This window comes from Cavia porcellus, unplaced genomic scaffold, assembly GCF_034190915.1.
Source record: "Cavia porcellus strain 051 isolate PalLab524CR breed Dunkin Hartley unplaced genomic scaffold, mCavPor4.1 scaffold_5, whole genome shotgun sequence".
Classification (NCBI taxonomy): domain Eukaryota; kingdom Metazoa; phylum Chordata; class Mammalia; order Rodentia; family Caviidae; genus Cavia; species Cavia porcellus.
Genome location: NW_026947488.1, coordinates 32110981 through 32396959, shown reverse-complemented (window position 1 = coordinate 32396959; position 285979 = coordinate 32110981). Strand labels below are relative to the sequence as shown.

At 47.6% G+C, this 285979-nt stretch overlaps 6 protein-coding genes, 2 long non-coding RNA genes and 1 other non-coding gene across 28 annotated transcripts in view; 4 read left to right on the top strand and 5 right to left on the bottom strand.

Moving 5' to 3' along the window:
- The window catches only part of Vsx1 (visual system homeobox 1), a 9228-nt gene extending 1387 nt beyond the window's left edge, over positions 1 to 7841 (bottom strand). Inside the window, exons 1-5 of the mRNA XM_063248601.1 lie at positions 7580 to 7841; positions 5728 to 5806; positions 5105 to 5228; positions 4119 to 4287; positions 1 to 3259 (exon numbers count right to left, since the gene is read on the bottom strand). The exon at positions 1 to 3259 is cut by the window's left edge and continues 1387 nt beyond it. Of these exons, the coding sequence (XP_063104671.1) occupies positions 2997 to 3259; positions 4119 to 4287; positions 5105 to 5228; positions 5728 to 5806; positions 7580 to 7832 (888 nt within the window). The 5' untranslated portion in view covers positions 7833 to 7841 and the 3' untranslated portion in view covers positions 1 to 2996. The remainder of the gene's footprint in view (positions 3260 to 4118; positions 4288 to 5104; positions 5229 to 5727; positions 5807 to 7579) is intronic.
- Positions 7842 to 64236: 56395 nt separating this feature from the next.
- Positions 64237 to 81530, top strand: Entpd6 (ectonucleoside triphosphate diphosphohydrolase 6). Of its 10 annotated transcripts, XM_063247908.1 has the most exons (17): positions 64259 to 64371; positions 64460 to 64595; positions 66016 to 66109; positions 68511 to 68807; positions 70641 to 70717; positions 71784 to 71927; positions 72977 to 73052; positions 73599 to 73634; positions 74252 to 74340; positions 74654 to 74733; positions 75131 to 75195; positions 77354 to 77455; positions 78280 to 78417; positions 79748 to 79804; positions 80269 to 80379; positions 80531 to 80643; positions 80803 to 81530. In XM_063247908.1, exons 4-17 carry the CDS (start codon positions 68543 to 68545, stop codon positions 80896 to 80898), a joined length of 1449 nt encoding a protein of 482 aa, XP_063103978.1. In that variant the 5' UTR covers positions 64259 to 64371; positions 64460 to 64595; positions 66016 to 66109; positions 68511 to 68542; the 3' UTR covers positions 80899 to 81530.
- Positions 81531 to 88359: 6829 nt separating this feature from the next.
- Positions 88360 to 89475, bottom strand: LOC134476030 (uncharacterized). Its single transcript, XR_010047448.1, has 2 exons — positions 89287 to 89475; positions 88360 to 89018 (listed from the first exon to the last, which is right to left on the bottom strand). It is a non-coding gene; the product is annotated as an uncharacterized LOC134476030 (long non-coding RNA).
- A 20-nt stretch (positions 89476 to 89495) lies between these two features.
- Pygb (glycogen phosphorylase B) lies at positions 89496 to 114518 on the top strand. Its single transcript, XM_003476391.5, has 20 exons — positions 89496 to 89863; positions 95710 to 95811; positions 98202 to 98280; positions 99006 to 99109; positions 100476 to 100607; positions 101161 to 101272; positions 101544 to 101626; positions 102400 to 102543; positions 102895 to 102987; positions 104042 to 104188; positions 104614 to 104777; positions 105301 to 105415; positions 105833 to 105934; positions 106416 to 106563; positions 109640 to 109698; positions 110609 to 110750; positions 111079 to 111286; positions 111532 to 111666; positions 112553 to 112619; positions 113231 to 114518. The coding sequence occupies exons 1-20, from the start codon at positions 89621 to 89623 to the stop codon at positions 113381 to 113383; spliced, it is 2532 nt and encodes an 843-aa protein (XP_003476439.2). The 5' UTR covers positions 89496 to 89620; the 3' UTR covers positions 113384 to 114518.
- LOC106029073 (uncharacterized) lies at positions 89870 to 92069 on the bottom strand. Its single transcript, XR_001202705.3, has 3 exons — positions 91900 to 92069; positions 90502 to 90737; positions 89870 to 90381 (listed from the first exon to the last, which is right to left on the bottom strand). It is a non-coding gene; the product is annotated as an uncharacterized LOC106029073 (long non-coding RNA).
- Positions 114519 to 115649: 1131 nt separating the features above from the next.
- Positions 115650 to 166799, bottom strand: Abhd12 (abhydrolase domain containing 12, lysophospholipase). Of its 2 annotated transcripts, none has more exons than XM_023560071.2 (13): positions 166631 to 166799; positions 136217 to 136341; positions 129469 to 129574; positions 127127 to 127246; positions 124909 to 124939; positions 123738 to 123783; positions 120894 to 121023; positions 119966 to 120003; positions 119755 to 119834; positions 118913 to 118995; positions 117548 to 117626; positions 116622 to 116749; positions 115650 to 115973 (listed from the first exon to the last, which is right to left on the bottom strand). In XM_023560071.2, the coding sequence occupies exons 1-13, from the start codon at positions 166645 to 166647 to the stop codon at positions 115934 to 115936; spliced, it is 1023 nt and encodes a 340-aa protein (XP_023415839.1). In that variant the 5' UTR covers positions 166648 to 166799; the 3' UTR covers positions 115650 to 115933. The 2 variants fall into 2 exon arrangements, with proteins under 2 accessions (XP_023415839.1, XP_003476438.1); XM_003476390.5 differs by lacking the exon at positions 166631 to 166799 and adding an exon at positions 161125 to 161441.
- A 77-nt stretch (positions 166800 to 166876) lies between these two features.
- On the top strand, positions 166877 to 186427 carry Gins1 (GINS complex subunit 1). Its single transcript, XM_003476389.5, has 7 exons — positions 166877 to 167075; positions 170061 to 170125; positions 173604 to 173702; positions 174600 to 174690; positions 181518 to 181634; positions 183564 to 183638; positions 186208 to 186427. Exons 1-7 carry the CDS (start codon positions 167001 to 167003, stop codon positions 186274 to 186276), a joined length of 591 nt encoding a protein of 196 aa, XP_003476437.1. The 5' UTR covers positions 166877 to 167000; the 3' UTR covers positions 186277 to 186427.
- Positions 186428 to 192637: 6210 nt separating this feature from the next.
- Positions 192638 to 275093, bottom strand: Ninl (ninein like). Of its 10 annotated transcripts, XM_063248590.1 has the most exons (23): positions 253233 to 266670; positions 251219 to 251316; positions 250696 to 250891; positions 227148 to 227244; positions 224156 to 224328; positions 222341 to 222407; positions 220535 to 220725; positions 219776 to 219916; positions 217485 to 217664; positions 215936 to 216072; positions 214752 to 214892; positions 214094 to 214268; positions 213050 to 213160; positions 212539 to 212619; positions 208500 to 208614; positions 207160 to 207263; positions 206254 to 206561; positions 204297 to 205151; positions 199701 to 199805; positions 198543 to 198612; positions 197066 to 197224; positions 194482 to 194553; positions 192638 to 193671 (listed from the first exon to the last, which is right to left on the bottom strand). In XM_063248590.1, the coding sequence occupies exons 3-23, from the start codon at positions 250873 to 250875 to the stop codon at positions 193480 to 193482; spliced, it is 3654 nt and encodes a 1217-aa protein (XP_063104660.1). In that variant the 5' UTR covers positions 250876 to 250891; positions 251219 to 251316; positions 253233 to 266670; the 3' UTR covers positions 192638 to 193479. The 10 variants fall into 10 exon arrangements, with proteins under 10 accessions (XP_063104660.1, XP_063104659.1, XP_063104662.1 ...); XM_063248589.1 differs by lacking the exons at positions 251219 to 251316; positions 253233 to 266670 and adding an exon at positions 274972 to 275093; XM_063248592.1 differs by lacking the exons at positions 251219 to 251316; positions 253233 to 266670 and adding an exon at positions 274972 to 275069 and having other exon boundaries at positions 250696 to 250886.
- LOC111753478 (small nucleolar RNA SNORA2/SNORA34 family) lies at positions 258037 to 258173 on the top strand. The gene has a single exon (XR_002788268.1). It is a non-coding gene; the product is annotated as a small nucleolar RNA SNORA2/SNORA34 family (small nucleolar RNA).
- Positions 275094 to 285979: the final 10886 nt, after the last annotated feature.

The following is a 285979-nucleotide window of genomic DNA, read 5'->3' as shown; positions in this document are numbered from 1 at the left end:
TGCCCCCTCACCTGGCTTTAAGCAGTGCCCATGGATCTGGCCAAGGTGTGCTGTGTAGCCCTGGAAGCAATGCGACAGGTCAGCAATGCCCACCTAGAGCTCCCACTACTAAGTGTAAGCAAGGCCCCAAAATGCCACTTTGTCAGCTGGAACTGAGGCTCAAGAAAGCCGGTGACATCTCAGGGCAGGAGGGCCAGTCATCAAAACTGAAAAAGCGACACAAGACTCTTCCTCACACTGTGCTACGCAGGTTCCTCCAATCTTGAGGCTGTCACCTCACGGGAATCTGGTGCTCTTTCTGCTCACCTGTCTCTGCCTATTGCAGAGATGCTGTCTCCCCTCCTACCCAGCCCCACTCCCAGCACTCACGTACTTCCCGCCACTCTCACAGTCACTCATCACCAAGCCACTCCCTCCTCACCAATTAATAAAACCCGGTTCAGTCCAGGTGACCCTGATGGGGTAGAACTTTAAAGGCTAAGTATACTTGGTTTGATGGTAAAGGCTAAATATACTTGGTATACTGACTTCTGAATGCTGGGTTTTTTTAAGAATTTCACATTGCCATTATGGTGCTAAATGGAGCTCGGGACCCAGGATGGAGGGCATTTGTGGGTTTTGGAATTAGAATGAGGTCAGATTGGGCATACTTCTGCCTTCTAGGTTTGAGAACAACTTGTGTACCATAAAATGATTTTTTAATTTGCTTTCAAGAATTTGCATGTAGCTCTCTCTAGTTATTTTGTAGTATAATGGTTTTTTTTAAAACTATCTTGGTTACTGATCTTTTATATTTCATGTTTTTATGTATTTATATTTCATAGAGTCAATGTCAGTAATGTGTATATTTTTCAGAAAATGTATCTAGTTATAGGGGTATTGCCTTGTTTTGCTGGTTTTTTTTTTTTTTTTTTTTTTTTTGGCTTGGCTGGATTTTTTTCTCCCTAGGAGACCTGTGGGCTAGAATGCAGATTTTTTAAAAGCATATTAATGAACATTTTAGTGACTAGTAGTGCTTTCTTATATCCTTTGAGTAGTCTTAGCTGTCAGACACTGTGGCACACACCAGCCATCCCAGCTACTCAGGAGGCTGAGGCAGGATGATCACTTGAGCCCGTGAGTTTGAGCCCCGCCTGGGCAACCTAGCAAGATGCTGGCTCCAAAAACAGTTTACATTAATTGCTGTACCCTTCTTCCTTTTGCCACTTCTTGTTTCTCCTTTTCTTTATAACACTGCATAGAAATGAGGCAAATCCTGGCAAGTGGGTGAGGTCTGGCAGAAATCCAGGAGCTGTGCTGCTGCCCTAGAACCTTCTCCAGAGGGCGAAGCGGGCAGGTTTTCCAGGCCCGATGTGGCGGTCAGCCTTTTCACTGAAGGCTCTCTGCAGGAGACTCCTTTCCCTGCTTCTATGGCCTGTGTTCATTCTGCAGAACTTATTTCTCTTTCTGCCTTTAGCACATTTAATGAATTTAAAACTTCGTTACCTTTTGTTCTTGTTGTGACCAGTTTTTTGTTCAGGATCCAAAGGCCTTAGAAGATGTGGCTTGGCATCCTCAGCACCCCAATACTGGTAACTGAAATGTTTCTATTATTTACATGTATTTTATGCAGAGCCAGTTATCAAGGGTATTTGTTTCATTTTCATTGGCTTCATTCCACTCCTCTCCTTCCTTTATGGACTTTCTTCACTCTCAGCGCTCTGTAAACACATTTCTGGGTGGACAGACGTGCTGCTGTTAGTGCGCTCTGTGGCTGCACAGGACATTGCTACCTGAGTGGCTGTGTGTGAGTTGCCTGAGTTTTAGGCTTCCACTCTGATCCCAGGCCTGGGCGGATCCCAGGGAAGAGCTCCAAGGGTCAGGGAACCCGCAGGATGCAGAAGATACCCAGGCAGAGGGCTACACACTGGCCAGGCCAGGTGGAGGCTCGGGCTTGGCTTAGTGTGACGTCCAGGAGCTAGAGGAGAAAAGCATACAGATTGGCTGTCCCTGCAGCAGGAACTGGGGACATTAAGTCCACAGCAACACAGGACTGACTCAGAATGATAAAACAGAGCAAAAGAAGAGGCTGTGGCATCTTGGCCCAGGATGTGGGAGGGCACAGCCTGGCCAATGGGTCCTGTCCGTGAGCATCAGTCTCCCCGGTGCCTGGGCCTCCATTTAGCTTGACCTCCAAGCTGGATGCCATGAGCCAGGCAGAGCTACTCTCGGGCATTTGCAGAGCCACCCCGTGAGTGTGGCAGAGGACAGATACTATGGGCCCTTGCACAGGAGAGGTACAGGAGGGACAGCCTCAGGCAACCTGTGCTCCCAGGGTGCATGTCTAATGATGGAGGGCCTTGTGTAGCACACACACAATGTTTATTTTTAAATAATAAATAAGAAGCAAAAGAAATGCAGGAAAGGAAACAGTCATGAAACCCAGGTCACTAAAGTACACTCAAACAGCCTGTGCTGTTTGAACCGTTGGTGAGGAGGCTTCCTTGCTGACATGAGCTCCAACACACACACCTAGCCCAGGGCACTCTGATCACAGTTGCTGCCAGACCCCAGACAAAATGTCCAAAGTCAGGAAGAAGACACTAGAATTCACTCTCGTGTCTGTGTGGAATGGCCACTGTAAAGCCACCAATTTCACTGGAAGTTAAAGAACTTACATTTCCTAATTCAGGGTGAGGACATCGGACCTGCTGCTAGTCCACAAAGGAGCCACCTCTTGAGTGGCACCAACTGTGACCATCCTCTGAACTTCAGGTTCCCCATTTGGGTTCTACAAAGCAGAATCAGATCTCACCCCAGTCCCTCTGGAACAGTTTCTGCTCTAGAATGAAGTGGAGCTGTCCCCAAGTTAGCCATCTGTCCTCTCACGGCAGTCGGCACTATAATTTATCCTGATATCATGAGAAGAAAATTAATGAAGGGTGTCTGTCCTGGACCCCTTTTTCCCTTTGAAAAACATCGATGTCTCCAGTCTTTGTGGGTGGGGCCTGTGGGTCTCATAAGGCTCCCACCTTGCCTGGCCGAAACCCCTGCAGCCCTTCAGGATTGGAGCATGCTTGAGCCTCAGAGCCCTGCTGCATCTGCCTGGCCTCCTCCCGGGCAGAGCTAGACAGATCCATGGCCACCTCTGAGTTCTCGGGCCCCATGGTGTCTGAACCTCCTTGGGTACCATGGGGAAGGCGGTCTGAGGTCCAGAGGCCTGCCAGCTTGTCCTCACTGGCTGGCTTCCTTATCATCTCTACAGACTTTTTATGCATACCTTGCAGAGAGAGAGAGAGAGAGAGAGAGAGAGAGAGAGAGAGAGAGAGAGAGAGTAAAAATCCAACAAAAACAATGTGTTTAATTTGACAGTGAAGCACCCTTCTTCCTCAACATTGTTCTCTGTGCCCATCAGAATTGTCCTTTCCCACAAGACTAAGGGGACTCCCACCCTTGGGAAGAAAGCTGGTGTCTGCCAGCTGTCACACTCTGTGCAGCTGCTTTGCTTGTGTGATGCAGTGATTGAGCCCACTGTCTCCCACAGCCCAGTCCCGTGGGTGCAGCACAAGCCCCTTCACCCTAATTCAGTGCCTGGCTGGCTCCCTGCCTTCAGTCCCTCTAGTCACCTCTGTACTGAGGCAAAGTCCAGACTGCACAAAGAATCAGTGTCTCTGGTCCCTTCATCTTCCTGGCCAGCAGATGCTCAAAAACAACTTTCCTGCTTCCTGAATTAAAGTCACCTGTGGTTTCCTAGCCTACCTGCCCCAGCCCCCGTGCAGATCTGTGACTGGTCATCCTCCAGGCTGTGACAAAAGTCAGGGAACAGAGCCCTGCAGCAGGACCAGGTGATGGACCCAGCCGGGGACCACGCCGGACTCTTGCAGGGTTGGCTGCCTAGGTTTTCTTTACGTGTTTCCCATCCCAAACACAATCTGCGTTAGCCCAAGGGACCTCCGGGACAGCCCGGTACCCGTGGTGTCAGGGAGGCCACCCAGATGCCAGTTTGTCAGGCAGAGGATAGATGGGACAGTTGGCCCAGCCCGAGTACAGGCTGTTGGTTTCCTTGCCCTCTGCGGCATGGCGAGGACCCAGGCACCCTGCACGGGATCCCCGCTCCTCACACCCGAGCCCCTGCTCACCCAGCAGCCAGGGCGCACAGCAGCCCCGGGGACCTCCCTGGGCCTCGCCGGGCAGTGGGAGGCAGTGCCGCACCAGGGCCCCGTACAGCCCATACTCGGCCATCAGGCTGCTGCCGCCCCAGCGCTTCTCTCGCTTGCGCCACTTGGCCCTGCGGTTCTGGAACCAGACCTGGGGGTGGGGAGGCAGGAGAGACAGGGAGGACAGGAGGGAAACGGGAAAGCAGGAGAGGGCGACAGGAGACGCAGTGAGCACGCGTGCCCGAATTGGGGTCTAGAGAGGACGAGCCTCTACCAGGTGGCGAGGGGAGACCCGGAGTTCGCGCCCCAACCCCAGGGACTCCGGTGCGGGGGTGGGGATCGCCCTCTGCTAGGCCCTTCCAAAGCCTGTCTTCGGGCTGTTTCTGAATTTCTCACCGAAAATATTAGGCCAATAGGGAGCGCTGTGGATCAGTGCGCCTCTGTTTACTAGGAGCATCTGGCAAACCACTTGACCGAACCGCGTGACTAGGTATGCGCACAGGTGCACTGTACACGACGACTCCATGCGTGTGGCATGGAGGGCAAAGGCGTGGAGTGACAGGGCTTCTGTGTGATGGTTTCTTTGGGCATTAAGGTGAGGACGGTCTATTGATACATCTTCATGTCATTTCTCAAGGCAGCACATGTATTGTATGGATTTTTTAAAATCAGCGGCCATAGTTATGGAAAATTAAATTTTTCCCCCCTTTGGGTGCTTGGAATCGAACTCAAGACTTTTCACTTGCCAGGCAGGTGCTGGGCCACTGAGCTAAATCCCCAGCCTGGTATTTGAGAATAATTCAGTAGCAAATGATAAAAGCATTCGAGTTGAGGGCCCTTCCAGTGCTCTGACTATGTGGTCCTCAGCTTCTCAGGGAAGGGACCTCAGTGGGCTGTGCAGAGCAGCCCTCTGCTTGTGAGTGGCTGTGGTCTTGGGGTCTTTGGGAAGGGGAAGCGGGCCCAGACACCTGTATCCGGTCTTCAGGGAGCTGGGTTTTCAGAGCCAGCATTTCCCGGGCATACACGTCGGGGTAGTGGGCCTCTCCGAAAGCCTTCTCCAGTTCCTCCAGCTGCTGGGCAGTAAAGACTGTCCTGTGGGGTGGGAACACATTGTGGGATTTCCTGTCTAGTAGCATTCACTGCCCTGCTGTCTGTACCCAAAGGCTGTTTTATGCCACCTGGACATGCTGCCTCTGGACAATCAGTCCTGGACCATCCAGAAGTTTGGTTCAAATGAGGCAGAGACAGAGCTTTCTTCCTTTCTCTCTCTTTCTTTCCTTTGGTGCGGGGGATGGAACCCAAGGCCCTGTGCATGCTAAGCTCAGCTCTACCTCTGAGCTGCACTCAAAGCCTTATTCTTAATCCCACCAATGCCTTCAATGATACCCATTTCACAAAACTACAAATTATCTTTAAAATGATGCAAAGATCAATCTGCAGCCTCCTGGGAGTACAGAATTTTCTTTGCAAATAGCTGTGTTGCCCCTTTGCAGACAACCCCAGCTAGGCCCCTAAGTTTGGGTGTTTGTCCCAGGGCACCCAGCTATGTCAAGGGAGAGGCAGATGGGGCCAATGAGGCCACAACCTGTACCTGTGCCGTCGCTTCTTCCTCTTGCCCAGGCCGGGGGACACCTTTGGGTCACTCTTGTCTTCAGACAGACTGTCCTCCTCTGTGGGCACAGGAAGAGCAGTATGCTAAGTGGAGTACATTTTCCTTCTGTTTTCTGGATCTGCTGGGAGGACCAAAGCCCTGGACACATTTGGGACATATGTGACAGTGAGAGTGAGGCCGTGGCATCTCTGGATCCAGTTATTGTTGTGCAGAATGAAAAGGCAAAGCAGCTGCTGTTATCATCTTATTTTTACAAATGGAGAAGCTGAGACAGAGTGCTTCAGTGCCAACCCAAGATCACAGCAGTCCCCCTCCATCACCACCACTCACAGGAAGAGCAAGGCTGTGATCTCAGAGCTCAGCCCTGCCTGAGGTACAGGTCCAGGAACTCTGGTTCCTGATGAAGGCATCAGAGGATTTGCAGCTGCTCCTAGAAAAGTGAGAACCACTTTCATCTCTTTAGCCCAATTACATCAGGAAGCCCAGATGGAAAGGGAGGTTAGGAGACCAACCTAATATCGGAGCCACTGTTAAAGTCTTGCTGCCTCAAAATAGGAAAAAAATGAATAAAGGCAGCAATAAAAACATACTACGATTTTCACTTCTACCTCGCTTGGCCACTAGAACCCAGTGATTGGATCATAACGTTCCCTGGTACATGATCCACTTGGCAGACATTGGCCACAGGAGCTGTAGGGCATATGGACCCAGTCGAATGGAAATGTCACCTGTGCCCTGGGTTTAAAGGACTCGTCACCCACAAAAGGAAAGTAGCTTTACACTGATTATATAGAAATGATACTGGGCATAGCACAGTATTTAAGTTAGCTCCACCCATTGTTCCCTTTTATGGCAGCGGTCATCTCTCTCCTCATACTCATGGGGCTCTGCGGCCAGACCTGCTGTGTCCTGTCTCACTCTGGGACTTGGCAGCCTTGTGCCCTGCCTCGCACTGGGGCTGCACAGGAACCCACCCTATAAAGGTGGCCTTTGACTGATTTTTTGCAGAACTAGGGACTGAACCCAGGGCTGATCTACCATGAACCACACCTGCTGCCCTTTTCATTTTTTATTTTGACACAAGATCTTGCTAAATTGCCTAGGCTGGCCTTGAACTTGCACTCCTCCTGCCTCAGTCTCCTGAGTCACCAGGATTCTGGCACCCCTGTACCCAGCTGGTCTTTGAATTTTTAATGGATGTCTTCACTTTATCTAAGGCTCATGAAGGAAAGTCCTTTTAGAGCTGCTTGTTCAGCAGCCTGCTGACCCACCCGCCTCCTTTTATTGCGGACAGACACAGTGTGTTCTTTGGCCGCATGCTCTGCGCTAGGTTGTAGAGTATAGTTTCACGAAGGCCACATTTTCTCACGTGATCCTCCTTTCCTTCCCCGACCCAATCCTCTCAATTTCATGCCCTGTCCTTTACGGAATTTCCCTTCTTTCTTCTCTTTGCCCGCAGGTCGCCTGAACTTCGTAGAGGTAACGGGTGGCTGGGCAGCAAAGGCCGAACACAATTCCAGGGAGCCGGTGGGGCTGCGGAGGCGACCCAGGACAGCGACAAGGGACTTTTTTCAGCACCGGGAGGCGGACAGTTCCCACCTGGCCCAGGGCTCCACGCGCCCTCCCAGCTACCTTGCAGCTTTCTCTGCCGCCTTGGCCCCTGGGGTCCCAGTCGTCCCCAGGCGGAGCCGCCGCCGTAGGGCACTCCGGGGCGCCACCACGGTCCCGGGCCAGACAGAGTGGGCAGAGGCGGGCGCGGGGTTCAGGGGGCCTCCCGCACCCCCACCTCTGACCCGGCCGCGCGTGTCGCTGCGGGAGATCTGACTCCTACCCGACGGGGAGTCGCTGTCGCTGTGCTGCGGGCGGCCAGGGGCGGGCGGCGGGTCCGAGAAGGCGCGCGGGACACCAGGCGGGAGCTCAGCGCGGGGACTCCGGTGTCCTGACCCTGGCCCCGGTCCCGTGGGCGCCTCGGCCTCCAGACCCAGTAGATCAGTGATGGCGAAGCCCCGCGGGCGCGCGCCGGGCATCACGGCCCCAAGGCGCGCGCGACCCCCAGGGAGCGCGAGGGGCGCGAACCCCGCCATGGCCTCGGGGGCTGGGCTACCGAGGGCCCCGCTGGCCTTGCGCTTTATATATCCAACACAGGGGCATGAGGCGGGGCCCGACCGGTGCCTGGGACCCCGCCTCTTCCCCATCGCCAGCTGCGCCGGATTCCCGCCCGTCCCAGTCCCGGCGGTTCCTCCACACACACACACACACACACACACACACACACACACACACACACATCACCCGCGCACAGCCGAACCCAGTCCCGCATCCCGACCTGGACCCGGACCCGAGGCCGGGCTCGTGCTGGCGACCTCGGCCAGGCCGTGGATGGCGGCACGGGGCGCGAGGCTCTCATAAAAGGTCTACCCTCAGAGGGACCCTATCGCACCTGTAGTCCCCGCGTGTCCCATGCCACCAGCTGCCCTAGATGAGGCGAGGAGACGCGGTCCATCTCAGGTCACTCCTCTCTCCGAACACCCCTCTCCAGGACTCACCAACCCCACCCCCTTTCGTTAGAACTGGCACCCAGGCACTTGTCGCCCCTTCCTGCCTCAACCTCACCAACCCCTCTCCATCCCTCCACCATCACCGAGGTCCCGGGCATGAGATGCCTGTCCTCCTCGGTTATCAGGACACTGAGTCTCTGCGGTGCCCACAGCAGCGGGATGGGGATTCCTCTATGGGTGGCGGCAAAGCGACCACCTCGGGGACGCCTCTGCGATATTCTTCTGGATGCCGGACACGGTCCCGGTGCCAGAGACCCAAAGCCCGGCTCTGCACAGGCAGCGTGTTTGTCTGGTATTTGTTTCAGTTTGGTTTTGGGAACAGGGTTTGAAGACACAGCCCAAGCTGGCCTGGACCTTGAGATCCTCCTGCCTCTCCCATTCAGGATTACAGGTGTGCACTCCTGCACCCCGGTTAAATGTGATAGTGGTGGGGAGTGGGACAGCTGGCTCTAAGGTGGCCCAGGAAGATCATTGCCTGGAGGTCCACTTCCCCAGCTTCCCAGGGCGCAAGGCTGGCCGATCCCACAGACCCCAATAGGCAGCAAGGAACCTAGGGCACCAGGTGCTGGGCAGGGGCACCTGATCTGCATAAGGTGATGCTGGAGGTAGTGCTCTGTCCAAAGCATCGTCAGGACTAGGGTGCCTGGAGCGCACTCACCCAGTGTGAGGCCAGAGAGGTGGCACGCAAGCATCTCTGCCACAGACCACCCTGGCCATCATTTTGGAACCCTAAATCTGCTAGGTTGGAATCCACCTTCACCAGCAAGGATTATTTGGCACTTGAAGGCAAAGACTTCTCTCATTATTGTCCAGGGAAGGTGTCCAGCCACTGCGTCATGACAGCCTCAGTCTTTCCACCTCTTCCAGCCTGTAACACTAGGTGTTGTGAAAGGTTGTCAGAGTAAAGAGTTCTAGGCCACAGCAACAGGGTCCGCCTGTGCCTCAGTGCTATCAATGAGCCTGGGCACGGTCCTCCTGCCTCAGCCTCCCTCCCGCTGGCTATTTCTGCACTCTGGCTAAAGGTAGTTGTAGGAGACACCTGTTCACATGCTCTCAGGTCCTGGCATGGATTGTGAAACAGCAAAGAGACAGCAGAGGGAACTCTAGGAACATCTGGATCAGGTTGGGCTCCCTCAAGATCATGCACCCTCACTCATTTCTCAGTCTTGATAGCTGTCCCTGGGCTATGGGTGATGTGAACAGGGTGAGGCTGAGGCCCTGCATACATTACAGTAAAAACAAAATGGGCTTTCAAAAGCCAAGACCTGACCTCTCTGTATGTTCCACAGGAAATTCACTTAAAGCATACAGATACAGATTAAAAATAAAAAGACAAAGAAAGCTATAGCATGCTAGCACTAATTGAGGGTAAGCTCCTTTCATAGAAAACAAATATCAAAACAAGGGACATCATCCAGAATGAAGAGGGCCTTGCACAATTATGGAGGAGCCAGTTTTCCAGAAAACGTAACAATATGTAAGATGTATACATTGAATGACCAAGTGTCAGAATGCAGCAGGCAGAGACTGACACACAGGAGAGGAAAACGCAAATCCTGTTACCGTCAGAGGGCCCGTGCTCCTTCACCAAATCAGTGAAAACATGGTTGGACTGAACAGCTCCATCAGGCAATCTGATCCAATAACACTCAGAGAATACTTCATCCAAGCTGGGTATGGTGGTGCACAGCCTCGATTCTGGCTCCCTGGGGGGCTGAGACAAGAAGATAGAGAGATTGAGCCCAGCCTGGGAGACTCAACAACTTTGTAAACTCCTGCCTTAAAAGGTCTTATTGTTGCTTTTAATTTACAAAAAGAAGTAGGGAAGGAGCTCAGTGCAAAAGCCTTGGGGATCCTACTTTAATCCCTAGAACCAAAAAAAAAAAAAAAAAAGATAATGCTCCCAAGAGCACCTGGAATATTTACCAATAGGCCACAAAACCCACTTAGCAGATTTAAAAGAATAGAAGTCATGCAAAGTATACCTTCAGGCCAAACAAAATCAGACCAGAAATCATAGCAAGAACATAGCTAGAAGATTCAAAACTATTTTGAGACTAAATAACACACTTCTGTCAGGTGTGGTGGTGCACACCTGTAATTCCAGCACTCAGGAGGCTGAGACAAGACAATTGCTCTGAGTTCGAGGCCAGCCTGGGCTACATAGTGAGACTTGTCCCAAAAAAACTGAATAAATAAATAAATCACATACTTCTATGTAACACAAGGATCAAAGAAGTCTCAAGGAAAATTTAGAATTGTTTTGAATTAAATGAAAATGGTTGTGCTGTGCACCAAGTTTATGGGTTGCAGTCACAGATCCTGCAAGGATGTGGACAATGCTGGATGCAGGAGTCAGGAAGGAAGGAAGATGCAAAAGAGCCACCCAACTCCCTAGCTGAGAAATAGGAAAAGGAAAGGAACATGAAGTCAAAAAGAAGTAGAAGAAAAGAAATAATGAAGCTTAGGGCAGAATTAAGTCAGAAGTAGGAAATCATTTTCTATTGAGAGGATCACCAAAGCCAAAAGCTGGTTCTTTGCAAAATTTGATAAAATGCATGAGCTTTTACCCAAGTTAACTAAGAAAGTGAGAAAAAAAGAAATATAAATTGTTCCTAGCATTAGAGAAATCATCACTATGGATCCAACAGGTACTAAAAAAGAAAATAAATATTACAACAATTCTATACTCACAAATTTGATACCTTAGATGAAATGTACCAGTTGCCTGAAAGATACAAATTACCAAAACTCATATAAAGGAAAATAGTCTAAGTAGGACTTTATGTATTAAAAATAAATAAAATAATTAATAACCCTCAGAAATAAAGAAAGTACAAGGCCCAGATTATTTCATTGTGATTCCCAAGTAGCATTTTAAAAATGATATCAATTCTCTACAATCTTTTCCATAAGATAAAAACATAGAAAATATTTTCAGTGCATTCTGAAGTCAGCATTATTCTAATAGCAAAGCCAGATAAAGACATTAGAAGAAAGAAAATCTATATACCAAACTCTCACATAGATGAAAACATTCTCATCAAAATATTAGCAAATTAACTCCATGCATATTCAAAGAATTATATATACCACAACTATATGGTATTTATTCCAGGAATGCAAGGCTGGTTTGACCAAAAATCCATTAATATAATCTATCATGTCAACATGCTAAAGAAAAGAGTCATAGTGTCCCACCTATAGATGCAAAAAAAATTATAAAATATGAAACTCATTTATCATTTTAAAGCATTCTTAGAGAACCAAGACTGGAGTTTCAACTTTGATAAAGATGTATAAAAACTCTTTTTTTCCCACTAGAGATCAAATTCACAACTTTGTGCTTGCCAGGCAGGCGCTTATGCCACTGAGCTAAATCCCCAGCCTAATCTGCAAAAACTCTACAACTAACACCATACTCAGTGATAAGAAACTGACTAATTTTTCCTTAATTTGGGGGAAAAGATAAGTTACACAGTCACTACACTACTCATATCATACTGGAAATCCTTGTCAGTTCAATAAGGTGATCAAAATAAATAAATGGAAAAAAATATTGTTTTGGGTCACAGATGAAATCATTGTCAACTCCTGGATCTAATACATGATAACAGTAAACCTCAAGACACAAGCTTACTGTACAAATAACAATTGCTTTCTTATATATCAGCAATGAACAATTGAAATTTGAAATTATACTATCATTTACATTAACACAGTTAAATGAAGTGTGAAGATAAAAAGCTTAAAATATATGGACAAGAACAATATGAGGAAAACTGCAAAACTCTGAGGAAAGAAATCAAACCTCACAGACAGGAAGACTCATTATTGTTAATAGAACTTCTTACTATATGAGGTCCTAATCAAAATACTAGCAAAGCAATTCTGAAGCTCTGTGGAGAGACAGATTTATAGTCTTCAACATGGCCTGGCACTTGCTGTGAAGCCTCAGCAACCAGGACAGAGTGGACATACACGAATGTCGTCAGAGGATCTTGGTAAGACACAAAAACGATTGGTCACCTGGGGTAACCCTGAAGGTAGTTTCTTCAGTGAATGGTGCTGGAATACTAGACACCTATTGTACAAAATAATATTATTAACAATCTAAACCCAGAATTTACACCTTACTCCAAAATTAACTTAAGGTAGACCATCAACCTAAATGTAGAAATGCTGTAAACCTTCTAAAAGATAACAGGAAAAAATCTAGATGACTTCTATTTGGGTGATGACTTTTTAGATATAACCTCAAAAACATGATTCATGAAAAAGTAACTGAAAAGTTGGACTTTATTAATTTTTAAAATTCTAATTAAAAATTATTCTGTGAAAGATGCTATTAAGAGAATGAGACACAAAGCAGACTTAGTACAAATACTTGCAACACATTTGTCTGTTTCAGGACTTGTGTCCAATAGGTGGAACAAACCCATCAAATTTGGTAAGCAAGCAAGCAAACTTGTTTTTTGAACCAAGGTCTCACTGTGTAGTGAGGTTGTCCTTGAACTCACTGTGAAGCCCAGGCTAGCCTTGAGCTGGAAGTTACGGGCTCTACAGTTTGCCTCTTCTACGATGTTATCCCAGCACGAAGCCCTTTCAAGCTGAATTCTCTCACTTAGCAATGTGCAATTAAAGTCCCTCTGTGTCTTTCTTGGCTTGACAGTTAATTTCCTTTTATCATTAAGTAGTGTTTCATTTTCTGAGTTTGTCACAGTTTCTTCACAGGTTCACTGATTGAAAGACCATCTTTTTTTTTAAATCGGTACTGGAGATTGAACTCACAACCACGTACTTGCAAGGCAGGTGCTTATGCCACTGAGCTAATCCTCAGCCCCGGAAAGACCATCTTGATTGATCCCAGCATTTGACTGTTACAGAAAAGCTGCTATAAGCACATGCATGCTTTTTTAGGGTTTAAATTATGAGCTCAACTGAGTGAACACCAAAGAGAAAGACTGCTAAGCCACATGGTAAGATTACGTCTAGCTTTGTGGTAAACTTCCAGACTGCCACAAAGTGGCTGTATCATTTTGCGTTCCCACCAGCAGTACTTGAGAGTTTTTGTTTCTCGTATCCTCATAAGCGCTTGGTACTGGGAGAGTTTGGACTTTTAGTTGTATAATAAGTATGTAGTGTTGTTTAAATTTTCAATTCCTTAATAGCATGATGTTGAGCATCATTTCATCAACTGATATCATCATTAGTGATATAACTGTCCGATTCTTGCCCACTTTAAAATCAAGTTGCTTGCCAGGCCTGGTGGTGAATGAATGTAATCCCATTACTTGGGAGACTGAGGCAAGAGGATAAGTCCAGGCTACATAGTAAGTTCAAGAACAACCTGAACTGCTTGATTTATTATTGAGTTGTTTGACTTGGTTTGGTTTTGTTTTTTGATACCAGGAATCCAACTCAGGACCTTGCACTTGCCAGGCAGGCACTGTACCACTGAGCTATATTCCTGGCCCTATTACTGAGTTTTGAGAGTTTGCTCCATCTATTGGGTAGTATTTGTACTAAGTCTGTGTTCTGCCTCTCATTCTCTTATCAGTAACTTTCATAGAATAGATATTTTAATTAAAACTTAAAAATTAATAAAGTCCAATTTTTCAACTGCAGAGAAGGAGAGATGAATAGAGAGAGCAAGGAGGACTGGGGGACACTGAAATAAGTGTGTCTGGCCCTATAATGGGGGTACACAGCATTGCACATGTGTCCAAATCCACAGACTGTACAGCACAAAGAACACACTCTAACGTGAACACAGACTTTAGTTAGTAACAAAGACACCAACACTGGTTCACCAATTATAGCAAATATCCCTCAACATATAAGATGCTAGTAAAAGGAAACTGGAGGAGAGAAAGGGTATATGGGAATTCTCTGTACTTTCTGCATTGGTTTTGAAAACAAAGACAAAGCCTGGTTCCTGACACTGACAATGACCAGAAGGAAGAACTGACTTTCAGTTCATCTTAGTTCTGATTTTTACTTTCAATTTGGCCTCTGGAAACCCCCTTGAATAGTGCGAGGTAAGCTCTGACCTTAAAAAAGATGTGTTATCTTTTATTAGCATTTCTAGGGGAGGTTTCCATTCAACCAGCTCACAGCTCACTGAGCGTACAACAAGTGTGGTGATCACAAAGATGGGTTGGTCGGGACTCCTCCCCATGCTGCCTCCCACCACACCTCCCACACCTCCTTGCCGTGGGGCCACATCCGAGCCAGGCACCCACCTAAGGTGTGGGAGAGATGAGCCCCAGGGCCCAAAGCACACTGTGTCCCTGTGTCCATGCCAGTGCCCACCGTGTGTCAGAGGACATGATGCAGTTGTCCTGGGGAAGAGAAGGGAAGAAGGCAGGGAAGTTGTCAGCCACAAACCCAAATCAAGCACTCAGAACACGAGATGGGACGAGTGCAACGGCAGGATGGAGGACATGCTGCTCCATGTGCAGGAGGCAGCTTGGGCCCTCTGAGAGCCCATGTCACCACAGGCTCTGCAGGACATGCCCATGGCCACCTCTATCCCAGGCTGCTCTCCAAAAGCCTGTCGGGATGCCCGGGCTGGGGGCTACCCACTGAGACAACAGAAAGGGTCTCATAAAGTTGACCAGGCTGGGCTTAAACCTGTGACCTTTCTGCCTCAGCCTCCGAGAGTACTGGAATTAATGGGCCTGTGCCACCATGCCTGACTTTTTATTATTTTTTAAATTTTCATTTATTTTTGGGGTGGTGGAGCTTGGACTGCACAACCATTTTTAAACAAAAACAACAACAATGAAGACACCTTAACAAGCATTTCTTCAGCATGAGGAGTCAGCACTGCTCCTTTGACTCCCTGAATTGTGTCGTACCATCCCCTCCCCACAGGTCAGTCTTTGGAAACCCCTAGGATGTCCCTATCTCCACAACAAAACCTCTGTACTTTAATGTCGGTGTCGCTCCCGGCCGGCAGGAAAAACACACGACAGATTCTGACGGTGTGCAACCTTGTCTTTATTTGTCTCCGCGTGGGCCCCGCGAGGCCTCTGCTCTGCCACCAGTCCTTTCTTACCGGTGGACTTTCTCTATCTCTCTCGTGCTTCTCTCTCGTAGCGGGAGAGGCACTCACTTTTATAGGGTAACAGTGGCCAATCAGTTCAAAGCGCGCGATGCGGGCTGACTGGCTAACATCAGTTGTTGCTAGGCAGACTATCTTACAGAGCGGGTTGTTTAAGTCGCCAGGGCAATCAGGGGGCAGGAAGCAGGCACCAACTTGGCTCACTCGATGGGAGGGGTAATCTAGCTCAGGCTTTGCTCCTTCCTACAGGCCTCACGTCCGCCAAGTAAAGCGACCGGGCTCGGCCGCGGCTCCCAACATCTCCCCCTATTTTATTTATTTTGAATGAATGTATGCATCGCAGCCCACCCTGGATTGAGTGCAGAGGCTTATGCCCTGTGTTGAGGCCCACCGTAGGCCCTTGGCTTGGACCCTGGTCGGCCGTCCCCGGGTCCACCAAGGCCTTGAGACCCTCGTCCTTTTTCCAGGGCCAGGAGTGAACTGGACGGAACCTGGATGCACATAGGCATGCACTCATGCCCCTCCGTGTGATCCCCTCGGAGAGGCATCTAGATCTGGGCAGATTCTAGTAATCCAGCGGCTTTCGTGCAGTATGGGGTAGGGCCTGGCTTAAGTTGAGTCGTGCTGGGGAGGCACGCTCTTACCCGTCATTGACTCACCCACCCTGCTACATGTTGTTGTCTAGGGAGGAGAATGTGGGAAGCCTGTCACTTTTAAACGCGGTCGTAGGCCATGCGAGCGAGCCATGCGTATGCCTGGGGGTCGTTTTGCCCGTTCTGGACCGCTGCCAGAGCAGCATGGGCAACCATGTGGACCTGATGTCGGGCCACCGCAAGGCGTCCATTAATAAACGATGTGACCCATCTGAGCAAGAATGGTCCTATAAGTAAAAGCAGAAGCAGGGAGCAGATAGCACTCCCAGTGTAGAGGGCAGCCCTTTTTTGGCTCATCTTGACTTTACGTCTACGGCTGGTCCCTGGTGGGGCAAGTCTGGTCTTCGGCCGATGGACTTGTCGCACGTGTCAATCTCTCTGGGACCCACAGTGGTTCCCGTCCCGGTTCCTGCGGAAAAACACAAACCGCACCTCGGTTCCAGCTGATTACCGGATCCGGGCCCATCCATTGTCCTGTTAGGACATCTTTCCATTTCACCCATCCCTTATTGCTAGGAGATGGACTAGAATGCTCCATAGCTGGTGAGCGGTTATTATTGTTTAAATTTAAAAAATTGTATGTGAACAGTGCCATAGATAACCGTGCCTTTGGAGGCAGGCCTTGGCTTACTCCCCCTCTTTGTTTATATAAAACTTCTTTGAGGCTTTTGTGAGCTCTCTCAATAATTCCTTGACCTTGAGGATTGTATGGGATACCATGCTTTAATTGTCTGCCATTGATCTTAAGCAAAAGCATGGGCCTCTTGTCAAGAGTCATGTGGAGTACTGGAACCTCTTATGGAGGCTGGGGAGCAGCAGGAGCTGTGCTATCCTGTCCCCCTCATTAATTACCATAGTACCTACAAGAGTTTGAACCATAATCTTAATATTTCCTGTATAATCTGAGTCTATGACCCCAGGGATCACGGTGAGACCCCGAAGGGCCGTGGAGGACCTTCCGATTACTAGGCCAACTGTATTTTCAGGCAGCGGTCCCTTGAAGGTGGTTTCGACCACCTGAACACCCATGTCGGGCGCTAATATGAGTCTGGAGGCGACACAGAGGTCCACGCCTGCTGACCCAGGGGTAGCCCTTGTGGAAGGCTGCTACCCTGTGTTGTTCTGTCTCGGGGGTGGGGGCCCACCGGCGAGGAGGGCCCCCTCTGGCTGTTTTTTGGCTCGTTAACATCTCGGCCACAAATACGATTTCCTTGAGCATCATAGACTGATCTGCAATCCTCTGCCTTATGTGGGCCCTTTCTGCATCTCCCGCAGATGCCATACGATCCCTCGTTTTTGGGGCGAGGCCTGGCACTTGTGTTATTCGGGCAGTTGCGTTTGATATGCCCTGGGTCCCCACAGCTGAAGCACCCCTTGGCTTTGCGCTCTTTCCTCGGCCCTCGAGGGCCCTTTTGTTGTACTGCTGCAGCTAGGAGGGCCGCAACTCCTGAATGGGAAAGTGGCCCCCCTATTTCTCTGCATATTCTGATCCAGGCGTTAAGGTCCTTATTCTTATGTGAGGCTATTGCTGCTTTACATTCTTTTGTACACTGTTCAAAAATTAACTGTCTGATGAGCGGACGAGCCACATCCTGGTCGGAAAATATTTTATCGGCAGCATCCTGCATCCTGGCCACAAAGTCAACGAATGGCTCCGTGGTGCCTTGAACTATTTTTGAAAGACATAGGGAGGCTGTTCCAGCACCACTTACCTGCTTCCAGGCGCGAAGCCCTATGGCATTAATTTGTTCATAAACAGCGCCGGGGAACTGGGTCTGATCATCTGCGTGTTGGCCTTCTCCCATAAGCATATCCTTATTCCATCCCCGGTTTCCTCGACTGGCATTTCTCTCAGCCTGCTCGGCAGAGAACTCTGCGTACCATGCTCGCCAATCAAGATAACTACCCGAAGGAAGGCATGCCTTGGCCAGCTGCATCCAATCACCTGGTGTAAGAGGCTGAGAGGCAAGATTCTCTAGCATAGCTATGGTATAAGGAGCTGTGGGCCCGAAGGTCGTGACAGCGCTTTTTAATTTTCTAATCTGTTTTATTTCAAACGGTTCCCAAACATTGCGCCCTTGGCCTGGGGCCATTTGCACAGGATATACTCCATAAGGACCGTAATCTATTCCTTGTATTGGTGGATCCCCTCCGGGCCATCGTCCACCCCTCCATAGCCGCCCATGAAAATACCGTCCGCCCCGCGGACGTCATAGGACGGCGGTCGCGACAGAGTGGAACGGGGCGTCACTTCCTGTGCCGGCTGAGAGAAGGGAGGGTCCCCTGTAGCGGCCTCTCGGCGGGGAACCGCTTCTGGAAAAGAACTCCAGGGCGGAGCGGATGGCTCTCTATCTCCTCCCCGCCAGAGAGCGCTCGGGGGTCCTTTCTCCTCTCTCTGCTTTTCTCGGGCGGCGCACGCACACAATTCGTGGCGCAACTCGGCATAGGGGTTTTGGGCCTCTCGGCTTCTTGCCCCACCTTTTGGTTTCTCCTCGCTATCTGAGTCGGAGGACTCCAGAGCTTGGGTGTCCTCTATCATTTTTTGGATCTTTTCCCCCTGGACGGATCCCTCTCGAGAGCATTTCGATTTTGCCTGCTCAAAAGCCTTGTGTGCGTCTATGATTTTTGTGTCTCTAACTGCCGACGGGAACCCCTTCCCCTCCCCTTTAAGGCACGCACGTATCATTTCCCACAGGGGGCGAATAGCCAGCGAAATATCGCCTCCCAATTTCGCCGAGGCGAGGTCCCCGCCTAACTTCTCCCATGACGGCAGGTTTAAATGCCCTGTGGGTAAAAACCAGGGAGCCACCCTATCTACCTCCACTATGAATAGTTTTAGTGTTTTTTTACCTACCCTGAGGTCTCTAGCTTTTAAAAGCTTTCTAAGGGCCTTTACCAAGGGCCGCGCCTCCGCGCTCGGTAAATTACCCATCTTTAACCTCTAAGGGCTGTAACTCACCGCGTGTGACTTAGAGAACCCATCACCTACGCGTGAGCCTGAGGGGAGTCTAAAAGCCCTGTAGGTGCGCGCCACCCAGAGCCCAGGCTTATCCCCCACTCACCTGTCCGGCAGCACCACGCTGGAGCGTTGCACACCACCGAGGGGAGTGATCAGGTCCCCGTACGGGCCACCAGATGTCGGTGTCGCTCCCGGCCGGCAGGAAAAACACACGACAGATTCTGACGGTGTGCAACCTTGTCTTTATTTGTCTCCGCGTGGGCCCCGCGAGGCCTCTGCTCTGCCACCAGTCCTTTCTTACCGGTGGACTTTCTCTATCTCTCTCGTGCTTCTCTCTCGTAGCGGGAGAGGCACTCACTTTTATAGGGTAACAGTGGCCAATCAGTTCAAAGCGCGCGATGCGGGCTGACTGGCTAACATCAGTTGTTGCTAGGCAGACTATCTTACAGAGCGGGTTGTTTAAGTCGCCAGGGCAATCAGGGGGCAGGAAGCAGGCACCAACTTGGCTCACTCGATGGGAGGGGTAATCTAGCTCAGGCTTTGCTCCTTCCTACAGGCCTCACGTCCGCCAAGTAAAGCGACCGGGCTCGGCCGCGGCTCCCAACACTTTAATTCTCTCCTTTAACAGTCTCCTAAAGCTGTATGATTTAATGTGCTTAAAAGCATCACATCAGTGAATTACAACAGTTTCCATTAATGAACAAATCAAGGCCAAGTCTATGGATTGCCGTATCTTGCATATTTTCACCACCAAAAACACACAAGTGCTCCCATCTCCACCACTGCTGCACCTGCCTCCCGGGTGCCTGAATCCCAAATGCAAATTTTTAATGTCTGATAAATCTCTTTACACCTTTTACTGATATATCCAGAAAATTCTTCTTCACCTCAGGAGCCAAGAACTTACAGATTAATTCTATGCATAGGATGGGTTTGGGAGCGCCCTGGGACCCTGTCCTGCAGCACTAGCACTCAAGGAAAGTCCTCTGTGTATAACTTGCTAACCAAAGGACACTGGGCAGAACAGAAAGAAAGTGCATTTACATGTGCGGGTGCACATGTGCTAGAAGTGAATCTAGGCATTTGTCGTGCTAAGCACACACTGTCGTTGAAATCACACCCTGTCCCACAGGCAGGCGGGATGAGCTGGAGCCCAGATGGCAACATTCCTAGGTGGCCTGGGGCTGCCCAAGGGTGAGTGAGGTGGGGAGGAGAGCAGGTCGGAAGGAGTGCTGGCAGGTAGCTAGATACCAAAAGGCTTGAGGGGCGAAGTGGGGGTAAAATATTCAACTTTGCCAGCTCCTCTAAGTAAAGAAACAAAGAGGTCATTGTGTGATGCCTCGATCAGTACTGGTTAGGTCTCAGACCAGAAGCAGCGCCCCAGAGCACAATGACCTGGCTGATAACTAAGATTATACATTGCACGTTCCTTCAGATACCTAACCACTTAGCTGTCATTTCCACAACAGGGCTCTCGGCATTCCTCATGCCAGCACCTAGGCCCAATGATGTCAGAAAAAGGGCGCTCTTCAAAAACCCTCCCTCCTTGAGCTGAGACCTAATCAAGAGTATTCTTTGCTTGCTTGCTTGCTTGCTTGCTTGCTTCCTTCCTTCCTTCCCTCCTTCGTTTTTGACAAGATTTTGCTTGATGTGAAGTTCAGGCTGACCTTGGACTCAGTATGTAGCCCAGGCTGGCCTCGAACTCTAGCCGATCCTCCTGCCTCATCCTCCTGAGTGCTGGGACTCCAGGTCTGCGTCACCACGCCCAGAGCAAATGAGATTGTTGCATGATCAGGTCCCTGAGGGAACACTGAAAGGAGCCCAGAAGGCAGTTTCAAGATGTCAGGATTCCCAAGGACCCCTAAGAGAAAAGTCTATAGGCACCGTCTCCTGAACCCACAAGAAGAAACGATCCAAGTTCACAATGGGGGCAGCAGCCTTTGTAGCACCGAAGGCAGCCCTTGCACTGTGTGTGCTCTGCTACGAGTCTCCTGGACTCTGCATGCTGTGTCTTTGCACTGAACTCCTTCGTCAGGGACACAGTGAACCAAGCACCAAGGGTGGCCAGGTCCAGGCCAGGCTCTGCTCTCCTTGGCTGTGGCAAAGGAATACAGTGGCTCCTGGGGAGGCAGCCCCTCTTGCCCTGCCACCCAGTCCCAGTCTGTGTGCAACCGTTTGGATCTGGTTTCGGTTTCCTCTCGTTTTATTTTTCACTCAGCGGAAGTGTGTTACAAGGGTCCCCCTTGCCAAAGGATTTGCAGGATTTCTGTAATCAAATAGACCGATTTGCAACAAACACTAGAAGAAGTGGGATTTTTCAAGTGATTATGAGGCAGGGAACATATTGTCCAGGCCTGAGAGCCAGGCCTCTGTGCTGAGCGGCAGTGACAGATGTCCCCTGCTAATGTGCTGTGATTAATGTCACTGCGGAGCCCCGCCTGGTCCTTTCTCCCAGTAGCCGTAGCCACAGAGTCACTGCTGCCGAGAAAGTCTCGTTTCCTGTAAATAGCTGGCCTTCCCCCTGGGGGGACCGGGTGACAGCAGCAGGGCCCACTCGAGTCCCTGGCTGCCAGAAGTGGGCATAATGACCCCTTTCTGGGCGTTCACCCCACGGACAGAATTCAGCAGAAACACAAACCTCTGTCTACAGGGAGTGTCCCTGAGCGGTTGTTACAGAAGCAGAAGCAGGAAGCAGCTGGAACCACACACACACACACACACACACACACACACACACAACCGTGCCACCATGGGCGGGTGAATATATGGCGATGGAGCCCTTCCATTGGCCTCACAGCTGTGAAAGCTGGGACCAAGGAGCACGAGGAGCACATGGTTAATGTGGCCTCTGAGCAGCAGCACTTGTTCTCACCCAAGAGACAGTAAAAGGAAAGAATATGTAAATCCACAAAGTCAAGAAAACAATGGCAACCAAGAGAGGTAACAAAGACAGCAAAGAAAGAAGGGTGCCAGGAACCAAGGTGACCCCCAACTCCAGGGCAGGGGCAAGGCGGCCGCATAGACCCCAGGCAGGGCTGTAAGCACAGGCAGGCAGCAGGGTTACAGGAACACTGAGGACCAAGGGCTGCAGGGAACCACACCCCACAACAACCCTAGCCACACACAGCTGCACACACACACCTGCTCACACCTAACTGCACACATACCTGCCACACAGCTACACACACACACACACACACACACACACATGCACACAAGCATGCTTACCCTCTCACACATGCTCATACATATAGACACAGCCCCAGATACAGATGTTCACACACTCACAACAGAACTTCTGACCGCTTTGCTCACTTTATTTTCAGTGCTGGGTGAGACTCAGACCCACGCCTGTGCGAGGTGAAGGCTCTGCCATGTCCCCCTGCTCAAATCTGAAATGAAGGTGGAGGAAATCCTGCAGCAATGGAACCTGAGACAAAAACAAGTAAGGAGAAAATAGACTAGTGGAAACAGAGCAGAAGCAGCCCAGAACCCAGAAGGGCTGGAAGAGCTGGGAGTAACCTCCCACAGAACTGTGGGTGTTGTGTGTGAAACAAGAACTACGAAGGATGGAGGAAAGAGGTGGAAGTAAGAAATGACCAAATGACCTCTTAGAAATTAAAAATGTAATGACAACACAAAAACAGTGCAAGATAGCTGGACACGGCAGTGTACACCTGTAATCCTAGCACTCGGGAGGCTGAGGCAGGAGGATTACTATGAGTTTGAATCCAACCTGGCCTACATAATGACACCCTGTTTTTAAAAAAATACAATGCAGGAGCTTAACATAGCACTGACAGTAGCTTTAGGGGTGGGGAGAAACAAGGAGATAAACAAGGAGGCAAAACAGAATGAAACTCAGAGAAGCCCTCTGAATTTGCAATGCTGGGTCTGTGAGGGCTGGCTGAGCGCAGGGAGGCAGCAAGGGAGTTCCTGGCTGTACACGTCAGAGCACAGTGGCAGATCCTGGTTCCTGTGCCACTGGAGCAGGTGTGTTGCTGGGGCAGCTAGCTCTGTGTCTGCAGAGCTATGTCGGCCTAGGACCCTGTACTGGCCCCGAGAGCTGGATGTCGTCGTGGATGCTGCCACTGGGCACAGACAGACGTGTGGACCGAGAGGCAGGAGGCCACTTCACCCTTCATGCTTCAGTCCAAAGCCGCATCCTCTGAGCTCCAGGAATTTGAAAGCTGGCGCTCCTCACTTCATTTTTCTTTTTCCTCTGTGCTACTCAGGTTTTGTCACCATTATCAGCAACTCATTGAGAGAAAGGTGTACTTGGCCCATGGTTCCAGAAGCTGCAGTCTATAATTGGTTGTCTGCAGGGTAGAGAAAAACTGCTGGCTTCCTGGCAGCCAAGCACCCAAAAGAAGAAAAGAACCGGAGAGGACAGGCCAGTGGCAAGGGCCATCTTTCAAGCCCCATACCCAGTGACTCACTTCCTACCACGTTCCTGCAGCCCTTAGCTGCACTCACCAAAGGACCCAACCTCAGGGGGCCCCCCCACCTCATCACTGGCCTCCCCAGCCTCACTCACCCAGCCAGTTTCACAAGCGAATCAACCAATGCAGCTCTGTCAGGAGCCAGACACCAGAAAAGGCAATACACATGTGTGAGGGAAATGAGAGCTTGGTCACATGCACCCGGAAAAATACAGGCCAGAGAGGCCCAGGGAAAATGAGTGTGCATCTCAGCCTCTGCACAGAGACACCTACGAACTTCACAGCCAACTTGACCACAACATGTGGCCAACTCTGGAGAACAGGAAATCCAGTTCCCAGAAATTCAAATGTCCTGCTTCCACTATGTCACAAAAACTGCAAAGAAACAGAAAACCATCATCTGCTCAAAGGGGAAAAACAGAACAATTGTGGCTTAACAATACCAGACAGCAGAGCTAATAAATAAAGGCTGTAAGACAAGTGTCGTATAGCCAGCGTACTACAGAAGAACCATAACAACAAGGAAAAGGACTGGGACCTCCTCTATACACCTGTATGGAAGAAACAAAAATATGAGAAGAGAAAGCAACAAGAAAAAGTCCCCAGCCCCCAACCCTGAGAACATTGATCCAGGAGAGGTAAATATGAAAGAGATTGAGGACAGCAAACATGCAATATCAGACACAGCATCAGTGGATATAAAAAAATATCTTCAGGACCTCATAGATGAGTTCAAAAGTGAAATATTTAACCAAGTAAAGCAAGATATAAGTAGATTAATAAAAGAAATGCTAAGCACCTCTCAAGAAGACACAGATGAAAGAATGGAGGAGCACAAAAAAAAGGAGAGAAACGTTTGATAAAGAATATAAAGAAAACATAGAATACATGAAGCAGGTTCAAAGAGATTACCAGGAAATAAAAAACTCCATTGAAAGCTGGCCAAACTGCTTGAAAGAAACTAAGGAGAGATTATCCAAACTGGAAGACAAGTTTGCAATGCGGACCATGAAAGGAAAAATGTCTTACAAATAACAAAGAAACAGGCAGTAACAATACAAAGGCTAGAAAACCACAACAGAATCTATAATATAAGAATAAAGATGGTGAATGAAGAAGCAGGGGTACAAACAAAGGAATACAAAGGCTATTCACAGAAATAGTTAAGTAAAACTTCTGAAGCATAGGAAAAGGAAATGATATTCAGATATATGAGGCATAGAGAACCCCAGCCACCTACAACCAAAACAGAGCTACACCCAGGCACATAATAATCAAGATCCCAGAAATTCAATATAAGAACAGAATATTAAAAGCCATCAGATAAAAGAAACAGATTACCTATAAAGGAAAATCCATCAAAATCACGGCAAACTTCTCAACACAGATCATCAAATCAAGAAGAGCTTGGAGGGAAGTATTCCAAGCCCTGAAAGAAAATAACCTCCAATCCAGATTGATGTAGCTGAAAAACTGGTCCCTAGAAAGATTACCTGGTCCCTAGAAATTAATGGAGAAACAAGATGCTTCCAAGACAAAGAGGAACTGGGGGAATTCACAACCACTAATCCAACTCTACAGAGAATACTGAAGGACATTCTAGAGAGAGAGAAAAATATCAGGATTCCAGGAACAGTGGCATTGAGGCCTCAATGAATGGAGCAGAAAGTGGAAGGAAGAAGAAAAGCAGACAACTAATAGCAGAAAAAGAGCACAACAGAAATGAGACAGAAAAGATTGGTTATAATCTCTAATATAGATGACCTTGATACACTAAAAAAAAGAGAGAGAGAAACACAGGCAGAGTAGATCAGAAGGTAGGGTCCACTGAGATGCTCTTTATAGGAAATATAATTAACCTGAAAAAGGGTTTATGGACCAAAAATCAAATATGAGAAAACAATGCTCTACATGACAGGGGACCAGAGAGTAATAGGGGCAACTAGACCAGCATTTGTGGATAGGTTGGAAAGACAGGCTTTCATAGGTAAAGGAATACAACTAGAGATCAAGCCCAGGAGGGAGAGAAGGTTCAGGACCACTTAGGTAAATAGCAGGTCCCCCCCATATAAAAACTGAGGGTGTTGGTGAGACTCAAAAATGCACAGTGCACCCTGGGGGATTAAAAGGGGAGGAATGGTCTTTAAAAAGACAGCAGAAAATATTAATAATGTATCGGGATTTAAAACCCATATTACTCGCCCTGCTCTGCTTAGATAGATTTTCTTCTGTTCCAGTTTGTCTACTTACACTAGATCTGAGGGCATAGACAGCTATCCCAAAAATAACAGGATATAGCACAGTAATCATCTTTAATTTCCTATTAACTTAATCTGGAGCCCTGTATAACTTACACTGTTTTATCATGACTGATCTTAGTTAAATCTGATTTGTTTGATTGCTGTCTGGTATCAACAGATTTTATTCAAAACTGTTATGATTGATAGCATCAAGTCTGAGCGTATAGGCAAATACACTGAAGATGACAAGATTCACTAGGATACCCATTCTGGTTTGATTACAACCTGTTTTTGAAGTTTTACACTATCTACAAAGTTGTGTTTTATTAATATTGTTATGTACTGCTATATTCAATTATACTATGTCTGATGATATAGACAATTCTATTGAAGATAACAAGAGACAACACAGTAACCATGGTAGAACTCCTTGTACAGTGGTTTTATATGTCTTTTTCATTTTATGTGTTTATAGGAATATGTTTTGTTTTGTCTTGCTTTGTTTTGTTTCTCCCTCTAGTACAGAAAGGGTAGAAATACATGTTAAGACTCATGCATGTGTAGAACCTATAAACAGTTTATGAGAACTGATCTTACAATGCATGAGGAAATGAACAAATACTTTGAAGAAAAAGAAACACTACAGTACCTAGTGCTGATCTCGTAGTGTCATGATGTGAAATCCAGCAATACTATTATTCTTTGTTCACAGTGATTTTACCCTGCTATAGTTTGTTTAATCTCAACATAAATGAAGATATGGATAACTGCATGTATGTTTAAGTGTATAGGATTGATAACCATATTACTAAGTTTTTGTTGGATAGTTGAACAGAACTGTTTGCAGTCTCATTATTTGAATCCCCACTTTGTATATTTCACTTTTATATCTTGAACAACTGTTTGTAAGAGGACAATATGTAATCATCAACTAGTGATTTCTTACTGCTTATTTTTTCTTTGAATGTATGTATTATTTCTACCCATTTTCTGTTTTGTTTAGTCTTTCTTTAAATAAAATTTTTTAAAAAGACAAGTGTCTTAAGGATGTTCAAAGAACTAAAGGAAGAAGTGGAGAAAGTCCAGAAGATGATGCAGGAAATGCTCACGAACATAGAATCATTAAAAGGAGATCACAAGGAAATTCCATAATTAAAAAGTCCATTAATGGAATGGAATTCATCAGAGGTCTTAGCAGCAGGTTTGAGCAGGAAAGAAAGAATTTGTGAACTTGAAGATAGAACAGAGATTATCGAGCCTGAGAAGAAGGAACATACATAGATGAAAAACCACAGGGCTGCATATGGTGAGAAGCAGCCCAGCTCCCAGGGCTCAGAAATGAGGAAGGAGACGGAAAAGCACAGGGAGAATAACGGTCGAAGCCCCCCAGGCCCATGCCTTACATAACCACAAAATCTGAGAATCTCAACACACTCCAAGTAAGTGACTCCCAGGAGACTCGTGATCCAGTTTTGGAAATCACAAGTGACTTTCAGAGCCCCTCAGCAGAGGCCACCAGGAATGTTGGGCAGGGCAGATGTCTACCAGGACTGTACGCTGTGGAACTGGGCTTCAGCGCAGGAGAGGATGCCATCCCCATTGGGACAGAACCGATAGGTTGTCAACACCAGACCTGCCCATATAGACACCAAGTTGATATGCGTGTTGCATATGACATCAAAGCCGCATTCTTTACCTTCAGTATACACAAGTTTCTATTTGTTATCATGCTCCGATAAAACTGGGGAGGACCCTAGTCATTGTCCTGTTAAAAAAGTAAGGGAAAGGGAAAGATATGCCACATGAATACTAATCAGAAGAAAGCTGTGGTAGCCATACTGAGTGGACAAGTCTAACCTTAGAAAAAGGGAAGTACAAGGAGAGGTCACACCTGACACTCAGCAAGCGGAAGACAGGCTCACGGCCAGACTGGGAGGAAATTGACAGCAGCTGACCCTGGGCCGTGAGGATTCGACACATTGCTCCTTCCTATTTTTAAGATATTTAAATTTTCCATGATAAAATTTTTTTTGCTCTGTTCAGAAACAAAAATTGCATCTGACACAGGAAGAAGGGAGGGGGAGAGAAAAAGATTCCGAATGGGGGAGGGGAAAAAAAAGAGTAACTAGGTACCAGGAAACAAATCACTCATTGTCCCTAACCCGAGGCCTTGAGAGACTGCCCTGTTCAACCTGAGGAAAACTAATGGAGATGAGGCAAAGGTCCGTCATCTTGGGACAGCAGGTAGTCTCCCAGGAAGAAGACCCCAGGCCTCGACCTGCTCCTGAAGGAAAGAGGCCAGAGAGGCTTCCCTGGAGAGTGTGAGCAGCCCAAAGGAAAAGGTATGGAGATACTAACTTTAGGCTTTAGACACATGGCCTATGGGATTAGAGTACCATGAAACTGAAAATTCTACAAGGCCCCTGGCCAGCCAGGGTTTCCAGTCCAATTCTTGTTTGCTTTGTTGTTATTGTTGTTGATTAGAGACTGAGTCTAGCATTCTGTAGTTCAGACTGGCCTCAAGCTTGCTATGTAGCCCAGGCTGGCCTTGAACTCAAGACAATCCTTCTGCCTCAGCCTTCCAGTGTCAGGATTGCGTGCATGCACCACCATGCCTGACTTCAGTCAGCTTGATTCCTCCTCTCTAAATCCTAATCTAGTGATGACTGGACTTTTGTAATATTCTCTAACATGGAAAATTCAGATGAAGAAAATGCTACTGGAGGAAACAGAGACCAGGTGGAAGAGTAAAGAATGCATCAATGACACAAGAACAAGATGTTATTAAAAGGATCAGAAGCCAGATGTGGTAGCCCTTGCCTGGCATTCCAGCACTCAGGAGACTAAGGCAGGAGGATTGTCATGAGTTCAAGACCAACCTGGGCTACATAGTGAGTTCAAGGCCAGCCTGCACTACAAAGTGACACCCTGTCTCCAAAAAAATCAATCAATTAATCAATTTTTTTAAAAAGACAAAACAAAAACCTCCTGAAATGTATGACAGCATTGGAAAGTATGGTACCAGAAATCTAAAATGCAATGTGAGGGTTAGGAAGATAAATATGAAGAAATCTCACTCCAGGAGATAAACTAAAAGAAGTAGAAAATAGAAAGAAACTAGGAAAAGTAGAAGATTAAACCAAGAAGTTTCACAACTCAATAATAGAAATTCTGGAAAGAAAACAGAGAAAGCAGGGCCAAGAATGTAGTTCAGCCGCACAGCACCTGCCTGGCAAGTGTGAGGTTGTGAGTTTGATTCCTGATACCAAAAAAAGAAAGAAAGAAAAGGAAAGAAAAGAAAAGGGAGAAAGCAGAGAGGAAAACAGAAATCATGTCATGCATCTGAAAGCCTCAGCAATATTAAGCACTTTAAACCAATACCTTAGAAATAACACAAGAATAAGCCAGGCACAATGTCAATGGAGTTGTCTGAACGTGTGAAGCCAGGATTGCAAATTTGAAAGCATAGACCCCAGAGATAACTGTATTAGTCAGTTTTTGGTGCTGGAACAACACACTTAAAGGCCAGAACATAAAGGAGGAAGGGTGTAGCTTGGCTCATGATTTCAGAGGATTCAGTTTGTGGCTAGCTGGCTCCAAGGCAGAAACATCACAGTAGCAGGCTATGGTAAGGTGAAGCAGCTTGGTTCATGACAGCCCAAAAGCAAAGCAGGGAAACAGTGGCAGAGAGCAAAAGGCCAGGGGCTGTATACAAGGGGTGACTTAAATTTTTAAAAAGTTTTAAAAGATATACTTCCAGTGTGTCTTCATCCATGTTTTTAGAAGAGCCAACTTCTGGCCTTTCTCCAAAGTCAAAATGACCACGAGGGGAAAACGTTGGAATCAATTCAGGACATCGAGGTGAACATGACAGCACAACTAAAAATATTCCAGAAAAGACTTCTAGAGCTGCTTCAGAAAGGGGCAAGAATGATGGGATAAGTGAAATGAGGAGGATATTGAGGGGATTGATGGCAATGTGTCCTTTGATATAATGTGTTTTTTGAAATTTAAACAGTATTTTTCAATCCCATCTCCTATCACACCCAGGGTCGCCCTGCTGCACTCCACCCAGACGTACCCAGAAGTGTGTTTTTCCAGCCCTTTCAGCAGCCACTTAACCGATCCAGCTGACACAAGTAAACTTAAGCACAACAGCTCCATAAAATGCCTGATATTTTACTAAAACCAAAATTGTGAGAAAGAACAAGTTGTTAGGAATCATTGGGACATGGAGGAAAACTGGACGTGGGTTGAATAATAAATAATGTCAATGTGGCTGTGGTTTCAGTGCTCTCCAGAATGTTCTGCCCTTGGGAAACACCCTGATAGGCTCAGATGTGAATCCAAATGTCTGCAGCACACTTGCTCTCAAAGTGGGGAGAAAGAGGCAGACAGAGAGGGACGGGAGAGGGGCATGTGACAAATGTGGTCAGTGGAGCATCTAAATGGTTGCTTACCTGAGTGGTTAATGTATGACTGTCGATTTTTCTATAGGTTTGAAGTAAAGATCAATAGGACAAAGGTTTCATTCTCTGAGTTGCTAGCGACAAGCACTGGTCATTGTCATCTCTGGCCATGGGCAACAAGCAGCATGCAGGTTGTTTCCTCTGAACATGCATCTGATACAGAGTTTAGGTGTAAGGTGCTTATTGCTGGAAAGGAAACTGAGGCAGCAGGATTGGGCGAGAGAGAGGTGGACTTGGATGAAATTTCCAGCAGCCCAGCTCCAAGCCAGGAGGCAGTTTGGACCCATGAGTACCAGGCTGGGTCATGGGCTGGCTGAGCCCAGCCGTGGGTTGGATGCAGGCCCCTGGGAACACAGGCAGCAGCCTCTGGCGGCCCACGAGATCCCCTCCTGTGCATGAGTTGTCCTCGGAGGCCTCTTGCTGGGGCTCCTCCTGACACATAAGGAAGGACTGTAGCTTCCCCTTCTAACACAGGAATTCTCGATCTGTGGGGCACCTGCCTTCTAACCCTAAACACAGCTCTCTCCCGCATCTTCAGGGTGGCTCTAAAACCCCAGGTAGATGTGGTGACCATGGGTCTCTGGCCCCTTCAGTGAAGTAGTGTCACACGTGACTGCACACACCTCCCCAACACTCCACATCACCGCTACATTACTAGATTATTCATAACACGATGGACACACAGTTCAGACGTCTGAAACTGGGTTCCCATCAATTACTGGTTTTTCTCCGGAGAATATGAGTTAAAGAAGAATTAATGCTATTGTTTTAGAACAAATACTGCCCAAATACTCTTTTTAGTAGGATTATAATCAGCTTTACCCACTTTCCATATAATCTGATTGAAACAGATTTTCTACAAAATCTTTTTTTATTCAGTTACTATTAAAAGATCACCTATTTGGACCTGCATCAAACTCTAACTTCCTGGTTTATAAGTTCACAGATGACTAAGCCAAGGACTGAATTGCTCTACTTTTAATTAAAACTGGGTGGGGTTGGATTTTCACATGCCCTAGAATGGGACATTGTTGACTTCTGCTTTGCTGTGGGTATTGTAGAATTTTGGCTTGTTTCCTGGACTCTGTGTTATAAGTCTGTTCATCATAATGCTTTTGACCCTCTGCACTTACTCCATCATAATTATCCTTTAATACTCTTATAAATGAACTTTAGCTTATCTTCCATTAATTCTCCAGAACAAGCAAAGCCATCTACACAGAGCATTTAACTCTTTCATGAAATTCTCCTCCACAGGGTAAGATGGACATTTCCTAGGCAGGCACCACTGCACTCCTGTGTAGGCAGGGGCTGATTCTCAGCTACTTTCTGTGCCAGCCCAGAATCCCAGGTACCCAAAGGTGGACAGCCATGAGCTCAGATCCAGCTCACTTGCACCTGCCTGCTGTTCCAAGTGGGATTCACCCTGGGCACTAAGGGTGGGGTTGGGGTGCCTACTGGATGATGCCATGCTGCCAGAGGTGGGACAGCCTCGAACGGGGTCTCAAGGCCCCAGCTGAGGACAGGATTATGACAGCAAACATGTAGAGTTCAGGACATCCCCACTGGGCACTGCATTGCTCCTGACAGCCCTCGGCTCCCTCAGCCTGGGTAGGTCAGGTTACACTCAGATTATTTCAGGCACCTCCTGGGAGGAGGCAGGAACCACTCAGCCTCCTGCACTCAAGTCCTCTGACGTAGAGGCAGTGAGGTGAGGGGGCCTCCCTCTAGCAGTGCTCTAGTTCCTCACAAGGTCCCCAGCAGGATGAACATCCATCAGTTAAGAGTTTCCTGAGAGTTTTAGGCCTTGTCTTGAACTGAGTAACTCACGGTTCACATGGGCATTTAGGTGTCCAGAGCCACCACCAGGAGAGGACCTGTCCCTCACTGCTGACACTGTCTACTTCTTAGTAGTGTGGAGGCGCTATGGGGCTTAGGCCCCCCAGCCTTTTTCTTGGGGTCATAGGTTCCAGCTCTCACACTGTTCCTGGGTACCAGGGTCCAGAATAACACCCAGAAGAGTCCCACACCAGCTCCAGATGCCATATGCAGAAGATTTGGAAAATCCAGAGGGACCCAGACCAAGACCAAAGCCTCAGCTAACTCTCCCTTCCCATGAGCTGACAGAAGCCATGCTGGGCCTGGGAGGAGAAACAAGAAGAACAAGAAGCCAATTCACCCTTCCCGTGAACCAGCTGATGAGCAAGCTGGGAAACACACACACACACACACACACACACACACACACACGCCTGTAAGTAGCCAGCTGGTTTGAAGGTCAGGCTAAATTGATAACATCTGAGGACCAAAACAACAAAATGCTTGTATTATTTGATTGATGTAGCAGGCATAGGGCCCATAGTCTGAGCATTTATTAGAAGGATAACAGTATGCAATATAGTAACTACAGGAGATTTCTTTCTGTCTTATCTTTGAAATCCAATACTGTTCTCACTGTTTTATTTTGTACCATCTTATTGTTTTGTTTTACTCAATATTCTGTTTTGATTGGTTTTATTCTGTTCTGTCTTGTTTGATTTTATTAGTTCTGATGGTGCAGGCAGCTATTTTGAAGCGTTATGATTGTCATTGTGATTTTCTGTTATCTTGTTTTGAAGTCCTGTATCACTTACACTGTATCACTTTACACTGTTTTGTTTTGATTGGCTTTATTCTGTTTTGTTTTGTTTGATTTTATTCTCTTTAAAATTTAAAAATAAGAATTAAAAAATCAGAATCCCAAATTTAAAGAACTAGTCCACAAATGGGCATGTGAAATGAGTAGACACTTCTCAAGTGAAGGAGGAGAAATAACAAATAAATATACAAAATAATTTTTGACATCTCTAGTCATTCAAAAAATAGAAATCAAAACAATGCTGAGATTCTATCTCATTCCAGAAAAAATATCTCTTATCAAGTAACCAGCCAATAACAAATTATAATATGGTTGTGGAGAGAAAAGGAAGCCTTCTCTACTGTTGGTGAGAGTGTAGACTGGTGCAACCACTGTGGAAATCAGTGTGGAGATTCCTCAAATAACTAAAACTGAAGGTCCCATTTGACCCAGCTACCCGCCCCTCTTGGTATCTTGCCAAAAAATTAAAAGCATCTTACCAGAATGATATATGCGCACCCATGTTTATAGCAGTACAGTTTGTAATAGCTAAAACTTGGAAAAAGACCAAATGCCCATGTACAGAGGATTAGATAAAGAAGATGTGGGGTTTTTGTTTGTTTGTTTGTTTGTTTGTTTTTGCAGTGGGTTACTACTCTTCCATAAAGAAGGACGAGGTAGAGGAGACATTTCTAGCTAATTGTGTGCACCTTTAGATCATATTCTTAAGTGAAAAAAATCAGACACACAAATATTAAATATTGCATTGTTTCTGTGGTATGAGAACTGAAAGTGCAAATAAGGGCCAAAATAAATACTAGTTATTGGACAGTAGGAAGAAAATGTTCAATTTGAAGAAGAAAGGGAAAAGAAAAAAAGAATAGATGTAAAAATAGATACAACATATTTGTAAGTAAGGAGGGGAAGAGAGGTGGAGGGAGTGGAGGAAATGAAGGAAAAGAAGAAAGCTACATCACATACAGATACAAATTCCCTGTGATGGATGCTATCAGTATGTCTATCTAAACTGTAGCAATAAAAACATAAAGATCAAAGCCTCATCCAATGATCACACATGTGATTCCAAAATTGCAAAGGGTCATAGCTGAATGAATTCCAATTGGTTATGGCTGATACCATAACTCATGTGAGATTCGTGCGGAAGGAAGATTGTTCAAGGACACACATAGGCCATCACCACCCTGTCCTCTGACCATCCCTCCCTGCAGGACAAGACAGAGAGCTTGCAAACGGACACTCCCAGTGTCAGGGGCAGGACTAGCAGGTGGTGCCCCCAGCCCTCAGGACACTCTCCCTCCTCCAGCTGCTCCAGCCAGGCTGCTGGGGGGTGGTCCTGTGTCCCCACAGCAGTGCGAGGGTCACTCTCTGCATGTGGATTCGGAGAACCAGGCTGCCAGCCTAGGCAGAGTGGGGGAAAGGTGAAGACCAGGGCAGCCCAGCACACTGGGCAGGGGCACAGCCATGAGGCCAATGCCATGCTATCCTGTCACTGTGGCCGGGGCCTCTTGAAGCTGTTGTCCAAGTGGCCACTGGGGACCAAGAGACCTTCCTCCTCTCTCTCAGCATCAAGTGCATGGAATTCACCTCAGTCCCACACAGGCCAAGCTCCACACTTGCACCTGTCTGTCAGCCCCCCAGTACTCAGCAGCAGAAGCTAAGCCTGAGCTCATGGTGCCCAGGCCTGGTTTCCTCTCTGTGATCACACACTTGGATATCCCAGGCACAGGTTCCACTCCCATAATACAGCTGCCACAATGCCTGTATTGACATCAGCCACCAGCATCTCTGCCACTGGTCCCAATTAGAGCCCATACCCCTCCACACAGCCCAGTCCCCTGTGTCTTCTGAATCACTATCCCCACTTGGGAGCACAGAGATAGTTTCCTCTCTCCTGGACAACCCTGTGGAATGGTTCAGCAAAGCCAAGAGTCCCCTTGGGTAGAGAGCCCTGTAGCCTCCTGGGCCGGGGCCCATCTGGAAGCCCTGTGCAGCCTGAGGCTTCGTGATCAGATGCTGAGGACACAATGAACCTTCAGGGGAGGATGGCAGAGGCAATAACAGAGATAATGACTACCACAGATGATACTTGGCATAAGCTGTGACCCTGAGAAACTAACTACTCAGCCTTTCTAAGCTTCAATTTCCTACTCTGAAAGAGAAATAAAATACAAGAGTTCTGTATCTCTCTCTCCACAAACACTGGAATGCTGGTTCCATGCTCCATGGAGACAGTGAAATGCTGATCCCTCACTCCATGGAGGTACTGGAAGCTGGTCCCTTGCTCCACAGAGACACTAGAATGCTAGTCCCTTGCTCCACGGAGGCACTGGAATGCTGATCCCTAGTTCCATAGAGACACTGGAATGCTGGTCCCTCACTCCACAAAGGCACTGGAATGCTGGTCCCTTGCTCCACAGAGGCAATGGAATGCTGGTCCCTAGTTCCATGGAGACACTAGAATGCTGGTCCCTCACTCCACAAAGGCACTGGAACTGGTCCTATGCTCACAGAGCCCCTGGAATGTTGGACTCATCCTCCATGGAGACACTGGTCCCTCACTCCACAGAGACACTAAAGTGTTTGTCCCACACTCAGTTTGTCACACAGTATATCATTGCACTTTAATTTTTAATTTGGACATCAACATTGCTTCTCCTTATTAGGTTATCACATTCTCTTCTTTTTTCAAAGATGGAGTCTTGCTATGTTGTCCAGGCTGACCTGAAACTCCTGTGTTCAAATGATTCTTCTCCCACAGTCTCCCAAGTAGCTAGGACCATAAATGCTTACCACCATGTTCAGTTCACTTCATTCTTTGGAGCTGCTATTTGGCATTCTGTAGCATGACTGTGACAGTGCCACTGCACCTGATGGAAGACATTAGCATTTTGTATTTTTTTATTGCTAGCAATGAAACTTATTCATGCATCATGTACAATTTCTTCTAGATGGAAATTTCTAAGTGTGCCTATGGGTGGATGTGTTATCTTCAGTTGTTAAGTCCTCATTTTACTGTATGTGATCCATAAATGTGACCTATGTTACCATCTTTATTTTTGGAAATTTGTTGTCAATTTCTTGGTGGCTTCACATGTGAAGTCCTGACTTAGGCACTAAGCTACATGCAGCTGGAGATTGTGTGTACCCTCTAATGGGCATCTGTTTGTCTCTGCATTCAAGAGCTCTGCTTATTTCTGTCTTCCTGACTTCTGTCTGTTTTAAGAGGTATACCCTGAAACCTCACATGACAGTGTTGTTTTACACCTGCATTTCCACCCATTTTTGCAAAGTCACTGCAGTAATACTTACTCATTGCTTCCTGAGTGTCAAGCCCTGTCATGAGGACTTCAGCAATAATTACCTCACTGAAGTCCTCATGACATCCTAAGAGGGAGGCATTTTTATTGTTACCCTTATTTTTCAGATGAAAGCCCCAGGCAAAGCAGGACCCTGTGTGCTCCCCTAGAGAGCAGTTGGATGAAGGCTGAAGTCCTACACCTTGGATCCAAGTTGTGTACCTGATGGCCATCACCTCCGCCACCCCAGGCCACTGACATTTATTCTAAGCAACACCAGGAAAGCGAGATGCCATGGCACCAGGCTGTCCTACCTGGAAGGTCTCGCCATTTCAAGTCATCCTTAGCACCCCCAGCTGGCCCATGGAGTCTGATTCTTCAATGAAAGAACCAACAGAGAGATTCATGTTTGTTGTTGTTTCTGCTTGCTAAGGATGTAATTTTATTTTCATGATTTTTTTCTTTTTTGCATTTAAATAGTGTACATATTTATAAGACATGGTGATAATGACATATGAATACAGCCTGTACAGGTCTAGTCAGGGTACTTGGCTTTGCCCTGCCTCACTTCCGGGGTAAGGAGTCTTCCTGCCCATCCCCAGCACTGCCCACGCAGCTGCTTCCTCTTGCCATCCCCAGGTCACACAGTGGCACAGCCGCCCAGTTGTCTCCAGAGCCAGCCACATCCTCATCCTCACACGGTGGCCATAAGCTGATTCCATGGTGCTCAAAGCAGACAGGCTAGGGCGCCCCAATACCTTACTGGCCTGGGTGGAGCTCATCCTACACTACACACATCTGAGACAAGGCAGGGTCTCAGCCCAGAGCAGCCACAACTGGCCAATGGGCTTCTTCCTGCCCCACACCTGCCTGGCCTTGTGTGAAGTGAGAGGTTTTCTCAGAACTTCCTGTTACTTTCTCATAGCAGCAGATATAAAGCTCTGATTCCACAGGACTTTGGCACCTCTAGATTCACCCTCTCCAGCACCCTGATTGGTCGCTTATCCCACCGCATGTAGGTGGAGCAATCCTGGCCCATATGGCTTTGGAGGGGAAGAGCGAAACATGAACGCTCACCAGTACCTGGCCCTGGCTTATTCTAGGGTCAAGACTGAAACATGGTCCTGGTCCTGTGTTCTCAACACAGAAACCCAGTGTTAACTTTTCTCTGGGTGGCTCCTGACCCAGGGACCCAGGCAGCGACCCCCAGATGCTAGCATAAACTCTCTTTCCCCTGGCCTGCTGCCTCCTCACTTTGGCCCAGCGTCATTGCCCCAAGAAGTAGAGCTCTCTCCTGGGGTGATGATTCCACCATCACATCCCAACAGGGTGTGCACAGCGGCTTGAGATGAGTGCCATCCTGGTATCTCAGTGCCCCAGGGCAAGCACAGCAGAGGTCTGAGTGCCTCCTCCCCAAAGCTCCATCTGAATCCTGGGAACCCGCCACCACCTGTATGCAAACTGATTTGCTCACAAACCAAGCTGTAGCCACACAATCCAGAGAACTGACTTTAACCTTAGATGTGGATTGTAAGTACTGTCAGAAACACTGGTGGCTGGTGGTAGTCTTTCACCAAGGGGCATCTGCTTGGAAAGTCAAAGTCCCCCAAAGGAGACTGGGGCTGGGGAACCTTGCCTGCATGTCACCCCTAGCATGGACAGTCCTGGGAGAGCTTTATTGTTTTCCCTCATGGATCCCATGGTTTCTTCTCAGGGATCTGCGGAGAAGGGAACCTGCCCCACCTACCTCCTGCAGGCTCCCCAGGACGTGAGCAGGCTCCAGGGTTTACTGCTACTCCAAGAAATTGTTTAATGGGAAGAGAATCGTTCTAAAAGCATTTTGTGATCATCATTAAAGAATTCAATCCCCTCTTTTAGCTTAGAGATAAATAAAGTCCTGATTACTAAAGCAAAGTACCTTGGGAATCTCACATCTATTCCCTGATGGCATAATCCTTGTGCCGACGAACTGACCATGTGACACGAGTGCGCCTGTAATGCCACGTGTTAACGTCAGGGAATAAATCACAATCTGATTTGATTTTCCTCAAGGGAGGAGAACCTGAAACAACATAATGCAGCCACATAATCATCAGACACAAAATAAGCTGTTTATCCGATTCCAGTCACAACTGCATCTCACTGTTGAAATAACTATAATTACTTTCTAAAATGATCCACTTTTTCCTGATTATAAAAGCCTCTGTGCCTACTATGGAAAATACAGAAGATAAGAAAATAACAGCCACCTGTAAGTCTTCAGGCCACAAATAGCCCTCACTAATGTCTGGTATTTTGCATCTCAGCATTTTCCAATACATGCACAGTTATGTGATTCAGTATCATATTGCAGGTATGATTTTTTTGTGCTGGATATTTTTTCACACTACATGTGTGCACACTACTTTAACTGTCATTAAATTATTTCAAACCCTAGAAGTATACATACTAATGTGCAAGTGACAGCTTCTGGGTAGTAAGAATATTGACATTTTCTTTTTTCTGTATTTTTATCACCTATCTGTTCTGCCTTTCTATACTGTGCATTTATTATAGTAAAAGATTAATTTCAGTCCATAAAGGTCATTTCCAGAGCCCCATCAGCAGACACACTGTGGTTTACTTAATCTTTCCTGGAGTGGTGGACCCTGCCTTGCTGAGATCCAGGCAGGGGCCCTGCAGTGTGTTCTTGCAGCACTGTGCTCTGTAAAGCCTGCAATAGTAAACTGCCCACAGTTGCTGAGATGCTGACCTCCCAGGATAAGACAAGGGTGGAGACTGTGAGGTGCAGGCACTGCATTGCCGACGTTCTGGTGCGTGGAGAATTTCCACAGTGCTCCTGATGCCTGTAGCCCCATGAGGTTTTACTGGGATTCTGGGGAAATGTGGGCCATGCACCTCCTTGAACCCCCCCCCACAAAGATAATGCAGATGTTTAATAGCAAAGCCAAACACATGGACAAACTGACAACAAAGCTAGCTGCTGGGATTCTTTACATCAACCCAGGCAAGTAGGGTGGATCCCCAGGGCACCCGTCACAGCACCATGCCTAACTCCAAACCTGACTGGGGGAGAGTTCTAATGAGGGAAGGTTGGCTGAGCAATGAAGGCCCAATGAAGGAATGGAAGATCAAAACCACAATGACTGGGTCAGTCAGCTTCCCTTGCTGCCGCTAGATGCCTGAGGCCTCAGCACAAAGGAGGAAAGTCCATGTGGCTCGAGGCTGCTGGATTTCCATCCATGGTCACTTGTCCCCAGCACTTTGGGCAGAAGGCCATGGCATAAGAGTGTGGGAAAGAGGCCCATGGTCTTAGGGTACCTAGGACACAGCAGGGAGAGCAGCCAGTGTCCCAGCCCCTCGAGCCCAGCTGCCTAATCTCCCAGCCTACCGTTAAGGCTTCTCCACCCCCAGGGCACCATGGTCTGGGCCTCGTCTTCAGCATATGGCCTTTAGGGGACACCTGTCAAGAAACACAGCAGCAAAAAAGGAGCCAAAAAAAGAATTTTTAAAGAATAACAAACAGCAAGAAGATTGAGCATGTAGATAAGAGAGTACCTGGGGGAAAGGGTAAAGGAGCAGAACAAACTCTGAGGCCTGTAATCACAGAACTATGTCCTGGAATAAAGGAAGAAAATGGAAAGACTAGAAGCTGCTTGTTGAGAGCACAATGTGGCTTGAGACTCTCAACCCAGTTTGACCAATGCCAGGACATACCCTGTAAAATGACTAATCTTTGCAAGCAAATGCATAGATCTTCCAGACACCTGGGAGAAAAGGACATAGTAGTACTTAAAATGAATAAAAATGACAAGCCAGGCATGGTGGCACATACCTGTAGTCCTAGCTACTCAGGAGGCTGAAGCAGAATGATCACTTGAGCCAGGAGTCTGAGCCAACCTTTGCAACATAATGGGACTGCAGCATAAACAATCAATGAAAGAGAGCAGAGGATCTGATTGCTATGAGTGCCCACAGTCAGGCTTCCTCTCAAAGTAAGTGGATCATACACTTGAGATTCAAAGAAACAGAATGTGCACCAAGGGCTTTCTTTCCAGCAACTCTTTTGAAACTGAGGCCACAGATGAACAGCTGTCGCCCTGCAGCTAGGAGCCATGGGAGAGGCTGCCCCACCCAAGGTGGCCCTGCCTGTGCTCAGCTGTTAAACCGCTATTACCTTGCAGCACATGAGGCTGAACTCTGCACTCCGAGATGGGAGCACTGGGGCCAGGCCCTTGTAGGGCGACGAGGCCCTACTCGGTACCCTGCAGTCCATGTACACATTACTGGGCCTCAGTGTGCACTGTAACGTGGCCCTGTCTGTTCCCAGAAGGAGAAACCGAGGTTTGGGATGCTGCACAGTCAGCTGGTGCAGGGCACTGGCAGCATCTTGGCATGGAGCTGCTATGCACCCAGGCCCACAGCCTCCCTAGCTCTGTCCTGCACCCTCTTAGCACCCAGTCCTGCCCGAGGGCGAGGATACCCGCCAGCACCGCTCCCAGCCCCACAGTTACCTAGAGGCATCCAGGGGTCTCCCTGGTCCCAGCACAGCCCAGCTGTACCCAGGAGGGGAAGGGGCACTAGGGCCTCTCACATGAGGAAGGAGAGCCAATGAGGGAGCACCAGCATCCTGGCTCTGTCCTCCTGGGATCCTGGACAGCTCCTGTCCCCAGGGCCAGTGCAGACACCCTCCAATCCATCCTGCTTTCCTTGGCTTCTGGACATGGAGGTGTTGGTTAGCACAGAGCCCAGCACAAGCAGCTCCAAGGCCACTGGCTGTCAGACTGCAGAGCCTGCCACACAGATAAGGGCTGCTGTCTGGGAAGGCAGCCGGAGTGAGACTGCAGGTGGAACACCCCACAGTGCCATGGGAAACCTCACCATCACCATCACTGTCTCGAGCCTGTGAAGGACTTTGGGAATGAGCACTTCCCAAAGGAAGGGGACTTGCCCTCTGCGTCCTGCCTGCCAGACATCAGACATGGCCCAGGGCAGAGCCCACACCAAGCTCACTGAGGGGCCACCCCACATGCTCACCAAAGGCCACAGGTCCAGGAAAAGGGCCAAGAGACTGGATTGGGGCCAGGATACCTGGAGAAGCTGAGCATCACTGCAGCTCCCAAACAGAGCCCTGTGGGCCACAGACAGTGGACATTCCCTCTGGGGACCCCAGGGGCCCAAAGCTCACCAGCAGAGGGTCAGGAGCCAGCAATTTGGGGTACCTCAGCTAGCTTCTGTCTGTGGGCTAGTCCTGAGTTCTGTCCATGGGCTGGGCCCCTGTGTCTGTGGACTGGCTTTCAACTCCTGCCTCAGTCTCCCCATTCAAGGGACATGGGTAATATTATCAACCACCCAGTATGACTGTCAGATATTGTACAGAGTGAATCTAGCTGACAGAAAGAGGCTGTCCTGGGAGAAGAGTTCTGTGCTCGGCAACATTGTGGCTGTCATCATCCGCTACAGTCTCCCAAATCTCAGAATCTCTGAGACAGAAATTCTCGATGCTCCCCTGGAACACAAAGAAGCAGATATATAAATCAGAATGATGCCAAGAGTTTTCTCCCAGCAACAGCTGTTAAGTGCAGGAGGCCTTGGAATTTCTGTAGAATTCCATGTCATTGGGCAGGTGCTTCAGGAGAGAGCAAGACGTGGGCAGGCCTCAGAGCCCAGGTCTAGACTCTGTGATGCCTCCAATCTCCTAATTAATAGTGGCTGGTTTAGTCTCACTCCCTGAGCCCCCTGCCCTGTCCTGCATCCCATTCCTTCCCCACTCCATGTGCTTGTCACACCTCCCTGCTGGTCAGCAGCATGCTGTGTACACCAACAGCCCTGCCCCTCTGTGCACGCCACCGGGAGTGGGCAGTTGGGATGCCTTCTGGGCAGACAAAAGAGATGCTCTGGGGGGCAACCGTCTGGGGGCAGCTACCACGCCCTCCACGGGTGGTTAAGGTCTGGGCGGCCCGGAGCCAGCTGTTGGGCCCCAGAGAAGAATAGAGCGGCCATGTGGGTGGACAAAGGCAGCCGCCCTGCCGGCCGGCCAACTCGGTACAGCGTCTTCAGCATATGGGTCCCTGGGGGCCCCAGTTAACAATCCTGACCTCCCTGTTCAGGAGACAACACGATCTGGAGGCTTAAATGGGCCGTGAGACTCCACAAATTCCCAAGGTGGCCAGAACCAAGGCGCTGATCAGCTTGGTGCATAGATAGCTCTTCTTGTCTGGGAGACAGATTGGCTCATTTTTCAAGCAACTAATTGTTAATTTGCAGCAATGAATAGAAAGAGCTGGGAAGGACTCTCACCCCACTGGCAAATGTTATGCTTTGCACCTGCAGACACAGGGTAGAGTGGGGCAGCCCTGGGACCTCCCCATTCCTCCCCAGTAGGATGCATGTCGCTGGAACAGTTAGTGGAGACACAAGCCCACTCCGTGGAGGCCTCAGCAAACTCAGCCATTGGAGAGCCCCAGAGTTTATATAAACACCTTAGTCTGTACAAAACCCAGTGCAATTCTGAGTCACACTATCAAGTTAAAAGTCCCTCATGCCAGGTTTAACTTGGGTCCCACCGCCAGGCCACACTTGACATGAGTGAACATAACCCTCAGTTATCTTGTGGGTGGCACAACTTCCCTACACTGTATTTTGGGGTTTTGTTTGTTCTCATACTTTAATTTTCTTTATTTTGAACTATTGTTATATGTGCATAATACATAGAAATTACTGCATAATTCTCTTGCTCGTGAAATGCAAATAACAGAAACATATTATGACTATGGTAACCCATGCTCCACAACATTTTGCTGTGTAACTTTTCAAATATGTAGCAGAGCTCTCTGGCATCTCCAGAGAGCCCTGCAGAGCCACACCTATGCTGCACACTGCTGCTCACTGTTCCAGCTTCATCACAAGCAGGGTCCTATCCACATTGAGCTCCTCAAATTCCTGATGCATTTCAAACAGTTCCCAACATCCTGTCCTCAACCCTGAGCACTCTGGCATGCACAGCATTGGCCAATGTGTATGGAGACTTACAGGAGGTTGTGACATCATGCTAGACTCCCAAGCATGTGCACCTACGAGTGAGTAGGTGCACATGTGCACCCGGGTGCAAATGAGCAGCAGCTTTCTCCACTGTGTCCTCCAATGCCAGGTGCCAAGGGCAACCACAGCTTTCCCCACCACTGTCGTCATCATCTGTGCTACTCATATTTGCATCTGCTTGGAACCTCAATAAATAAAAACAGCGCCCTCTTCTCTCAACTTCTGAGGTTCAGAAACACCATACTGTTCTTTGCTTTTTTTATAAGCACCAGATCTTCAGTGCACCCCTTTGGCTCTAACAAGGAGAGCAGTTTCAAATGAAACCAAACCAAGTAGCCACTTCTAAGCCCATGAGCACTAGACATGATTTTTTCTCCACAAATGGGGTCTCTGCGGGAAAGGCCACACTCGGTGGCACATATGACGCAGACTCCCTCAGCAAAAGGAGGGTGATTGGCATGGTGTCAGCCAGCCACTGCTGCGGAACGGACCCCAGCACTCACTTGTGCTGCGTGACCGAACTCAACCCCTCTGACCATTGTCTGCCCAGCCCAGTCACAACCAGGGCACCACGCTCCACTCCGCTCCAGTGAGATGATGGCTTTAGGCTTCTCATTGCTATGATTCAAACAACAGTGTCCTCTCCAAAGCTCATGACGAAACCTAACACAGCACACAACAGCACTCAGAGAAGGGGCCTTGCCTGGCCGAAAGGAGTCCCCAACACTTGTTAGAAAGGCAGTGCCCTCTTGTCTATAGACAGTGAGACCACAGTGTTTGGGCATGGGGACAGCAACACGTCACCATCCTAAAATCAGGAGGCTGGGGCCTTGTCTCGGTCTGGGAAGTTTATGTTTATAATCCCATGGAGAAGTTTTTGGAATTCTAGTGGGTTCCAATCTACCACTTCCAGTGCAACCCACAGTAAGAATAAGGACACTAAGGCTTATTTATAGTTGTGGGGAGTCAGGGAGTCCTAAGTCCAGCCAGGGTGATGGTTCACCAGAACAAAGGCCTCAATCCAGGGTCGAACCTGGGTTTTATTGATTCATGGAGAAGAAAATGGCTTGAGGAACGTGACCAAGAGTGGCCAGAAGTACATGAGTGCTGTGAGCTGGGCTAGGTAAGAGATTAAATCACTTTTGCAATATGCAGAGAGACGAATGTGCAGAGAGCAATCTACATAACACAATTTGAGACAGTATCTAATGTTCTGGGATCAGTACTTCAGTTCTGCTGTGTAATCTTTTATGCCCTCGGAAGTCACAGCCATTTATCTCAGTGTGGAGCATGGCTCTCTCTCCTGCCCAGCTCACACATGTGTTTTGGGGAGCTATAGGGCAGGGCAACACTGACCTGTTGCCTTGCTTCAAAGATTACATGTCAGCACCCCCACTAAGCCGATTTGTATTGCTTAGAGCCCACTGAGGGATGAAGAAAAGTCCCAGCCAGCTCTGCACCTACCAGTACATGGAGACGGGGCCGGTCTAGCAAGATAGAGACAACTGCTCTTTCTTCAAGGAGAGCCATGCTGGTGGTCCTCTATAGGTTCATCAGATGCCAAGGCATTCACTTCTACCCCAGACTTCTGACCTCAGAACTGGGAGAAATAAATTTCTGCTCCTTATCAATGACTTGGTCTCAAGCATTTTGTTGTAGCAGAATAGAGATACAGGGTACAGGACTTGTCTTTCTATATCTGGTTTATTGCACTTAAGTTCCCTGGCTCATGCATGCTGCTGCAGATGGCAGGAGTCCTCTGGAGCTGAACAGCTCCCCACTCTATGGGCAGCTCCAGCTCCTCCCCCCCTGCCTGCTGCTGACATGGGGGCAGTCATGAGTCAAGCGCTGTGAAGGGTGCTGCAGTAGATACAGACCAGTAGTGGATTACTGGTTCTTTAGTTTTGATACTGTCCATAAAAGCTGCACCAATATACTTTCTACCAGTTTTCTACTTTCTAGTTTTCTTTTCTCCACAACCTTGTCAATTAACACACGTTTGGTTTGTTACATGTACTACATACAAGAATGCACAGATCCAGAGATCACCTTTCACCATGACGCAAATCGCTAGGGGAGGAATGACAATCACATGGGTGTTGCAAGCAGATACTTGAGGCTACACCAGGTCACATAGCAGCCGGAACCGCTGCGGCCACAGACTATTGCAGCTGCAGATCCACACTAGCAAAGCACGTGCCTCATGCAAATGGCCCCATGAGCCGTCTGTTAAGTGTTATGTACATGGGCTTTGGTAAACTGTAATTTTTTAAAAATAGCTATATATATATATATATATATATATATATATATATATGATTAGAAAATGATATATATAGCCCAGTAGAAAATGACAGATGATTATGAACATGTATTTTAGGTGTTTGTGATGTACTTAAATTTTTCTTGATTTTTTTAATAGTTCTAGACTATGCAGTTCATCTTTAAGTCTTTTCAGATTGTCACAAATCTCCAAAATAAATATCCGCTGATAGGTGGACCCACAGAGTCCAAGCCCAGGTTGTCCAAAGGTTGACTGTATCCACATCCACAAAGATGTGAATTCACCCACACATACTCTCTCAGGGACCTCGCACGCTGGCAGCAAAACAGTGATGAATAAGGACTTTTCTGTGCATAAGTGAAGGCTTCCAAATCTGAGCACAATCTCCCTCTGTCCATATGGAGGGAGACTGGGTCAGCAGGGAGCCCCTGTCTAAGTCTCTTCTTTCTATCAGGACACAGTGCTCCGGGTGCCCTCTAGATGAGGTGGAAGGGCTGAAGTGGGCTGGCAGCTCCACGCTCACCTTCTGCCCTCAACTCCAGCACCCAAACCAGGGTTTGCACTGCATGGCTTTCAGCCAGTGGTCCCTTCACGAGCCTGCAGCCCAGCAGCCAGAAGCATAGAGGAGCCAACACCTGACCCAAGGCTGATAGGAGCAGGTGGAAGTCCCAGATTCTTGGTCTCAGGCTTGGCATCTGGGGGGCCCACAGTGAGACAGCACCTGTCTGAGAAAACTGGACTGGGTAGAAAGCTGAAGCTGAACCAGCCAGGAAAATATTTGAAGTGAGGTTGTGGCCAGCAGGAGCAGGGCAGCACTGCAGGGAGCAGACAACAGGGAACCTCTGGGTTGGTAAGACAGGGGTGGGGAAAAGGGGTCAAAATAATTGAAGGGGAGAAGAAAGAGCCAGGAGTGAGTCTGCCCCCAACAAAGCATAGGGCATGGGGAGGCCTCACCCACCCAGGTCACTGAGCACCAACTAGCAGGGACTTCCCGCAGGCCCAGCTTATGCATGGCAACCCAGAGCAAGGCAGCTCTTTCAGCTCATGACCAAATAGTGCCTTCTGCACTGGACTTCCACAGTGGATGTAGCCAGGAAGCTTAAAGCAGGCACATAGCAACCTTGTAACATTGATGAGGAGTCTCCCCTCAGGATGAATCGGCTCTCAGGCCAGCCCAACTCCGGTGGCCCAGAGAGAGAAGACCAGGTTGCTTCAGCGTATCTTAAGCCATCTTCAGAAAAAACACCCAGGGAGGATGTTGGAGTCCAGGGGTCCCATACACTGAGTCACGTCCAGAGAGAGCGAATCCAGACTCAGCACATGGAGAGAGGAGCTGGGCTCAGCCTACTGCCTCTGCCTTTCTGCCTGAGCAGGTTTCATCCTCCCTTCCAGACCTCCCTCGCCAGCCCCAACTCCCTCCCGTGTGGTTGCCTGGAGCCAGACCCGTGGGCTGGGACCCTGGCTTTGAAGATGACTTCAGACAAGTTGTTTAAATTGTTGTGTCTCAGGTTCCTTGTCCAGAAAATGAAGATAATAATTATCTGAGTAAATTTGAAGGGTACACAAGTCAAAGCAAAGAAATCGGGCAGATACTGTCTCAACCAAGTAATCAAAGTTTGCATCACCAGTAATGAGACACACTAGCATCGTGGGCCTCCTGATAAGTGTGCTGAGAACACATCACCTCTCTGGTATTGTCAGCTACCACACACAGTCTGCACTCAGCTATGAAGAAATGCCAGACCAGTCAAACCCAGAGGTGCCTCAGGCCTTCCTACTGCTTCAGCAGAACTCCCAAGACTGCTGGGCTTCGGCCAGCGTGGACAGCGTGGTCCATGGCATGGTGCCATGGAGTTGGTGCGCACTCGGTACGGGCCTGGTGGGAGGAGTCAAGCTGCTGGGAACATGCCCTTGAAGGGGACATAGGGGACTTTGGGGCCCTGTGCCTCCTGCCCTTCCCTTCTTCCTGTCCTCTTGAGGTGACCAGTGCCACTCTGATGCACTCCCACCATGACTTCTCCCTCCCCACAGTCCCCAAACAACAGACCAGGGACAGAAGCCTCTGCCACCATAGGACAAAGAAAGCTTTTCTCCTTTAAACCCCAGGATCTCAGGCATCTGCCCTGGTGCTGGAAAGAAATGAGGTTTAGTTTGGCTTCCTGGAGGTCAAGCACAGGCTGCTTGTGAAGGCTGCCTGCTGCCCTGGACCCTTGGCAGAAAGTGTAGGAGCAGAGGTGAGCGCTGAGGAAAGGGAAGGGAGACCTGAAGGAAAGGACTTGTCTCCAGGAGGACAGCACTCCCGAGGCAAGGGTGGTGCTCTCTCCAGGGGCCTGGTCACATCCCAAAGACTCCATTCCCTCTCCACGTTGGCACACATGGGATATAAAGAGGACGAACCACCTCACTCAGCACCAGCCCAGAGAAATCCCACGGAGCCTCTGGCTGGTTTGCTGCAAGGCAGGGTCATGAAAGGAGAGAGACCTAGGAACTCTTCTGGGTGGACAAACAGCGAAACAGACAGCTAAGTGCAGCAAGCAACCTTGGGTCATCTCTGCACCAGAAAGGAAGAGGAAATGAAAAGAGTTTCCGGTCTGCTTTGATTTTCTCTCTAAAAGACACTGTTGGCATCAGAAGTAAAATGTAGTGTGTGTGTGTGTGTGTGTGTGTGTGTGTGTGTGTGTGTGTGTGTGTTACTAGGAACCAAATCCAGAGCTTTGCACATACTACGCAAGCATTCTACCAGTAAGCTACATTCCCAGGCTTTTTATGGTTTTCTTTTATTTTGAGACAAGGTCTCCTAAAGCGCCTAGACTGGCCTTGAATTTGGATCCTCCTGCCCCAGCAGGTACCAAGCAAGCCCAGAGAACATCATGCTGGGTGAGAGACTGCAGGGTCAGAGAATAGGGTGCCATGCACCAGGCTCCTGATAATGAAGGACACAGCTGGGAGCAGCCACTGAAACCAGAAGATGAGTGTGGACCTCTGAAGGCAAACAGACAGGAGGTGGCATTGATTAGCGCAGTCACTATGTCCCCTCTGTCACCACAAAGGGTCACAGTGCACCAGGAAGCCATCCCATGTAGTGTCTCTGGGTCATACCTGGGGCCAGGCGGGGTGAGGGCCAGGAGGTGTCAGGAGTTGGCCAGTCCCATGTCATGAATGGTGCTGCTGACATAGGTGTGAAAAAGCCCTGGAGATGTGTGTGCTTTTCTGGCAGTAAATGAGCCTAGTTTTAAAGGAGCTGCAAGCATCTGCTCTGCTTAAGCATATGCTTAAATGACAACTGGGCACATGGGAGGAAACCCACATGTCTGCCATGGCTGTGCCTGGAGCCCTCAGAAGCCAGAAGAAGGCAGGGGCGCAACCTGGGCTTGGAGAAAGAAGTGGGATGGCCGCCTGGGATGAAAAAGGAGGTGGATCTGTTCCCAAAGCCCTGGGAGCCAGAGCAGGGACAGTACCTCAGGGCCTTAACAGCTGGGTCCCATCGCCACTGCGAGCTGAGGTTCCCTGAGGTTCCATAGGTCAAGACCTCGTCAATGTGCTCTGGAAGATGCTCTCTGCATGAGCCAGACATGGCTGAGTCCCTCATCAGATCCACGGCCCAGCTCCACCAGAGTTTAAACTCAGCAAAGCCTCATTAATTTCCTAGAGCCCCCACGGCCATGCAGGTGGCGTGGGCCCAAGGTCCTCATTGAGGCAGGAGGGTTCCTCAAGCCCAGGAGCTCAAGACCACATGGGAAACACAGTGAAAGTCCATCTCAAAAATGAATAGAATAGACATCCAGATGCACCTTTTTGAGAGACCTCCCCTGGAGAAAGCCTCCTGAAATCATGGGTTTTGATGTTCCACCTCTCATGGTGCTATACTGCCTCCTAGTGTCCCTTTAACAAACAATACCAACTACTATGTTCACAGATGAATTTAGAACCATGCACGGAATTAATAAGGCTGGAGCTGGCCAGGCATGGTTGTGTGTATCTGTAATACCACCAGTTGGGAGGCAGGAGGAGTGCTATGAGGTCAAGGCTGGCCTGGGCTACACGTTGAGTTCAGAACCAGCTTAAACTGCATAGGGAGACCCTGTCTCAAAAAAAGGGAAGGTGCTAGAGCAAAGCTGTTTTATTGCAATTAAAAAGTATGTTAGAAATGCTTGTGTAATAATTAACAACTGGGATTTCATCTTGTTAAAAAGCTTTTGCACAGCAAGAGAAACCACCAACAGAGTAAAGAGATAACCACAACATGGGAGCAAATGTTTGCCAGCTATTCCTCAGACAGAAGATTACTATCAAGAACATATAAAGAGATCAAAAAAGTTGGTCCTCCCAGATTTAAAGACCCAATCAAAAAATGGGTATCTGAGATTAATACACATTTCTCAGATGAGGAAACAGGAACAGCAAATAAATATGTAGAACAACATTCAACATCACTGATCATTCAAGAGTCACAAATTAAAACAACATTAAGATTCCACCTCACCCCAGAAAGCATGGCTACTATCAAAAAAATCAAGCAATAACAACTACTGGAGGGACTGTGAGGAAAAAAGAACCCTTCTGCACTGTGGGTGGGAATGCAGACTGGTACAATCACTGTGGAAATCAGTGTAGAGATTCCTCAAAAAGCTAGGATTAGAGGTTCCATTCAACTCAGATACTCCTTCTGGGTATCTTCCCAAAAGAATTTAAAACATCGACTACAGTGATATATGTGCACCTGTGTTAATAGCAGCAGAATGTGTAGTATCCAGGTCTTGGACACAATCTCAACACCCGTCAACTGAAAAATGGACAAGAAAGATATATTTTTATACAATGGAGTACTACTCAGCCATAAAGAAGAATACACTGGAGACTTTTACAGGTAAATGAATGCAACTTGAGACCATACTCACAATGAAATAAATCAGACACCCATGTGTAATCATCGTATTATCTCCATAGTACGAGAAGCTGAAACAACATATGTAAATGTATATATGTGTACATAAAAAAAGATAGTTAAGTTAGTTATACTACTGATTGCTCTGAGCTCACTGAAAAGAAAGATTTGTGCCAGTATTGTTCAGACAATTGAAGGCAGATGTGCTGTGGGTGAGTGATTTGGGGATGACAATGTGCAATGTACATACCATTGTTACCTCCTGACTAACAATATGTTTTGAAATTTTGGGGTTTTTTTTTTCTCTTTGAAATAAAATAGATTTGAAAAAGAAAGAAAGAAATGCTCACATGTTCACAAAATACCTCTTGATGATACCAGTGAATGGTGAGCTGTGCTCCCCAGGAACAGGAGCAGGTGCTTAGGAAGCTGTCATCGGACACTCAGTGCGTCTGTTAATTGTGAGACATGCAATGCATTGCTATCTGGAAAAAACAGCAAAGCTCTCTGAAGAAAAAATGCAATTATTAAGTTTCAAGGATAGGCTTCATTTGGAGATTCATGGGTATAACAAGTACTTACAGAGCTTTTCAGGGCCAGGCGACATCCAGAAGAGCAAAAAGAGGAAAGTCCTGCCCTCCGGGATCTAGGCTTCCAAGCTTGGGCAGGTCTCAGCGCCACAGAGTGAGTGACCCAGTGGTCATTTCACTCACACACCTCCCAGCCCCACAGAAAACCCACAGTCGGTGACCCAGGCAGGGTGAGGACAGGGGCCTGGACATGGCCCCAAAGAGTTCCCCGAGAGCATGGGCAGCACAGGAAGCTCACCAGTGAAGAGAGCCCTGTCACTATTAACTCAAAATGTAAAACATGTGTGCAGGCAACATTTGAAACACAGAAACATACCGAGCTTTTAAAAAGTCTTCAAATTCACAATACAGAGATACAGTAAAATTTGTAGGATAGAAAAAGAGTAGTATTTAGAAAGAAACGTAAATCTTTAAATGTGTTTATTACAAAAAGACCAGCTGAAAACTGGTGAAATAAATGCTTGGCTAAAACTAGAAAAGTTGAAAATAAAAGGAAAAAATAATACAAATAAAAGAAATTTTAAAATATACAGTAAGTTCATATAGAGTTCAACAAAGTCAACAGCTAGTTCTTTGTGCAGGAGCAGTAACAAAATTTACAAATTGCAGCCAGGCAAGGTGGTGCATGCCTGAAACTCCAGCATTTGGGAGGCTGAGGAGCTCTACTAATACAAGGCCAGCCTGAACTACATAGTGGGATCTGTCTCAGAAAACAAAATAAAAAAGTACAAGTTTCTCTAAGTATTGATAGAGTAACGAAATGGCACAGGGCTGGAGATTTAGTTCAGTGGGACAAGCACCAGCCTGGCAAGCCTGAAGTCGTGAGTTCAACCCCTTGTACTGAAAAGAAAAGAAAAAAAGAAGTGGCACAAATAAATAATATTCTGGGGGAGACAGAGGGCACAACTGCAATGCTGAGAAGATATGATGTGAATGATATTATATTAAAGTTGAAAGTAGGAACAGTCAGGCGTGGTGATGCATTCCTATAATCCCAGCACTCAGAAGGCCCAGGCAGAAAGATCATTGGAAGATTCAGACCAAGCTGGGCTACAAAGTGAGCCAAGTCAAAGCCTGCATAGTGAAACCCTGCCTTGGAAAAGAAAAAAAAAAGTTGAAAGTAAGTGAAAGGGGAAAATCCCTAAAAGTGTACTGAAGTGCCTGAAAAAGAAATAGAAATGTGAGTTATTTACACATGGAAACCATAGTTTAATGTCTCCATAGAAAATACATATGTTTCATCAAATACTTAAGGAATAAAAAACTCAAACATTAAAGATTTGGAAGATGGCAGAGTAGTAAGCAGCAGAGAAAACAGCCTCTCCAAGTCACCGTCCAGATGCTGGAATAGAGCACTGTGAGGAAGACAAGGAGGAGGGGAGTGGGTGCCCTGGACCTAGGAAGAGTCTGAAATGTGTTTGTACCCCTGCTTCTTCATTCACATTCTTTATTCTTAAATTATAGATCCTCTTGTTGTCTTCTAGCCTTTGTATTGTTACTGCTTGTTTCCTTGTTATTTTTAAGAAAATTTTCCTTTCATGATCCCACATTGCAAACCTCTAGTTTGAATAATCTATCCTTAGCTTCTTTCAAGCAGTTTTTCCAGCTTTCAATGGAGTTTTTAATTTCCTGGTATTCTCTTTGAACCTGCTTCATGTATTTCGTTTTCTCTATTTTCTTCATCAAACAATTCTCTCCTTTTTGTGTGTTCTTCCCTTCTTCCATCTGTTTTTTTCTTGAGATGTGCTTAGCATTTCTTTAATTATTCTATTTATATCTTGTTTTACTTCGTTAAATACTTCACTTTTGAACTCATCTATGAGGTCCCGGCGATATCGCTTTATGTCTACTGGTGCCATGTCTGATATTGCATGTTTGCTGTCCTCATTCTCCTTTGCATTTACCTTTCCTGGATCAATGTTCTCAGGATTAGGGACTGGGGACCCTTTCTTATTGCTTCCTCTTCTGATATTTTTTGTTCCTTCCATACAGGTGTATATAGGAAGCTCAGCTTCTTTCTTTGTTGGTTACAGTTTGTCTGAAGCATGCTGGCTTGGTGTTCTTGCCCACGGCAGTGTACCCTGGAGATATAGACTGGGGCAGCCTATGCTGGGCCCACCCCTCCTGGTCAATCAACCTGCTAAAGGCTTCACTGCATTAGGGTGCACTGCCAGGTGTAGGGACTTGGTTTGGGCTAACCTATTGGGTCTCAGTCCAGGGGGTGACCCAGGTCAAATGCTCCCTACCAATCCCATTTGAGAAGGGAGCAGCTGACTGAAGTCACTGCAGCCCCTTGTTTTGGCCAGTCTGCCCAGTCCCAGAATGTTGGCTGGTGGAGCCTCTTTGTCTATGGAAGGGTTTTTATTCCCGTCACACACCACAGGTCGATGCAAGGTTCCCCACCAGCTTGGCTCTGCTCTCAGTTTGGTTCACTGATTCCCGTCCTTAGTGTGAATGCGTCTCCAGTGAGTTGAAACTGGCGGGCTTTTGGGTCGCTTGGTAAGTTTCCCCTGTGCCAAGAGTCTGAAATGTGAATTGAAACCCACAGAGAGAGAGTGAAAAGAGAAATTTGAATGAATTAGAAGGCAGTAGCTGGTGGCATCTTTTTTCGGAAATGGATTCACTGTGCTGAGAGGAGCTGTTGGAACCTGGTGACACACAGTCACAGTGACCATGAGGTGATGGCTGGCAACCCCAGCGGCCTCTGCAGAGACATGAGGCAGTGAAGGGGAGCAGCAGACATGGAGGACTGCACTGGCTGGCAGGGAGTGCAGAGGACTCAGTCCTCCTGCAGGAGAGAGCCATTGACCAGGAGCCATTTTGGAGTCAGCCTGATAAGCCCAGAACCAGAACTGCTGCCAGCTTCCTCCAGCAGATCCTAGCTGGGTGCAGACCCCTGGAAATTGCTTGGACTGTGCCGAGCCCAATGAGTCTGGTCTCGGGACAGGTCTGCTAAGGTTATCTACTACTCTGCCATAAAGCAACTGCTGTTTGCTGGAATAAAGTAGCACATTTCGGTACTCTGTCTCCACAGGCAGTCTACTAGTAAACCCAGAGACACTCCTGGAAGTGGACTCTTGCATTTTGGTTTTGTTTTTTTCTCTTTTTTTTCCTTTTCTTCTTTGTTTGTTTTTGTTTTATTCAGTATGTTTTTTATTTCTTTCTCTTTCATTGTTTTTTTTATGAACGTGAGAGTGGTTCCTAACCTCTTTGTGGGTATGGTTCTGTTTTGTTCTACCTTTTATCTCTTCTACTTCTCTTTTCTTTCAGTCTTCTGCATCAGTTTCATCAAATTGGTGGGACCCATTTTTGTTCTCCTATGTTACCTGTAATCTCTTTCTCTTTTCCCACTTCTCTATTTTCTCCTTAATCCATTTTAAATTTTAACCCCAAGTTCAAAATTCACACATTACAGACTTATGTACTGCATATAATTATCTAGTTTGTTTTACATTTTGTTATATAAATCACAAATCTAGTTCATAAGAATAAAAGTTGCAAATTAAGAGTTAGCTCAGTTTGCTGTTTTGTAGGCTATGTTTGATGCTATTGGAAACACTACAGATTAAATTGACATAATTGTTTTAAACAGCTGTTGGCCCTGATGATCCATGACTGAGACTGATGACAATGGGTCACAGAAAATACTGTTGCACAGTGCCAAATAACCAGGGACTAGGCCAAACAAGCAATAACTTCTCATCACCAACAAACTGAAGAGGTAAGATCTTCCAACAGATTCAAAACTCAACAACTAGCTACACCTGGGAGATACCTTAGAGAAGTAATCATCACCTACGTGTCCTAAATATCAACAAAAAAGCAACCCACCATAGGGAACTTACAAGGATCACCCTAGGAATTAATCAAAAAAAGAAATCAAATGAGAAAACACTTAAACAAGGTGTAACCCCCGACATCCAGTACATCAAAGGCAAACTCTGGGGGCAATGAGGTGGGACAATCTGAAAGAACCCACCAGGTCACTTTGAAGACTGGAAGAATGGATCAAGAAACAAGATCCAACAATATGCTGCATACAAGAAACACATTTAATTCAAAAATAAATTCATAGATTGAAAGTCAAAGGATGGAAAACAATGCTCCATGCAACAGGAATCCAGCTGTCCTATTTGCAGACAAAATGAATTTGAAGCCAAGATGGATTAAGAGAGATCAAGAAGGTCACTACACCCTCATAAAGGGAACAACCCAAGAGAAGGAGATAACAATCATAAATATATATGAAACAAATACTGCTGCACCCAACATTATAAAACAATTACTAATGGACGTGAAAAATCAAATAAGCCCTAATCCAATTGCATCAGTAGACCTCAATACCCCATGGTCACAAAAAGACAGATCCACTAGACAAAAAAAAATCAATAATGAAATAGTACAACTAAATCAAACTTCTGAGCAAATGGATGCTCTAGATGTCTACAGAGCGTTCCACCCAACAACATCAGGATGTACATTCTTCTCAGCTGCACATGGGACATTTTCCAAAATAGACCATATACTGACTCATAAAACATGTTTAAGTAAATGCAAAGGAATTGAAATTATCCTATGTATACTAGCAGACCAAAGTCCAATGAAACTGGAAATCTATGCCAAAGGAAACCACAAGAACTTCATAAATACATGGAAATTAAATAGCACCCTACTGAACAATCTATAGGTCACAGATGAAGTTAAAGAAGAAATTACACAGCTTTTGAAGTTGAATGATAATGACAGTACAACATACAGGAACTTGTGGGACACAATGTAAACAGTCTTAAAAGAGAAATTTATAACAGTAAATACCCACATCAGGAAAACAGAGCAAGTGCATATATACAACTTAATGTTGAACTGCAAACTTCTAGAAAAAGAAGAGCAGGCTAAACCCAAAGCTCATACAAGTGAGGAAATTATAAAGACCATAGCAAGGAAATTAACATGCTGGAGATTAAGGTTAGGGTTAGGGGTGAAGAATTGGTTCTATGAGATATTAAATAAAATTGACAGATCTTTGACCAACCTTAGCAAAAAAAAAAAAAAAAAGTGGGGGGGGGGGACTCAAATCCACACAGGAATGAAAAGGGTGAAATCACAATGGACTCTACAGAAACCCAGAAAATCATCTATACCTACTTTGAAAATTTGCATTCTAACAAGATGGAAAATACAAAAGAAATGGACAGATTTCTACATACATATAAACTACCAAAGCTGAATCAAGAAGATATAAAAATCCTAAACAACCCAATATTAATAAATGAAATCAAAGATGTAATTAAAAACCTATCAACAAAGAAAAGCCCAGGCCCTGATGGATTCACTGCTGAATTCTATAAGAAATTTAGTGAACACCTAAAATCACTACTTCTCAAACTCTTTAATGAAATTAAAAGGGAAGCAATACTCCCAAATTCATTCCTGGAAGCAAGCATTACTCTGATTCTAAAACCAGAGGAGGATCCGACTAAGGAAGAAAATTACAGGCCAATTTCCCTAATGAACACTGATGCAAAAATCCTCAGTAAGATACTAGCAAACAGACTGCAGCAAATTGTCAAAAAGATTATACATCATGATGAAGTGGGATTCATCCCGGGGATGCAGGGATGGTTCAACATATATAAATCCATAAATATAACACACCACATTAACAAAGCCAAGGACAAAAATCATATGATCATCTCAATAGATGCAGAAAAAGCTTTTGATAAAGTCTAGCACCTATACATGATATAAATCCTATGGGAAATTGGAATATATGGTCTCTATCTCAATCTGATTAAAGTCATCTACCAAAAAACCAACAGCCAACATACTAACTGAACAAAAACTCAAAGCTTTCTCTCTAAAAATAGAAATAAGACAAGGATGTCCACTGTCTCCACTCTTATTCAACATAGTCCTTGAAACTTTAGCCAGAGCAATTAGACAAAAGAAAGAAAGAAAGAAAAGTAATATAAAGATAGGAAAGGAAGAAGTTAAAGTACTGTTATTTGCAGATGACACAATACTCTACTTAGAAGACCCCAAAAACTCCACCAAAGAACTACTACGTTTAATTAGCAAATTCAGTAACATAGCTGGTTACAAAGTCAGCACTCAGAAATCAATAGCCTTCCTGTACATAAATAACGAACTTAACTAAGAAAAATCAGGAAAACAATACCTTTTACAATAGCATCCAAAAAATGAAATATCTAGGAATCAAACTAATGAAGGATATAAAAACCTCTACCTTGAAAACAACAGTACTCTAAAAAAGGAAATTGAAGAGGATATTATAAAATGGAGAGATACCTCATGCTCTTGGGTAGGTAAAACCAATATAGTGAAAATGACCATACTTCCAAAAGTGTTACACAGATTCGATGCAATCCCAATCAAAATTCCAATACCAAATCTCACAAAATTAGAGAAAACGATCCTAAAATTCATTTGGAACCAGAAGAGACCTAGAATAGCAAAGGCAATTCTAGGCAACAAAGATAAGACAGGGGGCATCTATTTACAAATAAATGGATGCAGCTTGAGACTATACTCGTAAGCGAAATAAATCAAACTCACATGTATAAATACCGTGTAGTCTCCCTAGTGTAAGAAATGGTAAGAATACATAAAATTATATGGTAATCATGATTCCCCATTGTATTGCTTTGAAGCCTTATAATGTTTTCATTCATTAGTTGGAATAGTTTTATTCTAGGTTGTTCGATTTTATTATCTGTAATGGTATGAACAGCTATTCTGAAGAAAACAAGACATTATAATAGCTAGTGCTGATTTAATATCATCTTGTTTTGAAGTTCTACCATGCTTTTGTTCTTCTGTCTCCATCGGTTTTATCATGTTGTATCTTATTGGATTTTATTATATGTGATAGTATAAACAAAATTTTTTATGGACAATGTTGTAGTTAGGGGTTGTGCAGAGAACAATTAGAATCAGGACATGGAGTTCATGATATTATTTTTATAATGGTCACGGGAGTTAACACAAGAAAATGTAGGAAATCTATCCGCAACACCAAAGACATAGAATATTTAGTTAAGGGCCTAAATCCCTCAGCAATGTCCCACATGAGTCCAAATAAAAACCTGGAACTCATGACAATGCCTCCCATGAGTCCAATTGGAGGTCCAGAGCCCACAAGAAGGACCTACGCCAGTCTCTTTTATGGATCCGTGCCAGGAAGGCCCAAAGGTCAGCGGTAGAAGCCAGAAAGTCCGTGCCAGCAGGGTGAAGGAGCTGTGCTGGTGGAATGAGGGTTCTGTGCTGGAGCCGAGAAGTCACACTCACAACAAAGACCAGGGCTGTCCTGAAGGCATTACAGCCATCCTCAGTGACACAGAGGCCCCAAGCTCCTCCAATGACAAGCACAGTCGGGCACATGCCAGGAAGCCAGCATGACAAGTTCATCCTGGAGACCAAGCGGCGCACATCTTCCCCTCCAAAGCCAGGAAGCAATGCTCGATGTGAGGAACAAAGCTTCTCCAGGAGAATGGCTCAAACAGCAACACTTAGGAGAACCCACAATGCCTCAGGGTAACAATGCATTAAAGCCCCAATGTCTCAACACCTTAACAACCTCCTTCTCCTTCTCCATCTATTTATGCTGGCAACTTTCCTCAGGGGAGCATTTTCACTCAGTGCCACGCTGATGTAATCCAGCTGGCATTAAGTTGACCACCAGTTCTTAATCCGTAACAGACAAGGAGATAATATAGTAACCATTATTTGTTTTCTGTTAGTTGGTTCTGAATGCCTTGTAACACTTTCATTCTCTTGAATGGTTTTATACTATTTTGTTATGTTTGATACTATAGTATGTGAAGGTATACTCAAATATTTCGAGGAAAGAAACACTATGGTAGCTACTGTTACGTCGGGTTGTCTTGTGGTGAAACCTATGTTGCTTAAATTGTTCTGATCTGTTTTGTTATGTCCTCTTTTATCTTAATCTTTTTAAAATAAAAAAAGACAGGAGACATCACAATCCCTGATTTGAAATTATATTATAAAGCTACTGTGATAAAACAGTGTGGTGCTGGCACACACACACACACACACACACACACACACACACACACACACAAAGACCCAAAGATCAATGGAATAGATTAGTAGATGCAAAAACAACTGCAGACACACTAAGCCATTTTATCTTTGACAAAGATGTCAAATACATTAACTGAAAGAAAGATAAGCCTCTTTAATAAAGGGTGCTTGAAAAACTGGCTTTCCACATGCCAAAGGTTAAAACCTGACTCATATCTTTCACCATGTACTAAGCTAAAATCAGAATGAATCAAAGATCGTAATATTAAAGTAGAAACATTAAATCTGTTGAAAGATAGAGTAGGTAAAACTCTTGAAGATGTTGGTGTAGGCACAGGAACTACCACAAAGAATCAGCCACTGGGATCTCACCCTACTGAAAAGCTTTTGCACAGCAAGAGAAACTCACCAACAGAGTGAAGAGATGACCATAAGTTGGGAGAAAATATTTTCCATCTGTACCTCAAACAAAGGATTACTATGAAGAACATATAAAAAGCTCAAAAAATCAGTCCTCTCAGATTTAAAGACGCAATCAAAAAAAGGGCATCTGAGATGAATACACACTTCTCAGATGAAGAAACAGGAACAGCAAATAAATATGTGGAAAAATGTTCAACATTATTGGTCATTTGAGAGATGCAAATTAAACAACACTGAGATTCCAACTCACCCCAGAAAGAACAGTTACTATCAAGAATCAAGCAATAACAAATGCTGTAGGGGCTGTGAGGAAAAAGGAGCCCTTCTCCACTGTTGGTGGGAATGCAGACTGGTGCAACAACTGTGGAAATCAGTGTGCAGGTTCCTCAACAAACTAGGATTGGAGGTCCCATTCAACCCAGCAATTCCCCTTGTTGATGTCTTTCCAAACGACTTAAAAACATCACACCACAGTGATATATGTGCATCCATATTTATAGCAGCAGAATTTGTAATATGCAGATCTTGTAGACAACCTAAATATTTGTCTACTGAGAGATGGATAAAAAAGATGTGGTATTTTTAAACAATGGAGTATTACTCAGCCATAGTAATGATAAACTAGACACTTTTATAGGTAAGTGGATGCACCTTGAGAATATATTCATTAGTGACATAAATAAGGCACATATGTAAACATCATATTGTTTCATTAATGTGACAAGCTGAAAGAAAAAACATATGTATATGTGTATGTATATAAAAAGTTAAGATTCTTATACTACTGGTTTCTTTGAGTTCGCTGAAGAGAAAGATTTGTACTGATATTGTTCAGACAATTGAAGGCAGATGTCTGTGCTCTGGGAATGAGTGCTCTGGGAATCACAATGCGCAGTGTATGTATCATTTTTACCCCGATTGACATACTTTAAAATTTTGTTGTAGCTTTTGTTTTCATTGTTGTTATTGTTCTTCTTCTTCTTCTTTTCTTTCTCTTTATCTATGAATAAAATAGATTTGGGAAGAAAAAAGATTTGGAAGATTTAAACCAGAAAACTCCAACTCCCTTTATAAAGCTAATGTAATCTTAATGTCAAATCCAGAAAAATATAAGAAAGAAAATCCAAACCAATCTGTTTCTTGAATATCCAAGGAAAGTACCTAGCAGGGCACAGTGTCCTGTGATCCCAGTGACCCAGGAGGCTGAGGCAAGAGGGTCAAAAGCTTAAAGCCAGCTTAGGTGACACAGTAAGGCCTTCTTTCACTGAAAAGTGGAAAGAACTGGGGATATCACTCAGGGGTAGGGTACAGCCCAGCACACAGGCTTAGTCTCTAGCACCACTGGAGGAGAAGAGGACACTAAACAAATAAGCAGCCTGCTTAAACCCAACGTTAGAAAACCAAACCCAGCATTATGTACTTTGGGTCAAGAGATAAGTAATTCAACATTAGAATGGAGCAAAATTATACAACTATCTCAACAGCTAAAATGCACAAAATAAAGTTCAATACCCAGTAAGTGACTTTAAAATCAAATAAACTAGAAAAAAGATTTTTCCTGATCAACAGCAGCATCATACTTAATGGTGAACATAAAAGGCCATTAGGGAGAGGGAACTTGGCAAATCAGCAGGATGAGGTGGTCACACTTCCTTCTGGCGTGTGTACTTCAGGAAGCAGCCAAAACGTGACCCACTTGTGTTACAGCTGCACTTCCCATCTCAACCTGATTATCACCATGGCACAAAGAGATCTCACCAAACCATTCACCTATGCCTAAAGTGATCACACAATGGACCGTGTGGCCAGTGGAGTAATGAAGACCAGCCTCCTGTGGACGAACACAAGCCTTCCTTCCCATTCCTCACCTCTGCTGGACTTTGGAAAATGGAAAGGGAGCCATGGACAAAGAGGTTCCAGCTGTTACAGGGAGATGAAGAGAACAAATTTGCCTGGAGAGGCAGCAGTGTGTGATTACGGACTTCAGAAACCAGAGAAAAAAGTTAGGGAGGCGACTGAAATTTTTTACTTAGTTTACTGTTAAAATTACCAGTGATGGAAATTTCGTATGAAACAGCCCCTACAACAAATCCTGAGGAAGCATTTGGGCATGAGTTTATTTGGGAAGGGACTCTAGGAAATAGGAGCAGAGGAAGGGAACAGCTAATATGGTCACACTCAGGGCAGGGTGGCTCTGTTCCCAGTGCCCAGGCACCGGACACCTGTGCTGTGTGAGGATGAAACGAGGGGCTGGAGTCTCCACTGCTGTGGCCGCTGAAGGCTGCTGACATTGTTCCTTCCCAGTGCTTCTGGCTGATTGGTAGTCTCTAGTCAGAAGAAAGCGCTGGGGTTGTGCAGTCCTAGGGGCCATGCAAGCCTGACTTGCTTGGTGGACAGATCTGCAGCTGTCTCTTGCACAGGTGTGAGCCAATGGGCGTCCTCCACACTTGATCACGCCAGTTGACTAAGGCAGCTTAGGCACATGCTTACTTCTGGCAGACTTTCTGGGCCCTCCGAAGCAGGATCAGCCTCGTCTCCAGCTTTTGGAGCATGTGCTCACGTTTCTGCTGGTGCCTGGCTTCTTTTGCCTGACCCACCTCCTGCTTCCTGGTGCACGAGCTGACTGGGCCCATCACCCTCCTGCCAAGCTGAGCTGCCTGCCCTTGCTGAGTGAACAAATTCATTCCTTCAAAAGTCGTTTGAATAGCATCTTAACTTGGGGGTCCCCTCAGGCAGTCTGAGACAGGAACTTGGAAGCAGGTAGCTCACCTGAGAGCTGATTCCTCAGCAGCAGGTAGGAGGAAGGAGGAGGATTCCAGGGAAGAGGGAAAAATAAGTGCAGGGCCTCACTGACCTGACAGGAATCCTGTCTCTGGGAAGGGAAGCCTGAGTCTGGGGAGACAGAATGAGTATTTGCACAGGGCAGAGTCACTGCTTACAGTTGGGCAATGAGAGATGGCAGAGGCTTGGGATGACTGCTGGCCAGTGCCCAGGTGCTCAGGAAGGCCTCCAGGGAGAAAGGGGTTTCAGTTGTGGGCTTCCCACCTGTATCACTGACGGGGACCATGGAAGGTGGCCTGCCTGGCTTTATACTCCAGGAACACAGACTCGCTGAGCAGAAGCACCAAAGGATGTCCTGTTTCTAGGCTGGGAAAACCGAAAGCAGAGCCTGGGCTATCCTGACCATCTGTTCCTCCAGGTGCTGCATCCTGGCACATTCCAATTATTCTCCAAAACTATGGATGAGAAGGGGTCATCCTTACATGCACCTGGGAGAAGTCTTCACAGCTGCCTGGATGAAGGGATACTTCTTTGAGGATCCAGAGGGAGTCCGATGCAAGCCCCAGAGTGGTCCCAAGAGATGCTCTGAGGTAGCACAGAAGTCTCCACAACTGGAGAGCTCAAGTCAAAGATAAGGGACACAGGCACTGTGAGGCCAGATGGAACACTGAGGTCTCGTGTTTCAGCAGGGAAACAGAATACACCCATAAGCAAGGCACCCAGTGTGATCAGTCCTATGAAGGAAATGCATAGAGAATGACAGAAAAGTTTTGGAGAGGCCATTGTATATAAAGTGGCCATGCAGGTGCGGTTAAGCTGAGTCTTTAGTTATGAGAATCTCCTAAGACCTGGTAGGAAAGCTGTCCAAGCAGTAAATTGGGTATGCAAAACTTTGACACATTCTCGAATCTGTACAGTGAAACACAGAGACAGTAAGGGAGTGATAAAGATGCCGTGAGTCAGCCAGGAGCTGGGCCAGCCCTGTTCCATGAACAGGGATTTCGAGATGCTAGAAAAATTATAAAGTAGAACTGAGACGTAACTCTGTAAGTGTTGTACTAGCAAAGATACTCCGAAGAACTGGGACGGTGATGGGGGACCCACACCCTGTACCATGTCTGCCAGTTAGTGTGTTAGGACAGGGGCCAGGGCCAGTTCAAATGCATTTGTGCAGGATGTGTTTTAACAGAGCACATCTTGGCCGGGCATGGTGGCCACAACTGTAATCCCAGCACTTGGGAGGCTGGGGCAGGAGGATTCCAAATTCAAGGTCAGCCTAGACTCCATAGCAAGACTATACATTCAAACAACAAAAAGGGCATATCCTTTACCATTGCCAGTTCCACTGCTAAGAGTTTTTCCTATAGATCTACTCACAAGCACGCACAAAGATAGTGTTGGGATTCTGCAGCATTAATATAGCATCATCATTATATAGCAAATTACTGGTGGGAAAACTTGGGTCCGGCCCACAGAGAGCGGTTCTTCAGCACACAGGCTCAGCGCCGCAGTCCCTGCATCCCCCAGTTATATCATTCAGAAAGCCCTGTGGAGACCACGGCCTGTGATCTCGCTACGACCCGGGGCCCCCCACGGCGTACTTGCACCAGGCCTGGCGCACTCACGCCCAGGGGCCGCGGCGGTCCCGTGAAGTGCGTCTCTAACCCGGACGCCACGCGGCAGCCCAAATGTGAGGGCATCACAGGAGGGCCCCCCGCTTGGGGGACTCCTGAGCAACCCTACGGGGCGGCACATTACGGGACCAGCCATCAGGAACTGGCGGCCTGAGTGGCTTCCAGGGGGCCATGAGAAAACGGGTGAAAAGTGTGGAGGCGACCGCCCTGTCAACTCGGTGCAGCTGCATTGTCACGTATCCGCTTAGAAATAAAACGAGAATTTGGATGTGGAGGGACACAGGGAACCCCGTCAGTAGGTCACCGCAGAGAGGAATGCCGGGCTACGCCCCCGAGGGGTCACCAAGCGGAGGAAGCGCATCCAGGGTCCCGACCGGAAAGGTACTGCGCCTGCGCGGCTGGACCGCAATGTGCGCTCTGCGCGTGCGCAACCCTTGGCGACGCCACGCCCGGTCGATGACGCGTGCGCGTAGGCGGGGCCCGGCTCGCGAGGTGGCGGGGTCGCTTGCGGTGCGGGGCGGTGCTGTCGCCTGCCGCGGCGCAGGAGCCAGGACTCCGCAGTACGCCGCCTTGGGGCCCTGGGCGCCGAGTGGGGTGAGCGCGCGGTGGGAGAGGAGTCGGGGGGATTGGGCGAGGCAGTCCCGGTCCCCAGCCACGGGTCGCCCTCCACCCGGCTGCGCAGGGCCTCCCGGACGTCGGGCGTCCCTGCCGTCCCTCTTCATTCATTCAGCCTGCGTCGCCGACCCGCCCGGACCTCATCCGGGCAGAGACCCTGCGCCCTGCGGCTGGCGCAGGGACCTGCTCCCGCTGCTGGGCAGGTAGGTGGCAGAGGAGCGCCAGTGCCTGTCAGAGCTAACCCGGGCCGGGTGGACGGGTCGGACCAGAGAGGCCTCGCTCCGTGGGACGCATTCGCCGCAGGAAGAGTGGGCGCCAGGGGCAGACGGCGTGGGAGCGGGGAGAAAGCCCGCATTGCGGGGTGGGTCGCCGTGGGCGCAGCGCTTTGCCGAGTGGCGTCCACCGGAATTGGCCACCTGTGGGGAGTGCCCATTGACTGCCTGGCTGTGTTCCGGGTTGCCCTGCGGGTGCTGAGACACACAGCCTCATCCTGCTGGAGGCAGGGCTTCTCTGGCCAAGACCCGACATGGCAGACTCTGAGACCTCTGGAAAGACCACCCGTGGGGAGAGGTGGGCGCTGAACGCCGTGCAGGGTTATCCCCGTGTCCGCTAGTGCCGAGGAGCAGCATTTTGGGCAAGTGACAGAATGGTGTCGCTGTTCTGTTAACAGTGTGCACTTTTGGGAAAGCTGGCAACCATACTGTGACAAGGCCAAATTGCTGTGTCCCTGTGCTCCTGCCTGCAGTCGGGGCCAATGGGGTGTGTGTTGTTCTGCCTCCCAGATCCCCATGTAGAATTGGAGAGGCAGGGTCTGTTCCTCAGGGACCTCTGGAAGTGTCTCCCGCCCAGGCAGCCAGTGAGAAGAGAGAGCTGATGGTGTTGACAGGGTGGATCAGGAGTAGACTTTCACTACAAGAAGTCTTTTTGCATCTTCGGAAAGAAGGGGTGTAGGTTTGCTGTTGTGCCTTATTTTGGGCACGTTTTTGGCATAGGCAGCAGTTGTTTGTTGTCATTGCCCTTTCCCACACTTTAACTGAAAACCTGGAAAAACCAGCCAAAACATTCAGCCGTACCAGTTGGAGTGGCTGGCACGTGTGTCTTTGAGAGCCAGTCTGATCCCAGCTTCTAGAAAGTGAGCAGGCTCTGGGCAGTTTCATGCCTTAGTGAACTGGTGTGCTGCTCTCCTCTGACTCCAGCCCCACCTGACTGGGTGGCCCTGGCCAGAGCCCAACCTCTGTTTATTAACCACACCCACTTCCTGCCACCTCTCCCTTTTCCACCTGGTTTCCCTTCCCTGCAGCCTCATTTTTCACTGCAGTAAAGGGTACTGGGAGGAGGTTGAGTTACGTTCACATCGAGTCACTGGGGAATCCACACTGAGGGCCAGCAAGACCCATGGAAGTGTGGTGCTCTCTTCTGCAGGCATCTTGGCTGTGAAGAACCCCTCTACTCCAGAGTGAAATTGGTGTGCATGTTGGGTCTCAATGTGGAGGTGGCCTGTTTTGGTCTGCATGTCCTCTTTGGACTGTTGATGTCCTTCTGCACTTGCTGGTGTGTAGCGCCAGTGATTATGTGAGTTCCTGGGCGTGTTGCTTGGCTGTTAATGCTGTCATGTGTTTCTAGGGAATGTGAAGAGACAGAGCACCCATCATTCTGGAGGCAGAAGTCGGGATTCCTCTGCTTTACCCCTGCACAGCCCCAGGCACATCCATTCCAGGTACTTTGGGGCCTGGATGTCCTGGGGGACAGCAGGCAGCAACGATGGGGCCAGCAAGTTTGATGAGAGGTGGCATAGCAGGAGTGTTTAGTGGGCAGTGGTCTCCATGGAGACCCAGCCTTGCCTGAGAGCTAGAGGATGCCTGGTAGGCTGTTCCTGTCACATAGCACTTAGCCTGGCACTGGCAGGATGAAACCTGGCTCTGCTGCAGCTTCTGTAACATGCCCTCATGGCTACTTTGGGTCCTCGCCATTCATCCCTGGTGTTAACCACTTCAGAACTTTTCCTGTAAATACCAGGGCCACTTATAATGAAGGTTTGGGTCGTGGTAAGCTACGAGAAGAAGCCTGCAGGAGAGGCAGCTGGGATGATGTGCGCTGCTCAACTGAAGTCCCTTAGCACTGTCAGCTCATAAGTGCTACCTGTTAGCCTCATGTCTCCACAGGGATTGGTCCGTGCTGACCAACGTCCTGTTGTCACATGAAGCTTGGCATGAACACAACCTGTTCACTGTGCCTCCTGCCACACAACCCCTCCCTAGTGGTTGTCACCTAGACATGAAAGCACCAACAGTGGATCTTCCACTTTCTTCCTAGTCTGCATGTGGGTTGCGGAGCTCTGGGTGGGCAGATGGGGGCAGCCCTGCCCCCAGAGAGGTCCCTTCTATAGGGAGAGGCCCCCATGTCCAGCCTCATGGGTCATTCACCAAAGAGGTGGGGCCTGTGGAGCACCAAGGTCCTACAGGAGGGGCCGGGGTGGCCTGACTCAGAGGGTATGGAGAAGGGACCAAAGAGCAGTGTGCTATAAACAGAAAACCCCAGACCTTAAAAGTCACTTAAGGTGAGAAGAGCCCAAGTGCGGCAGAGACAGTCACCTTTATTGAAGCAAGGCCAAGAATGACTGGGACATTAGGAGTTTGAGAAGCAGGCAGCCTCGGCCCTGCATCTTATCCCCACTGCTTTTGTCCTTCACCCCCAGGAGTCACCCATGCATGCCCCTGCCTGGTCTCCGCCATTGAAGCTTTGCTGTTGTGATAAATATATAAACATAAAATGTGCCATCAGCCACTTCTGAGTGTGCAAGTTTGGGTGCAGTACATATAGTTGCTGTGTAACCAGGGATTTAGCTCTGCAGCACAGCACCTGCCTGGCAAGCGAGAGATCATGGGTTACTAGTACCAAAAAAAAAAAATAGTTTGTCATGCCATTGCTGTGCAGAGGTTCTCTCGACACACACACCCAAGCTCTGTGGTGGAGCCTGCAGTCCTTTTGGCTCCCATCTTGGCCCTGACATGCTCTGCTGTAGGGAACCCTACCCAGAGTCCTTTTGGGGCTAGCTCCTTTCATGGAACAGAATGCCTTTCAGCTTCGTTATGTTATGTCCTGTGTCAGTTTCTTCCTTTTTATTTTCATCTTACTTTTTTGGCCTCAGAGCCTTATGCATACTCTATCATTGAGTTCTGTTCCCAGCCCCTTTAAGACCAAATAGTGTTCCACTGTATGAATAGAGCACGTTTTTTATCCATGCAGGTGACTGTGGACTTCCAGGTTGCTGCCACCCATAGGATTTTGTGAACAATGCTTCAGTGAGTGGGGGTGTACATAGGCCTTAGAGATCCTATTTTGCTTCCTTTGGATATACTATATTGCTGCATTATGTGGTAATTCTATTTTTTATTTTGGGGGGAAGCTGCACCAGCTTACATTCCCACCAGCAGTGCGCAGGGGTTTGTTTTTCCACATCCTTGCCTACATGTTATTTTCTGGGCTGTAGTGGTGCTGCTTTTGGTAGTGGCCACAGGAAAGAATAGGAGTGGTGTCACACTGTGACCTTGCATTTCTCTTGTGAGTAGTGGTGTTGAAGCAGCTTTTCATATGTTTCTTGGCCATCTGCACACCTTTGGAGAAATATATTTCCTTTTTTTCTATGGGGTCTTGAGGATTGAACCTAGACCTCATACATTTGCTTATTTTTTAAATGAGGTTATGTTTTGGTGTTGTTGAATTTGAATTGTTTATGAATATGTACTCCTTACCAGATCAGATAGTTTGGAAATACTTCCTTCCATTCTGTAAGTTGCCTTTTCATTTTGTTGGTGGTTTCCTATGTAGTGTTTAGTTTGGTGCAACCCCACTGCTGCACGTTTGCACCAGTCCCCTGCGTTCTGGTGTCCTATCACAGAAATCCTTGCCACTTTTTCAGATGTGTCCTGTGCTGTGAGCATGGGCGGCTTACTGTGTTTCACCCCTCAGCTCCGACTGTTCCTGCCAGTGCCATATGCAGGATGAAATGCTGCAGCGAAGCATCCCGGTTTCCGGTTGGATGTTTTGCCCCTGGACCCTGTAACTTTGGACACACACTGGCACCTCTCAGTATAACAGCCTTCCTTCCTCCCCTCCAGCAGCTGCGACACCATCCTGGGCAGACTAAGAAATGAGAAAAATACCCAGCCATGGGTCCCTGCGGATGACAAGGGTGGCGTACCTTCTGGGGCTGTGCGTGGGCCTGTTCATCTACGTCGCCTACATCAAGTGGCACCAGGCATCTGCTCCGCAGGTGCTCTCCTCCATCCCCGGGGCAGCCCACATCCCTGTGGGGTCGGCTGCCCATGCTCACGAGGTCTTCTATGGAATCATGTTTGATGCTGGGAGCACCGGCACCCGTGTGCATGTCTTCCAGTTTGCCCGGCCACCTGGAGGTACCTGACCTATCTGAGAGCCCCTCTGAGCCCACACGGAGGGGCTGCCCTCCCCTTTCCCAGGGACCCCAGGGTCACCTTACCATAAAGGATGGTATGGGCTGTGCCTTGCCTGGATGTTCTGGCACCTGTTCAAGGTGCAGCTGCCAGGGGCTAGGAAGGGGCTCAGTGGGGGAGCACTTGGTGCAAGGCCCCAGGTTTGAGGTCTAGGGCCAAAAATTAATGATAGGCAGGCAGAGAAAAGTACAGATAGAAAAATGTAGGAAGATGGGTTGGCTGTGGAGAGACCCTGAATCTATGAGTCATTGCATTCCCCACGAGCCCCGATTATCTCGGCAAGCAGGGTCTCAGAGCACCTTGAGAATGTTGGTGCCCTGTCCTCTCCCCATAGTCACTGGGGTCCCATCAGAGTTTGGAGCAGGAAGTAACTGAGTCAGGCCATGGCACAGGAGTCCTCGAGGAGCTGGCAGTGGGGATCCAGCAATGAAAGGGCCAAAGCAAAGAGGCCCCGGGCCTGTGCTTCCCAGCTGGGCAAGGCAAGCAATCCTGGCTTTCTCCTGCACAGACCCTCGCTGGCCACATCTGCTGTCTCCCCAGAGCTTTGCCCTCCACCGCACCTCAGCCTGGCTGTGTCCCTCTGTGTGAGACAAGCACTCTGGTACTTCCTCTCAGGCCTTAGATGGCTATGTATAGCTGCCATGCTATCATCTGCCAGTTGCCACCAGACACTCTGAACACCTCTCTCTAACATCATCATGGCATGTTTTGTTTGCTTCTAATTTCTTTATATTTTTATGTTGGACCAGAAGTTTGCTTTTTGAAAAAAAAAAAACGCATTGAGGTAATGTACCTATGAAATCTGCATCAACAGTGTTCAAACTGGGTATGGTGGTACACACCTGTAATCCCAGCTCTGGAGGCTGAGACAGGAGGATTGCCATGAGTTTGAGGCCAGTCTGGGCTACATAGTGAGTTCAAGGCTATCCTGAACTGTATAGCAAGACCCTGTCTCAAAAAGACCAGAAAAGAAAAAGAAATGCTGGTTTTTTTTTTTTTGAGGGGGTAGAAGATCAAATGTAGAACCTCACAGTGAGCCACACCCCATATGTTAAATAATGCAAAGTTCTGGCCCAAACATGAGGGATCACTAATCTGGAAGCAGATGTATGCAAAAAGGGCCAAAAGGCCCTGTCATTCTGAGATTGGTCCATATGATCAGAAAATTGGCTTTAAAATGCCTGGCTACCTGAACGTGGCAGCACACACCTGTAAGCCCAGCATCTGGGAGGATGAGGCAAAAGGGTTGAAAGTTTAAATCCCACCTGGGAAATCTAGCAAGATCCTGTCTCAGAAAATTAAAAAGGGCTGAAGATACAGTGCAAAATCCCTGGTACCAAAAAAAGTCTTGACTAGTTCCACTTGTATACCTGCATACATTCGGGTCTGCCTTCTTGGATAAACTGCCTCAATTACTTTCCTCATTGCTGAGACAAGTCCCTGGCCTCCAGAGTTAAAGGAGGAGTTTGGCTCACACTGTACAGAGGTTTCAGTCTGTAGCAGGCTAACTCCAGGGCAGGGCATTACGGCAGAGAGGCCTTGCAAAGCAGAAGACAAGCAGCAGCAGCAGTGTCTTCCTGTCCCTCTGTGTTCCCCTAAGGGTGGGTGGTGCTCACACCCAGAGCTGTGCCAAAGCAGTCAGTGGGTGATTTAGTAATCGTACCCTAGATCCAGCCACGTTGGAACAAGCCTTACCATCACTGCCTGAGGCTTTGGGAGGCACCAGGATATAAGCCATAATGTGAACCTTTTAAAAACTGTTTTCTTTTCCTTCAGAGACACCCACCTTGACCCATGAGACCTTTAAAGCACTGAAGCCAGGGCTTTCTGCTTATGCCGATGATGTCGAGAAGGTAAAAGCCTCCACTGCTGTACCTCACTGTATGGTTAGTTAAAGCCAGCTCCAACCCTTTGGGTGTGCAGGCAGAAGGAGGCCCTGTGGTGCTGCCTCAGTGCTGAGCCTAGAGCATGGCCAGGTGCAGACGAGCAGGTCTGCCTCAGCTTCTGGGCACCACATACCCCCAGGGGCTTACCACCACTTGGTAGCACACTGCAAACCCACGGCATGTATTATTTGGAAGCTTAGTTCATTTTTTCACTAGTCTTCGGGTTTTGCATCATCCTTTCATTCTTTTTTGTGTGTGTTTTTAATGTGCAAGCGATAGAACCCAGGACCCCACGCATGCTGGGCAAGTGTGTACCACTGAGCTATAATCTCAGCCTGTAGTGCATTTTAAACTTTAGGTTTTTTGCCATGGATGCTTTGATTAAAGAAATACTAGAACCTAAGTAAAGTTAGAAGATACTGAGTTCTAAGGGCTGGGAGTATGGCTGAGGTGAAGTTCTTGCCTCAGGTGGGTGAAGCCCTGGATCTCATCACAGCACTGCAAAATCATTGCTTGGAATCCATGCTCCCCTGGGCTGTCCCCAGTGTTTAGCAGCGACGTGGTCTTCAGCACAGTCACTCAGAGGACGGAGCTCAGTACAGGACTTAAACTGCAGGCCACAGCAGCCTTGTGGGATCAAGGAGCCCAGGCCTGTCAGGCTGCCTGGGGGCCAATGACAGCAAGGCATTGTTACCCAAGGAAAGAAAGCTGTAAAGGGTGGGCCCACGGGCCCGCCCTCACGGCCTCAATCTGCTTTCACCCTGCCACATTCTGTGCTCAGGGCTCTACATTTACCTCAGTGCCCCACACACTGTCCATATCCTCTGCTGATCTAGAAAATCATGTTATAAATCTAGAGAGCAATAAACCCAGCACTGAGGAGGCTGAGACAGGAGGACTGCTGCAAGTTCAAGGCCAGCCTGAACTGCATAGTGAAACCCTGTGTCAAGACAGAAAATCCAAAGGCAGGGTAGCATTGTGACCCCAGCTACTGGGTGTGACAGACCCTGCTTTGCTGTCACAACATCCACAGAGCGCTCAAGGGATCCAGGAGCTGCTGGATGTTGCTAAGCAGGACATTCCATTTGACTTCTGGAAGGCCACTCCGCTGGTCCTCAAGGCCACAGCTGGCTTGCGCCTGTTACCAGGAGAGAAGGCTCAGCGGCTGCTGCAGAAGGTGGGTGCAGCATTGGGCTCCTGTGCACCAGGCCCTGTACCCCCAGAGTGTCCTGTGCTTTCAAAGCTCCCACCATGGGACTCAGTGGGGTTGAGGGCTATGGGCATTAAGCTTCTCTGACCTCAGTCAGATGTTCACCCATGGCTGCCCAGGGCTGGGCATGTTGGGTACACCAGGAACCCTAGCATTCTGCAAGTTCAAAGCCAGCCCAGATGTCTTAGTTACTTTTTACTCGTCGCTGAGACAAAATCCCTGAAGCCCAAGTTGGGAAAGGAAAGATTTATTTCTTACAGTTTTTGGAGGTTTCAGTCCACACTCAGTTGGCTCCAAGGCAGGCAGGCATGGCTGGGCCGCAGTTCATGGTGGCTGCAAACAGCAAACAGGAACCAGCAAAGAACAAGACACACCTTCCTGCCATTACATCACATCCTGGCTCCACCCCTTTGTGGGTGGAGCACTGACACTATCAATCCAAGCACTAGACAACGAATAACAAATGCACAATTCCAACTCATGAGGCCTGGGGGACACAGACATAAACTATGACACCAGGCTCTGTAGTGGGATCCTGTCTTACAACAAAAATAGAGAAAGATGTGACTGCCCATAAGCCCCTTGGTTTTGGCTCCCCGCTCTGTGCTCCTCTGGGTCCTTATGACTCCACCTTGAGGCTCCTGCTTCACTGCCCTACAAGAGGATGGCGTGTCCCCTGCTTGTCCATCAGGGTCCCTCCCTGGGGCATTGGACTTGGTGGGGGGACAGAGATACTTAAGTTCCCTATGCAGGGCACAGCAGCACCCCCAGATGCCAGGCTCAGCTCCATAATGGTGCTTCTCATTGTTCATCCCTCCTCCTGCCCCGGGTAGCACTTTGGCCTAATGTAGCCACCTCGCTCCCACACTGCCATCTGCAGGATGCCATGTCTCTGAACGGGCCCTCGTATGACTAGGGAGGCCCGGAATTTTTGTGGAGTGGGTGGCCTCGGCAGTCTGCTGCCCAGCAGCCCTTGGCCTCCCATTCCAGAGGGTGAAGACATCTCTCCTGTACAGGTGAAAGAGGTGTTTAAGGCATCGCCTTTCCTAGTAGGAGAAGACTGTGTGTCCATCATGAACGGAACCGACGAAGGTAAGAGTGGCCAGAACTCCCCCACCCCCAGTCCCACGCCACCCACGCGCTGCTGTTGCTGCTGCTGGAGTCTGTGCACAGGGTGCCTGTGGTGCCTGGCTCTCAGGCTGTTCCTGGTGCAGGTGTCCCAGGGTGTCTTCCCAGTGCCAGTTGTAGAGACAGTTCTCACATGGACCAGTGCCAATGGATCTTCTGAAAGTGGTGTGGAGAGCACGTGGGGCACACCTATTGCTGCTGCACTCAAAACATTGCAGCTGCATTGCTGAGTCCCTGCTGGCCCTGCCTTTAATTTCAACCTTGAGCATGAGTTCCCTTCCTTAGTCTTCCAGAAGAGGACTGGGATGAAAAACTTGCAGGGAGACACAGCCTTGGGTAGTCAGGTTTCAGGTGGTGCCTTCTAGAATATTTGGCGGAAGCCACAGGACTACATCTGTGCAGTGCTTCTCTGGGGGAGTCATAGGGAGGCCTGGAGGGAGAGACAAGCATCCTGGGAGCTGCATGGGCAGTCTTGGGGGATGAGGACCTTCTCACGCCACTCTCTTGTAGGTGTCTCTGCGTGGATCACCATCAACTTCCTAACAGGTGTGTGTCACTTGGCCCCACAGGCAACAGTGTGCCATGGGGCTGGTGGGCTCCCTGGAGAATGGGCACTTGTGTCTGCAGCCCTTAGGGCTCAGCCCGGGGTTAGTGGACCCATTGAGGACATGGAGGCGTCCCCCACAGGGCTGCTTGCAGCCTCTCTTGTGTCTGAGGGTGCCTGGCACAGATGCCTGTTCTCAGGAACCAGCCACGAGAAGCCATCTTTCATAGATTATTCTCTGCACACCTCCCTTTGCTGGACTGGGGAAAGGCTATGTCTGACTTAGTTTATGAGCATTTCCTGGCAGGACCTGCCCCTTTTGGGGTGGACAGAGATTGAGGTGGTCGTCTGGGAATCCCTGTCTTGGTGCTGCTAGGGAGATGAAGATGGAGATGGGAGACTGCAGCCCCCACCCATCTCATAGGGCCAGTGTATCATCTCAGACAGTTGGCATCATCCTGCCCTTATCTGCGTTAAAGCTAAGACTGACACCACCTGACCTTTTCCCAGGGACTGGGTTCCTTTCCTCGAACCCACCACTCTGTCTCAGAGTTCATCCACTGACGCTCTTCTCTGGCTGTCCTGCCTCCTCCCTGACCATGTTGTCTGCCGCCCACAGGCAGTTTGCGGGCCCCAGGCAGGAGCAGCGTGGGCATGCTGGATCTGGGTGGTGGCTCCACACAGATCACCTTCCTTCCAAGGGCCAAGGTAACTGCTCTCCTGGCAAGGGGTGGTGACAGGATGGTGCCCATGGGTGGCTCCTGCCTGGGAAACAGACCAAAATGGAATCTGGTCTGGATTGGAACCATGAGCCTGATGACCAGCAGGTGCCCTCATCATCCCAGGGGCCGGGCCTGAGGAGCAAGCGTCCTTCATAGTGTTCATAGTGTCAGTTGTCAGAGCTGGGGCCCTGGCTGCGCCCTGCCTGGAATGGGGTGGCACTGCCTGGGCGAGAGTTTTCTGGGTACTTTGCCTTCCTGGCTTGCTCCTCATTCTGAAAGAATCTCTGATGTCTCCACAGGGCACTCTGGAGGCCTCCCCCCCTGGCCACTTGACATCACTGCAGATGTTTAACAGGACCTACAGGCTATATTCCCACAGGTTGGTGTTCAGGGTGAGGGAAGCCACAGCCCTCAGAGCCCCTGCTTCTGTCTCCTTCCCAGCCCACACCCCGGCCAGGTCCTGGGATCCCCCACCAGCACCTTGCTCTGTTACGCTTTGGAGGAGACTTGGGAGAGATGAGGGAGCCAAGCACGAATGGGGTGCTTCTGAGCCACCACCTGCCACACAGCATCATCATTCTACTCCTGCACCCCATGAAATCTGGCGTATTGGCAGTGTCATAGCTCCTGTGTAAGCCACTCAGCCAAGTCCCACAGTGCCACCGAGACTCCTTGAAGGAGCAGGACGGCTGTAGCAGCCTCCCTTCCAGGATGGCGCTGCTAACAGTGAGCAGGGCCAAGCTCCGGGCCTCACTGGGTGGGCATTGTTTCCACAGCTACCTGGGGCTGGGACTGATGTCGGCACGACTGGCGATCCTGGGTGGTGTGGAGGGGAGACCCGGTGAGTGGAGGGTGCTGCTCAGGGCTCTGCCTTGGTGAGAGGGAGGAGCCATCTGCCCTCTGTCCCTGGTTGACAGGGGGTGGGACTGGCCCAGGAGGGATTTTTACCTCGTTTAAGGTGGGATCAAAATGTGAACATTTAGGGTTTTTTTATTTTTGAGACAGGGTCTCAATAGTTTAGGCTGGCCTTGAGCTCAGTATGTAATTCAGGCTGGCCTCAAACTTGTGGTGATCCTCCTGCCTCAGCTTCCTGAGTGCTGGGATCACAGGCACGCACCACCATGCCTGACGACATTTAAATTTTAAATAAGTGACACATAAAGATGCAGCACTACCCATCCCCTTCAGGAGACTCCCCTTCCCTTTGAACACACTTGTCCTGTTCTCTGCCACTTTCTGAAGCAGCTCTGGAGTCCTCTTTCCTGAGTGTCTTTATGAGGTATGATCAAAAACACCATGAGTGCTGTCAAATGCTGTCCAGTGGAAAGCCAGCACGTGAACACATCATTGACTGAATCTGGCACCATGCACCCTCAAGCTCTTCCAAAGTGAAAATGACCATGACAGCCAAACATTTGAATGGATTCAGGACAGCGAAGCAGCCAGTACAGTACAAACGGATACACTTGGGAGAGAGGATGATGCCAGAGCTGCTGCAAAGAATGGCAGGGATGATGGAATGAGATGAGTATGTTCAAAGCCAAAAGGAGGATTTAGAGGGAGTTAGTGGCAGTACTACTATAATAAAATTTTTAAATCGTGTAAGTTCACCATACTTTTTTATCACACCTTGTATATTCTAAGTCCTTTTAAAAAGAGATGTTAGTGAAACCACTTCTGAAATAGGCTTTAAAGGAACCCAAGTAACTGTGCAGTCATGCCCTGCCTTGGGAGCTGCATTGCATGCTAGTCAGTCACCCGTCACTGTGACAGAATCCCTGGTCATCAGCTGATAAGGAAAGCCTGGCATCAGTGCCCAGCTCTGGATGTTTCTGCCCGTGGCCTGTGACCCTGTTCCTTAGGGCCTGGTGGGCACCACACTGCCCACAACAGCTGACAGCAGTTGGGAGGTGAGGAGAGGCAGCAGCCGGACTAGCACCATCCTCCCAACGGCATTGCCCAGTAACCTGACTTCCCCTCGGGGGCACCACGGGCTTTTCACACAGGCCATTGGGGCACTTAAATTAACCTGAAGGGAACCTGGCCCTCCTGCAGCAGGGAGTCACAAGGTACTGATGCTGGGGCTGTTATTGCACAGGGGAGTCTGTGAGCCCCCTCCACCCTTATCTGGGTTCTGAAAGGTTGCAGCACAGGCTTGGCCTCTTCCAGGCATAGACCCTAGGCTTAGGAGGTCCTGGGAAGGTGGCCTCACTCCAAACTATTGTGACCCCACTGGGCTGAAGCCCTGTGGTGTACATTCCCCATGCCTGTGTGGGCAGGCTTCCCCGCAGGTGCTGGCATGTCTAGACAGTGCATGTGAGGCTTCCAGAGCCCAGCATGTCCCCAGCAGCTGCTGCCCACCGACTCTCCTGGACTGGCTGTCCTGCCTGTGTTTGAACACTCACCTGGGACATTGGCACCTGTCATATGCTGTTCACCTCCTGCAAGGCTGGTGGCCTCTTCCTGCTGTTCTTGTCAGTGTGAAGCAGGGAGAAGGAGGCACCTGTCCTCTGTGCAGCTGTGCCCCTACCTCACCTCTGACCTCCATCCATCTCCTGCTCAACACAGAACTTGCCAGAGGGGTCAGCAGCAATCTGAGGCAGGCAGAGCAGCCTGGGATGGAGCCAGTTTCCCATGCTGGATGTGCCATGCTTTGGTGTACAAAGCAGCACAAAGTCAGTTTGCAACACAGTGGCATTTGGTGGCACTCGACTGTCCCTGCCACCAGCCTGCCTTCCCTCATGGCCAGTGCCATCTGTGAAGCTGAGTGACAGTGCCCCCATGGGTTGCCCCAAGGGACCACAAGCTGTGAGCAGTCACCTGCCAATCTCCGGGCAGAGGAGGCAACTGGCTGGACCATCCCTGAGCAGGTCCTTTCTGTCACCCCAGGGTGTTTCCTCACACCTGGCCCCTTCATTTTTACCACAGCCCCTCCTAGCTCCAGGAGGTCCTGGCTGATGGCAGCCCCGTGGTTCTCCTTTCTCCCCACCTCCTTTCAGCCAAAGACGGGAAGGAACTGGTCAGCCCTTGTCTATCTCCCGGGTTCAGAGGCGAGTGGGAGCACGCAGAGATAACGTACAGGATTTCCGGGCCAAAGGCAGGTATGCACATCAGCATGGCAGCCCCCCAGCCTTGTGCCTTCAGACAAGCCCACCAGGCTGGAGCTGCTGCCTGCACTGCCCTCCCCAGGCCACGGCTTGCACAGGCTGGCCTCGAGCACCTGGGACTACAGGGCCACAAACAGGCCAGAAAGGCACCGCTGCTCCCACGTGGCTGTTCCTGCCCCTGCCCACATGCCCCTCTGGGTTCCTCCCTGGAGGAGGATTGAATGTGGTACCCAGGCTGGACACATAGCCTGGGCATGTCCACCCCCAGGGCCCAGTGGCTCCCTCTCATCCAGGGCCTTGGCAGAACAGCAAGGAGAATGATAGCAGCATGAAGGAGAAGGTGCAGAGGGGCTGAGTTGCCATTGAGGGGCTGAGGTGCCACCCTGGAGGAGGGAGGTGGTGGGTGAACACTGACCAGGCTTCAAGGGCCGAACCAGCTGCCCAGGGTACCTGGGGCCAGAGCAGACCATGACACATCCTGCAGCAGTAGGAGGTGGTAGGAGTGTGGTACTGGCCCGGGCAGCATAGGGAAGGACAAGGACAGTGGAGTGGCAGGGCCACTCACCTGCAGGCACCCCCAGCAGTCATGCAACCTCTAGACCTAGATCTGGTCTCCAGCCACATGGTGGCCTCTATTTCCTTGTCTGTAACCCAGGAGAAAGCAGGGACCCCACTGAGTGGCAGCTGGTTTCTCCCAGGCCTGGTACTGGGCTTCTCCCCCTGCCCATGACCCACAGCAGGTTCCTGGCACAGGAAGCACTGTGGGCAGGGGGTCTGTGGCACCAGTCCATGTGTAAGGCATGTGCTCCTCTCCACAGGGCGCCTCCACGAGCCATGTGCTAGCAGGGTATCTGAGGTCCTCCAAAGCAAGGTGCACAGGGCAGAAGAGGCGGGACACGTGGACTTCTACGCCTTCTCCTACTACTACGACCTGGCAGCCAGCGTGGGTCTCATTGGTGAGAATGGCTGATGGGCCCAAGCCAGGGCTGTGGTGGACAGGTGGCAAGTGGTAGAAGTGAGGCAGGCACCCACATATTGGGGCACCAGGGCCCCTTTCCAGAGACATATGGGCTCCTGGTGTCATGTGACAGTGCCACGTGTCTGAGGTGTGGACAGTCATCTGGGGCTGGCCCAGGCTCCCCTGTCCAAGACTCAGAGCCCCTCTGGCGAGGCAGTGGCCTCACACCGTCCATGCTCCCCGCGTGGGAACCCAGCCTGCTGGAGAGGTGGGGTTTTGGGCTGTGGGTGCTACACTAGGTGCAGGGTTTTCAGAGTAGAGATGAACTTTTTGAGTAAGTCGAGAATATCACAAAGTGTGCTGGCTGTGAGGATGAGAGCACTGATGCCCTGAATGAAACCTGGAAGAAATGGACCCCCCCCGGACTGCCCACTGGCCGACACCCCACAGCCACTCTGGCCATAGCCACCATTCAGGAGCCAGCTTGCCTGGCCAGGCTTGGGTTGGTGTAGCCTACTGGGCCTATGCAGGAGCAGGTGCTCTGTGCTATCCCCATCAGCTATTCAGAAAAACTGCTGCAATTGTGCTTGCCTCTGAAAGCAGGACGGGCCAGGGCTCAGTATGGCTCCTCTCGTGGGACAGCCCCCACTTGCTTGTAATACGTGGCAGGGCTGATTGCTCTCAAGTTCCTTCAGAAGTTTTTTCTCCACAGTTGGGAAATGCTACCCAAGCCAGGTGTGGTGGCACACACCTGTAATCGCAGCACATTGAAAACTGAGGCAGTAAGATTGCTGTGAGTTTGAGGCCAGCTTGTGCTATGCAGACTGTGTCTGAAAAAACAAAAGAATGCTAGCCAAATGTGTTGGTGCATACCAATAGTCCCAGCTTCTCTGCAGGCTGAGGCAGGAGGGTTATGAGTTAGAAGCCACCTGGGGGGCTGGGGATTTAGCTCAGCGGCATAAGCACCTGCCTTGCAAGCAGGCAGTCGTGAGTTCGATCCCTGGAAAAAGGTAAAAAAAAAAAAAAAAGCCACCTGGGAAACTTAGCAAGATCCTGTCTCAGAAAACCAAAAGTAAATAAATAAGTAAAAGCAAAATGGAAAGGGCTGATGACACAGCTCAGTTGCAGAGCACTTGTCTAGCTTGTGCAAGGCCCTGTTCAACCCCTAGCCTGCAGGGAAAAGAAACCATGATCAGGGCTATGGTCCCACTTGGTGTTTGTCCAGCATTGGCCCTGTTGACCCCCAGTATCATGAGGAAAAGCATCTCTGTCTGGGGCCTAGCCCCCGCTCCAGGCCATACTAGACCACAGTTGTTCTTGTTCTACAGATGCAGAGAAGGGAGGCAGTGTCTCAGTGGAGGACTTTGAGATCGCAGCTAAGTACGGTGAGTGAGGTGTAGGTTCCAGGTCAGGGTCACTCACAAGGCTGTGACTGGCACTGGCTCAAAGGCCCTGAGTCTGGGTCTGAATTCTGTCCCCAGAGCAGTGAGCAGAGGTGTGCAGGGGTGTGGTGAGAGTGCCAGGGGCTCTGGAGGACCTGACCCAGTCCGCCCTCGGGGTGTACATCCTGCCTGCCAGGCTTTGGGGAGTGGACTGTGTTGGTCCTGCACACCTGAGTGCCCAAGAATGACTTCCACACTGGCCCAGCACACTCATGATGGTCCCCACACAGAGGAGGCAGGCCTGCGTGCAGAGCCGGGGCTTTGGAGTGACACATTGTACCCCATGTTGTGCTGGTTTGCCTGGTTCCCCTCACTCACCTGCAATGCTGGCCAGTATCACCCTCAGCCTTCCAGCCAGGTACAGCTCTCTGTACCCAGTCAGCGTTAGGCCATGCTTACTCCTCCAGCTGCAGCGGGCAGCAGGACTGCCTGCCTTAAGCTCTGTCAGCCTCCGAGATATCCCAGTTGTCCATTCATGGCTTCGCCCTGCTACCACAGTGCTGGCTCTGGTGGAGAAGGTGGGTCACAGTCACAGAGCATAGGTGTGGGCAAAAAGGTGGCCGACAGGATATAGGCCTCTGTGGGTCCTGGGAAAGGGAGGAGCTGGATGGGTACCCAGGGCTGGGCGTGAGGTCTGGCCTGGGAACTGACTGGGACTGGTGTCCCTAGTGTGCCGGACGCTGGGTGCCCAGCCACACCACAGCCCCTTCCTCTGCATGGACCTCACATATGTCAGCCTGCTGCTGCGAGAGTTTGGCTTCCCTGGAGACAAAGTGCTGAAGGTAGGGCCCCCGCGGGGCTCTGTGTCCCTATGGAGCATGTGAAAATGGCCCTGGTGACCCCACCCCTGCTGCCCTGAGCTGCTCCCCACCACCCGGTCAGGCCTGGTCTCCCCGTCCAGAGCCTGATGGTCCTCTCTGCCCTTACCCGGTCTTTACAAGCTGACTCGGAAAATTGACAACGTGGAGACCAGCTGGGCCCTGGGGGCCATTTTCCACTACATCGACGCCCTGAACAGACAGAAGAGTGCAGCCTGATAGCAGCCGGCCTGGTCTCCCCACAGACCCCGTGGTCCAGACCTGACCCCAGCCCACAGGAGCCTTTGCCAAGGCCCTCTGCAGATCTGCTGCAGAGCAGAAGTTGGGCTGTTGGCACTGCCTCGGATGGTGGCCTGGGCCATGGCTGCAGGTGGACATGAGCCATGTGTGGCTGAGGGTGCGTTCCTGTCCCCCAGCTGAGGGGCTCTGGGGCTGTGTGTGTCCCTGTGTGTGAATCTTATCCCCTACTCCTGTCGACCCTTCCAAGGGCTCCCTGCTACCCTAGGGAACAGAGCAGGACCCATAGAATTCTGATGGTATCTCCGGGGAGACTCTTCCCTCTGCCACAAATGCAAAGCCCCCCAGAGATGTGGGGGACCCCTTTCCATGGACCTGCACTTGCTGCAGAGTCCCCAGAGAGTAGAGCAGGGCAAGACTCACTGGCATAACAGGGCCAGCCAGTTGGCCCGAGTCCCAGGCACTGTGAGTTACATCAAGCCCCTTTGTGACACCCACATTGCATCTCCACAAATGCACTGCACCGAGAGCCATGTGGGACAGCCTCTCGGGTCCCTCAGTGAATGTACTACTCTGTGCTCTGCCATGAATAAAGGTTTGGGGTTCTGCCCTGAGTCCTAGGTGAGTGACATCATCCATCCCCTCACTGATGATCTGCAGGTGGGGGCAGGAGCTCTTGGATGCCTGGGCCCCTCTCAGGACCCACTGCGGAACCAGAAAGGCTCTGGGTGCAGGACCTCCTGCCAGTGGGTGTCCCCATAGCAGGCCACCTGGAGCAGCAGAGTCTGGATTCTATCTGCCACAGTCCCTAAAGTCATGGGCACAGGGAGGGAAACATCCTGCAGAGGTCATTCTGTGACCGGGCCAGTACAAAACACAGGAAAGATGCACCCCACCCCCCCAGCAGAAGTCCACCCCAGAAGCATCACCAAGAAGCTTCCTCCACGGCACTGTGTGCCCTCACCTTGCCAAGGTCCCTGTCCCTCTGCCAGACCAAGTGTCTTAACCATTCCAGGAACTCCAGAGACAAAGCATTAAACATGCATGAGGGGGGTAAAGTGAGGATTGATTTGGTCCATTTACAGCTTAGTGATCTCACATCTGAACAAGTAAGCAATGGAAGCTTTCCAAATGAGAACCAAATAAGTCATGGAATATTTTTGGGCCCAGCGAGCCATTTCACCCTGAAGATAAAGGAGTCTCTCGCTTTTAAAAATAGGTCTGCATGTGGTCATAGCACACTGTGAAAAGCCAGCTGGAACTGCAGGAACCATGTGCCGGGGTCTGCAACCCATCTGGGTCTGCAGCAAGAGAGGTCTAGCTGTAGATTTGGCCCCTGGCCAAACCAGCCCCACCCCTGCAGCAACCTGTGCGGTGATCTGCTCTGCTTTGCACAACCCAAGAGCATGTTGTTCACATTCCTCTGATCGTTCTGTAGGGTCGTGGGCACTCGCTGATTTTAGGAGATCCTTATTAAGGATATAACTAATAGACACAGGCTTTTTGCTTCACTGTTTTTATGTTTATAATGTATAATTATTTCATTTAAATTGATGAAATTTCCATACAAACTTACTTTATGATTTCCAGGTTTTGTGTCGTGATCAACTTTTCTCACTGAGAAAATTCCAAAAACTAATCAGGAATGGGGTGTAGTTCAGTGGTAGAACATTTCCCTATTGCATATGTGTACTTGTGTGCATGGACACACAAACTTAATACGTTTTAGTTTTATATTAACTCTAGGCACTTGCTTTTGGATGTCCTGAAGCACACAAACTTCTGCTTCAGGATGGGTTTGGTTTTGCGAACCCATTGGCGATCACTAGAGGCATGGGTGATGCCATCGTGGGTAAACTCAGGGATGACTGATGCAGCAGCTGTAAAAAGGACCTGGAGAAAAGTTGTGTCCCTGGGCCCTGCCTGGAGACCCTGCTGCTGCTGATCGTCTGGGGAGAGCTGCCTTTGGTGGGGTGGGAAGCTGAGTGCCTTGGCTCCTGTACCCGCTAGACCTCGGCCTCCACGCTTCTTCAAGGGCCCTACAGAGAAGTAGGTTGGGATGGGTCCCAGCATCTCTTTGCACATGTACACTTGTGGGTCATCTTGAAAGCCAGCTTAAAAATCAAGCACAGGTGATGTTGCAAGTAGGTGATGCAAGCGACACAGGCCAGTCCAGCCCTTGTCTCTCCGGTGTCAGGGTTGACTGAATGACAGTAAGCCCATGAGCTACATCAGTTCCACTGGCCTTGCTGATCACCTGGGTGCCTGCATGAGGTCACCAACCCGGCAGAGCTTGGATTCAGCTGAACCAAGGTGGAGAGCTGAGCACCTGGCCTGTGGGCCTTGTGATGCGATGACAAGGCCCTATGGCCCCGTGTCACCCATTGGCAAGTTTCCCTCCTTTGCTATGACGTAGGTGTAGGAGTTACACTGTTGGTCTGTGTGTAACAGCTGCCTGGTTTCCTGACATCACTTAGATTTGCTTTGTGTTCATTGTTCATGATTAAACTTGATAAATATGTAGTTGGCGATGTAGTAGCAGAGTCTCGTGACTTAGCTGTGGAGCGAAGAGTTGTTTTCCAGATGATTCCTGTACACTGATATCCAGGGCTTGGCTTGCATAGAAGTTATCTGGTCCTACCCCAGTGCTTGCGCTCTCAGCTGTAGAGGCTGCTTTGTAGGAAGGAGACAGTCAGGGTGGCCCAGCCTGGAAGCTGTGGCTCCATACAATGTGGCACAGCCTTCGTTGTACTGGTGACTTAGCCTGGCTCATGCTGTAACAGAACCTTGCCAGGTCTATAATCCCAGAACACAAGAGGCTGAGGCAGGAGAATCGAAGTGAGTTCAAAGCCACCCTGGGCTACATAGTAAGTTAGAAGCTGGCCTAAACTGCATAGTGAGACCCTGTCTCAGCCACACACAGAGAAAGAAACAACTTGAGTCCGAGAAATTTGCAAATAAATAGTGTAATTCATTGGCTGTTGGTTCCAGAGCCCTGCAGTGGCGTTTGGTGAGGGCCGTAGGTCCCTGTTCTCCCATCAGCTGTCCCCACTGAGGGAAGTGCCTTTCCCATTCCCAAAGGGCCCTGGACAGTGTGCAGAAGGCTGCAGCTCCTAAGGATACAGTTGCTTCAGGGATTCTGTCAGCAGCACAGGAGCTCTGGGACATGTTCACACTAGGGCTATGTGGGCAGGCTGAGAAACTCTGCCTTCCAGTCCTGACTGAGTACTTACTGTGTGTGTGGTGTGGCCTGGCTGTGTTTCATGTGATCAGGGCTGGTGGGTGAAGAGACAGCCACACTCTCGTGGCCCCTGGGCGCAAGGCCTTTCCTGGTCACGTCACAGCAGCTGCAGTTGTCACCAGGGTGGCAGTGTGTGCTGCAGGCAGGAGAGAGGACACCAGGCCATGGCCCCCCTGACTGATACCTTCCCTGCAGCCCTTGAATCTTTCGAGTGGACAGAGATTTCCATTTAGAGCCCAAGTGTGGCCTTGTAAATCTTGGTTCTGGCACCATGATGTCATGGCTCGGAAGCACAGGTTCCTCTATAAGGCATCTGTCTGGGAGACCTCGTGAGAGGCGGGTGAGTGCCTGCCATTGCCTTTGTTTCTGTGTTGCTGGGGCTGGAAGCCAGGGTACCCCACCTGAACATAAGCGCCAGAGCCAAGCTCTGGGGGCACAGGCGCAGGGCAGGGTGGCTCTTCCAGACCCCACCAGGGAGGGCTGGGTAGCTTGGCAGATAGACGTCTGCCATGACATCTGAGCTCAGAGCCAGGTAAGGACTTGGGAGAGTACAGGAGCTATGGGAACACAGGTCAGGGTTTTCCATGGTCTGTGGATTAGGACATTTCAAAGGAAGTGTTTTCAGTCACTTTTGTTCTGTCTTGCTGACAAGGGCTCTACCGCTGAGCTACACCCCCAGGCTTGGCGGAATTTACAGCACCTCCATTCACTGCATGGTATTAGTTGAACCAAGGGTCAGCACTGAGGCAGAGCATACGCTTGGTGTGCTCCAGACCCTGGCTTCCACCCAGTACTGCACGATGACACGCAGCATGGTTCTGAGACAGTCAGGGACCCACCCATCCAAGGCTGGACAGTGAAGTGTACCCCCGGTGCCATGAAGTCCTGCACTTGCAATGTGGTATGCTGCTGTCTGTCAGCAGGTCTAAAGGGGCCCTAGGGAAGCCATGTGAGCAGGACATGTGTATGAAATGAGATGCTGCTACCAAGGTGAAGTCCAGGAAGCGCTCTGGCTTCACCTGCTCCGAGCATGCTTACAAACACAGATTTTGGAGTCTATACAGTAGGGCGATACCATGTTACAACAGCTGTCTGGATGACTCCCCAGGGACGGAAGGCTGCTTCAATAAAGCACTGACTCCTTACAAGGCCCGTCGACATCTGATGGGGTAAAATCTTGGCATCTCTGTCTTCATGTGTGTCAGTCCCTTTTGCCAGTATAACCCCCGGGTCAGTGTCTACTCAACTCTGTATACAAACATGCTGATCATTTAAAAATATTTCCCCCACTCAGCAAGGATGACACTCACCTGCTTTCCCAATATTCGGGAGGCTGAGGCAGAAGTAGTGCCATGATTTTGAGGCCAGCCTGAGCTACATCATGAATTCAAGGCCAGCCTGAACTACATAGTGAGACCCTACCTCAAAAAACTAAAACCAGACAAAGCTGTTTTGTCCAAGACTGATACAGGTTTGCTTGGTCTGCTGCATTTGGGCCCTGTTGTGTTTCCTTCCTTTCTCTGCGCCCCACTTTCTGCCTTATCCTGTACTTCCTCAGCAGCAGTGTCAGCCCAAGCATCCCAGGGCTCAGTCCTGCAGGACATTTTATGCAGAATGGTGATGTAGATGCAGGAGCTGGGGCCTGGCAGAGCCGGTGGAGAAGTGGGCGGACTGGTCAATGACAAGGTGCAGGACAACATCTGCATTTGCACATGAAGCTCTCCTGAGTGCTCACAAGATGTGGACAGCACAAAGAAGGCCAAATGCCACCAAAGCCTGTTACTGTGACTGCCTGTGGCACCCTACATTTTCCAGGCACAGTGTGTGCTTTTATTTTTGCTTTTACCTTCTTTTCCTCTTGTTCTGCCCAAATTTACTCTGCAGAGTTGGTTTCTCCCATAACCATTCATCCCTTACCTTTCTTTCTTTCCTCCCTTCCTTCTTTTTTTTTTTTTTTTTTTTTTTTTAGATTGTGTCTCATTGTGCAGTTTAGGCTGGCTGTGAATTCACTTTGTAGCCCAGGCTGACCTCAACTTAGCAATCCTCCTGCCTCAGCCTCTCAAGTGCTGGGATTACAGGTGTGTGCCACCACATTCAGCACCTCTCACTTTTCAAACAAACTTTTGGTACCATATTCTTGTCTCTTCCAATTCTTTGAGGCAAAAAAGATGAGCCATTTCTAAAGAAACTACCTGATAACAGTACCAGATCATGGAAACTGGTAGCCTTTTGGACGGGTTGACTGTGTCCAAGTCTGTCAGACATTTTTGGGAACCATATCCCTGGTACCCCGACCTGAACCTGCCTGAACCAGTCAACCAGAACCTGCTGCTACCTTATTGTGGGAGCAGCCTGGCCCCTTTTGAGATGAGAACAGCAGGATTTAAAATAGCAGCCAGCGAGAGAACGGACAGCCTCAGTTTAGGGAGCAGAGGGGAGCAGGTTGGGCTGTCGAACTCAGAAGCCGTGACACAGCCGTGCCCTTCACTAAAAAGGAGGTGGAATGGGGTGAACAAGATAGCCATGGAGCTGACCCTAAACTTCACTGTCCTTTACAATGTATTTCCCTAATAGTCTCCACTCAGGGATAACGTGTTGCTAGCACCTTTTATAAGGCCTGGTCCCTTTTGAGACAACCTGTAAATAATCAGTGACTTTCTTTGGGGACCTCACAAGAGTGGGAGAGGACTCTGCCAGGTGCTTCTCCATCTGTGCAGAAGCCATGGCATTGCCCCTACCCTGTGGAGCAGTGGGCTTTGTTTCCCATAATACCTTTCCTGGTGTTGCCTGGGTTTTCCTGGCATCATCACTGAAGCCAGGAATCACACTGACAGTCACACTCTCAGCCACCAACTCCCTTGAACTGCAGCAAACGTGTGCACTCGCAGTGTCTGACTCGGTCTCTTTACCAGGTCAGGGAAAACTGCTGCTGTCTAGTGTCAAGTCTATTCATGTAAATGGTCTGGATGGGCAGAGGCACAGGGACAGGATGGTGTGGGGTGCAGTGGAGAAGCAGTGGCAGCATTTGGGGTGATGGTGAAAGGTTCTATGTTTAAAATGCAGCAGCAGTGTGGCTGCACTCCTGTAAGTGCATCAGAAGGCACTGAACTCTGCTGTGTGTGGGGCACTTTGTGACGTGTAGATTTTATCTTAGTAAAGTGGTTTGAAAATGAAGACTTGGAACTGGGGATACAGCTCAGGGCAGAGCACTTTCCAGCCTTGTTTTACCCCCAGTACCAGAAATAAGGAAAAGTCTACTGTCTGTCTACAGGTTTCCCTTAACCCCTCTTTGTCCTTTTAGCCCCTAGGTTTCTCAGTCTCATTGTGTCTGACCCAGGACTGTGGGAGCCAGCTTGGCTTCCTCTTTCTGCTGGAAACCCTGGGCCCAGCGGGCCCCTCTCCCACTGACTCTCCCCATGGAAATGGGGATCCCTGGCCACAGGGCACAAGTGCTCAATCCCTGCTCTCCCTCCCCCCAGCAGCTGCCCATAGTGGCCTCTGCTTGCTCTGGGGCTCCGCCCAAAGCACACAGCTCCAGGAGGCTGCAGAACCAGACCTTGGCAACCAGTCCCACTCATGCTCTGGGGGCAGCCTGCTGGACTCAAGGCCTTCATCGACCTCCTCCCTTGGCAGCTTCTAGCCCTTACTCCTCCAACAGACCAAATTTTTGTAAAAAACGTTTTTCATTCATTGATATATCATTTTCATTGATATATCATTTTTCATTTGATTGATATATCATTTTCTTTTTTTTTTCCTTCTCTTTTTTTTCTTTTTATCAGTACCAGGGATCGAACTCACGACTGCCTGCTTGCAAGGCAGATGCTTATGCCGCTGAGCTAAATCCCCAGCCCTGATACATCATTTTCATATAGTAAAACGCACAGCTGTTAAGTGTCCTGTTTAAATCATGCTGACAAATATAGACCAAGTTTTTTAAAGATTAAAAAAGAAAAAGCCAAACTTGATGGCGCAAGCCTGTGATTCTAGCACTCAGGATCCTGAGGCAGAAGGATCTCAGGGTTCAAGGCCAGCCTGGGCTACAAAATGAGACCCTATTTCAAACAAGCAAAAAAAAAAAAAAAAAAGCCTTCTTGGAAGTGTTTATCAGGAACTGTGCGAAGAGTCCCAATTGTCTTAAGGGTATGTCAAGAAAAATAAAAAAAACAGACAAGTTTAGTAATGCATGAATAGCTGGGAAGTCAGTGTTTCTCAGTGGGGTCTGTCCCACACTCCAGAACAGCCGCTATTTATTGTGTACAGTGATAGGTGGGGCTAACGAAAGAGTCCAGTTCGGTGGAAGACACAGACTCAAGAGGGCATAGATGATGAAATTCTAAGAAGGATCTGGTCCTGGAGTAGAATCCTGAGATGACTCAAGGGTGCAGATGATCTTATGCTTAGAAGAGTCCATAGGAAATCTCAGGTGGGTGGTACCAATAAACCCAGACCTACATTTATCCTTTAAGGAAGTATGCAAAATTAGCCATTGTGAACTTGTGGTGCCCAATAATGTCCTTTAACATACGTGATTTGCCTAAAATATCTTAAGTCTCTTTGCTGTCTTTTTCTTTTTCCACATCAGTTGAGTCCTTACAACTTAGTACAAGCACTTGAGAAGCAGACACTATTCACAAGAGACTGAGGTGCACGTAGGGTCAAAGGACCTGAGTGATGTTGGCATGCCGCTGAGGGGTTTAGGCCATTCTCCAGACATCCCAGCAACTCCAGCAAAGTACTTGGGAACTACATTCAGCGTTTGCTGTGGGGTCGGAAATTGATGCTGTAATCCTATCACCAGAAGGTTGAGACAGGAGGATCCCCATGAGTTCAATGCCAGCCTGGGCTACATATTATGACCCTGCCTCAAAAAAAAAAAAAAAAAAAAAAAAAAAGTAAAGAGAGGGAAATGTAACAAGAAAACATCAAGGTTGTACTGTGAGAGAATTGCTGACCGTTACAGATTCAGACTGAGTGGGGAGACTCGGGGTACTGCAAAGCAGCCAGGTGGAGTGGGGCCCTGAGCGAGCACTAGGCTGTGAATGCTGAACCCAGCTGAGTTAGGTGTAAGTGGTCCAGGCAGGCAGGCAGGGGCAGGCCCTAGAGGGTGCTCACGGTGTGAACCTCACCTCAGCAGTGGCCTCCAGGTAAAATTCAGCATTTGATTTTGAGGAGCAAAAACTCGAAGCTACTGACGGGAATCCAGGGTTTGCTGCAGCACTCCGCGTTTTGCGAGTCTCCGCCGCGGTTCAGGCCACAGTCAATCTTCTTCGTGGCACCGCCCTGCGCTCGCGGGGGACCCGCCCCCCCCCCGCCTCCCGCCCCCCCCCGCCTCCCGCCCCCGCACTGCGCAGGCGTCCCCCGGCTGGCCCTCCGCAGTCTGGAAGCCGTACCCGCATCCCGGCCAGCCGCCCTGCGCCCGCGCTGCCGCGCTGCCCGCGCCCCGTTCTCCCAGCCTGCACGATGGCGACGCCGCTGACAGACAGTGAGAGGAGGAAGCAGATCAGCGTGCGAGGCCTGGCCGGGCTGGGCGACGTGGCCGAGGTGCGGAAGAGCTTCAACCGGCACCTGCACTTCACGCTAGTTAAGGACCGCAACGTGGCCACGCCGCGCGACTACTTCTTCGCACTGGCACATACGGTGCGCGACCACCTGGTGGGCCGCTGGATCCGCACGCAGCAGCACTACTACGAGCGCGACCCCAAGGTGAGGTGAGAGGCGACGGCAGCCGCGGCCCCGACCCCGGGTCCAGTCCCTGAATCCCGGTCCCGATACCCGGTCCCGGACCCCAGGTCCAGACCCGATCCCTAGTCTCTCATCCTGGTCCCACCCTCGCCTCCGGCCCCCCTCCACCCCGTGCGCTCCCTGGCGGAGTCTGAGTCCCGGCTGCTGCCAGCCCTCTCCACCTCTTTTGTTTTTCTGCAGCAGGAGTGGGAGAAGCGGGCCTGGAACTTAGCCCAGCGGTTTTTTGGCTTGGGAGGGATGAGACGAGGGATCTGCGGACACTGTGGGGCTCACTTAGGCGAGGCCGAGGCCAAACGGGGAAATCGCAGCTTGCCTGCGGCGGGAGGGGCTGAAGTCGCAGATTGTTTCAGTCATTCTTACTCGTACACTTTGCAAAAATTCGCTTTTAGTAGAAAAACAAAACGATTAGTTAAAGTCACCGGTTCTCCTCTTTACTGACCTCTTTAAAGTGAAGGCGGGTTCTGCTCTCATGCACAGACCTTAATAAGGAAAGGGAGGAAAAGAGCACACTGAGCTTGGTGCCAAGATCCGAAAAACAAAATGTTGCACGATTTTGTGTTTTTTGCTTCACTCATGAAGATTTTTAAATTTTCACTCACAGTTTTCCGGGTCCGTCAGCGCTCACTTTGGGGTTGTCAGCTTGCTGAGTGTGTCAGAGTCCTGCACGACCTCCCACTAAGAGGTGCTTTGCACACTTGCAAGCTCGAAGCCAGTTTGGAGAGATGTCATTGATGGTATTTTGGAGTGTTTTTACAGGGTGTTACTGAACATCTAATATTGCTGTGACCGAGACCAATCGCTTCTCCAAACTCATTCTGGGGCACTCCTTTGTTGCCTAAAATAAAGATGGTAAAAAGGACAGATTTGTTAGGTGCTTGTTGGGCTTTTTCGTACTTAGTATGCAAGACAGCTCAGAAGGCACCGAATGACTGAAGCGGGTTATTACAACTAGGGCTTGGGCTGACTGCCAGGAACTGGGCTGGAGGCAACTCCCAAGTATTCCTCACCAGCAGGGAGCCCTGACTGGCCACACCACTTTCATTGTTCTGCCTTTGGGGTAGGTTGACCTGGGGTAGGTGACTCCAAGTTTGGGGGAGGCCTGGGCCTCCCTATGATAGCCTGAGATGTCTAGCCAGGCTCAGGCGTAGGTGGGTGGAAATGACCTTCACAGCAGAGGTCTGACAGCAGGTTTTCTGGTGTCCACTGCAGTGGCTGTGGGTGGGAACCCTTCTTTTAAAGAAGCCACAGCCCTGCTGGGCATGGTGGCTCATGCCTGTAATCCCAGCACCCTGGGAGGCTGAGGTGGGAGGATCATTTGGAGTTTGAGACCAGCCTGGGCTACAAAGTGACCTCAAGTCCAGCCTGAACTACATAGCGAGACCCCATCTCAAAAAAGACAAAAAAGAAAAAAAAAAAAGAAGCCACAGCCCATGGCTGGAGGATGTTTATCTACCCTGAATGGGAGGCCAGCTAAAGAGTAGAGTGCTCCAGGCACTAATCCATGAGGAGAACGAGCCCATCATCTCTGCAGAGCATTCTTGTTTGCTGGTAACAGAACAGAGAAGTCCAGAGCCTTTGAACAGCAGCAGCTTCAGAAAAGGAGCTGTAGTTGGCCCCAGCCTAGGGCTGCTCAGGCTTGCACTGAGGCTGCTGGCGGCTAGGCTGTGCTCCTGCTTACAGTGTACACAGCTTTTATTAACTTTTATCCTTTAAAAATGGGCATTTGTGATTACTGCAGAAAACATAAGAAAGCACAGGGAAGGCAGGAAAGAACTACTGTAATCTCACCACCTAGGGGATAGATAACATCATAAATACTTATAAATGTTTGTGTTCTACAGCCTTTTTAAAAATTTGGGTAGGAGTACTTTGCTTTATTACACAAAATAGTATAGTGCTGCATCCATTGTACCATAGATCTTTTAGCACTTTATTTTTAGAAATAGCAGAAAATAGCAGAACTTAGAGTGTGTAGGAAGATTTCCCAAGCAGCCTACCTGCAAATCAGCAAGTCACAGAATCTGGCCAGAATGGAGAGGTCTGTGCCTGGAAAGGCAGATGTTGGAGGCTCTCTGTAACTCCAAGGAGGTCAGAGGGAAGCTCAGCTTTGAAAGCCTTGAAGCACTGGCGAGGGAGTGTCAGACTGGAGCCCAAGGCCTCTAAGCCTAGTGCAGGTCTGGTTGCCCATATAAGGCAAGTGCTCCCCCTGGGCTGAGTTCCCACCCTCAGACTCCTGGTCCCTGGCCCTGTCATTACCACTCTGTTTATTTGTTTGTTGTGAGACAGTCTCACAGGTGCAGTTCAAGATTGTTTGTTTTCAGACTGTCCTTTGGAACTCCTTATGTAGCCCAGTTGGCTTTGTTCCTCTAGTCTCAGCCTTTGCTGTACTGGGATTACAGGTGAGCCCCCTATACCCACATTGGCTTTACTGGTTACTACATGCTTCAGGGGTCTGGATGTGTTTCTTAATCTCCCTTGACCTCAGTATTTTAATCTATGAAATGAGAGTGGAATGAGAGTGAAATGAAAGAGCCAAGTGATCTGTTTCTGTACTTTTAAATGTTAGCGACAGTGTTTGCTTATAAAACACATTTCCTTCTCTACCCGGAAAGAATGTGAAAGTGGTTAAGCGAAGTGTAAAGGTTTTACTTAGTAGAGGGCCTCAGAGAGAAAGAGAGTTGGGGTGGGGCAACAGGGAGGAGAATGGGTGAAATTCAGGTGCAAGGTCAGGACACAGTGCAGCCAGAGCTGGTCCAAAGCAGAAGGCAGATCTCGCCTGTGTGGCAGCTGCCAGATCCTTGCTGTCAGGGCTGGCGCCAGCAGGGCTCAGCTGCTGGGCAGAGCTGGTCTGGGATGGTGTACATGACCCCCCAGTGACTGCAGGTGGCCAGCTGTTGAGTGTTGCTGATCACCTGACCTTTATTTATTTATTTATTTATTGTCTTTTTAAGACAGGGTTTCACTATGTAGTTCAGGCTCTCTCGAGCTCACTCTGTAGCCCAGGCTGGCCTCTAACTCCAGTGATCCTCCTGCCTCAGCCACCTGAGTGCTGGGATTACAAGCAGGCCCACAGTTCCTGGCCGCTGGCCCAGAGTGGGCGGGCAAGGCCTTCTGGCTCAAAGCACCTTCAGGCAACACTGAGAGTCCTCTGAGGTGGTGGCTCCACCAGAGGCGGCCACACTGTTAGCGTCTCCTTGGTTGGGACCCAGTGCACAGACACCAACATTATTCTGGATGTTTCTGTGAAGGTAACTTTGGGAGATGAGCCTTTTGGAGTTAGTTTTCTGTGGATTAGCTGTTTTTGAGATGAGCTTTCAAAATCAATGGATTTATTTAAAACTTTTAAAATTGTTGCTTAAAAGTTGTCCACGCCTGTGGGGCGCCAGTGAGGCATGAGCATGCATGTATTGCATAGCATCCAGCAGGGTAAGCAGTGCCACTTCTTCATGCTTTCCTATCTGTAGGTAACTGAGACGTCCTGAGCTCCAGAGCCCACTACTGTCTGCTCTGACTCAGCACTCGAGCAGCTTTTAGCCTTTTTCCCTGGGTCCCTCTCTCTATCTTCCAGGTGAGAGAATGATTCCAAGTCCTCCATGTCTGAGCCAGGCTATGGCATTAGTCTTTCTGAGCTTGGCTGGTTTTATGTGATGTAATGTTCCCTGTTTCCAGCCGTGCGATCACAGGAAGCTAGCTTTTTTCCTCTTTTTTCTTCTTGCGGTGTTGAGGATTGAATTCAGAGCTTTGCTCATGCTAGGTGGTCTTGATTCCTCAGCTACAACACTGTCCAGCCTTGTCTTTTTTAGGGCTGCATGGTGTTCCACTGTGTGTCTAGTATACCTCTGCTTATCCATGAACCACACTGTACTTGTTTCTGAGTCTGGCTGCTGTGGGGAGGATCTGCAGATGTCCCCGTGGCATTGTGAACCAGCACAGGGGCCTCCAGGTCTGAGTTTGCAGGGCTGGAGTGTTCCTGGGCTTCAGCCCTCAGGGCTTTTGAGGGGAGCTCCCCAGCCTGTGCCTGTGGTGAATTCCATTCCTATGCTCCTAGAGGTGTGGAGGTTTGGGAGCTAACAGGGAGACCTAGTCATGTGTCCCCTCTGTCAGTGAAGGCTTTACAGAAATGTCCCACCCCGTCAGTCCCCTGCACTGGCTCTTTAGAGCAAATCTGGTCTTCTGAGTGCAGGGAAGGGGCATTTTCTGGAACACTCTCTGCTACACAGGGTCATCTGTCTCTTTGGAAGTGTTACACTCCTTCACTTCTGCATCTTGGTCGTTTTGTTTTGTTTTGTTTTGTTTTGTTTTGTTTTGTTTTGTTTGAGGCAGGGCTGTGCCATTCAGGCTGGCATTGAACTCACTATGTAGCCCAGGCTGGCCTCGAATTTGTGGCAATCCTCCTGCCTCATCCTCTGGAGTGTTGGGACTATGGGCGTGCCATTTTAAAATAAATTTTTGGTGCCAGAGTTGGAAGCCAGGGCCCTGAGCATGCTGAGCACAGGCTCTACCTGGCCTTACAAGACTTCCTGAAACATTTTTTGTGTTTGGCAAGAAGCTGATCCCTTGCCCTTCATTGAGACGCCCAGAGGTGAGGCTTGCGTGACTTTGGGCGCCTGCCCGTCTGTAAGTGCATCTTCTCTGCACTACCTAAAAGTTAGCTGCAGCCCTGGTGTCCTCATCCTTAGAAACTCCAGTGCATACTCTGAAAGCCAGGATGGCCGCACAGCCCTGTGTGGTGCTGTGCCCCGTCCCGTGCATTCGGTGCTGTGCCCTCAGGGTTGCCTCCCTGTCATACCTGTGGGAACACTAGTGAGGTGCAGCAATGAAAATGAGAAAAAAGAAGTGAGCACTTCCTATTTTCATTAACGAACAAGCCTTCAAGTAATTTGGAAACCTGTGATAGAAACTGGATCTGGTATACCCCTCCAGTTCCAGCTACTCAGGAGACTGAGGCAGGAGGATTGCTTGAGGCCAGAAGTTCAACACTAACCTTGGCAACATAGTGAGACCCTAAGGAGTGAGCACGTAGGACTGCGAGACGTGAGGTGCAGCAAGGCAGATGTGCAGTGGTACTGGCTTCCCCTCCAGAGCTGGGGCCAGGCCCAGTTCCCAGGAGTCAGTGGGGAGCCATGGGCCTTGAGACAGTGCTCAGGGTTTTGGAGGGCACTTCAGTGTGTTTGGGGGACTGAGGCTGGGGTTTGTAGAGTAATTTAGAAGCCATGCACTCACGTGATCAAAGACCCGGCTCTGGGCTGCAAGACTTTGAAGGTGTCTGTGTGGCTGTGTTGTTCCCGCTTCCCCCCACCCCCACCCCTGTGCGCACAGACGTGGGCATTCCTCGTCCCGGGTGTTTGGCGCCTGTGCCTTTTCCTTGGTGCTGGCTTGGTCTCAGACACATAGTGTGTGCTCCATTGTTGCCTCTTGAGAGCTCAGAAGCAGGACTATATAGTGCCACTGCTGGGTGCACATCCCTCCCTGCAGCATCCCACGTTCACTCACCTTGCTCTTCCTCAAACTCCCTGGATTCTCTGTGACCCCACCTCATTCTTCACGCCGTGGAGAAGTTGGTTGACATGGCATGAGCCCACCACGTCCTTCATGCTGTCCTGGTCCTGGTTTTCAGGACACAACCCTCTACCTACCCTCCAGGTCACCACCCATTGGGGTGAAAGGAGTTGCTATCCCTCTCCAGGCCAGGCCATACTCTTCCTGGGTCCACCAGTTCCCAGCCATGAGGCCATCCAGACTCCCCAGGGCTCGAACCAATCCCCTCTGCTGTCCTGGAAGTGAAGCCAAGTCTCTCTCCCATGTAGCGCATCTACTACCTTTCCCTGGAGTTCTACATGGGCCGTACACTGCAGAACACTATGGTGAACCTGGGCCTGCAGAGTGCGTGTGATGAAGCCATCTATCAGGTAGGGCCCCCAGACACCGGGGTGAGCCATCCACAGAGGGCCCCTTGCCACACCACCTCAGGCCAGGGGAGAGCTGAAGGGACCTGTTCCACTGCCTCACCCCATTGGTTGGGCCTGGTTTAGAGGGTGCAGGGCCCCGTGCCCTACCCTGCCTTCCTCTCAGTGGTTGAATTAGGGGGTACTGGGGGACTTTGGGACATAATACCTGTGTGGCCATGGGGTAGTTGGGCCTTGGGGACCCCACCTCCTCCAGGTTCTCGCCCAGGGCCTGGTCAGGAATTGTGTAACTCATTTATGGTTCTGTGCTCCACTTGAGGTGACAAGAGGTCCTGGAGGTGACTGCCTTAGTCCTGTCCCTGGACTGGACGCCAGTTCCAGGCTGTGTCTGGGAGCGCAGCACGGCAGGGCCTCATGTAGATTTCCAGCTGTAGGAAGCCTGTATTTTTGCAAACATTCTCTTACCCAGTTCTTATGAGTAAGGAGGACTTGGGACTGACTGGGTACACTGTAACATACGGTGTCTGATTGTGATTTTGTCAGTGTGTGCATGACAGAAACCAGGAAGGGATAGCCTGGCACATACTCTGCAGTGTGGCCTGTTTCTTTCTTACAAGTTACTTCCCTTGCAGGCCTAGCACTCTTGGGGCTGAGAGGTTTTCCTGAGGACCAGGCTGTCCCAATCACAGCCTTGGTAGCTGGGCTCCTGGATGCAAGGGCTGGTGCTAGGGCTATGGCAACTGGCCCAGCCCACTGAGGAGCTGGTGGGGATGGAGATGGCAGTGCCCCCTGTGGGCTGGAAGCATGCCTGCCCTGCTGAGTGCTGGTCCCCACTCATAAGGGGCAGCTGGAAAAGTCACACCTGATCTTGCTGGGCTTCCAGCACCACTGTCCTGGTGTTCTGGTTACCTGAGCCAGCCCTGGGTAGCAGGGGTCTTCATTGGCCTCTCGAGAAGATAAGGACAGTCACATTGTCAAGCCCTTGCACAGACTGTAATCTCTTCCTAACCTTGGTCACTGCAGATCCTGCCTCCAAAACAGGATGTGTGACATGGTCTGGTGTCCAAAATGTGTAAATAGCCCAGAACTTGACAAAACAAGACAGAGCAGCCACTTCAAAAATGGACAAAGGCGTGGCATTGTGGTACATACCCATAATCGCTGCACTTGGGAGGCTGAGGCAGGAGGATCCTGCATGAGTACAAAGCCAGCCTGTACTATTTAGTGACACCCTGTCTCAAAAAAAAAAAAAAAAAAAAAAAAAATTAAAATTGTCAAAGGAGCTGAGCACAGTGACACCCTCCTGTAATCCAGTGCTGAAGGAGGCTGAGGCGGGAGGGTTACAAGTTTGAGTCCCTGTTGGACAACTTAGTGAGACCCTATCTTAAGAACTAAAAATGGCTGGGGATGCAGCTCGATGTGAAGACCCTGAGTTCAATTACCAGCCCCAGGAAGTTTCTTTGGGAATTCGGCATGAGTCACATATACTGTTTTGCAGTTGGTTCCATTTGCTTCTTACACACTAAACCATCTGTTTTTCATGACACTGCTTTTTACCTCACATAATACATCAGGTTTTAAATGGATCTGGGCCATTAGGCCAGAACTGGTTTCTTTTTTTTTTCCTTGTTTGTTTGAGGCAGGTTCTTGCTATGTAGTTCAGGCTGGCCTTGACCTCCCAGTGACTTTCCTGCCTTAGCCTCTCAAATGCTGGGATTATAGGCCTGCACCACGATGCCTAGCCAGCACTGGTTTCCAATTCATGGGTGTCTTTGGCCCTTTTCAAGTCTTCTGTCTCATGAGTGGACTGGAGTTTTCCAAGAGCCGTGTGATGAATTGCGCAGTGCTACAAGAGGCAGAACACTGAGTAGAGTACCCCTGGAAAGAGATCTGTAAAAATGTAAAACAATGCCACTTGTCCCAGTGATGTTTTGTTTTTTATAAAATGCAGTTATTTTGCTGGGCATGGTGATACACACCTGTAATTGCAGCACTGGGGAGCTCGAGGCAGGAGGATGTCTGCACGTTCAAAGCCAGCCTGGGCTGTAAAGTGACTATCTCAACCCTGGCCCCCCACAAAAAAAACCCCAAAACTTTCAAACTACTGGGCTCATACTGAGGCCACATGTTACAATCACATGTTACTATTAATAGCTGAGTGACCTGACAGTGCATACATTTAGCTCATAAACCGTGTCTGATTTTGACTGCTAAATTAGCAGTTTTGGATTACCTGAAAACTTTCTGGGCATTGACTTAATGTCAAGGTTTAACATTGGATTTTCAAGAGAAGAGAAGCAGACTCTTGGTTATACTCTATGTCCATGAGACTTAAACGTTTCTTGATCTGTTGTTGGGTACAAGCTGCTCAGTGGTCACCTTTGTGTCTGCAGCTGGGGCTGGATCTGGAAGAGCTGGAGGAGATTGAGGAGGACGCCGGCCTGGGTAACGGAGGCCTGGGACGCCTGGCAGGTGACCACGGGGCCCCACTGTGCCATGGAGATGGAGCTGGCCAGTGCCTGGGATGCTGGTGTGGAGGGCTGGGTGCAGACGCAGGGCTGTGGGCAGGTGTGGCCAAGGATGTGGCCCAGCATGAGTGCAGCTGTGGCTTCCCAATGAGTCTAGGGCAGTGCTCTGCAAGCGCAGTCTGGTGGGGAGCTGCCTGGTGATTTTTCTGCTGTAACCCCTTTTTGCTGGGACAAGGAGTGGGGCTGAGGGTGTGGCGGAAGTTGTGGTTTGAGTTTGTGCCATGCTGGGAACAGTGGAGTGGCTGCCCCCTGCTTGAGTCCCAGTCACCATGTATGGGCCCTAAATGGACCTCACAGTTTTGTTTTCAGTTGTAAGTTCTTCGAGAGTTCCAAATACAGTGTGTTCTCTCAGGACACACAGATTTAAGTAAAGAAAATCTTTCTCTTACCTGTCCCCAGCCCATGTGTGTCCCCCACACTCTCCTCCAAGAGACTGGGAGAGGCCCACGACCTCATCCCTTGTCCCCTGTGTGGGCTAGGTCATCCCCACCTTGCCACTGCCCTTGTGCACATTCCTTTCCTCACTGAGAGAGTCCAGCCCCTGGAGTCCACTGAAGTCTAGGGTCCCGGTTGGGCCCGTGGCGCCCTTGCTGCATCCTGTGTGGTAGGTGCATCAAGCAGACCCTGGCCCGCTGTGCTAACCACCTGGGCTCTGTGTGTATTTATCAGCCTGTTTCCTCGATTCGATGGCCACCTTGGGTCTGGCAGCATACGGCTATGGGATCCGCTACGAATTTGGGATTTTCAACCAGAAGATCGTGGATGGCTGGCAGGTAGGTGACTCATCAGGACTTTCGCCTGTCCTCAGGTGGCAGCCGGCAGCACTTCTTCCATGTGGCCAGGCTAGGCTGGTCCCGGGGGAGCCCTTGGCAGCAACTGTTGGGGTGGTGAGGGATGTGTTGGGGGTGGACACAGGAGCCCAGTGGCACCTGACTGCAAATGAGAGGCACACTGGATGCAGGGTGTATACTCTGAGGCCAGATATGGGGCCAAATGATGGGCTGGGTAGCTTGAGGAGTGGCCATGATCCTTTTGTCCCTATCTTGGGCCTTTGGCCTTGATATGAGGGGGCAACTTCTAGTGTGACCAAAGGCTGGACTCCCAAGGAATGCGAGGCTGGGAGGTGTCAGCTGTGGCATTAAAGCATGGAGCCCTGGCCAGACGAGGTGTGATGTGATGTGGAGAGGGGCCCTGATGTCCACCTGGTCAGGGCCGCATGAGGTGGAGTGGTATCGCTGCAGAGGGTCCATGGCCTTTAGGGGAGTGTTGCTGTTCCCGGGGATGGCAGCTGTGTTGTTGGGCACAGAAATCACTACTGCTGCGCTTGGTGGTGAATGGCTTCTGGTCTCTGGGTCCCTCAATGTCATGTGCAGCAGGGTGGGCTGGGAGACCATTTTGTGCTGCACCAGAGTGGCCAGTAAGGGAGATGTGGCTTGGTGGAGGTGGGTCTGGGTTGGTGCGGGCCTGGCTCATGTCTCCCATGGGTGAAGTCCATAGTGTGCCCAGTGGGGGTGGGTATTGTTGTCAGCATGGCCACCGCCGGTGCTGCTCTCTGGTGGTCAGCTGGTGGGAGCACTATGTTCAGCACTGTCCTGGTCCCTGTGAGCACCAGACCCAGCACTCATGGCTTCTCAGTGCCCCTTTGTCTGCTGAGCATGTATGTATGAGGGTGTGTATTGGGGCACACACAAAGCATGCACTGTCTCTGTTGCACCCCACCGTGTTGCGTTCTCAGAGCAGTGGGCTGCAGTGATTGTTTTCCTGTACTTCATTTTGGTTCTGTGTAATGGCTTTGCTGAGCCAGGAAAGGGTTCTGTTACAGCACGGGGTGACCAGCACTTGTGCATCCAGGATGAGCTCCATGCTGAGCCACACAGTGCTGCCTAGTGGCTGCTAGAGAGCCTGCACGGGAGCTGTGTCCCCAGCTTTTTAGGTTTGAGGCTCAATCTTGTGAAGTCCCTAAGTTGTCCATGTTGGGCAGGAACTTGTGAACCTCTTGCCTCTGCGTCCTGGAGTTCTGCCCCAGAACCTTCACTTTCCAGCAGCCGGGCTCAGCTGGCATAGAAGCATCACCAGTGAGTGGGCCTGGTTTTGTCCAGTGCTGGGCACTGTTTGATCTTGACCCCTCTTGCTGCCCAGGTGGAGGAGGCAGATGACTGGCTGCGCTATGGCAACCCTTGGGAGAAGGCCCGGCCTGAGTACATGCTGCCTGTGCACTTCTATGGGCGCGTGGAGCACACGGCCGAGGGCGTGCGGTGGCTGGACACACAGGTATGGCTGGGGCCGGGCTTGCTCCTCATACCCACCATGTGCCTCAACAGTGTCCCCATCATGGGAGCTGCTGCCCATGGCTAGTGGGTGCACTGTGTCCCTGGGGACTTTGTGGGCTGTGGCCAGCGCCAGGCATCCTGGCTATCACATCTCAGTGCTGACCTACAGCGTGTTTGTGAGGCTAAGCGCAAGATGTGACCTGAGTGGCAACTCAGGCCCCATGTCACTGGATGTCTGAGGAAGAGCATCAGATGTTAGTGCCATGATGGGCAGGGCTGGCCCGTGTGGACAGGCTCTCAGAGCTGGGAAGGGAAGGGCCACAGCAGTGCTGTTGGTGCGGGTGCCCAGTCTGGCCCCTGGTCAGGGCTGACGGGCCCCATGGGTGCAGGAGGCTGGCTCTTGTGGGTCTCGTCCTCAGAGGACTTGCCCCTGGGGCACTGGGGCACTGAGGGCCAGGCTGCCACTGGGCTGCCTGTACCCCTGTCCCTGTAGCCCCAGTACGGGTGGGTGGTAGGTCCTGCTGACTGTGCCCCATGCGTGTTCCTGTGGCCAGGTGGTGCTCGCCATGCCCTATGACACTCCAGTGCCCGGCTATAAGAACAACACGGTCAATACCATGAGGCTGTGGTCTGCCAAGGCGCCCAATGACTTCAGGCTGCAGGACTGTACGTCCCTCCACTGCCCAGGCACTCCAACCTACCACCCCCATCCCTACCTCAGAGCTGGGCAGCCTGGGCTCTGGTGCCAAGCTGCTGCCTGATCCCCACACTACCCTCCCATGGGCCAAGAGAATTGGGAGTATAGTCCTATGGCCCCGGGGTCCAAAGGGAAGAGAAGGGGACTTCAGGGTGAGATGAGGTCTCTGCTGCTTTAATGGCTCAGCCAAAGCTCTGGGGACCTTCAGAGGTCACAGCCTTTCCCTCCCCATCTCCACAGTCAACGTGGGGGACTACGTCCAGGCCGTCCTGGACCGGAACCTGGCGGAGAACATCTCCAGGGTCCTGTACCCTAATGACAATGTGAGTAGCACCTGGGCAGGCTGCATCAGGTTGCCAGCCTGTTCTGGGGGGCTGCAAGTGCAGCTGAGCCAAGTTCTCCTGGCTGGGTATGGGGGCTGTGTGGCTGGGGCCTTCTCTCTGAGTGTGGGCTGGTAGCTGCCATAGAGGCATTTGCCCCTTCCACCTGCTCCTCAAAGGGCAAGTACAGGGAGCCCTGGTCTCAAGTCAACTTGGGTCACTCTTCTGGTGGGGACACAGTTCCCTGACACTGGGAAAGTTTCAGCTCACCCCATATGCTTGGTGGCAGCCCCAGCTGGACTCTGCTGCTGTCTGCACTTGGTGGTCTCAGTGTCTGGTGGCTCTTTGTTGCTATACAATGGGCCTCTGTGGTAGGTGTAGCACAAGTGCTTGTTTCTCACCTGTAGTGTAGGCCCTGGGCTCGCAGCTTGCGGTCCTAGGGCCTCTGTGTCTTCGGAGGTGTGAGTCGCACTCTGTCACTATGACCTGTGTGTCAGCAGAGGTTGGTGCTGATGGGCGCAGCCTGTCACCCATCCCAGCCTCTGGGGGGCCTTGGTGCTGGTCAAGCAGGCTTGAGCACCAGTTACCTTCACCTCTTCTGTTAAAAGGCAACACTGAGTACTGATGGTATTGGGCAGCTGGGTGAGACAGTGGTCGACCTCAGCCTGTTACCTGGCCACCTGTGGGGATGGGATGACCAGGATCAGGGCAGGCGGCCACCAGACCCCTCAGTTCCCTGCCGTGGAGCTGGCACCACAGTGGCCCTGTGTCTGCAGTTCTTCGAGGGTAAGGAGCTGCGGCTGAAGCAAGAATACTTCGTTGTGGCTGCAACTCTGCAGGACATCATCCGCCGCTTTAAGTCCTCCAAGTTCGGCTGCCGTGACCCCGTGAGGACCAGTTTCGAAACCTTCCCTGACAAGGTTTGTGAGCTGAGGGGATAGGCGCGTGTCCTGTGGGCTGCAGGGCCCCTGTGCCTCCAGGTTTGTCTTGTCTGGCTGGCCTCCAGCTTGGAGCCACAGGCAGTCTTGCTGGTAGGCAAGGTGGGCCTCTCCCAAGCCAAGGCCGTGTGCCATCACTCAAAGCTGCCACATAGTAGGGAGGAGGTCACTCTGTCCAGGCTGCAGCTGGCTGCAGGGTCAGAAGCCCCCTCTCAGCTCCCTTTGGGCATCTTGGGCCTCAGGCTCTGCAGGACAGGCTGCCCAGCTCCTCTACAGCTGGGATTGGATACCTGCGAGGGGTGAGGCTGCTGAGCAGCTCTATGTGACTCACAGGTGGCCATCCAGTTGAATGATACCCACCCAGCCCTCTCCATCCCCGAGCTCATGCGGATCCTGGTGGATGTGGAAAAGGTGGACTGGGACAAGGTGAGCAAGAGGTAGAGACAGCGTTCTCTGTGGACCAGGGCAGGGCTGTCCTCTGGCTTCTGTGCCAGCCACATGGATGGCTGAGAAGTCCCAGGAAGGAGGTCCCCTCTCCTGACCGCAGGACATCTGGGGACATCAGCAGCTCTGTCAGCCTTGAGAGTGTCACGCTACGCGGGGAGGGTTCCAGGGGAGGGATAGACAACCTATAGGACAGCAACACAGCACAAGAGTGTTGGGTAGGGGTAGGATTTGGGAACTTTCTAGGGCTCCTTGTGTGTGTTTTCTCATCTTGAAGTTTAGTAAAGAAATTCATAGTTTGGAGAATACAGAAGTTTAAAGAAATACATAGTTTTTGTAGGTTTTTTTGGGGGGGGGGCTCAATTTCCATTGGTCCTATTTTTTTTTTCAAATCCACCTGGTTTTAGATTCTTAAATGTTTAACTAAGTCAGCCTATAAAATTATACAGCATTTTCATCCTGTACTAGAGATTGAACCTAGGACTTTTGCACTGAATTACTTCCCTACCTTTTTTTTTTTTTATGAGATGGGTTCCTGCTAAGTTTCGTAGGCTCAAACGTTTGATCCTCCTGCCTCAGCCTCCTGAGTAGCTGGATTGCATGCAAGTACTACCCAGCCCAGCCACAAAGCAATTTCTTTTTTTTTTTTTTGGTCTTTTTCCTTTTTATCGGTACCGGGGATCGAACTCACAAATGCCTGCTTGCAAGGCAGGTACTTATGCCGCTGAGCTAAATCCCCAGCCCCGCAATTTCTTACTTTACTTGGAGACCAGAGCACTTCTTTGACCTCAAGATGTTTGTAGTCCTGTTGTAGATTCCCCTGTCCTGGCCAACAGGCTATTTAAAGGATATCAGTGGCTGACTGTTTAGAAGTCTGTTAGTTTGTCAGTAAAAACCATTCACAAGGAGGACAGAGGCAGGTGAGCCTGTGGCACAGGTGGGGGTGTCCGAGCAGGTGTGGGTCAGCAGGCAGGGTGGGGCTGTCTCTGTGCCGGACTGCCCATCACTGCGTAAACCTGCTGGTCTGTACCACCAGGCCTGGGAGATCACCAAGAAGACCTGTGCATACACCAACCACACGGTACTGCCTGAGGCCCTAGAGCGCTGGCCGGTGTCCCTATTTGAGAAGCTGCTGCCGCGGCACCTGGACATCATCTACGCCATCAACCAGAGGCATCTGGACGTGAGCACTGCCTGTCGGGGGTGGGCGTGGGTCCCAGCAGGTGATAGCCCAGCAGCTGCAGAGTGGCACTTTGCTGCCTTGCTCCTGACTCTGCTCTGTTCTCAGCCGGAAGCCCCACCCGTCCCTCATCATTGCTGCAGGGTGCAAGGCACAGGAGTAGCTGTGCCTGTGGGGTGTGTGTGTGTGTGTGTGTGTGTGTGTGCTTGTGTGTATGTGCCCATGCGCAGGTAACCACCCCTGGGCATGGCCGTCCCTCTGGGTGGTGTGGAGAACCCTATGTCCTCTGTCAGCAGGATGGTTCATCTCTGCCTGAGCCCCATTGCTGGGTGCAGGTCTAGGCCTGGAGTGGGATCCCGTCCCTTGGCCCAGCTGTTGCACAGGCCCTGGGTCCGGGGATCTCAACCCCACCCCTCTCTGGGCCCCAGCATGTAGCTGCCCTGTTTCCCGGGGATGTGGCGCGCCTGCGGAGGATGTCCGTGATTGAGGAGGGCGACTGCAAGCGGATCAACATGGCACACCTGTGCGTGATCGGGTCGCATGCGGTGAATGGTGTGGCACGCATCCATTCAGAGATCGTGAAGCAGTCCGTGTACGTGCAGTGCGCTGTCCCACCTCTCTGGTTGCCAAGCGGGAGGTGACGGGAAAGACGGGTGCCCATCAGACCTCATGACCCTGGTCCACTGCTGCTGGCTGGAGGCCTGGGACGGACGTCTACCTGGTGTCAGGGCTGGATGTGCGGCAGATGGGTGGCAGCAGTCAGGTTGGGTGGGGACCCGGGAGTCTTCCCTTCCCCCGTCCTCTCACCTGTTGAGGCTGCTAGAATCCTCTGCCTGAGAAGTCTATGGACAGCTCTATGCCTCCCACTGGGCTCTGTGGTCTCCAGTGTGGACTTGGGAGTTGGATTTTTCCCCAGCTCACAACTGAGGAAACAGCCCACGGCTGAAACCTGTGGAGTCCCCAGGGTCATGGCCTGGCTGTCCCCATCACCTTCCTAGGTGGCTGTATCCTCACACTGGGAGGGCAGGGTTAGTGGTCATACCCTGGGGCTTTCCTGGGACGGTCCTGTGTTCTTTGGCAAAGCTGGCATTCCTGACAGTTCTGTCTGCTCATAGCTTTAAGGATTTCTATGAACTGGAGCCAGAGAAGTTCCAGAACAAGACCAATGGCATCACCCCCCGCCGGTGGCTGCTGCTGTGCAACCCAGGGCTGGCAGATGTCATCATAGAGGTAAATTGCCAGGTTGGGTCCTGGGACAAGAGGCCAGGTCTAAATGTGAGCAGCAGCAACCCAGGATGCACCTCAGATCCCTGGGCTGTGAATCAGGGATAGGCCATGCTGGGAGAAGTCATTAGGCAGGACAGTGGCCCCATGTACCTCAGGGAGGGCCGGGCACGTGCTGCAGGTGGGGCTGAGTAGGGCAAGGCTGGTAGCTGCAGCAGGAAGGTCCCCACTGAGGTGATGGCTTGGGGATGTAGACTGTGTATTCAGGTCAGGAGCAGGGACTCTGTGGTAGCTACTGAGATGAGGGGCTAGGCCTTGGCCCACTGGGGCTGTGCAGAGGGACCTTTGGGAAGCTGGAGAGGTGGGTGGGTCCCGGGCAGCAGAGGCTCAGCTGCAGTGAGCAGAAAGCCTTTCCTCCCACAGAGAATCGGGGAAGGCTTTGTGACAGACCTCAGCCAGCTTCGGAAGCTGCTGCCGCTGGTCAACGATGAGGCCTTCATCAGGAATGTGGCCCAGGTCAAGCAGGTTGGTGAATAGCCCCGGGGAGGGGCTCACGTTGACCTGAGGTCCAGGGTGAGGCTGCAGCTTTGCAGAAGGTCCCTGACTTTCGGCTGGGTCCTCAGGCTGCAGGGACAGCTGCATGATCCCAATTGTTCTAGGAGTGGCCAAGGGCTGAGCCAGCTTTATTCTCCAAGAGCTCCCAGACAGGGTGGGACTGGGGGTCACAGGGCATGGCTATGAGGGTGCTGTCTTGGCCTTTCTGCAGCTTAATTTCAGTTCCAGGGTTGGCACTGTCCCCTCTTTCTGGCTCCTCACCTTCTTTCTCCTGTGGTCCTTGCCTCACCCCCTAGTGCCCTTGTCCTGCTCAGCTCGACTCCAGGTACTTAACTTCTGCTATCCCTGGCCACCCCTAGTGGTCACTCAGGGCTGTCTCCAAGATGGGTGGGCCGTGGGGCACCCAGGGACCTCAGAGCTTACAGCATAGTTGTCACCTTGCTCCGCACAGGAAAATAAGCTGAAGTTTGCTGCCCTCCTGGAGAAGGAGTACAAGGTGAAGATCAACCCTGCCTCCATGTTTGATGTGCACGTGAAGCGCATCCACGAGTACAAGCGGCAGCTGCTCAACTGCCTGCACGTCATCACCCTATACAACCGTGAGTCCCCTCAGCCACGTCTGGTGTGCACCAGGCAGGCGTCCCAAGCAGTGACTCCTCCTGTGTGTAGGCCTCGGGTTGGGCATGCTGCCAGGCAGCATTTACATTCAATGTAATTTTTGCATTGGTCTTGGTGACTCACCTTGTTCAGAAAATTTGCTTGTTGAGGCATTGAATGTAGTTAGATGGAGTTGTATTAGTTAAATTTAAGTTGTTGTTGTAGTCAGGGATCACAAGAACAAGACTATATGGGACATATAATTTATAGTGTTATTTATAATGGTCACCCAAGGAGTCAAATAGAAAGTACAGGAAATCCGTTCACCCACTAAGGACCTAGAAAATCCAGCTGAGGGCCTGGATCCCTGGGCAGTATCCTGCATGGTTCAGCTGAAGTCCAAGAGCCCACGACAGTGACTCATGCAGTGTGTCACAGATCTGCACTGGGAAGGCCCAGAGGTCAGCAGTGGAAGCTAGAAAGTCTGCACCAGTGGGGTGAAGGATCCGTGCCAGCAGGCTGAGAGATCTGCACTGGAGGCAGGAAGTCACACTCAAATAAGGACAAAGGATCCCTGAAAAGTACCATAGCCATCCTCAGCAACAATGAGGTCCTGAGCTCCTCCAAAGATGAGAACAACAGAGTTCACATCAGGAAGCCAGTATGATGAGCTCCTGGAGATTGAGGAGCACACATCTTTCCCTCCGGAGCCAAGAAGCAATGCTAAAAGTAAGGACCAATGTTCCCCCAAAGTGAACCATAGCCACTCTCAGCAACAGCAAGGACCTGAGTTCCTCTAATGATAACAGCTGAGTTCATATCAGGAAAGAAGCTCTGCAAGCTCCTCCAAGAGAACCAATGGCACCAAACAATGACTTCGTCTCCAGGTCTCCTTTTTATGCTGACAGCAGTCGTCAAGTGGCCCTCCATACCTAGCACTAGGCAGATTCAGGTCAGCTGGTGTCTAAGTTGACCGTTAGTTTTCAAAGCACCACAGTTGCTTATGGACAATTATGAGAGCAAATGTGACTCAGAAATCCCCAATAAGTGAATGTGACAGCTGTACTTGGTGACACACAGCTGTAATCCCAGCACTCTGGAGGCTGAGTTTAAGACCAACCTGGACTACATAGCAAGATACTGTTTCAAAAAAAACAAAACCAAAAATAACAAAAAGTAACAGTGAACATTGCTTGGTGAATTAGCAAAACCCTGGTCAAGAACTGGATTTTCAGAGGTCTGGGGTGATAGCAAAACCCTGGTCAAGAACTGGATTTTCAGAGGTCTGGGGTGATACAATGTTTCAAAGCGAGGTGCTGTAGAAACTTGACTCTGGGCTCTAAGGAGGGAGGGAGCAGCCCTGCCTGGGCCCGATGGCTGTGTGGTGGCTTCTGCCTCCCAGTGTCTCATGGTCCTCTCGGCAAGTCCTATGTGAGCAGCAGTGAGGGCTGCAGTTCCCTTTCCCTTATCCTGCTCCATCCCCTCAGCTCCTTAGTGCTGCCTTGGGGATCAGGCAGTTGTATTCTTTCTGCCTCAGGCTACCCTTTGCCTGCACTGTCACATGTGCTTCCATGTGGGAATGCACACCTATGTACATGCATCCATGTGTATGGTGTAGGTAGGGCTTACACACATGTGCATGTGACCTTGTGTATTTGAGGCATGCACACATGCATGTGATATGTGCTTGGGATGTGTGCACACGTGTGTCCGTGTATAGCGCATGCATGAATGTGAGCATACACACACGTGTCCTTGGGTGAGGTATATGTGGATGTGGATGTGTGGGTGTGTGCATGTCCTTGTCCAATTCCCCACTGTCTGGGCACCCAGGCAGCCTCTGCATTCTTCCCGTTCCCATCTGTCGTGATGTTGGCTTCATCTGCATGTATTCTGCCCTCCCTGCCCACCCTACTGGCCAAGTATCCAGCGACTGCAGCTGGGGCCCCTGGGAGGCCTTCCTGAGCCCTCAACTGGCCTATGTGACTGAAGGGCCCTGGCTGATGGTGCCAGTCATCATGCCTCCCACCCCCTCCAGCATGTCTTAAGTCCCTGCACCCCTGTCCTGAGGGCTGGAGCCACCTTGTTCATTTCCAGGTGTATTGGTGACTTATTCTTACAGCTGTGTCTTGCTTGCTGTTGACCATGGCCACTTCTGACTACCTACTGTACTATTTCAAGAAAGTGTCTTGAACCACACGCACATTTTACCACCTGTGCTGGGGTGGAACCCAGGGCCATGCCTGTGCCAGGCCCTGAGGCGTGTTGGGGAGCGTGCTGGGTGCCCTGCATGCATTTTTTTAAAACCCCTTTAGCCCCGTTTCCCTGTGTCGCCCCTCACCCCAAAAGCCTGCCTGTTGGGCCTTAGCCTATGTGGTTCTCAGGATATAAGCTTTGCGCAGCTGGCCCAGCAGGCAGCTCTACCCACCATGGGGACCATGAGCGCACACCCCTGCTGCATTAGCTGTGCAGCACCTCCCGAGGCCCCCAGGCATGTCGTATATCCTGGCAGCATGGGCTTGGAGAGCAGGCTGTCCACCTCCTGGCAGATGGGAAGCAGAGACAGGCAGGGTGGGTTTCCAGAGTCCCCTCCAAGGTTCTGCCCTAGCGACCTCCCTTCCCTTCCTCCTGAGTCCCACTACTCCTAAAGCTGCCCCCCTCCCCAGCACACACTGTGTCACCTGGCAGTGGGGACAGTCAGGGTCTCAGGCACCTGAGGCTGATGACGTCACACCCACGGTGCCAAGGCCTTGCCCAGGTCTGTACTCTTCTGTGCCTCAAACCCACGCATTCAAATCATATTGTTAATACATAGGGCTTCAGGAAACAATGGCCAGCACTGATGGCCCTGGGCCAGCACACTTGGCCTCCTTGCCCCCTGGCCAGGAGCATGCCTGCTCCGGATGCTGGGCAGGCTACTGTGGCCTGCAGGCTCTGCTCACTGCCGGGGATGGAGATAGAGTGAGGGCAGCCTTGCCCCCAGAGGGGCTACTGCCACCTGTTCAAACCCCAGGCCTCCAGGTCCTTGGCAGTTTGGCTTCCATAAGGTTTTGAGCGACTCCCTTGTTTTGTCCACAGGAATAAAGAAAGACCCAGCCAAGGCCTTCGTGCCCAGGACAGTGATGATTGGGGGCAAGGTGAGTGACTGCACCTTCCTCCTTTCAGTGCCTCCTGCTCAGAAGCCAGCTCCAGTGTCCACTGGGCACGGTGTTCCAGCTGCGAGAGTCTCTGCCACTGTCAGTGATGATCCCCCAGAACAAAGCATCTAGCTTCTTAGGCATCACCTTACGGCCACATACACATTGCTCCTAAGTGTGGACAAGAACCTGTCCTGTCAGAAGTGGCTGTCCACTAAGGACCACAGCCCCACTCGTCTAATAGAACTACAAGTACTAATGTGTTTTTTTTCTTCTTTTCAAGAAGGCCTTGCTGTGTTGCCCAGGCTAGCTTCAAAATTCTGGGCTCAAGGGACCAAGGGCTTCTTCCACCTCAGCCTTCCCAGTAGCTGAGAGTAGCGGGCCGTGGAAAAAAGTTCAGTTTTTTTCTGCAGTGCTGGGCATGAGCCCACGGCCCACACACTGGAGGCAGGTACTCTGCCCCCAGCATGCCCGCAGCCCCACTAGTACTTTCAGCTTTGGATCTGCACACTGAGGAGGGCCCTTGCCTTGAACCTGCATCTCCTAATTCTCCTTACCCACACACTTCCTCCTCTTTATCCTTTTCAGTGTACTTGTTGTAGAAACTGAGTCATTTTCCAGCCCAGGCTGCTTTCCTGAGGATGCCCCAGGTGTGTTGTGGCAAGTTCTATAGGGCTCCTATTTCCTGTAAGTCAGTTGTATCTGGTCAGAATTGGAGCATCTTTGGAGGTTGCAGGTCCCATGCTGAGGCAGCTGTCTAGCACCAGGTGGAATCCAGCCTTCGGGCTCATGAGCCACACTGCTGCTGGCCTTCAGGGCGGGGCAGCCCTCATGGTGCAGTAACCCACAGGCCCTGTTGATCCTGGGCAGTGTGCTGCACAAGAAAGCCCTCAATTGCTTCCCCCTGCAGGCAGCTCCCGGCTACCACATGGCCAAGATGATCATCAAGCTGGTCACATCCATTGGCAGTGTCATCAATCATGATCCAATTGTGGGCGACAGGCTCCGAGTAATCTTCCTAGAGAACTACCGGGTGTCCCTGGCTGAGAAAGGTAGGATGGGGGCCTGTGCCTCTCCTGCTGGGTGGACAGGAGGGGTAGGGTAGGCAGTGCTATGCCTGGTGCCAGGCTCCTCTTGGGCTGGAGGCAGATCTTGAGAAAGTTCCAGAAGCAAAATGCTGGGCCACTTAGGGGGGCTTCTTGAGGTCAGTGCATTGTATACCTTGCCTCAATTGTAGCCCCACCAAGGAGGGGTGCCCTACAAAGGCAGTGGCCATTTAGGGATAAAGGACTGGTTGTCTAGGATCATTGCTGAGGGGCCGGAGGAGGGAATGAACAGAAGGGGAAGGTGAGGCTGGGCTGATCTGCCTCCTGCCTGCAGTGATCCCGGCCGCTGACCTGTCACAGCAGATCTCCACTGCGGGCACCGAGGCCTCGGGCACCGGCAACATGAAGTTCATGCTCAACGGGGCACTCACCATTGGCACCATGGATGGCGCCAACGTGGAGATGGCTGAGGAGGCAGGCCCTGAGAATCTCTTTATCTTTGGCCTGCGGGTGGAGGAGGTCGAGGCCCTGGACCAAAAAGGGTGTGTGTCCCCTCTGTGCACCAGGGTGCATGGCATGCTGCGGGCAGGGCCAAGCTGGGCGGGATCAGCACCTGCCCAGAAACAGGGTCAGTGGCATGACCCCCACTAGCATGAAGCAGCTGCTTTTCAGCCACTTTGGGCCTGTTTGTGGGCCCACGTCTATGGCAGAGTCCCTGGGTCCTCCCTGTGGGCAAGCCCTGGCTGTGGGTCACTGCTAAGGTGCTAAGTGGCCCATCTCCCTGCAGGTACAATGCCAGGGAGTATTATGAGCGCCTGCCTGAGCTGAGGCAGGCTGTGGACCAGATCAGCAGTGGCTTCTTTTCTCCCAAGAACCCAGAGTGCTTCAAGGATGTGGTCAACATGCTGATGTATCATGACAGGTGGGGTCCCTGCCACACGCTGTACCCATCCCCACCCTGGGACAGACCTGGGCCACTGGGTGGGTTGGGAGGGGAAGCCCCTGCACCTTGGCCCACAGGATCTGGGGCCCAGCCAGAAGAGTGGTGGCTGTCCGTGGCAAGGGCCAGACTATGGAGTGAGGTCAGTGTGCTGGAGACCCTGAGGCCGTGTGATCTCAGGAGGGCTGGAGAAGCAGCTCAGGGGCAGTGGAAACTGGCCAGGTGGTGGAGGGGTCTTCCCAGGTTGAAGTGCAACTAACGGGTAACACAGTGCAGTTAACGCGTGGTCAGACAGCATGGTCTCTGGCTGCATGAGGGGCCGGGCACATCACTTGTGCCTCCCTGTGGCTAAAAGTTGCTCTGGATGGGTGAGGTTGCTGCCTTCCTGCTGCTGCCCTCTGGTCACCTCTGACTATGGGTCACCTGCGGCTTCAGTTGGGCCAGGCTGCCCCTGCCAAGGCCTGTGAAGGAGACTGGTGAACGTGCCCCATCTGGTACCACAGTAACAGAAATGTATCTCTGTACTTGTACTGCATCTCTGTACCTGTAACGCCTACATTTCTGTCCTGAACATCAGGAATTGCAACAGCTGGGGGATTGCAGCAGACTGCTTGGGCCCTGGGCCTGTGCAGCCCCATAGCCTGTGGGCTCTGCCCTGATAATTTTCCCTAGGGGCATCCTAGGTTGGAATGTGACTTGGGTAAGACACCCTGTAACCAGATGTACCTGGTGCAGCCTGGCCCCCACAAGGGGCAGGGCTTGGTGTGTGGTGACCTCTTGGTGTGGACCGTCTTTGGGTCCACAGAACAGGCTGCCTGGCCAGGGTCACTGTTGTCTACCATCTGCCTACTGTTCTGTCCCTGTCCAGGTTCAAGGTATTTGCAGACTATGAAGCATATGTGCAGTGCCAGGCACAGGTTGACCAGCTGTACCAGGTGAGGCTCATGGGCTGTGGCTGTAAGAGTGGGGTCAGGGCAGGAGCTGGAACCAGACTTCATTTCTCAGCCTGGTGAAGCAGGTCTTTGGCCAGAGAGGCTTAGGATTCCATACCCGTGACATTAATAAGTCACTGGTGTGCCATCACTTCTTGTCTTACCACTGTGGGGCTCTGGGAGGACCCCCCACAAACAGAGCATTCACTTGTCCCACAGGACTTTGCCCTTTTGGGGATGCCCTTCCTCCAGTTGATGGGAGGCAGGACAGCTAGCTACATGGGCACAGCTACATGGGGGAAGCCGTGGTGGCTGAACCCTTAATGTAGGAGGCTCTTCACCTGTCCCACATGTGTTGTGTCTACCTGCGCCATGTTGTCTGGTAGAGCTTATCTGGGGCTGTGCACTGCTCTGTGGAACACAAGCTGCAAGGGGTGGGAGCTTCCTTAGGCCCTGTGTCCTGACACCAAGTCCTTGGATTATGTCTCTAGTGGCAATAGGTCATAGTCTGTGGGACCCCTCTTCACCATACTTCGCCAGGGCTCAGAGTTTGATGGAGACAGTCGTAAAGTTCTAACGTGCCCAAGACTGACCAGCCTGTGCTTTTCCTGCAGAACCCCAAGGAATGGACCAAGAAGGTTATTAGGAACATCGCTTGCTCGGGCAAGTTCTCTAGTGACCGGACCATCACTGAGTATGCACGGGACATCTGGGGCGTGGAGCCCTCTGACTTGCAGATCCCAGCCCCCAACATCCCTAAGGACTAGGCATCCCTCTGGGCAGGGCCAAGGTTTTTGTAGGGCTGTGTTTGCATATCATGCCAGCATTCAGGCACTTTGTCAGCAACCAGAGGCCTCTGCTTTTCTCCACGCTGTGTTCCTCACAGGGGCTAAGGGGTGGTTTTGAGGTTAAGGCCAAGAAAGGAGGTGCCCAGGAGGCTGACACCCTCCTGGTTTTTCGTAAGCAAAGCAGAGCTTGAAGCATGGGTGGAACAGGCAGCCCCACAAGGTGGGCAAGAAGTGCAGCTGCCTGAGCCCCCCCACCCCCCAAGCCTTGCATGAATCTTGCTGTGAGCGTAGATCTGTAGTTGTAAGCCTCTTGATTTTGCAGTCTGGACATGTGGCCTGGGTGAAGCCTGGGGCCCTGTTTCCACAGCTGCGGCCACTAGAGGTAGCTCTTTGGGCATCATCTCCACACAGCCTGTCCTTGCCCTGGGCCACACACATGGCCTTTCACTGCGGTCCTGGCACGTGTGCGTCAGGCTCAGGGTGGGTGGGAACAGCATGGGGGGGGGGGGCTCTGCAAGGACCTCTGCCAAGACATGTCTGGCTCATACAGGGTCACCTTTTATTTTTCAAGAGAAAAAAATAACCCGAGAAGTACATGGAACTAGCTGCAGCCTTCCCTTGTTCATGTAGGGTCAGCCTGTGTTTGAGGGAGACTATGTGGAATCTCTGCCTGGCTGGAAGTGGCTTAGCCACTGACCCCAGAAAACAGCTACCTGTGCTGCTTCAGGCATGGTGCCTTTCCAGACACACCCAGGCCAGGATCTCCTATATGCCGCCATAGTGGCCTGGTCTGATGCATGAGTGGGGGATGGGGTGGGCATTGTGCGTTTCTGCTCACTTACAGTCATGGGAAGGTAAAAGCCTCCCTTCTGTAATCTGATGCCTTGTGGGTTGGAAATGTGGAATACCACTCTGGCAGCTCTGCTGGGCTCTGGGGCTGGCTCTTCCTGTACTTCCTAACGGAAGAGCTTTGCCAGAACCACTGGAGTTTTGGGGCTGTGATCACCTACTGCCTGTGTAGAGGCCCTGCTCCCTGACCTGTGCGTGCCCACACACTTCATGCACGCACGTTTCCTGCCTCCTGTGAGAAGCTGATTAAATCTTTGTACCCACAGCTGGTGTGACTTCTGCATTTCACTGCACACAGTGCTTCTGGGGGGGAGGGGCGGGGGGGGTGTCGTTCCACAATTCTGGGGCCAAAGATGGAAAGTTGTCACTCATCCTCATGGTGTTTCCAGACTGCTACCTGTTTAAAGTCAACAGGAGGAAAGTATTTGCATTTCTAGTGCAAACTCCTTGGATCTCTTTATGGACTCTGCCATCTCCATTGCCCATTCCTGGCTCCCTGAACCCGAGCAGTCTCCCTGATTACCTGTAGCTGTGGTTAGCGATGGGGCAGCAGGGACTAATGGCATGGTGGGGAGTTACTGTGAACCTCCTGGACCCTGGGCCAGCAAACTGTGCAAGGACCCCACTGAATCCTGATGTCCTGGCATGAACCCTTGTCCTTTGGCTCTGTAAGACAGGGGCCACAAAGCTGCCACCTGCTCACACCTTGGGTCCAGACCATTTCCTAAAAATTTGTCCAGCCCACAAATTGATTGTGGAATTTGTCAAAGGATCTGAAATTCAAAATCTGGTTGCACTGTGTTGGAGCACTCAGTTCAAATCCAGTCTATTCTCAGAATTTTGCTATGTGCACACCTGTCACCTCTGCCCTCATGGGTGACACTGCCAAGCTGAGTTCAGCCATGTTTCAGCTACCCCAGGGCATCTGGCAGACTAGATCTAAGCCTTCCTATGGCACCTGGGGGCAGAAGGGATGTTGGTGGCCCTACATGTGTACTGCTGGGCCCAAGACCATGAGATGCCAGGCCCAGAAGAGGCCAGTCCAGAGGACCTAACACCCAAGACTGCCCAAACCATCTCCACCACCTGAGATCAGAGCCAAGGCCTTCCTGGAACAGCTGGGGTCTGTCCTTTGGCCCTATCCCAGGAAAGGTCTGTCCAGGTCTGCCACATCTTGGAGAGATACCATCAGCTCAGCCAGGCTGGGCTGCCAAGAAAGCTAAAGCTTTCCTGGGGCCTTTTTCCTACCAGGCTGCAGCCCATGGAGTTCCGGGGCTGTGGGTGGGGCCCTGCTGGGGCATCCAAACATGGGCAGGGTGCGCCCAAAGGCCCTAGGGACAGGTGCAGTGGGTGATTCGAGCTCCACTGAGGTGGTTCCAGATAGCAGAGCAGGATGGACTATGACCACCAGGATTTTATTCTTAAATAACTGGTCAGTCTACACCAGGCTGCATGGGTGGAGGGATGGGGAGTGCAGCCCTGGGCCATGTGGGGAGGGCTGACCAGCAGCAGTGTGTGCAGCAGAGACCACATTTCCACCTCCACGGCCCGCCTGCAACCCGTACCCGCGGCACCCGCGCGGGTCCCCCTTGGGTGTGTGTGGCGCTGTCCCCAGCGCTGCTGCTGGGCCAGGAGGTGGCAGTCAGTCAGTCAGGCTTCATGCTCCTCGGGGGCGGCGGCTCAGTGCTGGCGTTCGGGTTCTGATTTCCCCAGGAAGTCCCTAGGCCAAAGGAGGGTGACCATGAGTGGGAGGACACACCAGCCCTTGAGAAGTTAAGCTGAAAATGAGGCCACCAAGATCCCAAAGTATAGCTTGCCAGGTGGGGGGCGATCTTGCCAGTGACCCAGATCTGCCCCCCACACTGATACAAGGAAGGGGTGCAGCCACCTGCTGAAAGCGGGTACATGGAGACCCCACTGCTTCACTGGCTCAGGCAGTGGCGGTGCTGAAGGATGGGCAGGAGGGAGGAGAGGCAAGAGAGTGGGGATCTGTGGGAGGCTGGGAAAGGCTCCTGCTGCAACCGCCCCTGCTCTGGCCTGAGCCACCCTCATGCCCCTGGCTCTTGGGGCTGCAGCCCTCATGCTGCCCAGGGTTCTGGCTAGTCAGGAACTCATTCCCCCTTCGAAGAGCAAAGGGGCCAAAAATCCTTTGGAAGGGTTGCGTGCAGGGCAACAACTAAGCTGGGGGCATCCGTGCTCTCCTGTCCTGTACTTGTGGGTCTGGAAACTGAGGCACCCACCCACCTGCTCCCAGGACTCTGCTCTCCGTGAGGGTATCTTGGAATCAGAGCCCCCGAAGCCCTCCCACGTAACCTAGCTGTGAAGCTGCTGCCCAACCCAGGTCCCCAGGGAGAAGGCACAGCCTCACCTTAGTATTCGTGGCAGCTCCGGGCTCTTATAGATGTATTTGTGCCTGTAGCCAAGGTCCGAATGGAAAGGGACAAACTGCACTTTGAAGTCACGGAAACTTCGCGATGGTGCAGCAATGTTATAGAGCTGGGGAGGAAAAACCTGTCAGTGCACAGGGGCACCCCATGCAGGTAGGGGCGACTTGGGCCTCCCCTTCCCTGGAGGCCAATTCATGGCTGCTTCCATGGCTGTCAAGCTGGGTACAGCCCCAGCTCTGCCGTGCAGGGTTTTTGCGATGTAGCCCTTCAAGTTAGGGCTCAGGGTACCCCAGGTGTGTCCTCAGCAAGCCCCATTCTCAGACTGCCCTTCCTCCAGGACAAGGACACCTTTGTGTGGCTGAGGCAGCCGGCAGTGGCCTCCCCAAGTCCAGGTCAGGCTGCCTGTCATCTATGGCCCAGGGGAGACCAGCTATGCACTGCTGGGCAGCTCTGTCCTCTAGCGTAGCACTATGCCCTGTGGGGCATGCCTGGGCAGCTCCAGAGGGAAGCAACACACTCAGCCCCTGCACACCAGCCTCCTCGTGAGTCTAGTCCTACTTCTGGGCAACAAAGTCAAATACTGAGGCCCCCATAACTCTTCACCAGCCTAATCCCAGGCACCCCAAGGATGACCCAGCTGTGGGGACCTGGGACCCATGCGCTTGTTATTTTGGTTTCTTGTGGTTTAAACTTGCTACGCAGCCCAGCCTGGCCTCACTATGCTGCCTCCCTTTTGCCTCAGCCTCCTGACGCTAAGACTACAGGCCTGAGATGTGCTTCTTTTTCCTGGTTCCTCTCATGGCCAATGAGGGCAGTGTGGCTGGCCTGGTCCTTTTCCAGACCACCCGTGTGACTTTCTCAAGAAGCCTGGAGGTGTCCCTGCCACCGACACCACCATGATGCCCACCTTTCTGCCAAGCTGGAAGGGTACGACCGGGTCATCCTCTGCGTGCAGGATAAGCAGGGGGCAGGAGATGTGCTTCACACTGTGGAAGGCAGGGGAAGTAGAGCCAGGCTGAGGGCAGGTATCCACCTGGATGGACCCTTCACCCAAGGCAGGTCTGGCACATGATGTGCTCCCCACACCGGGTCTCTTTTTACTAGGGATAAAGGTATGAACAAAATCTAGAGAGCAGTTCATGCTCCAAAATCCAGCCCTCGCCTATTTCCTGCTGAAAATGATTATTTTTGCTATGACATAGTCTTTAAAAAGTTCAAACCAGACACGGTGGTACATTCCCAGCTACTGATTTATCTTTGATGTAACACTGAAAGTGACCTGCTTAGACGTCGCTAATACTTCCTCACAGCCTTAACATGGCCTCACATGGCATAGGCTGCATGCCGGGCTGGCCCAGGCTCCCTGTGCCCTGCTCTGCAGTGGCTGTTTAGATCTCTCTGGGCCCCAGCAGGGTTGTGTGCTCCCAGGAGCAGGGCCTGTGGTCTCCTGGGTGTGGAGCCACCAGCAGAGTTCAAGCTTTCTTCTCTTCAGCCCTTGGGCACTGCAAGGCTATGCTGCCCACCTGCCACTGCCCTGCACACCCAGGTAGGTGTCTAGTCAGCCTCGCAGCCCTGGCGCTTGCTTTTGTTTGTTAAGCAAGAAATTTGGCTTATTCAGAGAATTCTTAGATTCCCAAACCATATTATAAACAAGCAGGGATTTTTGCTTATAGTATAGACTGTGAAATGTTAACTGAATAAAGATTATTTTTTCTCTTTTTTTGGAGAAATTAAAAATCCATGAAATAAAGTAACACAAAGACAGTATCAGTAAAAGAGTCCTTAATAGGTAAATATTAGGTTTACCTAAAGCAATATTTTAAATAAAACTTTATAGTGTGTTTCTGTAACCAAACACACAATCAATGGCTGAAGCAGGATTTTTTTTTTTTAAGATCATTTTTTGCTGTGTAGTTCAGGATGGCGTTGAACTTGGGATCCTCCTGCCTCAACCTCTTGAATGCTGGGATCACAGGCATGTGCCACCACACCTAACCAAGCAGTTGTTTTTTGAGTAACTACTGCTTTAACACCTGTCCAGGAGTCTTGGTTTAGATGACTATTTAGGAAAAAGTCAGTAGTGTTAACAAAAAAGTTATCTTAATATAGCTTTTAAGTTGAAAGTTTAGCTTGAAAGTTTCATTTTCCTCACATTGCAGTTCTCTGCTGGACCCTCCCCACTTCAAGCTGGGTGTCCTGTGCCCCAGCCTGGCTGGATCTGATGACACACAGCTCTTGTTTGGGCTCAGTGCCACTCAGCCGACATACTTACTTCTCATCATTGGCAAATTTAATTCCACTGCTGGTGATGGGGTCCAGGAAGAACCAGTCAAACCCAGGGAAGTAGCGATACACCTGCAGACCAGAGGGGTGTGTTTAACCAGGCCCTGGGCAGGTTATACACGCCGTGTCAGTCCAGGAACCCAGGGTCGGTTCACACTGCACCCTGCCAGAGTCTGGGCAGCAGGCAGCTGTGGCCAAGCTCCCTCCCCCAACAGCCAACTCTGTGGCCAGAGTTCAGCTGGGAAACAGTGCCACAGATGCAAGGTCCCCATCCCTAGGGAAGTGGGGGACCTGGTCTGGTCTAACACTGTGTCAGAGACAACCAATGGCAAAAACCTAAGACAAAGTAAAGGATTCCTGGCTTTACAGAGGACTCAGAACACACAGCAGGCCAGGACCCACACCGGATGAATGTAACAGTCAGGCTGCAGGACTGGCTCTGCTGGGGCCCCCATCGGCAATATCTTGGGCTTCACCTTCGAGACTGGAAGGGCAGGCTGCCAGGGCAGGACCCTGGCTCCACCCAGGGAGGGAGCCACAAGCAGAGATGCCCTGGTGAGGAAGCCCAGCTCCCCGACATGGCCCTGGAGGAGCTCTTCCTACATTAGTGTAAAGTTACCGACTTTTAGGAAGTTCTGCAGGTGAGAAATCCACTGCTTGTGGTTGGGTCCAGGACCCCAAGTGTCTACAACCAAATTGTTTTAAGTAAAATCTGTATTCATTTGAATATTTATACTTCTTACAATAATTTGGAACTGTCTTCTTGCACTTATTTTTATATTAATTATTTAATAATAAAAATGGATTAGTTTTCAAAAAACCTATACTTGCCACTGAAAATGGATGGCTCTTTGCTTCTTCTCGAATATTAGTGAATGGAGATTCCAATATAAGGGCATCTGGAGGTGTCTCTAGGTAAATAAAAAAAAACCAGAAAGGCCTGGGAGACTGAAGCGGCTGTGAGAGGCCCGGGCACCCATGTGCTGCCACAGCTCTGCCCAGCACCCGAGGGGCGTCTGGCAGGGAACTGCTGCTGCCTTACCTCGCTCACAGAGCCTCCGCACCAGATTCGTTGCCACTCTGGGAAGAAAGGAAAATGCAGTGTTGTTAAAATAAAACAACAGTGAAACAAAAACAAAATACAGTTCTGCTGAATCTTGACCAGAGTTGTCCTCAATAACCCTGGCCAGGGGCTCTGGAGCTGCTGACTAGCTAGTGGAGGTTGGGGTCCACCTGGAGGCCTCCAGGGCAAGGTGGCAGCACTTGATACCCACCAGGCACCAGGACCTCTGCCCTTCATCCAGGGCCTTGCCTGGCAGGTTCTGTGTACACAGTTGCAAGCACAAGCAGTGTCTCTCCACAGGGCCTCTCCTGGTCACGCTGCCCACTTCCTCACCAGAGGCAGGGGCCCAGCCAGATACTCCTGGACTCCAGTCAAGAAGCAGGCTGAGGAATTCGACTCTGCTGCCCATGGGAAAAGGAAGTAGAAAACGGGGTAGCCCTCAGGGGGAGGGGGCTCTAAAGACCATCGTGGGTGTCCCATCATAGAACATGCAGGCTGTCTGTGCCTGGCACATTATAACACGTTCTGCCGTGGCACACAGGAGGAGTGGGTCCACCATATTGCTGAGAGACAGGTGGCAAAATGACCTGTACACAGCGGTGCTCTGCCCCTCGGGCTGATGGGCTGTACTTGGGTCTCCAGAATCAGGTCTGACACAAAGCCCACAGGTACCTTCCCTGTTGCGTGTGGCACACTCTCTGCAACCTGACATTCACCCTTACCTTGCCTGCACAGTCAGTCCTCAGGCACACCTTGGACAAGACCTCATAGCAGCCTGACCCATGGACCTCCTGTCACCCAGCCCTGCAGGGTGTGACTCACTCCAGGTTCAAGGCAGCAGGTACCCTCTGGGTTAGGGCATCACCCAGGAGGCCTGCTCAAGTGCTCTTCCTGGCCAGGCTCTTACCCAGTGCCCAGGGAATGGCCCCATATGTACACAGGGTTATCGCCACTTCTTGCTTTGATCCAGTCAAAAACATGGAGTGCATCATAGGTCATGCCCCGCTCCGATGGCGTTCCTACTGAGTCACCCCAACCTGCAGGATAGAAGTTCAAGGCAATTCAGGGAACCAGGCCAGTGACAGCAGAGGCTGTGGTTCAGCACCCCACTTCCCCTCCAACACTGGAGAAGGCAGGGAAAGATCTGGGGGTCACCCAGCCTTTCCTCCATGGTATGGATAAACCAGCCAGTCCTGGGTACTCCAAGGGGTAGACTGCACACCTGATTAGTGACTAACAGAACAGAGGTGATTAAATAACCCCAGAACCCCAGACACACCTCCAGCCCCAAGGCCTGGCAGGGATAGCCAAGGAGTTGGCAGGCCAACCAACAGGAGCACAGCCTGCCTAGGGCCCACAGAAGGCAGATATCCAGCTCAAGGCAGTGCTGATGGGCCCAAACGTTCCACAGGCTCAGCAGAGGGCACATGCCACTGTCTTTCTAGCTGCTCAACTATGAGTCGTCGTCAAACGACTTGAGTGCAAGGTTCGAGCTGGCTCTGCTGCATAAGCAAACTATGCAGTGAGTGTGCAGGACAGGACAGGCTGCTACCCTGCCTCAGAGAGCCCAGAGGAGGAGGAAGATAGGGCCTGGGAAGGCTCCAGGCACCTGTGGTGGACAAGGGCACAGGAAGATGGAGACAGAAAAAGGAGTCAGAGAAAGATAGGAAGGGGATACCAGGCTGGGACAGAAAGGGGGACAGAGACGGGTGGAGCTGGGCTTCACATGTTGCTCAGCGGTATAGACTTGATGAGAAAGGGACAGAGGACCCCATCTGGGAACATGGAACAGGAGGGCAGAGAAGGCACTCTGCATTGCGTGAACATGTGGCTTGCGGTGGAAGAGCAGAGCAGGGGGCAGGACTAAAGAAACAAGGCCAGGAGACCAAGTCAAAACTAAAAAAAGCGCTGTGATTTTTAAAAACTGCAAGCTCCAGGACCAGTCCAGGCCCCAAAGTTTCCACACCAGTACTCTCTTGCTTAACTGAGCCTCCTTTCCTTCCGGATCCATCGCACACTGAATTCCTCAGAAGCATCGCACGTCCATGAACTGGCCTGACTGAAAATGTGAAGACCAGGAACCTGATTCTAAGATAAAGGACAAGTGGAGAGAATCCAAAGTATGTTTAAATTATCCATCTAAAAACCACACTGGGCATACACCTGCCATAGGGCCAGTATACTTCTGAAGGTGGACACCCCTCAAGAAAAGTGCAAATACTCTGGGAAATGAGCTTCACCTCTCAAGGGTCTGCCCTCTGCTTGAGGGCACACCTTTGAACTTCTGCCTAATGAAGCCCTGGCACACCTCTTTCTGACCAGTCTAAAAATTCTTTTTCTGTGACAGGAGCCAGCAAAACTGCCATCTACTCTCCAGGTCGGGTAGGCTGGATCCCTCACCTCAGCTTCAGCACCCTCCTGGGACCCTGCCAGGTGATGGGAGGATGAGTCACTTCCAGCTTCGCATCTGAGTGGTTTTCTGGGCCATGATTTCATCCTGACAGAACAAAACAGCCTGGAACGGGCAAGGTAGTGGCCCAAAGACCCCACCTTCTAACCCCAGAACTGGCAGAATTAAGATGGCAGAAGGATGGAAGTTTGCACAAGGGCCAAGCCAGAGGCAGGGACAATGGAGACCATCTGGGTGGCCCCAAGGAACTACAAAGGTCTGCATAAGTAAAGGAGAAAAGAAAGTTAAGTGTCTGGGCTGGGGGTGATGCCATACACACTTACTCGGGAGCCACAAATTTCAGGCCAGCCTGGGCAATATAGTGAGACCTTGCATCAAACTAAAAATAGGGTTGCGAGTGTCTCCAGGGCTACAGTGCTTGTCTTCCATATGCAAGACCTGAGTTTTAGTCTCCAGCATCGAATTAACAGGGGCCACAGCAACACAGCCCAAGATGGGACATGCTAAATCTGAGTTCAGCTTCAGAAGGGGCCTCGAGACAAGGAAGTCTCTTGAACTGGACAGGCCAAGGTATCACGCTCTACAGACCCCAAGGATCAAATCCTCGCTCACACCTCCATTCTAGCGCAGCAGCTGAAGACTTCGGATTTCTGACCCCCAGAACTGCAAGGTAATGAATCTGTGTTAAGTGCCATGTTTCTGGTCATCCATTACAGAAACAAAGGAAACTAATACAACCCCAGCTACAGCCAGCAATCTCGCTCCTCTGTCCACCTTAGACTGTAGCATTTCACCCATTGTCCACCCCCAGAAGATAAAGCAAGCTGGTCAAGCAGGCTTCTCCCTAAACACTATGAAAACCAAAACCAAAACCAAACAAACAAAAGAAAGACATGGCTCACTGTTGCTACAAGTATTTCAGCTGCTCTCCAGCTAGTGTTTGCAGCAGACACTGAACTGCAGGCTCTGGCCTACCCAGGTAACAATGCCAATCCACTCAATAAAAGCAGCAGCAGGCGGGACAGCAGCCTTCCCTCTTGGTAGTTCTTTCCCTGTTTTCAGCACTGTAATGAGATGAGCTCCACTTCTGGCCATACAACATGTCTGAGGCCAGGTGTGAGGTAAGTCTGAGTCCAGTAAAAGAAAAAAAGATAGCATTTGCTGTGAGCAAACAGGGCAGGCTGGCTCCCAGCCCTAAGCTTCCCCTCCAGCAGAGGCTTCATCAAAACGCCCAAGCCCTTCCCAGTTCATACGTCACAGCACAACAACAATAGGCTGCAGGCTTCCTCCAAGCCCTCAGTGTGAGTCTATCCCTCAGGCAGGATTAGAAAGAAACCTCACCTCTATAGTCAAAAGTGACCACGTGGTAACCAAGGGAACTCAGCACCTGTAAAGGAAAAAAACATGTCTGGCAACACACCCAAGCACCTTTGACGATAGCCTCTTGGGACATCCATCCAGAGCTCTAGGCCTGTGACTTGCACACAGTGGAGATGTAACAGAGGCTCGATGGCAGCCCAGTGACCACCTGCACTGGCTGCTGCTTGGACAGCTGAGGGCCCAGCACAGCTCCTCTGTCTCTGGACAGCACTGCACTCCCACTGCAGCTACCTGGGCATTTGGGGGCAGGCAGCGTGCAGCTGCCAGTGGGCTGAACCAACAAGTATGATAGCAGACCTGGGTTGGGGAGCCCATAGTGCTCTTGCTGCAGCGGTGTAGCAGCCAGCAGGTGTTTGGCTTTTGATGAATTTTTTCTCAATGTTAGTTTTTATATACCTGTGCCCTGTGCTCAGGCTGAGGAGGCTCCAAGTGCTGTCCACAACACCAGCCCACAACCATGGGAGAGAGCTGAAAGCACCTGCCTGGGCACCCAATGCCTTGCAGAACCTGCGCCCAGACCTGCTGCAGCCTCCTCCAGGCACAGCAAGTTGAGGAACCTGGCACTTCTCTGGCACTCCACTTTCTTGACTTGATCCAATTTACCAAGGGGTACTCCTCCAAGCCAGGGAAGGATGAGCCCTGCCACTGCACACTCCCTCTTTTGTGCACACAGACGCAGGAGCCCTCAAGAGAAGGAGACAGGCTTCGGCAGCCCTGGATGCTGTACCAAAGCTCCAAGGCCCAACACCCCAGTCAAGAACTCACCCCAGGCACAAGGGTGAGTGTCCTACACTAGGGCAGACTGTGGGAAGTCTCCATCAAGTCTGCCTGGCACCTGAGCCAAGCCACCACTGCTCCCAAGACGAGCCTGCACTTGGCAGCAAAGGCAACTGCCAGAGCACCAGGTTTTCTCCTCTCACGTATGAGGAATGTCACCTTTAAGGAGACCTTTAAAGGCTCCCCACATGCTCTGCAGTGGTTGGGAGACAGATGGTCCACCAGGTGTGCACTCTGACCCGGGAGGCCACCCCTCAAGGTAGACCAGCTGGGCCCTGCTCACGGCATTGCCACCTAGCAAGCCCTGCTCTTGCCACCCAGAGCCCACGCACTGATTTCTGGCTATGGCACTTACCTTGTACAGCTCCACTCGATGGTCACCACCTCTAGCAAGGACAGAAACAGAGCAGGGTTAGTGCTGTTTTCTGAGTGGACGCTACAAAGCCTGGGATCCCAAACCCACATTAGCGAGGGACCCAGGTGGACAAGTGACTTTCTTCTCAGATCCTCTTTGTGGTCCTAGCTTGCCCTGGCAGTATGAAGCTGAAGAGCACTTAGAGAAGCATATGTGTTTCATAGGTGATGTGGACCTACAGCCCCAAATGCAAGACGCACGGAAGCGGACATAGCCAGCTCCGCCCTCCTTCCTTTCTGCCTGTGTAGGGTTCACTGGAATGGGTGTGGGCGTAGGTGGACCCGACCTGAGGATGCTCGGCACTCCGTTGAGCATCATGTAACCATCTCTGCTTCCTACCACCTCCTGCTGCCCCCTCAAGCTGATGCCCTTCCCAGGTACAACTTGCCTATGGAACACACACCTGGGCACACAGGTACTGCAGCTGAGCCTGACCAAGCTGCCACCCTCCCATCAAGCTGTATGGGAATGGCTGTCCCGACACTCCACAGCACACCAGCTAAACCAGACACTTCCTGTTTTTGAATGTTCCACGTGCTCACAGTTCTGTCTGGTGAGCTTCTGTGCCCTCAGTGGTGACTGCACGACAGGTCACCAGAGGAGCCCTCCCCTCCCTTTTGGCCCTCTTTCTCAACAAGGATCACTCCTTAGGCCACTACAGGTATGTGTGAGGGAGTGGTGTGGCAACGCTGCAGGGGAGACAACAATGAGACAAAGGAAGAAAACCAAGAAGGTGCAAGGACAAAAATATAAAGACCAGGAGAAAATACTGCAAAACTTTTCCAGTTACCTCTGGAAGACTTTATGGTAGTGGTTTTTCCAACTTTTCCTTTCTCTGTGGTTGAGGAAAAAGGAAAAGCAACCTCAGGAGCGTATGGGGTCTGGACCTCGGGGACACTGAGTGCTGGTGTTCTGCAGATCAACAGAGCCTACAGCTGCCAGGACACCCCACTGGATTTGCTGGGAGATGGGGCTCAGGGAACAGGGCAGGCCCTCGAGAGGTAAGGAATCACAGATAATGCAGGCGAGATCTGCGACAGAGGCAGCAGCTGGGGTAGGAGGGAGGGCGGACCTCATGGCCCCTGTGTGCCTTTCATACCTAAAGTTATAAGCAGGCTTTGTCTTTTCTATCACATGACTGGCACTGCAGAGCTGGGCCCTGTTCGTGCCAGCTGCACTTTCCCATTTATAGAAAGATGCCACCAGAGCTGTGTGTACACTTGTTCTCTGAAAAGCAGAAGTCAAGCCACTGCAGCTTTGTCCCCACTAACCAGAGAGCAGACAATATGGTGCTCGAGTGACTCAGGCCATGTAGTCCTCAGCTCCGAGACCACCATGGGCCATGCTCCCAGGCACAGACACTCCCCCTAACCTGCTCACAGGCAGAAAGGTCCCCACACAGTTCTCTCTACTGCTTCTCCTGCAAAATGCCCACATCCCAGTCACCCTCGGTACAGCCCTGTGGTCATCCCACCTCCCTGCCACTGGCTCTCACAGGCAACCCGAGGAAGCTGCAGAAGCAGTGACCCTGGGAATTTCAAGCAGTGCCTTGCTGAAGAAGAGCACCTCCCCTCTTCCCCTCTGGGTTCCACAGAAGCAGGAAAGTGGTGGTGTTGTGGAAGGAGCACAGCCATGTGTGGCTGGGGCAAGCAATTCCAGCTCGAGCTGTCCTGAAGGACGCACTCTTCAACTTCCTCAGCAGCAGCCCACTGGGATGCGCTGACACTGCTGGCATCAGGGTAGTCACAGCACTCATCTGCGGGAGCAGACTACTCGGTTGCGGCTACTCAGACCTGCACACCGCTCTCACAGACACCCTGGACAGAGGGGCTGGGTTCCTCAGTCAGACACAGCCTATGTGCCCCAACCCCACACAGCTATAGACAGGCTGCTTAGGGTTGTGGTCCCCAAGTCTGTCCTGCAAACCAGATTGCCAAGCCTGCATGTACTATACTGCCCTGTCTTGTGAACTCTACCCAAACCCCACCTCCCCAATTGGCTGAGACCCTGCTACTCCTTTGCTCTTGGGATGCTCCTTCTCACTGCAGAAGGCCTATGAGCCTGATCTGGTGGGGTGGTAGGTTCAGTCCTGGTTGGGCCCCATGAGGAGCTGAACTCTGCAGGGAAGATGCATCCTATGTGGGCTCCTCTGCCTCACCTGGTACCTGCATTCCCATGCAAGTACAGAATGATGGGGTGGCTGGAAGCCAAGGCATCCTCGTACCACATCTGGTCCTTCCCTTGGGCGTTCCTCCACCAGGCGGCGGGGATGGTATGCCTGGAAGAAGCAGCAGAGGTGGTGGTGGCCATTAGAAGGCTACGTGAATGGCTGCCTCCACATCACAGGCTGCAGGGAACCACAAGCTACAGGGCCAGCTGCTGACAAGCTCAGGAGCATTTCCTCAGGACGCAGGCTGCTTCTGGGCCATAGAAACAGGTTCCTGTAGCAGTTAACAGGGTAGGAGGCCAACATACTTTTCCCAAATAAACAGAAGCTCAGTAGGTCAGAAGCTCCCTGCGCCCCAAGTCACACAAGTCATAGGGGCTCACTCTCCATCGGCCCAGCTCTCCTTCAGAGGGATACTAAGGTTCATTTCAGTGCAGCTCAAATGGGAGAACTGGAAGAAAGTTTCTCTATAACCTTCAAATTCCTTCTACATATCAGTGACAAAAATCTGAAAAATCAAATAGTCAATTTCATATCTTTTGGGGCTTAAGTTTCAGGATTTCCTTTCTTTCTTTGCTTTTTGTTTTTGTACTGGGGACCGAACCCAGGGCCATTCTGCCACTGAGCTGTATCCCCTGTACTTCTAAATTTTTTAAAAAAAAAATTTTTTTTTTTTTTGCCTTTTTTGAGGCAGTGTCTTACTACTGCTATTTAGCTCAGACTATAGTCCAGATGAGCCTTGCCTTCATGGCAATCCTCCTCCCTCAGCCTGAATACTGGGATTATAGTCTGGCTAACACCACCATACCTGCCTAACAGTTTTAAAACAGGGTCTCACCTAACATACCAGGGCAAGACTAGAAATTGCAACTCTCTCCCTCAGTGCTAGAATTACAGGTATGTGTTAGCATATCTAACAGCATCTCACCTCTGATCTACTCAAGGAATCACATTTTGGGCTCGCTCTGGTCATTATGCAGCCCTGCACCTGTGAATGTGAAAGGCGCTGGCATTGGCCAGCTCCAGGCACCCAGCTGGCCCGAGGGCTCCGTTCCTGCCCTTACACCCACCAGGGCCAGTAGAGAGGGGCTGAGGCCACAAGGTTTGGGATGTTGCTGGGAGACTCTAGAGGAAGGTTGCTTGCTGGCCTAGTGGGCAGTGCCCTGTGGTCACCACAGTGGTACAGGGGCACAGATGCAGCAGCACTGGCACCCAGCAACCCACTAAGTGGCTTTGGGATGTCACAGCTTTGGGATGTGCCCCTGTTGTCAGTCAGATTCCTCCAGGCAGGCAATAGGGTAGGTGCTTTCAGACTAAGGATCAGTCCCCTAGTCCTGTTCCACAGCAAGACACCTGTGCTTAGCACAAGAAGCTTGGCATAGCAGGTTGTTCCTAACTACAGGGTCTGAGGGGCTCTGTCTGATCACAAAGCACAGATCTGGCCACACTGGAAGGCAGCACAATGCTCTCCCTTCTCACTGAGCCCTTACAAGTGCCAGCGTGTCCTTGCATGCACACTGGGAGGTGATGCCTGGCACACCATTGAGAAGTGCCTCACACACGCAGCAGTTTTCTGAGAGCAGAAAGAGACTTGACAGCTATGCAAAAATAAACCCAGCTAGTAACTAAGAGCTGCTTCTAAGAGAAGAAAGTGCCAGTGAAACGCTTGATCAATCTTGATTCAGCTGTTCAGGACACCAACTTTAATCTAGAGAAAAAATATCACAACATATTCTCAAGGAAACACAGGGAAATCACAGGTTTTAAATCCAATGTAAACAGTTTGTGTTTTGCTTTTCATTTTTTGTTGAGACAGGGTCTTACTATATATGGTTCAGGCTGGCCTTGAAATCACTATTTATTCCATGCTGGCCTTGAACTTGAGGCAGTTCTTCTGCCTCAGGCTAACAACTGCCGGGAATACAGGTTTGAACTACCATATACAGCCTAAATTTCATTTAAATTTAAAGCAAAAGCAGTAAATAGAAGATAGCAAATAGCATCACTCCTGTTAGAAGATTTTTTTGTGCGAAAAGAAAGCTCTCCTGCTTCCAGCAGGCAGTTCCTCCACACCAGTGTTTGATGTTTTGTGTGGGTGTGCTCTGTCTCTAGCTCGCTCCCCACTCCTACACTGTCCCTCAGCAAGAACATTAAAAATAACCTGGTCACAAAGCCTCTGCTATTTGGAAAAACTCAGAACAAAGACTGGTACAGTTTTCATACCACACTATAAGGATCAAACTCAGTTGAGCTCTTCCTGTAGAACAGGAAGCAGCAACACAGAGCCCACGGGAAAAGCACCAGTGGTAGCTGCAGCTGCACAGGACACTCACCAGACTCCAATGGTCACGTCTTCCTCTGGCTGGAGGTAGTAATTGCAGGTATGATTCAAACCTTGTTCCTGAGGCTTTTTCAAGTCAATGAAGTAGGGAACCCTCACTGCAGGGCACAAAGAGATGGGAGTCAAGGTCAGTGGGTACAGGGGCACACAATACGTATGTGCACACTCACATACAACCTGCCCACAAATGCACACAATGCTCTGCCATACACACCTGCCGACATGTGCACATATGAGTCCATGGGTGCACAGACCCCACACACAGTGAGGTAAAGCTCCCCCAGGGTCCCAGGCAAGGACGGGGCTGAACATGCACTGGAACACACAGCTCCGCAGACAATGCTGTCTGGGCAAGGTCTGAACGAAGACCACAACAACAAGCTTGTTCCTGATCTGAGACGTACATGAGGGAAGGAAAGGCCCTCGAGAGATCTATAGAGGAGCTCCACCAAGCCATGGCTAAAGCCTGGGGCCTCAAAGTGGCAGGGACTATAGGAAAGAAGATGACATCAAAGCTGCTCTGTGGCTGTAGCCACAGGACTCAAGGACAAACTTGATTTAAGAGGTAAAGAAAGTAAAAGACTTTGGAAGTGTCTAGCATGGTCCCTTAATGCAGAAAGGATCGCCAAAAACAAGATGTGAGGCAGCTGAACACATGAACCCAGAGGACTTGTCCACAGTGAGCCACATGAGCAACAGGAGTCCTGCACTGAACAGGTCACTGGCCATTGGGACAATGGGCTGGACCAACCAGAGCCCTGCTGGAAACCCAAAGGACCCAGAAGTGGGTGAGAGGAACGAGGAGAGGTGGTGTGACTCCATGGATCCCTGTAAGCCCACTCTGTAACTGCAAATACCAACAAACAGCCCCAATTACCACCACACCCATGCGCAGCACAGGAGAACTAGAGGCACATGCCAGGTGTGGGGACATAGATGCTTCATCTTCTTTTACACAGCACTTGTATCTACATGGAGTCATGTAGCACCCAGGGGTGTTACAGCTGATATACAGCGAAGTGGGACCTAGAGAGGCAGTTGCTTAGGCCATGCCTTGGCAGGGTGCATCCCCTCCCCAGCTCCAACTTCTCTCTGCTTCCTGGCTGAAATGACGCGAGCAACTTCAGACCACCAGGTCCATGTCTCAACATTCTGCTTTGAAAGTCGGCCAGAGGATACAAATGTGAGCTGAGAGAAACTTCTCCTTCAAGTTGTGTGTCAGGTACAGCATTTGTCCCACGGATGAAAAAAGTGATGAAGACACCATGCAGTTTTGTTGCTTGTGATAAGCCCAACTTTCAAAGATATGTTCAATTGAAAAATTTAAATATATATAAAAAAGAAACCCATAAACCCTGAGATGGGATTTCTCACTCCACAAAGTGGCAGCGCCCAAGTGAGCCAGTGACAAACAATAGGACAGCTCTGACTATTGTCTCACGTGCTTGAGGAGGAAGCCAAGGCTGCAACAGCCTTCCCAAGTGACAGGCTTTCACTTCCTCAAGAGTAGCTGAGACTCTAGAAGCAGCTGCTGGATAAATAACCACCAGAGTGTGTGGATGAGGAGCATACAGGCTTCCTCCTCAGACCTGCCTGAATGTGTTAGGGAGGTACCTTCCTGAGACTGTTTACCCCTCTCCCCTCCCAGCTTCTTAATCCATCTCTTCCCCAGGAGCCAGGGAGACACTAAAAATTTTCCCAAGTTTCTCTGTCACAGCTGAGTCATACTCCCACACTGACACCCCCCACCAAGGGTGTGGCCTTGGTTAGAGAGGGGTCTTCACAGGGTAACAGAACCCGAATTAGGTCATCAGAGAAGACCCTCATGCAGCATAACCATGTCTTAAGAATGTGGAAGCCACATGAAGAGGACCACAAGCATGGACAAGCCAAGGGAGATGAGGATAGCTGGCTCCACCAGATGTCGACAAGAGCAGAAAGAACCACACCTGTGCAGTGTAGCATGGCTAACTGCGTGGTCACAGATTTCTGGAGGCCTCTAGGACTGTAAGAACACAAAGGTGTCTTCCCAAGACTGGAGCGGAGCACCGGATATAAACAGCCACACTGAGGAGCTCAGGCTGCTTCCTGGCCTTCAGACCCAGCAGAGGGTCTGACCATGTGCCCATTGTAGCAGCTGCACCTGCGCCCTGACTTTAAATACACTATGTGTGCTCAGAACCTGCAGGCTATCCACAACCACCCAGCACTCGTGAAGGGGATCCTCAGTGGAGCTCGAGGTCAGTGCCTGACTCATTCAGGCCAGTAGCCTCCATGCCAGGCCTGTCTGCCCCGGCTGACAGAGAGCAGCAGTGTGGAGGGCAGAGTGCCCTCTGAGGCCCGGCCTTAGCTTGAATATATACCGCCTGTATGCTTCGGGTACTCCAGGTGAAGGCAGAAACTGAGAATTCAAACGAAACAAAAGAAACCTAATTCTACTCCAGAACAGCCCTGTTTCAGGACTTTGCCTTCCAAGTCACTTTTATTCCTGGGAAGAAGAGGCACCACGCTCTCCTCTGCAGCCCTCCAACCAGGGTGAGGACTCCAAGGCTGACCTAGTGTGTCCAGGGGGCACCAACAGTGGCCCTTGGAACCGAGACAACAGCCACCAAGCAAGGGACAAGGCAGGGGTGTACAGGACAAACGGGCCTCAGCACCATTGTTGGACTGCCTAGGCTGGAACTCCTGAGGTCATGCCCGGTCAGGTCCTCTTGGCCATCACCCTTTGTAGCCCCTACACCTCTGGGAAGCTGCCCGAAGCCCACCCAGGTAGGTCCTGGCTGGGCATGCAGGCTGGAGCAGAGGCACAGGGCTCAGTGCGGGGGGGGGGGGGGGCATGGCAGGGTGCTCCTCTCCCACACACCCTTGCGCTGCCAAGGCCCCAGGCTCAGGCCTCCAAGCCTCTGGCTCACCTAGGTGCTGTTAGCCACCTCTGGCTCTGTCAGCACAAGTCAGCAGGGACAAGTCAAACAGGTATGATTTATAAGGGATCACACAGACAGTAGAGCAAGTAAATAAATACACGAACAGATGGAAAACAACCTGCTCCACCACTTTTTAGCTAATCTGGGAAACTTGATAGGGGAAAGCTGACATGCTGAGCTTGAGGAAGTTGTGACAATTTCAGAAACTGTAGCCGCAGGCGTCACCTGATGCATCACAGCAATAACAGCAGCCTTGTTGGGCAGACTGTCTCACACAATTTCAGTCACTCAATGAGGCTACAGGGGCTTCTAGGGAAGCAGAGGGAAAAGAAAAAAAAGCTATTGGGGCTGGGTGTGGTGGGTAATCCGAGTACTCGGGAGGCTAAGGCAGGAAGATAGCCTCAAATTCAAGGCCGGCCTGGGCTACATAGTGAAACCCTGTGTGACAGTTGAGGGAGAAAGCAAGTCAGCCAGCTCCTGGGAGTTCACAGGGCCTGCTCTGGGGAGGAAAGAGGCTGGGGATTATGGGGACTATGGATCTGTTTACAAAAGGTGCTGAACCCCATGCAGTCATCCAGGTGATGTTCTCCTCATGTTCTCTCTGGCTCTGGGCCGAGACTTCCTTCACTGGGACACAGCCCTGACCTCTGACACTGAGGAAGTACCTAGACTCCCAGGCCTTTGATGGTAGGAACCACACAGACATGGTTGGGGTAGAATAGATTTGGGGATGCCAAGTTAATAAAAGCATACATGGTTGTTTATCTGAATGGACACTTTTTTTAAAAAAAAATTGAATTTGGTGATTTAATTCAAGAACATACAGCTGTGTGAATGGATGCATTTTTTTATAAAAAGACTGCAGGAAAGGACAGTGTCAATAGAATTCATTTTGTTATTTATACTACATTTTTGGGCTCAGTTTCCACATTTTTCTTGCTTATGAAAGTATATTTAAAGTCATAGGTACTATGCTTCTTCTAAAGTGTTATCTGATTTATGCATGTAGTTTCAGATAAATTTGATGTAAGCTTTAAGAATACATTAACTACAGTCTGGACCACCTCACCCCCTTCCATGTCACCCATGGAGTCACTACTATCATCTCGAAAAGAGAAACACAAAGCAGCCATGACCACCATGCAGGCTCTCCCCAGCCTGAAGCGAAACTCAGGTCCCAGGACCTGCCTCGGAACCTGTCTGCTCTGCCTCCAGTGAGGAGACATTGGTGGTCACTATCAGGCTGGAGCTGCAATGCAGAGCACAGCCCCTCCAGAGCACTTCTGGGTTGTACTTCCACTTGGGAAGGTGGCAGGGCCTGGGGACAGGACGCTCCTTCCAGCAGGGCAGCTGTGCTGATCACACACCTTGGGGTGTAGCCCAGGGGCTCCCAACCTACAGCCTGCTATTGTCAGGTTTTATTGAGTAACTTTTCAAGAGGTCAATCAGGTTTGCAGACAACTGACAACATGCATCTCCTTTACAGACACAGCCAGGGAGCTGGAGGCTCAGTTCCATGTAACAGCACTTGCCCAGCAAGCTCACAGACCAGGTCCATCCCCAGCAGCCCAAAGACAAAAAACACAAGCCTGCGGGGGTGGGAGGATGCTATGTTCCCATTAACAGACAGAAATCATTAGGGATAGACACCCCTGGCTCCTGACATTCCCACCACCTGGGCACAGCCTCCTCCCTGCCCTGTGAGGGCTGAGGAGGAGGACCCAAAGCTCTGTTCTGGCAGAACACTCTGCAATCACCTCAGGAAACCAGCACAACAAAATCTGTGCATTGTGCTTGAAATAGCTCCACCATTATCTGCAGACAATCAATACAGATCTTTGCTTGAAGCACACAGTGTGCCCTGTGCACTCCTCTGCACACAGAGCTCATACCCCACAGCAGGGAGCCTACGCACAATGTAACCGCTGAGTATGTCCAGATCACCTGTGTGGGCTGAGTCTATGGTCTGCACCTATAGATTTGCATCCAGGGCCTCATGGTTACACTCACCCATAAACTTTTCTATGCTTTACTCTCCATATTTTGGACATTACAGTCAGAAAACCAAAACTCCCTTCCCCTGATAGCAAGACATCGTTAGTTTCTACGTAAGATTATGCTTTCCCCAAAAGTGGCAAAAGTAAGACACCATAAATTCCTGGAAGTCTACTTATTCATCCATTACAAAAATCAAATGCCTTTGCAGTATGTCACACATATTTCACAAATACTTTATTGTACCTAAATATAAAAAACTTAGTAAAAATTCACAAAATAATAAATGTCAACCTTTCTATTTACATTTCTCCTACTAGCATAATGAACAAAAATTCCCTGCTAGCCAGTTTTGGCTGTTTCTGGGATTAAGTCTGTTACTGGCTGATTCCCCCAAACTCCTGAACCCAGGCTCTTCAGAGTCTGTGGTCCCTGGAGGTCTCGGTCCAAGATGCACCTACCCACTCAACTGTCCCTGGCTTTATGCTTCCCAGACCACTGCCAAATCCACACTCCCAAGCACCCAGCCCTTCTATGACCCTGCATTTGGATCTGGTGGCGCCTCCCCTCAGCTTCTACTCATTATTCCCCCCCAGCAGCCAGCTGGGCTTCAAACCCTGCAGGCCCATAGGGGCTGCACCCACCCTGCAGGAGCACCTCAACAGCCTGCGCAGAGCCCACCTCCTCACTCCTCGTGTGCCAGCTCCCCCTACCCTGCCCCCGCCCATCATGATTACAAAGCAATCTTCCAAATCAGGGGTTCTCAGCCCCACAGCTGGGGGCAGTCTGCAGCCATCAGGCACCTGGGCTGCACAGCAGAGCAGGGCAAAGCAGCGAACGTCACCAATATTCACAGCTTTCCATAGCAGTGGCATTGCCACCTGAGCTCTGCCTCTTGTCAGCCTGCAAGGTAGCAGGCTCCCTGCCACAGGAGCAAGGTAAGAACATACCACCATGGACTGTGCACTGGGGGTGTCCCCGACCACCATCCACTGCCCCACGGGAATTCTTCTTCCAGGAAACTGGTCCTCGGTGCCAAAAGAGGTTGGGGACAACCGTCCTAAAGGGACTGTGCCCAGCAAACACACAGGCCAGCCCTCTGGCTTCTCTCATGAGCTAGACTCTGCTCTCCTATCTCTGAAAGTAAATGTACACATGTGCACACACATACACACAGCAAACATAGCCTAAGAACAGGTAAATTCAGGGAATCCACAACACAACACTGCGAGGCCCACACAGAAACCAAAGCATGTCAAGTTTTCTTGAGAAAAAACAAATTTTTTTTTCAAGGAAAAAAGTAACCTACTCTTTTAGTTTTAAAGGTGTTATACTTTCCAATGTGTCATTTTTTTTTTTTTTTTTTTGAGGAGAGGGTTTAAGACAGGATCTCATTATACAGTTCAGGCAAGCCTTGAACTCACTATGTAGCTCAGGCTGGTCTCACACTTTCAGTGATCCCTCTGCTTCAGCCTCCAGAATACTGAGATTACAGGTGTACACCACCTTGCTTGGCTTTCATGGTCACCTTCTCTAAGGACAGCTTCGTCAACTGCTCACAGGCAAAGTATCCCCAGTAGGACAGCTGCAGAGTACTCTGCAGCTACCCAGGGACCAGTGGACTTGGGAAAGCCTCTCACAGAACCCTGACTAGATGGACACTGAGCTCCTGCACATGGACAGGTGTTGCTTTTCAATCACCTCATCGCACACTATTCCCTGAAAATCTGCACATTTCACTTCATGTGAATTCAGTCTCAGAATAAAAAGACACCCCTAAAAATCGACATCACCATGAAGACAAATCCATATAGTACTTACCAAAATTCAGGAAAATCAGTTTGGCCTGTATCCCAGGACACAGTCTGACGAGGAAGGGAATGGCAAGATACAGCCCCAAAACACAGAGAAGCACTTTTCTTACTCGGAACCACAGCCCCTTCCGCCTGCAGGAGAGAAGTTACAGGTCAGAGTGGCCAGGTTCCCTTCAAGTCTGCACCGGCAAGCCCAGCCTGCTCAGCAAGGAAGACTGTGGCAGGAACCACAGCCTCTGTGCTTACAATGAAATTAATGTTGGAGGTTGTCCCAATCTGTGTTTAGAACTATGGTGGAAGAAAGCTTTTGTTTCCTCTTTTTTTTTTAAATCAGTACTGGGAATTGAACTCAGGACCACCTGCTTGCAAGGCAGGTGCTTATGCCCGCTGAGCTAAATCCTTAGCCCTTTTGTCTCTTCTTGAAAGCCACAGCCAGCAGTCCTGCTGAGTTCTCAGGCCTGTCCTTGGCTAGGAACCCAGCAGAAAGGGCAGCCCCCTCACCACTTCACCTGGCTGGAGAGCCCAGGTGCCACTTCATCTTGGCAACCGCTTCTCTGGGCTTCGCAGTCACCGCGCCCTGGCCACCCGCCGCAGTCACTGTCCTGAGTTACTCATTAGCTCTCTGGAGGAGGCAGATGCAGTGGGACCTTGGCAGAACCTGCTGGACAGGTGCTGGGTGTGGGCTGAGAGTGAAGAAAGGGCCAGGCTATGCTTCTGCCCTGCCCCTCACCACCCCCAGTCTTCTCCGGGCCTCAGATTGGTGGGCACCCCAGATTTCCAGACCACTCCCGACCCCTAATGCTAGCCCCAACTCTCTCCCCAACCTCCTTTCAGCAGCATCTCTAATTGATGATCTCAAACTGTTTGGTCTTAGGACCTCTCTGCAAGTGCCCCAGCACTGATGTAATCCCAGCTCTTTCACACACTGATGCAGCCCACATTGTTCAACAGAAGACAGAGGGGCACTTCTGCCTGTTCCACTCAGGCTTCTTAACACTGGAGAGGAAGAGCCTTTAGAAACCCCTCAGACTTGGACTGGAGTGGGTAAAAGAAGACTTCTGTGCGAACCAGAAGCACCCTGGGCACTGCAGACTTCCAACCCAGCAGGGTCCACCAGTGTGCAGGGTACACTCTTACCAAGCTGAACCTTACTGGGCATAGTTATTTGTCTCTGGACTCAAGGTGATTATAAAAGCACACTGAACTGCTGATAACACAAAACAGAGATGAACCTCAAAAGCATCCTGCCATGTTAAAAAAGAAGGCCACGGAGATTGTGCACAGTGAGACTTCATTTACCTGAAATCCCAGAAAAGGCAAAACTCTAGCAACAAAAGAGCAAAAGAGCGATTAGCAGAGCTGGGTGGAGTCAGACACTGATTGCAGGAGGCACCAAGGAATGTGAAGTAGAAGAGAAATCCTCTCCATTCTGCTTGAGGTCATTGTGACTCAGAATGCATGTATCTGTCAAGACTTGATTATACAACTGGAACTGGGAAATTTTATTACATGCAAATGACACCTCAATAAAACCAATATAAACATACGCTGATGAAGCCAATGACAATATCCACATAGGTAAAGTCACTTGCTCCCTCACCCAGCAGTGCAGTAGGTGGCTGACAAGCAGGGCATCAAAAGCCTGTGTCACATCTACACTGTGCCCACAGCCTAGGTGTGTCATGGCAGGCATGTGCTGGCACCTGGGGACATTATCTGAGAACATCACCCAAGGTGATCTGGCTTGGTCTAAGCTACCAGAGCAGGGGCACTAGGCCAAGAGACTGACTTGGGAATACTCAGATAAAATGGATGATGTGGGCTATCGTTTTTTTTTAATTTTGAAAGTAGTAAAATACAACAGAACAAGACAGAATAAAGCCACCTGAGACCGTGTAGTGAAATTAGTACAGAACTTCACAGCAGGTTACCAGGATAACGTAATAGGTATCACAGTATATTTCGTTATCTTTACAATAGTTGTTCTTTCAATCACGTATATCAAAATAAAATGAAATACAGAACATTATAGAACTTATCCAAACAGAATATTGAATAGAGCAGTACCATTAATCAGAATAAGGCAAAACAGTAATAAAAATATTTGCCTTCAAAGAGATGGTAGAAGGAAATCCCCCTTATTTGCTATGGTCAACCTCCCAAGAGATGCTCAGATTTTTGGTTCCCATTTGCTAAAGGCGGGGTTGGGGAGTAAGGGAAGTGGGATGTTTGACTCTAGGCTGTGCACCAGTAGGTTCACTATTGCTTAGCAGGGAGGCAGGCTGGTTGCTTGGTTTCTCAGGGTCCTAAGTTCCAACATGGCATGGATCTCAGGAGACACTGGTGGTTCTCCCCCTGGAAGGGCCGCAATCTGGATGTGGGCTATCTTAATCACTTTGCTGTCACTGACACAATACCTGACACCCTCGACTTAAAGGAGAAGTTTATTTTTGGTTGAAGAGTTTAGTCCGCAGCTGGCAGGCTCCAAGCAGAAGCAAGATGGCAGAGGGGCCTGGTGGTGGGAAGGTGCTCTCCTGATGTGGAAGCAGACAGACAGGAAAGAGGAGCTGAGGGCAATGCTCCTCGTGACCACCTCCAAACAGGTACCACAGTTTTGTTACCTTTTTTTGAGACAGGGTCTCGCTATATAATCTAGATTGGTCTTTTTTTTTTTTTTTTGTACTGGGGATCAAACTCACGACCTTGCACTTGCCAGGCAGGTGTTTATGCCACTGAGCTAAATCTCCAGTCTTAGGTTGGTCTTAAACTCACTGTCATGGTTTATGTCAGTGGGCCCCAGGCCATGCATTTGCACTGTGCATTTGTGATTGGTTCATTGTCTAGCGCTTGGATTGATGGTGTCAGTGCTACACCCCCCTAGGGGTGGAGCCAGCATACAATGTAATGGCTGGAAGAAGGTGTGTCTCTCCTAGCAAGGTTTCTGCCTTGCTGTTTGCAGCTGCCATGAATTGCGGTCTGCCATGCTGCCATGCCACACTGCCTTGGAGCCAACTGAGTATGGACTGAAACATCCAAAAACTGTAAGAAATAAACTTTTCCTTCCCCAACTTTGGGCATCAGGTATTTTGTCTTAGCAATGAGTAAAAGTAACTAAGACACTCACTACATAGCCGGGGTCGACCTGAAAATCATGGTGATCCTCCTGACTCAGTCTTCCAAGTGCAAGGATTATAGGTGCGTGCCAACACACTTGGTTATGGTCCCTCCTTTTAACAGCACATTTAGCTGTACTCACCTACCAATCAGTGGATCAGTAGGGCACCCCATGCTCCAATCACCTTCCAAACACATGAAACTGGGAGCCATTTCAGATCTGAACTACAATATTCCACCCCAGCCCCCAAAAGACTTATGCGCACCTCCAACAGTTGCCAAAGTTATATTACAGTTCCAGCACAGCTGAAAATCCCAAGTCCAAAGTCTCCTCTGAGACTTTGGTAAAATAGAAAAAGCAAGTTATTTGCTCCCAAGAAACAATGGCATGAGGTAAACAATCCTATTCCACAAGGAAGAAACAGGGTAATAGAAAGCAACTGGACCAGTGTGGACTGAAGCCCATCAGAACAAATATTAAATCATGCAGCTCTAAGCCCAGCATCCATGGCACACAGCAGCAAGATATGAAGGCTTGAGCAAATGTGTCGCTAATAGCTCACGTTTCCTCTCTGCTGGGGTGGCTCTGCTCACTGCTCAAGGCTTCCTGGCATCTTTAACTTTCTGGGGTCTCCACTGCACTTTTGGCTTCACTCTCGCAGCACACTGCCTGGCCTTCCAGGCCTTCTGAACTCTGGATGAAAATCTGCATGATCCCTTGCATTCTGCATCCCCAAAAAGCCAGCACTGTGTGGACAACACCAAGGTTTACTGCCAGCTTGAATAGCAGCCAGGCTCCCTTGCATCATGGCTACAGAAACTGCAGTGTGCTGGGATGGCAGAGCACTGTGAAATGAATCCCAGGAACTAATTCCCCAGGTGGCCCTTCTCAAGCAGGGAAATCTCACATAAAAGCTTTACTTAAAGTTTTGTACTTTTGAATCTGTGAAGAGTGGATCTTGCTGATTCCTGAGATGCCCTAAAGCCATCTTTCCTATTATCCTGATGCAACGTACTTGGCTCCGTTTTAATGGTGATCTTTTCAGCAGCCATGTATTCCATTGTCAACTTTGCAGGCTCTTCCTTTGTGATGAAACTGCAAACTTTTTTACATTTGTTTCTTGTTCTGATTCTCACTGAATGAGTATCTATCTGGCTAAAAGCAGCCAGCAGTACCCATGCCACAGCATAAATATTGGGCTGCTTTGAGATTTCCTCTGCCAGATTAACTAGTCCACTCCCCTTAACCACAGTCTTCAGCAAAGTCTCAGGTCACACCCAGGCCTCAAACCAGGGTGCTGGGCTGAGGTGGGCTCTCTGTCCCATACAGGGTGGCTTTTGCATCTCACCCACCTTTGTTCTGGCCTTTTTCTGGCTAGAACGCTTCAAGCACATGCCTAGAGCACCCAATACACTACTGGATTTTTCTTTTACACATGACAGGATTTTAGGTATGTTTTGGTTCTTTGTTTTTGTACAGGAATGAAACTCATGATCTCACCATTGCCAGTCAGGCACTATGCTACTGAGCTATATCCCCGGCCTCTTAGAGATGTTCTGACAGACTTCTCCCAAAAAGTATTTGAGGCAAGAATAATGTGTACAATTTACAATTTATTGCTGCCCCTTAGAATAGTGGGTCCCAAAGCAGTCTTTGTTTACTCTCTGGGTAAAGGATGCAAGGTGACTGTGCCTACCCTAGAAGACTGTAGCAGGCAGAGGGTCCCAAGAGGACAGTTTCTGAGCAGGGAGTTGCAGCTGGCAGGGAGAGGTGACTGTAGGTGACTACAGGTCCACACCCAGCCAATTCTCATAGTAGCTCCATGCTGGACCAGAAGCAGCACTGTCTCAGCCTTATCTGACCTACCTACAGCCTCTCTGGGTTCTGGAAGGCATCTTCCTTCCCACATCAATGCCACAGATTCCACAAACCGGGTAACAACACCCAGAAGAAACTCTAGAGGAAAGGATGAGTTGTGAAGTTTTGTTGTTTGTCACATAATGGCAACTTGACCTACAAATTGCTTTAAGAGTGAACCTGGATATGGTGATACAGACCTAGCACTAAGGAGAGGATGAGACAGGAAGATTTCAAATTCAAGCCCAGCCTAAGATAGTTACCTGGTGAATTCCAGCACAGCCTGGACTATAGCACAAGACCTTATCTCAAAAATAAAAAAAATTTAAATAAAATAAATACTTAAGAGATGTCTGTAATTCTAGCAGGAAGACTGCATGTTTGAGCATATCTTAGGTTACAGAGCATTGTGGTAGTGTCATGGTTTATGTTTGTGTCCCCCAGGCCTCATGAGTTTGTATTGTTCATATGTGATGGTTCATTGCATAGTGCTTGGATTGATGATGTCAGTGCTCCACCCACGTAGGGGTGGAGCCAGGATGTGACGTAATGGCAGGAAGAAGGTGTGTCTCTCTTTTTGCTGGTTCGAGCTTGCTGTCAATGGCTGCCATGAACTGTGGTCCAGCCATGCCCGCCTGCCTTGGAGCCAACTGAGTGTGGACTGAAACCTCCAAAAACTGTAAGAAATAAACCTTTCCTTTCCCAACTTGAGCATCAGGTATTTTGTCTCAGCGACAAGTGAAAAGTAACTAAGACAGATAGGATACAAAAATAAAAATGAAAGTCAAAAAAGAGACAAGGAACTCGTAATTAAAAATTACATTTTTAAGAAGACTGCAACCTCTGGGACCAAGTCCAGTCACCTAAGGTTTCTACACCAACATCTCCTTGGGTGAATTCAGGCTGCTTTCCTTCCAGATCCATCAGACCCCAAATTCCTCAGGAACACTGCCTGTCCATATATTGGCTTACTTGGGAAAGTAAAGAGTAGATAGGAACCCGATCCTGATGAGAGAATCCAAAAAAGCTTTTAAAATGGTATGAAGCTTTTTAAATGGGCCTATACCTTCTGGGGCGGGCCCCTTCTCCTCAGAGTTCCCACCTACTTCAAGAGAAGCATACATGATCCCAGTTTCAGAAAAAGAGTCTCTTTCTCTCTCTCTCTCTCTCTCTGTTCTGTACACTATTTCTCTGCATTTGTGCCTTTTAATTTCTGCATAATAAAACCCTTCCAGTGCCTCGTACCAGTTCTGAAAATTCTTTTCCTGGAGTTAGATGCAGTGGCACAGATCTATAATCCCAGCACTTGGGAGGCTGAGGCAGGAGGAGCTCTGTGAGTTCAAGGCCAGCCTGGGCTACACAGCAAGACCCCATCTAAACAAACACACAAGATACACACACACACAGAGAGAGAGAGAGAGAGAGAGAGAGAGAGAGAGAGAGAGAGAGAGAGAGCACGCTCTTTATCTGCAGCAGAAGTCAGTGAACCTATAAAGTTCTGCTATGAAGGGTGAGTTAGGTTCCTTATCTTAACTGCCAGAACCTTCCCAGACACTGCTCAGTGACAGGTAGACTACTCAAAAAAAGACTAGTATGAAGCTTGGTCAGACACTTTCCCTCTAGAAGAGATCAAAGAATAGAACATGTTGAGATCAACTCGATTGGAGTCAGTCATGCAAAACAAAGGTTGGAAATGTTTCTCAGAGACCTTCTGGCTTCTGGTCGGATGTGTAAGGGCTGCAGGCAACTGAGTTAGTTAGAAATATTATATGCAGTGAGACAGGGCTAGCCCTCAAAGGAGCCAGTGCATAAGCTCTGATACCTGGCAATTGGGGTGGGGGCACACAGACAACTCCTGTTGTGGTCCAGGCCTCTAGACAAACAAATGACCCATGTCCTAAAGATTGATATTCTAAATAGTTCCCTACCACCCTGAGAAGCCTGGAGTCACCATCCCATCCCCCTAGGGAAGAGTCACTGCTCCTTAAGAATGCCCGCTTTCTATGTGACTTGCTTCCCCATTTGTCCCTAATGTAATCAATTTTACCTGAAGTACTGATCTTATTAGCTAACTACAGTTATGTCCCATCTTATGCCCATCTGCTTTGTGAGTTTCCAGTCTTCCCCCACCTTGAACCCGTCTAGCCCCATAATTTTGCTCTATAAAAGTTCCTAGAAAAGACAGAGTCCTTGGCAACCGGCTCGGGACCCCTTCTCTCTCTCTCAGACAGACGCTTTCTTTCTCTCAATAAATATATTCTACTCTTAACCTCCATTATTCCTAAAATTCATTCTTCGATTTCAGAGAACACGAACTTCTCACAGACATAGTAAGTTGGGAGTTTCATTCCCCTATATTATAAGGAACATACAAGCTGCAATGCCATTCCAAACTCAAGAAGTTCAATAAACCAAATCAACAACCACAAAAGAAGTGATCTCCCTGAAAGGATTTTGCCCTAGATAAGATATTATTACAGCAGTGGGAGGCAGGACCAGGGGACATTTACCAGGGGTCACTTTCCCCTCCCCTATGCAACTTACCTGTCGCGTGAAAAGAGTCCCAATCAGCTACTTGTGCATCAGCAATGCCACCTTTAAGCACCCCCCAGTTGGAAACTGTATATATGCCCCCCACACCATGTTTCCAGCAAAGAATGCCAGGCTCTGGGGGTCATGGAGTTCCTTTCCGCATTCTTAGAATAAAGGCCATTTTTACTTTATACTCTTTCAATCCCCAGGCTGACTGGTACCCAGCACAGCAGAGAAAGGCAAACACAGAGCTATGATGTAGCAGAGGACCGCTTGGTCCTCTGCTTGGCCAGAGAGTGCAGGAGAATCCAGCAGCAGCTGGCAGTTTCCAGAGGCTCTTGGTGGAAAGGTCTGCAACAAGACCTCCTGGGCGGGCTGGGGATTTAGCTCAGTGGCATAAGCACTTGCCTTCCAAGCCTGCAGTCCTGAGTTTGATCCCCCATACCAAAAAAAAAAAAAAAAAAAAAGACCTCCTGGGGAAGCAACTAAGGGGTGAGGGATCTTCCTGGGTTCTACACCCAGGAGCTCTACCTGGGACAGGAAACAAGCAGTTCTGAGTTAGGCCAAAGCACCTGTGGCTAAGGGGGCCCTGCCACAGCCTGCCTGGGGTCTGGGACTGCCGGGCAGCTTCAGCCAGCTCTAGCCCTGTACCCTAGGGTACGGAGGGTGGGGGCTGAGTACAGGTACATCCCTGCACCCAGACCAGCCCCAGGCACAGGCTTCCCTCCCATACCACACCATCCCTGGAGAAAAGAGGAGCCCACAATGACAGAGTGGACACCTTGAAGACTGGAAGTCAGTAGCCACATAAAAGATGGACCCAAGGCAGGATGCAAGAAATGAAGACAGAAAAGAACAGAGAAAGGCACAGTTCTGAAGTGTGCTTTTAAAATGATTGCGCAGAGGACATGAGGTCCCCCAGCTCAGTGCCCCTGGGCTGCCAGGCTGCTTTCCCCAGGCCCAGCCACCTGAAACCAGGATAGTGCACATTGCAAATTCTCACCTGATAAAGGGCAAAGGGCTGAGAGAATGTCTTTAGGCAAAATACCACCTATTAAGGAAAAACAAACAAACAAACAAACATAACACACTGGCCCCAGGCCTTTTCCCTCTAAAATGAGCCATTATTTTCTTTTCGTGGGTGGGCCAAGGCTTTTCTCCTGAAAACTAAGCCTCAATTTTGTATGAATTCACAAATTCCACAGATTTCCACCCCCCAAACCACAGCTGCAGACTATACCTCTGTCTTAAGAACCACACCTATTTCTCTGTGTACTTTAAATTTCCAACTAATAAATTTATTTTTAAAATTTTTATTTATTTATTTATTTTTGGTCTTTATTTTGAGGTGGAGTTTTTCTATATGGTTCATGTTGGCCTCAAACTCACTTTGTAGCCCAGGCTGGCCTCAAACTCAAGAGATCCTCCTGCCTCATCCTCCTAAGTAGTGGGATTATAGACATGTGCAACTATGCCTGCCTTAATAAATCCCTTTATGCGAGGTCCTGAAACTTCTGTTTTCTGATGGAAGTCAGTGGACCTGTAACCTCTCCTGTGGCAAGGGGAGGGTGTCAAACTCCCCTTTTCTCCTTTGAGGACCTCCTTGGACCCTGTCCAGAGGAGAACACAGCACTTCAATCCCTGGACAGACTCTTCCATCCAACAGCAGCAGAACACATGACTTTCTCAAGCTCACAAGAAACATCCACTAAAGAAAGAAAGCAATCAAGGCCATAACACACACCTTAAAAACTATAAAAGATAAGCCAGGTGTGGGGGAACATGCTTGTGATCCTAGTACTCAGGAGGCTGAGGTAGGAGGATTGCTGTGAGTTTGAGGCCAGTCTGAGCTACAAAGTGAGTTCAAGGCCAGCCTGAACTGCACAGCAAGACTCTTGTCTCAAAAACGCAAAAAACAAAACACCAAAAATAAACTCTTTAAAAGAATGGAAATCATACTGTTGCTGGCAGCTGAGATAGTCAGAAATGGCAGTGAGATAGGGCTAGGTCCTCAAAGGAGCCAGTACAGAAGGCTGGACAGTTTGCAACTGTGGGGGAGAAAGATACCTCCTGCTGTGGGCCAGGTCTCAAGACAGAGGATCAAACAAATGCACCTACATCCTAAAGACTGATATTCTAGTTAGTTCCTTATCACCCTGGAGTCACCATCCCATCCCTCTAGGGAAAAGGTCACAGCTCCAGCAATGCTCACCTCCTATGAGACTTGCTTTCCCATTTGCTCCCAATTTAATCAATGTTACCTGAACTATTGGTCTTATTGGCTAACTATAGTTCTGTCCCACCTTATGCCCATCTGCTTTGTGAGTTCCCAGTCTTCCCCCGCCTTGAACCCATAGTTTTACTCTATAAAAATCCCTGGAAAAGACAGAACCCGGGGCAACCCAGTTGGGTCCCCTACTGTCTGTCTCAGACAGAAGCTTTCCTTCTCTCAATAAATATATTCAACTCTTCACCTCCGCTGTTTCTAAAATCTTCGATTTTAGACAACACGAGCTCATACTGGACGTAGTAGGCCGGGAGTTTCATTCTCCATATCAATACAATGTCTGCTCACTGATTATAATGGAATTAAACTAGGACCAGTAACAAAGATAGCTGAAAAATACCAAAATATTCAGTTTTTAAAAAAAAAACTACCAGAGCCAGGGATATAGCTCAGCAGTACAGTGCCTGCCTGGCAAGTGCAAGGTCCTGAGTTCAATTCCCAGAACAAAAAAGAAAAAAAGGAAAAGCCACTATTAAATAATACATAGCTCAAAAGAAGAAATCTCAAAAATATTAAAATGTTTTAAACAAATGAAAATGAAGCCAGGTGTGATAACACACACCTGTAATCCCAGCACTAAAGAGGCTGAGGCAGGCGAATCCTTGAGTTCAATGCCAGTGTAGACTACATAATGAGTTCAAGGTCAGCTTGTACTACACAGTAAGACCCTGTCTCAAAAAAAAAAAAGAAAAAGAAAAGAGACAAAACACACAACCTATCCAATGTGTAGGTGAAGAACTGGTCAGCTTTCCCATCACTGGAACCAGTCACATCTGCACAATGATGGCTGAGGCAAGAACAGAAGGACAGGCGCAGCAAGGGTACAACACCAAGAAATAACCCCAAGGGACGAGGAACCAGATGTAAACCCTGAGACTGCAACTTCAGACAACCCAAGTGTGCTTTACTAATCTTCCCAGGCCAATCAAACTGACAAGTTTAACTGCCACACATGCTATGGAAACAGTATTGACAGGGAAATGTACAGCACTGAACACATACATTTAAAAAGAAACAAACCTAAAAATCAATCCTTAAGAAAGTACTGACCTCAGGAAACTAGCAAAAGAGCAAATCCAAAGTGAGCAGGTGACCCAATACTTGGGAGGCTGAGGCAGGTAAGCTCAATGTCTGCCTGAATTACAGAGACTTGTCTCATAAAACAAACAAGAAAGAGAAGAAAAAAGAAAAAAACAGCTCTGACAAAACAGACATTTTGCTAAGAGATTTATGTTGTCAGAAGCTTTGCATTCAGACCAAGAAGCTCCTATCCTGGAGAAGGCGCTGGCATATACCTGCTAGGCCCCGTGAAGGAGGCACCCTGTGGCAAGGTGTCCTCTTCCTCCCCAAGCACCTGCAGGCTATGTGACTCCAGTGCAGAGTCAGCAGCTCTTCAGGGAGAACAAACGGAAGGTGCATTCCCTGCTTCCCCCACTGAAAGGAAACAGGAAGCCGGCACTTCAGTGCATTGTGTGCAATCCCAGTATGCAGGAGGCTGAGGCAGGAGGGTCACAAGCTGGAGACAACTTGGGTATATAGGGAAATTCTGTCTCAAATATAATAATAAAAAGGAGATGGGTTATAGCCCAGTGGTAGAGAACGTATCTAACAAGAATTTAGCTCAGTGGCCTAGTGCCTGCCTGGCAAGCACAAGGTCTTGAGTTCCATTTCCAGTACCAAAAGAAAAAGCCCTGGATTTAGAATCTCCAAGTCCTGGGCTTTCCTAGGCTGAACACAGACAAGACCCAATCACCGAAGACCATATACCTGTGCCATGCCTCTCACCCATCGTGGCCAAGGTCACTCTGATATCCTACTCACACTGCTCTTGGATCACTTCCCTTATATTTTTTATTTAAATAAAACAAAACTTGCAAAAGGGGAAATTCTGAGAATTTACCTTCAGATGACAAAGGCTACAGAGCTACTTGTGAAGTTACAAAAAAAAGTGGGCCACTGATAAGACAGAGGTGCAAATGCAGGTAAATAAATGACTTCACTGTTGGCAAAAAACAAGAATCACAACTGTGCCCATGCAGTGGTCTGTATCCACACACTCCCCAAGCCCGTGGGGACCAGGCCTGCACCCAGGTCTCGCACCCACATCTGACAGATTAAAACAGAACACACTAGCAGCATGCAAAGCACTTGAGTCAGTGTCCAGTCCTCCTGGGTAGCATATAACATAATGCAGAAAGCCAGAAAAACAGAAAATAAAAATTGCCTGTAATTGTATGATCCCAAACACATCACTACTGATTGATCAGCATAGCCCATCATGCCTTTCAAAGCTGAGCCCTGCTCCCTGTATTTTCTGAGGTCAGGCTCTGTGGTCACCCAGGGCAGGGGAGGGAGTTTCCCAGGGTGGAGGGAGCAGCCCACCTTTTATGAGGCACCCTAGTCAGCGTGGGGGCTGACTGGAGAGCTTACTCCTCATGCTCATTTTCATTTTTTCAGCTTGCAAATAATTCTAAAGAAAAGGTCGTGTCTATATAGTTTAAAAACAAAATATGAAAGTCTCCCTGCCAACTCGTCACCCTACACTGCCCCCCTCACTCCAGGTAACTGTCTGTATTAACTACTGACTTAAGCTTACCGAGTTCCTATCTAGGAGAGAAAGCACGCTACTCACTCTAAAACGTAACTAGGAAATTTTGCTTGGCAAATGTGCTGTCTTTTGTCATTAAGTATGCCAGGAAAATGCTTTTCATAACCATTAAGTCAAATTAATTTTCAAGTCTGACAGAATTTGGGCTTTGAGTCATAGTTAGGTGGCATTTTTAAGACTACAAATTTTCACTCCTAGCCAGGCTTGGTAGCTCATGTGGGTAATGCTGGCACTCTGGGAGGCTGAGGCAAGAGGAGAGAAAGTTTGATCCCCAGTCCAGGGAATTTAGTAAGACTACCTCTCAAAATACACAGTTTAACAAAACTCATAAAAACTTTTATTAAGCATCAAAATCAAGGGCAATGGCTGTGGTTTGGTGGCAGAGTACTTGGCTAGCTTGTTAGAGGCTCTGGGTTTAATTCCCAGCACCAGAGGAAAAATGAAAATCAATTTTATTGCCACTCATTTCTTATTCTACCTGCTGAGCGTGGTGGCGCATGTCTGTAATCCCAGCACTCAGAGGCTGAGGCAGGAGGTTCATGGGAGCTCAAGACCAACCTGCGCTACAAAGTGAGTTCAAGCCAGCCTGAAATGCAGTGAATTTGTCTCAAAAAGACAAAAATAAATGAATGAACACAAAAGATTCATTTCTCTACCTCTGCCCATATTAAATCCTTAAAAGTGCCTGCCTTTTTTTGGAGTCTGTTCGTCTCCTGCCAAAGTGCCTAGGTAACACAGTAGGACCCTGAAGCTCAGACCACTCCAGGATGCACCCCAGCTGTCCTCAGTGTCAGTGCGCAGAAAGCCACGAGGAACACAGGGCCTTCTTGCTTGGGCCCCTGACAAGATGCAGCCTCTATCTTGGCCCTGGTGGCTCTGTCCAGCTGCAGGGCCTCCTAAATGGCTCACAAATTTGCCTCTTTCAATTTTGCATATTTCTCCAACTCGCCTTTTAGGCACATTTTGAGGGATTTGAAAAGGTTCTCTTTCATTGTATCATACACTCAGTTATTGTTTGTGCTTGTGAAAGCCACAAATGCCAGCATTCTGCATATTTCTCCTACACAGGATCAAGGATATACACAGCTCAGCGGCACAGAGCCTGCCTAGCAAGCACAAGGTGCTGAGTTCAAATTCCCCGGAATCCCTCCTCCCAAAAGTGCTACTCAGTGACACACATATGGCAGAAACAATGAAAGGACCTGTAGCCATTCAGAGAAGCGGAGACAGCAGGCCAGAGATTTCAGTACACATGCATCAGGGTTTGGTCTTCTTTATGTGGTACTGGGTAGAACCCAAGGACTCTGGGGCACAACAGGCACTACATCCCCAACACAGTGTGGTATGTTAGAAAACTTTCTCCTTCTCTCCCCCCCGCAGGATGAAACTCAAGAACATGCACATGCTACACAAACACCCTACCCCACAACTACATCCTCAGCTGTATCTTTTTTTTTTTTTTTTTCTTTTTTTCATTTTTATCGGTACCAGGGATCGAACTCACGACTGCCTGCTTGCAAGGCAGGTACTTATGCCGCTGAATCCCCAGCCCGCCTCAGCTGTATCTTTAAGGTAAAGTGGTTCATTGTATTATTGTGGTTAAAAATTCATGTAACAAAGTTAGGCATGGTGGCACATGCTGGTAATCCCAGCACTTGGGAGGCAGGGGCAGGAGGATTACTCTGAGTGCAAGGCCAGCCTGGATTACTCAGGACTCTGGCTGCATCACTTCCTGTGCTGCAACCTCTGCACACGCTTCAGGGTTTGCCACAAGTCAGGACAGAGGGTCTGGCTGGTCACGCAAGAGTCATATGCTGCCTCCCTCCAGCTTGCGAGAGCTGGTGTCACTTCAGAAAAGCAAAGCCCGGGCAGGAACTGCCAGTGCTTCCAAGAAAGGGAGCCTCCCCAGGGAGGAACCCGCTGGATAAGGAAGCCTGTGACAGTGTCTGGTCAACACAGGGGCACATTTCTTGAGAGCCTGAAAGTCCCTGTGTGAGAGGCTCGGTCCACTATTGTGCTAGTGGCAAGTTCAGGGGGGGCCTAAGGAGGGGACCATGGGTCACTGGGGTGCCCCTGAAGGAGACACTGAGGCCATGACCCTTTCCCCTTTCCTGCCTAACCTGAGGTGAGACACTCTTCTCCACCATGTATTCCTTGCCAGAAAGGGGTGCCTTGCCACAGGCTAAAAGCACAGGCTGGCTGATGTGCCCCCAAAACTGAGCCAAAAGGACCCTTCCCCTTCACAGGCCGCTACTGCAGCACACAGCCTGTGCAGTTCCTCCTGGAGAGGGTTTCTGCAGACCAGCGTGCTCACCCTTCAGTGCCTGGACACTAGGCGCTCCACCAGGAGACTCGCAGTGCTCTGCTCTCTGTACCCGGGGATGTTCACAGGGGACCAGCACCAGCAGGGCTGTGGGGTCTTCAGTCCCCTGCAATGAAGCCCAGCTCTTCCCAGCCACGCTCACCACTCCACTCTGTAGGCTCTCAAGAAGCTGGGGTGGGGAGGCTGGAGCACTGGATGTACCCCTTCCCTCTCTGCCATGTGGTCCCCACCACTGCCGAGAGGGAGAGAGTGACAGATCAGGTAAAGTAGCCATTTCCCTCAGTGACAGGGCCACAGTGTCAACCAGGGCAGGAGGCTCGGCAGTTGGCTCTAGAGGCAGCCCAGGACTGCTACCCTGTGATCAACCACATAACCACCTGTGCCTCGGTGAAACAGAGTGATGGTATGCACCTCAAGAGGTAGCTGCAAGCATTAAATTCATTCACATATGTAACGATCACATGACAAGAGGAAGTTCCAAAGAATGCAATGTATTTTCCCTTCACCTTTCCTTTTCCTTTTCATTTCTTCTTCCAGGCAGGGAGGGTTTCATTGTGATTTCAGGCTGGCCTTGAACTCAGAGATCCTCCTATCTTGGCCTCCTGAGTGCTGGGATTACAAGTGTGTGTGTGCCACCATGCCCAGTTTCTTCATTTCTCCCCTATTATTCTGCCTTTTCTTCACTCCTTCCCTTTCCTCAGGACTCTAGGAAATCTAAGAGCAAAGAGGAGCTAGCAACACCCTTTCCACTCTGGGAAGACACCCCAGACAGAGACATCCCATGGGGGCCACAGCTCCAGCACCAGGTCCCCAAGGCAGCAGAGGTCCCTCTCATCCCGCAGGCACCAAAGCATGGGTGCTTGAAAGGAACAGCTGTGCCAGGGGGCAGCTGTGTTAGGGAGATGGGGCTAAGACCAGCCTTTACAACCCAGTTGTGCCAGGAGGCTGCAGCAGGCTGGACTGCAGAAAAATGCTTCCCTTTAGAAAAACTCAAGCACTGCTTCCAGCACTGGGAAGGCTGAGACAGGAGGATCACTGGGAGTGTGAGGCTAGCCTGGGCTACACGGCAAGACTGTTTCAGAAAACTAAATAAACAAACAAACTCAAGAACTCCTGGCTGCAAAATGCTTACCATCTAGTAACCATATAGCCTGCTGTGTTTTTATCTACTCATCTCTTCAGGAATGCTTCCTTCCAATCTGTACCTCTCCCTTCCTGCTCCACAAGAAGAACCAGTTCCTCCATGTTTATTTATGGAGTTCCTTAGTTTTATACTTCGGGAGCTGGTAAAAAGTGCCACAAAATGGGAACCATCTCGTGCTGCCCACTTGTTTCATGGAGGACCTAAAAAGCTCAGCAGAAAAAGCCACTGTCTCCAGACAAATGTATGCTGGCCAAAATTCAGGAGCTGCAATGGGCTAAGGTGTGAGCTATAAAGAGGTACCCCAGTAAGAGGGGTCCTCCTGCATGACAGGACCGAGGTGGGGATTTTTTGTTTTTGTTTTTATGTGCAGCACTGGGGATTGAGCCCAGAGATTGCGCTGAGCTACATCATCAGCTGTTTTTATTTTTCATTTTGAGACAGGGCCTCACTAAGTGATTGAATTACCAGCCTGGGCCTGAATTTACAATTCTGCCTCAGCTTCCCAGGGTGCTGAGACTACAGGTGTGCCTCACTGCACCTAGCTGGATTAAAGCTCTTTTTTTTTTTTGGTACCGGGAATCAAACTCAGGACCTCACACCTGTGCTACCAAGCTGTCTCCTCAGCCCCAAAGCTCTTGTAAGATGTTCACACGGCACTCAACCTCCTTGCCCTCCAGTCTTCTGCTATGTGGGCATGGGCATCCCACCCCTCTGCAAAGCCTAGCATCAGGGTGTCATCTTAGAAGCACAGAGCAGACCCCACCAGACAGCAGAACCTGCTGGCACTTCCCTCTGGTACTTTCTGCCTCGAAGAACAGTAAGACAGTAAGACACGAACTTCTGTTCCTTATGTATTACCTAGTCTTGGGTGTTTTGTTAGAGCAGCATAAAAACAGACTAACACATCTACTACTAACCAAGAGACCATGGGAGGGAACAGATGAAAAGAAGCTAGTTATTGTTTGTGAGCACTGGGTGAACATTTCACACTGGTCACACGAGAACCCAGGCTTCATGGCATGCACCACAGTGCCAGCTACTTGGGAGGCTGAGGCTGGATGATCACCTGAGCCAGGAATTTGAGGCCAACCTGGGTAACCTAATCAGATACCATCAGAAAGAAGGAAGAAAAGGACAATGAAAAAGAGACACAAAAAAAAACTCTAGAGAGTGCTTATGATAGAACTTTTTGCTGGTCAGAAAAAAAGGGAAGGTATATACAAAATGGAGAAAGGCTGTTTTGCTGTTTTAAAAAGTAAAGACTTTTTAAGAAGTCAATGAAGAAATACACTGCAGAAGAAAACTAAAACAGTTTTCCATTTCATCAGCAGCACAAATACAGACAGTACTAATTTTTATTTTTCTACACCTGAACAGACATGACAGCCTTGAATGGATAAAATTTCATTATGTATACTGCACTATAAAAAAGCAGTTTTTTAAAAAGCTACCAGGCTGAGCTACATAGCAAGATACTATCTCAAAAAAGAAAGTAAAAAAGAGAGAAAGAGAGGAAGAAGTTGCTTTATTTCATGAATTACTGAAGCCCCCTTTTCATTTAGTTGGTTCACTCAGAAATTGTTGAGGAGACATCGCAAACATTTAATTGGCAAAGTGGCAGGTGTGGGGCTGCTGCACACCCGCAAGTCCAGCACAGGGGAGGACGAGGCAAGAGGATGGCAAGTCTGAGCCTGGCCCGGGCAATTTAGGAAGACCTTGTCTGAAAAAAGAAAGAAAAAAGAATAAAGCATCCCTCACCAACTGATTGCTCTTTAGTGCTAGCTTCATAACAAACAAACAAATCCCAGAAAGTGCTGAAAACTGTGGTAATTCAACGCAAAAATATGACTAAATGCATATTAGCAATATGTAGTTTAGCATCTCAAACTATAAAAATTGGGCCAGAAAAGTTCAATCTATAATAGATGTCTTCTGTGAATTGCTTTTGAACTAAAAGCAGGTGGGGAAAACACCATGAAGTTTATACTCGTATGCTGCAGATGTGATCTTCTGAAATCTTGGTAGGATAACAAAGGAGGCAGCCAGATAAGGCCCCTATTTGGAGCAAGGGGAGCTGATCTCAGAGCTATCAGCGCTGTGTGCGGGCTCAGCCTCACTTGGAGAGAACTCACAACTCAGGCCTCCAAGTCCAGCATACTATTTGCAGCCCAGGCAGCCTGGCTGAAATGAATAGGAAGGAAGCAGCCAGAAACCAGAGAAAAGATGAAAAGGACACCCAGCCCTCAGGTCTCTGATGTTTCAGATTACCCGAGAAGCTCCTAAATTCCAAAGGCTGGTGGAAGTAAAACCAACAGGTCTACCATGGAGAAGACAATATTAAGACATGCTGAGATGATACCATTTCACTGTTTTTTGTCTTTTCAAAAGGCTCAAATAAAAGTAATATACTAATTATTTTGTTTTAAAAACAACTCTACTAGGGGCTGGGGGTTTAGCTCAGCGGCATAAGCGCCTGCCTTGAAAGCAGGCAGTCGTGAGTTCGATCCCTGCTACCGATAAAAAGGAAAAAGACAAAAAAAAACCCCAAAAAAACAAAAAAACAACTCTACTGAGGCATAACCATCACAACCGCATAAAATGTGTGTTTGGTAATTTTTGCTACACAAACTCCTACAAAGCCAGACATGGTAGCACACACCTGTAATCCCAGGACTTAGGAGGCTGAGGCAGAAAGATCACTGGGAGTTTGAGGTCAGCCTCGGCTACATAGGCAAGTTAAGGCCAGCCTGCACTACACAGAGAGAACCTTTATTTAAAAAACAAAACAAAAACAAAAAACCCCCCCAAAACTAGGAAACCACCACTGCAAAGTCAAGACTTCCACTACACCCTCCTCCCTCCCCACACTTTCCAGGTCTGCTGTCACTGTATATTCCTTTGAATTTGTGTAACAGGGACCCTTTGGTCTGGCTTGTTTCACGCAGCATAATTATTTGGAGATTCATTTGGTCACTCAAGTGTTGCCTGTGCCAGTAGTTCTTTTTTGAAAAAATGAACTTTAATTTTTAGAGCAGCTTCAGGTTCACACAAAGCTAAGCAGCTGATCCAGATTCCCCATCCACCCCTTCCCCCTCTCTATGCACAGACAGCTCAGAATTGGCACCCCCCCAACCTGAGCATCAAAGTCTAAGTGACACATTGGAGCCAGGGCCCAATCTTCCACAGATGTGCCACTCGGTGTTACGCGTTCTATAGAGTTTTCACAAATGCACAGAGAGAATTGTCCGCCATCACGGTAACGCAGGAGTTTGTCGCTGTAAAGGCAAACTCCTATTGACAGGTGATAAGGACTGTGTACACCACAATTTGGCTTTTACATTCACATTTGAGTTGCTCCAGGTTTTGTTTGTTAAAGATTAAAAGTAGCTATTTATGCTCTTGTTTCTCAGTTTCCTGCCTCTTCGCCCTCTGCTTTCATCTTTATCATATGCTCACTTTTGGGGTTTTATTTTCCAGTTCTGTAATGGGGAAGATTAATGACCCTCTTAATATCTTGCTGTCTGTTGTTTTCTGAGGCAGGGTCTTGATATCAGGTTGGTGTTGAACTCACTTTATAGCCCAAACTGGCCTCAATTCACAGTGATCCTCCTGCTTCCGCCTCCTCAGTGCTGGGATTATAGGCGTGTCCCACCACACCTGGCAAGAAGACCGGCTTTTCCTCTACTGTGGGTGTTTCATATTCTCGACTCCTCTGGCATGCGCCTATCTTCATTTTTATTCAGTTCTAACTGCTTTGCAATTTCCTATTGGATTTCTGCAATTCATGGCTTACTGAGGAGCATGCCATTTACTTCCAAACATACTGGGATTTTTCCAGGTTTCACATTTAATTCCCTGTGGCTATAAAAATATTTTATTACTTAAATTCTTTAGAGATTCCTATCTTGTGGTTCCATCAATTTTTGCTCTATGTTTTGAACCTCTGCCAATTATGTACATAAACACTTAAGATCCCTCTGTTTTGTTCAGCAACCAGGCCTCATTTCCCCAAGAACTGACCTGTTTGATCTTTGACAGTGCCCTCTGCTTTGAAATCTGCCTGGAGTAATACAGCTACCACAGCTACATTTTAGCTAGTATTAACATGGCATATTTTCAGTCACTTTTTTTTTAAATTTTATTTAAAAGGAAAAAGAGAAAAAACAAAACAAAGTGGTGTAAGGGTACAAGTAATACAGAACTACCAAAAAAAAAAAAAAAAACAGTAAGAAATCACCAGTTAATAGATTACACATTATCATCTTAGAGATAGTTGCTCAAGTCAGTCACTTACTTTCAACATTTGATGTTACGTTTAAAATACTTCCATTGTTATGGACATCAGGGAGTTGGCTTTTTTTTTCTTTTTTCATCTAAATGACACTCTCACCTGGCTTGGTGTTGGCATGCCTATCATCCTAGTATTCAGGAAACTGAGACAGGAGTTTGAGGCCAGTCTGAACTATGTAGCAAGACCTGTTTCAGAAACCAAAAAAAAAGACAGGCATGGTAGTGCATACCTATAACCCCTGTACTCAGGAGGCTGAGGTAGGAGGATCACTGTGAGTTCGAGACCAGCCTGTACGACAAAGTGAGCTCAAGATCAGCCTGAACTGCATAGTGAGACCCTGTCTCAAAAAGACTAAAACAAAAAATGTAAGTAATAAAAATATTTTCTCCATAGTCATTCCCAAAGTTCTTCACAGAAGATTTAGCTTTTCATCTGGTACAATTCTCCTTCTGACTAACAGTCATATTTTAGCATTTCCTCTTTTTATAACTTAATTATTTCTGAGATGAGGTCTTGATACATTGTCCAGGCTGGTCTCAGACTGGTGGACTTAAGTGATTTCTGCCTCAGCCTCCTTAGTAGCAGCATTTCTCAGTATGTGTCTGTCCTTTCTTTACCTTCTATATGGTGGAAAACTTCATTTTTGAAATATATTTTCTTCTGGTAATCTAGATAAAAAGTTTTTCTTTCAGTAGTTAACAAAGTAGATGGGCATGGTGGCACACATCTGCAATGCTAGCAGTTGGGAGGTTGAGGCAGGATTGCTATGAGTTCCAGATCAGTCTGGGTTACATGTTAAGTTCAAGGCCAGCCTAAACTACACAGTGAGACCCTGTCTCAAAAAACAAAACAAATAAACAAAAAATTCTCCACCACAAAATACCCAAATGAAAATCAACTATTCTTTTCTGGAAAAATGAAGAATCTGGCCACTAGTGGCCAGTGTCCTGTCAGGCACCATTGAGATGGGCACAAGACCTGCTGCCTGCTTCAGATAGACCCTGTTCTTCACTACTCTTGGCCATTAGCATCACCTTGCTTTTCTAAAACTAACAAATATTTTCTTGGAGATACAAGGCATGACTCAAAAACAGTGAATATTTAAATTTTTAAATTTACTATAATAAAAGACAGATTGCTGTTAGTCACGCTCAGAATCCTCCTCCTTGCCTCACACAACACACTTTCCACATCACCCTTGCCACCTTCTAAAGCAGCTCTGGTGTCTTCTTTCCTGTGTGCCTTCAGTTGTCCTGGCTACCCTGATGTCCTAAATTGATACAGATGTTGACCTTTAATGGTCACTTTGACTTTGAGAGTCAGACTGCAAAGTGAAAAGGTGGAGGAGGTCACAGCATCATTTTTACAAGAGCCTCCTGCTGAGGACCAGCACGATGTGGTAATTCCTGCTCATAAACTGGCACGAAGATAAATAGAGAGTCAGTCCTAGGCCCACATGATTCGTGGCGAGACCTTGGCTCACTTATAGCCAGATGCATCTTTAAGCCACCGGCCAGAGACCAGCAAGATAACTGGGCCGGACTGTAGCACTTTCCATCTAGCACAATCGGGTTATCAGTTAACCCTGTAGTCACAGACAGCAGACAATCGGGTTACCAGTTAACCCTGATCTGTTCCTGTGTGCTTTTCCAACAATGTATTGTTCCTCAATTATTGAACCTGGACTGAGTCAGCAGTTCACCCCCAAAGCTTCACAAAGCCCCCAGTACTCCCTAATCATGCTATGCATCTAATCAGGGCCAAGGAAGCCCCACCTATCATGGGGCTCTGACCATCTTTGTAACTAAAATGTATGTTTTATCTGTGTTTTATTCTGTCATCATATCTCTGAGCAGGACATCAGTGGTCCTAGCCCAGAGCACTGGTACCTGCCTTCCACTGAATGGCAGCAGTAGTAACAGTTATTTCTGATCACCTCTCACAAAGACACTCACAATAGAGGACTTTCTTATTTGTAGGATAGGAAACTAATTTTTTTAAACAAATAAAGCAACCAAAAGAGGATAAAGAGCTCCTTTCCTTCAACATTTTTTTTTTCCTTTTGTAGTATCAGGAATTGAACTCCAGGGTCTCACATTTGCTAGGTAGGTGCTGCATTGCTGAGTTACGTCCCCAGCCCTCAGGTTGGTTTGTTTGTTTGCTTATTTGGGTTTTTTTTATACTGGGAATTGAACTCAGAGCCTTGCACTTGCCAGGCAGGCACTATGCCACTGAGCTCTTTTTTGGGCCCCCTTCGACATTTTTAAAGACTAACATACTTATGACTAAAAAACGTAAATAGTGCAGAAAGTTACAAAATGGACATGTAAGGCTGCAATTCTCTTTCCTTCACTGCCTTTTCCAAGTGAACAATTACTTATTATACTTCATAATTTTAAAAAGCATTAATCTAAAGAAAGCATTAATCTGCATTAATCTACATATCTGTCTTTAATTTTACACAGAAGGAAGCATGCAGTTTACATTGTTTTATGTTTTCACTGTTAAATCTATTTCAGAGATCTTTCAGTATTAGCATACATAAGTATAAATCTATTATGTAATGACACAAAAATATTTCCTGTAATTTCATCTCAAGAGAATCTAATTTATTTTTAATAAGGTTTTACTGGTACATTTTAGATATATATGATGACCACATTCATCACAGATAATCTGTACCTCTACATGACATAACTTGTTTTATTTTTTCCCATTCTCCTACCCTCCCTTCAACTCCTCCTTCTCTCCCCATTTACAGGAAACTAATATTTTAAAATAATTTAATTTTACGAATAAATATTTCCCAGGGTATCTTGAAAAAATAGGACTTCTGAAATATATAATCCAGATGTTATATCAAAATCAGTAATTCACTCTAATATTATCTAATACCTAGTTCACTTACACATTTTCCAAATTGTCTCAGAAATGTCTTTTTAAATCACTTTATTTGGAGCTGGGGCTTTAGCTCATCAGCTCACTGGCTTGCCTGGTAAGCACGAGGTGGAGGTTGTGAGTTTGATCTCCGGTGCCAAAAAAAATTACTTTACTTGAAAATCCTATACATTTCTTGTCCAAGTTAAGGAAGAGGGATGGTTTTAAGACTTGCTATACAGTGAAAACTGTTGAAACTAAGTGGATACATGGAGGACTATTATATTGTCTACTTTACACTGATATATATATATATATATATAAATATTTAAAGAAATTGTTGGGTTAGAATCCAAACAAAAGAAGGTCACAAAAGACAGTAATTGCCAAAGGAAATAACAGGCTTATACAAACACACAAAAATGCTACCTAACAAGTAATGCAAATTAAAGCTACAAATCTGTGATACCATTGTCTTTCATCAAAGGTCAAAATGTGGTAATATACAATATTGGGAAAGGGGAAGTATTAATATTGAAGTGGAAGTACAAATCAATACTTTATAGTAGTTGTTTTGTTTTGTTTGTGTTTTTTGAGACAGGGTCTTGCCAATAGCCCAGGCTGGCCTTAAACTCCCTGTAATCCTGCCTCAGTTTCTTGGGTGCTAGACTGCAGGCACACGTCACACGCCCAACTTTCATAGGGTTATTTAGCTTTACCTTTCAAGTTTTAAACACATGCCCTTGGCCCAGTAATCCCATGTCTAGGAAATTATTCTACATCTGTTCACTCATCCAATGAGTATCTTCTGCCACCTATGTGCCAGGTACTGGCGATACAGGGGTGGAGAGGAGTCACAAGCACAGCAGGCATGTGAGCAGCAGTAGCAATCATGTCAAGCAGGTGACCAGGCCAGCATCGCAGCACTTCAAGGCCTCTCTGCAAGGCACCAGACAACGTGGAGAAGAGGCAACAGGAAACCCTTAGGATGACATGCGAATTTGGCCTTCCTTTCCTGTTTTGTTTTATTCCCTTAAAAGCCTTGTGTTTAACCTAAGGACACCACTCGAGTGTTTCTGCCACAACACCAAAAATCAGTCAGGTCCTTTTACTATAGCACACTCCTGAGGGAGATGCCAGTGTAGCAGCATTCCCAAATCTTACTATGCACAGCAATTTGACTTTTCCAACTTGCCTAACTTAACCTAAGCACGTTAAGAAAATATATCAGAGCCAATCATTAGCTCTTAAGTCAGATAAGCCTTTCCAAAGAGAACAATCAGCTTCACAAAAGCTACTGATCAGTTATTAATTTTATTCACACACACAACCAAAACTCCTCCCTTCACTCCTGGTACAGGAAAATCAGGTTTACAGGCCTCCACACTCTTAATTTCACGATCTTTTAAGCACAGATGCTGAAGTTCTCATTTTCTTTAGAGGCAGTTTGTATTAGTATTTCACAATGAAGTGTTCTGTATTGGGTTAGCATTGGAACTGACCCCCAAACAAAGGACAACTGAGAACGTTATATTCAAATTCCATCAAACATCAGGAAACATCGAAGCTTCATAATTACCATGAATAACATGCTCCACGAACAGCCAGATGGAAAGAGATCTATCTCCGTGAAACACGCTCCTCTCTCGATTCTGAAATCAGCTTTACATAACCACAGATGCTTTCCTCTCCCCCAAGCGAGGACGCACAACCCAAACGACTTCAGCGCTCCATTCCCAAGGAGACCGTGTCCGCGTGCAGCCGCTCGCAGCATCCTTTGCCTCCCGCCCGCGGGCCGCAGGCCGCTGCCTCCAGGTCGCAGTCCGCTGCGCGGCTTCTGACGGCCCTGAGCCGGGGATGCCCTCGGCTAGGCCCACTCACCTGCCCAGCGCCCGCTTCATGTCCGCGTCGGGTGCTCGGCGCGGCTCCGCCGGCCCAGCCAGGCGCAGGTTCCGCTTCAGGCGGCAGTCGGCGTCCAGCGCCGCGGCGGTCGAGCCGGAGGAGGAGGGCGAGCCCGCAGCGGCGCAGCGCTCATGCTCCAAGCTGCTGGGCTCGGTCCGCTTCCTCATCCCGCGGCCGACACCCGGCCGCCCTAGGCGCCCGCTGGCCTCTCCTGCAGTCGCCGCCCGCAGTCCCTGCTAGTCGCAGCCCCGGGATCCAGCACCACTCACATCCCCGGCCGCAAGCCCGCTGGCGCCTGCGCCGGCACGCCGCGCCAGCCAATCATCGTCCGGCTTGCTCAGGCCCCGCCCCTCATCCCCTCCTCTGCCGCGCTAGCCAATCAGCGCCCGGATCGCGTATGTCCCCGCCCCACTTCCCTCCGCCGCCGCGCGGCGCAGCGCTGCCCAGTTTGGGGTAAGCGAGCGGCAGACCTAGGTGTCTTTGGTCTGACTGCGGAATCCGGGGTCCGGACTGAATGGAAGAATACGGGGACGTTGTTGGCCAGACAGGGGCCACGCGACGACGCGAGCCACAGCACAAAGCAGGCACCCAATCCCGAGGCGTCCAGTGCCCGACACCCCTAGGTGCCTCCTGTCCTGGCACCCCAAGGGGTTCCTGCCCCCCGGATCCGATGCCTCCAGCACATGCTTTCAAGAAGTCCCCAGCCCCGAAACCCTGAGATGTGCGCAGTCGGAACACCCTGAAATGCCATTCAGATTTATGCAAACTCAGGCAACAAAATCACAATTTCGTTCTAATAATTTAAAGCTATCTTCCCACAAGGTCTTCACGAGGTTTTTTTTGTTTTGTTTTTACTTCTTGTCTTTGAGACAGAGTTATACTTTGCAGTTCAGGACTTGAATTTGCTTTGTAGCCCAGGCTGGCCTTAAACCCAAAGCAATCCTCCTCCCTCAGTCTCCCAAGTGCTGGCATTATAGGTGTGCATCACCACACCCAGCTTCAGGACGTTGCCTTAAAAAACATGTTTCCAGATAATTTGAAAAAATTCATAGATTCTTAACTTCTGGGTCTGATGTATGAAAAATGACACACTGGAACAATTTACTCTTTGAAAACCTTCATTAGATTTCAGGTCCTTAAAAACAAACAGAGCAGAACTGGTTTCTATTAGAGAAAATGTTACCTAGTAGTAAGTCCCAAGATATGATTGAGCGACTCGAAGGTTAAAGGGACCCTGGTTCCTTGGCTTGCCCCAAATTTTTCTTTTAAATTTTAATTCTTATTAAAATGTGATTGCAGTACATAATGACTGTATTTTTTTTTTTTTTAAGACAAGGTCTCACTTTGCAGTTCAGGCTGCCCTTGAACTCACTATGTAGCCCAGACTGGTTTCCAACTGACAGTGATCCTCCTGCTTCAACTCCCGCCCCCTGGCCCTTAATAAAAAAAAAAAAAAAAAAATGCCAAGTATAATTTCCTTTTATCTCTTTAAGATGGCTTGAATTAATACTTAATTTGGGTTTTACAAGTTCAAATTCATCTTTGAAATGGATTTCTCACATCTGTCAGTTTAAATCATTTTATTCCCCACTTGGGTGGGTGGGTGGTTTGTTTTTTGAGACAGAATCCACTATAAAGTACAAGCTAGCCTCAACTCACTGCGATCCTCTTGCCTCAGCTTCTCAAGTGCTGGTATTATGAGTGATTGCCATTACACCTGACTTAATAAGCATCTACAATCTTTTTAGGTACATTTTAGGTCCATATAACAATCACATTCATCACAAGGAATCTGTACCTGCACAGGATATAACTTCTTTTTTACTCCATTTCCCTACCTCCCTTTGACCTCCTTCCTTATTTACAAAAGCTTTGTTTCCATTTTTCTTTCTTCTCTGGTTTCTTTCCCTTTCCTTTCTTTCTCCTTCCCCTTCCCAGATTCCCCTTCTCTTTAGAACATCTTTCTGTTTCACAATATCTATTACACATTTTGGTCCTTATTTACACTTTCGGTTTCTCACACCAGAGAAACAATGCGGTATTTATATGTGTGTGTCCAGTGTATTTCATTTAAGACTATGGTCTCAAGGTGCATCCATTTAGCTAGAAATGTCTCAAACTTATCATTCTTTCTGGAAGAGTAGTAAGCTTATCTTTCTTTCTGGCAGAGTAGTACTCTATTATATAAAGAAACCCACATCTTCTTTATCCATTCATCAATTGATGGGCATTTGGGCTATTTCTAAGATATTAGCCATTACAAACTGTGCCACTATAAATATGGGTGTGCATATATCACTGTGGTATGATGTTTTTAATTCTTCCAGGAAGATACCAAGGAATAGCTGGGTCAAATGAAACTTCTGGTTCTAGATTTGTGTGTGTGTGTGTGTGTGTGTGTGTGTGTGCGCGCGCGCATGTGCTGGGAATCAAACTCATGACCTTGCACTTGCCAGGCATAGTTTTAGATTTTTGAGGAATCTCCACACTGATTTCCAGAGTGTTGCATCAGTCTACACTCCCACTAGCAGTGGAGAAGGGTTCCTTTTTAACCCACAGCTCTGCCAGCATTTATTATTGGTTGATTTCTTGATAATGGCCATTTTTTTTGGAGTGAGATGGAAACTCAACATTGTTTTAATTTGCATTTTTTGGGTCTTTTTTGAGACAAGATCTCACTATGCAGTTCAGGCTGACCTTGAGCTCACTTTGTAGCCCAGGCTGGTCTCAGAACTCTCAACAATCCCCCTACCTCAGCTTTCCAAGTGTTGGAATTACAGGCATACACCATTACACCTGGCACTGCATTTCTTGAATGACCAGTAATGTTGAATACTTTTTTATATATTTACTATGTTTTTTTTTTCTTTTGTACCAGGAATCAATCTCAGGACCTTATGCATATCAGGCAGACATTGTGCCACTGAGCTAAATCCCTGGCCCTTATATACTGTTTCTACTTCTTAGTCTGAGAAGTAGCCATTTCAGATGTGCATTTTTGGATTAGGTTTTTAAATTTGGGTGTCTGATTTTTTAAAATTCTTTATATGTTCTGGTCACTAGTCCTTTGTCTGAGAAACAGCTGGCAAAAAGTTCTTCTACTCTGTAGGCTATCTCTTCACTCTGTCAGTGGTATTTCTTGCTGTTTAAAAGCCTTTTATTTTTGAGACAGGGTCTTGCTTTGTAGTTCAGGTTGGCCTTGCACTCACAGTAATCCTCCTACCTCAGCCTCCTGAGTGCTGGGATTTTAGGTGTATACCATCATGCCTAGCTCAAAAGCTTTTTAGTAAATTAGGATCCCAGTTGTTGATTCTTTGCAACAGTTCCAACATAGAGCATTTTCACACAGCTTTATAGTTTTGGTTTTCTTTAATACAGTACCATTAATTTTACAAATGATCTATGAGCAAGATATATACTTGCCTATTTATTCCAAAGGTTTTTAAAAATTTTAGATATAATAACATTTTCACAGGGAATTTGTTTTGTTTTGTTTTGTTTTTGTTTGTTTTTGTCTTTTTCCTTTTTACCGGTACCGGGGATTGAACTCATGTCTGCCTGCTTGCAACTCAGGCACTTATGCTGCTAGCCCCCTGTATTTTTATGTGATATATTTTGCTGCTGCTTTTCCTCCTATTCTCCTCCCTCCCTTTAACCTATCCTTGCTTTTTTTCTTTTTTTTTTTTTTTTTTTTTTTTTTTTGGTTTTTGAGATAGAGTCCTACTATGTAGTCCAGGGAGACCTCAAACTCTCGGCTTTCCTGGAGCCTCAGCCTCCTAAGGGCTAGGATTAGAGGCTTGACAACCAGGCTCCAAAGTTACTTTCCTAAGGTCAACCTTTATGACAGGTTAAAGGTTACTGGCAGCTGAAAAAGATCTGCATTTGTAAAAGAGCAACATTGTTTCTAGCATTAGCCTCAATGAATCCAATAGTGGTTTTTATTTGCTTAGGTTCTTGGTGTTTGGTCTCCAGCACCAAGAGAATATTACTGCTTTTCAGAAAATAGCCATATAAAATGAATTGTTTCTGTGTCAATGATTCCTATCTTTAATTCTATGTAATTAGGAAACTTTCCAAAATCATCTCATCAATAAAATACTTATGTAGTTATGGTAATCTAGGACATTTGCTCCCTCTTATCTCAATATTTTCTTTCCTGTTCTGGGGATCCAACTCAGGGATTTCCATGCTGGGTTTCAAAGTGCTCTACCACTGACCCTGTAGCCCCACGGATGTTTTTATTTTGTTTGTTTACTTATTTATTCTTAGACTTTAATACACACCACAAAAGATCCATGAATGAGCCAATGCCCTTGCTCCTGGTCCACTCCACTTCGCATCTCAGACCATCACACCCAGCTGACAAGACTGTTCCCCTACTCCTGCAGGAAAGGTATACACTGGCCCACAGCACGTCTCGTGTTTAAGGCATGAGAAAAAAGTACAAAAGGGGCACCCTTCTCCATGTTTGTCGGGGGAACTGGAGGCCTGAAACCCGCAGAGCAGCGGAAAGAAAGGTCATGGACTGTGTGCCCTACCACCAACCCCTGAATGATGCCTTCATCCACCGCTAGGACTCCATCGACCTGCGCAGTGGTGCGCTTGGAGTCTGACGCCCAGGGGATGTTCAAAGGCCTTGTTTCTTGGGTGTACTGATCCAGGTCAGTGACAGAAGTGAGAATCCACAAATGCACCCATCACTTACAGTTACGTTTCTTAAATTCTTCTGCCCTGTCACTGAAAGCAATTACCTCTGTGGGGCACACTAAGGTGAAGTCAAGAGGGCAAAATAAGAACACAACCTATTTTCCTTTGTAGTCGGACAAAACGGCCCATCTGGCATAACAGCTTGTGGCTTTAAAGTAGAGGGGAGGGTGCCCAATTTTGGCATTTCCTGAAGTCATCTTCAGTTCCCAAGCCTAGGTCCGTTCACTGAAGACCTTCCACACTAGGGCAACTTTTTGTTGTTTTTGAGACAGGGTCTCCTTATGTAATACATGTTGGCCTTGAACTCACTTATGAGCACAGGCTGGCCTACGTGGTGATTCTCCTGCCTCAGTCTCCGGAGCGCTGGGATTGCACGCGTGTGCACTATGCCCGGCAATGAATCTTTTTAAATGACTGTTATAAAATCAGAGTGCACTATAGGACTTAAAGTGGAAAACTATAGTACAAAGGTCTAATCCGTTACAGGCTGTGTGGCCTTGGGCAAGTTATCTAACTGCAGTTTTCTTATCATACCCCAACACATAGCTACCTTTAGCCTGGTGTGGTGGCACAAACCTGCAAACTCAGTCCTCCGAAGGCCGAAGCAGGAGGCGCAGGGTCACACAAGGAGTTCAAAGTCAGCCTAGACTACTCAGCATACTCCTATCTCCTATGTCGCAGTTCCAGTCACACTGAGGGCGCCAATAAAAGAGGTTTAAACAAACAGAACCTTTCCCTGTACCACGCTGTGTCATGAACCTCAAATTTCCCTTTGTACCTCAGGATATGATCCATCAAAAGGTAGCTCCAGAGTGTGCAAGTCGCCCGCACAGTAGCCTGGGGGCTCGGCGATTCACGGTTCAGCCTCGTTTTATGGGCAGCCCGACGCCCACTTTCAACTCTTTTACTCAGCGACGCTCCACTAGTAGTAGTTTCATATTAGCGATAAATGTTCCTTTGCAGCCGCCGTAGGCGAGGGGTCCCAGCACTGAGCTCCTATTGGTCGTGTGCGTTTGGCGCCAATCACGGAGCGAAGGCGGAGACAAAGAATTGGAGCTGTGGGGAACTGAGCAACGTGAGCCTTGCGGCCTTGAGGCCAGCGACTGTTCGGCGTGAGAACAAAACCGTAGGAAAGGGGCGCGTCCGTCATGTTTTGTGAAAAAGCTATGGAGCTGGTCCGGGAACTGCACCGCGCTCCCGAAGGGCAGCTGCCCCCTTTCAACGTGAGGAGGAGGCGTGGCTCAGGAGGGTCGTGTTGGGGGTTTTGACGGAAACAGATAGCAAGGGGCGGACCAGGGCGTGGACTTGCCTGGGGGCGGGGTCGACGCAGAGGGCTCTCGGCGCTAGGGGCGTGGCCCTGTTTGGGGGCGGGGCGGGGCGCGGGAGCGGAGCTAAAGTGACAGGACTGTACCACCACACCCACCACAGGGCAACTTCGTACTCTTCGCTTCTAAGGGTACAAAAGCACATAATCCCCGTACTGCAAAGAACAGGGAAAAGTGGATAGGATTGCTTCTCTAGATTGTTGACAGAGCTACAGTATCACATTTATGAATTTAATGTTTTACTTTTACAACAAAAAAGGTTTTAAAAACTTGCTTCAAAGTGGATAGTATGAATATTCCCTTGACCCCCGCTGCTTCCTCCTCCTGCTTTACTTTGTTTTGTTTTTGATTTTTTAAAATTTTATCGGTACCGGGGATCGAACTCAGGACCGCCAGCATCTTGCGATGTAGTTCAGTCCAGCCTTGAACTCTCTTATGTAACCTAGGCTGGTCTCGAACTTATTGTAGTTCTCCCACCTCAACCTCCCAAGTGCTGGAGTTACAGGCATGCGTCGAAACACCCGGCTTGGGTTTTTTAAAATTTTATTTATTTTTTGATACCGGGGATCGAACTCACGACCTAGTGCTTGCCAGGCAGGCACTTACCGCTGAGCTAAATCCCTGGCCGCTGGGCTTTTTATTTTTTTATTTTTTATTTTTTTTAATTGGTACCAGGGATCGAACTCACGACCACCTGCTTGCAAGGCAGGTGCTTATGCCGCTGAGCTAAATTCCCAGCCTCGGGCTTTTTATTCTTGCAGTACTAAGTAAAAATACTTTTTGAAAAGCCAGGCATGGTAGTGTATGCCTATATTCCTAGCCACTTAGGAGACTGAGGCAGGATGGGGAGTTAGAGGTCAGCCTGGGCAGTTTATCAAGAGCCTATCTCAAGATTTAAAAAAAGGCCTGGGATTGTAGTTCAGCAGTTAGGAAACCCCGGGTTCAATTGCCCACACCACAAAAAACAGTTTTTGAGGTTTGTTTTTTGTTTTTTTAAGACAGGGTCTTGCCATGCATTTCAGTCTGGCCTTGAACTTTTGGCAGTTCTTCTGCTCCAACCGCCTGAGTAGTGGACAAAGCTTTGAAAATGAAGTTTTAAAGATCAGTTTTTAGTAAACAATTACTCATCTACCAGTTTTTGTTACTGCTTTTGTGTGACCAATTTTTTGTCATCAGTTTTATTGAGGTATAATTTGTGTATGATAAAATTATAGTTGAAGAGAATGTGTGTATATATTTTTTGAGACAAGTCTCACTTGAATTCACTATGGTGGCCAGGTTATCCTCAAACTTGTGGCAGTTCTCCTGCCTCAGCCAACCACGTGCTGGAATTCCAGGCATGCAACACCCTACTCAACTATACATCTTTATAACTGATTATTATTTTCATAGCCCCAAAAGTGCCGCCCCCTACAGTCTGTAATAACCACAGTGTACTATTTCTGACTATACATTATATTTGTCATTTTAATGTATTGCTGGGTTGAAGTGCCAGGAGTTGGCAACCTTTTTCTAAAAGGGCTAGATGGAATCACAGGCTACTGCTTTTGTTTTTGGTCTCTTCCTCTTATTTTTAATTAACTTTATTGGTACATCTGAGATGCATAAATGGTAGCATTCAACATAGGGGATTTGTGCCTGTCCATGATATATCTTGGTACCTCTTTTTTTTTTTTTTCTCATTCCCCTCCTCTCCCATCAATCCCTTTTCCCTTAATTACAAAAAGTTTGTTTCCATTTTTTCTACTGTCTTTCTTTTTCTTGTCCCTTCTCCCCCCCCCCACTCCACCTCTTGTTCTTCTTCCATTTGAACATTTTCTTCCTATTTCACAATATCTTTTACACATTTCGGTCCTTACTTACACTTTTGGTTTCTCATACCAGAGAAACAATGCAGTATTTACATGTGCGTATCCAATGTATTTCACTTAATACTGTGGTCTCAAGGTGTATTCATTTAGCTAGAAATGTCTTAAGCTTATCCTTCTTTCTTGCAGAGTAGTACTCCATTGTAGAAAAAAACCCACATCTTCTTAATCTGTTCATAAGTTAATAGGCATTTGGGCTGTTTCCATGATATTAACTATTACAAACTGTACCACTACAAATATGGGTGTGCATATATCACTATGGTATGATGTTTTTGATTCTCCCAGAAAGATACCAAGAAGAGGAATAGCTGGGTCAAATGAAACTTCTAGTTTTAGTCACAATTATTTCCAAAACTTTTTCATTACCCTAAACAAAAACCATCATCACTGAGTTTAGCATGGTACACATTAATTCCAGCACTTGGGAGGTTGAGGCAAGTGGATCGCCATGGGTTTAAGGCCCCCTGAACTACATATGAGACGCTGTCTCAAAAAACAAAACAAGGGGCTGGGGATTTAGCTCAGCGGCATAAGTGCTTGCCTTGGATTGTTTCTACTATGTGTATGTTGAGTGTGAGTGTGTGTGTGCTTTGCAGTCCAGGCTGGCCTTAAACTTGCAATCCTTATGCCTCAGCTTCCCAAGTAGCTGAAATTACAAATGTATACCACCATGCCTATATTATTTCCACTTTTTGACTTTTGAATAATGCTGCTAAGCACATTTATGTATAATGTTTTTGTGTGAACATACATTTTCAGTTATATCTAAGAGTGAGATTGCTGGATCATGTAGTAATTCTGTGTTAATTTTTTGAAGGGTTGTTTTCCCCAGGGCTCTGCCATTTTTCATTCATTTCCAACACATGTTATGTCCCTTCTAGTAAGTGGGGAAGGGCTATTGCTTTTTGGTAAGGTACATAAATCAAAGATAAATGTAGTACAAATAGAATATTGTCACAGAATTGGTAGGGAAATGAATGAATGTGTATTAATATCCATTTATGTGTTTTAGGAGGATGGAATCAGACAAGTTCTGGAGGAAATGAAAGCTTTATATGAACAAAACCAATCTGATGTGTAAGTTTTGATGAGAGATGTTAAAGTCATTTCAGAAATAAAATGTTGAAATCAGATCACCATGCATTAGTCTTTGGAACTAATTGCTTTTTAATTCTCTGAGCCTGATCATACTCTAGCTGTACACATTAGCATAGGGCTAGGACTCAGAGGAATCTGCTTGTATGATGCTGAAACAGTGCTTCCATGCGGCACATGCTTAATAAACATTATGATTTGACCAATATGTGTTCAGAAGAATTAAATAGATCTAAAGATGATCAAACCCTAACAAAGTGAAACATGTTTTCCAGCTCATTTTCTTCATCTGTTTGTTTTTCTTTTTTTTTCTTTTCTTTTCTTTTTCTTTTGTACCAGAGATCAAACTCATGACCTTGTGCTTGCCAGGGCAGGCACGTACGCCACTAAGCTAAACCCCTGGCCCTTCAGCTCTTTTTCTTTAACTGATGCCTTCATTTGTCTGAGGGGTATGGGCAGTTTGTAAACTTAGCTGGAGCTGCGTGATCTCTGATGGTCATGTTTGTCTCAGTAGAGCTCCTGTTAGAAAAGGCTGCTTTGTTGCAGTCAAGAATATACTCTAGCTTACTTATTCAGAGCAAGCATGGAGATGATGCAGTGGGGACTATGGGACCGACTTCCCCAGTCGCAATGACTCAGTGGACTAAGTCCCAGAAGGGTGCCAAGTACTGGATCAGAGGTCAGGATCTCAGCTTAGAGAGGTCAGGAGGTTTTGTCTGTGCAGAAATGTGCAGAAACCTAGAGAATGTTTTGGTATTACTCGGCTATGGAAATCAGGAGTATGCTAGTAAGATTTGTGGATGCACAAGAGGATAGGTACATTTTCCAGGCACTGTGGCTCTTTGCCAGTGGAATGAGACGCTCTCAGCAGGCTTGCAACACATGTGTAAAAGGCAGATAGAGTCCTGGCCCAGGTCTCTGAGTTGTTTGTTGATGCAGCAAACACAGGGTGAGCAGGTAGAGCCGACAGATGGTTCTGGTGGTCCTGTGGTAAGTGATGCCACCCACATGTGGCCCTTGCAATCTCCTGTAGGAGTGCTGGGATTATAGGCATGTGCCACCACACCTGCTATCTGTGAATTTTTAAAAGGTGTTTTCTGTACTTTGTACAGGACTGATGTTAGGTCAAATGTATTTTATTTGTACTCTTTTCTTTTCTTTTTGGAACTGGGAATTGAACTCATGACCTTGTGCTTGCCAAGCAGGTGCTTGTGTTGCTGAGCTAAACCTCTAACCTTTTATTTGTACTCTTTCCTTTTTTTTTTTTTTTTTTTTGAGACAGGGTCTTGTTATGTAGCCCAGGCTGACCTTGAATTTACAGCCTCCTCCTACCTTAGCCTCTCATGTGCTGAGATTATAGGTGTACACATGTGCCGCCTACCTGGCTATTTGTACTCTTTCCTTATAACCCAGAGTACATTGTGAGCAATGTGAAAAATAAATCTGACCTCTATAGGGTGGCAGAAGTATGTGGGACAGATTTTAGGGGGCAAGGATTCTACCTTAGTGGGGTGGAATGCTTGTTAGCAGGAGCAAAGGCTTGGTTTTGACCCATGAAAGTTTGATCTCTAGCACCACAAAAACAAAACAAAAAAACTCACCTGGTCTTGGATCTGTTTCACCTGTATTTTCTCTCTCACTCCCCTCTATCCAGTACTGGGAACCAAACTCAGGGCCTTGCTAGGGCTCAGCAAATATAGTACTAGGTAATATTCTATCACTGAGGTACATCCCACACCCTTTTTATCTTTTTTTTTTTTTTTTTTTTTTTTTTTTTTTTTTTGTCTTTTTTTAAGACAGGGTCTTGCTATGCAGTTCAGGCTGGCCTTGAGCTCACTTTGTAGCCCAGGCTGGTCTCGAACTTGCAACAATCCACCCTCCTTAGCCTCCCGAGTGCTGGGATTACAGGCATGAGCCACTGCACCTGGCTTTTTCTTTTTTTTTTTAATCCTTTTTTCTTTTAGATAGCCTACTAGGTAGTATTCCATTGCTAGGCACATCCCACACCCTTTTATCTTTTATTTCTTTTTTATCTTTTTTTAAAAATCCTTTTTTTTCTTTTTTGGTACCAGAGATTGAACTCATGACCTCATGCCTGCCAGGTAGGCGCTTGTGCTGCTGAGTTATATCCTCAGCCCCATTTTACCCCCTTTTTATTTTTAATTTTGAGACAGGCTCTTGCTGAGTTGTCCAAACTGGTTTCAAACTTGTGATCCTCATGCATCAGCCTCCCAGAGTGCTGGATTACAGCTGTGTGCCATACAGCAAACTGATTTTTACTTATACATTTCCAGGGCTTAATGGAGTGCCTGGCATAGAGCAGGCACTACACAAATAAATCTTTTTCTTACTCATCTGGTTACCTTTCAAACTTCAAAGTCAGTTCACACTCATTCTACACACATGGTTGTAAAATGTAATTCTTTACTACTAAGGATATGTACTTTTTATAGGGAAAACAAAATCTTTTGCTGGGCAGGATGGTATACACCTGTAATCCCAGCATTCAGGAAGCTGAGGCTGGAGGGTCACTTTGAGTTCAAAATTTTTTCCACTTCTGTGTGAACACTGAAGTATGATACATGTACATAGTTGGAAATCAACAGATATTTTTATATTTTTGGTTTTTGAAACAGGATCTTGCTCCGTAGTTCAGGCTGTCCTCAAACTTGTGACAATCCTCCTGCCTCAGCCTCCTGAATGCTGGGAATACAGGTGTGCATACCATGCCTGCCAACAGGTGATTCTAGAAGAATGAAGGACCATTTTGACTCCCTCTTAACTTACTTTATTTTAATAAGGACTACTAAATCTTCTAGTAGTACAAAAAAACTACTAAAAGAGAAATATTACCTCAAAAAACATGACAGGAATGCTGGGGATTTAGCTTAGTAGCACAGGTGCCTGCCTGGCAAGTGCAAGGTCATGAGTTCAATCCCTGGTACCGCCAAAAAAAAAAATGACAGGAAACAGGGACCTTCTGAATAGTACTGTTAAGTTTGTTTCTTATGCCAACATGGTAAACAGATTCCAAAAAGTGAGCAAATATTGTCTCTTAGAAGAAATAGATATGTCAATGTGCAAAAAAATGCTAAGTGCCAAACAGTTAAACAGTTAAACAAAATGTATCTAATAGTATGATTTTAGGCAAGTTATTTTGCTTTTCATTTTCCATCTTGTAACCTTTTTTTATTTTTAACTTTTATTTATTTATTTGGTACCAGAGATTGAACTCACAACCTTATACTTTCCAGGCAAGCACTTGAGCTGCTGAGCTAAACCCTCGGCTTTCTATCTTATTAATCTAAGCACTGGTGCAGAGATGGTTGCCCTTTACTTAGGTTACTGATGCTAATTATAAATAGGTAAAACAAGCATATAGGGCAGTAGTTTTTGTCTTTGAAATTTTATGCTGAAATGTATATAACTTGCTGTTGTGCTCTTTAAATGCTCTTACAAGGAATGATGCAAAGTTAGGTGGACGAGGTGATTTGATACCGACCATCAAATTTCGGCACTGCTCTCTGTTGAGAAATCGACGCTGTACTGTAGCATACCTGTAAGTTACTTAGCTTTTATTTGGGGTAGTAGGGAAACTGGAAGGGTTTTTCGTGTTGTTTGGCTTTCCATATAAACTTTGCAAGTGGGAAATTTGAATTCTAAATTATTTTTTTTCCATTTTTAAGACTTTATTATGAAAACAAATCAGTTGCAATATTCATAAAAGGAGAAATAATACAACACAGTAACAAAAACCATGGTATCATTAGATTTTCTTGGACTTTTTGTTTTCTTCTGGGGTATTGGGGATTAAACCCAGAGCCTTGGCATACTAGGCAAGTGCTCTACCACTGAGCCACATCCTCAGCCCTTTAATTATTTGGTAATTTATTATTCCTTTTTTTTTTGAGCCAGGGGCTTGCTATGTGGTTTAGGCTGGCCTTGAACTCACTATCCTAGGCTGGCCTCGAACTTGCAGCGATCCCCGAGTCAGCTTCCCAAGTACTGGGATTACAGGTGTGTACCACTATGCCTTGCTTAAATAATTCATTTTTGCAGTACTTGGAGTGAAGCTCAGGGACTGCTGAGCTGCAGCCCCAACCCTTTTTATTTTATTTCTGTTTGTTTTGATACAGGGTTTGCCCTATTTAGCAAGGCTAAGTGCAGGCTGCCCTTGAACTTGCATTACAGGCATGCCAGGTTCTGCCAGGTTGCTGTTAGGTCTTCCATGTTTCACTGTGTTTATTTTTGCTCCTCGTGTCTTTTTTGGCCCATACCTGGAGAAGTAAGCAGCATCTTCTGGTGTCTGCCCAGGCTGTTTGTGTTTCTTTCATTGTCCCAGGAGGGTATGTGTTCTGTCAGGAGCTACATGGAGGCCGCTGATCTGTCGGGGTTGTCTGTGAGTCTCGATGGGAACGACTCTGGTCCCCTCTGTTCTCACCCAAGTGTCTTGCAGGTATGACCGGCTGCTTCGAATCAGAGCCCTCAGGTGGGAATATGGCAGCGTCTTGCCTAGCGCTTTACGGTTCCACATGTCTGCTGAAGAAGTAAGTGAAGTACTCTGGTTCGGGTTAGAGAAGTGCTGAGCTTCTGGAGTCAGTTTGTACCTGATCAGTGCTGCTCTTTGTTGTTAGCATCTGTTCCTCAGCAGTGTTTGACTGGAATTTATGTCACCTACACTGGAGAAAAGTATGTGGTGAGCAATAATTCTCAATGCCATGTGGAAAACTTTTGTTTTCTAACAGACAGATAGAGTACCATTGTGTTATTAGTAATCTATCAGTGGTATTAAAAAGCTGGCATTGGCTGGCTATAGTTGTGTGTGTCTGTAATCCCAGCACTTGGGAAGCTGAGGCCAGCCTGGACTACGTGGTGAGACCCTGGCTGAAAAAGCCAAAAAAAAAAATCAAAACAAATCCTGGAACTATTATTTGGCTGTTTCTATAGAGTGAATATGTATATCCACAGTTCTTTTTTTGGTACCAGGGAATGAACCCAGAGCCTTTGCATTGAACTTCAGCCCAAATCTGTTATTTTTTGTTTTGAGAAAGGGTTTGGCTTAGTTGCCTAGGTAGGATGTCAGCTTTGGTCCTCTTCCTGCAGTCACTCAGATTGCTGCAATGACAGGTGCGCACTACCATTCCTGGCCATATACACACCTTCTTATCAACATGATGAAGTATTGATAATGAAACTCCTGATTTACCCAGTCATTGAGGTACAGACCCCCAGGCTGTACCTACATTGCAGGCTGTAGGATTGGAGCCACACAGGCTCGGGTTCAAATCCAGTCTCTACTACATTATCTTGAAAGAATAAAGCAGCATGGCATCAGTGTGTCTGAGTTTACTCACAGTAAAGTCCACAGTGCTCAGCATCACAAGGCCACACTAACTTCTGACACTGCCACCTGGCGTTAGCAGATGCCTGGAGTTTACCCATGCTCCAGAACCAGTCATGACCCCTGTGGTCCCAGCCTCCCTCCTGTTAGGCTAATTCTGCAGAATTACTGCCAGGATTCAGGAAAGCACTATGTTCAAAGCTTCAGTGCCCTACAGCACAAAGGGTACAGCTAAAAGCTGAGGCAGAGGCCACCTAGATGAGGGCCAGGAAGGGAAGAGTGACTCGCTATGCCCTGGTTACTGAATATAACAGCACACACAGGGTGCCTCAGCCAGGGTGCCCCACAGCCTCTAGTTCCCAGAGTGCTCAGGGCACAGTCTAGAGGTTGTTGGCTGGATCACTGGCCCTGGACCAGACTTAATTGCTGCCCTTCTTCTTCCGCCAGGTGATCAGATGCCTTGACACAGGGTCCGAAGTCCAGTGTTCTGGTCTGGTGATTGGCCCTGTAGCTGGGGTTGGTCACCTCACGCATTCTGTTAGCACCAACCGTCCAGGGTTCCCCACAAGTCAATCACTAGCACTAGCTGTTGCCCACCAGGCGAGCTTGTTTCTTCATTGCATAGCAGGGCAGGGCAACTGTTGGCGTGGAGGCCGAGTGCCTGAGTCATAGCGGTCACAGTGCTAAAGGGCACAGCCCAGCTGACAGGAGTACACAGTACTCATGGCCGCACTTTGCATCTGTGCCTTTTTGAAGCTGGCAGTCTGTTGTCTCACTGTCACTGCTTTGTTTTCATCTTATCCATTTTTTGCATAAATAAATGAGTTTCTTGTAAGATGATAGCATTTTCTTAGATTCATATATATATTATGTAGTTAAGTGTGCTTTATGATTACATACATTCACAGTTGTCTATGTATTTCCTACCTATTTAAATTGCTTGTAAGTCAAAATAAATTCATTAATATTTCATAAAAAGTAAGCAAGAGATCTCTACTCAGGTTGACCAGTAATTATAGATTAGTAACAGATTTGGACTTTAGCTTTCAGCTTCTGTCTTGGTTACTTTTCTCATTGCTGAGACAAAATACTCAATGCCCAAGGTCAAGGGAGGAAAGATTTGTTTGTCTCATAGTTTGTGAGGTTTCATTATCAGCTGGCTCCAAGGCAGGTGGCACAGCAGAGGGGTACAGTTGATGGTGGGCAGAAGATGGAAAAGTCAACAAGCAACCTTCATAGCATCTTTCTGCCCCTTTCATGCTCTGTCTCAGCTGCTGAGATCAGGGATGAAGCCTGTCAGTAAACTGATGATACCCTTAATCCCAGCATCACACACTCAGGATTCAACCACCTCTGAAAAAACCCAGTGGCATGAAAAAACCCATCTAGATATAAACCATAACAGCTTATTTTCATGTTTTTTGGTTCTTATTCTCTTGGTTTTTTGAGACAAGGTCTCACTGGGTAGTCCAGGCTGGCCTCGAATTGAGGCACCCTCCTGCCTCTGCCTCCTGAGTGCTGGGATTATAGACAAGTGCCACCACACTTAACTTTCATGTGCTTTTGTGCCCAGGTCTATTTATATGATTTGAACTCTGGGGTTTCTCCATGCATATTACAGTGAAATGAACTGTTACTTCTGAAATGGTAAAAGTTATAATGATTTTTCTCATATGTTAGATCAGTATGTCTCTTAATTTTGTAAGTGATTAGACACTCAGTCAAAGGTCATTTAGTAGATTTCACATTGATATTGTTTGTCTAAGAATAATACTTTTCCATGATTAGGCGAGTTCTTATTTTATAATTTTATAAAGTATAATCATATGCACATCATGGTCTAGTCATTTGGGAGTAATGAAACCTGAAACAATTTCCTGGAAGCATTTGTGAATTACTGTAGCACTGGCAGATGATGTCTTTCTGTCCTAGGGTCCTCATCTATAAAGAGGAATACGTGCCGAGTGCAGTGGTACACACAATTGTAGTACCAGAACTCTGGTAGACTAAGGCAGAGAGATCTATCTGAAGTTTGAGCTCAACTTAGCATGAAACTGACTTGAATCAAAAGTTTAAAAAAGGCTGGGAATGTAGCTCAGTGTGAAATTCCTGGGTGCAGTCCACGGTGCCAATCACGAACACAGACACACATGCACATGCATGCAGTTGCAATGTGTTTGCCCTCTTACTCTCAGTAATGATGTTTTGAGAAAACTCAGCACGAAAATAAAAATTAGTGCAGGCGTGGCCCACCTGCATCAGAGACATCTCTGCGAACTGCACCCGCTTCGGCATCCAACACTTCGTAGGAGACTGCCAAGACTAAAGGCCACTATGTGCTGCAATGTGCTGTGCTGCATTGCCCAAGGGCAGCGCTGCAGGTGGGAGGCCTGATGCTCAAGTCAGCACCTAGGCTTACCCCGCCCTGGCTTACTTTTTATTAACTCCGAGCTTCAGTTCCTTGGCAGTAAAAAGGAAATAGTAATAGACTTCATGTTGTAGAAATAAAAAATAATGTATGCTGATGCTTTAGCAGTGCTGGGGACACAGATGCTCTTGGTATTGAGGATTTAGGGTGACAGTAAAAGTGAAGAGCACAACCAGAATGCAGGGATCAACTCTATGATGCATTCAATCCTAAAGGTACCTAGAAAACTGGCTTAAACAAAGCAATACTTTCATGAATGGGGAGAGGAGGGATTGAAGGGAGGGTAAGGTCATGGGAAAGAAGAAGCAAGTTATATCAGGTAGAAGAACCAGTTCCCTACAATGAATATGGTCATTATGTATCTCTAAAAGGTATCAATAAAATCTGATTAAAGAAAAAAATAGACTACAGGGATCAATGTAAAGTGGGACAGCTGTGCTTTAATGTTCAGAGAAACCACCACACTCTAAATATAAAAGCAGGTGTGTGGATAATGTATAAGAATTTCCTCTGATCTAATTTCAAAATAGTAAAATCATGAATGATTTTTTCTTTAAAAATAAAGTAAAATCATGAATCAGTAAAAGTAAAATCAGTAAAAGTAAAATCATGAATGATGTTTTCTTTAGCTTTATTTTTTGCTCATCCAACTTGCCTTTTAAATGTAGAATTGTCAAATCATAATGCCAGAGATAATGAAATCAGGTCTTTTTAATTTTTTTGCTACTGGGAGTCGAACTTAGGACCTCGTACTTGCCAGGCAGGCACTGTCCTGCTCACTTGTATACCCAGCTGCTGTATTTTGTTTCTTATAAATATTTTCCCATGAATAAATACTTCATGATGGTCAGTGTATTATTTTGGAAGAAGTATGTGCATTCTGCATTGCCTTTTCATCCCTGAGCAGGACTGAGGGGAGGTGACCTTGCAGGGCAGAGTGATCCTGGTCCTCTTCCCCACCCTTCTCCTCAGACTGGCCCCAAGTGCCTTTCTGCAGAGACCCAGGTAGAGAGAGCCATGAGGCATCATGCAAACTGAAACAAGATGTTATTTCTAATTATTATGTAACATGCAACATAGTTTCCCCTGCCTATGCAGATGTCTTTTTCTGATTATTGGTGTGGTGAAGTCTAACATTTGTGCGACCCACACACTAACATACAAAAACACACATAGACCAGATGCGCAGTGTCATGGTGTATCCACCACTGTGATGGAGAAAGAGGATGTTGTTCTGGCACTGCACAGCCTCCTCCTCCCAGTGTCACTGCTCTCTGGCCACTTGCTTATTTGTCATCTACATCTTCTTCCTTGAACTCTGAAGCCAGAGCTTTTCTCACACTACACCAGTACTTTGCCACTGGGCTATATATTTTAGCCTTTTAAATTTTTTAAAATTTAATTTTTGATCCTAGGGATCAAATTCATGACCTTGCATTTGGCAGGCAGGAGCTTATGCCACTGAGCTAAATTCCCGGCCCTTTATTTTTTGAGACAGTGTTTCACTATGCAGTTCAGGCTGGCCTTGAACTCACTCTTTAGCCTAGGCTGTCTTCAGATTCACAGATCCTCCTGCCTCAGCACCCACCAACTGCTGAGTGCTGGAATTACAAGCATATACCATCATGCCCAGCTATTAAATTTTATTTTGAAGAAAAAAATTTATTGTCAATTTTTTTTTATTTTTATGGGTACCTTAATCAAACTCAGGACCTTGCGTTTGCCAGGCAGGTGCTGCGCCACTGAGCAACATCCTCAGCTTGGAGAAAAAATTTATTTTGAGACAGATCTGGATGAACATTATCTACCAGTTCTATATAATTATTATTGTGACTAACTTACCTGTCTTTTCTTTTCTTTTTTTTTTTTTTTTCACCTGTCTTTTCTTGTGTTTTTGACCTATTGAAGAAATCCTTGTCCATCTCAAAGCTGTTAAAATATTTTTTGGTGTCATCTTATAGGACCAGTATTTTACCTTTTAAAAGAAACCTGTGGTACTAGGATTGACTTCCATGTGTAATGGGGGGAGGTTTCCACTTAGCTGTGGACACTGGTGTGAGCAGTGTTCATTGGAAAGACCCTGTCTCTGCCTGCTGTGTGGATGGTGCCACTTCTCATACCCAAGCATGGCTGTATTTGTGAGTTTCACAAATAAGTTTGGGAGACTTATTTTCTGTTCCATTAGTCATCTTCTTTTTCAAGTGTTTCAACTATTTTTGGACCTTCAAATTTCCTTATAGCCCAGTATGGTGGTACATGCCTGTGACATGTAACCAGCAGAGACCACAAGGCTTGGATAAAGCCAACATGATCTGGAATTTATTGTGCCTGGGTGCAGGCAGAGAGTGTGATAAGTGTCTGCCTCAAACAAACAGCAGTGTGTCCCTTTTCACAGGGATGGAGAGAAGGCAGGGACATAAGATGGCAGATCCCAGTAAGCACCTGTGGTTAAAGTTTCCTGGAAATCTTGCTTCTCAGTGGGCTGAATTCTTTGCAAATTTTTAGATCTCTCCAGATCCTGCCAAATTTTTCATCCTGTCTTGCCTTCTTTCCTGCATTTGTGGATGGCAGCCTTGGTGCAGAGCTGAGCTGCCCGAAGACTGGGGCTTGGGGTCAGGGTGGGTGGGAACCTTATATAAACTACAGTGAGAGCTTGTCTCAGAAAATAAATTTCCATGTAAATTTCAGGCTCAGAAAGTTCCATTTTTTGAAATGTTAAGAATTTGATTGAGATTGAATGGAACCCATAGATGAGTCAACATTGCTAGTGCTGAGTCACTTAGTGGATACTGTGTGTCCCCCATGTATTTGAATCTTCTTTTACTTCTCTCAAGTTTTATTTTAAAGTAACAGGTTGACTGGGACACATCACTGTCAAGTTTATCATTTTAAAATGTACATTTCGGTGCTTTTCAGTGTATCCACAGAGCTGCACACCCATCACCATCCTCTTATTTCAGAACATTTTCTTCACTCTTAAGAAACCCTGGGCTCACTGTTAGTTACTTCACAGTCTCTCCCTTCATCCCACTCCTGGAGATTGCCCATTTACTCGTTATCTCTATAGTTTGCCTATAATGTGTTTTTCCTGAGTGGAATCATGCTTCATATGGCTGTTTGTCCCTTTTATTTAAATTTTGCGGTTCATCCATGTGGTGATACATATGGGAATTTTGTGTTTATGGCTGAATAATCTATTGTGTGGTATTCATATCCAGTCATCAGTTCATGGACAATGGGTTGTTTTTTTTTAAAACTGTTTTACAGTGTTCAGAAATAGAATCAATGCTGTTGTTTAATTATATTTTATAGTCCTGAAATGAAATAATTTTATAGTTCTTGATTGTGTTTTTGGTTGACTGTTCCCCAGGTTTATGATTAAATATGATGGAAGGTAAGCTTCACAAGTACACAAATGTGTGTGTGTGTGTGTGTGTTTTGCTGAATGGTCAGCCCGAGACCCAGGAGAGTGCCTGGGTGTGAGAAGGCGGGCTGGCTCCATAGTACCTGCAAACAGATGGTCAGTGTTGGCCCACGTAGGATGAGTGTGTGCGGCATGCAAGTTTTCCTAGGATTTTGTCACATGACCATGTCTGTGTTTTCAGATGGAGTGGTTCAATCAGTATAAAAAGTCCCTTGCCACTTATATGAGGTCCCTGGGAGGAGCTGAAGGCCTGGACATCACACAAGACATGAAACCACCAAAAAGCCTATACATCGAAGTATGTAATTTTAATTACTGTGTAGACTGTGCTGCCTTTTATCTAAGATGATGGGTTGTATGATTATGTACTAGCTTCTATTAAATAGTAAAAGAAGCATAAACAAAACCAGAAGGGTAAGCTCAGGGTGTGGACAGTGGGGTGGAGCAGCTAAAGCCCGTGAACACTGGTGAGTCTTTGTAGGCTTACCTTGGGGCCATAGAAATATTTCCCTCTTGTTAAAATAAAATTAAATCAAAATGGAAAACCAGTCCCTACATTTTTAAAACAAAGCAAAACAAACAAACCTCTCTTTCAAGTTGGTTGATTAATTGGACAGGAATCATTTTTGTTTAGTCAAGTTTTGTGGTACTGGGTTTGAACCCAGGGACTATTTTGCAGTAAAATGCATGTAACAGATTTTGTCTGTGTATGTCTGTGTGTGGTTTTCTTTTATTTCTTTTTTTTTTTTTTTTTTCTTTTTGAGACAAGGTTTTAGTGTGCAGTTTAGGCTGGCCTTGAACTCAGTGTGTAGCCCAAGCTAACCGCAAACTCATGTTGGTCCTCCTCCCTCAGCCTCCTGACTGGTGGAATTATAGGTGTGCACCATCACGCCTGGCAGAAATTCCATCATCTTAACTATTTTTAAGTGAACAGTTTAGAAATTATTAAATGTTTTCCTAGTATTGTGCATCCATCACATCATTCTTCTCCAGATTTCTCTTTACCTTATAAAACCAAAATTCTATACCCACTAAACAGAAATTCTCTAATCCCTCTTGACCCAGCTCCTGAGAACCTCTATTGTATTCTGCTTTTTGTCTCATGAGTTTGATTGCTCTACTTCATATAAGTGGCATCATACAGTATTTGTCTTTCTGTGACTAACTTAGTTATTTTTCTGAAACAGAGTTTCGGTATATAGTTCAGGCTGGCCTCAAACTCCCAGCGATTTTTCTGCCTCAGCCTCCTGAGTGCTGGGATTACAAATGTGCACCACCATGCCTGGTTCTGTGACTGACTTATTATTTAGCATAATGGATTTACCCATTTGTAGCATGTGTCAGAATTTTTCCCTTTTTAAGGCTAATATTCCACTTGATGGATAAACCCTTTTGCTTATCTGCCATCCATCAGTAGACACTTTTAGCTATTGTGATTAATGTTGGTATGAACATGGGGGTGTAACTATCTCTTTGAGACTACACTTTCAGTTATTTTAGATGTGTATCCTGAAGCAGAGTTGCTGCATCACATGGTCATTGTGTGTCTTTTGTGAGGAAACACCACAGTGTCTCAAGTCACACCTGTGTGTGTCCCTCCTGCAGTGCCAAGAGCCCAGCCCTCTCTCTTCACCCACACCTGGGTCATGGTCTCTTCCTTCTGGTTAGAGGTACCCTGAAGGTATGGGGTGGCTTTCATGAGAGCCTTGAGATCCATTTTCCTAATAGAGATGTTGTTCGACCTTTTATGTGCTTATTAGCTGGTGACATATCTTTGGAGAAATGTCTGTTCGGGTCCTTTGCAAATTTTTTAATTTTGAGGGAGATGTATATGATATTAATTTATAGTGCTGGGTATTACATTTTCTGGATATTAATCTTTTATTAGATGTGACTTGCAAGTATTTTATCATATTGTGGTTGGCTCTTTATGCTGTTGATACTATCTGTGATGCAAACAATAATGAAATTTCATGCAGTCTTATTTGTGTGTTCCCTTTTGTTGCTTGTGCCTTTGGGTCCATATCCAATAAATCATTGCAAAGTTCACTGTAGTCAGAGAGACACTTTGTGTGTATCCTGAAAGTAAGATTTAAGTTACAGCCTGCCATAGGCCTGTCCAGCTACTTGAAGACGAAGGCAAAGAGGTCACTGAGTTTGGCACCTGCCTGGCAGTGCAGCAAGACTGTGTCTGAAAAAAAGATAAAAAACCAGATTTTCCTTTCAGGTGCGGTGTCTGAAAGACTATGGAGAATTTGAAGTTGATGATGGCACTTCCGTCCTGTTAAAAAAAAATAGCCAGGTATTTCTTGTCACCAAATACTTTAGTTTAAACCTTGTAAGAATGTAGAATGGAGATGTTGGGGTGAGAGGCGAAGTCACTGCTGCCTTTGATGACCACGTCATAGGCATTGTATTTAGTACAGGACATGTGCTTTTCCAAATGTTGACTCTTGGTGGGTATATCATGTGGTAGAAAAGGTTTATTAATTTACTAGGATGTTGCTTATATTTGATAGTAGATATTTTCCACAGAAATTTTCATAATGGGCCTTGCTCTAGTTAAGTGGTAGAACATTATTCTGAGACTTATGATATGTTGGGTTTAGTACCTGTCCCTAAATTACAATTTAGAAAAGGGTTCCTAAGCAATCTTTTTCAGCTTGTGCTTCACCTTTAATCTAACTGTTAGAAAACAGTGGTGAGCATAGCATGGTGGCACACACCTGGGATCCCAGCACTGGGGAGGCTGAGGCAGGAAGATGGCTGCAAAGTTGAGGCAGCCTGGGCTGCAAAATGAGTACAAGACCAGCCTGAACTGCATAGTGAAACCCTGTCTGAAAAAAGCTAAAAATAAATAAATAAATAAAACAATGGTGATATAGATCAAGAATTTCTAAGTATACCATCATATGGGGGTGTTGATATTAAAAAGTTGTAGCTTGAGCTAATTTTTCCTTATAAAGAATATTTCCTTAGCCATTTTCAGATGCAGATTAGGTGGATTCACATTGGCTAAATTTATTTTTAATCACTTTTCTCTTGAGGGTTACATTGTATTTTCTTTGAGTGTATATTTTAAATTCTGCCTGGTAAACTGCTATATGCTTCTCAAAAATTTTTTACACCACAGAGCAAGGTTTCAGCCCATGTGGTTCATGGTTTCCTATTTCACTATTACTCTAGTAGCTTTTGCTTCTTCAAACAAACATTGACTGTTCTAATAACAGGTTTTGAGGGTCTCCTGAAGGCAGTGGCGTCCTCACAGCAGGAGAGCAGGATGTAGGGTGGTGAGGATTGAGCTCTGGAAAGCTGGGTTCTGAGCACCCATTGAGAAGCCACGGCTCACAGGAGGGCTGTGGTCTGCAGGATGCGTGGCCCTCTTTCTCCAGCAGAGCCTGCTCCCTCACCCCTGCGTGGCCCCCGGACAGGGTTTCTCTGGGGGTGCTTTCAGTTTTGTGTCTGGATTGTCACTTGCTCTCACACACAGAAACGAAGGCACTAAAATGAGAACTTAATCACTGTATCTTAAACCTGTCATCAACTACCATATTTGATACTTCGGGCTTCTGAAGTGTCTGAGCAGAGCTGACCCTGACTGCAGCCTGCAGTGTAGACAGTCCCCAAAATGCAGGCATTAGTGGAGGCCTTTGCCTAACACGTGTTCTTTAATACCAGGCAGCAAAGCAGTATGAAGAGAAATGACTCCTCCTCTCGTAAGTAACACATTAGAGTGACTATTAAGGAACCCTCTCTATTTAAATAACAGCACTAGAAAAGCTGTTAAATGCATGGTTTGGAGGTCAGTGAGATAGTTGATAGTTCTCGGCTTGGGTGTCTTTATGACTCATGTAGAATTTGGTCCCAGTCTTTATAAGGCCTTTGGGTTTGTGAGGCAGGATCTCCAAGTGCAGGGTTGTGCACATTTTGCTGCTTGAATTTTGAGGTACTAGGGGTTGAAATCAGGGTCATAATACTGGGGATGTATCCTGTCTTGTTTTTTGTTTTTTGGTACTGGAAATCGAACTCAGGACCTTGTGCTTGCCAGGCTGGTGCTGTGTGCTGAGCTATATCTCTGGCCCTATTTTAATTTTTTTAAAAAAATATGAGGCAGCAGCTTGCCAAGTTACTACACTGCCTAGCTTTGCTTGAACTTGCTATCCTCTGTGTCAGCTTCAGCTGGATTGAATAGTTTTGATAATGCCTCCCACTGAGATTATTTTCTAAGGTTATCTGCCTCCATTTATAATGTCCTAATTCTAGTTTTTACCCAGTTACATCCTTCTGAGTTTGAACATCTCCGAGCTCCTGTGTACCTCCCTGCTTCCTACTCCTTTCACTGTACACGAAACCCTCACTTTGGTGAAGGAAGGAGACCGCCTTCCATTTAGTCTCAGGGGTCCTCCTTGGGAACACAGGATGGCTGCTGGCATTGTCACATACAGCATTGCTCTCATCCTTGGGAGTCCTGTACCTTTAATGCTTCAGGAGCACAAAAGCGAGGTGGCTGCTGTTGTGCTACAAGAGAGTTCCAGGTGAATGTGCTCTGGGCAGTCTCCCAGGGCTGCTCTGCTCTCGGTAACCTGTGTGCCCACCTCGCCCTTCTGGGTGTGTCATGTATGGATCGAGAAATGCAGATCCTGTGGGAAGTGCCTATCGGAATCCAGAGGTCTCCAGATGAATTTAACGTCAGCAAACTGAATTCATTTATGAAAGTAATAATTCCAGGTGACACTCAGAGCATCAGTTTCAGCTGATCGTAACAGCAAATACGATCAAGCTGAACTTGAACTGCTTAGCTATCTACTTCTTTTTAATGATGGCAGGGAAATGGAAGTCTTGGTTACTGACTCTTCCCCCTTTTTCCTCAGCACTTTCTGCCTCGATGGAAGTGTGAGCAGCTGATCAGACAGGGAGTCCTGGAGCATGTGCTGTCATGACCATGCCCCGCAGAGTGCTGAGCCTGACTGCCATAACTTCTGCACCTTGGCCTCCCTGCCCTGCCTGCAACGACACAAAGCCAACCACCCCCATTTAACCCCAGTCTCAGTCTCCATTTGAAATGAATGTATACTAGCTAAAAATTTGAAATGGTGGAGTTTGTATCAATTTATAGTGATTGGGTTTTTATTTAGAGTTGTGGCTAGAATTTTAAACATGACATTTTCTTATCATAAAGGTAATATATCAGTCAGGTATGGTAGCACAGACCTGATATCCCAGCATTCAGGAGGCTGAGGCAGGAGGGTGATGAGTTTAAGGGCTATGTAGTTATGCTGGGTTACACAGTGAGAGCCTGTCATGGTACCACCACCACCACCACCACCACCACCACCACCACCACCACCACACACACACACACACACAAATGTATGTTCAAACAAAAGTGCAAAGTCTGATGTAGAAAATGAAGGTAAGTTCCTTTCCCTTTACTAATTACTGCCATCTGGCGGGCCCAGGGTTAGCTGACTCACAGGTGGATACAAACCTCTGTCTTAAAAATGTTTTACCAATTATTTCCTAGTTTTGTGCCTCTTTAATATTTTTATATTTTTTAATTGGTACTGGGGATCGAACTCATGAGTGTGAGCTTGCAAGGCAGGTGCTTACGCTGCTGAGCTAAATCCCCAGCCCCTCTTTGATATTTTTAAGCTGGCGTTAGCTGGTAAGTGTAAGCATGATGAAGATTATGATGACTTGGCCACATTCTAATTTTATGTAAGCCCTATTTCCACGTTGGTTCTGCTGCCAGCAGCTCTGAGGATGACTCCCTGGGTATCACCCTGCATTCTCAGCCTTGTCTGTGGGCTTTGGCTTTTAATTTTCATTTTTATTGGTGCATTTTGCAGTACATGATTGCAGGGTCTTCACACATCTTAATTCATTTTTTCATCTCCTTCCTTGCCCATATTTCATCGGGGAAAAAATCAAAGCAGTGGCTTCTCTCAGTACATCCTCAAAGTAAATTTGGTAACATAACAAAACAAAACCACAGTGTCTTGAGAAGCACGGTTTTCCGAGGAACGTGTCTGCAACCAGAGTGCTGACTGTGTTGCTCATTTCTCTCCCTAAAGGTGTGCGCTACAGAATTAGACCTCGCTTTGGAACTCTTGCATTCCTGGACTAACCTCCATTGAGCGTGCTGCAGGAGTAGTTTTGCATCTGTGTGCGGCACTGATCCCTAGTGCCTGGAGGGGGGCTGTGCACACATGTCTATGCTCATCAGCAGTGCTTTGGGCTGTCTACCCAGAAATCCTGCATATAGCTCCAGCCACTTCACACTGAATCAAGTCTGGGTATGGCTGGGACATCTGGGCTGGGGTTCCCAGATGGGCCACAGAGGCTGGGGGGGCCTCTAGCACAGGTGCTCCTGATGGTGGCTGTTTGATGGCTCTCTCTCTCTAACTCATGCGCTCCAGCAGGTGGTTCTCAGGGCCCCCTTGGTGTTGAGTGTGGCTGTCTGGAAGGCCAGGTGTGACACTGGACTGAGCAGCCTGCCACAGCCTATCCCCAGGGTCCCCTGAGGTAGCTGCTGGATTTGGTGTCAGGGCTCTGGTCCCCCTGAGTTTTGAGGGTTCTTCATAGATTCCAGATCCGATTCCTCTGTGAGATGTGTGCTCTGTGCAGGCTTCCCAGCCCAGCTTGCCAGTTCAGAGGCTGGTGTATCTTTGTTCTCTCCCTCCCTCTCACTATACTGGGGATTGAACCCAAATCCTTTAACTGAGCAACATCCCCAGCCCTTTTTGTTTAGTTTTTAGATTCAAGACAGGGTCTTGCTAAGTTGCCCTGGCTGGGTTTAAACTTCCAATCCTGCCTCATCCTCCGAGAGTGCTAGGATTACTGGGATGCAAAGTCTCACCCAGGTCAGCCTGTAGTTTCTTCGTTTTTTGAGACAGGGTCTTGCTGTGTAGTACAGGCTGGCCTTGAACACACTATGAGGCCCAGACTGGTCTTGAACTCATGTCAACCCTCCTGCCTCAGCCTCCCAAGTGCTGAGATTATAGGTATGTGCCACGCTCAGTTTGCAGTTTCTTTAAAGAACAGACATTTTTTAATTTTAGTGAGATCCTATTTGCTTTCTTTTTAAACTTTTTTTTTTCTGGTATGGGGACTGAACTCAGTCTTTGTACCAACTTACATCTCCAGTCCTTTTCTTTTTTTCAAATTTCTGAGATGTGATGTCTGAGTAGCTAAGTTGCCCAGGTTAGGCTTGAACTTGGAAACCTCTTACCTTAGTTTACTAAGCTGCTGGGTGCTGGGATTACAGGTGGCACCACCCTGCCTGCTTCTCCAGTACTTTTGGGGTTATCTGTGAAGTCTTTTCCACCTCAGCTCACACTTTGTTTCCTTTTCTCCTCCCTAAGTGATGGGTTTTATACTTAAGCTAGACCCATTTGAGGTGATTTCCATATGCAGTGCAAGGCAAGATTCTACATTCACTCCCTTCCTTGGGTGTATCTGCAGGACCATCTATTGAAAAGGCTATTCTCTCTGCCCTGCTATCCTTATTAAATTATTTTTATCTCACAGTACTGGGGAACAAATCCAAGGGCACTCTGCTGCTAAGATACATCTCAGATCATTTTTTATTTTGAGACAAAGTCTTGCTGAATTGCCCAGACTGGTGTCAAATTTGTGATTCTTCCACTTCAGCCTTTCAGAGCTGGGATTACAGGTATGTACCACCATACCTGATTTTTGGTAAAAACTTTGAATTTGGGTAACATATCAAAACTCAGTCTCAAAATAAAAATTTTAAAAGGGCTGCAGAAATAGCTCAATGGTAGGGTGTTTGTCTAGCATGCATGAGGCCCTGGGCTCCATTCTTACTACTAAAACAAAATTAGTTACTGTGTATATGTGGGTTACTTCTAGGCTAGTTGGTTTTTTTGAAATAGGGTCTCACTATGCAATGCAGGCTAGCCTCACAGCAATCCTGCCTCAGCCTGCCCAGTGCTGGGATTACAGGTGTGCCCCATAACACTTGACTAATTGTGGACTCATAGTTCTGTTCCCTGACCTATTTGTCTTTTGTTTCCTTCCCTGACATCAGTACTGTGTTATCTGCATCATATGCCACAGATAATTTTGACATAGGTATGTTAATTCTTCACATGTCTTTTTCAGATTTGTTTAGGCTCTGCTTAATACTTTGCTTTTCATATTGAATAGAGTCAGCTTGTCAATTCTTCCCAAACATAAACAAAGAAAAACTCCTGCTGGCATTAGATTAGCCTTGCACTGAATCTGTATGAGTGGGGAGTAAAGTGACATTTCAACAGAATTGACTCTTGTCCTCAAAGCAAGGTGTACCCTCCCTTTGTCTGCCATTTCTCTCAGTATTTTGTAGTCCTCAGTGTATAGGTTTAAGAAGACCTGACAGTATTTCATAGTTCTGACAAATGTTATTTTGAAATTTCAAATGCTAACAACTTGTCCATAAATAGAGATGCATTTGATGTTGAATTTGTACCTGGCAGCCTTGCTAAACTCACTCCTTCTCATGGTTTTTCTGTAAACTGTATCATCTTTCTATACCCAGTCATGCTTTCCATGAAGAGTTTTAATCCCCTCTATCATCTGGATGCTTCTTCCCTCTCTTGCCTGATTGCAGTAGTTTGACTAAAAGTGTGGGATAAAAATGTGATCTCAGGATGAAGGCATTCAGCCTTTCACCATGGGTGCATTCACTCCTGAGGCCTTGAAGATGCTTTCTTTCATCAGGGTGAAAGGTTTACTTGCTTCTAGTTTATTGCATTTTGTACAAAGTCAGGAATGGACGTTGGACTTCATCATATCAATTCTTGGATCTATTGACAAGATGTTTTTGTCCTTTAGTTTGCAACTGGGGTGAACTGGGTGGCTGATTAGTTGATTTCCTGAGGTTAAGCCAACTCTGTATTCCTGCCAGAAATCCCACTTGGTCAATTGTTTTTGGTTGCATCTTACTTGAAAATATTGTTTTAAGTTTTTGCATCCATCTTCTTATCATGGTATACTGGTCTATAGTCTTACAGTGTCCAGTGTGCTTATAGAATAAGCTGTGAAATACTTCTCTTCATTGTTTTGGTATTATTATGTTTGGTATTATTTCTTCCTTAAATGTTTAATAGAATCACATTTAGTCTAGCTGGGCCTGGAGTCTCTTTGAGATGTGTAACCTCAATTTAAATTATGTTAATAGATATACGGCTATTCAGATTATCCAGTTTTTCTTTCAAAAGCATTGGTGATATATGTCTTCTCCACTTTACCTAAGTTGTTAAAAAGTTACAGGCATAAAGTTGTTCACATCAGTGTATTACACTTAGTATCTGTGAACTCCTTGATGATGTTACCTATTTGAGTTTCTGGCAGATGCGTTTCTCTTTTATCCTGGCCCACCTGACCAGATACCTATCAATTTTATTATTAATCTCAGAGAGAACCAGCCTATAGTCCGCTGGTTTCCCTGTGCCTTCTCAGTTGTGTCTGGACAGCATGCCTCTCCAGAGCCTGGACACAGCAGGCCCCTGAGTGAGTGTGGCTGTGCCTCGCTATCAGAGCAAGCCACAGGGCTGGGCCCAGCCTGCATACTGTGGACACTAATGCTATCTGCTCCTTACTCCTGCAATAATCTTCACTATTTCCCTTTCTTTTTCCTTTAGGCTTCATTTGCTTTTCTTTCCAGTTACTTATGGGAGAAGCCGAGGTCACCTACTCGAGACCTTTCTTTTAGTACAGGGGCTCACACATGCTAGGCAAGCACTCTTCCACTGAGCTACATCTCTAGAACTTTTTAAAAACATTTTTTGAGATAAGTTGGCCTTGAACTTGGGATACTCTGCCTCAACTTTCTGAGTAGCTCAGATTAAAGATATGCACTACCAGGTCCAACCTTTTTGTTTGTTTGTTTGTTTGTTTGTTTTAATGGTACATTTTAGATGTACTTAGTGATAGCGTTCATCAAAGGGAATTTGCACCTGTACATGGTATATCTTGCTACTGCTTTTTTCCCATTTCACTCCCTGTCTCCCTTCAGCCTTTCTTCTTTTTTAATAGAACTGTTTAGTAGTGTTATGGTTTAGATCTAGAACATCCCCCAGATCTCAGGTTGTGTAAGCCGACTGGAACAGGGGCACTCAATTCATCAAAAGATTCATCCATTGAGGAGTTGGGAATAGAAGGTGATGTGAGTGACTGGGCGGTGACTTACAGGCTGCTTCCTGGCCGCTGCCATGTGAGCAGCCTTCCCCGGTGCTGGCCACTGCCATTTCTGCATTGCAGCCAGCTGAGTGTGGACTGGAACCATGACCAGATGGACCTTTCCTCTTTTGTCTGTGAGTGTTAGGTGCTGAGTTCCAGCAGCTAAAAAGTAACTCGGATGGGTGCTATGAATTTTCCCCTAAGCAATGCTTTGAATCCACTACAGGTTTGGGTACACTGCTTTCATTTCCTGTCAGTTCAAAAATTTTCTAATTTCACCTTGATTTCTTCTTGGCTCCATGGAGTTAGTATGTTCCTCAGAATTTTCCAGACAACATTCTGTTCGTTTTTTAAAATATAATCCATTATATAAGGCACAGAATGTATTTTATATGACTTGCATCTTTTTAAGTGTTTGAAACTTCTGTCAGCAAGGCCCCTGGCACACCTCCAAGTGCACTTTTTTGCCTGGGTGGTGTGTGGTGCGATTTTCTGTCATTCCTGTCCAAGTGAAGGCATGCACCCTGTGTGTCTTGACAGATGAAGCCCATTATAGCTGCATGACAAATAGCATCTTAATAACACTAGAAGTGGCCCCGCTCAGTGCTTTTCTTTTTAGTTTTAGCAACTGTCTTGTTTGTGTGTCCAGTTGCACCTGTGAATGTTAGGACTGTTGTGTTCACTTCTAGGGTAAGGGGCTTATGAGGCGGGAACACCTGCTTGTCTTTTTACTGGGAATATACATTTATCAGTGAACTCAGTACTCTTCAGCTGTATGTGGCTGAGACTCTGTCTTCAAACCAATCTTTCTACTGTCTTTTATGCTGTGAGATCTCAGTGCTGTGAAGCTTCTTTTCCTGCCAGCATACACAGCCAGCACTGGGCTGGGCTGCCTGGGACAAGACAGGTTCTCTCCCAGGAGCCTCAGGCCCCCTGCCTCTGGATATAGTTCCCACAGGTTATTTCAGATACATCCAGTGTGTGAGCACAGGAATGCTTCTCCCAAAACTCTTTCTCCACCAGGAGTGGTGGTGCTCACTGTAGTCCCTGTCACTTGGGAGACTGAGCGAGGAGGACACAAGTTTGAAGCCAAAAAAAACTCTTGTCTCAAAAAGATGAAAGGGCTGGAGATTTGTTTAGGGCTCCCTGAGTTCAATCCCTATTACTGTGAAACAAAATAAAACACTTTTTCTGCATGCTTGAAATATTTTACAAGTTTGTTTTGTTTTGAGACAGTCTCCCTTTTGTAGTTCAGGCTGGCCTTGAACTGACTGTATAGCCCAGAAGGGCCTCAAACTCATAGTGATCCTCTTGCCTCAGCTTCCTGAATATTTCTGGAATTATAGGTATGCATCATCACATCCAACTAACATTTTATAATTTCAAAAAATTAAGTCAGTTTTAATAAAAAAGAACTGATGTCAAAATACAGTAATTTCACATTAAAGTAGTACATTCTGCTAAACCAGTGACCACAATATATGTATATTTCAGACACAAAACTATACTTTTTTTACACATGTGCACTTTCCAGTGTGAGGACATTTCAATGAGGAAATGACTGTATCTGCAATGCACCATCGTCCCTGAGTGTGCAGGCATCAGTCAGACCAGCCCTGCTGGACACGCTACAGTCCCTCAAGGGGCTTTGGTCCCTCCCAGTGCTGGATGCAGTTTGGGGAGCCACTGGAGCTTGTGGCCCGATCTGAGCCCTGCCTCCACACTGTCCAGATGAGAACACAGCACTGAGCGTTTCACCATTTCTCTTCGTTGCTCTCTGTTGAGCCCCAGAGCTGCCTCACAGGGAACCAGGAGCTGATGGGGAAGAGTCCAGAACCACTGACGAGGGTATGGCTGCTGCCCATGTGTATTTGCTGGCCTCCGGAATGGCTGGGCATCACTGCACTCCTGCATAGTCACAAGATCTTCCCTAAGCTGACATCTGGGAAGGCAAGCAGCTACACAGACAGAGATGCTGGCGCAAGCTTGCTGATCAGTGTGCCGAGGGCGTGGACTTTCTCCTCCAAGATGCGGTTTTGCTTTTCAGCACCCCACTGCTTTTGCTCGGCAACCTGAAGGGCCTTTGTGAGCTGAGCGTTTTCCACATAGAGCTCCTTCAGCAGCAGGCCCGATCTGGCACTCTTCTCCAGCTAGGGGAGAGCCATGTTTACATTGAAAACCTGCACAAGTGCCACGAAAGTGGCCTACCCGCCTGCCCACTGCACACACACACACCCATCTGTCCCAACTGTAAGGTTTTCAGGGAGCTGACACAGACTAAACACAATGGCAAGCAGGATGTGCTGGCAACACCCATAATCTGAGCACCTCTGGAGGCCGAGGCAGAAGAACTGCAAGTTTAACTCTGCCTGGGCAGCTTAGTGACTTAGTAAGACCTTGTCTCCAAAAAGGTTTACAAGGAGCCAAGTTGTTGGAGTGTAGCTAGGTGATAAAGCACTTGCCAAGTATGCACAAGGCCCTTGGGAGAAAAAGAGATAGGGTCAAGGGCCACCCTTCTGCTGGGGACACAGCTGGGCATTCCCACAGAGTCATGGGTTTCTGGCTCTCATGCTATTTCTTGGCCACCCGCCTGTCCTACTTCCTCCACTCCTACTGCTACCCTAGCCAGTCTCCTGCCTTACAGAGGCTTGCCCCTACCCAGAGTGGTACCCTGACTCACAGCCAGAGCTGCATGTCTGTTCATGACTGACCAGCCCTGAATGAGCCAGTGCTGGGTTTTCCTCTAAGGTCCAAAATGGTTCCCCAGAGACACGGTACCTGACACAGTGGGAGAGCCCTTGGTATGCTGAGTCTTCTGCAGGTTGTCCCAGTTATTAATCTGAAGGAACTGGCTTGCTCTGGTTGAAGTTTAGACCCCCGAGGTGGCAGGCCCACATGGAAACAGGACACTCAGGGCCCCGGGGGAGGAGACTCAGAGGTTCAGAGGTGTGGCCACTCACCCAGTCCAGCTTCTGCAGGAGCTGCTCCATCTCACCTGCTTGCCCTTCCATGGTGTCCCGTGGCTCCTCCTCCTGTCACAGAAGGTTCCATACTTATGTTGCAAGAGTCACCCACGGCTCACTTACTTAAGATGTATTTTGGGGTTTTTTTGGTACCGGGAGTCGAACTCAGGACCTTGCGCTTGCCAGGCAGATGCCTGTACCACAGTTCTATCCCCAGCCCAAGGTTTAATTCCCAATGAAAACTGGCCAAAATGTAAAATCTTGAGAGTAACCATGAGTAACTTTCTACCTGTGCAAATGGTGTCATGCAGGCCAGCGGTACACAGCATTTCTGACAGCCCTGATCAGGGCACAGTATGACCAACTGCAAACCTAGAGGGCTGGGCCCAGGAGCACAGGGCCTGCTGCAGCCACCAGCCTCACCCACCCAAGCCTCACTCAGCTGACACTCTCTCCTAAGCAGCTGAGGCCAGCTCTAAACCTGCATCCATCACTCTGACCTGGGCTTCTTGCAGAACAGCTTCCTTGATGCCCTGACAGGCCTGGTAACTTCACCCTGATTCTCCTGAGACCCCTCTGCCACAGTGGCAATCAGCCCACCAGACAGGCACAGTGCAGCCACATGGCCCATGGAAAGGGACATATGACTGACCTACTCCATGCCCTCAGCCTCCAGGGCTGCCCAGGCCTGGCCAAGTGCCTTCAGCCACCATGCACACCCACCTGGGTCCGGCCCTCCTCTTGATCCTCTGTCAGCCCTAACTGTGCTGGTCTCACCTTCAGGATATTACAGAAATTAAATGCAGCAAAACTTAAGTCTTCAGGGCACCCGACCCCATCTGACAGCCTGCTGTGCATTTCCCAGGACACACAGGGCCCTGGGCTGCCCTGTACCCTGACTGCAGCCCCCAGAAAGCAGATGGCACTGGAGAGCTGTGTCTGCACTATAGTTATTGATCATTTACTGCTCACAGTTCCCATAGATTCAGGCCTGTTAGCACTGTAAACAGCATGATGATGAAATAGTTCCACTAAGAGTCGCGACAGTGTTCTCAGGTACGGCTCCCATGAGGAAACAGGGATATTCCTGAGGCTCAACTCATTTTGGTGAACTGTCCCCTGAAGCACTTACACTTGTTCCCCATTGCCACATCAGCACTTAACTCCCTTGTGCAACTGCATTACCCCTGAGAAACACTGGGTCACTTAGCACCACGTTCCTGAAGTGCCCCTTTTGCATCCCCAAGACTTGCCCCTGACTCTCCAGATAAGCATAATCTGGGGCCCTGTAGGAGCCGCCACCCACTTTATGCTGGTCACCTGTCCCATGTGGTGCTGCTCAGTATGGGACAAAGCCAGCTCACCACATCACTGCTGTGTACCTGTTCTGCAAAACCTCCTTGCGATGGTGACCAGGCATGGAGCAGAAACCATGGAAAGGACATCCCACCCTGCAAATTGGAGGTCGCCTTCCTACCAACCAGCGCCCCTCTCCTATCTGGCCTGCCATCCTGACCGTGGGATGAGCTCCTGTCTAGCCCATGGCTAATGGGCCCTATCATTTGCTGCTACTCTTAACAAGCTCATTGTGGAGTGGAATTCGTGTCTTGCTCCTGGGAGGCTCTGAATTTGATCATCCTGGCTTGAAACACACATACATGACTGTCCAATTGGGCACTTTGTACCACTGGTGGTACAAATGCATATAATTATTTTTACCTGTCTTTTTGTTAATAAAATTAATAAAGTCTATAAATGGGCCTAATCTAGTCAGCTAATTGAATTTGAATAATTATTACTCAAATATAAATATTAATATTATTTATACAGATTAAAAATTATAATAACCAATATTATTTATTTTAATACATTGAAATTCCCATGGCATTTCTTTATATGTTAAAAATTCTCTAAATTTTAACATGGAAGCAGCCAAGTGTGGTGGCACATGCCTGTAATACTAGCACCTGGGAGGCTGAGGCAAGAGAATCATTACAAGTTCTAGACCAGCCTGGACTACAAAATGAGTTCAAAGCCAGCCTGAACTGCATAGTGATACTCTGTCTTAAAAAGATAAATAAATTTTAACATGGCAATCTTACAAATGCCCCCTTGCTGGTATCTATAATATGCATTTACAACTGGTATACCACAAATTAGCTGTATTACAATTTTTAAAATACCATTTTAGTTTTTTGATTTTTGTCTTGTTTTTTTGAGACAAAATCTCACAGTGTAGTTCAGGGTAAGCTTGAACTCACTATGTAGTCCATGCTGGCCTTATTTAAATACCATTTTAATGTTTTCCTTAACGAACTGTAATGTGATGACATCTGGTCTGCTGAATCTGACCTTTCTTTGTGTTGCTGTAATCAAAGACCCACAAGAAGAGGGGCTTCACAAACTCTGTCTCTTGTCCCTGCATGGGTATTTCCTTGGGGCTCAGTGCCATTCCACTTGTCCAGGCACACTGGGTTGTGTGCAGAGTTGCTTTTTCCAGTGGAGTACTCCCCAGCTGGAACGCCCCCTGAGGCCACAGGGGTTGGGCCTCATCATCTGCCCCATGACTGACTGCCCTCACCTGCTGCTCCTCTTGTCGCGATGCCTCCTGCAGCCTCTGGGTTAACAGCTGAGCAGTTGCAAGGTTCTCCTCATTCTGGGCCTGATGGGCAGAAGCAACCCCTTCCAGCTGCAGGACCCTGCAGTTTAGCTGCAAGACTTCATTCTTGTATTTCTGATTCTACAGCAAAAAAGGTTACAACAGATTGAGAAAAGCTTTTACACCGGCAGCTACATTCCTATCATCCCAGCAGTTCCCAAACAGGGACAGTTTTGCTTCCTGAAGTACTTGCAGGGTCCGGGTTTGTCATACCTCTGGGAAAGGTACTAACATAGGGAGATGGGGTGCCCGGCACCCTGCAGGACAGACCTGACCCAGCCCCAATGTCAGGAATGCAAGGACCAGAGCCCTGCTGGTCCCCAGAAGGCCCCACCAGGGCCTTATGCATGCCCACAGTCTACCCTGCTGAAGACCATTCACACCTGTCTCATTTCCCTGTTGGTTACTTCTAAAGCATTTCTATTTAAAGTTTAAAAACAACTGACTTAAACCCAAAGCATGATGAGCTCTTCAAAATCTCCCCTGCTCTTTGTCACTGGAAATACAAAAGCTTTCGGCAGGCAGCCTGTGTCCACTGAATGGAATGCTTCACTTTGCTCACAGCCACTGCTGGTCAGAGCCAGAAGGTTGTCAGCAAACTCCCAAGGGTCAATGAGGACACAGGAAGACCCCTGGACAAGTGGCAGTGGGAGGTTGGCTCCAAGCCTCTCACTGCAGAAATTCCAGCTTTCTCTACTTCCTGCCATTGCTGTCCTCACACAAACAGCGTTTTTGCCTACTTGCTTTTACTACTGTGGTCAGCTGTGGGGTGAGGGTTCCAGCAGCACCAAGGGCCTCAGCCCCTGAAGTTCAGCACTGGGGGCAGTGCACGTTCCAAGAAGGGGGCTAACACTGTCCTGGCTCTGCAGGTTTGGTAAACACAGAGAGGTCCCCGAAGGTGCTTCAGTTTGGGTTTGTTCCAGGTTGGCAAGTTCTCTGAGAATTGTAGTTTTTCCCTTCCCCAGAATCGCAGGAGTCCATATTTAGGAGCTCCTGGCAATTCTGTCTCATGTTTACCACAGTTTTTGGTAAAAATCAATGTTGATTCATGTACACCTTGCTCCCTGAGGACATTAATAGAAACAAAATGAAACCTTCCTTGGATTCCTACAATTGGTATGGATAAACTAGTTGATCTCCTTCTATTCAATCTGAGTAGTTAAAGTCTGTTTGGAAATAATTTCATACGTACAGAACAGTGGCAAGTGATCCAGGGATGCATATACTGGCAGATGGCACAAGAAGGCCTTCACTCCCAAGCCGAGTCCCCAGCTCTGAGGCGAGCTGGGGCTGGCAACTCACTCCGGGATCTTGTGAGGGAAAGTTTGCCACTTCCTTTTTTGTAAGTGGGAAATGGGGTGGGGGGTGGCACTGGGTCACACCAGGGTCAACACCTGACCTGGATGCTGAGCTCGTCCATTTCTGAGCAGGCCTTCTCCTTGTCTCTCTTCAGGACCTCGATCTCCCGCCTGTTGAAGAAGCACAAACAACAGTGTCATCAGCTTGGCACCCTTCTTCCTGGCTGTCACCTGTCAGGCCACAGCAGCTTGGATCTGAACCACAGACAGACTGGGCTCTGCCTGCCCAGATGCCTGTGTCAGCACTGCTCACGGTGTGCAGCAGGAGCGTCTGACAGATGTACCACCTGAAAAGTAAGCTACACTTAAAAATAATATAAACCTCACCAAAAACAACACATCCCAGTGTGCATCCCCATCATTTGGGGAGCTGGCCAACCCCAAACCAGGGATGCAGAGCTGTAACACTGTGGATTAGGACAGAAGCACTACACTGGCAGCACTGGAAGGACAGACCCCTGTGTGATGTTTGTTGGTCACAGAGTTACACAGGCTTGTTTTCTTTTTCACAAAACCAGCAGCTCTTCCTGGCAGCAGCACGAAGACCATGTGGCCTCCCATCTGCTGAGGCTGCTGCTTGGAAGGCCCAGTGCGCTCTGGGGGAGGGTGGTTCCCGTTGCCCTGTGGAGTTGCTGAAATGTGACAGTGACAGTGCTGACTCTATAAACACTGCTGTAGTTCTGTCCCATTAGAACCACAGCCTCAGCATTCAGACCTGAGCTCGTCTTGAAACAGGCAATTAACAAAAAGGCAAACTGTCCCTGGAGGCGGCAGCAGCGACTAGAAAACCACCCCCAAGACATGCCACTTCTGTGGTGCAGGTCCCTGCCCACTGCACCACATGCAGCCTCAGCCCCTCTGCCCAGACGACCCAGCACAGCCACCCTGCCAATGACCTTGGGGGACAGTACTGCTGGACCATTACTAGGACATAAATAAGCAGACTGCTCACTGAGGGGCCCCAGCAGCACTCCTGCTCCCACAAAACACTGCCCATCCCAAGTTGCAGCTAGGGTCCCTGTAGGGCTGGGTCTGGTGCTGGCCAGGCTACATCTGCTTGTGATCCTGTGCACATGCTCTTTGGGAGGAAGCTGGGCTGGCTCAGGTTTTATCACCAGCCTCTGGACTGAAGGTGGATCTGCTACTCCCTGCATGTCACAGACCCACCGGTCCAGGTGGCCCCAGGAGATGGGCCTTACCTTTGCTGGTTGCTCATGTGCTCTGCAGCTCCAAGCTCCTGTTGAATCCTCTCCAGATCACTTTTCAACAAACTGTTTGCTGCAGAAAGCCTCTGGAGCTCCACTCTGCAAAGTTGGGAAAGTTCAGGGAGGCTTGGCATGGCTCTGAGCACTGCACTAGTCCCATTCCCCAAAGGTGGCAGACATGCCTTCCTCTCCTCCACTATACTCTGGCTCTGCCCCAGGAAGCATGGTTATTGCAGCCTCTGAACTGCATGCTGGTGGTAACTCACCATGGTCCAGCACCTGGGCTCTGTTATCCTGCCCCTGCACCCTGCGACCCTGCAGCCCACACCCACTGAATGCTGGGGTGTCCTCCTCCTGCCACAGAGTGCAGTGGAGCCAGAATTCATGGTCAATTGGGGAGGGGAAACTGAGGAAGGGGCCTTATCACCTAGAAACATAAGGTGTCCTCACCAAGGCAGAAGCAGCACTGAGCAGCCACCGTGTGGTGTGCCTGGAAGCTGCTCTGCCTTTTGACAATTCTGGTCTGCAAATCTGTCACCCGGTGCAGATGCCGAGTGCAGATCACTAGTGAGGCCACATGAGGCCCATTCATGGTTCCAGAACATTTATACTTTTTAATTCTAATTTTTTTGAGCCAGGATCTCATGTGTAATTCAGGCTGGCTTGAGTTTACTATGTAAACCCAGGCTGGCCTCAAATTCATGGTGATCTTCCTGCCTCCGCCTCCCAAGTGCTGGGATTACAAGTGTGCACCACCAGTCCTGGCATCAAAGCACTTATTCTTAAAGTGGGCCTAAATGACATTTACACCTTCCACCCACTGGTCTCTATTTGGCTTTACTTTCTCAGTTTTTTAAGCTAAAAAATCCTAAAGCCACACGATTTCTTCATGTTCATTTTATGTACTGTACTTATACTAAGTGTACATGTCTCCTTCATATAACTTCCTTTAATTCTTGAGAAAATAAAGAAAAAATAAAAATATACAAGACATTGGAATTTTAAAAGCAGCAAATAGTTTCAAGCAGGGGAATGAAATACGGGGGGTCCCAGAATGAAGTACAGACAGCCATAGTGGGTTACCGCCAGGAGCCCAGGGGCTACAGGCTTCCAGCCCCATGCTCAGCTGCACCACAAACACTTATTTTCTGATCACCTGCTCTGGATTCTGCAGCCAGGCATGGTGCCACATGTCTGTAGTCCCAGTTACTTAGGGGACTGAGACAAGTTTAAGACTAGCCTAGGAAATTCAGGAAGACCCTGTCTCTAAAAAAAATTTTCTTGCCATATAGCTCAGGTTGACCTTGAATTTGCAACAACCCTCCTGTCTCAGCCTCCCCAAGTACTGGATTACAGGTGCATGCCACCATGTCTGGCTCAAAATAAAACTGAAAAAGGGCTGAGGAGATAGTACCTTGGTGGTACAGCATTTGTTTAGCAGGTATGAGGCCCTGGGTTCCATTCCCAGTATTGCAAAAAAAAAAAAAAAAGCACAATTCTATCAAATCAGAGTAGCACCTGGACATCCAGGCCCATAAAGAATTTCCAGGGATCCTAGCTGGGCAGTTCCCCAGTTCTTTCCGAGAGCAATATAAACCATTCTGCAGAAAAGCATTCCCTATTAAGGCTGCCAAGATTCCCAGAGAGTAACATCAAGTAAACAGGAGCTCAGGGTCAAAACTTATCCAAACACACATGAAAAAGCTATACAAAATAAAAACAAAATAGAAACAAAAACAATTAAACAAGAAAAAAAGCAGAATTAGATCCTCTAGGAACTTCAGATACTGGAATTTTCTGAGATAAACTAAAGATAAATATGAGACACATAAATATTAAATATTTACATAAAATTATAAATGTGAAACATTTACATAAATATTAAATATTTACATAAAATTAAAGGACAACAAAAAGTAAACTTCAACCATTACATAGAATTTTTAGAAATAAACAAGATAATCAATAAAAAATTCTCTGAATGTGCTGAGCCCTCTTACAGCTGAAGGAGACACAGCTGTGTCAGTGATGTGAGAAAGCGGTGATCCAGGGAAAGAAGCCACCCAAAGTGTGGCATGGACAAAGAGGACACAACCTGGAAGAGGAGGAGATCTGACACCTGGCTGCAGAGCTCAGCAAGAGACACAGAATTTTCACAGCACCGACTGAGAGCTTCCTAACACCTCAGTCCATGTGTGCAATCAGACATGTTTTCTAAGCAGGAGAAGCAAAAAGAACACCATCCCCTTCCCCACAACTCAACAACTCCCCCTCTGAGGTACACACTAATGTCAACGTTTCAATTCACTGTGGTACAGCCCCAAAATGAAATGATGTCCATCAGCAGAAGTGAACTACGGTCCATTTGCTCAGCAGACCCCTCCAGCAGTGCAGGTGAATGTGCGAGAGCTTAAGCAAAACATGGACCCATCTCACCAGCAGGTCGAGCGAGTCAGGTACCTGTGCATCACATGCTTCCTTGTAAAGAAGCACAAAATCACGCAAAATTAGTCTCTGCCAGCAGAGGTCAGACATGGCCACCCCAAGGGAGAGCTGCTCCATGTTCTGGCTGCTGCAGACACAGTGCAGAAAGGTATAGGTGTATGTACCACTTTAGCAAAAAGCGAAAAGAGAGTGTAAAACACACATGAAGGCAGATCCTGGCTCTGGTGGGGAGGGGTTGCCTGTGAGACCCAGTCCTGCCCCTCAGAAACTATGTGTGCATTCCATGACAGGCAGGGGATGCCGAGTCTACATGGGAGGGCTCCCTGTCACCTCGGAGTTCTCCAAAGTAGGAGAGAGGGGGCAAGCTCCGTGTGATGTGGGAAGGGTTAGGCCACTGAAGAGGGAGACAGAGAGAAAGAGAAAGGGAGAGGAAGAGAGAAAAGAGTCTTTCAGCTGAAGCTGAAAAGACACTAGTAAAAAGATAACTAAATGCATAGCATAATCCTCAGCTGGATCCGGGGGCCAGAGCGTGATCCAGAAAGAATACACTGGATTGGCAGGGGGACCTGAAAGTGGAGAACACACTGGACACCAGCACTGTGGGCAGGTGCAGCTCAGTGTGAGTGCCTGGCCAGCATGTGCGAGGCCTGGGCCCCAAACCCAGTGCCACCAAAGAAAGAAAATACCACTGTGTTAGTGTTCAGGTTCCCTTATGTGATGGGAATACTGCAGAGGCAGCAATATTACCAGAGAACATCTGTTTTTACAAAATGCCATACAGAAGTATTTGGCAGTAAAGCATCACACATCTGAGATGACATCCAAGGATTTAGCACAAAGTAAACAGGGTGCAGGAGACAGCAACATGGAACTGGATCTGGGCTGTTCTCCACCAGCACTGCCTGCTCTGGGCCTGGCTGTCTCCACTGATAACGGCCTTGATTCTTGCTCAGTGGGGGCCTTGCAGCCACAGAGCTTAGGCAGGGGTTCCCTGCTTACCTAGAAGACGTTGGGACAGAGCTGGAGGTAGGGTTGGGCCAGCATAGGATGGGGGTGCCCCATGTGCTGGGTGTGTGTCCACTTCGTGTCCACTCATAGAAGGCCAACTACATCTACAGAGTCCCTAGAGGATGTGTGTAGTTCTGTGCCCACCATGACCTTCTTTGTCATAGCTCAACAGCAGCTTTCAGGGTGGCAGGACCTGGATGTTAGGGCAGGGAGTATGGGCACACAGGAGCACATTCTCATCACTGATCCATGATCACAGATGGCCTCAGCTGGACCAGTAAGGTGACGCCCTCTGCAGTCTGTTTCCATGGGAGTGAAGGCCTAGTGCTCTGTACAGGGACCAAGAAGGCCAATATACAAGGAGAAGGGTGCGTGGCAGAGTACATGCCACCTGTGTCCCCCAGGAATGGGTTTGGAGACACCTGGCTTCACACCTAGGCACCTTCACCAGCATCTCCAGCTGCTAGAGTGCTCAGTGCCCCACGTCCCAGGCCAGCCCAGGGCACAGCACCCAGATGCCCTTCCAAGCGCAGCTCCATGCTACTCTCAGCCAGCCTAGGAGCTGCCAGGCCCAGTGTCTCAACAGCAGACACATGGATCAGGCCACAGCCCCACATTCACCTCTCAGGGTCAGCACACAGAGGGCTATAGCCATCCCGGAACCACCATGGAACCCCCATGCTATTCCTGCCCTTGAGAGGGACAAGAGGTGGGGACAGATGGTTAGACCAGACATGTGGCACCTGCAGTCACATGAGACAGCTGGTGGAAAAGGAGCGTGAATGTTGCTGACAATGTAGCCTGTTAGGTCCAGGTCCACATCTGAGACTGGGAGACCAAGCCTGGTGTGCTGGCATGAACCTGTAACTCTGGGAGGCTGAGACAGGAGGGTTGCAAGTTCAAGACAGCCCTGGCAACTTATAAATGACTCAGCAAGATCCTGTCTCAAAAGATTAGTTTTTTAAACTGGGCATGGTGGTGCACACCTGCAATCCCAGCACTTGGAAGGCTGAAGCAGGAGGACTATTGTGAGTTTAAGATCAGTCTGGGCTACAAAGTGAGTTTAAGACCAGCCTGAACCACATAGGGAGAACCTGTCTAAAAAAGAAAAAAAAAAAAAAAGAATGGCACCCATACCTGTCACTCTCTCTCAAATCTGCTTCTCTCTCAAAAGCCTGGACAATGTCTTCCAGCTGCAGAAGTTTGGTTTTCATGCCAGTCTCTCTCTCTACTATTTCTGCCTCAGTTTCCCCTGTTTGGTTTGGCAGCTCAGGGTGCAGCAGCAGGGGCCCTGGGTGGTGCTGGAGCCAGGTCTGCAGGGCATCATTTCCCGTTACACCCTGGGAGGGCTGCTCCCGAACATCAGGCTGGCTTGGACTTACTGTGGCCCTGGCAGAAGGTGCTTGCTTCTCAGAGTCGGGCCCTTCACTCTGCCCAGGGGGCCACCTGAGTGACCCCTTCTCGCAGGGGTCAGACACTACCTCCTCCAGGTCCAGCAGGCCCCAGCAGTTCTGTTCGTGGTTAAGGCTCTCTGGAGGCTGTTGGAACACAGCATCCACACAGCAGGGCTGGCCAGGCCAGTCTCCCACCAGCTTCTCTGGTCCTCCAGGGGTGCCTGGGCACAGGGAAGAGTGGCTGGGTGCCCCCTTCCACTCTCTGCCAATGGTCGCTGCAGCTCCACCTCGTAGCAGGGCCTGCAGCACCTCTGCCTCCTGGACCAAGTGCTCCAGCTGCTCACAGTGGGCATGCTCCAGTCTCTTCCTCTCCAGGGCAAAGCACCTGCACATCTGTACCTGCTCCTTGCCCAGGGCTGCCTGCAATCTCTGCTGCTGCTCCTGGCAGCGCACATGCATCTCTGCCTCCCGCTGCAGGAGTACCTGCCGCAGCCAGTCCTTCTCACATTGGTGCCGTGGGACCAGGCTCTTGTAGCATGTGTCATGCTGGGCTTCCAGCCGGGACAACATCCAGCTCAGTTCCGCAGCAGCCTCTTGTCTAGGGAGAAACCACATGTCACACACCTCACTCCCTTGCCCAGTGACTATCTCTTAGCTGTCTGGCTGCACCTGATTTCATGTCCCTGAGCCCCAAGGCTTCTGTCCACACTGGGAGCCTCCTCGGAGTCCCATGAGATCTGAGCTCAGCATTGGGTTCTCCACAAAGATGCAGCCCAAAAGGAAGCAGCAGACCACAGCAGTGGCTTACTGTATGGCATCACAGTGAAAGAACTGAAATCCTGCCCCACAGCCCAGAGCAGGGTACCGGGCTCAAGGCCCACAACTGCCAGCATGGGCCTGCCTCGCCTAGGTCTGTCCTTCAGCCACCACAGGGGCCTGCAAAAGTGTAGGCTGAGTCCCTTCCACCTGCTCTGGGTTTGAGGGAAAAGAGATTAGGACAAGCGCGAAACTCAAAAACACCGTCTCCTCTAGGTCCAGGAGGCTGTCAGTCAGCCCCCTGGCCCCAAGCAAAGGCCCATGTATCCCTTGGAATGGGCTTGGGACACTGATACCTCCCTGTCATTGTCCCATGTACCCAGTCCACTCCAACTCCAAACAAACAAGAGTGTCCCCTTATCCCAGTCAGGGCCACAGTCACCCAGGAAGGTACTTTGGGTCCCCAGTCCCAGCCATGGGAGGCCCCTTGGGCCAGTGTCGTGTCCCCAAATAGCTCCATGCCCCCTTTGGACCAGCTTCAGGCGTGAGGTGGCAACATTCCCAGCAACTGTGAAACATGAGAACATACTCCGGAGCCAGGCTGGTGGCACACACCTGTAACCCCAGCACTTGGAAGGCTGGGGCAGGTAGACTGCCACAAGTTTAATTAAGGCCAGCCTGGGCTCCATCGTGAGTTCAAGGCCAACCTGAACTGCATAGCGAGACCCTGTCCTAAGAAACAAAACACAAACAAAAAGCATAGTCTAGTTTTCCAAATAACCCTTTTCTGAGGTCGGTAGAAATGTTCAAGGCTTTTCAGGAAACGGCTTGTTCTCCCCACCAGCACCTATGATATCCCGGAAACTGAAAGCAATAAGTGAGAGTGGCCAGGCCGTGCCTGACAAAGCAGAGATTAAATGCATCCCAGCAGGCTGAGCGCAGACCTGATCTGCCGCAGCTCGCCCTGGTACTGCCGCTGTGTGCGAAGCTCCAGCCACTGGGTCAGGTCACAGAGTGCCTGGGCGCAGCAGGAGGTAGGCCCGGCCCTCACGGACTTGGGACTACCGGCTGCCTCCTGCAGCTGCTCCCGCAGGCCCAGGATGACCTCTTGGGATTTGGCGCACAGTGCCTCCAGGTCTGCTCTCTGGGCCTCCAGCGCTGCGACCTCCCGCTGCCGCACCTGCTCCAGCTCCATCCTCTCCTTCTCGAAACTGTTCTTCATGGCCTTGATTTCCCCCTCGTAGGCATTTACCTGAAAAGAAATTAAGAGCAGTGCTAACCCAGAGGTCCTGAAAGTAACCACATGGCAAGACAATCTAGTGACGAGCAGTGCCTGCAGGACAAGCAGTCACATGTCTGATGGCAATGCTCCCAGGGCCCAGTGTGACCTCATGATGCTCCTCCGAAGAGCTGCGAGAAGGTGACAAAAGGAGGGCAGAGCGAGTGACAGCTGTGAGCTCAGAGCCTTTGCTGGGCCAATTCGGGGGACAGGATCCAGGTACAGGCAGGTAAGGCCAGAGGGGCGCCTGTCACCCCATCTGCAGGCCAGAAGCAGCCTGCCAAATTTGCCAAGACAGCAGAGAGACAGTGAGCCATGGATGCTGCCCCTTAGCCCCTCAGGAGACAGCAGCAAAGCAGCAGACACGCTGGTCTGGGAGGCCCCAGCCATACAGCTCAAGTCCCTGTACCACCAAGGCACGTAGGCTTCAGGCAAAGTGGTAACCAGCCAAGCAGGGCAGACCTCTGATCAGGTTACCCTGGGCTCAACCTGCTCCCCTGGATGACCATCACTTCCTCTCTCCTTCCCAAGCGAGGGGCCTGGCATGCAGCTAGTGATGCTGGCCCCTAACCTTGGCCTCCAGCTGGGTCCTGAGCTCCTGGCAGTGCTCCCGCATCTCCTCCACCATGATCTCTGTTTCCAGACTCACTGACCTTGAGTTGTTTGAGAACATGCCTGCAAACAAGAAGACACTGTTTCTACCATGCCAATGACACCAGGGAGCCTGCCAGGCCCTGTAGTCAGCATCCTCGCTACCTGATGACGAGGCACCAGTCTGCATGTGGCATCTGGAAGGCTGTGCTGTCGGAAACCAGTGCTGTCTACACCAGAAGAGACAAACCAGGAGGCTCCCCACAAGGTCCGCAGGACCAATTCCCAAAGATCCCACAAGCCAGACATTTGTTGCACCCAGAATCAGCTCCCAACAATGCCAGGTGCAGAGAGGAAACTTGGCAGGACAAGCTGTGCCTGGTAGCCTGCGGGTGCTCCTTATATGTGCATGCAGACCCTACTGCTGAGTCTATTTTCTGGGTAGCCTGTGTTATTTTAATACCACACAATGACGTGGCTTCCATTAGCAGAGCTGCCACCCCAGCCCTGGTAGCACTCCAGCCCTGGTAGAGGCACCGGCAAGCCAGAACTTCACTAGCAGAGCCAGGGGACTCTCTACAGCCAACCTGGGCACCTGACAAGGCCACACTGGACAAGGCCACTCACCCTGTAGCCAGGCTGTGCTAACGGCTGCAGATTGTGTGCACTAGCACTGTCCTTACTTCTTCCCAGGCTTCCCAGAGCATTGGTGGCAGAAGGGTGTCAGCATAGGGCCCCCATGCATGGAATCCACTATGTCCCATAGGCTCCACTTGGGCACAACTTCCTTTCACTTTATTAAGTAAGCAGCTTCAGAGCAATGTGGGACCCCAACTGCTCTCAGTTGCTGGAGCACACAGGGATCCCAGAGTCGGGGCTGCCATGGCTGGGGGTGGTGGGGAGCAGGCAAGGCCTGGGTTCCTGCACTGCATGCAGGTCACCTACCCTGCAAAGGGCCCATGGCAAACACCAGGTCTCCCAAAGAGCTAAGGGTCCTGCACTGCAGCTTCAGCTGGCCCTGATTCCTCAGCCGAGCACAGAGACTGAAATGTGAACTCTGCACACAGGATGAGGATGCCCTTGGACACGCAGGACACTGTACTTGCCCTCCAGCCACCTCCCTTGATGACCACCTTCATGTCCCTGGTGGGTATCAACCTTCCCTGGGGACCACTGCAGGCAGACATGTCCCCAGTGTCACCCATGACCTTGTTCATATAAACCCTCCTTTCCTCTATGGTCCTAGTCCCATGCTGGGTGAATGCTCAGCCTTGGGCCACTGCTGTGAACCCATCATCGCCTCACCTTGTGGACACCTACCTGCTGAGTGGTGTCTAGGTTCCCCAGCAGGGCACTGCTGACTCCCATTCCCAGGTGGCCACATGCGCAGTCTCTCCAGCTTGGCCTGAAGCTCATCATTCTGGTCCTGCAGGTCCTGGGGGCACAGCAGACACTTCCTTCAGTGCTACAGCTGTTAGCTGGCTTGGTGCAGCTCTATCCCTAGGGAACAATCACTGTGGGACAAGCAGGCAGTGACACTGAACTCCCAGGTGACAACTGTGTCATAACTAAGCAGCATGGTCACTGTTGACTTTTTTGTGTGTTGTATGAATGCAGGTGGAGTGGACAAAGGGAGATGTGGAAAATGTCCACACCTGAACTATAGGTGCTTTGTTTAGTCAGCACCAAGTGATCTCAGAAGGACGGTGACACACAAGGAAACAGAGGGTGATCACTTTGGGACCTAGAGACTACAAAAGATGACTTAGACCCAGAAGCAGTGAAGCCTGGCCAAGCCCTGGGCTTGGTCCCCAAGACCCTTCTCTGTGAATGAGGTCAGGGCTTCATGGAGAAACTGGATTGCAGACAAGGCCTGAGGTACTTGGTGACAGGATGGCTAGTCCATCTGCTCAGAGAGAACAGTGAGCAAAAGGAATGTCCCAGGATGCAGAAACAGCTAGACACACTGCCAGTCCTACAAGCAAATCACTAAGCACACAAATAAACTGTATACTCTTGAGGGTAAACAGGAATACATAGGTCCACTCTACTGACAGACAGATAGGACTTCTCTAGTGACAGCGAAAGGCCAACAGCACGACACTGGAAAAACTAGCATTTTTCAACCAGCACAGTAAAGACCAAAATGGGCAGCAATCAGCAGTGACGCTAAGCTGCGAAGACTTTGTTGATGAGCAGAAAACTTAGATGCCCAGAAAATGTCCCCTGCTGACTGCTCATCAGTGTAAGGGGAAAAACACTATCATCACACATCATGGAACCCAGCAACACCTCAACAGGGGATCAATAACACAAAACAAGGCTGCTGGACACAACCTGCCCTCCCAGTGGCCAGCAGAGGAGGCCCAGCCTTTACCAAATCAAAAGCAATCACCAGTGACCACAGTTTACAGCAGTTCATTTCGGTATCAGGAAACTACCAGAGAGGACAAAGAAGTGATAAGTGTTTGAAAGAGTAGGCATGCTCATTCCCTGATTTGATTTTCCCACACTGCAAACGTACTGAATTATCGCATTATGCCCATAAGGATGTTCAATTCTGTCAATTACACAGTTTTAAAGGTGGGCATGATGGCACATCCCTATAATTCCAGCACACTGGAAAACTGAGGCAAGAGAATGGAAAGTTTGTGCTCAGCATGGGCAATTTAGTAAGGCCCTGTCTCACATGAATAAAAATAAATAACTAAAAAGGGCTGAATGTATAGCTCAGTTTGAAGAGCTTAGATTCAATCCCCAGCTGGAAAAACTAATAGGAAATCATAAACAAAAAACAAACCCACGAAATGATAAAGTTTCTATGAAAAAGCAGGGAGGTGCAGGAGGATCTGCAGTCTTCAAAATAAACAATGCCTTAAAAGACAAAGGCAGGCTGTGAGTACATTGCAGAGGGACAGGAAAGCCAAACACTGCCAAGCTCTAAGCTCCTCTTGCTTCGGAGAGAAGATGGCCAGGAGGGCGGCAGGCAGACGTGCTCCACGGGGCTCTATCCTCCACATTTCACAGGGTGCTGGAGGGGCTCCTCTCAAGGAAACACTGGCCTGCTCTGCAGCTTTCCAATATTTCTATGGTGCAAATTATCTCACCATGCCCAATTTAAAGCTACCTAAGTTTTGACAAGTGCTGCAGAATTCCCGAGCCTTTATCAGTCTACTTGGCTGTAGATTGATTGCTGCAGGTGCACATACGTGCACACACACATACCAACTATGCAAGCAATGCGGTAAGTGGGGAGCCTAAGGACAAGGTGCGCAGGGGTTTGTTCCCTGTACTATTTTTATGTTTGTGGGTTCAAGCTTGAAATTACTTGTAAACAATAGGTCTAATTTAATTTAATTAAATTTTACTTTCTTCATGTGTGCCTTTTTGAGACAGGGTTGCTCTGTGCAGTTCAGGCTGGCCTTGAACTTACAGTGATCCTCAATCTCCTGGTGCTGGAATGACAGGTGTGTACTACCATACCTGGCACAAAAGGTTTTAAAAATGGTCTAAATGTCCATTGGGAACAATAAAAAATATTCCCAAAATATGGAAAGTGAAAGTTTCTAAAAAGGTTTGCACCAAAATGTAAAATACCCCTGATGATGTCTAAAAAAATAAAACTTTCAGAGTCAAAGGTGAAAGAATAGCAAAGTCAGGTTGATGGATTGACAGTTGCTTGAAAACCCACACAGTTCTAGGTTCTGCCTTCCTGCAAGTTCAAGGGAAGGAGGCACCACCTGTGATCAGGTCGAAAGCTGCCTGAGCCCAACTCACCCCATCATGCCAGGTGAGTCTGCAGGGAGGGAGAACATGGGCCACCCAGGGATCGCAGAGCAGAGGGACAGAATGGCACACCCAGGGTCAGGTCTGGGTCAGACTCAGGCGACGGCCATCTACATCCCACAATGCTACACAGCAAGTGCAGCAGGAACAAATGCTGGCAGAAACCCAAGAAAAGCTTCTCATACCTTCACAGGGCCCCCTCTGGATACAAGGTCAGCTTTCCAGATGGACTTTCTGTCCACAACACCTGCTTAATTTTCAAGTCAGGAAATCACTTTATAGTTATTAGTGCCCTTAACGATGACCACAGTATGTCCGAGAAATAACTGGATTTTTAGCACGAGGTAATCTGGGGTAAAACCCAGTGAGCAAAATACAGGAGAAAGCATTCAAAGCAGGACAGCAGCTGTCCACCCCACCTCCACATCAATGCCAAGCACCACAGCCCCTAACCATGCCTCCAGACTGGCAGACTGGGCGTCTGCTTGGAAATGTTCATGCTAATTACCACTTCGGCAATGATGGAAAAGTACGAGTGACCAGCACTCTCTGCTGACCTTAGAGTTTTATTTTTGTCAGTGGGGTTTCTTATATGGAATTTGTTGTTGTTTTATCTTGTTTTTGGTGCTGGTGGTTGAACCCAGGGCCTCACTCACGTCAACTGTGACCCTCCAGCTGAGCAACACCTTTGGCCCTTGTCTGGAGTTTTCCACAACTCTAACCTGAGACCATGTATTATTTCTGCTTGGTCACTCAGCAATGTTGCCTATGTAGGATTTCATGTCTACAAACATCCCACATGTCCACAAAAGGCCATGTGGGACTCCACTAAGTCATTAGCATGACAATCTTCCCCAGTCCCTGGCACTGGACCTGTGGTACTTTCCGGGTTCTACCATTTTAGCTTCTGGGGACACAACTTTCTTAATGCCAAGGATGTTGGAAGGGCAGGTGGGCCACAGTGGAGCTTTATTTTTTTGAGGCAGGGTCTCACTGTGCTGCCCAGGTTGGCCTCCAATTCTTGGGCTCAAGGGAGGGTCCTGCCACAGTTTCCCGTGCAGCTGAGGTACACGCCATCAGGCCAGGTCTCAAGGGCATCAGTTCCTCATGGAGCTTAATTTTAATCACATGTACATGTTTTGCAAAAAAAGGTTTCTTGTAAGGTTTATATAAGTTAACTTTTGGTAACTCAAATCCTAACGAACAATGAGTAATAAAGACTATGTGATAAATTATTTATAAATCAAATAATTTTTCTGTTGTTAATAACCAGCCCAACTCAGTTCTGGTTTGCTTATTTAGTTTTCCTCTGGCACTAAAATGTCTTTATGAGGACCAATCCTGGATGCAGAACCTGACCCCACTCGACCTGGCAACCCCTCTGGGACTGGGCACAGCCCTGGGCAGCAGCTCTGGCTGGAAGGAATCCTCCTGCCATGCCTACTGGACCATCCTGCTGAGGATGCTGAGTCCACCCATAGGGAGGGAGGGAACAAGGCCCCTGGTGGCCACCACAGCGTGAGCCAGCCTGTCCTGGTGGTGGGCTGGGGGCCATGTTGCTTGGGTCACCTACCCGGCACTTGAGCTCATACTCCTTCAGGACAGCCTCGAACCGTTCCTCCTGGCCTCTGAGCTCCATGGCCTGTGGCTCCAGCTAGAAGAGCAAAAAATGGGCAAGGTAGCCTGCAGGGCGCAGCCGTGCACATGGAGGCCAGGCTGTGCGCAGAGAGCATGAGTGGGGCCTTCTCCAGCCCCAGCTGAAAATGCAGCTTCCTTCCAGCAGCCGACAGTGGCAAGCACAGCCCTCCAGCATTCTCCCCTGGCCTCTGAGTGTTCCCACCCCACAGGATGGGCATGTGGGGCCATCCACTGTCACCCTGGAAAGCTCTTGGACCCAGCAGACATGCTGGCCTCTGGCCTCCTCAGGATGTGGCTAGCAGAAGGTAGCATCAGTTAAGGGGCTATAAAATAGGAGCAAGGCTATCACAATGACTTTCTCTCCAGGCCAAGGACTTCAGGAGAGAAATCCCACATTCCGTCACCGACTCTGACTTCCCCCACCCAGGGCTCTGCAGGGGACTTGCCTTTTCCTTCAGTATGAACTCCAGGTCACCCTGCAGTTTCAGAACCAGCTTCTCTGAATCCGAGAGCTTCCCTACCACCTCCAGGATCTCCTGCTGTAACCGGCTGTTCTCCTACAGGACAGGTGGTGTTGACGAGGCTTGGAAGGCAAGGAGGAGGTGGGCAGGTGTCTGCGTGACTTGGCTGCATGGGAGGCAGGTGTGCCCTGGAAGGCAGGTGAGCAGGTGGCCCACAGCCTCCTGGGGACAGTCCTGGGTCCCTGTCAATCTCATCTTACTTTCTTGCCTCTTCCCACCCAACACTCAGAAAGGTCATGAGTGAAAATACAATAAAGGGCTGCTGCAGCATTTCCAAGATATTCTCAAAAGATTGCATTGAAACTGGATCAGTAGGCAGGAGGGTGGCATCTTCAGATGCCAGAGACTGAACTGAGAAGACACAATCCCCGATGGAACATCCTGTAACCCTAGCTCGCTAGGAAGCCTAGGCAGGTGGATCACAAGTTCCAGCCCACCTGGACAGCTTAGTGAAACCCTGTCTCAAAAAATAAATAAATAAATAAATAAATAGTTTTTGGTTTGTTTTTTGAGACAGAGTCCCAGTATGTAGTTCAGGCTGGCTTCAAACCTACAATAATCATCCTGCCTCAGCCTTCTAAGTGCTGGGATTATAGGCATGTGCCACCACACTCAGTTTAAAACAAAGAATTTTAAAAGGCTGGAGATCTAGCTGAATACAAAGAGACCCTGGGTTCCAGTCCCAGTACTGCAAAAAAAAAAAGTCCATGGAAAGCAAGGATGGGGGCTGCAATCACATCCCACAGGAGCTGAAATTAGTTATGAATTCATCTTAGGAGGAAGAAAAGGGATGGAAGGTACAGGGTCAGGCACAGGTGAGCATCTCTGGCCTTGACTGTCCTCGCAGCCCAGGTGGCTCCTGAAGCCAAGAGCAGGTGTACAGGCTTGGGACACACAACTGGACCGGGGCCAGAGCCAGAGGGAGGAAGGGTGCTGCCTTCCTGCCTGCCCCCTCAGCGCACTGCCTACCTTTGCAGCCAGCCCCAGCCTGTGGCGCAGCCTGGACTCTTCAGCCCGCAGGAGGCCCAAGTCCTGCTCCAGTGCAGCATGCTGCCTGCAGGCCTGCTCCCAGACCTGCTCCCGCTCCGCTGCCACCTCTGCCCGCAGGAGACTCAGCCGTCCTTGGTAGTCCTGCTCCAGGCACCTGCAGTGCGACACGGCTTGCTGGACTCCCGGTAATGCCCATGTGAGGACGCCTACTGCCACTGTGGTCTCCGTGGTCCTATTCTTGCCCAGCTGAGGAGCCCCCCAGACTGGGGCAGGGGTGACCTGAGATTAAGGGTGACTTGTATCACAGGGCCAAGGCAGCAGCAGCCCTCCACCCAGGGGTGAGGAAGTGCACAGAACAGGGTGAGAGGGCCCACTGGTACCCTCTGCCCCGTTCCACCTCCGGCGCCACTACTTGACCGCTGTTATAGGACTGCAGACCCTGGAGTTGATGACCGGGAGGCCTCACAACCGAGCCATGAAGAGCAAGATGCTACCAGCTTAGGCCCAGCCACACCTTCTGAGTCTGCCCCGGCCTGGGAATGCAAGGCTCCTAATCCTGCCTACACTGGAGAAGGAGCTGCCATGCTGGCTGTCCCAGCCAGACCAGGGCCCGTGTGTTGAGGAGCCCAGAACCCACTGGATCCTCCGCTCTGTGAGCTGCTCCAGCGCAGTGTGGCCATCATCCATCTCTCTTGCTAGCTCCAGGCTCCTCCGCTCAGCCCGCTCCAGGTCCTGCCTGGCCTTGTCTCGCTCCCGTGCCAGCTGTTCCACCTGCTCCCTGCAGGGCAAGGACAGGCCATAGAGGGACCCCATCGGCCTCTCTGAATCCCACACTCCTGGCTGCACTAATGGGGCAATAGGTCTCACTGCCTCTACAGCACCCCCATCCACCGCAGGGCTCTGCCACTGCTGCGCCCACCCTACAGATAGAAAACTAAGGCAGGGGCCAAGACCCCAGCTCCTGTGAGCCAGACCCATATCTGCAGAGGGCCTGGGCCATGTGGGCATCATATGTGAGCCCTCCCATCTCAGCTCGGCCAAAAACCCTCAGACACCTTCATCTAACCCAGGCATAGGTGCAAAAGGGGAAACCCAGCCACCCTGATGCTGTGGGCACAGCCTTAAGCCCAGCACCTGGTAGCAGCAAGCATAAGTGAGCTCCAGGAACAAAGGGCGTCTGCCACATGGCCCAGCCACTAGGCATCCACTCTGCCCACGGAGGGCGAGCTGGCTTCCCTCTGCCTTCTTGGACCTGTTTGCAGAGCTGCCTGAGGTCAAATGCTTTTTGCCAGGCTCTGACCCAGCGCTGCTGTCTTCAGGCTCAGCTGGGGTCTCTTCCATCTTTTTTGCAGCTACAGGGCACATTCTGCCCATGCTCTGCAGACACAGGCTTGACCGTCACCCACGCCAAGTCCAAGCCCCATCCTGAGACTGTGCCTAGGCCCAGCAGTCACTGCATGTTGGTGAAGACATCCTCTGCCTATTGCTGGTCTGATTTGCAAGCCTGTGGCTCCTCTTGGAAGCAGGTTCCCAGCCAGGAGCTTCGGATGCCAAGCAAGTCCCTGTCCCTCTTAAGCATCACTAGATGGTCACAGTGCGGACCTGACATTCAGACCTCTGAGCTTCCCACCAGCAAACAGGCCAGCAGCCTGTCCTTAGGCCACGGCCCCAGATCTGTGAGCTACCTCCTCTGCTCTACCTGGCGCCTTTCCAGCCTCAGGAGCTCAGGGTAAGGCACTCATCCCAGGCCTGGCCACTGGAAAGGAGCAGGAAGCAGTCCCTGCCTGTCCTGGGCTTCCCAGACCTCAGCCTGGCTCTTACTGGAGGTAGCTCAGCTCCTGGCGGTAGCAGGCCAAGGCCGCCTGCTGGATGACACTGTCGACTGTCAGGAGCTCGTTGTCCAGGGCCCAGGTTAGCTCCAGGAGGTCAACCTTCTCTTCCAGGCTGAAGTCCAGGCTCTGGAAGCAGTGAAGCACAAGGGTGAGGGCTGCAGGATGCATCCCACCCCCTAGGGCAGGAGAGCAGGGGCTCTGTAGCTGTCACAATCAGCACCCACTCTGTTGGTCTCTGCCCTGGGAGGTGTCACCAACATCATGCCCTACTCCTGTCACAATGTGACCTCTCTTACTCCTCCAGTAGGGACCCTTGTCCCTTTTGCAGTAGATGGCCTCAACCTTGTTGTGAGGTAGCCCCCAGTCCCTGCCTCAGGGTGGAAGAGACCCAGACTGGACAGAAGCACAGAGGCCTCATCCAACACCTCATGCATCTCCCACCCACTTGGGCCTGGCTTCACCTTGTGCTTAAGCCCCTAGCTTTACCTGGGATGAAAGGCTGCCCTACCAAGAAGGAGCAGGCAAGGATTCTGCTGCAGAAAGTGACCTGACGGGGGTCCGTAGTGAGCTGGACCCCAGAAGGGAGCGTGGCCTGACCACTGGGGTTTTGGAAAATGAACTTAAAAACGCTACATGCCCTCCCACTGTGACCTGCAATGCTGCAGGCCTGGGGTGCCTAACTCCTGCTTTGTATCAGCCCTACCTGTGCATCACTCCCCCTGTGCTCATTCATTCGAGGCCCCACAGAGACCCAGTTGAGCACACAGGCCATGGCCACAGTGAGCATCCCTACCCCAGGAGAGTGGAGTCTGAGAATGACAGCAGTGCGACTCAGGGACAATACCCCATGGGGCATGACCCTGACACCCTGTGGAGAGCAGCTGAGCTGGAGGTAGGCAAGGACCTTGGGGCAGGAGCAAGGCAGATTCAGTTGGTGTGTGGCCTCCGCACTCCTCCCTGAACAGAAATCTCTGAGAAGATTCCACTCTCAGTGATCTCAGCAAAACACCGAGACCATGAACTTTTGGACCTGTCATAAGCTTTCCCCCTTTCCACTATGTGTAAAGATGTAGACCACACTGGGTCACCGCTGCCTCTTCATCGGACAGGTCAGGTTCCATCTGTCCTACCTTCCCTTTCAATATGGTCTCCTGATGCCTACAAGAGCCCTACCAGCTGCGCAAGTCACCCCAACATGAGCCTTCATGGGAGAGGTGTCTGGTGGGGACAGCTCCAGCCACCAGAGGGGCTCCTCTGGATGGTCGGCAACACTGCCCTCCCCTGTGCAGGGCACTGAAACGCCCCCACAACTGGACCTTTTCAGGCTGTTTTCTTGTATTTTGTGTACATTTAAAATTTCCTGTATTTTAATAGTAAAATTAAAGGAAAAAGGTTTCCCCACAGACTCTTCCCATGAGATTCTTCATACAGATCCTGTGTCTTGCTGTGCCCTAGCAGGGGTACTCGCCTACCCTCTTTGGTGGGCACACATCTGCGCATCTGCAGAGAGGCCCCTGCTCCCCAGGTGCCACCCAAACCTGCAGGATCTCCCGGCCACTGCGGATGCCCTCCTGGGCCCAGGTGGCGATGACCTGCTCCGGAAGGGCAAAACCACTGCCATCATCGATGCTGGAGAAGAGGCGCAGGCCACAGCTCACAGAAGCAAGGGAGGAGGTGGTGGTGGCGGTGTGACAGCCGCTCTCCTCCGGGACCTGCCCCTGGGAAAGGGAGGGCACCTAAGCACGTGGCATTGGTGACTCAGCAGCTCCTCCTTAGTCCCCACCAGCACTGTCCTCTCATCTGTGCCTGTGCAGGAACAGCACCCAGGACTGTTATTGGTACCTCTCCTGCAGCACAGGAAAGAGGCAGGGCACCATCACAGCTTTGCCAGAGTCACATGGCCCCACAGGGGACACAACTACAATGTCCTTGATCCTATGCTCCTGCAAGGGCCCCAGCACCTGCTCCTGTGCCATCTTTGGACACTGTGGGCCTGTGTGCTCGACCCTGCCCAGGTGAGTGTCATGTGGTAAAGGAGCATGCTTGGCCTGACATTTCTGCCCTGAGCTGGTACACAAGCACTAGGCCTGCAGAGGAAAACTCAGGAAGCTGCATGCAAAGCCAGGAAAAGCCAGGCTGAGCAGCCCTGCACCCCAGAAGCCTGCGCCCCAGGAGCCCTGTGTGGGCACCACCAGAAGGCAAGCCAAACTCTCTGCTCCAGTCCTGTGATGGCGTCTCCTGTGCACTCTGCCCCCGCTCAGTCCTGCCCAACAAACTTTTGCCATCTGAGACCCCAGGGCTCAGGATGGCGGTGGGTCCTGTACTCCAGATGCCTCTGTTCTCCCTTTCAACCCTGTTCACATGGGTCTGGCTCTCAGGCCACCTTGCCCTTCATGATTTTCCCTGTGGTCCTGTGCCTGACACTTGCCTGGCTGTCCCTGCTTCATCTCTGCTCCAGTGACACCACCAGACCACATGGAGGCCCTCAGTCCGTGAGACCCACAGGCAGCCATGTCCACCTGCTCCCCACACCATCTCTGAGGAACCAGGGTTTGTGGGAAGGACAGCTCCATGTGTCCTGCACAGCTATCAGGGCCCCGGGGACCAGGTAACTAGATGCTGCCAGTGGAGGCCCTGTGTTCAGAGGCAACGGCATCTGCAGGACATGGCCTGGGGGCTCTGGCCTCCCATGTTACAAGGAATACACATACAGTGTGCACAGGGAGTCCAGATGTGGGGAATGCAGTGTGTTACATATGCGTGTGCATGTCTGCAGAGTACACGCAGATAGCAGATGAGCATAACAGCACGTATATGTGCATCATGTACACAGTGCATGTGCAAGTGCATATGTACATGTGGTATATGAGCACATGCATGCATATGTGGAGGGTTTACACAGACAACAGATGTGAATGTCCCTGCGGATTCCATGTAGGGTAAACATACATTCAGCGAGACACTTGGAGTGGATGTGTCTATACTGGGGCAGCACAGCACTGAGTATCCGGTTGCTACACAGATACAATGTATGTGTATGTGCAAGCAGCAATGTCCACAGGCAGTGTCTGTATACAGTGGGTGTTCAGGCAATGTATGTGTACAAGTGGTGTGCACACACCGTCAAACACATGTGTGCAGACTGTAGGCAAAGATGGACCAGGGTCATGGTGCCCAGGAGCTGCCACAGCTGTCACAAGCTGGGGGCCACACTGCCCAGGGAGGGTGTGGCCCTGGCAGGTGAGGTAGGTGCTGGGCATGGGGACCGGGGTCCTCACAGATGCTGAGAATCTCAGGCATGGAAAGCAGCGGCTGACCTGCAAGTGGCTGATGAACCCAAGGCCTGATACCTCCGCAGGATGCAGCACCTTGGGCACCTGAGCAAAGGTGCCAGGACTCGATGCCCAGCTGGTAGCCACTCAGCACAGCCAGCATAGTTCAGCGCTGCAGTGGCCCCTCCCTCTCAGAGCAGTGAGCCAGTGAAAGGAGCCAGGCCTCAGGACACCTAAGGAATTGAGGATCCCTGTCAGCCACCTTGGGGAGGGGGCGTCCCACTGACACCACCCAGAAGCCACGGAGGCACTGCTGTGTACCTGTACCATGGTGATCCCCATAAGCCCCAGGGGGGAGCCTTTCCTGTTCCCCTTTACAGAGGAGCCTGAGCCTCAGAGACACCAAGGGATTCATTCACCTTGTAACATATAGGTCAGCCCCTGCCCCGCCATGCTCAGCCTGTGGCTCCCTCGGGGCTCACTGGGTTATACACACAGACACCAAGCTATGGTCACAGAGTGATGGCCAGGGTCTGACTTGTAACTGTCCCGTTTACCTGGCTGTGGGACCAGGGCTTGAGGAGGGGAGACTCCGGAAGCAGCATGGGCTTGTGATGGCACAGGCCGAGCTGGAATTCTGCGAGACTCACTCTGCCATCACCGTCCTGGTCCAGTTTGTGGAATAGGTCTTTCAATTCCTGGACCAAAGATGCTGCTTTTCAGGCTCTGAAGGGGGCCCACCCAGGCTCCAGAAACCCCGTGGGGCTGTCCCTGCCCAGCCTGAACTGACCAGGAGCTTTCCTGAGGCCCCCATCTCAGTTTCTCTCCCATCGTGAGTGGGCAAACCAGGTCTTCCTGACTATATTTTGTCCACTGGGGACTGGAATCTGCTGGACATGGAGAGGCATGTGATAGGCATGGCTGAACCCCGGCTTACAGTCCAGCAAGGCACTGTGTCCCTGGTCTCCATGGGTACCCAGGATCACACATAGGCCTAGGGCTACCTCTCTGGGCTGCCTCTCTGAGCTGGTACAGAACAGGGCCCTGCAGAGTAGGCCAGGGTCCACTCTAGGCAGATCCAGTATTGTGAGCGGAGATATCACACCTGCCCAGGACACCGTGGGGGTCGGCAGGAAGTCTGAGAGGCTGGGCCAGGCTGTCACAGAGGGCCTGGAGTTCAATTCCCAGAAGAACTGGGAGCCATCCAAGGTTTTGAGGCCAGAAAGCAGAACTAAATTTGTGCCTGCAGGGCGAGGGAGTTTTCCACACTAGCACATAGCTGCACCCTCATGCACTACAGAGCCCCAGGCCCTTACCTCCTCTGCGAGTCCAAGGAGCCCGATGCTGTGGCATACCACAGCCAGCTCCTGCTCATCCAGGTGGCCACGACTGCCAACTCCTAGCTGCTCCCAGATGCCCTGGATCCGGCTCTCAGGTGAGGCACAGGAGGAGCTGCAGGACTTCTGGATGCTCCCAAAAACCTCAGAGCCCCAAGTTTGCAGCTGCCCTGGAGCAAGGGGGAGCCATAGTTAAACCCTGCTGAACGTGCATGGAATATTCAGTTGCAGAAGGAAGGAAATCCAGTGTTTGCAGTGGTGTTGAAGGATCTGGAGGTCATTACACCAGGCATAGCGGATAAAGAGTGCATGGTCCCACCTGTGGTGGGATCTGAAGAGGAATGTGGTGATAGAGAGGGAAGTGGGTTACAGAGTGGAATTGTTCACCAGAGGATGCAGTGCACTGCCGTTAGGAGGTGGTTAGACCAGAGATGCATGTGTGGCATGGTGACTATTGTTAACTATGTAAAGACTACGGGGAATCTGCTCAGAGAGCAGATCTCAAGAGTTCTCACACATGTGTACACACACATGCACGGACATGATACCTACTTGTGTGTGTACTATACATTCACATGTGTACTTGCACACTTGAGGGAGTACCATGAGGTGTTCCTCCTGTAAATCACACCGCAGGAAAGCTGGGGACACCAACAGTCGGACTGTGTCTGGGCAGAAACATGTGGACACTGGAGCTTGACTCTGAGGCCAGATGTACCAGCCATGGACAGAGACGTGTGGGAGGCAGGGGAGTGGCAGGAATCTGATTTGGGGGAAGACACGGTCCTCCCAACTTCACATGTGTTAAGTTTTGATGTGAGATGTTTCTCCACGTCCTGCCTGATGAAAGCACTTCCTAAGGGTACCTGCTGAGGCCAGAGCCCAGAAACATGCAGAGGCTTGGTTTACCAGCTTTTCCTGGGTGTTTTAGTTCCACAAATCAATCCTTCTTTTCTTTGTGCAGTGCTGGGGATAAAAACCAGGGCCTCACACATAGATAAGCACTCTAATGCTAATCTATGTCCTAGCCCCAAAACCAGCTCTTTAAGAATGTAATTTTTTAAAACTTTCAGACCCACCCAGAGCAAAAAGAGGAACATGGCCAAGCCCTGCCCACCCACCCTCATCTTGGCCACGTGAAGAAGTGTGTGGCCAGAGGCTCACGCTAGCCTCAGGCTGCACCAAGTGCCGAGGAGCTCAGCCTGTACCCTGCCTGCCACCGGATGACACATGCCTCAGGGCTCCTCAGGGTTGCAAGGACATCCAGTTCTGAGCAGCTGCTCGGACCTTGCATTGCTCCACCCACTTTGCAGTTTCATACACACTTGCAGTTGGTTCAGGCTGCTTCTCATACACTACCCGCCACAGCTACTGGTCTGGCTCCCTAGTCAAACCCTAGGGCTCTTAATACTTGTTCTTTATATCAATAGAGTACACAACAGGCAAATACAAGATAACTAACATGAATAAGTCCTCTCTCTCGGAGCCCTTGAGTCCCCCCTGGGAGGGAGGCAACACTGGAAGAATTCGAAACACTTCTACACTGCAGGCCCTGTACATCTGTGCACCTGGCCCCCACCCAGCCCCTCCCACAGAACCTTCCCGGGCCACAGTGAACCATACCACCACCACAGCCAGAGGCCTCTTCCCCTGGATCCAGCAGCTGAGGCCTAAGTGGGAGACTCCACAGTCCTCAATAGCACTGTCCATGGGGCTGCATCCCGCCAACATGGGCTCCAGGCCCAACCAGGGGCAGAGTGCAGAGAACATGAGGCCGCATATTACCTTGGGCCTCGAACAGCTCTTCCTGAGGTTCTCTAGGACTCTCGGCTTCCTCATCAGACTTGAGGCTCTGGAAAAACAGGGTAAGAAGTGAGTTCCAAATAGAACAAGATGTGTGGGCAGGATAAGGACAGCAGAGGAGGCCAAGGCCCCATAGAGGCCTTGTTGAGCAGCCCGCAGTGCCTGTGAAACAAGTCCTTTCAGCCCCAAGGGCACCTGTGCTTGGGCTCCTTGTAAACACAGCCACAGCACCTCACTGAGAATGCAGTGAAGCCCACATCCCAGTTGCAGGGAGGCTTTCTCCATGAGCAGGGCATGGCCCACACCCACACCAAGTCAGCAGACAGTGGAGTGAAAGCAGCTCCCTGTGGCCCCACAGGGCACAGGCACCTGACACCTCAGCATCCTTTGCAAACTTGCACCCAAAGCCACTGAGAAACACACAGCATGGCCATGACCTCACATTTCCATGCCCAAATCAGCAGACCAGAGCAGCAGTCTGCTTTTGACTAAGCACTGAATGTCCCATGACTGATTCTGGAACCAAAGGCAGGGTGCTCTGCAAAGTTGGCACTCACTTTCACGGGTCAGAACCTAAGCTGCTGACACTTAACCCCCACTGTTCTATTGTGTCACCTCAACTGACAATCCTGAAGGCAGCTCTCCCTGTGCTTATCCTATGGGGACCTAAAATGACTTAAGGTTGGCATCAGTGGTGTGGGCCTGTGACTTCAGCTACTTGGGAGGCTGAAGTAGGAGAACCACTAATTCAAAGTCAGTTTCAGCAACTTAGTCGAAATCTCAAAATAAAATAGGGCTGGAGATGTAGCTTAGTGCTTCTTGTGTGCAACCCCAGTATTACAGAGAGAAAGAGACAGAGAAAAAGAGAGAGAAAGAGAGACAGAGAGACAGAGAAGAGACAGCTCAAGCCGCAGAATGGCACCAACAAAGATGGAGCACAGAGCCCAGTGCCATGCACTCTGCCTCTATATCTGAGGCCCAAAGTCACAAAAAAATAAAAAGCAAGGTCAGGGATCTGGCTGCCCAGATGCAATAGGCCCAAGATAAGAGCGCTAATATTTAAATATGTGTCTGCTTTCTCTTTTTCATCTCAGCAAATTTTCAAGATACAAATACATCAGTGTGGGGCCAGGGCTCCCAATGTGCCTGGCTATCAGAGCTCCTGTCATGGACCGTGAGACCAGGGCCTCCTGGACTCTTTGGAAACAAGTCCAAGAGTTCATGGTTCCTTTCAGGGCTGTGTGCCTGCCCATAAGAAATCTCTCTTTGCTTGGGAGCATGGGACTCTGGTTCGTCTCCTGGCCCTCCCAGACATGAGACAGTCTCCACCAGGGAGAGGAAGCAACATAAGGCTGGAGGCGGCCCCAGGGCCTTCCATGCCTTTGAGGCAGGTGGGACCTTGGGCATGGGACATGAACATGCCTAAACCGAGGCCAAATCAAAGGTGATTTTCCCTTCTGGCCTTAGCACATCATGCTCATTCTTGTGACACTGTAAAACCCATCTTGCAGTGACAGAGATGGAGGGTCTGTGAACAAATTATTTACTGCTGGACTCTGAAGGTGGGTGCTCTGTGGTGAAATCCCCCAAAAGCAACCAGACCAAGAAGATTACAGGATATGCCATCTGCAATATGGACCCAGGCGGCTGGCAATTTCAGCTGCCCAGTATGTCACTGCCCTCCCCGACAGCTGGTGGTGTGGGGTCTGGTGTAGGTCTGGTGACTGTACCATGGTGACAGAGAGAAGCATCCTCCCCCAGCCCAGGCACCCCGATTGGGGCATGACACCAACCCACCTCTACACTCTCCAGGGATGCGGCATGGCAGAGCTGGCCCTTTAGCCCAGCCCTGGCCTGCTGCTCTGGTCCACATGTGGCTTCAGCACCTGAGGCTCTCCACTCTGGCTGGCTCCAACGGCCATACCGCTTGGAGCCGCTCACGTACTTTGGTGGCACAGCACAGACAGCAGCTGGAGAGAAAACAGATGCAGGACCATGAAATGTTGCAGACCCATGCCTTCTGGCCTGTCTTGCCCGGAAGCATCTGAAGATATATGATGCACAGCACAGCACTAGGGGCATAAACTCCAGGGGCTGTAACAGGCTTCCCCTGGTACCTGGGGCAGAAGAGGCACCACGTCAGGAAGGTCTTAGCGCTAAACTCCACCCATTGTTTACCTTTTATCAAGTATACTTTCAATACTCTGTATTGAAAATAAGCACAAAATCTAGCATTTTATGCAAAGGAAAAATTTGTAATAATCTAAGAACATGCAGCTCCAGAGACTTAAGACCTTCTCAGGCTTCACCACAAGCACTAACAGAGGGCTAGAGGGTGCAGGCGAGCAGGGTGGAGGTCCAGGGCAGAAGCAGGCAAGGACACTACTCTATCCCCACCTCCACCCTGCACATTTGCACAACTCTCCAAGGTGCATGGGAAGGGGCGATAGGGGGGGATAGGTCAGATATGTCTGACTGACATAAGACAGCTGGAGAGAGGCCCTCCACTCTGTGAGCTTGGGTACGGACGTGCTGAGGAGCCCCTTTCCTCCTTGTCTGGTGCTCGGGCCAGTCAGGTGGTACAGGGAAACACAATCTCTGGAAGTACCACAGGAGCTGTGGTGTGCCTGGGAAGCCGTGCTGGGGGGACTCCAGGGACTGATGACCCTGACAACCGGACTTGCCAGATGGCCACACCCTGGGGTCAAATCTTACACTAGCAAACTTGGGGAGGGCATGCCACCAGGATCTGTATCCCGCTGACTGCAGGGTTTGTATCTATGCTGACCTCAAAATGCTGTGCTACCCAGCACCCTTCTCGTCCCCATCCAGACAGCATTTTCTGAAATGGCAAGTGGCCTACCCAGTATTAGCCACTTGGAGGAGAGTAAGCACATGGCTCGCCAGCATGCAGACAACAAGTCAAGCCTGGCAACAACACCCGAGGCCTCCATCCCCTCAGAACTACAAGACCCCTCCTCTGGACGGACAGTATCTCAAGCTTCCTGGGCCAAGCCTTCTTCCCACAGGCCCTCAGCAAAGGCCACTCATCCTGCCCCACAGCACACTTTATGGGCCAAAGCCCTCACATCTGTGTGCCTTCTCCAAGAAAGGGGGCACGAACTTCAAAACGTGCATTTGGTAACATGTCCAATGGTGATCTCGGACAGTAGGAGGGCAATGGACAGCAGGGCTGCCCTCCAGAATGCAACACAGACCCAGGCCCTGAGCATCCAGCCCGTTCCTCTGATCACCTCAGCAGCTGTAGAAGGACCAGCAGGGAGACAGAAACCATGAGGAGGACAACATCAGACCCGAACAGCAAGCGGAGTCCGAGCACAGAGCTCATGTCACAGGGACAGTAGGATGAAGCAGGGCCCACAGGGCAGGGTCAGGAACAGGTGTAGGGATGAGCAGGTGGCTGAGCAGGACGAGATGGGAACGTGGAACAAGACTCAGCCCTGGGCACAAGGAGGGCAGACAGGACCCCCTGGCTGAGGAGAATTCTAAAATTCTAACCCAATAGAAGCAAAGCGAAGAGAAGAGAAAGGAGAGGGGAGGGAGGGGAGGGAGGGAACCAGAGAAAGAAAAAGAAAGAAAAGGGAAACGAAACAAAGGGAAAAGGAAAAAAAAAAAAAAAAGACAAAACAAGACACAGCGGGGCCATGAGAAACACACAGGTCTGAACTGAGATCTCATCTTTAGAGGAGCTGAGCAGGCTCTGCACAGCTGGAGATGTCAAAGACAGGTGCACGTAGTGTGGTCAGCTATGGCATCCCAGGCGCAGCAAAGCACGCTCATCCCTCCCGCTTCCCAGCCACCTTGGTGATGGAGTCCATCCACACTACTATGAGTGAGGGGACAAGCGCTGCCATGTACTTTGCAACAAAAGGTGTAATTCAGGACACCCCAAGAATGGTGTGCATAAGGCTGGTCCCTAATCCCAGGTCCTTAGCACCAGGAAAAAGGTAGGGAAGAGCCACCAACACGCCCAGGACAGCTGTGCACAGGGCTCAGAGATTTTAGACTGGAAATAGGTTTGAACCTCCCACCACTCACTCACTGGGGTCTAGACAAACCCTTCCCCTGCACCTCAGGCGTCACACCGAATGTGGAGGGTGAGGACTTCGAGAATCTGCATAAATCAGAGAGCCACAGCCATAGACAACTCGACACTTGGTGTCAGTCCTTAGCCCCAGCCCTCCTCCCAGCAGTGCTGGCCAACAGCTGGGACTGAGCCAACCTTCAATGGGGCTGATCCACTGGCCCCACCCTGACTGGCCCATGGCTAACCCTGTAACCCACCTTCAGCTGGTCCTGATCTGACAGGGCCCCAGGGGCAGCACTACCATCTCTCACACACTGACCATGTAACAGAGTGTGGGGCACCTGGGACCAGCACCAGGAACAGACCTTCCCACGCCCCCACTGAGCCCAGTGCCCTCTGGCACAGGCAGGGACCAGTGCATCTTTGGTCCACCTCCTCGTAACAGATTCCAGCTGGCTGTACAGCAGTAAACAGATGTCAGAGATCATGGGTGGGAGACCAGCTGCCTGCACTGCAGAGGAACTCACCATGTATATCTGTGGCAGGCACAGCCACACCCCCTGCTAAGCTGCATGTCACCCTAAGACACGGCTTACAGAGAGGAGATGAAGGTAGGAAGTCCACACAGCCCACAGTGACAGAAAAGCATGGCAGGAACTCACTTTTTAGAACTGCAGATTTTACTCCAAAAGGTGGGAAGCATGGCAGAGACACTAAGCTTAACAGAGACCTTCCTCTCACCTGCCTGCGAAGAACCAGCTTCTTTACTGCCAAGGTCGCCATTGGCCTTGGAGGACAGCACGGTCACGAGCCCTTCCTTGAACTCCTCAAAGGTGACCTGCACAGGGTGAAGCAGAGGGGATGCTGTGACCGCCAGCAGAGCCATACTTACCCACACCTCTGGTCTCCTCTCAGAAGAGGAGACCAAATATGTACTTAAGTCTTTGCAACAGAAGAATAAGAAAGGTAAAAAGGAACCATAATCTCACCACCAAATAAATATTTTTTAAAGCAGATCCTGCAGCACAATCTGAAAAAAATAGCTGGGCAGTGGCATAGGCTTATAGTCCGGGGATGCAGGAAAAGTGCCTGAGCCCAGGAATTTTAGGCCAGACTGTGAAACACAATGTGGCCCTGTCTCTAACAATGAAAAAAAAAAAAGTGCAGAAAACAGAAGTTGATGGCCACAAAACATTAATATTGATGCCTACAAAACAAATATTCATGGTATTACCACTAGAAACAAAACCCTACCAGTCCTTGAAAGGCTCTGCTCCCAGGTTCCTTTCTACCTACACTGTTACATGATATCCTTGCTCTTCTTCACCTCGCCTGCAGAATCCTGCATGCATCCCTATAACACAGGGTTTAGTTTTCCTTTGATGGAATCTCAAGCATACCCTCTTTCAGGTCTTAGCCATTTGACTTGATGCTGCTTCTGTAACATATGTCCACGAGGCTGCTCACAGGCATAATTCACTCATCTCTGATGCACACACTTCACTGCACACCAGAGCACTAACCAACCCAGTCCTGTCATTGGGAAAGTCAGGACCATATCACATAGAAGACATGCAGCGCCAGGGCACTTGGCAGGTAACAGCTTTATTAACATCAGTGGGCTAGGGGAAAACTTAGTTCCAAATTACCAGTCTCACTTTGGGGTTAAACAGCCTATTTATACAGGAAATATGAAAGACTGACAACAGGACATTCTATAGTTGGCTATACATTGTCTTGTCATATGGTGTTAGGCAGATTTATTCTGGGCTAGTCAGTTGGGGGTTTTCTTATCATAGCAGGAAAGTCAAGGGCTTGGATGAGCAGGAAGAATCAATCACTGTCTTAGACTGAGCCATTCTGTCTCTAAATGATAAGTCTTTGAAACAAGCTAAACAACAAGATGTACTTTCTGGCTAAGAGTTCTGTTTATCTTACAAGTTACAGCCAGCATGGGGGATGCCAAAGCCTGCTGAATCTAGCACTAACTACATGACAAGATAGGCCTGTCTTCCCCATCTTTTAATATCAGGCTTAAGTTTTAAAATTTACTTTACACTGCCTCCAGTGTCTGCTTATCAAAAACAAAATGCTCGGGGCTGGGGATTTAGCTCAGCGGCATAAGCTCCTGCCTTGCAAGCAGGCAGTCGTGAGTCTGATCCCTGGTACCGATAAAAAGGAAAAAGACAAAAAAAAAAAACCAAAATGCTCTGAACATTGTCCTGTATGTTCCTTTTGAGGTTTCACTATATGCCAAACCTAACAATTCCCTGGGTCACTTTTTAATCTTAAAGTCCCACCTTATATCAAAAAACCACTCAGCCTTCTTTTGGTTAGTTTTTATGTGATGTATTTTTTAATTACATCTTTATTCTTTTTTTTTTTTTTTTGTCTTTTTCCTTTTTATCGGTACCAGGGATCGAACTTACGACTGCCTGCTGGCAAGGCAGGCGCTTATGCTGCTGAGCTAAATCCTCAGCCCCTCGTTTTTTATTTCTTACAATACAATACTGACCTTTTGTGATAATTTTCTATTTAAAGTGCATTCTTTGGAATTTTATTCTTTTCTTGTACATACTGGTGCCAAACTCTCCTAGTTGTTTCAGATGTTTTAATTTATCTGTAATTGGCTAAAGATGGCAGATCAGTAAGCAGCAGGATACACAGCTTCCCTGAGAGAGACTCAGATGCCGGAATAAAAAATCCTGGAGAGGCCTGGACAGAGTGAGATGGATCCTCTCGACCCAGGAAGAAACTAAAGGGAAAAAAGTTGGTCAATCACGCAGTCCCAGGGTTACCATTGGAGCAGCTAAGATTAGTGGCCACAGTGCTCTCACCAAAGCCACCCAAACTTGCGCCATCATGACTCACCAGAGCTGCAGTCGTGCTGAAGTTGGGGTCAGTGAGCCCAACGCAGAATGGAGACGGTGAGGAACCTGCACTAACCTGTGGTGAATGCTTGGAAATACAACCCTCCCATGGAAAAGGGCAGGCAACTGGAAGACATGTTGGAATCCGGCAGCATGAACAAGTAACAGCATTGACTTCAGTCGATTTCTCCCTACCCAGAGCAGACTGGTGGGAACGCTTGGCCTGGGTCATGCCCCTGGCTGGGACCCAGTAAGTCATCCCAAACCAATCCCATGCATGGCACACACTAACCTGGTGAAGGCCCCACAGGTTGACTGGTTCAGAGGGGAAGGGCCAGCATATGCCGTCCCTGCTTGTACCTCAATGACCAACAGCAAAATGGAGAGGACAAAATTCCCTAGCCAGCACACTTCAGAAGAACCATAACCAACAAGGAAAGGGGCTGGGAACTCCACTATACATCTGTAAGAAAGAAACCAAAAACATGACAAGAGAAGCAAATAAGAAAAAGCCCCCAGTCCCCAACCTTTTGATTATTGATCCAGGAGAGATAAATACAGAGGAGTTTGAGGGCAGCAAACATGCAATATCAGACACGGTATCAGCAGACATAAGGAGATATCTTCACAACCTTAGATGAGCTCGAAACTGAAATATTAATTCAAGTAAGGCAAGATATAAGAAGATTAATAAAAGAAATGCAAAGCACCTCTCAAGAAGACACAGACAGAAGAATGGAAGAACACAAAAAAAGGAGAGAAACGTTCGATGGAGAATATAAAGAAAACCTAGAAAACATGAAGCAAATTCAAAGAGATTACCAAGAAATTAAAAACTCATTGAAACCTGGCAAAACTGCTTGAAAGAAACTAAGGATAGACTTTCAAAATTCCAAGAAAGATTTGCAATGTGTGATGATGAAGGGAAAGATCTCTTAAAAATAATAAGAAACCAGGAAGTAACAGTATAAAGGCTAGAAGATGACAAGAGGATCTATAACTTAAGAATAATAAAAAATGTGAATGAAGAAGCAGGGGTAAAAATAAAGGAAATACAAAGGCTATTCACAGAAATAATTAAGGAAAACTTCCCAAGCATAGGAAAAAGAAATGATATTCAGATGTATGAGGCATATAGAACTTCAGCCATCTACAACCAAAATAGAGCTACACCCAGACATATAATAATCAAGATCCCAGAAATTCATCACAAGAACAGAATATCAAAAGCCATCAGAGCAAAGAAACAGATCATCTATAAAGGAAAACCCATCAAAATCATGGCAGACTTCTCGACACAGACCATCAAATCAAAAAGAGCTTCAAGTGAAGTATTCCAAGCACTGAAAGAAAATAACCCCCAGCCCAGATTGATGTACCCTGAAAAATTGTCTTTACAAATTAAAGGAGAAACCAGATACTTCCATGACAAAGAGGAATTGGGGGAATTCGTGACCACCAATCCAACCCCTACAGAGAATACTGAAGGACATTCTAGAGAGAGGGAAAAAATACCAGGATTTCAGAAATAGTGGCAGAGAGGCTTCAATGAATGGGGCAGACACAGTGGAATGAAGGAGAAAAGTACACAACCAATGGCAGAAAAATAGCATAGCAGAAAGGAGGCAGAGAAGGTTGGCTATAATCTCTAACATAGATGGCCTTGATACACACACAAAAAAAAGAAGAAGAAGAAGAAGAAACACAGGCAGAGTAGATCAGGAGGTAGGGTCCACCGAGATGCTCTGTATAAGAAATATAATTACCCTGAAAAAGGATTTATGGACTGAAAATCAAGTATGAGAAAACAATGCTCTATGTGACAAGGAACTAGAGAGAAATAGGGGCAACTCGACCAGCACCTGCAGGTAAGGTGGAAAGACAGGATATTTATGTGCAATAGAGAAATACTCAGCTATAACGAAGGAAAACCTTGAGGCTTTTGTAGGTAAAGGAATACAACTTGAGATCAAGACCAGGAGTGAGAAGGTTCAGAACCACTTAGGTAAATAGCAGGTTGCCTCCCCCCAATCTAAAAACTGAGGGAGTTGGTGGGACCCAAAATGTGCAGTACACCCTGTGGGAGTGAGAGGGGAGGAATAGTCTAAAAAAAGAAGGCAGAGGATATTGTTAATAGTGTATCAGGACTTAAAACCCACATTACTCACACTCCTCTGTTTAGATGGATTATATCCTGTTCCAGTTTGTCTACTTATACTAGATTTGAGGACACAGACAGCTATCCCCAAAATAGCAGGATATAGTACAGTAAACATCCTTAATTTCCTATTAACTTAATCTGAAGCCCTGTATAACTTATACTGTTTTATCATGACTGATCTTATTTTAATCTGGTTTGTTACACTGCTGTTTTGTATTCATGGATTTTGTTTGAATCTGTTATGATTGATAGTCTCAAGTCTGAGAGGACAGGAAACTATACTGAAGATGACAAGATTCTCTAGGATACCCACTCTGGCTTATTACTGCTTTTGTAGTTTTACAGTCTACAATGTTTTGTCTTTATTAATACTGTTATGGACTGCTATATTTAATTATACTATGCCTGAAGATATAGACAATTCTATTGAAGATAACAAAAGACAACACAGTAACCATTATAGACCACCTTGTACTGTGGTTTTATATGATTTTTTCGTTTCATGTTTTTATAGGAATTTGTTTTGTTTTATCTTGGTTTGTTTTGTTTTTCCCTCTAATACAGAAAGGATAGAAATACATGTAGAGACTCGTGCATGTGTAGAACCTATAAATAGTTTATGAGAGCTGATTACGTAACACATGATGAAATGAACTACTTTGAAGAAAAAAAGACACTATAATACCCAGTGCTGATTCCGTAGCGTCATAATGTGAAATCCAGCAGTACTACTATTCTTTGATCAGAGTGATTTTAGTCTGTTTTGTTTTGTTTAATTTCAACATACGGGAAGGTATGGACAGCTATTTTGAAGAGAATGAGAGACTATGACAGCCACTGTTGACTTCCCTATTGTCTGGTCTTGAAGACCTAAAACACCTTCCTCATCCTGTTCGGATTAGTTTTATACTATGTTGTTTTATATGAATTCTCTATATGTGAAAATATGGGCAACTATTTGGAAGAAAACAAGAGATAATATGATAGATAGTGAAGATCTCTGGTTGTCTTGCTTTGAAATTTTTGTCTCTTTCATTGATTTTTTTTATGTTTTGTTGTATTTAATTTTACCATCTTTAAAATTAAAAAAAAATTTACCTGTAATCTTTTTAGTAGAATATAATTTGTAACTTATAATACTTCATTCTTCTAGAACAGAAGTGACACATAAAGAGAATGGACGAATGAAGAGTACCACAGTCACACAACGGCACCATGACCTTGACAACACACCAGCCCCACAGACACAGCCATATGAATGAGGCTCACAGACATCCCCTGGTGCACAGGAGGCCAGAGCTGGCAAGCATGTGAGAGACACTGGTGGCAGGATGGTGGGAGGCTTTGGTCAGCAGTACTGAGGGGACCCTATGAAGGAGCTACGTCCCATCACATGGATGTGCTCTGCTGGGAGCACTCACTGTGCTGCATCCTTTTTTTGTGCTGCAGCTCTTTTCTCCATGCTGTTAAAGTCCCACAGGAGGACGTGCACAGCAGGGCTTCTGGTCCAACATCACAGTAGTACTGGAGTGGCAGGCCTGGGGCTGGAAGCTCTGCTGCCTTTGTGATGACAAACTGGCACTGTTTCTGCCCTCAGTGGACAGATGTGCACTGCTCCCTGACATGAGTTTGCACACACCTGGGCCGGGATCTGCCAGCTGTATTCATATTCGCTGAGCATTCTCTTTGATAGCCTTCTGCAGTTGAGCAGAGTCCCATTTCACCACATAAGTTCTTCCTCCGCTTTGCCCTCAGAAAGTGTCTGTGCTGAATGCGGGCTTAGGTCAGCTGTTACCTTCTCTTTTGTGTTGCTTTGCTTTTTTGAGACAGGGACTCACTATGTAGTTCAAGCTGGCCTTGAACTACTCCTGCTTCAGTCTCCTGAGTGCTGTGGTTACAGGTATGTGCCACCAAATCTTGCTGGTTATCTTCTTTGGTATGTGCTTTCCTTTGCCATATGCAGGTATGCCTGATCTAAGCAAGAGGCCAGAGGGTTTGCAGACCCCTGTAGAGGCACAGGCAATGTGGTAACTGACTGACCTAAAGTTGCTCTCTGCCTAACAGGTGTCCCATTAGTATTCTCCAAAAATGTGGGGCTGGTCTACTAGACATTCTACCTTGGAAGACCCTGGTTTTAACACCTTCTTCCATGACTACAGATCAATTTTATGGTGATAAAACATTCATAAGACAAACATGATTTTGTGTGTTGAGCTCACCAGGTATCTGATTTACCATACATCTTTGGACCCTCACTGCCTGCCCAAGCCCCTGCCCCAGAATCTCTCCCACTGCCTGGAAGTCTGCATTTATCACAATCACCCTTGCTAGCCCCAGCTGTACCCACAAGTGGCTCCTTGACTCCTCCTACTGTTCCTGCCTCACCTGGGTTCCCACTGCCTGTCCAGGCTCCAGTTCTAAACTTTCCTCCATTACCCAAAAGCCCTGTCAGTCACCATCTCTACTCTTAATGAGCCCACAACTCCAGCTCACCTCCAACTGCCATTTCATATCTAGCCCAAATCTCAACGAGGAGCACCCAACCAACCAGCCCTGTTGTATTATCAGCCATTTGGTTCCATGGATCTCCTAAATTGGAAACATCACATCCCATCCTATTTGGAGAAACCCCAAGCAATGACAGACCTCCTTACAGCCATCTTCCATACCCACCTGCCAACATGGAATGACTGCCAACACTTCCTTCTGTCTCTCTCCAACACAGAGGAACACATCTACATTCTGAATGAGGCTCTAGCCTAGCTCAGAGCACAAGTCCCCACCACCATGGTTGATCCTGGTACTTAGGTGAATGCAACCCTCCCCCAAACTGGGACCATAATATAATACAGGAACATAGTCTTGGATCAATACCACACCATCATTCTTGGGGGCCTAAAGGAAGGAGGTAAAAAGCCAATAAATATGTCCAAAATCACTTAAGTCTCCTAGGAGCAAAAATTAGAATTCAGCACAATTTTATGAAAGACTCAGGCCTATTGAACCTACGCCCCATTTGATCCCAAGGCACCTGAAAACGAAGAGATGGTTTACATAGTCTTCATCACACAATCAGCTTCTGACAATAGAAAAAAGATTCAAATGGTGGATGGATTTGCTAATATGAATGCCACTCAGTTACTACTCTAAAGATGTTGGTTAATCAGGAATGAGAGAAAAGGAAATAACAATATGAAACAGACCACCAGACCTGCCAAAACGCTGCCCTCCTAGCCACCATACTGGGAAAACCTGTCCCTGACAATCAATACTGTGACAACCAATCTAAATTGGCCCTTCAAGCTTCTCAGCCTAAGACTGGAAGCACACCTTGTGCCTTGGGAGCTGACCAATGCACTCACTGCAAATACTTTGGACACTAGGAAGATAAATACTCTCTCATTTGAGGGATACAAAGAACTCTGACTATCCAGGTCCACTTTAGCCTGAAATTTTTCTCCTTCTCTTAGATGACAAGGAGGATAGACCAAGCTCTAGTAAACTGGACTCCCAGGAGCCCACGGTTGTCACTGGAATAGGGGAAAATCCCATGATTTTCATGGTGGACAGTGGGACTGAACACTCACTTGTGACTCAATCTGTTGCTCCCTTATCTCCCAGTGAATCTAAGTTACTGCTGCCACTGAAATCCCTACTGAAAAGAAATTCTGTTGAAGTAGATCCTGTGAGATGGGTGGACACTTTATCAAACATGAATTCCTGTACACACCTGAGTAACCTATCCCTCTCCTGGGATGTGACTTCCGTTCCAAGTTGGGGGCAACTGTTTCCTTTGCTCCGAATGAGCCACTACTCAGGCCCACAGTCCTGAACCTGATCTTGACTTTGACCATCTCCAAGGAAGAAGAATGGCATCTACATCTGCCTGAAATGTCTGATAATCTTAACCCTGAAGTTCTGGCAGCCTTGTTTCCAGAAGTATGGGCAGAAGATTCGACCCTGGGGTTTGCTATCAATCATACCTCTTTGGTAATCAAGCTTTGTTTTATTGCAATCCCCATTGCTGTTAAACAATACCAATGTTACAAGAGAATCAATTCAGTATGCAGTCCCACATATCTTGCTTGAAACATTTTGGAATCCTGGTAGGCTGTTAATCATCTTGGAACATTCTCCAATTCCTGGTAAGAAAGCTCATTACCAGTATGAAAGGAAATTAAGCCTAGTGCAGGACCTCTGCCATCAATTCTGTCATGACAACTCTGCTCTGAGTAGTTCCCATTTGTTATACCCTCCTGGGTCTCCTTCCCTCTGATGTTGCCTGGTTCACCTGACTGGGCCTAAAAGGCACTTTATTCTGCCAATGACAGTCAATCTATTTTCACCTTTAAGTGGGAGGACCTAGAGACAGGATGGAAAAGCCAACTCACCTGGACCTGTCTCCTGCGAACTTTCCTATTCTTTGGAGAAGCACTATTGCTGACCTGGACCAAGGGCTTCCACATGCTGATTTCAACTGCACCTTGCTATAGTACATAGGCAATCTGCTGATTTGCAACTCAAATAAATCAGACTACTAGAAGGGAATTCAAGCCCTTCTTTCTCACCATTTACTAGTCACAGGTTATAAAGTCTCCTCAAATGTGCCAGCCCAAAGTATGCTATGTAGGTTTGATTTAGAAAGAGGACTCAGATGCCTGGGCCCAGAGAAGAAGGGAGTCATTTTTCCCAACCCAAGACCTAAAATAAAAGACAACTTAGAGAATTCATGGTGGCTGTAGGGTTCTGTCAGATAGGGATACCTGGTTTCACCCAGAAGGCTAAGTCACTATTTGACATGCTGACAAGAGAGAAAGATGAAAGAGAACTCTGTGTGTGTGTGTGTGTGTGTGTGTGTGTGTGTGTGTGTGTGTATGTGTGTGTGTGTTGAGACAGGGTTTCACTCTGCAGTTCTGACTGGCCTTGAGCTCACACTATAACCCAGGCTGGTCTCGAACTCACAGGCAGCACCTGGACTCTGCCAGATGAATGAACAATCAATCCTCAAAATCTGGCCTATGCCTGGAAAAAGTACCAGCACAACATCACACACGGAGGTAAAAGTGTTATGAATCAACTTCTCAGCCATTACTATTATATCCCAAAGTTATCCCCAATCTGTGCCTCTTTTAGCCAAAGATATCATACCTGTACAACAACTGAGCCTCCATATGAGCCTAAATCCCCCAACCAGTATCCAATATACTGGATTTTCCCCTTTGAAGATCTACAAATAGATTTTATGGAGGTCAAACCATGCAGAGGCTACAAATATCTCCTGTGTTTGCCTTTATTTATTTGGGATGGCTGGACACATTCCCCATTGGAACTGAAAAAGTCACTAAGTCTATAGATTACTGCTGAGAAAAATCATCCTTAGATATGGGCTTCCCCTAACACTGGCAGCAACAATGGATTCACATGTGTAGTAGAAATAACCCAAAAGCTGACTGAAGAGCTAAAAACCAGGCAGAACCTACAGCATACAGGTCACTAAATTCTGGCAAAGTTGAAACCATGAACAAGACTTTAAAGTTAAGACTGGCCAAGTATCACCAAGAAACTCAGGCATCATGCATAAATTTACTTCCCATGGTCCTTCTCAAGGTCCAAAGTTCACCAGGACCCACAGGATATACACCCTTTGAGGTTTTATATGGGAGACCTCTTCCCATAATTAAAGGTCTCCAGGGAGACCTGCATTAGCTACATAACATATTACATACGTAACTCACACAGCTCACACAGGAGGAAAGACTTTCTCTCAGATACACACACAAAAAAATACCTGAAATACCAGTCAAACCCACAGACACACCTGCCCATATATATAGTCCTGGGGATATGGTTTGGAAAAAAGATCTGTTACAGCCAATCTGGAAAGGACTTTACATGACCATATTAACCATCTCTACAGCTATTAAAGGTCCAGAAATTCAGCCATGGGCTCATACCTCTCAGATCAAGAAGCCTCACCTGGATGACTGCTGGAAGTCCTACCCAGATGAATAAATTCTCCTGAAGACTACCCTAAGAACACAAAGTGCTCTAAGTCCTGCTCCCACCCTGGAAGTTGATGGGTCTATGCATTGCTCAAGCTCCAATTCTGGGATGAATTGCCAACAATTTAACTGTCCACGTTATGAGTATTGAGACTAATCACCTTGGCTTGTATGTTACTGTCAGTTGACTTTTGGTATTTTATACCCCTATATAAACCACCATACAAAGATATTCCCTATTGCTAGTCTCTCTGCTCCTACTTGGTCTTCTTGGACCCCATACTTTAGGGCACTGGAAATTTCAAGTCCAACTTTTTGAAATCAATTCCATCGTAATCCTCAGTCAGAGTGGGTGGGATCTCTCCAAGCATGCTCTATGTTTATACTGTGATGCACGACCAATTCAGACAAATAACCCATGTCTGCACTTCTGGTTCAATGGGTGTGGTAGTCTAAAATGGGAATAAGAATATTGAGCTAATGACAAACATGTTGCCCTGGCATTAACCACTATCAAGGGGATGCCTAGGACACTGCAGAGAACCCAGGGACTACTTTTGTACCACTGCAGGTTATACCAGTAACCTTTTTTTGGTAAATATCTGAACTATTTTCTCATATGCACATACATATACATATGTTGTTTCTTTTGGAGCCTCACACTAACAAGACAATACAATGATTACATATGTGTTTTATTTATTTCACTAGTGAGTGTAGTCTCAAATTGCATCTATTTACCTATAAAGTCTCAAGCCTATCCTTCTTCGGGTCCAAGCAGTACTCCATTATATAAAAATATCACATCTTTTTTACCTATTTCTCAGTTGCTGACATCTAGGTTGCTTCCAAAATCTGGCTATTACAAATTCTGTTGCTATAAACATGTTCTACATATATTGCTGTGGTATGGGGCCTTTTACTCTTTTTGGAAGATACCCAGAAGGGGAATAGCTGGGTTGAACAGGACTCCCCAATTGCAATTTTATGAGGAATCACACTGATTTCCACAGTGATTGCACCATTGAACATACCTAACAACAGTGGAGAAGGGTTAATTTTCCCTACAGCCCCTCCACTATTTCTTAATGCCTGATTTCTTCACAGTAGCCATTCTTTCTGGGGTGAGGTGGAATCTCAAGTGTTGTTTTAATGTGCAGTTCTCCAATGACCAGTGACATTGAACATTTTTTTCACATATTTATTTACTGTTTGTATTTCTTTCTTTTCTCTTTTTTATCTGAATTGGTGATTGAACTCATGACCATGCGCTTACAAGGCAGGTGCTTATGCCACTGAGCTAAATCCCCAGCCCTTTTTTTTTCCCCTTTTTTTTATTGTCTCTTTGTATTTCTTCATCTGAGAAGTGTATATTGATCTCAGGTGCTAATTTGGGGATTGGATCTTTAACTCTGGGAGGACTGATTTTTATGAGTTCTTTATATGTTCTTCACAGAAATCATTTGTCTGAGGTACAGCTGACAAACATTTTTTCTCACATTGTCTCTTCACTCTGTTGGTGGTTTCTCTTGCTGTGCAAAAACTCTTCAACAGAGTGAGATCCCAGTTGTTGATTCTCTGTGATAGTTTCTGTGCAGTCGGGGGTTTGTTCATAAAATCTTTCCTACATCAATGTCTTCAAGAGTTTTGCCTACTCTTATCTTCCAGCAGATTTAACATTTCTATTTTACTATAAAGAGTTTGGATCCACTCTGATTTTAGCTTAGTACATGGTGAAAGATATGAGTGTGGGTTTACTCTTTGGCATGTGTACAGCCAGTTTTTCCAGCACCATTTATTAAAGAGGCTGTCTTTCTTTCAGTGAGTATGTTTGGCACCTTTGTCAAAGATAAGGTGGATTAGTGTATCTACAGCTGCTTCTACATCTTCTAATCTGGTCCACTGATCTTTGGGCCTGTTCTCTGGTGGTACCACACTATTTTTACTACACTAGCTTTATAATATAATTTGAAGTCAGGGATTGTGATGTCCCTGTCTTGTCTTTGTTGCCCAGGATTGCCTTTGCTCTTCTAGATCTCTTCTGGTTCCCAATTAATTTTAGGATTGTTTTCTCTAATTCTATGAGATACGCTATTGGAATTTAGGGTGGGATTGCATTGAATCTATATGCCATTTTCATTATATTGGTTTCTCCTATCCAAAAGCATGGGATATCTCTCCATTTTCTAGTATCCTCTTCAATCTCCTTTTTCACAGTACTGTAGTTTTCAATATAGAGGTCTTTTACATTCTTTGTTAGATTGATTCCTAGGTCTGTCTGTCTGTCTTTCTTTTTTATGCTATTGTATTGTTTTTTTCTCATTTCTCCCTCAGGAGTTTGCTATTCATATACAGGAAGGCTACTGACTTTTGAGTGCGGATTTTGTAAGCAGTTTGATTATTGAATTTGCCTATCAAATCTAGTAGTCTTTTGGCGAAGTTTTTGGAGTCTTCTAAGTAGAGTATCATGTCATCTGCAATTAGCGATAGTTTAACTTCTTCCTCTCTAATCTTTCTTTTTTTAATTTCTTCTGTCATCTAACTGATCCAGCTAATGTTTCCAGGTCTGTACTGAATAAGAGTAGAGACAGTGGACATCCTTGCCTTATTCCTGATTTTAGAGATAAAGCTTTCAGGTTTTTCCATTTAGTATGATGCTGGCTGTTGGTTTGTGATAGAGGGCTTTTATCAGACTGAAATAAAGACCATCTATTCCAATTTCCTGTAGTTTGAATCATGAATGGGTGCTGGACTTTGTCAAAAGCTTTTTCTGCAACTATTGCAATGATCATATGATTTTGTCTTTGGCTCTGTTAATACAATGTATTACATTTGTAGATTCATGCACTTGAACCATCCCTGCATTCCTGGAAAGAATCACACGTGACCATGGTGTACAATCTTCTTGATAACCTGCTGCAGTCTGTTTGGCAGTATCTTATTGAGAATTTTTGTATCAATGCTCATTAGAGAGACTGGCTTATAATTCTCTTTCTTATTTGGGTCCTTCTCTGATTTTGGCATCAGGATAATAATGCTTGCTTGCAGGAATGAATTTGGAAGTATTTCTTCCCTTTCAATTTTATTAGAGTTTGAATGTTGGTACTAGGTCTTCTCTAAATTTCTCACAGAATTCAACAGTGATTCCATCAGAGCCTTGGCTTTTCTTTGTTGACAGGTTTCTAATTACACCTTTGATTTCATTTATTGATATTGGGTTATTTAGAATTTTTGTCTTCTTGATTCAGCTTGGTAATTCTTGTATCTAAGAACCTGTCCATTTCTTCTGTGTTTTCCATCTTTTTAGAATACAGTTTCAAGATATGTATACATGATTTTCTGGATTTCTACAGGGTGTTTTGTGATTTCACTCTTTTCATTCCAAATTGTGTAGATTTGAGTCTTTTTTTTTTTTTTTGATAATGGAGGCTAAAGGTTTATCAATCTTATTTAATCTTTTAAACAACCAACTCTTCAATTCATTGATTTTTTGTATTGTGTCTTAGCCTCCAGCATGTTAACTTCTGCTCTGCTCTTTACAATTTCCTCAGTTTTATGAGCTTTGGGTTTAGCCTGCTCTTCTCCTAGAAGTTTGAGGTTCAACATTAAATTGTGTTCATATACTCTGTTTTCCAGATACAGGTATTTACTGCTACAAATTTAAGCATAAATTTATAAACTTAAGACTGCCTGCATTGTGTCCCACAAGTTCCAGTATGTTGTACTGTCATTATCATTTAGCTGTAAAAACTGTTTAATTTCTTCTTTAACTTCATCTGTGACTCACTGGTAATTCAGTAGAGTGCTGTTTAATTTCCATATGCTTATGAAGTTCTTGCGGCTTCCTTTGGCATGGATTTCCAATTGCACTGTGGTCTGATAAAGGATAATTTCAATACCTTTGCATTTATTTAAGCATCTTCTATGAATCAGTATATGGCCAATTTTGGAGAATGTCCTAGATGAGAAGTTTATGTATTCTGATGTTGTGAGTGGAACACTATAGACATCTACTAAGTCCATTTGTTCAGAAGTCTGGTTTAGTTGTATTTCATTACTGATTTTTTGTCTAGTTGATATATCTTTTTTGAGAGTGGGGTATTGAGGTTTCCCAATACAATTGTATTAGGGCTTATTTGATTTTTCACGTCCATTAGTAATTGTTTTATAATGTTGGGTGCACCAGTATTTGTTGCACATATATTTATGACTGTTATCTCTTCCTCTTTCTGAGGATATAGTGACCTTCTTTATCTCTCTCTTAATCCATCTTGGCTTGAAATTCACTTTGCAAATAGAACGGCTACCCTTGCTTTTTTCTGGTTTCCTGTTGCGAGTATTGTTTTCCATCCTTTGACTTTCAGTCTACGAATTTCTTTTTTAATTAAATGTGTTTCTTGTATGTGGCATATTGTTGGATCTTGCTTCTTGATCCATTCTGCCAGTCGGTGTCTTTTGACTGGTGAATTAAGACTATTAACATTATTGGTTATAACTGAAATATATGAAATGAAATGACTTATCCTTTTCCTGTTATTTTCCTGTTGGCTTTCTCCCATTTTACCCCCTTCCTTCTAATTGTTTGTCTTCCCTGTTGGATCCTTCTTTAGGGTTCATGGAGCTGCAGTCCTTATTATCTATTTCTAGAATGTCCTTTAGAACATTCTGGAGTGCTGGCTTGATGTTCATAAATTTCCTCAGATGTTCTTTGTTACAGAAGTATCTTACTTCTCTATCAATTTTGAAAGACAGTTTTGCAGGATACATCAATCTAGGTTTGTTGTAGTCAGGAGTTGTGAGGACAACAATTAGAAACAGGACATGGAATTTATAGTATTATTTTATGATGGTCACCCAGAGTTAACACAAGAAAGTGCAGGAAATCTACCCACAACACCAAAGGCACAGAATATTCAGCCATGGGCCTAAATCCCACAGCAATGTCCTATGTGAGTCCAGATGAAAACCCAGAGCCCATAACAATGCCTCCCATGAGTCCAACTGGAGATCTAGAGTCCACGAAAAAGACTCACATCAGTCCATTTTACAGATCAGTGCTGGGAAGGTCCAAATGTCAGCAGTGGAAGGTAGAAAGTCTATGCCAGTGAGGTGAAGGAGCTATGCTGGCAGGTTGAAGGTTCTATACTGGAGCTGAGAAGTCACACTCATAATAAAGATCAGGGCTGTCCTGAAAAGCACCCACAGCCATCCTCAGCAACACAGAGATTCCAAGCTCCTCCAACAATAAGCACAGTTGAGTACATGCCAGGAAGTCAGCATGAGTTTGTTCTGGAAATTAAGTGGCACACATCTTCCCCTCTGGAGCCAAGAAGCAATGCTCAATGTAAGGACAAGAGCTTCTCCAGGAGTACCAACGGCTCAAACAGTAACACTTAGTGAAACCCACAATGTCTCAATGCCATCCTTCTCCTTCTCCACATCTCTATTTATGCTGGCAACTTTCCTCCAGTAGAACATCTACACTCAGCACCATGGTGATTTAATTCAGCTAGTGTTAGGTTGACCATCATCATAACAAGGTTGAAAATTGTTTTCCTTTAGAACTTGAAGTACTTCACTCTGTGCTCTCCTTGACTTGAGAGTTTGTGCTGAGAAGTCAGCTGTGATTCTGATGGGCTTTCCTTTATAGGTGATTTGTTTCCTTTCTCTAATGGTTTTTAGGATTGTATTCTTGTGCTGAATTCCTGAAATCTGATGACATGCCTGGATATAGATTTTTTTTTTTTTTGATCATTGCTAACTGGAGGTCTATATGCCTCGTTTATATGTATGTCAAATTCTTTTTCTCTACCAGGCAAGTTTTTGTTATGATGTCTGTGAACATGTTTTTAATGTCACTTGTGGTATCACCTCCTTGTTCACTGACTCCAATTAATCTTAAATTATTCTTCTTTGCCTCATCTCACAGCTGTCACTGATTTCTCAGGGTCCTTCGCTAGTTATGAGAAATCTTTCTTTACCTGGTCATTAACTGCAAGCCTGTCTTCAATATCTGAGATCCTGCCCTCACACTGGCCTAATTTGCTTTTAATATTTTCAATGGAGTTTTTATTCTCCTAGATATCTGCTTAAATCTGCTTTATGGATTCTTTCCTATCCTGATCTTCCATAATTTTCTTTAGGTCATCTATTTTTTGTGTCTGCTCTAAAGTTGCTAAGCATGGTGTGTATTTTGGCAATCTCTGTAGTTATCTGAGAGATTCATTTCTGATTTCATTTTTTACAGAGCCTCATTCAATTGTTGTTTCCACTTTAGAGACACCTAGTAGAGGAGTTTTTAGACTGTCCCAGCTCACTGCCCCCTGTATTTGCCTTTGGCAAACTGGATGTCTGTTGTTGCATTTTGCTTAAATGTCTTCTCATTTTATTCTCTCTCTCTCTCTCTCTCTCTCTCTCTCTCTCTCTCTCTTTAGTTTCATACCTGGGGTGATGCTTTTAAGTTGCCTATGGTGGGCTGCTTAATTGGTAGTATTTGGGACCCTTAGGTGACGATTATTTCCTCTAAGGTATCTTCCAGGTGTAGCTGGTTTTTCAGTTTTGAATCTGTTGGAAGATTTTACCTCTTTAGTCTTCTGGAGATGAGAAGCTGTTGCCTGTTTGGGCTGGTCTCTGGTTCTTTGTAACTGCTGCACTATATTTTCTGTGACTCTTAGACAATCTCAATCATGGAATACCGGGACCAACAGCTTTTTAGAAAAATTATGTCAACTGTGGCTATATGGTACCAATAGCATCATACACAGCCTAGAAAATGACAAACTGAGCTAACCCTTTGCAATTTTTAGCCTTATGAACTAGATTTGTGATTATATAACAAGATGTAAAACAAACCAGATAATTATAGATAATATATAAGTCATATGTCAATTTTCACCTCAAGGGTTTCAAACATAAAATGAATTAAGGAGAAACTAGAGAAATGGGAAGAAGAAAAAGAAATTAGAAATAAGGTTGGAGGACAAAGGGGGATCATACCAATTTGGAGAAACTGATGCAGAAGATTGAAGGAAAACAGAGATGGAAAAGATAAAAGGAAGACTAGAACCAAACCACATCCACAAAGAGTTTAGGAATCACTTTAACACTCATATAAAACAATGAAGGTGAAAAAAGAAAAAGGAAAAGAAAAACAGTGCACTCCCAGGGTTCTGAGTTTACTAGGAGATATCTTGTGGAGACAGAGTCCCAAATCATGCCTATCTATCCTAGCAAGACAGCAGTTGCTTTATGGTGGTATAGTGGATAATCTCAGCAGGCCTGCTCCAAGACCACATTCATCAGGCTTGCTGCAGTCCAAGCAATTATCACGGGTCTGAGCCCCAGCAAGGAGCTACTACAGGAAGCCAGCAGCAGTTCTGGGTTCTGAGATCAGCGCGCTCATCTCCAAAATGGCTCCCAGCTAATTGTTCTCTCCCTGTGGGAAGACTGAGTCCTCTGCACTCACCAACAGCCAGTGCAGTCTTCCAGGTCTACTGCTCCCCTCCACTGCTGCGTCTCTCTGCAGAGGCCTCTGGGGTTGCCAGCCATCACCGTCACCAAGACCAGGCATCCCCAGGTGCAAGCAGCTCCTCTCACACAGAGAGTTCCATCTCAAGGCGAATGTGCAGCCAGCTACTGCCTTCTTCCTTGAAGTTTTTCTTTTTATTCTCTCTGTGGACTTCAATTCACACTTCAGATTCTTCCTAGGTCCAGGGGGCCCACTTTCTTCCTTCTTATCTTCCTCACAGTGCTATATTCTAGCGTCTGGATGGTGACTCTGAGAGAGGCTGTTTTCTCTGCTGCTTACTGTTCCACTATCTTCCCAGGAGTCTCTATCAGTAAATTCTTAACCCAGCTCTCTTCAAACCCAAACTGCCAACAAGGGCTTACAACCTGACAAGGCACACCACAAATAATCCAACAAACCCAGAATGGACAATAGGTTGCTGAATAGGTGTCCAAATAGACAGCAGAGGAAAAGATCCAGGAATGTTACTTAAGGTCTAAAAAGTTTGGATCTTTCTACCCTATATAAGGACTCTTACTCCAAAGCCACCACTGTTCTCCCTAGCCCCTGAGCCCAAAAGAAACCTTACTGGCCTGCCAATAGCCTGCTACACCTTGTTAACAACATTCACCAAATCTTCCAGATATTAGATCTCGAACTAGGAAACAACTGTTGGCTCTGCATTCCCCTCACAGCTCTTGCCCACCATGCTATAGGCTTAACTCTAAACGGTAGTAGCCTCAGCTCTACCTCCACTCCTGATTGCTTGCTCCACTCTCACCAACAGAGGTAAGGGGAAATGCCTAATGCCTCCTGTGCTCCTCCGTGAAACCTAATGTCTCAGCCAATTGTAAAGACAGTAGGATTGGCACCTCGGGCTCTGTGATGTTCCCCGCTCCCATGGAACCTTTAATGTCTGCTCTCACACAGTCCACCAGGTGTTTTGAGGCTCAAAAATGAATCTCTATGCACTTGCCTGCTTCTTGCCTGCTCTCAGTTTACTCAGATCAGCAGGGCCCTACACATGCCTACTAGTCATACCACAAGTGTGATTCAGTAATACTGCCAATTTTGGCAGGAATAAGTGTAGCAGGAAATTTGGCCCTTACTGCCACTGCTCTAGGCTTAGGTCAGCAGCAATACTCACAAATAGGTGCCCTATACTGTAGTTAAGTCGTCTTAAAAAGATGACTTAACTACAGTATAGGAAGCACTCAACACACGACAGGACCAGACTGTCTCCCTGGCTCTGGTGGTCCTCCAAAACTACAGGGTTTTAGACCTCCTTACTGCTCAACAAGGAGGTACTTATTTATTTTTAAAAGAAAAATGCTGTTACTATGCTAATAAATCAGGTGTTAGAGAAACCGTTCACCAATCATGAGAATGAATCAATCAGCAAGCCTGAAACAAACAGGCAAAGGCCTATTGGTAGAACTCCCTAGGAAACTGGGATTTATGGTTGGGACCTCTATGGTTGGGACCTCTGCCTGCTCTTATCTTAATCCTAATGTTAGTACCCTATGTCCTAAACTGGTTTACCCACTGTGTCCCAGTACCTTGATCCCATAAAGCTCCAAATGCTTGACAGACAAGGACCGTATCAATCTTTAGTGACCTCCTCCCCTTAAACAAGAACACACAGTCAAGTATTTGACTAAATACAATTTAAGAGCCCCCACACTTCAGTAAGCCCTTATATATTTCTGTCTCCCCAGAATAAATGTCACCCTCTTTCCACCATATGCAAAATAGGGGAAACCAGAATGTAACTTCTTGACTAATCATGTACCTCCAGCTTATCCCCACCATATGCAATGAAGATGAACCTCAGTGTAACTTTCTGTCCAATGAATTAACAGTGAGTGCCCTGCTTTTGTGTTTTTTACTTTCCTGTAAACTCTATAAAAACTGCTCACTGAGAGGGCAGTGCCTGACTCTTTCATAAGTGATCTCAGTCAGGCCCACCAGCATAAATAAAGCTATACACTCGCCTCCAAACCACAGGTGCAACTTGGGTCTTGGTCTCAGATTGCTACAACACTTACAGTGAGTTATAACACTGTGAGCTGCAACACTTACTGTTAGCTGTAACACTTGCTATAACAACAGCATCCCGGAAGTAGAGCAAGCAAGGAAGAGTCACAGACAAAGGGGCCACAAACTAGATATAGGCCCAAGGTTATGCCCTCAGGACCAAAAGTATGCTTTGTTAATATCCCAGGCATCTCTTAGGCCAATTAGTTGACAAACAAGATTAACCATCACAAGTCCACCACTTTTCCCTTAACACCCAAGTATATTTTCTTAAACCATACTTACTTTCCAGATAGAGACAATAATAAGGTCATAATTCCACCATCATGATCTAAACTATTCTGTCTACAACTGAAAATACACTAGTACTGTCTCCCAAATCTCAACTGTCCCAGCACTGCTCTTGAAGTCTAAAATCTCTTCTGAAACTCAAGGCAAATTCTCAGTTACCAACTCCTGTAAAACTGAGAAAGTAATTGTGCTTCCAACATACCACAGCACAGGGTAAATAATACTATTCCAAAAGGGAATAGAAAGGAAATAGATGAAAACATGATTGAAATGCATTGGTGAAAACATTAAATCCTGTAGCTGACTATCAGCAACTGTGGCACATGATGGCAAGATGAGTTGCAGTGGGCTTTGGCATCTCTGTCCAATGCAGCTTTCATCAGCACACATGCCAATGTTCCTAGAATATCCAACTTCCTGGAGTCTCCTCTAGAGCATTCAGCTTTATTCATACAGCTTCATGCACTGCCCTCTCAAGGTCTCCTGGCTGGGACTCAGGACCTGTAACACACTGCCTAGCCTTACAAATCTTCCTTTGCAATTCTGGTAGAAACCTTGGTAACCTTGTAACTTATGCATTCTGTATACCTTTAAAACCAGCATCACAACACTAAAGTTTGCAACCAGTGTGAGCAGTAGCCAGGACCCCTTAGACCACAGCCTTTGAGTGCCTGGATGGCTTAGCATGATGAAATTAATCCTGAGGTATAGTCAGGTTGGAACAGGAGGCTCAGAATCTCTTCTAAAAGGAAAGGTTTATACTTTTGAGCTCTCAAGCTTGAGAAGGGTAGATCTTGTGGATGGCTGAGATGCCCTCAAAGTATGTTTCTTATTCCAGTGCAAAGTATTTGGCTTTTATTTTTATAGGTAATAAAAAAAGTTTTAGCCAGGCGTGGTGGCTCATGCCTGTAATCCCAGCACTCAGGAGGCTGAGGCAGGAGGAACGTTGCAAGTTGGAGACCAGCCTGGGCTACAAAGTGAGCTCAAGGCCAGTCTGAACTGCATAGCAAGACCCTGTCTCAAAAAGACAAAAAAAAAAAAAGTTTTAATTGGAACATTAGAGGGAAGGTATGAAAGGACTCCAGCTTGGTAGATGAAGGGAGTACACTGCAAAGTTGGGAAGCCAGCTTTCAAGGCTTTCAAGGTCATCTGAGGTCTGGTTGATTATTACCTCCGTCTCAGTGTCATAGTTCTGGAATCTTTGTAGTTGATGGACATCTGGGAGTAGCTGAACATCCTTGTACACTGCTCATTTTGTGTCCTCACTTTTGAAAGACCACGAGGATTTGGGGCTGATCAACCCTGTTCAGCCAGGTCCGAAATGACCACCAAGCCCTATGAAGAGCTGAGAAGAGATCTGACCCAAGATTTACAGTAACAGGGTCACAAATGATAGTCAAGCTTTGTCTGCTTTTAGTTACCAATTGGGCATCTGCAGGCCAAGTGAGGAGCTATGATTCACATAAAAATGGCATTTAAATTCCTGACTAACCCAGAAGAAAACAAATCATGCTGTTAATGAGTATGCAAGTAACTGTTATACTAAGATGCTGAAAAATTAAAATAATTGATTAAAAGATAATTAACAAAAAGTTACCTAAAAAGATAGTTATTAGCAATATTGTCATTCTGTACTGAGTTCGTTACCTTAGTAACCAAGCACCAACCACAGTTATAAATTAACCTGACCGCGTCGTTATGCTGTTCTGTGATGCGTCATCCCCCCCGCAACCTTAGTAGCCTGTGTGCTATGTCAATTTTTGTTCCCCTCGTAAGAGACAAATGATGCTGTGTCAACCATTGTTCCCTTTCTGAGAGACAAATGTTCCTGGAATTGGCAGACCAAGGGCTATGAGTTGGCTAACCACCCACTGTGAAATGCCTCTGACCTCAAGCAAAGGGGAACAAAGGCCCACCTTATTTCTGTTTCTCATCACTATGTACTTAATGATCAATGAGCTAATCATAAATGAACTATAAAAATCAGTCAAAACTCTAACTCAGTTGCACAGCTTTGCAAATTCCATCTGGACTGTGTCACTGGGCCAACTAAAATAAAAGCACTTCTTCCTAAAAATGACGTCGTTCTGCCCCATCTTTTCCATCTCAGGAGTTTTGCCCCCTTTTTCATCTCAGGGGCCTTTTTGGGGAAGTACAACAGTAACAAAGGGCCCAGGATTTTGCCTGTCCTCCACGTTCTTTGACTATGTCACAACAGTCATTCCCCTGAAATGTTCTTTTATTCTTTTTTTTTTTTTTTTTTTGCACTGGGAATTGAACTTATGATCTTGTGCTTATCAGGCAGGCGCTGAACTACATCCTTTACCTGACAGGGCTTCTTTTTAATAGTACTAATCTCTTCAGCAACTACAGTTATTTTGGCTCCGACTTTACACACACTTTTTTTCTGGCTAAAATTTAAGTTTTTCAAATATTTCTGCTCTGCTTTTTGCTCCTGATTCTCACTATAAGCCTGGTAAAAACAGTTAGCAGTACCCATGCCACAGCCTGAACTGTACTGCCTTGAAATGTAGATCAATTAGTCTAGCCAGGTGTAGTGGCTCATGCCTATAATCCCAGCACTTTCGAGGCTGAGGTAGGAGGATAATTGTGAGTTGGAGACCAACCTAGGCTACAAAGTGAGCTCAAGGCCAGCCTGAACTGCATAGAGAGACCCTGTCTCAAAGAGACAAAAAAAAAAGAAAAAAATTAGAAAGAAAAAAGAAAAAGTCTATTGCCCTTAAGCTTAGCCTCAGACAAAGTTTTATGGCATGGACAAAATGTACACAAGTTCTTTGCCAGGATATAACTTACATGGCCTCTAGTCCAATTCCTGAAACAATCTTTACTTCCATTTGAATTCTCTAGAAGAGACTGTATATTCTGCTGATACTGAGCTTCCACCAGAAGTGCCCATCAAGCTCTGCTTATAGAACTCTAAAGCTGCTATAGCCTGCATCTGCAAACATTCCAGAACTCTCCTGCAAATAATTTCTAAAGGCTCCTGAATCAATGATCCGGTATAGTCATAGTAATAGGCCCACTTTCCCACTAACAATTTTCTATAACAGTTTTTCCATTGCTGGGTCAAAATAACCTGCCACATGCAACTTAAAGGAAGAGAGATTTTGACTTTATAGTATTAGACCATAATTAGCTGGCTCCAAGCCAGAAACATCATCATGAGGGTATGGTAGAGAAAAGCTATAACTCACAGCATCCAGGAAGCTGAGCAAAAAAGGAAGATCCAAAGAGCAAAGATCAGGGACTCAATATAGTCCATGCTCTCATGATCCACCCACAAGCGTGCTTTACTAATCTCCTAGGTGTTTCTCATGCCAGTCAAGTCGACAACTGAGATTTTTCTCACAACAGCTATCAGCAAAACCCAGTGTTCTCATGAACAGAGGCTGATACCCACCCTGGCATTGAGGTCATCTCCAAGCAGAGTCTGCAGGAGGGCAGGCAGCTGCTTATCCAGGTGGAGTTTCCGGCACAGCTGGATCAGCTCCTCCAGGTCCAGAAAGCCTGTCCCTGTGGTATCACAGCTGTTGTAGACATCCTTGAGCTGTGAGATGTAGTAACTGTCTTCTTCATCCATCCCATAGCAGGCTGGCCTTGGCAGGGGAAAAGAAAAGCATCAGGACAAGTTTCTTGCCACTACACATGTTCCTGAACTGCTGGACAAGTGCAGGAGCAGAGCTGACACATGAGAAAAGAGTTAGAGCTTTTCCAGACCCGGTGTGCTGGAAGGGCATGGCCTCGTTTGCAGGAGAGACAGAGCACGCTGGCAGGGACAGCAAGGATGGGAAGCCCTTCACCATCAGTCACCAGAACCAGAATGTCTCTGTTGTGTGTGTGTGTTTTTTTTTAAATTCTATTACATAATTACTTGAAAACAGAGCTAAAGATGAAAGGAAGGAGCTGGGCATGATGATGCACACCTGTTATTTCAGCAGTCAGGAGGTTGAGGCAGGAGGATCAGAGTCTCTGAGGCCATCTGGGACTACAACGTGAGTTCAAGGCCATCCTGAACTGCATACTGTCTCAAAAAGACCAAAAAAAAAAACCAAAAAACAAAAAACAAAAAAACCACCCACAAGATGAAGGGAAGGGATAGGAGAGGGAGCTAAGAACAAACAACACTAAAATCATCCAAATTCCTATCACCTATATAAACTATTATTAATATTTTGGTGTACCTGCATTCTAATTTTTCTGTAGAAATCTAACAATGCAACTTTTTATCACAAATTGAAGTATTTACTTACAAAATAAGTTGTAAAAAATTAACTAAATTCCAATAAATAAAATTGCTTATCAGGAAAGATGGAAGCGCCAATAAATATACAGTCTCCAAAAATATACAAAGACTATTAATAAATTCAACAAGAAAATAATGTATTTAATAACAACCTAAAAGTGCTAAAATTAAAATAGATACCATTATGTTAAATTATTCTGACTAAAACCTTCCAGTCCTAGTAAGTAATCATAAGAAGGGGATCTCCCACAATGCTGTAGGAAGGTCAGCCATAAACACTGAGGGAAGTCATAGTGTCAACATATCAAGAAACTTTACACAGTACTCTGGGAGGCTGAGGCAAAGGGGATCACAAGTTCTGCCCAGCATAGGCAACTCACAGACTTACTGAGATTCTGTCTCAAAATAAAAAACAAGGACTTCCAGGAAAATGGTAGAACAGTGAGCAACAGAGAAAGAACCTCTCCAAGTTTCGGTGGACGAGAAAGAGGAGGAGGAAAGAGGTGGGTCCCATGGACAGAGGAAGAATGTGAACTGAGACTTAAAGCCCATGGAGACAGGTAATTCAGGAATTCACAAAAATAAAAATCTTTTTAAAAAATTGGTGCAACAGAACTGCCAGATGGTGAGAAATGGTAAGGAAACAACTCGGCCTACACACACTGTGTGCTGGGAGAGGCCCTGTCTGCTGGGGAGAAGCAGCAAGGAAGCTGTCTCCACCTGCAGCCGCCTTTCTCCCCCATAAGCAACCAGACACAACACAGGCTGAGAGGGTAATGACTGAAGTAACTGAAGTAGGGAAGCAACCTGACATTTATGTTGTTTGACTTTGCAGGCCTGGGGCCAACAGTCTGGTAACTATCTAGAGGATAACAACATGTAACATAGTAACAACTGTGGATTTCCTACTGTCCTATTACACTTTTGTGTTGTTACATTTCACCATTGTGTTTTACTCCCTTTAAATTTTTAAAAAAAAAGAGGGGACTAAGAATGTAGGTTGGGGTGAAGGTGCTGGGTTCAACCTTATACTTCCAAATAATAGTAATAGTAATCATAAAACGAAACTGTAAAATAATTCACAAACATGAAACAATAAAGCAACATCTTTTATAAGGGCCCAGCAAGACACATGTTGATTTAACACAAACTGTGCTGCTCAAGTGCAGGTGGGATGGTTTATACTGCCATCCCTGTGCAAGATGGGGAGGTGTGAGTGGAAACTCTGTGGAACCAGGATGGATCTTCACAGTCACAAGACCCTAAGGCTGCAGATACGAGTGGCTTATCTGACCTCTTGAACACCTCTCGGTGACTATAGATCAGCCAGTGTATATACCAAGGACAAACAAGCTCGGCTGGGAGCTCAGCTTCCCAAGCATGTGGCCATGCATAAGGGGACACCCTCCTTCCTAATCAGAAGACACTCCTCAGTGGCAACAGGTGACAGGCTGGGTAGAGGGGTGTGCAGTGACTTGGCCCCTTTACCTGGTGTAGCCAACTGCAAAAACCATCCAGACAGGAAATCAACAGGAAAATGTGATTCATCAAACTGCAAACCAAACTTCCCAGAGACAACACAGTCCAACCAGGTTGTACCTGCTAAGTGGGACTGACACACTGCCTTACTTTTCTGAATTATGCAGAGCTGCTCCTGTTTGCAAATGCTAGCTCGTAACAAGCCAGGTGCTCACCGGCCAGTGGTACACACGCCAACTTGGGTGAAATGCTGTCACAGTCCAGAATGGAATAGAAGACAAGGAGCGACAAGCTTGAGTTTTGGTCTCTTCCTCTGAGTGGATGAGCCTGTGACTTCCTAACTCAGGGAACTTTGTTTTCATTCAGTTTTCTTCCTCTGTGAGAAGTGGCCAGATGCTACAGAGCTCCTCACGTACATGCCTATGCCATTCTAAAAAAGAAGAGCCCAGCACAGGCCCAGAAAAGTAGAGGGTCTTGTGAAAATAGTACAAAGCTTATTTTTATTTTTACCTGAAAGGAATTACACTAAAATATGCTTTCCAGAGTTCCCTCAGTTCGCACCTACCCTTGGGTGAGGAATTCTTGACCTCTGGGCATGGCATGGGTGGTGAGAAGCCACTGGGTGTCCCCACCAGGAACTCAAGACCCTGCCAGAGGGGCCCGGACTTCAGCTCCCAGGGTGCTAAGTGGGGCTGGTGGGAAACTTAGGCATAGCAGTAGAAGCAGAGTTATGCTGGCTGAGGGCTCTCGGGGATGTTGTAAGGTGGAAAATCCCTCTGACCAGCCTTCAAAGTCTGGTCAAATCATGGGCACTGCTTTTCTGTGTTAGTTACCAAAATGTATATGAAGTGGCCTAGGCAGTGTGTTAGCACCACAAATGGCTTGCAGAGGTCCCACAGTCTGAGCAGGATCCTGTGCAGGTGGTGACAGCATCAGCCAGATGGCCACATTCCTGCTACCAGGGTCAGTGGAGGCCAAGCAGCAGGTCCCTGTGACTCACAGGACTCTTCCTGGCCATGAAAGTCAGCTCCAAGCCGATGCAGACACTGCCAGCATCACTACACAGCTGGAGATCCAGTGCCTCGTCCTGGCCCTTGCTGTGAGACCTGGGGACCCCTGCACAGCCACCCCAGGCTGCTGTGCTCTGACTGGTCATAGCTTCTATGCCTCAGCTTCCCACCATTGCCATGGTGACCAAAATACCTTGCTGGCCACTGGAGACCTCAAGACTCCCATGCCAGCCATTACAGATGCAGCTGCAGAACGTGGTAGATGCTTCCTGCAAGGAAGCCACTCCGATGCTACTGCTTCCTGTGGTGCTGGCACCAATAACCCCAGAGGCCTGTTCCCACCCACAGGGGGATCCTGTTTCCAGAAGCTTACCCACCTGCTCTCCACCCTCCTGAGAAGAGCAGTCAGCTGAACCCAGAGCACAGGAACCAGGTGTCCTCTGTTCAGACTCCCCAAGGGTAAGAATACCACCACATCCTTCAGCTTCCCACCCCCTCAACCCTGGAGAACCCAAGAAACAAACAGCCAGGCCACCCTAGCCTGAGGCAAGAGCTCTGCCCATCTTTCCCCAGGCCTGCTGGTGCCTGGCCTCTGTAGGTTCTCAAGTATGCCTCAAACAGAGAGCTCTGTCATAAATAACAAACACTACTTACCTGGGCAGTCTAGAGGCCTCTTTGGTTTCTTCTTCATCAAAACTGAATTATTTATCTAACTCTCCTCAGGAGTTCACACATGTTTAAGATGTGCCCATATCAAACCACATGAAAACTTGGCCTGCCTGCAGCAGCCAACTGCAGAGCTGGAGACAATGTTCTAAATAAAGAGCAACACCTGGTTTCTCAGGTTTATTTTTTTGAATTTGAAATGAGTAAATTTTAATAGCTCTGATGTCAGAAGGCTTAAGTTAAAATTTAAACATTAAAATGCTGCTGCATTAGGTGAACCAAAATCCTGTTTTCATCCTGTGTCCAAAGAAACTACACAATGCCATAGAGACAAATGTCCTGGGCCACCATTCAGCAAGACAGCGCAGCCCTCTGGAGGCTGAGACGTTAGGTGTTAGTTTCCACTTAATTTATGCACAGCACTGAGGGAATTTAATCTGCCCCTGAGAGTTCACCAGGGGCCCAGAATATGGCTGCAACGGGAAGCAGACCAGCACCTCTGCAAGTCTGCTCACCCTGTGTGGAGGAGACCAGGAACAGCCTTCAAGACGGGTGTAAACTGTAGGGAGAGAATGTTACACCCAATAAAATGCTGAAGCCAGCTTTTGGTTCTAGCCCAGCAGCTTCCAGCAGCCTCACGCTCTATAATCTACCTTCACACTTCAGCAGTTCTGAGCAGCTGGAATTCATTTCTGCATTAATTGGTTTCTTGTTTTCCAAAATGTATGCTATTTACTTACTTTGCTTATATCTCCGTAGTAAAGTTCACAACCTATGGTTTTGGCTCTTTGTGTGATGCTGGATGTAGAACCCAAGGCCTCACACTTGTGAGGCCAGCACTTACAACTAAGCTGTACTCCACGCCTGAAAGCTGTGTTTGTCAAATAAAGCTTAACAAGCTCTCTTTTTTATTGTTCCAGTCTCAACAACACAAAAATAAGCTGATTCCTCATTTGTTACTTCTTTTTTCTCCCTACAAAGTAGTTTTTAGATCAGAAACTGTAAGGATATCAAGGTTTGAACTGTTTTGGAAAACCTACTGTTCTTAGTTCTAAAGTAGTCATCTTGGTCTGTTCGGACAGTGGACTCTGATGTCAGAGTCCCCTTTTAAAGGGAGCTCTGTGATGCAGGACAACTTACTTCACCTCACTGGGCTTCAGTTATCTGATGTGAACAACTTCACTAGGACCTTATGAGAAACGAAAGAGGTCCCGCTAAACAGGTAACATGTTTACCTGTGCTGTGGCCCTAAGCACACCCACAGCTGTGCAGGCAGACAATCTCCACTTACCCGGAACATGCAAGATTAATAATCATACACTAATAATCTTGCATGTTCAAATTCTACATCAACTTATGTAAATAAAATTTTTATAACCACGTATACTTTTGCGCTAAGATTACAGCTACTGATACAAATTTTTTGTCCATACACACAACTGCAAAATAGCTACTCAATAATCCACATGTGGAGTTTGCACATGCAGTTTTAAGTATATAAAAGGAGCTTTCTATGAATCATCATTACAAATATAGAAATCTTTACACTCAGTAAAGATACCAGTATCTAACTTAAATTCAACTAAAAGTTCTACTGTAAAGAAAGCTCTGGTATCACTTTCTCCCTTTCTTTCCTTCCTCCCTTCTCTAGAAAGAGTCATTAAGAATGTAGAAGAAATTATAGGCTTGGAAAAATGCAATTTTTGCAGCCATATAACCAAGAACATTCAGGCAGTCCTAGGGACAACCCTCCACCAAAGCAACCAAGCTACTGATTAACATCATTAACATCATTACTTCCAAATTCTGAAGCCAGATCACATACATAACAACACGAGAGGAGAGCCAGATATCCTTGTAAGGGGTGTTGTGTCCTGCCACCTCCCACTCTGTAGCCACACTAGTACAGTGACAGTGTGGCTCTCCATCCCTGGAGAATCTGGCCATTGCCAGGTGATCTGTGGGACCCTGGCCTCCATGACATGATTGGGCTGGCAACTCCTAAGGGACTGCAGCAGACACCTGCCTCGCTTTCACATTCCAGGCTGCAGCAGGTGCCCTCAGAAGCATGTTCTAGAAGACACTGAGACAGGAACATCCTTTGGGGACAGAGGCCTTTGCCAGATTGTGGCTGACCCAGAAGAAAAATTTCAGTCACCAAATACAATAACGATTGCACAATTTGCAAAATAGCACTGCAGCCCTCAGTCAGTAAAAATCTTTAATCCTGAGGAGTGGCTGAATCAGAATTTTAGCTCTTAAGAAGAAATTACTCAGCATACAAAGAAACAAGAAGGTGCACATGGCCCATTCACTGGGGAAAATGGAAAGAAATCTATTTGAACGTGAGGAAGATCGGATACTAGAATTGTTTTTAAAAGATGTTAAATCAGCTGTAATAAATAATTTCAATGACCTAAAGAAAACTATGGACAAAAACTAAAGAAAATTAGGAAAATAACATTGAACAAGATAAAAACATCAGTAAGGAAGTGGAAATAACAACAACGAAAAAACAAATATGCTAGAACTGAAAAGCACAATAACTGAAGTGACACATTTATTAGCAACATTTTTGAGCAAGCAGAACGAGCAGTGAGTATAAAAATAACACAATTAAAATTGTATCCTCCCAAAAAACAAGAATAAAAAAGGATAAAAATAGTCTAAAAGTCTGATGACCAATAAGAAAAATGGTACCAAAAATATAACCTGAAATTTCTCATTTTGATGAAAGACATTCATACAAAGGTTGAAGAAAATAAAATCTCAAGAGAGATCCCTATCCTGAGGGACATTATGATCATACTGTTGAAACCCAAAGATTGATTATGGTTTATATCTAAATGCCACTCCCCCAAAGCTTCATGCACTAGAATCACGGCTTTAGTCATTTGTCCAACTTTTTCTACTTGACCCCAGGCAGAGGTCTAAATGACCTAATCTTATGCAACACATTGTATTTTCCAGCTTTGTAAGAATATATCAGTTGCTGGGATCTTATTTCATTAAAAAGCTTTTGCATAGCAACAGAAATCACCAACAGAGTGAAAAGACAACCCATAATGTGGGAAAAAATACTTGCCAGCTGTTCCTCAAAGAAGTACTATTGAGAACATATAAATAATTCAAAAATTGCAGTCCTCCCAGATTTAAAGTCCTCCCAAATGCAAAAATGGGATATCAGATGAAAACACACTTCTCAGATGAAGAAATATGAACAACAAATAAATATGTGAAAAATATATTCAATATCACTGGTCATTCAAGAGATGCACATCAAATCAACACTGAGATTCTGTCTCACCCAAGAAAGAATGGTTACTATCAAGAAATCAAGCAACTTGCCCTGAATGAAGGCCAGCAGCTTCCTGACACTGTTGGTTTCTAACTGGAGCCTAAAGAGATGTCTTTCTATGGTCTACTGGCCATTTCAGAACTTGGGCGGTGAAATGGTCAATTCATTAGAAAGAAACAGCTTGAAGCTTGAAGCAACTGTGACCCACGCCACACTGGGATCTGGAGCGCCAGAAAACCAAGCAAACACCCCACCCCACCCCCGTGAGCGGCTGTGAGTGTGGTAGGCTGTGGCGGCCCAGGACTGGAGACACTAGCGTTTATTGGGACCTGTGCCATGCTGGGACCTGGAATGCTGGGAAACCAAGCAGTCCCTTCCCCCTTGCTTGTTTTGTTTTGTTGAACTTCAATATACATGAAAGTTGAACAGCTATTTTGAAGAGAACGAGAGACTCTACCACTGCCATTAGTGACTTCCTATTGTCTGGTTTTAAAGACCTAAAACGCCTTCCTCATTCTGTTCAGATCAGTTTTATACTATGTCATTTTGTATGAATTCTCTGTATGTGAAGACATGGACAACTATTTGGAAGAAAACAAGAGACAATATCATAGATAGTGAAGATCTCAGGTCATCTAGCTTTGAAATTTTTATCTTTTACATTGCTTTCTTATGTCCTATTTTGTTCTGTTTTGTTGTGTTTAATTTTACCCCCTTTAAAATAAAAACTAAAAAAATTTTTAAAAAAAGATATCAAGCAATAACAAATGCTGGGAGGGGGGACCTTTCTCCACTGTTGCTAGGAGTATTCACTGATGCAACTACTGTGGAAATCAGTGTGGAAATTCCTCAAAAACTAGGATTAGATTTCCTAGTCCATTCAGCTATTCCCCTTCTAGGTATCTTCTCTAAAGAACTGAAAATATCATGCCACAGTGATATATGTGCATCCATGTTTATAGCAGCACAATTTGTAATAGCTAGATCTTGGAAACAATCTAAATGCCCATCAACTAAGGAATGAATAAAAAAGATGTGATTTTTTATATAATAGAGTATTACTCAGCCATAAAGAAGGATAAACTGGAGACATAGGTAAGTAGATACAACTTGAGACCATACTCATAAGTGATATAACCTAGAAGCACATGTGTTAATATCATATTATATCCCTAGTGTGAGAAGCTAAAACAGTAAAGAAGATCCAAAATATACAACAGATCTTGTAAAATGGGAAGATACTGTTCAAAAGGAAAGATACACACACAAGACAGTTAAAGTTATACTAGCAAGTTCTCTTAGCACACTGAAAAGAAAGTTTTGTGCTAATTTGTTTGGATAGTTAAATGCCTATGTCTTGTGCTCTGATAATTTAAAGATAACAATACACAATGTATTAACTATTGTTATTCTCTTAATACCTTGTTTTGAAATTGTTTTTTGGGGGGCTGGGGATTTAGCTCAGCGGCATAAGCACCTGCCTTGCAAGCAGGCAGTCGTGAGTTCGATCCCCGGTACCAATAAAAAAAAATTGTTTTTTTCTCTTTAAAATAACATTTAAAAGTACATATCAGTTGGTTTAGTCAAGACTGCAGTGCCTTTACACATATATTTACCACTTTTCCTTTGGCTTTTTCATCCTTAAACTTCTGATTTTCCATTTTGCTTACCTTTTATTTTCAATCATGTTAAACTATTTTATAAAAGGACTGACTAACTTTGCTATGCACCAAGGCCAGCTGTCTCAGTCCGCTGTGGACAGAGGGGGACAGAGGCATCCCTGGCTTTCCCTTGTCTCTGTGAGTGACCTGTGTGAGATCCCTGAGGCTCCTTGCAAGGCTGAGGCTCCTGCTGGAAAACAAAACTATTTCAAAACACGCTGACTAGAATATAATAAATGTGCTGATCAAATAAGCAGAAATTAAAAGCATTAATAACATTTATTTAATCTCCTTAGAACTAATTAGGATTTTAAAAAGTCTTAAAGAAGCTGACCAAACAAATACAGAACTGATGCCTCTTTTCTCTTAAACTTGTGAGCATGGAGATTCATTCAGAATTATTTTCTCCTCAAAGAAGTCACATTCCTTTCTTGCTCCCTCAGATTCTCCGAGGAGATGCTGCAGAGAGGCCCGGTCCCCCGGGGAAGTGTGCTGAGGGAACTGCAAGCTACAGCATCCAAGCGCAGTTGTTTTCTGAGAACTGCAAACACACAGCAGTAAAAGGACCGCCTGTAGCCATTTCCACTTAGAACAAAAACATGAACTCAACCTGGAGCATGAACTATCTGTCTCCCAACCAGGCACAAAGACAAGACTCAGGCTCATGCGCCTACTTTTCCCAGTAAGGGTGTTTTGCTTTGAAGGCCTTGTAATATTCTCCAGGGTTTTACATATTTCATAATACTTTTGCTTTTTAGCAATTACCTGTAGCGTTCTTTCTGTCGCAAGAAGCCTGCACGGCCTCAGTGGACCTAAGATCGCTGTGTACTGATGATTGTGGGCCTTTAGAGACCGGCACCCAGGAGCCTCGTCTTTGTGGATGAAGCCCACAGAGGCTCCACCCAGCCCAGGGACTCACATGGCCAAGTGCAGGGCTCTATTCACCCTCCGCCAAGAGGCATAAATCCCATAAAGGTCTGGAGACAAGAGTCAGAGAAGAGCCATACCTCTCGAATCACACCTGACCCCCTCCTGTCACACCAACCCTAGGTGGTAAGAAATTCTCCAGCTGGCTAGAGTGGCAGAGGGCAGTGTTAGGCTAAGGGGGGCAGATGGGCCTACGTGGGCGTGGGCGTGTGTGTGTGTGTGTGTGTGTGTGTGTGTGTGTGTGCGCTATGTTAAAAGGGAAGCTGAGTGTGATGATGCACAGCTGTAATCCTAGAAATCTGAGGTAGGTTGATTACAAATTTCAGACCAGCTGGGCAATTTAGCAACTTAACGAGAGCCAATCTCAAAATATAAAATTTTAAAAAGGGTGGATAGGTGATTCAGTGCAAAACCCAGGAGTTCAATCCCAAGTAGTAAAAAAAAGAAGTACATGATGTGGACACACGCAGACACAGAGAGCTTGTTCCTTATTTAAAGAGAGGCCTTAAAGAGAGTATGTATGCCCAGGAGCTTGAACCCAGGCTGGGCAACATGGTAAGACCTGATCTCAGCAAAGGGGAGGTATGTAGAGAAAAGCCAGATGCAAAACAGCATCACTCATTCACATATACTCACTGGGCACCCACCACGTACCTCACACCACCCAGGACCTCAGACACTACAGCAACACGGACAAAATCCATGCCTGGGGGCACATATTCCAGTAAGAGGACACGTGAAAAATGCACAAATCACATTTTAGATGGTGCTAAGTGTGTTGAGAGAAGCAGGGAGAAACAGGGAACAAGGTAGCCAAGAAGCCACACAGAAAGGGGCCTCTACTCAAGCCTATGCCTGCAGGACACCCAGGAGGTACTCCTCCAGTTAGGCCAGGCTAGGCAAGGCCGCTACACAACCAGCCACATGGCCTCACATGCTCAGGCTCCCTGCATTAGCATATGTGGGTCAGCGTTCCATGGCGACAAAATACGCAAGACAAGCAACCTAAGAGACGAAAGGGTCTCAGAGCTTGGAGGCTCCAGGCCAGGGTCACTGGACTGTGTGCCCTGGCAGGAAACGCTGTCTACTCCATTAAACTGACAGTTAAGTTTGAATGTGAGTGATTTCATGGTTTTACTGGTATTTGAATGATACATATACTCTAACTGCACAGGTGAATAACAAATACAGAGCCTATCTGCGGTATTTTGGGAAAAGTCCTTCCAAGGCCCATGTGTGAAAAGGCGCCAAAGGTGGGCCCTAGTGGGTCACTGGGGCCATGTCCTTCCAGGGGACATTGGACTCCTGGCCCTTTCTTCTCTCTCTGCTTCCTGGCTACCGGGACACACCGGCCATGAATGCTTAATGATCATGGACTAAAAAAGCCTGTTTTTCTTTTACTGTGATTACTCAGGTAGTTTGCTATAGTTGTGGGGTGCTGACTAACACTATTCTACAAACCTGATTTTGTGAGAAATGCCAGGTCTTTTTTTCCGATTAAATTAAAACCAATTCTGGAACAGCAGGAAGCAAATTTCCCTTACTGGGATTCTGAAGGCCACATTTCAGGTCATCAAAAGTTATAGCATCTGATGAGGGCTTTCTCATCTGCCGTCTCCATGGCTGCCACCAGTGGGTTCTCTGTCTGTGTGCGATGCTATGATCCCATGGCTTCCTTTTTTTCCCCCAGTACTGCGATTCAACCACGGCCTTTGCACTCAGCTACATTCCCCAAACCTGCTTTTATTATTTTTTTTTTTAAGTATTTTGAGACATGGGCCAGGGAATCTGCCTCAGCGGCATAAATGCCTGCCTAGTAAGCATGAGGTCATGAGTTCAATCCCTGGTACCAAAAAAACAAAAAAATTTTGAGACGGAGTCTCACTAAGTCACCTAGTTACAAAGGCTGGGCTCGAATTTACAAACTGCCTGGGCCTCACTCCTGCCTCAGACTCTGAATTAGCTGGGATTACAGATATGACTACCCCACCTGGCTGCTTACTTTTAAATATTTCATCAGCACAGACAAATGTGTGCGCTAGTAGGACTGAGCCACCAACCAGACGGAAGCAGCAACTACCAAGGAAGGACAGGCTGGGTGGCCAGTCTGGCCTTTAAATGGGAAGCCTATGCTGAAAGGGGCTGCTGCAGACTCACTGGGAATGGACAGCACAATGAATGCCAACAATGGGGTTTACTGGGGAAACTCAGGTTCTCAACTGGCTGATGAATGTTAAAAAGGGACTCTTACTGGCGAAACAGAAAGTTCTAAGCAATATGGGTATATTTGATGGCCATGCATCACCCTCGGAGGACAAGCATCTAAGAAGTCAGTAATCTAACCTCTAAATGTCCTGTGTTCAGTCACTGAGTCTGATAGCTGTAGGCCTTGGGTAACCAACTCTCCCTGATCTCTTGTTGTAGGACCCTAGGTGAGGTCATGTTTGGGGACAGGAGACAGAAAACACCTGGGAAAAGGAATTCGACTCCACAAGGATGATCCCCTAAGACCAGGAAAGTATGAAGGCTGGAGAGAGATCTTCAGTTCACCTCTTGTGATCCTGAGAAGTGACAGCACTGGGAGCAGGAAGATTAATAGCTTTTGGACCACAGGAGGTCCTGATGTGGAGCAGCAAGGTTAGTGGCTCACGCATTGCTGAAGGAAGCTGGGCCTTGGACCAGGGGAATTTGAAGCTTCTGATGTTCACAGCTACAGTCAACCTTCAAGACAAATTAACCCCTAGCTAGAGAAATAAAGGTCTGTCACTTTAGTTCCTACAAACTAAGACACCAAACCTGACTCATGACAAAAAACTACAAAGTACACAAAAAGCCAGAAATAACACAGTCAGAACCAAGTCAAGTAAGGCCTACAACTATCAGACTAAAACTTTAACATTAACGTGCTGGGGTTTGAGTGGAAAAGGGGGGACAATATGTGAAAAATGATGCTAAGATATGGACACTGTGAAAAGAAACCAAAAGGAAATGTTAGAAATCAAAAACACTGCAACAGAAATGAAAAATGCCATTTTATGGGCTTGTTAGTAGTAAAGGAAAGAATCAGGCAGCTCCAAAAGGTCAACAGAAAGTCCCCAAACTGAAAAGGAGAGAAAAGAAGGATGATGATGATGACAATGACAATGATGATGATGATGATGATGATGATGTGTGTGTGTACACACACACGTGCCAGAATATCCAACTGTAAGATAATTATAAAAATGTAACATGTGCATAGCAGGAATCTAAAATAGGGAAGAGAAGGAGAAAATGAAATATTAGAAGTAATAATAATTGACAGTTTGCCCAAACAACAGTTCCCAAACCACACAGCCAAGAAGTCCAAAGAACACCAAGCAGAGAAGAGCAAGCATAAACAAAAACAAAGGCAAAACACACAAAACCTACAACTGCACCTACCATGTTCAAACTGCAATCAACTGAAGACAAAGAGAAAATACTGAAAGAAGCCAGAATGAAATCTGTCTTCCCTGCAGAGTTGAGCAAAGTTAAGAATTACATTTGAGCCGGGGATATAGCTCAGCAGCACTAGCGCCTGCCTGGCAAGTGCGAGGTTGTGAGTTCAATCTCCAGTACAAAAAAAAAAGAATTACATCTAAATTCTCCACAGAAATCATGAATGAAAACAAGGGTGGAATAAAACCAAGTGTTGTGAGAAAAGGCAACAACCTGTAATTCGGTAGCTAGAGAAATTTCTTCTTCAAATTAAAAAGATAAAAACTAAGACTGGTAGACTGGCTTTGCAAAATAAAATGTCAAAAAACATGTAAAGTACTTTAAAAAAATAAGAAAAGAAGTACACAGATCAGAAACTTAGGGCAACATAAAAAAATAGAAAATACTGGATTCTTAAATCCTTTAAAACATGTATGATAACTGAAAGCAAAATTCGTAACACTGCAATAGTTTTCAAGGAGCACAGATGTACCCTGAAAAAATAATGAAGATAAAATAAAATACTTTATTTGTCTTATTCTTAGTTGATCTAATATATACCTGTTCAAAATAACAGCAGCAATGTATTGGGCAGTTATGACTGGTAGATAAGTGACTTAAATGACAGCAGAGTTAAGAGCAATAGTAGGGCTGAACTGAGGTGCTATGAGATGCTGCATTACCTATGAAGTGCCAAAATGCTCTTTGAAAGAGCATTATATTACTTGTAAATGTTTACTGCAATATTTACAGCAACCATTAAATTTTTTTCAAACTAAATTTAAAAACATGTTTCAAAAGAAGATTTGATGTACTAAGAAAAAAGGAGAAACAGATAATACAAAATGCTCAGATAAAACCAGAGAAGGCAGGCTAGGGATATGGCACAGTAGTAGGACCCTCGGTTCAACCCCCAGCACTGCAGAGAAAAGGTTTTAGGAAACAGAGTACAAAAAAAGACTGAACTATACATGACTGTATAAGAAACTCATATGAAAGACACAGGTTAAAAGTAAAGACATAAAGAAAGATAAAGCATGCTAATGCTAAATGTTAATTAGAAAGCTAGAGTAGCAATACTGATTTCAGAAAAAGCTCATTCAGAATGAGGAAAATTATAAGGAACAAAGAAGAGTATAGTCTAATAATAAAGAAGACACAACAATATCTGACATTCATGTACCTAACAACAAAGCATCAAAGTACAAGAGGCAAAATCTGATCCAAGTGCAAGGAGATAGATCCACTCTGTTTGCTGGAGATTTCAGTACACTTCTTCAGTAACTGATGTACCCTCCAGATAGAACATCATTATGCACATAGCTGAACTGAACAGCACTGTCTGATAGTCAAGCTTAAAGGACAAGCCTAATGGACATAGTACCTCACGAGAAATCACCAGTACTCATAGAACACAAAAGCATAATACACATTCTCCTCAAAATCATATGGAACATTCACCAAGCTGTTCCATACTCTGGGTCATAAAATCATAAAACATATATCGACAAAACTAAAGGGATGGGGGCTGGAGGTTTAGCTCAGTGGCATAATCACCTGCCTTGCAAGCAGGCAGTCGTGAGTTCAATCCTCGGTACCGATAAAAAAAAAAAAAAAAAAAACTAAAGGGATGAAAATCATACTAAATTATGCTATCTGACTGGAATGGTGTTAAGTTAGAAAAAAATACCTGAAAGATACTGGAAAATCTCCATGTACTATAGTTGGAAATTAACAGACTTCTCATTAAACCTTTGGTCAAAGAGGACATGTCAAGGTAAATTGTAAAATAATATTAAACTGAATGAAAATGAAAATGTGGTCTAGGGGCTGGGGATTTAGCTCAGCAGCATAAGTGCCTGCCTTGCAAGCAGGCAGTCGTGAGTTCGATCCCTGGTACCGGTAAAAACGAAAAAGACCAAAAAAAAAAAGGAAAATGTGGTCTATAAAATTCTGTGAGCTGCAGCTAAAGCAGTTCTAAAATGCAAATCTCTGTAAAGAAAAGCTTTTATAAGAAAAGTCTCAAATCAACTATCTCAGCTTCTACCTCAAGAAACCAGAGGATCTAAATGAACTTGAAAGCACAAGAATGAAAATAATAAAAAGGAGAAATCAGTGAAATTTTAAACAGAAACATAAGGGGCTGGGGATATAGCTCAGCAGCATAAGTGCCTACCTGGCAAGTGCGAGGTTGTGAGTTCAATCCTCAGTACCAAAGAGGGAGAAAAAAAAAACCAGAAAAGTAATAAAAAAGAACCAAACACAAAGTTGGTATTTTGAAAAGATCAATAAAATTCATAAACATCTAGCAAGACTAATATCATGGGAAGGGGAGAAAATATATATTGCCATTACTAGGAATACAAGAATCTCTTTACATATTCTACAAACAATAAAAGGAAAATAAAGGCATGCTGTAAACAAACTACACACATACAAAAGCAACAACTTAGATTAAATAGAGCAATTCTTTGAAAAGCACAAACTATTGCCAACTTCCCCAATATGAAATAATATGAACAGCTGCCCTACATATATTAAAGAAACCGAACTTATAAAAACTTACCAAAAAGAAATCTCCAATCCCAGATAGCTTTACTAGAAAAATTATATTAAACATTTAAATGATAACACCAATTTTATATCTAGACCTTCTAGATGATAGATTTATTTTATGAGACTAGCATTAACCTAATACCAAAACTAGACTATCACAATATAAGGGACAGAACTTAAGACCAATATTGCTCATGAACGTAGATGAAAAATTTATCCAAAATAATTTGTCAAAATATTTGCAAATGAAATTTAGGAACATAAAAATAATAATGTGCTATGAGGTGGGCCTATACCAAAACAGACTTAACAAAAATCAATTACTAAATCAAGATGAAGCTCAATGTCAAGAGTGCTTTCCAGGCATTTGTATGGTCCTGGGTTTAATCCGTAACACCAAAAAAAATCAGTGATCATCACCATAGTAATAGATTAAAGAAGAAAACCTACATGGTTGCATCAACAAATACAGAAACAGCAGTTCAAAATTAAATACCCACTCATAATTAAAATTTTTCAGCTAGCAGAATGGAAGTAGAAGGGAATTTCCTTCAGCTGATGAAGAAGGGCTAAAAACCCAGGACTCCCATCACACAAAAAATAAAAGAACAGCTGTTTCCTGGGAGGACTAGAAACAGGAAAGGATGTCCACTCTCCAGGAGCCACTGCGTGGGAGGAGACCCCACTTAGCTAAGTCAACAAAAGGAAACAAATGAAAAGCATGCAGGTTAAAAAGGAAGAAATAAGGCTGACCTTATTCACAGAAGACATCATTACTACACAGAAAGTCCAAGAAATCCGTAAAAAATCTTAAGTGAGCTTAGCAAAAACAGCTGTCTTTCTGTGGAGCCACAATGAAAAATCTGACATTGAAATTTGTAAAACATCATCACTCATAGAAGCTCTGCAAAAAGTGAATGTTTAAATAATAATTCTAGTGAAACATGCAGATATATATCCTAAAACTACAAAATACTAATGAAAGAAATCAAATAAGATATAAATATCCAGGGATAGTGGCGCATGCTTATAAACCCATCACTCAGGCTGAAGCAGGAGGACTGCTACAAATTTGAGGCCAGCCTAGGTTACAAAGTGAGTGCAAGGCCAGTCTGAACTACACAGTGGGGGCCTGTTTCAAAAAAAAAAAGTAAGTTGAGAAACAAATTCTTATTGATTAGAAGACTAAATGTGGTTAAGATGTCAATTCTTCCCAAACTGCACTCTGTAGAATTAACATAATTCCAATAGAAATTTAAACATAAAACTTCAACACGTTTGATGTGACAGTGCACAGCACAAAAAAGGCTGAGGCAAGAGGATCAATGCAAGTTCAAGTCTAGCCCGTGCTACATGGCAAGATTCTGTCTCAAAAAACAAACAAACAAGAAAACAACAACAAAGATGTCCAACATATAATATAGACAAGCACATTCTCACAAAGGAACTATGATAGCTAAAACTTTGGAGGAGGAGCCACTGGGGATTGAACTCAGAGCCTCACACGTTAGGCAAAGGCTCTTCCACTGAGCTGCATTCCCAACCTTAGCAGGAAAATCTTTGTAACTTCCATTTAGGCAGTGAGTTTTAAGTAGGACATATAAAATACAATCCATAGAAGACACACTGGTAAATTGGATTTCAGCAAAATAAAAACTGTTAATGTATGAGGGTGCTGTTCAAGAAACAAAAAGCCACAGACTGGGAGAATATATCTGTAGTATCTCTCAAATGACATATACTCAAAAACCTATAAAACCGAAAACAATCTAATTTTTAAAAAAAATTTGCAGAAGACTGGAACAGGCACACTTTGCCACCTGGCCAGTGAACTCGTACTGGGGTCTGATTCAAGTTGGCACAGCGCCTCATGCCTACCAACAGCACACAAACAGACACAGTTTGAATACTTTAAAATTTTTCTACAAAGTGGAGGAATTTCATTTCCAGAATATGCTGAAAAATTATCTCTTCCATCTTTCAACCAAATTGAAAATTCTTAATTTCACGCAAGTATCGGTAGAAAGAACAATAACTTGAATAGTCTCCAAAATTAACAAACAAAGCTTCAGCCAAACATTCCACATTCCAATCCATTTCTTTCATCTGTTAGAAAACAGGGAGACACTGTCTTCACCAGAACCTGGTGTTTCATGTTTGGCATAAAGAAAGAGAATAAGAATAAAATCAATGTTAGAAGAGACTAAGAATAATCGTCCTCATGACTATTCCAATTCTACCTGAAATGCCAAGCACGTGGTCAGGCCCCGGAGCACTACATGAGATGTTGCTCTTCCTGGCTCTACACCTCTAAACCTGCAAGGGGTCTGGGAAGACAAATATTCTGGTTTCCACTTCTGAAGGTCAGGTCAACTTCAGCATCTCAATGTTCTAAAGGGATTCAGAGATTGGCTGCCAAAACCCAGTCACTCTAAAGACAGATGAGCACAGAGTCAGAGAAAGCAGAGAAGGTTATTCAGATGTTGCAAATATTCAAGTGGGCCAAATTACATAAACTAAAACACAATATTGCAAATCTGAAGAGCTGTGAATCTTAAGTGTGAAGTCCCTTTAAGCTTCCAGGGAGCAGGACGAGCACAGGAAGTACAGTGAGGAAGGCAGAGCTGAGTTCAGAAGCAGAGAAGCAGCAACTTGGCCTTCTAGGATGCCCAGCTCAGAGGTGCGTGTCTAAGGTGCACCTCTTATTCAATTACCCTAGTGTGAACCTTTTTAAAAAGCCTTCCTGTTTCAAGTCACAGAATTTCAGAGCTGTATAGCACCTTAAGCTGCCTCATCCATTATCTTCACTAGCTTGGGAAAACTTCTCAGGAGAAATGGAGAAAATGAAGCAGGCTATTTGGATCCCAAAGTCATTCTACAAATTGAGTACAAATGAAACCAGCACAGAGATCAGTGCACAAGGAGGATATTTCAGTCGATGAAGAACCATACATGAAATGGTAACTCAAAAGACATCACCTCATGACAATGCAGCTTCTCAGCTTGTGCACGCAGTCTCTGTGATGCTCTGCAAAACTGCAAGGTCACCCAAGGGCTGCTCAGAACCCAGCCTCATTAAGAAATGTGAGGCTGGGCCTAGGCTGAGGGCTCATCTTAGCCCTAAGCTCCAGGCACACCCAACTTGAAGCCAGGTCTCTGAGGTGTGCTCAGGACTGGACCTGTGCTCCTCCCCCTGGATGTTCTGTGGCTGTGGCTGGCTAGAGATCAGGTTTCCATTCCTTGAGGCAGCAAAACCAACCCCGGAAGGGCTGAAGAGTGGAGAAAGTCTGCAGTACTGTGAGGTGAAAGGTGAGAATGACCTAAGGCAGCCAAATATCTAGCCTATGGTTTAAACATGGGTGTGACAGCCTGAGAATTTTTTCATAAGAAGCTACCAGGACTCTGCCTTTTTTTTCCTTCCCTATCGTCAGTGTAGCCAGAGGAAAATACCATATTTCATCAAATCCAAAATGCCATCATGTGTTGGTCAGCTTTTAATCACTGCTCAAATACTTGAAGAAAACAGCTTGACGGAGCAAGTGTTCACTTTGGCTTATGGTTTCTGAGGTTTCAGTTCGTGGACTGGCTCCACTGCTTTTATAGGCCTGCGGTCAGGGCATGGCAAAGGAAAACTGTTTACCACATGCCAGCCAGGAAGCAGACAGAGAGGAGCCAGGGACCAACAATAGTCGTTAAAGAAAAATCCCGTGTCCCCCTCCCTTCCTATAGGTCATACCTCTTAAATTTCCATTACTTCTCAATAATGTCATCAAATTATGAACTCATAACGGATTAATTCATTGATGAAGTCAGAGCCCCTATGATCCAATCAGTTCCTCAAATCGCCACCTCTGAACACACACATTTTAGGAGGATGTTTAGATATAAGCTGGAACACATTTATTATAATACAAATGACAAATAAAATCAGCCCAATGCAAATATAGCATCAACTTTAAGATGCACTCCAAATTCAGAAATGTTATAATGGGGGGGGCATATACTGTAAAATAAAATGACATACAATTAGATTTTCTATTGGTATTTAGCTCAAGGTGAGTATAGGGCAGATATTTCTTTTCCATAACTTTTTTTTCAGTGCTAGGGCTAGAACCCAAGACCTCAAATGCTTTACCACTGAGCTATATCCTCAGTCCCACTTTTTGCAACTTTTTATTCTGCTGTAAACTCAATTTATAGAAAAGTAGCATGAACAATGACAGATTCTGCTAGCCTGGGGTTTAGCTACATCCTCCCAACTTGGTACCAGACCCAGAGAAACAACTTATCTCTCCAAGAGTAACTTCTGCATTCTCCTTCTCATTCCAGAGATAAACCTCCTGCTCCCTTTTTGCCCATGCACAGAGCCCTTTCCAATCCCAAGATTTCATAACCACCCAAGCCTCCGCCTCCAGCCCCCAGTAATTCTGTCTCCTGTCTTACACAGGCAGATGCTCCTTCAAATCAGCAGTTAATATGTCATTTTGCCCACCTCCCAAACTCCTCCCCCAGCCAAAACTGATAAAAATAGTCCCACCTCTTTGTTGTTTGCGAGTCTCTGTACCCCCTGCGCTGTGAAGCTCTCCTGTGCCCACATTAAAGGTCTCCACCTTTGTCTCTTTATCTCTCTCATTTTCTCTGCGCTGCTTCAGATTAAGTGCCAAAAATAATCAAACAGTACAAACCTCTCTCAAATATCCCCTGACTCTTCTGATTTTTAATGGTTCTAACCACCAAGCCCATGGCACCATGGCACCCTTTTCTCCTTCCCTCCTTCTCTCTGCTCTCCTCTCTTCATCTGAGATTCGGTCTTCATGCACCATCTGTACAACCTTCAGTACACACTGACTTAACTAAAGGAGACACTCACAGAACAATGATCAACTCAGGAGACACAGTAGTGCCGTCTAATCCTCTGTTCACACTCAAATTTTATTCACTGTCCACAACGACCTTCACTGCCTTCTTCATGCAGGCCAAGATCCAGTCCAGGATCAAGTACTATACTGCTGTCCTGTCTTTTGACATCCCTTTTAACTGGAACAGGTCCTTAGTCTTCCTCTTTCATAACTTTGAAAATTTTTCCTTAATTCAATTTTTTTCAAATCAAAATTCTGAAAATTTTAATTGAAATATTTGAAGGTTATGGAGGCCACCTATTTTATAAATTGTTCCACATGGAGTTTATCTGTTATCTCTGTCAGTATACAAGCGCAGAGTATAGCTCAGCAGGGGAGCACTTGCAATGTGAACGAGGCCTAGGCTTCCACCCCAATGTCGGACCCTCAACCCAAACCAGAGTCAGGCCCTGACAGAGGTGGTGGAATCCTATGGGCAGGGCTGTGTCCTTCACTATCATCTTCTTTAAGCATTTCAAGATCCATTTAGTCCACAGCCAAGTACTATACTGCTGTCCTGTCTTGTGACTTCCCTTTCAATTGGAACAGGTCCAATTTAAAGGAGGCAAGTGTTAGTTTTTCTCTGCTGTGATGTAACTTTGATCACTAGGATGGTGTTCACAGCAGGGAAGCCACCTTGTAAGTAAATCTGAAGTATGAAATTTTAAGTTGTAAAATCAACAAATACTGAGTCTTACTTTATGTATACAATTTGAAATAATGAAAATTCAATGGGAATTTAAACTTTTCTGAGTTGGAATTTAAAATAGTCTAAGACCCAATATTGATCTCTATCACCAAATACATAGTAAATAAGTTACTTACAACTGTCTGGCTTTCAAGTTCACAACACTATGCACTATCAGCTATTTCTTAGGCTTCTGCCAGGGCGAGGCTGTTCTTGGCCACTGGTGGCAATTGCAGACAACCTGCCAAAGTGTTTTCTGAGGAACAATGCCAGAGGCTGGAAAAGATGTGCCTTGCCATCCCTGTCTGCAGTCAGGGCAGATTTGCCCTGTCCCTTCTCTTCACATATGTTCTGGGAGAGCAGTGCTAACAGATCCCCAGAGCAAGCGGCCAAGCTGCAGCCTGCCCTTGGGAAGTCCTGGGGCAGAAGGACTTCCCAAGCACCGCACTTTCAATCTGCCCACAGTTCTGCTGCCTTCTGACAGCAAAGACACAGTGGTTTGTCCATTTTACCTGTCTGGCTCCATCTGCTTCCATTAACACAGCTGCAAGTAAAAGCTACACAGTCACAGAGTCTGGCTCCTCCTCTGGCCAGGCAGAGCTGTCGCACAGGGCATCTCCCAGGGCTGTGACGCTTGGATGCTCAAAGGCCAGCCGGGCATACTAACTGGTGTACTTTTTAGTATGTAACTGTTTCTAAATTCCTGTGTCCCTGGAGCTAACACCCAAACCAATGACAGTTTCTTTGCAGTGTCTGGTGTTGGCTCTTTTGTCTTTGGTTGGATGCTACCTGTGCCCTAAGCAGACACAGAGGCCCTTGTGTGAATGGAAATTCCCACAGGATGAGCCCAACCGATCCCTCTGCATGGTGGCTGATGGAGGCTCAGAGTTGCTGGACCAACTTCCTAAAACATTATTTCCTCGGGCACAGATTTGCACAGAAAGCCCATCAGAAGCAAAGCACAATTCAGTAAATCATCAGTACTGTTACTCAGAAACAGAATTTGAGTTAACAATTCCCATCTGGATCCTCACATAAGTCACACCATGTGTCAGCACTAAGATGAATAACTTCTTTTGAAAGGAACAGTGGAACATGGCTCCAAAGTAGAGCACTTGCGTAGCATGCTTGAGGCCCTGGGTTCAATCCCCAGCACTGGGGGGGGGGGGGGGGGGGGGCTTAACTGAAAATGAAGAAATTATCTCTAGACACTCTGAGGTGATGGGAGAGGGTAAAACCCCACTGCATTTGTGGGACAATACAGCGAGGTGGGAGACATAGGCTCTGCAGAGGTCCGGGTACCCCAGAGTCCTTGAGCCTGAACTCGCTGGGACATGGGACATGGGGCACAGCACTGCCTAGCTCAGACGCTGTGAGCACAACATGAAAGACTGTACTGCCAAAGTAATTAAGATGTATTATGTACCTGCACCGCTCCACACAAGCAATGTAAACACTTATGTATTGCAACCACGTACTAATTAAAAAAGGGAAAGTGAGCAAGCGTACTGCAGCCCTGGGCACAGGGCCTGCAGGGCTGCTCACTCAAAGTCCAGACACGACCACGCCAGGCCCAGTCTCCACAGCAGGGGCAACCGCCTCTCCTGGCAGCCCTAAGTTTGCTCGCCTCCAGGGCTGAGCCGCTGTGCACCAAGAGGCTCCAATTGCCGGTGACCCCCACGTTGGCTACTACTGCTGCTAAAGACCAGAGATGCCATCTGTAACCTCACAGCAGCGAGGCCTCACAGCAGCGAGGCAGCTTCACAACTGACATTGCATAGGATAGGCCCAGGGCTTCCAGGGCTGCAGGGCTCACCCCGCAGTCACCCCGAAGCCCGAGGCTCCTACCCAGACTGCGCAAGGTTTCTCCTCTGGGCAGCCAAAACATCCCCACAGAGGGTCATCTACCGGTGCAAACTTAGAGGGCCTTAAAACTTTAGACCCTTTAAGGAATGATTTTCCCCAGTAAATCATGGTAGATTAACTCCAACGCACCCAAACCATTATTTGTGAAACACAGTGGATCCCAAAGAAGACAACTGAGTTATCAGAGGATGTATCATCTCCAAGAAATTTGCCGATTTCCTCTAATGAGATATAAAACAACAGGCAATACGCAAAAAGTGGAACACGACACTACTCCCGACTCCAATTCCAGAGCATCACAATGACCTGAGGGCTCTGGCTTATTGCAGGAAGAAACAAACGATTTTAACTCTAGGCTTTCAGAAACAAGAAGCTGAACGGCTCGAGCCACTACAATACTCCCTTTCCGAGCCCTGGGAAGGACAACCCAGGCTGGGTGTGGCAGAGAAGGACAGCAGCAGTCGCTGTAGAAGCCTGCTCGAGGACCCGCCCTCCCGGTAAGAGCCCCTGCTGATGGGCAAAACCAGGTCCGCGTCGCGGAGGCACAGGCGGCCCGCAGGGTGGGAAGAGCCGGCCTCTGATGGTCGCCCCTCCCAGCGGCTCCAGGTAAGTCTGTCCCCACGTCTCGATCTTTCGCAGTGTGGGTCCCAGCTCTCTGGCTTCATCCCGAAGTCCTAAGGTGTCCCGAAGCTAAGGACTGGTCCCAGAGGAAACCTGGGGCCGCGCGGGCCGGCCGCCAGGCGGGAGCAGACACAGGGGCGCAGCAGCGCGCGCGGGGACAGCGGGTCTTCGCCCGGAAACGGCGCCGCCCCCGGATTCGGGTGCCGCACGCGGCCGGCCCTGAGTCCAGCGCGTGTTAGATCTCCGCCGCTGCCCCGAACGCGAGGACGACGCCGGCCGACCCCCGCCTCCCGAGCCTGCTCACCTGGGACGCGCCGCCACCGCCGCCGCTCTTTGTGTCCAGCGCCAGCCCGCGCGCTCCGCCTCCCAAGCCGCCCCGGTCTCAGCCCTCCGACCTGCGGGGGGCGGGGCGGGGCTCAGAGCCGGGGGCGGGGCGGGGCGGGGCGGGGTCAGGACCCCGGGGAGGAGCTGGAAGGCGGGCGGGCGGGGCGGGGCCGCGGGGATGGGCGGGCCCGGATTCCAGCCGGACTGGAGCGGCCCGGAGCGGTAGGGGGCGGGCGGAGCTGGGGGCGGTGGGGACTGGGTGGCCCCCAGCGTCCGAGGTCTCGGGGTTGTGCGGCTGGTGTTCTAGGCCTGGCTCTCTGGGTGCAGATGCTGAGCTAGGCTCCTTTCCGTCCAACGGCGACAGCCAGGCAGCCAGGGGGAAAGACCCAATTTTTAACAAAAAGCTGGGAGGCATAAAACTTAGCTGGTCGTCTAGTCAATAGGTGTTCTTTTACTGAGGACCCACTAGTGCCAGACGTCGTCCTAAAGGCAGAGAGCACAGCAGTGAGCATAGAGGGTAGAAGATGCCAGACTCTCCTGGGAGGGCCAGACCAGAAGACAACATAAAACCTCAAGTAGATGCATTTGTAACCGCGAATGAGCGGCAGAGCAGGCCGAGCCTCTGAGGTCCAAGAGCGCCGGGTCTTGGCCCAGACACTGCGGGGGAGGGAAGGGGCTTGCAAGTCCGGCCAGGAGAGGAGGTGCGGGCCCTCTGTGCCTCGGAGCGCTTGGCCCTGCACGCGAACCGCGCGCGGAAGGAACAGTGGCTCCCTGTTCCTGGCCGTGTCGTGGTTTGTACGTGATGGACGTACATGCTTAGGGGTTCATTTATGTTTGTGGCAACGGTTCTAATTAATATGAGGTGGAAAAGCACAGTTTGTCTCTATGCAATACACATGCTAATTTTTCTTAACCCATCATGAAATTGTCATCTGTGATACAGGGAATTGAAACGTGCCAGCAACACTAAGCTGTGCGGTGACAAACGACCACAAGGTATTGAATGTGCTTTGCAGTGTTGTTAATTCACATTCATATTTCATAGTTGAATTAAAATAGTATAAAGCCGATTATTTATCAGGAAACTTTGTTCTTTACAGGAAAGATTTGCCATATTCAGGTTCCAAGAACAACATTCTTTGGGAGTCGTTGCTATGTGCTGACCTCAAAACAAATGGAAGATATATTTGTTTGTAAAAGTTTTACTTCGTTGCCCTTTGAAAAACCTTGATTACTCACAAACTCACAAACCCAATTTAACTGAGTCTGACTAACTCTAACCTTTTCAGGAATTTCCATTTTCTTTTCCTTTTAATGCTTTATTTTGGAATAATTTTAAATTTATAGGATAATTGCAAATCAAGTACAAAGAATTTCCATATAACTTTGTCCACTTATCTTTAATGTTAAGATCTTATACAATCATAGTACAATGATCAGAACCAGGAAATCGCTAATGATGGAAGATTCCTCAGAATTCCTCAGAATTCCAGGATTCCACATGGGATACCCTCCATAGTTTCCTCTGATCTATGACAGTTTTGCAGCCTTTCCTTGTTTTTCATGACCTTGACAGTGTGGAGGACCACTGGTTGGGCATTTCATAGGAAGTCCCTCAATCTATTGTGATTAGACTGGCATTATGGGCTTTGGAAAAAAAAAACACAGAGATATGTTCTTGTTACATCATGATCAGGAATACCTGGCATCTGTATGATTTTTCCCCCCTTTGGAGACAGGGTCTTACTTTTTGCCCAAACTGACCCCAAATGCCTGTGCAAATGCTATTGTCCTGCCTCAGCCTTTTGAGTAGCTGACCCTACAAGTATGTGCTACTACATGTGGTTACATGACAATATAGGTGATATCAATCTTGATGACTTGGTTCAGGTACTGACTGTTAGTTTTCCCCATGGCAATGGTTCAGTTTTTCCTTTTCCATACGCTGTTCTTGGAAAGCAAATTAGTAAATCTGGTCCACACTCAAGAAGGGAAAGATTAAATTCCACCTCCTGGAAGGGTGAATATCTACATATATTTAGAATTCTCTGTACAGAAGATCTGTATCTTATCTTCCATTCATGTATTTGTTCAATGATTTAATTATACCAACATTGATGCTTGTGTATTTATCTATATTATACTCTTGATTGTAACCTAAGGCTATGTTATTTATTTCACTGTTCAGATTGTACCAATTTTAGCCACTGGGGGCTAATCCAGATTGGTCCCCTTAGGATACCCTCATTTTTTGCTTAGTCTTTGACATTATACAATATTCCAGGGCCCTCTTATATTTTCCTTGTCCCAGCCCTTGTATCAAGCCATGTCTCCCAGGGCCCTAATTCCTTTCACTGGAGAATCATATTTAGAAACCAAGATCTCTGATGGGGACTGTGTTTGTTGTTATTCAAGGTCACTACTTCCAGGGGTTTTTGGTAGAAAGGCTCAGGAAATGTGTATATAAATACTCCTGTATGCAAACATATCTATTAATATCTATTATCTACTTACCAACCTCCTTATTGAACTAAACATGAGTTCACACTCATGTCTCTAGTTTAAGTCCAACACTGTAGGCTTCATGCTACCATTCCCCTCTTCTTTAAATGTTTTCCTTAGACAGTAAGAAAGTTGACTCCTATCTCTCTGATTTATTCACTTATCTATTTGATCCTCTTATACAGGTAAAGTGCTTCCAAAATTGTTTACAACCTGGAGTGCAATGTTTATGTGCATTTGTTCAGCTTCACAATTTCCAGCCACAGTGCAAACTTCCCAAATGCCTTCAGTCAGCTCCTGCCTACCATCTTCAGTGAGTGTCATAGTTTTCTATTAGAGTATCATGGTTTATGCCAGTGGCCCCCAAGCCTCATGCAATTATGTGTTTGTGATTGGTTCATTGTCTAGTGCTTGGATTGGTGGTGTGAGTGCTACACTTGCCTAGGGTGGAGCCAAGATATGATATAAGTGCAAAAAAAAGATGTATTTCCTTTCTCTTGCTGGTTTCCACCTTGCTGTTTGCAGCTGCCATAAACTGCAGCTCTGGCATGCCACCCTGCCTTGGAGCCAACTAAATATAGACAAAAACTTCCAAAAACTATAAGAAATAAACATTCTCTTCCCTAATTTGGGGCATCAGGTATTGTCTCAGCAAAAAGTAAAAAATGACTAAGACAGAATTTGGTATCAGGAGTGGGGTTATTGTTGTAACTATACCTGACCATGTGGTTCGAGAGCTTTTGGAAGAGGCATGTAGGAAGAGTTTAGAAAGGTTTGAAGATGTCAAAATAGTGGTCAGAGCTCAGGATAACAAAAGGCTGATAAAAAGCCTGTCAAAAACCAGATGTAAAGACTAGATTCAGAAGATTTCTGCTGTAAAGAAAGACTACATTGATTGTTGGACTCCAGTTGATGTATGCTATGACTTAGCAGAAAATTTGTCTGCATTTTGCTCATGTCCAGAAACTTTGCCTGAGACTAAGATTAAGGGTGGTGGACTGATTAATGTGGGAAAATAAATTTCAAGGAAGCCAAATGTTGAAGAAGTGGCATGGCTACTGTTGGAGGCTTTTAGCCAGGTTTATGTTGCAAATCAAAAGCAAAGGGCCCAGCAGGATAATTTAAAATACTGGGAGTTTAGCTGGAAGAAAAATGCCAATAAAGCTATAGATTGTAAAGATAGAGCTGAGACTTTGATTGCTAAGAAACAGAGAAATAAAAAAGGTAGCCAGGGGCATCCCAGGAAGCAGCAAATCTCCATCCTTCACAGCCTCAAAATTGCAAAAGTGAAAGACTTTGCTCAGAGGGAAAAGCTGCAGAAAACCATGCTCCAGAATGGCAATGGAGGCCACATGAGTTTCCAAAGTGGTGGCAGCTGCACCAGGTTCCAAAATGGTGGCAAAATAGAGAAGGTTTTCTTCACAATGAGGTTTGCAAAGCCCAACAATCTAGGCACACACTTGACCCCTACAGCCAAGAGAGAAAAAAACCTGGCTGCTGCTTCAGCTGGTAATGAACCTTGGTGGCATCCACAGGGCACTGATTTTAAGTATGAAAAAATGCACAAATTCTAAGGATAAGATAGCTTCCACCCCAACTGCAAAAGGCCTGGCAGGCTATGCAGTGTGCCCCTGAGAGGGCAATATGTAAAGATATAAGGGTAAAGCCAAAGATACAATGGAGACCCTAGAATTTTAAAAAGCCAAAAATGTGGATCATCCAAAAAAAGCTATAAAAGCTGAGTAGAGGGGGGCTTAAGAGAGAAGCTGCCAGAGCTAAAATCCCTGAAAGTGCCATGGGGGTGGAATCACCAAAGCCTTTTAGAGCTTGCAACCAGACAGCCTTAAATGCTGAGCATGGAACTCTAGGACTTAATTTTCACCCTGCTGGATGTTGGACTTGCTTTGTTTCCAATGCTTTGTATTCCCCCATTTGTAACTTTTGAAATGGTAATGTTTATCTTGTGCCTTTACATTTTAGAAATGTTTAACCTTATTTCATTTGTACAGGGAGTGACAGTTAAGTTTGCCATAGATCTAGAAGAGACTTGAGACTTAAAATTTTCAGCAATGCTAAACCTGTTAGGATTTTGGCAACTCTCAGAGATACACTAAATGTCTTTTATGTAAAGGATGTGCATGAGTCTTTGGGGGCAGGGGTGGAATGTCATGGTTTATGTCATGGCCTCCAAGCCTCATGCAATTGTGCGTTTGTGATTGGTTCATTGTCTAGCAATTGGGTTGGTGGTATGAGTGCTATACCTGCCTCAGGATGGAGCCAAGATATGATGTAAGTGCAAAATAGATGTGTCTCTCTCTTGAGGGTTTCTGCCTTGCTGTTTGCAGCTGTCATAAATTGCAGCCCTGCCATGCCATCCTGCCTTGGAGCCAACTAAATATGGACAAAAACCTCCAAAAACTATAAGAAATAAACCTTTCCTTCTCTAACTTTGGGCATCAGGTATTTTGTCTCAGCAACAAATAAAAAGTGACTAAGACATACAGTAATAAATTTATCACTTGTAACCCTTTGTTTTCCATATTAGAGCCTTAATATTCTAAGTTGAGTTAAGTTCATGCTGTATAGATCTGACAAATGTGGAGCATTGTCATGTATCCTGGAGTGCCATATATTTTATCAAAAGTTGGGTCTTTCCCTTGGCTGTTTGGAAGATAGAGACCAGAAAACAATTTAAAACTCTCAAGTAGATGTATTTGTAACTGCAAATGAACAGCAAAATGGGCCGAGGCTCTAAGGGGTCAGGAATGCCCTACATAGCTCTTTCTGTACCACAGGAGCTCCTGTGTTGTTGGGAGCCGTTCAAGCTGAAAATTGACCACACATGCAAGGCTGGAGCATGACCATCTCAAGAACAAAGAGTGCCTAGGGCAGCCATGTGAAGAAGCTGCTTCAGCCCAGAGATCACCTCCCCCAAGACAATCTGAACAGTGGGTTGTTAGGACAACAGGGTGTCATGTGACATTAAATTGCTAAAAGATATAAATAAATGCCCCTGCAGTGAGAGGCAGTTCCTTTCCTCCTATCAGGAGAGTAAGGGCTCCACCTGACCCCAGCTTTGTCTCTTATTTTCTCATCCTCTCGCGGTCCTTCACCCAAGGAACCTCAAGAGCCGCGTGGGTCATGGCACCATGTGTCCTCTTTGCAGGGATCTCTACTCCTCTTCTAGTCTCCAGAAAATTCTGATTTGTTTTCTGTCCCATTAGTCTATTCTTCCTAAGATGTTATATAGTTTAGAGAAAGAACTCTATGCTATGTAGACTTTGGGGTTTGACAGCCTTGGCTTAGCAAAATGAGTCTAAGATTCTTTCATGTTTTCATGTGAATCAGTAGCTCATTCCTTTTGGCAGTTGTGAAAAGAGCCACTATAAATGTTTTCATACATCGTTGTTGGTTTGAAACTAAGTTTTCTACTTACTTGAATAAATACCTGTGAATTGAGTCACTGTGTATAGTGATAACTGATTAAGACCAGCATGAAGAATGGATGATTCCTTTGTTGGGTTAAAGCCTGCCTGGATGAAAGAAAGAAATAACCAGAGAGAGGTTGGGAATCTCCTTTAAGGTGCTGAGTGGGGTGAGGGTAAGTCTGTCTAACTGTAGAAGCCAACGCCACACAGTCTCCCACAGCATCTGCATAATTTTTCACTCCCTACCTCATATGTTAAAAGGCTCTTGAGGAGCCCAGAACCCTAGTTTGATGGTGGTTCCTTAAAAGATTTGTTATACCCTGGTAGGGTAAGGGACCAACTCCCGTGGGTCCACCAGCAGAGTGTCCAAAGGTGGTCCAAGACCCTCAGGCTATGGTCAATAGCCTGAAACTCCTGGAAGCTGGAGTCACATGCGCACGTGTGAGCTTTAATTACAGAGAGGACCTAGTGGGTGGAGGCATACCATGATTCCTTTGAGCCTACAAGCTGCGTAAGAGCAGAACTGGCTCCCTTGGATTCCCTACTGCAGACTCATACCTAGTGTACTTTACTACACACATGTATACATGCATGTGTATGTACTACTCAAATGTTTGTTGACGGAATGATGGAACAGAATCAGGCCTGCACAGGTGTTCCAGCTATTACCTCCTGCTTAGTCAGTTTGTGTAATATGTATAGACTGGGTGGCTTAAACAACTGGAATTTACCCTCTCACAGTTCCCAAAGCAGGGCCAGGATAGGCAAGGCTGATTCCCTGAGGCCTGTATCTGGGGCCTGCAGACAGCTGCTGCATCTTCACTCACATTACTGGTGGTCACCTTCCCAGTCAGCATCTTAAAGGAGATTCCCAGCCTCTCTGGCTGTTTCTCTATCTCATTCGGCAGGTTTTAACCCAGTGAAGGAATCACCTGTTCTTCATGTTGTTCTTATTCAGATACTGCCACACACCCTACCCCGCTCTTTCAGCACAACTTTACACTTGCACACACCTGCTGTGCACACACCCATAGCCCTCTGATACACCCTTCAGTGTGTGCACACTCATAATAATCATACCAGATATCACTTAGCACATATATACCACTCCTCACCACTCCCTATTTCTTTATTTTGTTTTTCTTCTTTTTGTTTGGTATTTTTTTGTTCTGAGACAGGGTTTCTCTATGTAGTTCAGGCTGGCCTTGAACTTACTATCTAGCCCAAGCCGGCTTCAAACTTGCAGCAATCCTCCTCAGCCTCTTGAGTCCTAGGATTATAGACATGTGCCACCATGTCCAGCCCCATTTTTTACTGATGCAAACACAATGTTGTAAACTCCTATACCCATATCCCATTCCTCAGTACAACCTCACTACATATACAAATACACCTTACACACCTTACAAAAATACCCAACTAATAAGCATCCTACTAAACACAACTTCACACGCATCACAGTACACAACACACAAACTATTCATGCACACATCCTTATATAACACTCCCTACATATGGTATCCTCATAGATCCAACTGTGCTATACACAACACACATTAACCCACTAGAGACCAGTAAACAAATATGCTATGGCACTCACACATACAATACACACTGTGCTTCTCACCTACCTATGCACACAACCACCTGCACCCACATTCACCAGACACCCACAACCTCAGCCTTGTTACTTGCCATACTATGTATCACACTGACACACAGACCACATCCACACTGGTGCACACAGACCATACAGACCCAACCTGTCTTCCCATACACAACTACACACGCACTCACACACACCTTCAAACAACTCTACATACATCCAAACCTGCGTGAGCTCACACCTTGCCTCAGTCGTGTGCCTCACTGTTCCCTTCCTGAAATGCTGAGGACATTTCCTCTATACCATGGGTCTGCAGCTCACAGCCTGCTCTCACGAGCTGCCCAGTCTGTGCAATGTCATTTCTCACCATCTCTTGCTCAGTCCTCTGCTTCAGAGAGGTGTCACAATCCTTCTTTGGGGATTGCAGATGCCTAATTACTTAGCACTTGGTGCCTGGCACTCTGAATTTGTATTGAATGAAATTCACTTGCTCTCTGGAAATGTTCTCTCATAAAACTCTTCTGGCTCCAATTGAGTGTTCCACTTCTTCAGCTCTCACTTTAAGAGCTACACCCCTGCGAGCCACTCCCTTCTTTGACTTTCTCTTAGGAAGTGTTTATCTATATATTACCATACACTTTGCTTATATGCTAGGATATCGGCTGATACTTTGACCTTAAGTCAGTAGATATTGGATACCAAAGTAAGCATGAGACTCACTGGGGTTTTCAAAGTAGCTGTGTCTATTTATTTATTTATTTATTTTTGACTTTTGAATTTCCTTGCCCCATCCAAGAATATAAAATTGTTGAGAAAAGAGAGATAGAAATGGGGTGTTTGTTTGCAGTCCTAAGGATGGAACCCAGGGCTGCATGCATGCTAAGCAAGTGTTCTACCAGTCAGCTATATCCGAACTCCGTGGAGTTACTCTGCAAAGAGCACTGCATCCTGTGAGCTTGGTCCCTGGGGGAGGCAGAGGTGTGGCTTCTCTGGAAACCTCTTGTGTGGGTCCAGTGGTAAACTGAACCTGTAACCTGCAGAGAATATATGCATTTGAGGAGGCTGGGTCAGGACAAAAGGATCATGAAGAAGATGGATGGGATGTAGGACAGAGGCTGACCTACACCTTTCCCAGAAGTGCTGCCTGGAAGAGAAAGGGCACCTGCTGGTGAAGGCCAGTGTTAGTGAGGCCTGGTCCTGAGAGAAGGTCTGGAGGGAATCCTCTGGAGAACAGAACTAGCTGTTTCTGGACAGGTCCAGAAAGGCCCTCTGAAGTGTCCACAAGGTGGGCAGGTAGGGTCTGGAGGTTGTGGAGCCAACTCACAGCAGGTGTAGGCTCCAGCAAAAAGTGAGATTCCCTACTCTCTTCCCATGGCTTCCTTAAATTATAAGGAAGGGGAGGGTATGGAAGGAGGGGCCATCCCTCCATCCTTCATCCCCCAGAGGCCAGTATGGGGCAGGCGGGTGCTGGGCAGGCCCACACTTGCATAAACAAGTGTGGCCACTCTGCTGGGCTGTCCTCTCACACTTCTAAATCCAGACTTACAGTGAGCACACAGCTATCTTGTGGGAGTCAGCAGAAAAGGCCTAGTTTTCACCTAGCTTGGAAGAAAAGCTTCCAACTTGACCCTGAGTTGGTGTTAAAAGAACAGCAGATGAGCGAGTAGTTCATTTTGTTCTTTTTTTTTTTTTGGTCTTTTTCCTTTTTATCGGTACCGGGGATCGAACTCACGACTGCCTGCTTGCAAGGCAGGCACTTACGCCGCTGAGCTAAATCCCCAGCCCCATTTTGTTCTAACTCCAGTGCCATGCATGTTCAGCACACTGTTTCACATTGTTTTCTAGTGTCTGCATTTACCTGGAATACCAAGCATAACCCTGTTGTCTACTCTGCCACATGGGATGTGTTGGACTTGGACAGCACAGAGCCAGTGTGGCTCAGACATCACCATCATGGACTTTACATGGCCATTTCATCCAGTGAGCCTTTCATGTCATTTGGGAGGATGGTATCAGACAATGTTGAAAAATCCTTTGAATACTAACAATTTTAGTCAACAGAAGGCCTCAGTGTACAGCAAGTGAATTACACGTCCTGCCTTGCCCTGTGCTGTTTGTCTTTCATAGAGGAAGAGTTCAACCCTCCAATCTCCCACAAGATCTGGTCCTTACCAGGAGTTAAATAAATACAACCATAGAGCTATCTTCCCTTTTGCACTTTTTTGTGGTGTTGGAGATCAAACTCAGGGTAAATAAGAGCTTTTTTTTTAGAGATGCAAAGTAAGTGCCTTAATAATGTCTTTTGGATAATGATGCCATCTAGTTTTCCAAGTTATTAATGTTTTGGACTGACTTCACTATGTTTTCAAGCACAGACTTTGAGCTTAGTAGATGTACACAAATATTATATTGACATTTCTTACTAGTAGGAACTGAGCAAGTGTGATGAAGGTATCAGATACCACCAAATTAACTAGTTTTATTTCAGAGTACCTATGGGTAGGGAGAGGTGAGTGTATGTTTGGAGTGGGGGATTATGGACTTCTGAAATAATGTGTAAATTTACTATCAATTGAATAGATCAGATTTGGGGGGAAGAAGGTGCATCACATTCTTAGATTTTTCGAATTATCAGTGAAGTACCTCAACTGCTCAGCTAGTTGTTGATACATCAAATATAGCATCAATTCTCTAAGATTTCACAAGGGTATTTTCCATCATAAGTATTAGACACTACCATTTGTAAACTATACTAAAAAAGATTTTTTCCGCTAACCAAATCTTTCAAATACAGGGGCCCATCTGTAGGTCAGACTTTCTCAGAGAGAAAAAAAAAAAAAAGAGCAAAGAAGCATTTAAAACATTTTAAAAAGCTTTTTGAAATGAAAAATGTGATAGTAGTCAGGGGAAAAATCTCCAACACAATCACTGGAAGATGAAGAAAGGCATGGTGGTGCATACCAGTAATCCCAATTATTTTGAGGCTCATGCAGGAAGATCTCAAATTTAAGGCCAGACAGGGATACATGGTGAGTTCAAGTTCAGGCTAGACTACTTAGTGAGACCCTGTCTTAAAAAAAAAAAAAAAAAAGGAACAGGAATGTAGCTTAGTACTAGGGCTAACATGAGTGAGAGATCAGGGTTAAGTCCCCAGTACCCTCTGTTGAAAAGAAACCATTCAGAAAAATTAACAAATAATAGAGAAAAAACCAAGTGGAAGGTGAGTAGAGGATGTCTAACATCTGCATAGGAATTCCAGAAAGGGAAATTTAGGAGGGGGATCCCCACAAAAATGACACAGGGAAGACAGTTGTTAAATAGAATGTAAGGTTTTGACTAAAAAGGTTCAGAGCATCAAGTACAAAGGATAAAAATATACTTGTGCCAAGACACATACCAGGGCCACTGAGGCGGGGGACGACCCAAGATTCTAAGAGAAAAAAACAAAACAA

Coding starts and splice junctions, on each gene's coding strand:
- Ninl (XM_063248589.1), bottom strand. CDS start 250,875: ATGGATGAAGAAGACAGTTACTACATCTCACAGCTCAAGGATGTCTAC. Junction 217,665..219,775: donor AGCCCTGGTCCCACAGCCAG/GTAAACGGGACA, acceptor TCCCTTTCCCAG/GGGCAGGTCCCGGAGGAGAG. Junction 214,893..215,935: donor CAGGAGCTGAGCTACCTCCA/GTAAGAGCCAGG, acceptor CTTGCCCTGCAG/GGAGCAGGTGGAACAGCTGG.
- Gins1 (XM_003476389.5), top strand. CDS start 167,001: ATGTTTTGTGAAAAAGCTATGGAGCTGGTCCGGGAACTGCACCGCGCT. Junction 174,691..181,517: donor TCCACATGTCTGCTGAAGAA/GTAAGTGAAGTA, acceptor CTGTGTTTTCAG/ATGGAGTGGTTCAATCAGTA. Junction 183,639..186,207: donor TGTTAAAAAAAAATAGCCAG/GTATTTCTTGTC, acceptor CTTTTTCCTCAG/CACTTTCTGCCTCGATGGAA.
- Pygb (XM_003476391.5), top strand. CDS start 89,621: ATGGCGACGCCGCTGACAGACAGTGAGAGGAGGAAGCAGATCAGCGTG. Junction 104,189..104,613: donor TCAACCAGAGGCATCTGGAC/GTGAGCACTGCC, acceptor TCTGGGCCCCAG/CATGTAGCTGCCCTGTTTCC. Junction 109,699..110,608: donor CAGTGATGATTGGGGGCAAG/GTGAGTGACTGC, acceptor TTCCCCCTGCAG/GCAGCTCCCGGCTACCACAT.
- Abhd12 (XM_003476390.5), bottom strand. CDS start 161,312: ATGAGGAAGCGGACCGAGCCCAGCAGCTTGGAGCATGAGCGCTGCGCC. Junction 120,004..120,893: donor GGCCATTCCCTGGGCACTGG/GTAAGAGCCTGG, acceptor CTTTCTTCCCAG/AGTGGCAACGAATCTGGTGC. Junction 118,996..119,754: donor AGAGCCATCCATTTTCAGTG/GCAAGTATAGGT, acceptor TCTGGTCTGCAG/GTGTATCGCTACTTCCCTGG.
- Entpd6 (XM_063247907.1), top strand. CDS start 68,543: ATGAGAAAAATACCCAGCCATGGGTCCCTGCGGATGACAAGGGTGGCG. Junction 77,456..78,279: donor GATTTCCGGGCCAAAGGCAG/GTATGCACATCA, acceptor TCCTCTCCACAG/GGCGCCTCCACGAGCCATGT. Junction 79,805..80,268: donor TGAGATCGCAGCTAAGTACG/GTGAGTGAGGTG, acceptor TTACTCCTCCAG/CTGCAGCGGGCAGCAGGACT.